Source organism: Mugil cephalus, chromosome 5 (assembly GCF_022458985.1).
Source record: "Mugil cephalus isolate CIBA_MC_2020 chromosome 5, CIBA_Mcephalus_1.1, whole genome shotgun sequence".
Lineage (NCBI taxonomy): Eukaryota > Metazoa > Chordata > Actinopteri > Mugiliformes > Mugilidae > Mugil > Mugil cephalus.
The window spans coordinates 10,713,301-10,974,479 of NC_061774.1; the positions used below are offsets into that span (position 1 = coordinate 10,713,301).

General features: G+C 41.8%; 1 protein-coding gene across 3 annotated transcripts; it reads left to right on the forward strand.

Moving 5' to 3' along the window:
• Nucleotides 1-44,221: 44,221 nt before the first annotated feature.
• Nucleotides 44,222-173,742, forward strand: pcdh11 (protocadherin 11). Of its 3 annotated transcripts, XM_047584788.1 has the most exons (7): nt 44,222-45,072; nt 50,715-51,295; nt 58,100-60,607; nt 97,387-97,446; nt 122,183-122,218; nt 128,894-129,092; nt 169,356-173,742. In XM_047584788.1, exons 2-7 carry the CDS (start codon nt 50,756-50,758, stop codon nt 169,817-169,819), a joined length of 3,807 nt encoding a protein of 1,268 aa, XP_047440744.1. In that variant the 5' UTR covers nt 44,222-45,072; nt 50,715-50,755; the 3' UTR covers nt 169,820-173,742. The 3 variants fall into 3 exon arrangements, with proteins under 3 accessions (XP_047440744.1, XP_047440745.1, XP_047440746.1); XM_047584789.1 differs by lacking the exon at nt 122,183-122,218; XM_047584790.1 differs by lacking the exons at nt 97,387-97,446; nt 122,183-122,218; nt 128,894-129,092; nt 169,356-173,742 and adding an exon at nt 65,183-67,321 and having other exon boundaries at nt 44,223-45,072.
• Nucleotides 173,743-261,179: the final 87,437 nt, after the last annotated feature.

Sequence of the window (261,179 nt, forward strand, 5' to 3'; positions counted from 1 at the left end):
TTAGTTTAGTGGACAAGTATATACATCTATAGATTGGGCAAAAACTAGAATGTACACACACACACACACACACACACATATATATGCACATATAAATATATATGTGTGTGTGTGTGTGTGTGTGTGTGTGTGTGTGTGTGTGTGTGTATAAATGGGATTATTTAAATAAACTGCCACAAGGCTTGGGCTTGGGCTGGCATGCATATGATATAAAACGTTGTTTAGATTTGGTACAGTGGCGTGAACAGATGCATTTTTAGGGAAACATATTTGCCCCTTAAATAATTTATTCTGCTTTCCCTGGATTGATCATGTAATATGTGAGAATGTGATTAAAATCCCCTTGATACTAAAATCGAGTGAAGAGTGCTGTGCAGCATGGTGCAAATTAGGATGGTTTCCTCAGTGCACAGCAAAGGGCCCTGTCATAGAAAAGGAGATGTATGAGTGATGGAAGCTGACATATACTATAACACAGAGTGCAGGCTCATCAACGAGAAGCTGATCTGGATAAACACACTTTTAGTTTTTCAGTAAAGTATGTGGAGAAAAATCTTCTCTACTTCCTATCTTCATCACGATGATCCCAAAGTTTTCAAACAGCAACCACCAATAGTTAGGAAATTAATGCGCCAATGAAATAATCAAAGACTGAACTTAGAATTTATTGCTACTTATAACTAAAACAATAGACACAACTGGAATCCAGCTCATTCACAATGACACGTAATAAGTAAATACAGAACTATTTGTGGCCATTCAACATAGTGATGAAATTTAGGGTGAATAGTGAATGAAACGATCAGAAGTGTTCATAAGTACAGCTATAGATCTTAATTGTACAAGATTAAAGCCGGCTTCCCTTGTGTATTTGTTCAAACGTGCAAACTTCAGAAACGGGCTCCAGTGTGAAAATTCATTCAAAGGTCGTCAATGGGGATGGGCGTGAGGAGGTATCAGAGGTGCGCCCGTTTTATCAAGCGCACAATTAACTAAGGGAAACATGAAAAGGACCGTGTCGGGCTTTATTTCCTTGCTATAGAGTGTCTGGCATTTAATTGTCAGTATCCGTGTAGCATGGGAAATCTAAGGTTTCCTCAGCTTTCAACTGTCTCCGTCTCTCCATTTGATCAATATAAATTTACAAGTCAGCTGCACAACAGAGAAAACATGAAGGGGTGAGAGCTGTTCACATTTAATTGAAAACAGTTGTGACTACTGAACAAATAAATCACTTTGTGTGTCAGACAGCGTTGAGTCTAGAGCGGTGTTTAAATTTCTACAGACACACAATGATTCATTTTGGAATAAACGCGCGATACAGTAGATATACTTTATCTGAATAAAGCAGCGCATTCATTGTGGTTATTACTATTATTTTCCAATTACACACTCAGTGATGAGTTTATTTGGGAACACTAGAGCTTGAACTGTTGCAAATACAACAATTCAACTGTGTGTGGATTGTTCTCTATTATTTTGACATCCCCATTTTTACAAGGGAGGCCGGGCTAAATAACACAAGCACCTGATTGCGTTTCATTCAATACACCTGAACAGCATCTTTATCCAAAACGATCAAGCAACTCAATTACCACCATTCTCAAATAGTTTCAAACAAACGAAACAAAGCAATCATGGGGGGGGGGGCATTTATTGCAGGACTGCCTTAATGGATTGAATTGGTTTTCCTTAGGTGGCCCTAATAACTGGCAACTGAGCGTAGATTACACCAACGACCGTGTTGAAGTGGCTGTGGACTCAAAATTAAAGTACGGACTGACCATATATTCTTTTTTATTTTCTATCATGTAAACAAAACAGACTTGCAGTTCATATTCAGTAGGATGTCCTGGCCCTAGTGTGTGTGGATATCGTACTAAAGTAGCCGGAGTGGAGATGAATTGACACATTAGTGGCAGGGCTCTTTAACAATTTGTCAAAGGAAATTAGAGCGACTGCTCTTTATGATGGTGCTGCATAGGAAAGTAACTGGGGGAGAATAATTCAGTCTCAATTCATTTTACACTGAAGGCAGGTCAGGGTTGAATTGCACCATTTGGCTTTCAAAACTAATGTCCATGCATATCCTGATTGCCTGAACAAAAGCTCGGGGTGGCCTTTATGGATCCTGGTAGATGGGTGAGGGGAGGGCTCAGCCTGTAATGCTCATTGCCAGAGATGATCACTGACAGTTATAACCTTAAGGCACTATTACCACCAGCCGCAACCATCATTTGGTTATTACATTCAACAATGTAGGCTAATGGGTTTGCCATTGTAGCTGTGCTACAGTATGCTGCTTCACCAGGTTTTGAAATTGCTGACAGCCGCCCCACCCCCAACACTAACAAAGTAAATAATATGTAATGCTTTGATAGTACAGCTTAACCATGGATACTGCTATACTTTTTTTTTTTTTGAAAATTATTAAAATAACATAATGGAACACAGTTTACTTTATTAATTATTTGATTGTAAAGTTGCATAATGCATGCGTAATGATGACAAATACAACTTGACCGTTGTCTTTGCTCCAGAGCCTTAACATTCTATATTAAGGAAGAGGAGACTCTAAAGTATTTCAAAAGCAATCAGGGTTCTCATTCTTTCTGCTTCAACACGTTTTATCTGGAAGATGAGCTACTCCTTAGAGGACAAATGCACCCAATGCAGGCCCCGATTAGAGTTCACCCTTCACATGGTACAGAACAGGGTGATATTGACTGCTTCTACTTCAGTGGACTTAGTCCAGATTGCCCCGTAATGAAAGCAAGGCAGGGGAGGGGAAACAAGGAGAAATGTATACAAGCTTTTCCTGGGTTTTGAAACATCTGATTTCTTTGTCATTAGCTGCGATTTGGGGGAAAAAAATGTCCACCGTCATTTTAAATATACCTTAAGATTGTAAGGTATACCCTTCTCCCTTCCACTTTGAACCTGCTCCCTGACTCCTGTGGAGCCCTGCACTAACATATCTATGTACTGCTTGGGGCCATGTAAATGGCAAATTTATTCCAAAACCAGCAACCACAGAATCAGCTCTGGGAATTACAGAGTCATAAAATAGAAGGGCAAACACTTTCTAACAGGTCTCTCCCATGACACTAAAGGCTCTTTTAGAGTACTACAGGATATAAATGCTACTGATGTATGGATCGATACGGAAATATTGGTACTTCCAATACCAGGTTTTTATGCTCTAAAATCGATTCTCAAATCAAAATATCAATACTTGCGATACTTCAGCCTTTCAAATGTATTTAGTACCACAGTGGAAAGTAACTAAACTGTTGAGTTGCGGCAACGCAACTAACAATGTGAACCTCAGGTTAAACCACAACACAGAATATGAGTCATTTATGGACAGAAGAGGAGAGCACGGTGCCGGAATTAAGATGCAAGTTTTCATTTTGTAGTAGTTCTTAATAGTTAAACAATAATTTGTTTTATTGGTTTTATCATTTCACTCATTTATTTTTTTAGTGTTTGAAACAACATTTTCACATATTTTGTGTGCTTGTGTCCTCTGTTTGGCTTTTCAGTTGCTGCATTAGCTTGGCTATATAGTAAATGAGGCCGCTACCTCAATATACTTCCGAGTTTAAAATAAATAAATATAGCCTATTACTCTGATGTTTTGTATTCTTTATGAAGCTATGATTTGAAATACACTACTTATTTTTTAGATTTACCAGATACATTAGGTTGTATTTCCACAAAGTATCAGTATCGTATAGATACGGCAGATGCCAGCCTGAATTTTACCAATCGTTGGATCGGAGGGGAAATCGGTGCTATCGAACCTGCAAGTTGAAGAGAATATTGGACCAAGTGAAACACAGGTGAAAAAGTCTAAACCACCTATAAGGGACATAACCTTACAGTACAAACGCAACTGGCATTGCGTATTTGGTGGTACCTGGCAATATACAAATAGGTGTCACCAGATAGGTGAACTCTGTGACGTGAAGAGCTGGGTTGTAAATTGGATTCAAACCACATATGAAAGAAGATTAAAATGTGAATCCAGTCAAATGTCCCCTAGCGCGTGTCAGTCTGAATTCGCCGGATGCTCAAATTGTTGAAACGTGTCTAAGAGTGTCTCACTTGCAGTGCGACGCACAACAACACAGTCAAATCCAGATTGACAGAAGTGCTGCACAGTTTTCATGCGATATGGAGGACAACATGTACATAGAACAGTTCTTGAAGACACAGCATCTTTAGAGTAGTTGTCTGGAAGGGAAGGGAACAACTTGAACAACACAGTGTGAAATTGCGTCAGTAGCGGAGGTGCGTAATAAGGTGTTTATGTCATCACCACACCAACTGATGCAGGTATGCTGTAGATATTTGAACAAACAAATCCAATATGAACCCCTGGAATTCTGTCCTAGATTGAACCCAGTTGGGTTTGTTTACAGTCTGAACAAAGCCTTAGACGCAATATGCTCCGTATTGGAGCTGACTCTAGAGGTAATGAGCAAGACAATATTCAGATATGTTAACCTGACATTTTCACCCTTCTTTGGAAGGGCTGAGCATCTATCACTAGCATTTGCCAACACCAGAGTAACCAAAACCTGTGTACCTTGTGAGGAAAAGAGAAAAAAAAAAGGCACCTGGGGCTTTTATTGCGAGGTCTCCTGCCAGACAAACTTGGCCATCTGCCAAAACCCGTCTATGAAAGGAGCATGAAAAACCAACATTTCTGAAATCTGTTAGAAGTCGCATACATCCAGAGACGTGGGGCGAATCTCAGTCGGAGATCTCCATGCCAGCGTGTGGAAGTGAACGCCTTCTGCCATTGCTAGGTATTAACTGTGAAGTCTCAAGCAAGCGCTGTGAAATCTTCAATGGGTAGAGGAGGGGAAGGGTGCCTTACTACCCACTTCAAGGTCATCATTTTCTAAAGACGTCTGGCGAGACAGCTGGATGTTGCCAGCAAGCACGGTTTCCAACAAGGTAGGGAGCATGGTGTCGTCATCATTATGCCATAAAATCTTCAGCATCAGAAGCCTTCCACCGCTGCAGCTGATGCATTCACGGAAACGTCCTGCAGTCCAGGCAAACTTTGAAATGGAGTTGTAGTAACAGTCTGCATAAAGTGAATCGCTGTCAGATATTTCATGTATTTCAGGTGTGGTTTTTCCGCACTTTCCAAACCATGATAAATAAAAATATGACATCAAATAATTTATTATTATAAGAAAAAAATGGGGTTTAAACGAAGTAATACTTCATTAATGTTTTATCATCCTGTCAGGAAACTGACCTGCTGTCTCAAATTACTGCAGATGATACAGTCTGAGGTGTAATTAAAAAACAATTAGGCAAATGTGGCAGGCTAAGAGCACCTTCACCTCCCCTCAGCTAAATGAGGTCATTAAGCATGCTGGATATGACTTTTAGGCGCTGTACAGGTGTGTCGGTAGAATTCAGCACAGTTCTAGCATCTCGACTGTAGTGCCGCAAAGCATATAATGTTAAATGTATATAATGTCAAAGAGATTGTTGTAGTATAACTGGTATGTCTTAGCCCAGTTGTTCCAAACCTTTTTTCTTTTTGTATCTAAGAAAAGCTGCACCCTGTACAGCCTGAACTTTTTTCCAGATGGGGCTAATTCCAGGCTAATTAATTTGAGGAATTATTCGATTAGCGATTTAACCATTTAATTCGGTTTCAGTTTATACAACAAAACTGTAGATCATATTCTAACTCTAAATTGCAAAATTTACATCCTAACATTTAAACATTAGTTGTTATTATTTTTTTTTTTACTATTTTTAAGTCCTTTGTTTGTAGCTAGGACACATTCTCCTAGCTTCATAAATTTACTTTCTGACAACAGTGGCTTCAATGAAAAAGATGATGAACTAAAGCACGGAATTTTCAGAAATCTGATATCATGGTGTTCATGTTACAGGTTAACTCGGAGGAGAATAAATAAATTTGGTATGTTGTCATTGTTTGCTGATGATTAAAATATGTGCAGCAGCTATTTTATTTTTATTTTGGAAGCAGTAATTTCTGAATTCGACAATGCAGAGCTCATTTTTTCACAAGTTAACTTGAATACAGCATCAGATGCTGGATCTCAACCAAGCTTTCCACCCTACTTCTGATTTGCTAGTGATGTTAGTTTGGAGAGGGGAAGCTGCGTTACTCTCATCCCATTGGTAAGTCAACACAACTGACTGCTCGAACCTGACAATATCCTGCACGCACCCCAGGTTGGGAACCACTATCTTAACCCATCACAAAGATTTGGCCTTCCTCTCCTGAGTTATTATGTTTCTATAGTTTTTATATAGTTGCTTTTGAGTTGTTCAAAGTGTAACTGATGCAACAGAATGAGTTTATTGTCAAGATAATGACATATAAAATGGACGTGTAGGCATTTAAACCTTCATTCTTACATCAAAGGGACAATATTCTGTAGAGTATAGAGAAATCTCAGCAAGGTCAACAAGCTTTGATTTGGAATTAAAAAGCTGCCCAAAATTCACAAAGATACAATCGAGCACAGTCCTCTAAAACTTTAAAGTGGGTTTTGCCTGCTTTGTTCATTTATAGGTTTTCAATTTTCTTTCCATTTCTCATGTAATGCCATTCCTTTTTGAGTTGCAGCTTGTTGTTTTGTTGCTTGTTTCCTTTCTGTTGCCACTGCTGCAGTATATATGTTGTGTATGGGCCATTTCAGTGATCCACATTTTATTTAGACTTTGGACTCATTTATGTGAAACGTTTTCGACGTGGATTAGAGGCTTTTTGTTTTTTTCATCCATTGCGTGATTCACATAGGGGCAAATTAAACACCGTGAAGGTGCATATCATTACCTATTGTACATACAAATTATCAAGACGTTTACAGCAGATACCTGCCAGGCTCTGTATTTTAATATAATCGTCTTCTTTTTATAACTTCAGACAATGAAAAGCAGCTAAAAATATAAGACACATTACTAGTCGCTCTCATGCATTGCTTCGAGGCATTTTAAGAAGCCTTTGGAGACTTTCTGTTGAAACCAGCTTCCTTATTGGCCTCCTGGTTTAATTTTTCAACCAAAGGAAATGAAGAGTAACTCCTATTTTTACTCCTATTTTCTCTGTTCTTTTTGTTGCTGTCTCCATAGCCTCCAGCTCCAGTAAGGTCCATCATTTCACTGCTGTATCACAGAGCCTTCCCTGTTTACTGGCAGTTCTTTTAAATTAAAAGTCACAATCTGGCTGTCAAGCAATTGTTTGTGCCTTGTAGCAATAAAGTCATTAACTGTTTAAGTGAAGATGCACCCTCTCCTCTGTTGGTGCGCCATTTGAATAAATGGCAATTGTCTGCCAATATCACTTTGCATTAATTAGACTGTAGTCTGAATTTTGCGAATTGCACTATTCTCACACACGGCCACGCGCACAAAACAGTCTCTGCTCTTTTATTGTAGGCTGTCAAACGCAGGCGTGTTTGACTTCAGACTGGGTTACAGTTCACAAGTTTTGTCAGTGATCTGTTCATGCCCTTTAAGCTCATATTCATCCACGCATGTGATGCAGACGTATACTGACATGGCTGGTGTTTCACAGCGGGACAATGGGCCTATATGCAGGTCATACCTTCGTGCTTCTTTCACAATCTAATAATTATACAAATATTTTAGTCTGTGTCTTAAACTGTTTTTATTTCAGTGTTTTCTTCTTTGTTTTTTCATTTTGGGTATACATTATAATGCAAATTGCGTTTATGCAATAGTGATTATATTAGCGATTCCAGTAAAAAAAAAAAAACACTGGAACATTTCCAGTGATATTTTTGTGTTTGGTTTGGCCCCTTTTAATAGCACTACATGATTTCGCTGACTTGCCACTTCAGGCACATTTAGCATTTTTCATATCCAAAACAGGGGTCAAAGTGGTTCACATTATATAAAAGTAGATTTAAAAAATAAATAAATAAATGAATGTTGACTGCAGAGAAAATAAAATGGAAAGCTATTGGTTGGAGGTTAAATTAGAAAAATATATGTTGTGAATTATCCAGCAAGTAAACAAGTCTAACATATAAAGCCAGAGTGTTCCATAGCCTTTATAGCTAAAAGAAACATCCCCGCCGTTTTTTCCGCAGCGACCTTCTGATTAGTTAAAAGGGCGGCTGTGGGAGAACTTCATGGGAGATGATAAAACAAAAGGGAGACTGTGACAAACCAGAGGACAAGGCTATTTAGTGTCTTAAAATCTGAGAGATTCTTCAAAGCGGGAGCCAGTGTGGGTTACGTAAAACAGCAGTTATTTGAGCTCACATTTTATTTTTTTATTTTTTATTTTTTTCTAAAAGCCATGGCATTACCGCTGTGAATAGCTTTGCTTCGACTACTTTCGTAAGGTCAGCATATGGGCAGTCAGGATGACTAAAGACAAGAGCATCTCAGCCTCTTCCTCCCGGGTCATGAGAGGTTGTGCCTTTCCACATGAAAAAAGGCAGCTATGATTAAAAAATAAAATAAAATAAAAATAAGCGATAAATAAAATTAAGGTCATAGTTTAAAATGACACCTAGATTTCTTACTGCCGCTTGTGTCTGCAAAGCTAGGATGATCTCATACTTATCTTCATCTACTTAAAGCAAACAGACACAACACTGTGGTATCCTACTCCCTCCTGTTCACATCCTTACACGCAGCCTTCTGTTAAAGATGTATTTATTAGTAAACAGGAAACGTTCCAGTCATCCGCTGAGAAATGCTCATATGTCTTAGCCCACCACAAGGGTCTGGCCTTGCTCCTCTCCTGAGAAAGTGTTTAGAGGCACTTCTCATCCTCCGAGACACTACTAGACAGCTTTCCTGACAGTACTTTGGGCTGATTGGAGTGTTGTGTTCTTTATTTAGAATTGGAAGGAATATGTGCAATGAAGTTGTTTTTCCATCTCTCACTGAACAAAGCTTGACGTATTGATCTTCTGATGTGCGGTCACTTTTGGGCTGCCTGATCGTGCTTTGGATGTGACTGATCCAGTTTCCACAAAGTGTTTTAGTGCCATGATGCAGAGAGTCCCTTGTGGGTCAGAATAATAATTTGACTTCTTTCATTTAGCTCTGATGCTGTATATCTCTCTCAGGGTACGACCTAGCAAACAATGTTCTGGGAGACGGTTGAGGCGTACGGGTCTGACCTTTTGCATGGTTACTGTCAAACAATGATTAATTTAATTGCTGGACTAGAAATAATGCAGATTATCAAAAATTTCTTCTTCATTTTATATCTTAAGTCCTATCATTAACCCTTTTAATCATCTTTAGGTTGCTTGATAATAGGGGTGGGAAAAAATCTCAATATGACAATATATTGCGATATTTTTTCTTCTGATACAATATCAGTTTTGAACGTCTTGATATTGATTTTAAAAGAAAAAGTCATGTTTTGGGCTGATCATGAATGACTTCCGCACCTCGACCACCACTTTTTCCTTACAAGTGCAATAAATTGGAAATGGAGCATTCAGATTAATATTGTTTTTTCACTCAGTTTGTCCAACAAATTGTCACTGTCATCTGATGCACGTATATACAATGTGTATGTTAAGCTGCATTTAAAGTTTCTCAGTGAACTATGTAGAATATTGCAATATATCGCAATGTCATAATATCGCAATAATGTATCGTACCATGACCCAACTATCGTGATACGTATCGTATCGTGAAGTCCTTGCCAACACCCGCCCCTACTTGATTATGTTTTGGGTCCCCATTGTTATCAATAAAAGCATCAAATTATACATATTCTGTTTAATTTTATAGGGTGGGCTCAGGTGGTAGAGCATGTTATTTGTTTGATCCCCATCCTGAATGTCCTTGAGAAAGACACTAAACCCCAAATTCACTCCTGAAGGAGGTCAAAAAACTCTGCCTGGGTCTTTTGTTGTTCTTAATCATTATCCCCTCAACAGCATACTTGCATAACTACCGAGGCGTTAGTTACCAGTTGCCAATGTCTCAGTTTTGGGTCTTTTTGGATTATATAACACAGAAAGTGTTTAATCAAACAGCACACAGCTTTAAATTAGAGAAATAATTCTCTTAGAAAACTTCTTCTGTAGCTCAGTGCATAAATTCAGGCAGTGGCATCAGTGGGTGCAAGGCACTATACTTGTTACCATAGAAACCATGCAAACAGAAGGACGAAGTAAGTGAGTGGGAGCACGCAAAATGCCTTTTATCTCATCCTCGTTTTTTTATTGGAATCTATAGCAGTGTCAAAAGGTGCACATACAAAAGACACAATAGGCTGCTTCTCAAGGTTGTAATACGTTTACGCCGATGCGGAGGCTTCTTTGCAATATTGGTGTCCCATGCTGATTCATTCGGGATGAAGGTTTTGACCTAAGATCTGTGACGAGCAAGGACTGGATGTCTACACGTTGCAAAACAACAGGTAATAATTTGAAGAGGTTAAATGAACAAAGGTGATGTCATGTTCTGCTACAAGTGGTCTGTGCATTAATGGTCAATGTCCTAAAATAACACAATGTTTTAGTACCCGTAAAATAAATCTTTGCATTTTACAGTATTTAGTTCAAATGCCACTCTAGAGGAACACATGCTCTGAAATGAAATAGCTCTGCCTTTTGTTAATGGAGACTTTAAAAGCCATTACTCTGCAATTGAGTATCTCTCTATCACAGGCAATATTTTGCTGTGTGTGCTTTTAATTCCCTCAAAATGTATCATAGACTTACCATATTAATGTACAAATTGGGTTATCCTTCTTTCAAGGTCTCCAGCCTTAAATTAATATGACATCTTTGGCAAGGAAACTGGAATGGCTTTTAGAAGAATTTAATAAAAAGCATCGCTGATGAAATTAGCTAATGCCCATTGACATTTTATCCTGAGCATTATAAGAATAACCGAATCCAGTGATCATATTTCCGATGGTTTCTGATGCTGCCGTCTGAGAGATTTCAATTTAACTGTAAGTGAAAAGTTAGTCTTAAGGTCAGTGTTGGCACTGATGTTTGCTTTGGGGGCAAGTGAGAATGCATGTATATATAATTTAAGAAGAAAAAAAAAGGAAAGACAGAAACATGTTGCATTATTCTTTCAGTGTGTGTCTTTTTTTCTTGGAAAATTGACAACAAAACATTTACTGGGGTGATTGTGCCACTTTGGTCGTACATACTAGATTTAATGAGAGTCTCCATCTGATGGTACAGAACATTAAACTGTTGTGTGTATTCACACACACTGCTCACTGCAAAGAACAATTACAAACACGCTGTCCCCACCATCAGTCGTGTCTGAACACACTTTTAATCTTGGATTCTCTACACACCAGACAAAAACTAGTACAAATCATTTTTGCCTGTTTTAGATCATGTCAGTTATAATGATGGAGACCCCCATAGAAGATACTGCAGAGAAAAAAAAAGCATCCGTATGTCTTGGTAAACCCATGAGAGCAGCAGCTTGTGAAACAAAGCAGCCTTCACATTTATGTCCTTGTTCTCTCTCTGTGGTTGTTGGTATAGTTGCAAAGAATTGCCATTAAAATGGCAGCGAGAACTGTAGCTTTTGAACTTCTCAATCCATCTGAAGAATTGTAGCTGTCGTATAATTCTAGGCATGCTGGGCCTTTTATATACACGGCTGTTGTTCGAGGATGAATGCAAGTATTTTTGCCCCCATTATTTCACATTAAAAAACACGATGCATTCCACATCTTCCTCCGTCTTCACAGCCATTATTTTGATTAAACTACATACGGCCAAGGCGGTGCTCAAAGCGAACATGCCCGAGTATGTATGTATGGCACACTCATTTGATGAAACACCATCCACGGGTTCTAATGACACGCCTTTAATGTCAGCGTTGGCGCATTGTCTCCATGTTTTTTGAAGCATGCCCAAACTTTCCGACATTAACAGGGTGTTGTTCTTAGTCGTGCATACGGCATATTGCCAAATGACACACTGTCTCAGCAGATACAGATTTACAAAATGTTTTGCCTCATTATTCGTCGTATAGTGAAAGTGTTAAGAAAGTGTGTTGTTTTAACGCAGAGGAAAATCTACACTTCCTTTTCTTTTGTAATAGTCTTCAAGGGTACCTTATTAAAGCACACTTCAGCTGTATGGTTAGCTGACTTTGAGCCATCATATCAAAGACTCTGACAACTTCCCTCTAAGCTTGATTCTACAGTATAGTCACTGCCTTGCTGAGAGTCCAATTAGGAAGAAAAGAACACTACATCATACAGTTAAAACAAGTATTATGAAACACTGAAGAGTGATAATATGCTTTCAACTCCTAGCATCTGCTTTGCCTCTGTTCATTTTTACAGGTGGATGACTGCAGTCGGTATCACAGGAGAAAATGCAGTTGCAGCCATTAGCAGTTGCGTCTAATTCATGCGCTAATGCAAAGGTAAGATTTAGATCAGCCTAGGAGTGGTAATTGGGCAGAGTGTAAAACACTAAGTGCAGTTAAAGAATGAGTGAAAGGTTGGAGGAAACAAGAGTCAATAGGATTCAGCTGCCACTCCGGCCGTGAACGGAGGAAGGAACGCTTGAATTTCTGTTTTATTGACTTCTAATGGGCCTCATTGTGAATAGCAAAGTTAATATGTGGTGAAAGCAAACGTGCAAATAGAACAAATTACACATAATCTTTTTGGCCGGTATTTCTGGCGCATAGATCTTGTTTCACCAGCTCTTTGCACGTGAGCCAAAAAGTTAATTTTGGAAAGTTTAACTTGGCAAGTTCATCTGAGGCTATAATCAGTAACCTCTGCCGTCTTGTGTGGCTAATGTGTACACCACATCAAGGATTTTAGATCTTTTAGATACCTCTCGTTTGTGTTGCTGAAGTGCAAGACACTGCAAGAAACTGCTGCATCTGCTCTGATATGCGCCAAGAAGTGTCACAAAAAAAAAAGTGGAACTTGTTTACCAGCTGTGGAGTAGTGCTTGAGCAGCCTTAGGAAGCAAAGGTCACAGGTTTGCTTCCTCCTGTGTCCATGGCCGGGGTGCCCCACAATTTCCCCATGTGGGATCAGTGCAGTATAAATTATTATCGCTACTTCCTGTGTTGGGAGTGTGGCATTAACCACTGAGCTGTCTCACCCGCCGTGGCTCTGACTCCACACAAAACACACCTTCACACGAAGGTGGCAGCAGTTGCGCCACAAAAAGCCATCATTTAAATATTTGGCTCTGTTTCTCCGCGACCTCACTCGTCTGCCAGCTGCCACTCAACATTAACACAATCAGTAAATGAAAACACTTGATCGGCCTCCATGACAGCGTGCTGCTGCTGCTGCTGCCGTCTCTCCTTGCCTGCCTGGTTAGTTGTGGACTGTGTATTGCGCCATGCAATCTGATATGGCCCAAGTATACTAACAATGTAAACAGCCAAACAAGATATATATTCTGAGCAATGAATCTGAATTGATCTCCAAGGATCAGGCAGTGTGAAGGAAGCATAAGCCTTGTGGTGGGCTGCACACCAGTTACATATGTCAAGGATGTATCCTTAACCTTATACCCACCTTTCCGTCCGCCAGGTGTTGAATAAAAATGAGCCCGTAAAGCACCTGAGGGAACATATAGAACACCGAGGTGTGTTACACAAAGAATTGTTTGAGCTTTTGACTGAGGAATCCTTCGTTAAGGTGTTCATTCTCTTTAAAATTCAACATAATCCATATGGTTTTGCGTGCATGTTTATTTTCCGTTTTCTCTGCTTTTAGGCGTATTATTCCAACAGCTGAACACCTGGTCTTGTTTTTGGAAGCAACATGCCACCCAACACACAAAAGAAAAACCTGGCGATGGCATGAATAAATGAAACGAATGGCGTGAAGGTACTTTGCCGTTGTTATGAGGAAGAGAAGCTGCAGTCACACTGTGCTGGTGAGCCCCGGTCGTAAAATAAATTAACAATAAATAGATTATCCTCCAGTAACACTTGAGCCCTGTCTGGCTCTTCTGTAATACAAGACAACACATAATTAACACCAGTCATAGAGACCAAGGCAACCTTAGAGTTATTAGTGGTGCTCATGAGGACACACTCGCACACCTATCCAGCTAGATAATTTATCACCGGGACAGAAGTAAGTGGTGAAATGACTGGAGGGTCACAACGAAGTAAGGGGCATGCTCCTAATTATGTTGACCCAAAGGACGGCAGGAGTCCAAGCGCTGACGGTAACTTTTATTTAAATGAAACATCAAGAGCGTTCATTATTGTTTGGAAGAAATAATACAACAAAACACCCCACTGTTAGTATAAGGAAAATTAACTTCTAACATCCAGATCCTGTTCTATTCACTGACAATTTAATCACGAAGAGTCAGATGGTTCCAGCAGGCCAGAGTTGTTACCCTCTTGTAAAAGTAACATGACTCCCAGTAATTCTAACAGTCTGATTAAATGTTGTGTTTTTAGGTGCCTTGTTAGCATTAGCTGAGGGTACATCAACATTAGATTCCTCAGTCATTTGAAAGGTGTGTGAACCAGAGCCCTTTTTATTTTCTTTTAAATACTCAACTGTCTGCTGGGTCATCTGAGCAGTTGCTCCACTGCAATAGTTTGTGACAGTTAATTTTAATATAGTTTAATTTTTCAAATCTAACGTTATTCAGTGTTTGTTTTCTGTTAACCATAATCTGTCCATTAATATCTCTACATGTATGATGGTGTTACACATATTCATGTGACAGGAACGAGTGCACATGTCCTGGTTTTAATCATACTTATGGTATGATATAAAACACAATATGATTAAATATATATCCCTGAATGATTTCAAGGTTATGCAAGTTACTTCAAGTGTCTTTGGTATCAACCTCTGAAAGTTCTTGGATTTCCCCTTCCTGCACTGTCTGTGCCACTAAGTTACTTTACGGGCGTAGATCATTGTTCTATTTATAAATCTATTGACTCAATGTGAGTCGAGTTAAGGACACACCTGAAGCGTTGTACATCAGAGCATCTGGATCTCAATTCTGATTCTCTCCACTGTGGATCATGTTAAAGAAATTCTCCATGATATTTGTCTGAGGTCCTTTTTATTGGTTGGAGCAAAGCAATCATAGGGACTGAGGATCTAGAACCAAACTAAAAGCGACAGGTGAATAATGAGCAAGAAGGCTGTGGGTTCAAACCATAGACTGTATATAAATATGCACTCCCTTTTTATTTCTTTTTTATCAGGCACTTGTAGGTTGTATGAAACATACCTGACATGTTTCGACAGCAAGCTCTTCCATCTTCTTCATGTAGGTGTCATGTAACAGCGAGTGAACACTAGCTATCACATCATAGACACTATTAATTTTCCCTTGCATTGGCTAAACTGATGCTATTTACCAGTGTATACTAACGGCGCCATCTCGCTAGTTTAGAGCCAGAGTCCGCGCAGTACGAGTGGAGCTACAAGGAGCTGCGTCATTATCATGATGACATATTTATGTTTTACAAGTCTCACGGTCCTACGAGTTGGCATGGCAACTGGTAGTCATCATGAGTTCACATCCTGTTTATATAGTGTCACATTTATTTTTTACAACTCTCACGGTCCTACGAGTTGGCATGGCAACTGGTAGTTGTGTTGAGGTCACATCCTGTTTCTATAGTGTCAAATTAAATTTTTACGGTCCTACAAGTTGGCATGGCAACTGGTAGCCATCACGTGTTCACATCCTGTTTCTATAGCATCAAATAACTAACTAAAACAAATGTATCAGACAAATTCACACTTGAACATGCGTGACCATTGTGTAAATTACCCAAACTGACAGAAACGATCCTTGAAAAAAATATATTTGATGCATATTTTAGCTTGGCTCAAGTCTCCCGCTAACGTTAGATGGGTGGAGCTTGTGTTGTATACCGCAACCAGTCACCAGGGGGAGCTCAATGGGATTTTCCTGCAAAGTGCAAAAGCTAGCACTTGGACAAGTGCCAGAGATGGCGTTGGGTCTTCTGTGGGCTGTCTCTGGAGAATGTTAAGTGCTGTTGGGTTGTCATTAAATTACTCCAACTCATATGCCTGATTGTTTTAAGTGTAGCAGCATGTGTTGCATATCAAATCTGGGAGCGGTCTACTGTGTGTAATTCAGAAAAAAAAGTTGTGAAATAGTAGATATATAGCGTACGTACCTACCTTATACCCATACTGTACAACCTGACTCGTAGGCAGATTTATTAACTACACGAGGCACAGGTTACTTCCTCTCTCTAAGTAGGACACCGGCAGATCTGAAAAACCACACAGTGAAAAGAACATTTTTGTTGTATATGCAGGTCAGTTGATACTTCTTATTTATTATGTGTTTGTCATGTGTGGGTTTATTTTTTTCAGTGTTCTTTAATCCAAAGAAACGTCAGCTTCTTTGCTGAATGCAGTGACACGGCCACATGGCCAGGTGTAGGGATGTGGGGTCCTCAGCGTCACTGAAGCCGAGGCCACCTCTCACCATACTTATCACTGTGCCCTGGTTTCTAACAAAGCCAGACGTTTTTCGGAATCTGTAGGATACCAGATGTAGAAGTAGTGGTACATACCAGACCATAAAATACAACAGAGATATAAAAACAGAAATAGAAAAAAGACAAAGGCCTCTGGGCAAATGTCTGTTTTACACAGGCTGAGCCTCTGGGTCGCTGCTGGCAAGCTATTCAACAAATGACAGCACTTGGTTGGTTGTTTCAAGGATGTGAGGCCATTTGCCTTCATGTGACAGGTTGTGTATCTTTCTCCACACTTCCTCAAGACTTACCTTGCCATAAGTTGTTTCGGCTACAGTCAATGGGCGGACAAGGAGGCAGATATTTTATATTTTGTACGTTTACAGTACATGCATTTTTCTCATTGTCAGTTGTTTTCTCTTGTGATGTTTAAAAGACAGCAACAAAACACATAACCTTCATTAGATGTGTTTTTTGAAGAGATACGATAGTCAAGATTTTCATGTGGTAATTGTCTAGCCCTGGGAATTTTGTATTATGATTTTGCCAAATTACATCAAATCACACAGTTCTTTAAACATCACAAATCCAGAGCAACAAAAGCACAGCACATATGGTGCCGTGAACAATCACAAATGATGCACCAGGCTGCATGCACAGATGACCAAATTCTTTATAATACAATAGAAAGCTAATAGAAGCTCTTAAATGGGAAACTCTTGCCAGCAACAGTGACTAGACACTAGAAAAAAAAATGGAATCAGCAAGCCATTGTTCGTCAGACAAACTCGTTCTGCTCCCGTGCTCCTGTCTTTCTTGGGACAAACACAGGATTTTATGACCTGGCAAAGATTCTGCAAATGCCTTCCCTCCAGTGACTCGCTTACACTCCTGCTATCTGCAATAAAGAGCATAAAAACATCCTGTTGTTCTATGGTAGTATTTGGAATAAGTTTAGTGGAAACCTGCTACAAAAATAAAAACCCTGTGCATCTGCATATCGTAAAAATGATTTAATCCTACAGTCGTTTTAGTTGAATTTGTGGCCTTGTTACTTAAGATTTTTATGAAAATATGTTAAAAACAGAAAATACAAAATTTATCAGATTTCGCTGAAAACACCCAGCTCCAACTGTTCATATTTAACCTTCCCGGGCCATTCAGATCAGACTTTTGAAGGAGTATGAAGTGGTTTGACGTGTGGCATGCACTATATTTATTAACAATTCAGTGACAATTTTTCTTGCACGTTTCTTGCCTCGTGCACACAGATGCTTTCCTGGGAACCAAGGCGTACCTCGCAAATTTCAAATACCCTTTAGAACGTCTATTTGTTTGCTACTTTCACAAGTTAACATTGGCTGGTTAAATAAACCAACCGTAATATTAGTCACATAAACTTGACTTGATGGCGCACTGACAAAATTAGAGGAATGCCTGAGTAAACTGGCTTATAAAACTTCTAATAACTTCCAGTTGAAATAATTCTCCCGAACCCACAATTGTGGAAATGTGACCCTCATAGTGGAGCTTGAAAGGTCACTTTCATATGATTTACATGGCAAAAAAAAAAAAAAAAGACCTGCATTATACGACTGATAACCCTAACCCTAACCCTTGGGCTGTTTCAAACCACCATTGTAGAATCTGTCTTCGGCATAGCCTCTCACAGCTTTGCTAAGTGCAATCAAGGCAATCAGAGCCACTCAACAGAGACATATGTGCATGCAATGCAACTATGTACACAAGACCCTTATTGTCTTACAAATTCGATACGTGTTATGTGTCACCGGGTGCATATTTTACAGCTAAGTTAATGACCCTAGTACTGCCTTAAAATTGAACCTGACTGCATGTGGTTGAGATATGAAATCCTGCACACCAAAGCTTGCAGGGAAAGCGGTAACATCAGCTGTAAGTCATCAGTTGCTAGGAAACTGTTGGCGTCAAGTAGCCCAGGCTAATGACCGTCCGTCTAATTTAATGTAGGGAATGCAATGGCATGATGGGAGAATGAGACCATTTGGAGTATCAACATTTTCCTTAGATATATTATGAAATTATATGACTGAATAAAAATATATGTTCACATCCACCTGAAAATGCCAAAAAGAACACAAAAACAACTCGTGAAGTTACCTAAAATTTCCAATTGTGAGGTTGTGAATAGCGCAAGACTGGTCAATCCAATGGACTTTTCACAACAACAGTAAACATGATGCCATTAGAAGTCAGAATGAAGGAGGCAGGAGAAAAGGAAATGGGTCAGATACCCCTAGTATAACAATGCAACTAGTGTACAAGTCTGATGAGGTATATACAGACTGAATCATCAGTAGCTGTATAATAGTTGACGTGTGGCAGTAGAGCAAACTGATAGTTTGCTAGATTACTCAGCTCAGTTATTTCTACAGTACTGAGGCCATATATAGCCTGTAGCTAGACAAAGCATTACCAGTAGCAGCCAGCTGCTTCTCACTGTCTGACGCCACACTCCGGTCTTGCAGCGCGGATAACATGCCCTCTCTGTTTGCTTCGCCCTTCTGATTTCTGTCCTCCTACGTATATATTATACTCATAAAGCTGGGGCACATGCATTAGTGCTCCAGACTGGCTTTTGCACATCTGTATATAAAGCAGCGGGGAAGGGTTGGGATGCGCAGATCAAGCAGATGCACTGCAGCCACTGTCACAGCTGTAGAGGGAGTCCCCTGGGGAGCGCTCCACCAGCCACCCTGTAAAAAAGTGCCACAGCACATCTGGGTCCCAGCAGGTGCTGTGTAGTCCCATGATGGATTGTCGTTTGCTGCTGAACCTTTGGACTGGTGTCCTTGTGCATTGGTATGGAGTGTACATTCAGTTCGGAAACCATTTCAGGAATTGGAAAAAGGAACAGAGGATAGAAGGCAAGTACTGCACATGAGTTTAAGCAGTGAAATAGAGGAAGGAAAACTTCTTCGTCAATATATGTGATTAAACAGTGCTATGGTGTCCCCTGCAGTAGCAGCCACCGGTTCAAATTACAGTACTGTCGTGTCAGGGCTTTTCAGTCTTTAAGGACGAAGTGAAACATTGTTTTTATTTATTTATTTTTTAATTGAAGGGAGGAAAGGACAAAACAAGGATAGCCAAATGTCATCCTGCCTCATCATGATTCTCTGCTGCCATGTACTGGTGCCATCAGAGATAAGCAAGTGCAGAGTAATTACAAAGATAACTTTCATTACAGAAACTCTAATACTCGTCCATGCTTCTTAATTCGAGATGTTCTCTTCAGAATGTAACTGACCTTCGTATCCCCCTGCTCCCTATCAGCAAAACCATCAAAAATGATCTTGGCAATATCTGCGTGCTGCAGTGATGAATGATTGATTCTGGTGTCACACGATCCAATTACTTAGATAAATATGGGAAAACAAGAACATGGTTTGGAGTTGTATGCGACATGTTTTGCCAGTATCAACAATACACTTCTTTCCGAATGTGTTAATTAGCTTAGCCCTATAATTATTTATTTATTTATTTTTTTACAAATACAGATATTTACACAATTCCTGAGACTTGAATTCAGTTTTTCAAAAGAGCGACCAGCTATTAGAGTTTTGCAAATAGGAAAATATATGTATTTTATACCATTTCAAGCATCACTGTGAGTCTTAGCACCACTGTGGTTCTTCAGTGAATGCATTGGTAATCAAATAGACAGTCGTCAAATGTTGACTCATTTAAATGGAATGGGAATGGCAAACACAACATTGGGAAACAATGCAGATGACTTTGCAATCATGTAAGTGAAGCCAGAAAACAGTGTGCGTGTTGTATTTAAATAATTCACACCTTTTTGGCAAAATTCCCCATGTGGAACTATAGCCACGGGCGTAACACCGGCGACAAAGCAGCATTTACTGCAATGACAACAGATAGAACATGTTATTCTCTTGTGACTCTTGGTCACTGGACAAAGAGGCTTCATTTAGTAATAGTCCTCAAAAAAATCCAAATTACAATAAGATTTTAAATCTTGCCCAACTACAAATTTTGCTTCATTCTCGGTGTGATGTGTGAGATAAATATTCAAAGATTAAAGAACTAAAAGTACTCTAATAAATTCTTTCCCCTGTCACAAGAAAGAAAGAAATGTTAACTTTTAGTTGATTAACTGAGCCGTTCATATAATCTAACTTCACAATTATCAGTTTAAAAATGTGTTTAAAAAAAAGCCACCTTTTCCCCAAAACATAAACTGTAGTTTGATGCAGTGTGTGTTGTCAGTAAATGCACAAAAGATCTGTTTGGAATCAAGGCCAGTACATCTGGTTTATTGGTTTCATAAAATTGCCTCGGTTTGGTAGGTGATGTTTGTAACTGAACAGTTACAACAACAGATGAGCATATACAGTATATTAACACTGTTAGTAATATTGTACTTTTTTTTCAATATCTATCATCTTGTAGTCACCTTTAGCATTTACATCTTTTTGCTTAACAGTGAAGAAGAAATGTTTTGCATTCGTCTTTCGGCAACCATAATTTGACCCCAAACGAGCTTTCCTGTCAGGAGTGTGTGGTGGTGGGTGGGGAACATGATAATGATTGCTTGCCAAGACCTGCTGCTATTGTTGGGAGTACTGTTCATGTCATGAAAAAAAAAAATGTTTAAAGATTTGGTTTAGTTTGTAAATCTAAAATAAAAAAAGAATTGTCCCCTAATAGAGGGTATGCACGTGACATCGCTGCAACGATGTTGTCTCCATGGTTACAGCTACTGAATGGCAAAAAGTGACAGTTGAGCATGGAGATTAGCAGCATTAGTTTGAAACATAGGCTTTAATAGCGCCTAAAATGTAACATTAATTTAGAAAAAAGGGGGAAGAGCTGTTGTGCATTTGACTGTACCAACAAATGTGAAAAGCAGTCGGAGATATATTTTTACTGCCGAAAGCCAAAGAAAAGAGAGGTAAATGAATCAATGCATTACTAAGTCGCTAAAGTATTGTATAGCTAACGTCACTTCTCGGTAAAGCTCTTAGTGTTAGCATCTTTTATTTAGCTACATTTATCATAACTGAAATGACCTAAAACTAACTGAAACTGGCTGAAGCCTGATCGACTTTCCAAGTCCATACTAGTTCGTATGGACCATTGTCGTGTCCAGTTGTCCTTAATTTTATCTGATAATCCACATTTTCCCTGGTCCACTGTATTTACTGCTACATTTCATCACGTTTTTGCCACTCAGGGGGGCGTGGCCTCAGGCGGCATTGACGTCGATGCATACCCTCGGTAAAGAGTGTCTCCGTCATTGTGAGGATTAAAATGGTAAGAGTATTTGACAAAACATTGAACTGTGGCATGTGGGAACTATTGAGGCTATGCCCCCCCCCCTTTGTCTTTGATGTCGTTTCTGCCTTTAGACTTAAAACTTTGCAAGTTTACACAAGTGGGTCAGTTATGGGCTAGGCCGCCCCATTTTGAGGCAGAGCAATGTGTCGTGAAGAAGGAGAGCGAGAGCAGGCACAAGTTTGGAAATAGCTAAGTGGAATTTGATTTGAGCTGCGCTCTTCCACCTCCAGGTCTGAGAAAAACACAGTGTATGTTTGCGCATCTGAATCCTCTCTCCTTCAACTTGTCTGGGCTTTGATTTCTTGACATATTCCCTTGCTGCTTCTTTGCTTCAGTGCTCCATGCACCGTGTTGTCTCCCATCTTCTTGTATCTGTCTCCTGTCTCATCCCACATGTGCTTCCAGGCAACGCAGGGCTCACATCCTGCTTTCCATAAAGATAACATTGCCGAGTTAAACAGATGGGGTATAAATGTTCTCTCGGTGATAAGTATTGACTTAGAAACAACTTGAGATAGAAAAGATTATTCATGCTATCACGTACAGTTGGGGGTTTGAACATGTGCACAATGCATGTAATTTGTTTCATGTGGTGAATGTAAGCCTACATTTCTAATATGGAAATACTCTTCCTGAAAGGTGTCAGCATAGGTTGTTGCTAAAGGCTAATGGGCTTTTGTAAAGCTAATAGCCATAACAGCATAGTTGTAATTTCTTGCACTGAATGGTACCTTATGTATTTACCAAAGAAAATAATACATCTGTCTGGGTTGGCTACTTATAGAATTTCTGTTACTTTCTACACTTGTTAGTCCAACACTAAATACACGCTGTAGATTTTTTTTTTTCTGAACCACAACAAACATATATTTCTTTCTCAGAGAGAAGAAAGCAACATGTACCAATTAGATCAGGTCATATTGGTCATGTTAACTTTTGCTTTAAAGACAAGATACAGTTAAGATACGATACGATACAATATGATTAAGATACGATACGATACGATACGATATGATATGATACGATACCATACCATACCATACCATACCATACCATACGATACAATTAAGATACGATTAAGATACGATACGATAAGGCAGGTGTTATTTGGCACATGCACAGTTATACATAATACTCTGCATGGTGAAATGTATAGTTGTACCTGCAGCCAGTAATACGTAGTAATATGTACTAACTAATAATTCATAATAGATGTATAACTGAGAAAAATAAAATAAAATTTAACAAAACTGTAGCTCAGGTGCTAGAGCAGTTGTGCGATAACTGAATGGTTGGCCGTCCACCACTAGTCTGTCTGTTGCATCCTTGGGCAAGACACCCAACACCACTTGTGCATGACTGTGAGTGAGTGATGTTTGGTGATAATCAGAGACGCCGACCAAGACACCACCAAGGTAGCTTACCATCACCTTGGTGTGACTGTGTGAGTAGATGAATGTATTCAGTGTTAGGTATTTAGAAAAGCGCTTTATAAAACGGATGGCCTTATTATTATTATTATCAAAATAAAATATAAGCTGTAAACTTGAGATGTACTTGAGGTGGTAACTCATATATACACGAATATTTTAAAGCAGCTGTGTGAATAAAGTGCAGTAATGCAAGTGGTATTTAAGTCCAGTTAAGGCTTAGAGTTGAGCAGACGGATGGCATGGGGATAGAAACTCTTCTTCACGTATTGTGGGTTGTCGCTTTATCAATTTAAATCCAACTTAATTAGACACTAAACAAACTGTTGTCAATCATGGATAACCCTGACCACCCTCTCCACCAGATAATAGAGACTCAGACAACTCTGTTGTCTCAAAGAACGCAACAGGAAATCTTTCCTGCCTCAAGCCATCCGCCTGTTCAATTTCTCGTCTGTATGTGACAGATAACACTGTACATTCTCCGTTCTCTTGTATTCACTTATTTCAATTCACTTATTTCTATAATTCCTGTAAATATTGTGTAAATAGTATAGTGTGATAGTGTGATGTTCTATTATGTAGTATGTATGGTATTGGGTGCCTGTACATTCTATCTATCTATCTATCTATCTATCTATCTATCTATCTATCTATCTATCTATCTATCTATCTATCTATCTATCTAGTACTGTATGTACGTGTATGTGTAGACTGGAATTAAGGCCAACTGACCCAGCTGTCCCTTCCTAAATCTGTTCTGTCGCGGCGTTTTTATTCCACCCTGCTAGCTGCAACTTAATTCTAAGCGTTACTGAACTCGCTGTCAAACATTCCGTGTTGATAAATCTCCTAGTTATTCTTCAATCAATATGGGGGCAAGGTGGTGGGTGAAAAACCTTTATAATCCTTGCCCTCAGCAATCCTTTGCACACAGGCCAATTTCAGTCTGGTTTTATCATTTGAGCCTGACAGTTTGCAGTACGTTGAGTGGACCCGATCCATATTGTTTGATAGCGCTCTTGGCCCACACCCATAAAGTATTCCAATCAAAGTTGCGGCAATGTGATTTTAGTGTCAGTGGAAAACCCTGTTTGTTTATGCACTTGTAAGATTTTCACATAGAATATCAATGTGGGAGGCAATTGAGCAAGCGCTAATCAATTTCTACTACCATGAAAAATTCCGCAGCGGCCCACTTAATGACAGGAGATATGATTACATTCATAATGCTTTAATTTAATTACATACAAGACACAGTGATACAGAAATGGGAATAATTGGTCTACCATCAGCTAAGCAACTGACGTGAATAACTAATGTGATTATTGTTATTTTTAATTGTTTGGTCTATATAAATTTAAGTGTAGCATCACATGTCGAATTTGTTAACAAATTCTTCTTTGAATGATACATTTGTCCAGTTGGACACATCATTTGAACATTTTAGCTTGACCTCTATGGAAAAGATATTTTAAAAGCCCTGGTCCTGATGATTTTACTAATGTTCTGAGTATTATTTTTGATATTTATATCAATCCGTATCGATTTATATAAATCCCTTGCGATTTTTATTTTTTTATTTATAAGCTCCATTACATTTGCACTGGTCTCTGAAAGGTCCATCTACGTGAAATGTCCTTTGCTTCCAAACTGAAATAAAAAGTGATGCTAATAACACTTTTACATATTATCGAGCTATCAAGGTGATTGATAAAAAATGGCTGCGTCCGCTCCAAAAGGACATGAAGCTGTGACCAAACTGGACGTGGAGGATGTCTGTCAGTTTGATACTTGGAGGATTAATAGGAGTCTTACATATTTCACAGGACAGATGGGACACAGCAGGTTGGTCTGCGGCAAGAGGAAAGCTGCAGCGATCTGAGCTAAGTGAAAATGTCAAAACGAAAGAAAAAAGCTTTTCACATTAAATATACTGATTTAGGGTCAGTAAGTCAAGTGTTTCATGGTGTAGTGGTGGTTCTAAAATATCTGCAGCTACAGGACAAGCTTTGATTTAAACTCAGTGACATGAGGAGGTAAAAGGGAAGCTGCAAAGAGAAAAGAAGGAATGCACCGAGCCCTCTGGAGATTCAGATCAACATTTACAGCGTTTTTCGTCTGCACATAGCACTTAAATGACAAATGAGACAATGCCAGATGTCAAAATGAGGCGATACGCCGTCTCTTCTGTCTCATGTAGATTATTTCCAATTTGGTTTGCATGTCTTCAAGATGGTGTATTGAACATCATCGGGGCGTCATATTAACATTTTTCCTGTTGAGGCCCATCTCACAAGTTGCGAGAGACAGAAACAATCTTAAAAAGCTGCTCCTAGGCTGCGGGAAGCGGCGTCAAATGAGTGAAGGGTCAGCACACCAACAGTTAGAGGGAAGCCTCAGGGACATGTATAAAATTGGATCTGCCATTTTCTGAAAAATGTGCTGTTGATTTGATACTTTTCAGGTCCAGGTTTTGTTCCTGAGGATGTCCATAATAGTTGATGAAGACAAATTACAGGTGCTTCCCTCTAAAGGAAAAGAAAAGGAAGAGAAAACAGATCTCAGGGGAAGTGTCTCTCATCCTCTTATATATTCAGAGAAGACTTTCTATACTGTACACAGAGTGATGATCTGCAGCAAAATAGACCAGGGAAAAAAAAAAAAAAAAGGATTATTAAAGGATAATGCCAGATATTTTAAGGATTCATTTCAGCGTCCCAGGACAGTTTGGGTGATGTCTGTGAACTTGCATCAGTCTCTCCGACAGCCAGACATCAGAGGCAGAACCCTTGAATTTGTGATGTCACTGGGGTGTAAAAACGGGGTCTGCTGATTTGTTGGCCCTGACTATCTGCAGCCATGCTTAGTTCACAGAAAAATGAAATTAAAACTCTAGCTCTGTGAAGCAGAACGTAAACCTCATTTGAAAGTAAAACTCAAAAAAAAAAAAAAAAAAAAAAAAACGTCTTACGACTGCACAAAGTCGTCATCGCATTCAAAGTCAAAGCTTTTTGACACAACTGTCCAAGGGCAAAAGAATAATATACAGTTTGGGAATTTCTAAAATGTGTTTCATTCCCCTTTGAAAACCACTACCAGAAAATGAGTTTGTTGGAGTTGAAAAGCAGGGCGCTCTCTTTAAACGAGTCCAGTGAAAGTCAATGGGGGTTAAATTAAAGAGAGATGACGCCCTTCTGATACTCTGAGCGGAGTTGTTCCTGAGGAAACGTCGCGGGAACGCCGTCGAGCTCACAAGCAAGCGTCCATGTTTGTCTGCCTGTGTGCGTCGAATAATTTGAAGTGCAGATGTGCTTGAGAAAGAGTGCGTGTTGTTTTTGTGCTCCAGTGCTGGCTGACCGCCTCATTGGCATTTTCTACGGTGATTTCTATGAGCTTACTCTATTAGAATCGCAGAGGGCTTCCATCTAGTCAGCAGCAGTCTGCATGCAAAAGAAGTGTCCCTGGAGCCCCTGTTTACCAACCAAGTCGGATTTGCTGCTCTCTAACGCAGCCAGGCTAAAGCTCAGCTACCCGGCAACCTCCTCCAGTGTCCCTCCCCCCCCTGCTGTCGCCACCAACACCCCCACATACACAAACGCACAAAAAAAAAACGCCCCTACCCTCACTCCCACCCGCCGGTCCTTGAGGCTTTCATTTTGTCACTCATCCTTAGTCTACTTTTCGCCAGAATCTGTTCAAAACTTTTCAGGCTGCGGGCTTTTTATGTAAATCTGGTGGCACATAAATGCGAATCCATGGTTACAAGCCAAATCCGCATCCTTAAAAAACAAAAAAAAAAGAAAGAGAGAGAGAGAGAGACACTTCAAACAGAATTGTTTAAGTCTCCAAATAACAAAATTGAAGGGGGATTGTACTGTTACTTTGACAAAGTAGAGGGAGGGACTTCAAGAGCTGGTTAATAAACATTGAATACAAATCCTTTTATTTTGCCTCTTCAGTCCGTTTCAAAGCGGAATAAAAAGGGTTATTTTGATATTATTTTCCATTCATTCTCATGTTTAGGGAGTTTCAGCATGAGGCAAGTTTCGCCATGTGGTTTTATACTGTTCTTAATTTATTTTTTTATTTTTTGGCACTTTGATATCCTGTTTCTCGGTGGGGGAGTGTGAAATAAATTGCTGTCTCTAAGAAATGTTTCTTGGTGATAAAGACAAACAATCCAAAACTACAAGGGAGTGTTTTTTTGTTTCATCCATGCAGCTCTTCAGGGAAACAACTTCTCAAAGTTGATGAAGTTAGTTAACAACTTCTGCTGGATGTCGTATGTTGGCTTTTCTTCTCAGAAACACGCTGCATGTGCCTGTAGATATCAAGAGTTTGTTTTCTCTTGAGCATTTAATGTAGATAAATGCTTTTACATATTCAGTAGAGCCGTATGTGTTGACTAAAGACAAATTTAGGATACTGCGGGACATAGATGTCATAGCCCTACGCGTGTAGCCTATTGACCCCCTTCATGGCCCGACGTCGAAATGTTAGCTGGAGGCGAAACAGAGGGAGGCTTGAGGTGAACACTCACTTTCAGCCATGAAAATTTCATTTTGTTGTATTTTTTGGTGCCAAAACTGAAAAAAATCCAAAACACACTAAAGTTTTATCACATACCAGCCACTGCCAGTCGTTGACAACTTTGGTTTGGCTTTGGCGATTAAAAGAAAGGATTGGAGTGAAACAATCAACAACGCAACAGTTCATATCAGGTCAGATAATATGTAATGCATTACCAGTTTCAGCCTGGATAATTGGATTAAAATAAATCGTGACTGAAATTACGTTAAGTTAATCATTATTTAGGCAATTCTTGTCACATTAATGCTAATGCTAACCTCTAGCTAATGCAACGTTAGTTACATGTTTCAGTGGTGTCCAAGCAGAAATTGCATTTGTATTTTACCCTCCACAGTGGTTCTACTTCCTTCTTGTAATATCTTTGTTGGAGAGGCTTCACTTGATGAAGACAGACCAGACTTCATCCCCTCTGTGTCCTCCTTGTCCTCCATCCAGTGAGTGAGAGTATAGGGGTCGGTGAATGTCATCCCATCAGTCAGAGTGAACTTTTTAAAATAACACTCACGGTCTCGGAGTGAGTGTACTAGTATATTCTCTAAAATATGCATTTCCTCGTCCATTCTTACCAAAACAGTCTCTTGAAATATGCTAACCACCGTTTACACGGTATAGTGTTTGAGATATTTTGCTTCCAGTTTAGCCCCGCCCCTCAAAATATGTCACATTGTTTACAAAATGTGAATAGGTCTATACCAGTGGGAGCCATTTATATTTCTGTAACAACACCACCCAACCACTAGTCAGTGCTGTGTGTTTGTTTTTTGCCCGTCGGTTACGTTTTTGCTTTTACTTCCTGCTTTTTTCCTGCGTTTTTCCAAATCTCCTCAGTTAACCTTTCCTCTGTGTTCCATCTTTATCGATACAAAACAATCGATTCAGAAGCCGAATACTACAAATACAAGTATATTACAGCAGAAACACTCTATACTATTGAGTGGACCAATCCCAGGTCTGTGCTGCTGCGGCGCTCGGGGTTTCGCGTAGGGTCTCAGTGTTGCCGTAGCTACGCCATCAAACTGACGCAGAAGCCTAGGCCGCCTATAACTGATAGAGTATGCTGTGAGCACAAAAGAACAAACGCAGCATGTAACAAACAAAAACAAGCAGCGTGATGTAACAAATGAATTCTCCACTTCACAGTAAGCTCTGTTATCACTTCTTTTTGGCAGACAATATTTAGTATTAAACTGCGGAACGCAAACTTGCGCTGTGTTTACACCCTGCCCTCTCTATTTGCCCTCATTATAAAGGTTTGACCTGCCAACACACGGAAAACAATAAAAAGTAAATATCAACAGTCGGTAAGCAACGGGGATGGCAAAATACCAGACATGAAACAGGACAAAACCGATACCATCGTTTTCAATATTCTTAGCCTTTTTTTTTTCTCGATCCTTGGCAAGAGATTAATTTGAATTTGCACAGAGCTGTTGTCTTGGCATGTGAGACTGGCAGACTGCCATAAACTTGGCATAATACTGTCATTCTTATCAAAAATAAGAAAGTTATGAGTTCAGTGACGCTACGTTAACGGCTTGGCACACGCTGTTTGTGTGACATTGTCAAGGCGCAATTATTTTCTGTCTTTACAATAAACATCTGCTTCGTAGTTCCTCTTTGCACCTTCAAAGCTGTTTCTTTTTCAGCTATTTTCTGTCACCAGAACAGAGCTGAGTCACTGACTGTCACTTCCAGCTGCAGTTTGTAGACTCACCGGACATGAAATCAATACAACATTTTCCTTCTGATGGACACATACTGAGGACAGACAGATTCCCCTTACCGAGACTGCACTTGATTGAGCCCCACTTAGATTGCTAATGTGACTGATGGACTGGCACGGACAGCTCTACAGGAAGTTACTATTTGATCTACGATGGCAGCCTCTCGCCGACAGCAAGGAAATGCATTTGAACAATGCTTTTGTCCTTGGCACTGTTTGTTTTTCACACCTGCCCATGCAATGCCACACCAGACAACTCCATTCAAGATCAGAAGACACGTACGACTCTGGTTTTGCATTTCCACGCTTCCTTGTGTAGCACTGAAACAGCTGACATGAAAGACAAAACTCTCCTACAGGGGACATTTTAGCTTTGTTTAATTGGTAATGAGCCCAACAATGAAGTGACTGCACACAACAATAGTCTAACAATACAGGGATTCATCTCCAGTGAAGAATACAAAATCCATTGTTAGAGGCATTCATTAACCACAGCATCTGGCAGTGTGGGATGAGTCCATGATCGTGTCTTTACAGTGCCACGCAGAGTCTTTCTAATGTTTTCTAAATATGATGCATTTAGCAATTTGCTGTTGGTTTTATCAGCCTATTAATCTAGGAACTGTGGCTTAACAGAAGAAGAGGGGATCTGAAAGGGACTGTGTTTAATGCCCTCTGTTCTTTATGAAGCACCGCACTGCAACAGCTAGATGAGAGGAGCTCTGTAGCTCAACAAAAAAAAAAAAAAAAAAACAGCCGAAGAAAATGTGATGCAGAGGTTTCCACATTTTGCATCAGTGGACATTTTGTTAAGCGCGCCAAGAAACTCCACTGTGAGACGAGCAAGTGTTTTTGTAACGTGTCTAATTATTTAAACAGTTACTCAAATATTGTACTGTAATTCTTTGCAACTCTTAGTGTCTTGAAAGAGTGTTTGGAGAAATAACCTAGATTTAAAACAACACTGCAGTTTAATGATTTAAAAAATGTTTAATTAACTAATTAATTCCCATGTCATAGAATAGTTGTAGCAGATATCCTGTGTCATTTTCAAGACATTTCACTGCTAAACTATTCCACTCTCCATTTGGGCGATCCGTTCTCACCAGAAAAAGACAGTGGTGGTCGTATTTTTGAAGGTAATTGAAAGGACATAGCTACTGCATGTGACTTCCTGCTGCTGTGTCCATGGGACACATCCCGACTGGGGTGAAGCCTATCACCACATAGTTAGTCCAGAGAATGACGGATTGTTTGCAGATCGGGGAAGAGGGTCTTTTTTTAGCTGAACCATGACCTTTATCTCAACTCCCGAAACCTAACGCAAACCACTGCACTATGAGTCACATACTCATGTGATACTGTTCAGGGCTGAGCATTGTGTGTATTAGTGGATGCGTGAATTTCATTCCATTCTGTGTGGTTGTTGTTGTACTCAATGAGTGCCGTATGCTATATACTGTACACTGAACTGAACCCAGAGATGACCCCTTCAGGTGGACTCTCTTATACTTGAATCACCACATACCACCACTTCATATGACGGAAAGCTATACAGATGGTAGCCGCGGCCCTGAAGCGGGATGCTGTCATAAACACGATGTGCACAAATACAGTTGATGTGGACAGATTTTATTCATTTGTGCCACGGTCATGGATGTCCTGGTTGCGGCATCCGTCCATTCTGATACCATTCATTCCTCTCCCACTTCATCTCTGTCATCTTCCTGGCATTACTCAGTGTCACACTGATGTTGTCAGTTTGAAAACATGCACTTTTTCCTCTATGTTTGGACCTTGGCCCCTCACTAAGATGACATGAAACAACTTGGTCCAAAGTTCGAACATACAAGGCCTACAATTACCATAAACAGATTAAATCCATTATTGTTTTAGGTGCAGTTACTATATAATAAAACAAAAGTGTGAAGAAATCTGAAGGACAAACATAGCGAAATAATACACTTTGAAAAAACAGTTTAGGCAACATTACTTTTTGTTCGTCTACTAGTTAACAATTAAAAATCAAAGCAAAACCTCAAAGATGTGGACACCCCGCATGGTCAGAACTGCAATAACAACCCCTTCGGCAAATATCACAGCTTGTATTCAGCTTTCCATTCAGGTTTGGAGGATTTTGCACATTCTTTTTTTTTTTTTTTTTTCTTTTTGCAAAAGACTCAAACATCTGAGAGGCCCTTGGGCTGTCTGAAGAGCTATGTACATAGTTTTGATGATGTTTAGGATTGAGAACTGTTGAGCCATGGCAGATCTTACGCTTGAGCCTCTCTAGGTGGTCCAATGTGGATTTTGAGGTGTGTGTATATGTGTAGGATCATTATCTTGCTGTAGGAGTCATCCTCTTTTCATCTTCGGCCTTTATACTGACAGTACGATGTTTGTTGCTGGTATTCAATTGTTCTCTTTGCTGTTGGGTGCAACACAAGTACAAAACATTATCAATCCACCCCCAAGCATAGGAGCTGGAGAAGTGCATGGAATTACATGAAATCTTTATATGACATCCTGCACCTATTATTCTCCAAACATCCAGTATGTTTGCTCATTATAGCCACATGTATAGTTGTAACTTTAATTAGACCACAGGAGCCGTCGTTCGAAAATGCAAGAACAGTTGACAAAGTCTACTAGACCTTCCTATCTTACATGCAGTCCAATAAATGTTTTCCTTGGTCTTCCAGACCTCAATTTGACAAACGCCCTTTCAGTTTACTGCCTTTAGTTTATAGTTGCTTCTTCACCAGATTCATTTTATTATTTGAATTGCAACTTTCTTACCTTAGGGTCAACGTAGGTTGATGAAATTTGCAATCCACAAGACCTTCCATCAACATTCCTCCGGTATACTGTCCTCCTCTTGCTTGCTATTTTTTGCACTCCCGTGAAGCAACAATGAGCATTTAGCCTGGTGTGAGCTGAAGCAGGTAAACCCTGACATTTTGTTGTAACCATCTTTTTTTTGAAACATTTCCCCAGCGAATACACATGCTGTGAAACAACTGGCTGTCTCTGAGGAGAATCTGTCTTTTCCACCCTAGTGACAAGTGTACATTCATTACAACCTTTTTAAGCTCTCTCTTCTTCAGTCCTCTTTTGGAACTCCCTATTTAGAAACAGCATGTCAGTCGCCACCTAAGTGGTTGAATTCGAATCCCCAATTTGCTGGTAAAGTAATTTTTTCTTTTGCAACCTTCCACTGCTCTGGTCTTTAATTGCAACTATCTGTGGCAGTTGTTAGTCTCCATTCCTTACGTTGAAATCATACCATAAAGACTACATGAAGCTCATCAGACTGACTCTTCTGTGAAATGCGCAGGTATCTATTGGGTGGTCACAATTACCTTGTTCTGGCTCAATAGAAAATGTTCCAACAGCTGCAGCCGCAAATACGGCTGCCAGTGCATTGCTTTCTGTCTAAGATTCAAGTGGGCTGTAGCTGCAGAAAGAATGCTAACAAAACAGGGGTCAGTGTTTATATCACGTAGACCCTAGCACAAATTGTCAAAGGTGCCGCACAAGACCAGACCATCTGCTTGTTCATTAGCTGGACTGGTCAAAGGTGGAACCGGCTGACCATCATGGAATGGTGTTCTGCTTGAAATGGCCATGTTAGTTATTTTCCTAGGTGTTTGTGCCATAGCAGCTGGTGGAATAAGATGGCTTATTGTAACCTGGTGTATGAGCCCAGTATACTATAGGTGAGGTGTCTTGACAAAAGCCCTCAAGTGTTCTCAGCTCTCGTTAAACACCACAAGATGTAACTCTGTCACATGTCTAGCTACTCAGCCACATTCCTTACCATTGTTGGTGTTAATATACCACATTCTTGTCTGGATTTAATCTACAGGAGAACCAATGTGTGCTGTGTTTTAATTGTTTGGATATTCGGTACAAATAGGGTTAATGATGTGTAGCTCACCAACCACATCCTTAAGTCGAAGCCACGATAAGGAAACTCCTAAAGTCAAGCTTCACTCCTGACCATTCCACTCATGTTCAAGACCCTACAATGGGAAAAAAAATGGGAAAAACACATAAAAACATTAAATCTTCCAACATTGGAGACTAAGACACAGTGTCAGCTTGAATCATCAGGTTTTCTACAATTTAATAACATAAATCAGAATTACAGTGCTTTATTATTAACTTTATTACGTTACGGTTCGATCACTTATACTGTACGTGGAATCCTGAATTGCTCCCAGTACTGGTGTGTTAATGTGTGTGCACTTGTGTGAACAACTGAGTAGATGTGTCATTGTCGCTGTAATGTGCTTTGAATACTAGTAGGTAGAGAAGTGCTATATCAATACAAGTCCATTTTTCGCTCGATGTGAAATGGTCGAAGTGAAACATTAAGTGCTCTATCCACTGTCAAAAGCTCCCATGACCAACTCAAATTTGTACACAATCTACAGGAAGTACACTCTTACGTATTCTATCACTAGAAATAGTGAAGGTCATTGCCCCAAAAATGGAGGAGTTACAGGCGTTTTGGACAGAATCATTTGAATAACCGTCTAGTCTATCAGTAGACGATCACAAGATAATTATCTATCATATAGCTACTACAAGACCAGACACAACTGAAAATAATGTTTCACCGGTTGGTGGGTTAAATTATATTTGGCAAGGCCTTTTTTTTCCACAGAAAGACTTTTTTCATGGTCACGTTTGGGAATACACTTCTCATGCTGGTCGGCTAACCTCAATATTCCTAGTGAATTTAGCGAGCCCTGGACTTCTGAGCACCCTTCCCCAGTGTTCCCATAAGCCTGGATTGTACTCTTCTCAGGGAGGAACTTAAAAATTCCCATCTACAGTGACACTTTTGTGCTCGATGACCTTTTTCTATCTTTTAGTATAGATTTCCATTCCCTCTTTGAGCTTTTCCAAGAAATAAAATACTGCTCAGCTTGCCTGGGACCTTGGGCTGGCTAGTAGGAATGGGTGCAGTGATCTAATGTCTTATTTAAAAGAAACTTCAACTTTTAACAATATGGTCAAGGATGACAGACTTAACCATGCCTCAGTTCATATATGCAGTGGCTGATGAAATCCAAATGTCTGATCAGTGGTGTTGTTTTCCCCGTAATACCTGCTGTGTCTGTTTTCTAAAGGCAGGGTTGAGATATTTTTTCTTTCTGTTCTTGTGAATATGATCAAGGCTGTCCAAGCCAGTTCCATCCCATCACTCCCTTACCCTGTCTTCTGCACTTCACAGCCAACAGTCCTGGAGACTTTTTCTTCCATCTCACCCATCTAGAAAACCTATATCAGATCTATAAAACCTTATTCTTGACGTTTGATCATCCCTTTTGTTTAAACGGCCAGTTGGTCCACTCCTGGTGTCTTTATAGCCATTAGTTGCTCTTTGATATTTGGCCATTTTATAGAGAAAAAAAAGGGGGGATTCTTCATCACAAAACCATAGTCCTCCTTTCTCTAAGAAGTTGTGCCAAAGCATCTGACAGATGATTTGAATGCACAAAACAAGGCTTTGGCATCTGCGGTGCGAATGATGTTCATTTATACATTTACTTCAGCCACCAGATATGACAGATTTTTATTTATTATTTCTTAATTTCATTTTATACAACTGCCAAGACGCAAAATGAAACAACATGAAAAACCAGAGCTTTTGACAACACACAGACCCTGGATCAGCACATTGTGAGTGTTTGATCCACAGCGATTCCCCATTCACTGAACTAAGGAAGTCACCCCTGATCTATTTACTGGTCCCCCAGTATGTGACTGCTAAGCTCTTGATTATGGGCTGCATTTATCAAACAATATTAGTTCTGTGAATAAAGAATAATAAATCATTTGTATACATGTCCTCATATGTAATATAGTTGCGTGCCAATCTCCACAAATAGGTAATTTAATTAATACAGACAGTTGCCTGACGGGTGGTCAAACAAGTTTCGTCAAAAAAGAAATTCACCCCAGTAGGACGAATGCCCGTCCTCACACATGTTCACAATTCTCCCAGACCTCCATACTGGTGGAGAAAGATTTGAGACCTCTGTCAGAAGGAAAAATTAAATGTACAAAATAAGTAGATTTACAGAGACACTCGGCATGTTGCGAGGGCTGAGGGCCGTCGGAAATGTTTTCCGTGTTTTTCTTTTTCATCAGAGGGCTAGATTGTATTATGAAGATGATAACGGTTGTTGTTTTGTTATTATTTGTGCGCAGCAATTCATTTTTGGCATTTAATTTGAAGTCGAACTATCTTTTGTCACCTGTGCCCGAGCTGCTTCCTTTTCACTTTTTTTTTTCTGTCTTCTACAGTAAATGTGGCCGTGTGGCTGATTTGTTAACCCCTTGTGCAACTTGTGGGATGCCACGAGAGCCCCTCGAAACTTTCAGAAAACAGCCGTCCCACATAACTCTAGTTTATATTTCACCTTGAACTGCTTATTTATGACGGCGGCTGTACTCTTTCGCTTTACAGAGTAAATATGTTTTATGGTGCCTTTTATAATGTTTTTACATGGGCAGTTTTATAAAGAATTTGGACCATTTTACAAGCTCTGGTCCTGTTAAACCATGATTGCTCCGATGCTGCATCAAAATGCCAGCCACGCACCCAATGCTCTCATTACAGCCACACTGCTTGAATCTGAAATTATATATTTGGATAATCATTGTATACATTTTAGCCGCTCCTCTTCTGAACCCAAGGTCAGTTAAAGCAAACTGTGTGCGCTCAATAAAATGCCAATGCCCCCTCCCACCTCACCCATAGACATGCTGAGAATGTGGTATAACTGATGATTAAGCACTAATTTGCTTTTAACCGATAACTAAATGAACTCTGCTTCGCCGCCACTTAGCTTTTCTTCTCGAGCGGTCCCCCCTTTAAGAAAGGTCGACATGTCTTAGACACACCAAAGAGAGGTGGTATCACCTTAGCCACACTATAACTTTACATTCGTATGTTATAGTGGGAAAAGAAGAACAAACGACTGAATCGTCTTGGGGAGGTTTATAAATGCGTTACATTAGTGACATTATACATTAGAGCGAATGCCTCCACAAACATAAACACGAAATTAGTCATGCAGACTTTTAGATTTGTCAGGGGAATGTCTAGAGGAATGGAAGAGCTATTGTAGCTACTAAAGGGAACATTAGCAGGAGAGATTGAGCACAGAGAAAGAACAGAGAAAACAGAAGCACTTTTCAGTATTTCGGCGCAGCACAACTTCACATCCTATCATCTTCAATAACCGCATGTTTATGCGAAATGCGAGTGAAGTCAGAAAGGCTGCATCATCTGTCGATATCCACTTGTCCTCTAGAGGGTCGCTGGAGCCTATCCCAGCTGTCATCGAGAGGCGGGTTGCACCCAGGACAGGTTGCCAGTCTGTCACAGGGCTAACGCAGCATGTCTCTGGACGGTGGGAGGAAGCCGGCGTACCCGAGAGAACCCACGCAGACACAGGGAGAACATGCAGACTCCACGCAGGAAAAGCCCCCGTCAGTTTCAGCTCTCGAAAGACTGGAATAGACGACGGTAACAAGCATACGGTTTGAAGCGTGATCATCATATAGCGGCACACCAAATAGCCTCGGTTCAGTGTGCCCAGAAATTCTTTCGAAGGTGTTAGCCTCTGCCGCCTCAGTGTGGGATATTCACGGGTAGAATTTTGAGTACAGCTGAGTTGTGGAGAATCCGTGTCTGGGTAATGTTTGGATCAGCTCGCTTCTTTCAACTTTCTGACTTCACTCGCATATGCATTAACACAGTTTGGGGCTCAGTACGATGCGCTTGAGTCAGTGTCAGAATCACACAGTGTGCTGCATAAACCGAACACCCTTCAAAAGCCACCAGACCCATCAGCGTTGATGCGCTGCCGCAGCCTCCTCCACTGTCCGCCGTCAAGGTTTGCTTCCGTTCGGCCACAGGTGCATTGGTGAAGTCATGAAAGCGATGTTGGTAAAAACAAAAGTCCAGTTTGCTGCCGGTGTTCCAGTTTATTCCGAGCGTACTTTGTGGGGTTGAGGTCAAGGTTCGGAACGGACTAGTTAGACTCTCACATACACTGTGGCACAGTCGTGTCCAGGGTATGGGGCTTTCTACAAACTGTCGGATACTGAATTATTAATGCTGAAACAGGCTAAAAGTATTCAAAAATATATGAACATTCGTCCCAGTTTATAAAAAGAAAATAACGCTTGTCCATCACACAAGTAGACGTACCGTATACTGTCCTCTCATGACAGATCCAGGACCAGGTATAGGTCTGCCCATCAGGGGGCAAAGTTCTGGAAACTGACGTGTGATTTGCACAACTTGCTGTGCAACAGACAGCAGAATGGGAACAGAGGGACTGAAGGACAGACAGGATAGATGTGTTTGTAGGTTCAGTGGTTGAAATTTTGTTTTTATCGATATCAGTTACTGTGGCACTGCTGGTGCTATGATGAGGTCATCCTGTGAGGTAATACGTGCACTGCAAAACAGCAAACTACATTGCTGCTTTCGCATAATGTATGAGGGGAGATAATTAGGATTATTATTATTATTTTGCTATTTACAACTGAGTCACTGAAAAAGTCCGGATGGCAGCACCTTTCCTTTCGAGACAGTGAACACTAACAAAACAGAAAGACGCAAATATCTGCGACATTTCTTCCCAGATTCCAAAGTTTAAATGTTGTTGTAATTTAACCAAGGTGATTGTTGTTTTCATGCAGATTTGGATGCCCGGACGTTTAAATGCAATCCATGTTCAATCCAGCTGCACATCTATTAAATTTTCACCCTTTCACAGTGGACTTTGGCTCACGTGAGACATTGCATGTTTGCTTTCGTTCGCTGGCACTTACATACTTTCTACTGCCAAGTCACATCCATATAAGCCATTAGAATAATTTGACCTTCCCAGTTGTGGTTACGGTCTAGACGTTAATGCAAATGCTGGTTACAAGTGAGAAAGTGAAATTACTCTGATATGAGGTGCACGGTGCATTATCGCGCCAGTTTAACATAAATCCATTGTGGGATGAGCGTTTTTTTCTTTTTTTCTTTTTCCTCAGATACAAAAGTTTTCACGGTGTATGACATATAAAAGTTGTCCACATTATACAGTCTTTTTCTTCTCTCGAGCCCCAAGCTAAGGAGCATGAAGTCTCAAGAGTGCAAAAGAAAAAGAAAGATGTCTGCACACATTGTCTTTGCAGTGCCATGTCTTTGGCAAGGGGGCATCCACAGTTTACAAGGCTTGCCTTCAATTTTACTCATCAAACAATGGTTGTGTACACAGCCCATTGAAGGCAGAGAAAATGCAACAGAACGTGACAAGAACATCAAGCATTCGGCCATCTGGGGAGGAAGAGTGCCAAATAATCGCTCCTTAGCGATCACCGATGTGTTATTCTTATTCTCGCCTGCCACACCCCCCGGAAAAATAGTGGATGGAGGAGAAATATGCGAGCGTTGATCATACCGTGTGTTCCTGTGACACCGGTCGGATTCTCCCCGTGACGTGAAATGTTTAGCAAGCTGCCAATTCAAAGCTGGTTGGATTTAAAATCCCCCCCTCCTCCCGTCCTTAACTTTTAAGTTTTATTTACCGCTCCTGCTCGTCGCTGCCAGAGCCGGTCTGGTCCTGCTCCTAACCTTGCGTCAAAATTTAAATCTTCACCACATAACATTTTATTTGAAATCAATTCAGTGACCTTCACCGAGCTACGGCAAACACGTTTTCAAACCAGTCCCGATTTGAGACACAGTGTAAAACAAATGTTACATACTTTTATGAAGTAAGTATTCTGGAGTGGATATTGGAAAATTTTAGCCGAACACATTTTGTTTTTGACTAAATATTTAGTAGTAGCAAAACCAACAAAGTGCACTCATTATTCTGTCAAGTATTTTTGTGTTTTTTCCCCAACTGTTACATAGTGTGAATGAATAAATGCAGAAATGCACATGAGTAAGCGTTGGGGCTTAATTCCACCGAATGTACAGTATACAGCCAAGCAACCCGCTCTCATCTGACAGTGTTGCCCCGGGCTGCGTTTCACAGCAGACAGATGGAAGGAAACATCACCACAGCATGTACAATCGCCTTCATCAAACAACACACAAAGGGTGTTTTAACACTCAGCTACTTCTTGAGGAAGGGAAAGCTTTCCAGAAAACACAAGTGATACAGTTTAGGCATTTGTCTTTAAAAAAAAAAAAAGGAAACGCTGTCATGTTGATGTCTGTTGATGTTCGGTGTGTATTTTTGAGCGTTTGTAATGAGATGTTTATTTTGAGCAGAGTCTGACAGATGAAAGTGAGCAGGTGAAACACATGGTCTACTTTTGCACTGCAAATTGATCCCGCTCCGCTCCGTTACAAAAAACAAATGTGGGATGTGCATGACAGCAAAACACTGCTGCTGTTTCATTATTAATCTGCACACAAAACAGTCCCAAAACTGGTCTATAGAAGTGTATGTTGTCGTTTGCTGACACTTCTCCCACCTGTGACTCACCAGCGCCATAGCCACGGGTAGTTTGCACTGTATGGCAGCGGTTTGATCTCGCGCACACGTCTTTGTTGTGCTGGTAGGCAATTCATAAATTATTGAGTGATGTAGCTCATTTCCTGTTTAAAAGCTGCTGGACAACACATCATTACCACATTCAGCCTTTAACCCCTAAAATCAAACATTTTGTTCTTCTTACAATCAGAACTCAACTGCATCCAGATAAAATTATCCTTGTTAGCTTGTTAAAGGCATTTAGTAGTTTAGCGCCCGACAAGGACAAACATGACAAGACACAATCACTGAGAAGCCAGCGAAGCCTGTCCAGTGCTTGTAAGCAGTTCCTTTTCGACGAGACATTGATGCACATTGAAACGGCACTCATGTAACAACAACCTGCGCCTCTCTCACTCGCTCACTCTCTCTAACCCACACACACACATACACAACCGTATGCGTTAATTTGCCAGTGGAGTATTAGGTGAGGACATAAAACTGACAATAATGGTGGTTCACATTACTGGCTGCGGTCTAATTGGTTCATTGCAAATACATGTCATTCAACGTTAGAACCTTCATTAGTTTTGTGTTGAGTCCTGTCTCGACCCGTTCCTCACCTTTTCCGACCAGATATCACTCACGGGGGTTTTTAAGCTGTAGGATTTCATGTCGACTTTGGGCAGATTGAGAGCAAATATAGGGATATGTTTAATTAGTCACACGCTAACATGTGCCGAGTGCCGTTGAAAGTCATGGGTTGTCATTTGCCAAAATTGTAGTGGGTGCTCTGAGTATGTGTGTTAATGCTCAAGTGCGGCTTACGCCTCTCCGGGACTAGACCACGTAACCTACGCGGGTAGCCTACGCCGTTGCGAGACATGTATACCTGCTCATTGGTCTGGCTGCCTCCCAAACACTAGTCGGCGCTGTGTTTTTTATTTTGTCATTTGGTTTAATTTTAGTTTCTACTTTCTGCTTCATTTTCAACAATGGCGAATTTTTGCCGTGATTTCGCCAAAGATGAGTCATGCAAATGCTTGTACCTTTGAATCTCCTCAGTTAACCTTTCCTCGATGTGTTCCATCTTTATTGATGCAAAACGATCAATTCGAAAATTGCGGAGATGGAGAAGGTGGAAGGTGGAAATGTTAAAATGGAAACACACTACTACCAAGCGGACCAATCACAGCTCTTGTTGCTACGGCTTTAGGGTCTCACTGAAAAGTGTCTAATTGTGTGACTTGTGTGGCTCATGGCTAACGTATGGATAATTAACCAAGTAAACCTTCTGCCACTTCTGATCAGATCATTCGGACGTGAACATTTGTAATATTATTTTTTACTTATTTAGATTTTAGTGAGCTTTGTCAGGAAGATAAGGGTTGACGTTATATAGATACCACCCTAGCGGGCCCGCGGAGGTACTGCAGGGCAGGGTTGTAAAATCTTAGGTTGGTTAGACATTTTTTAATAAGTTTTAAAATTTTCCCCCACAAATTTAAATTTCTTTAAATACACATTAACATGAATCCAACATTTACATTTTTATTAAAGGGATGGATAGCTTAATATTGAATGCAAAATTATAATAATAATGCATATTTATAAATATCACTAGGCCAAGTTTAATAAAGAACACATATAGTAGGGTAGGGTCAGTTTGGGGGTCCTTGGCCTGAAAACCATTTAAGACCTGTGCTATAAGATACTATTTTTGCCCCTGTGAGTATTTAACTGCCAACACCACTACAATGCGGTTGAGAAATTGACTGCGGCGGTCCCGTCAGAAGACAGACAAAAAATAAATTTAATTCAATAGTCAGTATGAGTAACTTTCCATTTCCTCCTAAACCTCATCAACACACGGATGTGATTCGGAAAGTATAAATAGATACAGGCCTGCCTTATTTCAGCTTTTTGTGTTACGTGCTTTTACTTTGTGTCTGAACCAAAAGAGTAGTAGTAGACTAACACCTTGTTTTCTCATGTAGCTGGATAACGCACACATTGTGCATAATTGATAATATTCCATGCCATGCATGTCATTACATGACATGATAGACTTTGTCGCTATCTATAGTTCATGAAGGCTGCATATTCATTGTTCAAATATCATTTCATTCAGGGCCTCTTTTTGTCTTCCCCTGAGTTTCAATACCGTCTCAAAATCACTCTCTGTTGCCAATAAGGTGAAAGCAAATATTGAATTGTCCTCGCTCTGTCCACTCCATCGTTCTCAAATCTTTTTCTTTCTCCAGAGATCCTTGAAAAAGTAGGAGAGAAAGAAACAGACAGAAAGAAATGAGGCAATAGCGATAGTTTCAACTCATTGTGGTAAACCTCAGAGGTTCTCGAAAGTTGCCATGGATACAAACCCAGCCTGTATGGATGAGAAAAAATGTTTTGTCAGGATGTCTCCAACTCTTCAACAATGTCTGCTGTATTTCAGCGGAATACGCTTTGGACATATTTGCACAGTTCTCTTTCTGAGTGGCATGTTGTGGCGAACTTTGTTCTTTTTACTGCTGAAAAAAAGAAGAATTTTAGGCTCAAATGTAAAAGAAAAAACGATATCCATGGCAACTTGGATGGAGTGATGACAAACTGCAGCTATACCGCAGTGATTTCTTTCTAGGACAAGTTTCGCTGTTTGAACTGAGACGTTGACACAAAACCACAGAATGGCGTTCAGTCACCTCTGAATGTTAATATAAGGCGACCTTGCAGTTTAGCCCTGCAACCCCTTCCTTCACTCATCCCCTGGTCCAGCTGTGCCTCACTGATAAGGTATATTAGTGCGTGTGCTCTTACTGTGTCTTTGAAATGTGTGCATAACAAGTCATGGATTCACAAGGAAGCATAATAGCAAGCATGGTTAAGAGCAGTGATAGGGAAAATGTCTATTTCATCATATACTTAAAAATGAAAGCGCAAATGCAAGTCTTTCCTGCATACTGTATGTACAGGTATGTATTTTTAATTGCATTTTATAGAGGATGAAGCAGAACGCTCGGTCACAGGCTTTGTTCTTGTGATTCAGATCATGTAAGGGGCATAGCTAGCAAAAAGGTGATACTTCAAAAGTGAAGAAAAGCAATGGGCTGATGAAGATTTGGCGATGCAACAACACAAATGTCTCTGAAAAGACTCCGTTTTTTATTTGTTTCTGTGTTCACCACAGATGAAGAATATCCCAAATTTACACCTAGACATAAAAAAAGGAAGAAAAAAAATCTTCTGGGGAATCCCTGTCCCCTTTTGTTTGTCTGACAAAAAATGAGGGAAAGAGAAAACAAGTGAATAAAGATGTTTATGAAAACCTTGCCAGGGGCTAAGCGTATTAAAATGCACCGCCTTCCGTTGTTTGGAGTGATGTCAGAGTGACGAGGATAAGCAGCCGTAACGCACTGACTGTGATGCCGGTCTGACCTTGACTGACCGTAACCTTTGGCGACCCCCATAAAAGCACCTGTTAGAAATCTACCTTGGGGTATTTGGCTACTCAACACCCATTTGTCACCACGGGAAAGTGACAGCTTGACAATATGTGGTTAGTGATTTTTGAAGCGATCGATAAAATGCATTGAAGCCTCTCTGACAATGAGCCCTGAAGCTGCAACAAGATTTCTGAGGTTTCACTTCAGGAGGGAGAACACATTTTATTGCACTGCTGATATGTGATCAGAGTTATGAGGCATCAGAGCTCCACTCAGTTTTCCATGAAAGTCCTCCCATTGTTAATATTCAGCCTGTTTTTGACACTAAGACCACAGATTTTTTTCTATCTGTATTGAGAACATAAAAAAAAGATGCACAAATCCATAGTTTGGCTCATTCTGCGGGGATGAAGGCTCAGTCTTTGCATGTTGGCATTCTCAGGAATGTCTGAAAAGAATCATCATCATTACTCAGAGATGCCAGCGTTACAGTGCATCCTCCCTGGAAATAAAAGGCAGAAACAAAGAGAACAGTGCCCCCCTCTTGCTTTCAGGCATATTTCTGGAGCACTGTGGCCACTGCAAACAGCAGAGGCATCTGTGGTTTACATATACCCCGACATCCACCTACTGTACATCTCAGCGCAAGCATCTCTCCAACGCAGTGCGGCTTTAAGAAGACCGGGGCTCTTAAATCTGCGGCTGGCTCCTCCTTCCGCCATGATGTCAGTCGAAGCGAGAGCGAGAGGGAGAGAGGTGGGCAGTATTGAGGAACTGAGTTCATACAATACTACTGAGACATCTACAGCTTAGCAGACAGATACGCTGAACCGCCTATCCCGGCTCCTGTAAGTGATGCTGCACTGAGGCACACTTTGATCCAACTCCACCGGGGGGGCGATGCGCTCTTCGCATCTCTCATTTAAGAGTTTTTGGGGAGCTTGCACAGCCTCGAATCAGCCCAAACAAGTGGTTATAAATTAAATTAGCTTTAACCTTGCAATCCTTCGTCAGAAGTCTTTTTTTTTTACCCTCTCGGATTGAAGTTTTACGCGCGGCTGAAGAGGCGTTTAACGCGCAGGTTTAAATTCGGTGCCCGTTATTTTTTCAGCTGGCACAATAAAGTAGGGATTTCGGGGTAAATTGTGTTAGGGAGCTAAAGTTTATGTAAAAAAAAAAAAAAAAAAAAAAAAAAAAAGCGTGGACCATTGCGTATCTCCGCCTGTGGGATTGCGAGCCCGAGACACCCGAAGAGGAATTACAGCGTCCTTTTCAAACTTAAGTTGATCGCTGTGCATGATCATTTTTTCTCCGACACGTGAGGACCGCAGTGTTTTTTAGCCCATGGATAAGTTTTTTTGTAGTGGATAACAATTTTTTTGTTCTACTTTCATTGCCTTTTGCTGCCGCTTCTGATGAGGACCCTTTCTCCTCGTTTCCCCTACTTCAGATTAATTCATGGCACTTGTTCTTTTTTTTTTTTTTTTTGTAAATCAGTGATGGCTCTGCGCAACGGTACTCACGGTTGATTTTTTTTTCATCCGGTTCGAGCAGAAAAGGTAAGCTTTGCTCTTAAGTATGACTTTGCTGTTCAGATCGAATGGGTTTGAATGTGTGCGACTGCTCTGTCTCTTCGGCGCATTTAGAAACGCTGGAGAGCGCCCAGCAGCCTAATTTATGTGGTCCGTATAAAATCAAATTGATGTCCCAATACCGGCGAGGACCTGCGCTATTTACTGTCCCTGACAGCAACATAAGCTGGGTGAAAATTTAGCGTTAGTCTACAAGGTACTTGAGTAAATCAGCGTGTTGCGACGCTGGGTCATTTTGATGTTTCCGTGGCTTTTCCTAGAGCTGCTCCAAACATATAACAGGCGTCCCCGTGCACCTAATGTAAATAGAAATGGTCCGTTTGCGCGGTGCATCGCGGAGAATCTGAAGCCGAATTGTCGCATTATGAATATGCACCGCGTGGCTGGTCACGATCGGGCGTTATTGCTCATTGCTGATGGCTAAATAGATAGGCCTACTTTCCAAGAGCATCCAACTGCGGGGACTTTTTCAGCGCAGTTTTCTTAGCAGCTTGGCCGCTGAGCTCGGTGCGTGGGTGCGCGGCAACATTGCGCTCCTGGTCAAGCGGTTCAGCTGTCACAGACCACAATCTCAAGGGCTGTCCTCACGTTCACACTTAACTCTGGAGAGAGAGAGCGAGAAAGAGAAAAGGGATATAAAATTGATTTCAACAAGAAATAGCAGTTATAATGGTCGGTGCAAATCCCAGTTGGCCTCAATATTAAACGCCACAGTTGGTTGTTTGGGTCCCTAATATGCTGTACCTGCTCAGCACGCAGTAGATTAATATTACGATCTGATTTAAGGGCCGATTAAACTCGGCATTTGCTGGAGAATTAAATCCAAATGTTAATGTGAACCTTTCCAATGTGAGCTGAATTTTGTGGCTGTGGCTGCAGCCTGCGCCGGAGCGGTTGATATTTTGTATTAAGAGTCAGTGGGTAATGGAAGCAGGCTATTTATTTGTTTGATTTGCAAAACAAAATGAAACCGTTTGCTGCTTTCGCATCTGCATTTCAAATTCAGTAATGGGCACAGAGAAACTGGCCATAGTCTGCGGTATCCTGACATCTCCAATTAGGTTTTCTGCCTCTGATAAATTCAGCTAAATATTGACTGCCGAGTTTGGGAGGGATTAGGAAAGGGAAGCAGAATATATTAAGACTTCATAGAGAGACTAAACTGTTGTCTCAGGATACTTCCCAAGTATCTGAGATGCTGTCCCTTTGCTTTGCTTCTAGTTTCATGTGGCAGTCCACCTTTATTGTTTCGCCGGAACACGTCCAGGCTCATTTCCATAGTTACATACAGTTCGTGTAAAAAATGCATCTTTGTCTATAATAATTTGAATCCATTTTTTGATCTCATCCTGAATAGCTTTCCGATAATCACAGGCTGAAATGTCCTTTTCATTTCCCATAAAGGATAACAGCCTATTGAATGTGACAACCCACATTGGGTTTGTCTGTTTGAATTGATTTCAGGATCCATGAACGTGTCTGCAGCACTGTTTTCACTTGAAATACGAACATTTTGAAACACATCAAAAGGGTCTCTGATATAGTCTGACAGTGGCTTTGGCCAGTGTTCTTAAAAGAAACCTGTTCTTTTGGTCGTGGTTTCATGTTAAACGCCTCCGACTTTGTTTTGATGTGATTGCATCATGTATTTACTGGTCCATAATTTAGGATTTTGTCACATTTTCATTAAAACTAATGGATCTGAAAGTCAAGCTTAACATGCAAGATGATGTAAAGCTACACCGAAGTGATCGCACTTATATTTAGCTTTAGGATTGCATTTGCATGTGTGGACTGCCCTCTTGAGGTCTCATGATTACAACATTGAAAATTAGCTTGTCATTTTGCTAATGGAGGAGGGTAAGAAATATTGCCCAGCGACCATTTAATTACCCAAGTAGTCAAACTCTTCGTGGTCCAAGTCTAGCGAAGAATTAAAATACGAGTTGCGACTAGACACTGGCTTACGCAGGCAAACAGCTTTTCCAGACTCTTTATGTAAACATTCTACTTCATATTATATGTTTTAACATTTTTCCGTATTAATAAAAAAAAAAAAAAAAAAAAAAGGATCAGCAAATCTCAGCGGGATTTAAACTTTCTCTGGGTTAAATCTATTCTTAACATTGTCAAGGCAACCATTTATGTTTAACATCAGATGTTTCACCCAGCAGCGTGACTTAGGTAATATAGTCATTGCTGAAGTTTTCCCAGGAGAAAAATACTTTTATTCGTCAACCGCGCAAGGAGAGTCGTTCAGGCTGTGTGGACTGAAAAAGAACTGACTGATCGTGACAGAGACCTGGACTGTCAGACTGTCAGTGGTCCTTAGAGCTGTTAAAAGAGAAAAAGCCCAAAACAATCAGAAGTATAACACCTACCAGTGCCCTCCTTTTAAAATCTCTTTGGATCCACAGGCAATATTGAGAGATACAACAGTGGTAAAACCTGGCTTTGACAGTTAAAGGACTCTAAATGTCTTGGGTCCCAGCCTCAGAGTAACTACACAGAAAGTTTCCAATGAGGGTATCTTTAAGGGTGAAGGTAGAGGGTGACAGTGGCTGTATGTCTCCCCTCTCACTGCTACCTTCCGCGGATGCAAACAGCAGGAAGACCTGTCCATCACGCTGTCGTGTAAAGTGATCTAGGGCCAGCCTGCTTCTCTGGCGCTGTGTCTCCCAGGGGGGAGGCTTGAGTTTGCCTACTGGATTCAACCTGCCGTCTGGGGCTCAAAATAGCATTTCAGGAGACTAGTGAAATGTAAGCAAAGGAGACACTGTGACTGACACCTAGAACCAACCCCCCCACCCTTTCCTTTTTTTTTTTTTTCCCTCCAGCACAATTCCTTCCCTCACCTATCTTATCCCTCATGGTTTTTAAAGAGTTGTGACAAGTGAAACGCAGCGCAAACATCGGCAAATCACAGTTAGCAGAACAGAATCGGCATTAAGTTGTTATTATTGCACGAGCGGCAGACATGTTGGGGGCCGCCATATTTCTCATGGGCTGCACTTACCTCTCACCCATGAAATATCCAACTCTGCAGTTTGCATTTCATGTGGGAGGAGAAATACCTTCGTATATATATATATCTCTGTCCTAATATGCCTCAAATACTAGTAAATTTGTTTCCTGACATCACATTAGTGTTCGCTAGGGCGTCTTTTTTATTTTTTTTTGTGACTACATTTGTACTCCTGCGTGTACTCTGAGAAAAGAAAAAAGAGAAAGCGTGCTACACCCCTTCATCCTGCAGAACATTATTGTCACTTACAAGGGAGAGGAAATCTAGATCATGCTTTGATCTTTTCAGTTTTTTCACTTCAGCGAATCACATCCCATTTAAGGATGTAATTTAAACTTCATTATGCGTTGTGCGAGCTCAGCCTTGGACTGCCTGACGATCATCGCAGTAAAGCAATCGCGGCTCACTCTCGGAAAGATGCACACTTCAAAGTAAAGTGTGTCACAGTCACTAATAGGATATATCTCATCAATATTTTTTGACATGACAGCGCAGCACTGCATACGCTGCATGCGTACAGTGTAACCCTCGCACTGATCAATGTCAGCCATCTTTTTTTTTTTTTTTTTTTTGCTGCCCCACGGTTATTTAATGAGTCTCATGTGGTTTGTGCTTTATGAAATGTGTGAAGTCTGTCCCTACACAATTCATGGACGCCTTGCAATTGTTGCAGATTCAAACCCGCCTTAATTAAATTCGTATTTTTAATCAATTCCCCTTTGTCAGCGGGCCGAGAGCTTCGGTGGCTGTGAACGCCGTCGCCTCGCCGTTTCAGAGGACCCCCGTGGTGCAGTTTAGGTAGTCACACCTTTCCCACATAATGCTGTTTGACTCATCTCAAATGGACGGAAATTTCATAAAGAAGGAAATATCATGATTCCCGAAGACTCATTTGCGCTCCCTTGTTATTGCAGGTATGTGTGTGCATATCGAGGCGCCAGCTGCAAGTCGTTGGTGTGATGGCTGTCACACACTTTTGTCGGTCTTTGAAGGGAATGGATGTTGTATTTCAAGGCAGCTGCCTTATGAATACAAACCAATATCTTGAGGAAAATCATATGAGCTTAACAAATACACAGGGGGTTGGTGCGGCTAAACACACAGCGGGATATGAGTAATAAAATTATTAGTGGCTAAATATATTGGAATACAGATGGGGAGGCGGTGTTATTATGGGGAGCAAACATGCTTCTGGATTGCTCGCTTCAACCTCATGTGTTATTGAGGATTAAAAATGGACTAGTAATATAATTGTGTTGTTCCTCTGGAAACATACTCAACACAGATGTACTTTTATAATTACACTGCATTCCAGCTACTGTAAGGCCAATAAAGCTTGTGTGGCCAAGCCTTAATGGGGACTAGTGTGGCTGCGGTGGAAATTATGGAATTAAACTTGTTAAAGATATCTGAGAAAGACATCTAGTGTAGTGGCTCCCCTAAAAGTGGCCTAAACCTACTAATTAACTATTAAGAAACCGATGGAAAGCAGTCAATATTTTATGCTAGCATATAATGGCACTGGGAAAGCATAGCAGAGTTGGACTCCTTCATCATCTTCCAGTGACCTACTTGCGTTTTGGCAATTTGGGCTCGCGCCCTTCAGGCGAGTTTTTGCACGTGCATTTAAAGATTTCGCAGAACAACAAATGAATCGGAGCTCACCGTGTGAAAAGTTATTAATGAATAATGGCTCACTTAAGGAAAACTCCTCCGCGTCACTCTGCACAAGCAGCGGACTGGGTGCTGTTTAAATTTGATGTCGGGGAGAAAGACATTAGTCAGGATGTAATGAAGTTACGATTAAATGTCACTTATTTGAGTGATGGCGGCTCACATAGTAAATAATTTCACATTGTTGTCTCCTTCCACTGCTGTTGCTCCAAACAGTGGTCTTATCGCACTGCGTTAGTTTACACACACATGGGCGTTCGTGAAATGTTTGAGAGCCCAATTGTTTACATTCAGAGCAAATGAGGCTCTTCATTAATAGCTGCTGTCAAGCGGTACAACTGTGCGTGTGAGAGTGTGTGTGTGTTTTCATGGATGGAAGCACCATTGCTTAAGGCTCAGTTCTGCTTCCTCCAAATGAGCTGAAGTCTGAATGTGCCATGCGCTTTATTAAGCTACTACTGCTCAATGGATTAAGATTTTTTCTTTTTTCTTTTTTTTTTTAACTTTTCTTTTTTTCTAGGTAGTATGTGAACCAGCTTTCAAAGCAAGCTATTTAATCCCAACCCAGTGAAGTCAACGGCTTTCATACTTCTCAGTAAATATATTAAATAGTTTATTAGAGGAGGAAATGAATTGATGGAATGCATGAACTACTAACCTTCCCGTGCCTACTTACTCATTGGATGTCATTAAAGGTTAATTGTGTAAAACCGCCAATAATGTGCTCTCGACTGACATGGGAAGGATGTTGGCTCGTAACTAGTTAGGATGAAGAGGTCAAGTTGACTCTCTCCATGAGGGAAATCGTACTAATTACAACTCGAATGCCATGTCATGTTCTGCATTTACACTGTGTTCTTCCTTCCTTTCTTCTATTTTTTTCCCCTGTCTCGTCTCTCCGTTGTGACAGAATTGCTGCAGTAGAAGTGAAGCTCCCATCTACTCTTGAGTATGGACTTAGCAAGTCAGGCTCATGTGTTGGTGGTCTTGCTCACCTGCGTGGTCTTACTATGCCAGGCCCAGGAGAGGGACTACACGGTGAAGGAGGAGCAGCCGGAGAACGTCCGCATCGGGAATCTGCGCAAGGACCTGGACCTCAACCTGGACCCCAACATCAGGCTCTCGTCACCGCTGCAGTTCAAGCCTGTGTATAAGACAGGCGACGTGCCTTTGGTGAGGGTGGAGGCCAACACCGGGGAGATCTTTACCACCAACCACAGGATCGACCGGGAGAAGCTGTGCTCGGGGGTCTTCACGGAGAAACGCTGCTATTATGAGATCGAGGTGGCGGTGCTTCCCGATGAGATCTTCAGACTGGTCAAGATCCGCTTCCTGATTGAGGACGTGAATGACAACGCGCCGCTTTTCCAGTCTACCGTGATAAACATCTCCATCCCGGAGAACACAGCCATCAACACCCGATACCCGGTGCCCTCAGCATTTGACCCCGATGTAGGGATCAACGGGATTCAACATTATGAGCTAGTCAAGGTGAGGACCGGAACGATTTCATGTCTTACGCGTAAGAAATTATTAAAAATGGATTGGTATTTGTGTTCATTTGAACGATAGAAACTTCGGATAACTAAATCACCATTGACTGTGGTAAGAATCAATGTTGTGCAATAGTTCAAGTCAACTTTCAAAATTAGACTCATCTGAGCGCCTCTTTAAAGACAGAGGCAACCCAAGGTAACAACACCATTCATTGTTATTGAAAACCACAGCTGAAAGTCAATTTGATTCATTTATGTATTATGATTTGGTTTGTCCAACACCTGGGCCGCTACTCATCTCTGAGCACATGCCAGTCACGACTCGCGCTTGTCCTCGCTTTATTCAAAATGCCAGCTGCCTAAATAATAGCATCTGAATATTGAAAGATGGATTCCTGAGGAAAAAGCCCTAAATGTCTGTTCCACTAAAATCAAAGCGGACATTGGCTTCTTACTGCGTGTTTGCACTCTGCAAACTTAAAGCCACAAATGAACACATTTGAATAGTCAGCGAAAGTTACTGCTTTACGTTTAGGATTTAACAGTGAGAACTTTTAATTGGAGCATAGGTGCAGCCTCACCATTAATAGAATAGAAACTGCACGATTAATTAAAAGAAAAGAAATCTAGAACGTATGGAGCTAATTATGTTTTTCAAATAACCCTATGGACGACTGTCTTAAGTGCAGACACAATGCTCAGCATTATTGACACGCTGCTATGCCTGCAGCATGCCGACTGCTTGCATCAGGCCCGACTACAGCAGGTGACTGTTTTTAATGAGAGGGTTTCTCCATTACTTTTCATTACCATTTTTTTTGTGGATTTTGTACAGTACAACTCACATACTGCATTAGGTGCATATATTAAAACCTGCTATGGTGCTGTAGCTGTGCCGTGCTGTAGTGCATATAGGAATCTCATTTAAACTCTACTTTGGAAATATGACCCACTTTCCACTTTCCTTCATAAAGGGAAATATGTTGCAATGCTCTATCAGATATTAATGTGTCCATATGCTTTGTTTCAATATGAGACAAGCCTGTAAAAAAAAAAAACGGGTGAGGTTTTCACTACGTAAAGGGAACATGAAGCAGAGAGTGCAGACTCAGCATGTACTGCATGTCCAATTTCCAGCAACAGGTTACATGTACTGAACACAGTAGATTAAAACAAGTGAGCAAGAATGAACTGTATTATGCTAATCGGTGGCTCACGCAGACCTAGGAAAAAGCTTTTTCCCTCCTCTAATTGATGCTCTATTAAACTTGCGGTGCAGTATGCTCTCTTACCTAATGGAGTCGGCCCTGGATTCAGAAACATAACATAATATCATGCATTCTTCATTTACAGTCTAGACAACACTTGATGCTTTGCGGATAGATGAATATTGGCGATGACATGAGCTCATACAAATGAAGTGTAATTAAAGAAGGAGATGGAAGCACCCTGGAGGAAACCCTAAACATAACAAATTCAGAAAGGTTGCTGTACTTGTGAGCGCGGTGTGAGACAGAAATGACAAGTCCATCTTGGCGTCTCAGATGAAGTTAACACTGTGCTGGAATGAGCAAATTCGTGGCTGTCCCTGTCTGCCTCGAATACCAATTTGCATTTTTAAAGAGTCTCCCTCCTGCCAAGACCTCTCCAGCGCAATGTCCTGAATTGTTCATGCCTGGAAAATCACCAACCAAATGTTCTGCTCATTATGATGATCATCTGCAATCATTTTCGTTGCCCTTTTCACTATAGCTTTCTAAAAAACCTGTGCCTAGACCGAGGTCGTATTATCTTTTGCAGGAAATTCGCCGTACGGCATGCTTGGCACCGCGTCCTTGATTCAGTTCTTCTCATTATATTCTCATTGTACTTGAGATTAATTTCCTTGTGTCCCAGGTTCAATGTGAGTAAAACACAGGCAGAGCAGGAGCATTAAAGGAGCCTGAGACATTTTCAGCCTTTGGTATCTTTTATTTCAGAAGTGCTGTAAAAAGCCAGCGGTTTAGTGGGTAAGGAATGTGCAAGCATTTCCTAGAATAGCTCTTGGCCGCTAAGCCACCCTTGGACTATCTTTGTATGGTCCTGTGAGATTTGTCTCAGAAGCTCCCTCAGTGATAGTTTGCCCAGTTTTCTAGTGTTGTGCAGGACACGGTGCAAAAATTGCTACCATTGTGAGGCACAGTGAGCCATACTCAGCGGCCCGTTACTCCACAAGTAATTTGCCTGAGTTGACAACACACAGAACAAATGAAAGAAACATGCCAGCCTCTTTTTGCGCAACTCTGTCCTTTTTTTTTTCCCAAAGCTGAGAGGGACAATGGGTAATTTTATCCTACACACTGCTCCCGCGCCACACATAATAGCTGGTAATCACACTTGGGGTGAAAGTCTGGCATCGCCCGGCGCGACGTCTCGTGGCACCTGAATTGCAGAGAAGTTCGTCCTACGAACTGGTCAAGGTCAGAGAAAGTAATCACATGCATGGCTGGCGGAGGATCCTCCATGAAGGGAGATGCGATCACTTTACATATTCACAGGATAACTCGGGTCAGCACAGAAACAGGATCAGGCTTCGGCTTTTCACAAACACCGGGCGCATTGTTTATTTCAGCGACATGTGTTTTAAAGAGTCAAATGGACTTCTTGCCTACATCGTTTTGTTTAAATCATAGGCCTTTAACAGGGGGTCCATGACCACTAGGGGGTCCGCGGAGGTACTGCAGCGTGGTCGCAAAATCTTTGGTTGATTAGACATTTTTTTGTATATTTTTTTCAATTTCCGCCCAGAAATTTAAATTTCTTTAAATACACATTGACATGAATCCAACATATTTCAGTAAAGGGATAAGGGCTAGCTTAATATTGAATGCAAAGTACAAAAGCACTTGGCTGAGTTTAATATAGAATATGTAAACAGTAGGTAGGAGGTTCCTACTTAATCTCTCCATCAGTTTGGAGGTCCTTGGCCTGAAAAACGTTGAAGACCCCCGGTTTAAATCAACATTTTGTTACTGGCTTGCCTATGCCTCACTGATGAACAGGATGATTAAGTGTATGTCAGTATTTTGCTTGGGCAGTCTGGAGGGCTCTCATCCTTAACCTTCCGCCACCTGACTAGATTTTTTCTGAGGTAATTTCCATGAGCGACCCACTTGGTTGTTACATGTCTATCTGAAATATACCTAAGATTTTTGAGTGGATGAACCGGTCTTTTTTACCTCTGAGTCTAGACCAATTTTTATACCCAAAATGATTCGAAGATGCAAAATTTATTCAAACTTCATTCCCAGCGAGACATTTTTGATTAATTCACTGCGTGCTGCCTATTGCATGCAGGTGTTGCACTTTTTTTGTGAGGGGGTGGGGGGGTGAGGGGGGCTCACTGTCAAGAATTTCCACTTTTCATTAGCATCCTATTTTGACACATTATCTTCTTCTAGGGGTTGACAAAAAAGAGGAGAAAAACAGGTTCTGTTGCCTTAATTATATGCATGAGATCGTGACCAGGGGCAAAAGTGGATGAGGGACGCAGAGAGAGAAGAATGGCAGAGAGAAAAAGTGACTTTCTATCAGCATTATAAAGAAGTGCTATTGCTTGTGATGAATACCTCTCCCTATTTAGCCCCGTCCACGGGCATCACCGTGACTAGAGTCCTTCTGATATATTCAATCCGAGTCTCCTCTGAGTTTTAATAAGGTCATCAACTTGACTGAAAGATGCATCCGCTGATAATCTGCGGCGCTGTGAGTTCAGAGCCACCCTCCCTTCACCGTTGGCCACCTCTTCTTTTATCAGTGTCCTTCAATCATTTCCCGTCGAATTGCCCAACTCTGATTTGCTTGCACACTACACAACCTCCGCATGCGCGCATGCGTCCCTGTCCATCTTTGCCCGCAGACACCTATGGAAGTGTATTGGAGTGAATTTGACTCGTCAGAGTGTAAGGATGCACGTGCCCGGACGGTGTTTGTGCGAGAGAGGAGCGAGGTGTGGTTACAATGTGCACACTTGGCCGTTTAAAGAGCTTTGTCCTTTTCACTCAGCCTTAAGGTTTCCAGTGAGTGATTCACGCGAGTATTTGGCCTTTTCTTAGCCCGCCCCAGATCTTATCACAATCCACCAGGCTAATTCTGCATTCAGGAGGATGCGCAGCCTGAGAGATAGCTCTCTTCAACTTATTGAAATGCGGTGAGTGCTGTCTTGTCAGTTGTAAAATTGTGTGAAACCAAGACAAAAGCACAGAGAAAATGCTGGCTCATAAATCATTGTGCGGCATTCCCTTTGACACATGCTAACTCAACATCCTACTATTAACATCAGGCTTTGCCAAATATCAATGCGCAGACACTGAGCTACTGTGCCGAATCTGTGAAGTATTCAAACAAATGGGGATTGAAGAGCTCTGTACGGATGGAGTAGTGCTTAACAATACAGCCCGCAGAATGTTGTCTAGGACCTTTCAGTTATGGCAGAAGTAGTTCTGCAGTGTGCATTAAGATTCAGCAGAGTTTATCCATAGGGTAGTTTCTCTACATATCCATGTAGCATTTTATATGCCGTGTCTGCTTATCCCTATATGACTTTTGCTTGCCAGAAGGATCACAAAATAAGGTCTGAAAGATCATTGCTGCAGTGTTGGCTGTTTTAAGTAGTTCTGTCAATCACGGACATGTTGACAACATTCCCTCGGCAAGCAATTTTTCAGAGTACACAATAATTTACATGCTGCAGCTGCACGTTTCCTTGTGACGGCTACAACGCTACGCTGGCACGGGGACAGTTTCTCGATTTTGAAACCTACCGAGGACTCTTGTGCTCACAATTTAGTTTAAATGTCCCTCCCTTGAATAAGGAGAATGTATATATCTTAATCTCATTTGATAGCTGTGCCTAGACAGAGTAATCTCTTCCAACATTATGTGCAGCATGAAGCTTATCTCTTTAAAGAGGATGCTTTTTCTTGTTTTACCATGAAACTGCTTCTGACTGAAAGAGCTTCAAAGGGCTTCTTTGTTTCATAATGTGCATGCAGCTCATTCATGGGCTTGATCTTCTTCTTATTTCCTCCCCCTACTCTCTTTTTCTCCCCTTTTCTGTCACTTCTCTCTCTCTCTCTCTCTCTCTCTCTCTCTCTTTCTCTCTCTCTCCCTCCCTCTCCCTCTCTCTCTCTCTTCTGTTCTGATTAGAAGAAGTGTATACATACCATACTCCATTTGACATTGTAAACATTAGTGCTAGTTTTTTTGGTGGAAGGCAATTACTCTTAACAGGCAGTGCCAGTTCCTCGGGCTCCTCATGTGGATTACTCATGCATTTGTTTTCATTTTCCTCCGGCTTTACTTTTGCCTAGATTTGGCTCTTCTTGTGCAAAAAAAAAAAAAGCCTTTCTAATATGCAGGATTCTTCACTCTCCTTCTCTTAATCTATGGCGATCTCGTCTTGCGCTGTATTCAAATGGGAGCTTATTGGTGTGGCTCCATTTCCAGCTGCCTCTCTCACTTCCATTATGAAGTTGAAATGTTGCAAGGTTGCCCGCTGTATTCTGACTTGACACAAGATAGGACGGTAGAGTGAAATCTCATTTTAGTGAAAGCGGAAATCTGATGAGGAGGCTAAAAAGGTAAATGAATCCCTTCAAGCGGTGGTTTCTTTGAGGGATGGAGGGGCTTTATTTAATAAAAACGATCGGTCAGATTTTAAAGAGATTAATTAACTGACATTTGGATTTTTTTTTTCCTTTTTTTTGTCAGATATAAATAAAACTTTGAAACAAGTTAGTGGCTAGCATGTTTGCACATTTGCACGAATCCACCTTTGCAGGGAGATGTGCAGAGTAGAGCCAAGGTTGAGCTGCCTTATTTAACAATATCTAATGCTGTTTAGCAGAATGCATAATGAACCTGAATAATCTAAGGTATAGGTCTTCAACAGGGGGTACATGACCCCTAGAGGGTCCATGGAGGTACTGGTTGATTAAACATTTTTTTAATATATAATTTTTTTTAAATTTTCCCCCACAAATTAAAATTTCTTTAAATCCATGTATAAATCCAACATATTTCAGTAGAGGGACACCAGACCTGTCAATCTAAGTCTCTTGTGGACAATAGGATCTGCCCCTATCGCTGTTGAGCCAATCACGAGGCCGCATATTACGCGCTGACCGTATTAGTAGAGGAGAAGCTAATCAGCCAACTGAAGCCAAAATGTTTTGTTGACTCACGGTCACTACTACATTTAACTACATTTAAAGGTAAAACTTGAATCTATAAATTATTTGCACCCTGCTGTTGCACATTCGAAATAAAAAATAAATGTATATTTGAACGTGTATTATTTAAATAGCTTAATATTGAAATGAATGATAATGTATATTTGTAAATAGCACTAGGCCGAGTTTAATATAGAATACGTATAGTAAGTAGGGGGTCCCTACTAAATCTCTCCATCAGTTTGGGGGTTCTTGGCCTGAAAAACTTTGAAGAACCCTGACCTAAGGAAATACCACAACAAGCTATTTTGTATTCTAAAAAAGCTGGTAAATCTAAAGCATAAAGACTGAACATCCTCAGTACAGTATACATTTCTTTGTTAAGAAATATGGTATTCTAAGGTTGCATTCATATATCTAAATAATGTTTTTCTTTATGGAGAGTGATTCATATGACACACTCCAGTGTCTGTTGTCATAAAAAAAAAAAAAAACGTAAAATCGGGTAAACCTCAAATTATATTTGACATTAAAAAGTGTTTCCAGGTGCTGCAGAACTAACTAGAAATACGGTCTTGTCTTTGCAGAGTGTCAATGAGTTCGGCTTAGACATCATTGAGACTCCCGAAGGCGACAAGTGGCCACAGCTCATCGTTCAGCAGAATCTGGATCGCGAGCAGAAGGACACCTTTGTCATGAAGATAAAGGTGGAGGACGGTGGTAGCCCCCCCAAATCCAGCACTGCCATTCTCCAAGTCACCATTTCTGATGTCAATGACAATCGGCCCATCTTCAAGGACAGTGAGCTGGAGGTCATGGTACCGGAGAACGCTCCCATGGGGACGTCGGTTGCTCAGCTGCACGCCACGGACGCCGACTTGGGTTCCAACGCGCAGATCCACTTCGCCTTCAGCAACCAGATCTCTTCCTCAACCAAACGTCACTTTGCCATAAACAGCTCTACAGGACTGATCACTGTGAAGCAGCCGCTGGACAGGGAGGTGACTCCTGTTCATAAACTCATCGTCCTGGCAAGCGATGGCAGCTCCACCCCGTCCAGAGCCACGGTGATTGTTAATGTAACGGACGTTAATGACAATGTTCCCTCCATAGACACGCGCTACATTATCAACCTTGTTAATGGGACTGTTCTACTGTCCGAAAATGCACCTCTTAACACCAAAATAGCCCTAATTACTGTTACTGACAAGGATGCAGATCTTTACGGCAAAGTAGCTTGCTACACTGACCATGACGTTCCTTTCCGGTTGAAGCCTGTCTTTAATGATCAGTTCTTACTAGAGACAGCTGCCCCTCTAGATTATGAGATGACTCGAGAATATGCAATTAAGATAGTGGCCTCGGATAGGGGAACGCCTCCTCTGAACACTTCAGCTATGGTGTTAATTAAAATCAAGGATGAGAACGACAACGCACCCATCTTTCCCCAGCCGGAAATCCAACTTTCCATACCAGAGAACAATGACCCCTCTACACAGTTAATAAAAATCAGTGCCACCGATGCAGACAGCGGACATAATGCTGAGATTATTTATACTCTCGGCCCTGACGCACCTGATGGGTTTAACATAGACAGACGGTCAGGAATCCTCTCCGTTGGCAAGCGACTGGACAGAGAGAAGCAGGAGAGGTACTCATTCACTGTCATAGCCAGGGACAATGGCTCTACGTCCCTGCAGAGCAATGTCACTGTCAGGCTAATTGTCCAGGACCTTAATGACAACAGCCCAGCTTTCACACACCCTGAGTATAACTTCTATGTGCCTGAGAACCTGCCTCTCTACGGAACCGTGGGCTTAATCACAGTGACAGACGCAGATGCGGGAGATAATGCCGTTGTAACCCTGTCCATTTCGAATGGGAAAGACAATTTCATCATTGACCCGCAAACTGGTGTGATCAAACCCAATATCACCTTTGACAGGGAGCAGCAGAGCTCCTACACATTTATGGTCAAGGCAGTTGATGGAGGGCAACCTCCGAGCTCCTCCTACGCCAAGGTCACTATCAATGTAGTCGATGTGAATGACAATCGGCCCGTGTTCGTCATCCCATCCTCCAATTACTCGTATGACCTAGTCCGAACCACCACCACCCCAGGTGCTGTGGTCACCAGAGTGTCTGCCGTTGACAATGACACGGGTATGAATGCTGAGCTGCAGTACAGCATTATCAGCAGCATCATCATCACATCTAGGGTCTCCCCGCGAGGTCTCTTTGCCATCGACAAAACAACGGGTAACATAACACTGCAGGAGAAAATAGTAGCAGCTGATCAAGGGCTGCATAGGCTGGTGGTGAAGGTCAAAGATTTAGGCCAGCCTGAGTCATTACATGCTATCGCACTCATTCACTTGTTTGTCAATGACACTGTGTCAAATTCTACCTTTATCCAAGAACAGCTGCGAAAAAGTATGGAGACACCCTTGGACCGTAACATAGGGGACAGTGAGGTAACACCTCAAGCTAATGGATATGTGATTGTTGTCATAGCTATCATAGCGGGGACCATGACTGTCATCTTAGTGATATTTGTGACTGCCTTGGTGCGCTGCCGGCAGACACCCAGACACAAAGTAGTACAGAAGGGCAAGCAGAGTGGAGAGTGGGTGTCGCCCAACCAAGAGAACCGTCAGATCAAGAAAAAGAAGAAGAGAAAGAAGCGATCCCCCAAGAGCCTCCTCCTGAACTTTGTGACCATAGATGAATCCAAGCCTGACGACCCCACCCATGAGCATGTTAATGGTACACTGGATCTCCCTGTGGAGCTAGAGGAGCAAACCATGGGGAAGTACAATTGGGCAACCACGCCCACCACCTTCAAACCCGACAGCCCAGATTTAGCCAAGCATTACAAGTCCGCGTCCCCTCAGCCTACATTTCAAATCAAACCGGAAACTCCAGTGGCCCCAAAGAAACACCATGTGATCCAGGAGCTCCCCTTGGACAACACGTTCGTGGTGGGGTGTGACTCACTCTCCAAGTGCTCGTCGACTAGCTCCGACCCATACAGTGTCTCAGAGTGCAGCTGTCAGGGGGGATTCAAGACCACGGGGCAAATCTCCACTCGACAGGTAATTCATGACTTCCTTTTTAAACCCACCCACACTAGTCCCCACTCACACTCCCCTTGCTGTCCCCTGGTAGGTGATGTAAAAGAGGGAGGGTGGGGGCACGATGCCAGGGGATTTTCTCACACAGACCGTGACCACGTGTACATGAATGTCATTTGCACCTAAAAATGGGAATAATCAAGAAGGAAAACAAAAGGGTAAAACACAATTTGTCTCCGTTAGTACAACAATTCAATCTGTAATGGTATTAAGTCCTCTTTTATAAGCAATGATAACTGCATAATCATTCAGCAAAATGCATGTGCAGATTAATTTCTTATTCAAAAGCTTGAGTAATGGCAGCCGCGCATTATGATGACCAGCTATTTAAAACTCGACTGTGATTAGTTGTTGGCAATGTAGCCCAATTTTGAAGGGCCCGAGAAAGGCGACAATGACTGAACTCTCCACCGATGTATTTGAGGTCAAGGGCGAACGGAGCTGTGTATGTCTGACTGACTGGTTTAAACAAGTCATGCAAAAAGCATCAGATGCCGCTCATTTCATCAGGTTTCAGGCTAAAACTGTGAAGGTGATGGCACAAACCAAAATGAAATGGACTTGCCCCACTAAATCGTGTTGATAAATAATCCAACTTTTTTGTTTCCCTAAAATATTCAGTGCTGTCTTAACTGTGCTACCGAGGCTTTGTAGGAGTAAAACTCATTTGAATGCCAAGGTACAGCAAAGGGCTTATGATTCCCTAAGAGGTATGTGCCAAATGCGAAGTGCCCCAATAAATAAAATCTGGCATGGGAAATAAATGTAAATCAGAGGTAAGGAGAGGTGGCCTTGCTCTGCGCTGACAGCCAGAGCAGAACGCTGTGGGGAAGTCTGAGTACAGCTTGGGGCGGGGGAAGGGGGGGTCACAAGGATCAAGGTGACGCAGAGCCTTGAGACCAATATACTTAAACACCAAGGGAGCAGTAGTCCATAAAAAAGCCTGCCAGGCCGACATTGCATTTAGCCCATAAATGCTCTACTTTAATGACCCCAATTATTGTTATAAATGGCATATGTTGATCCACATTCTTTTCATTATTAAATGGCGCACATTGGAGAAGATGTGCCGTAATGATAAAACAACAAAGGTTTGCCCCTTTGACGCGTCCGCGGTTAACAGGACGTTGACGAATGCTATCGCTGCATCCCTAATACATGACAAAGTATGTAGATGTTGATGTTTGACCTGCTCTCAGCAGCACAGTGGAATTAATCATCCGAATCTAAGCGGTTCACTCACACCGACACCATGCGTTGTCTTAGTTTCCCCTCAGTGTCGAACGTCCAGTAGATTTTGTTGGCCTTTTCCAACCATTTTCTTGTGTTTCATTTTGTGTTCCTTTTTAGACTTTGTGAAGATGTAGGTTGTTGCTCGGTTGCACTGGCTTTCATTTCCGTTCCTGTTTTGATCATGATTATCACACCTGCCATTCATCCAATTCTGGGTCAGTTTCATGATATTGCATCAATAATTGATTTTGTTTGATGAGGTGCTTTGCTTTTGTTTCTGTCTAGTCTCATGTTGCACACAGTTTCGGGATCTTTGGTTCAGTTCTGCCATTCTGCTGCCAGTGTGCCTCGATGTGACATTTAGCGAGCTTTAAAATCCCTCATTTCAAAATCCCTCATAGCGTAGTTGCGCTAAATGACTGTTGATCCTGTGAGGTATTGTGCTTAGGCTAATTTATGAAGACACCCACACAGAGTTGATAGTCATTCCCCTCATCCACCTTTTATTTGAAACCCTAGTTAAAAGATATGCTCTGCCATGCTGCATTACACGTAAGCCTACCACACGCCCCTGGTGCCAAAGATTTAATCCATTATGTGTTTGTACGACACATTGACGACACTACTCTTACAAGTAGTGTCTGCCCCGAAATATGCAGAAATATTCAGCCTGTGTTGAACAATTCTGAATTATTATCTGTTAGGAATTTCACGCGCCATGGATTTAAATTGATTTTTCAGTTATGTTGCTGTATTTTTGTGTGAATAATTTAAAGTCAATGAATATATGATTAGCAAACATTCTCCCAAATCTAGGGGCTGTGTTTATATCAGTGATTTCCTAATGTATATTTATTCACTCCTCTAATAGAGAGGAGTTTTAATATGTATAATATTCTAATATTTAGTTGTCACATTCTTCCAAGAATTTCAGTATCATCAAAATCAAAGAAATCTGTTCTCATCGGTTCTGTTCACAAACCAACGTCTTCACTAATGAGCTGACTATATATTCAATTTTTTTTCCTGTCCCCTTGAGCAATTGACAAGTGATTCCTCCCACTTTAGACATTAGATTTCCCACCAGCTTAAAGTGTGCTTATTTAAAGCCTGTGTCATGAAAAAAAAAAAAAAATAGCATAGAGCTATGCCTGATGAGAATCGGTGGCTGCAAAAGGTTAATTAAATGCACTAAAGGGTTAATCACTCGTAATGCCGTATGATTAAAATCACTGTAATTGGTTTGCGAACGAGGCTGATAAGAAAGAGGAAAAGAGGCAGCCTTCGTTTAAGATTATCAGAGATGCCACAAACTATCCCCGTGTATCCGGGATCCTAAGCGATGTGACAATAGGTGACCGGCTCCCCTGTTTTGTCGAGGCGCCGCGATTAATCTCCGTTTGATTTAATCGCCGCGCATCTTTAGAGAGGCTCCGTTTTCTAAGGATGAACACTTAGAAACAACACTCAATTCAAAAGGTGCGTTTTTCGCTTTTATCTTAAAAAAAGATAAAGTTATCTTTAAAAAAAAAAAAAAAAAAAAAAGGATATTTGAGCACTCCAGAGTTTGAGGAGTCTATTTCAGATGTGGTTCTCAAAACAAAAGCTGCATTCGGCCTGTTAGTGGCCAGCTACTCAGCCTCTCTTCAGCGTAACCTAATACCAGAACTCCAAAAGCAAAGATCATAGCCAAGATGCTGAGCTGTCTTTTTTCTTCTTCTTCTTCTTCTTCTTCTTCTTCCTCGAAGGTACACGCCGTGCTTTAGTGCCTTTTTCCACCGATCTGTCATTGGCACACACCTACAGCAGGTAGAAATGAGACAAAAAGCCCACCCATGGAATTACAATAGGGAGCAAACACAGGAGGAGATAATTACTGTTGAAGGTCACCAAAATGTTTTCGGGGACATTACAGATGTAGCCGGTAAAGAGTAAAGCTTGTAAAAATACTTTAGAGACTACAGATTTGTGTCACCATATGGCTTCATTATACGGCGGGAGCTGCATTCGCAAATCTCCTCTTTCCCCTCCCTCCTCTTTCCAGTTTTTATGCATCTCATCATTTTCTTTTAACCCCCGCTCCCTTGATATTAGAGGTCAGTCTGCCTCCAGTGATGAGGCGCTCTTGTGAGAGAATGTGCTTTCGGAGATCAAATGACTACTACGCTACAGGAGTGATCTCAGACATCACCGCGGATGTGATGAAAATGGCTAATCCATTATTTTGTTCGGCCCATGACCCCGGGGCCACGGAGCAGGACGGGGTGGCCGTTTAATGAATGTAACCCGGCACAACATAACCCGTGTTATTGTTTCCTTAGCTTTTTTTTTTCCCTGCATCACATATGCATACATACACTTTGATTTAATACCCCTCAGACCACAGGTGTTGTCTCTTTCCTCATTTGGATATTTCTTTGCGTAAACTTGCGACGAAAATAATTCTAATATTAATGCGTTAGATAAGGGGCCAGCAGCAAACTAGATTTCTAGTCGTTTATTTCTGTGGGTGAAGGCACGGACCTTTCCCGCAAGCCACCTACGGAACGGCCTAATGACAAAGGGTTTGCGCTTACCGGTTGTGGGTGTACAGCCAGAGGTAGAAGCCGGGATTTTAAAAGGCTTACTGGGCTTATTAATCAAATCTGATGGCAGCACTAAATCCTAGCAACCGATTGTGGTTTTGTTCGTCTCCCTTCCAATTCCTTATTTTCTTCTGTTGAGTCATTGCATCTCTAATCACTGCGCCTTTCAAATGTGAACACCGTCACGTCAGATTCTGCCTGATTCAGACATTCACAGATGTGCTGCTGACGAGGAAACTGCAAAAAAAAATGTCATTTCAAAATTCTGTACATATCAGAGGACCCACTGGCAAGGGTCCGTAAGAAAAGAAAGAGTGGGCCTAAATTGATCCAAATGCCTTTTTTTGAGGGGGATTGAGGAGTGCTGCACTAGTGTGGTGGGAGAGAAAAAAAAAAACAAAAAAAAAAGAAGGACAAATTGGGAGTGATAATTGGATAAGATTGCATGCTCTGATAAGTACAGGAAAATGCACAAGCTTGTGACACCTGTAGCATTCTTCAAGGAAACCTGACAAGATAATGACTTGATTGCCAGCCGTACCTTGAAGAATGCTTTTTTTTTTTTTTTTTTTTAATCTTCTGCACACTTTTTTCAGAGATTTTTCTATTCAGTGTTCAATGTGGCCTCGCACTGATAAGGCTACAGCTTAGGCTGCTCAGAGCTCAATGACATTGTAACTACAATCTCCCTATATCTGTCTGTCTCTCTATATTTCAGGAGATGGCACTGAAACCACCACACTATGGCACACTCTGTGGCACAGGTACAGCTCGCTCCCACAGGATTAAAATCAATCTCTAGCTCCCACTACCTAAAGAGAGAAAAAGAGAGAAAAGAGAAAGAGAGGGGGCTGAGGGAGGAAGGAAGGAAGGAAGGAAGGCGAGAACTGAAGAGGTGAAACAAGTACTTTACTGTCTCTACAGCCTCAAACTCCACCTCTTCGTACAATCGAGCAAAAAGATGAATTTGGAGGGAGGGATGGGGGGGAGGGAGGGAGGGAGAGGGCGGTGTCTCGGAAAACAGAGACACACGCTTTGGGCCGCTGCCTCAAACTTGACAAAGCTCCTCCTGTGAATCTGTTGGAAGTTTGAAATGCTTTATTGGGTATTATGCTTTTATTTACCTGTGTCAGTGGGGATGATGTTGTTACTCTGAACCCCTCCTCAAAAATGTCCAATCTGAGCACCCACTCTGTAAAATAGGTGTCAAATACAGTCAGTAGATCTGTAAAGTATGTTTATATGTATGTATGTATATCACAGAGTTGATGGTGTTTATATTTATTGATTGCATTTCTTTGCCTTGTTTTCAAAACTGCCTGGTGGCCATTTTATTTTCTTATTTTCTATTTTTTGTATGGTTTGACGTGGCTCTATCCGGGCTCGGTCGTGGAACCGATGACTTCTAATGTATTTATGCTGCAAGGCCTACAGCCCATAGGCTTATATTAATACTGAGCCCACTCACAGTGTACTCATGCCTGTCACCCCTTCGCCTCTTTCTGTCCCACTTCTGATGCCACAGACAGCGTCGCCAGTGACGAGCGTGGCCAATGTCGCAGAAACACGCATGGCCCCACAATGCAGCCACGTTTGTAGTGCTTTACAACTGTGCTAAGGATCACCGTGGTGTTATTATGCCGGGAGGAATCGTAGGACAAGTTTAATACTTTGAGCTAAGCCACAATCACAAGGGACTAACTGCTGGGGTTATAATCAAAAGCTGTTTATGTAGGGCAGATTCGAACAGCACTAAGCCTAACCTTTTGTGTGTCGCTTTCAATTCCTACGTCAGAAGTGATTTAACCTGCGAGATCCATATTAAAACGACTCCAGATGAAAAAAAAAAAAAAAAAAAGGAAAAACTCGAAATATTATTAATCCTCAGGCAGTCGTTAATATGAGTCCGTGGGTTTAAGCGCTAAAGGACTCGTGCACTTACTGTTTTTCTTTTTTTTTTTTTTCTGATGACACCAAAATGAAAAGTTAATCCAGGAGTCGGTTCACAAACGCAGCAATAAGTTAGCAATTGACATGAAATCCACTACGGTGCAACTAATACTTCTCGAGCCTTTTGTTCAGGGCATCACTTCCCTTTACTCCACCCCCAGAACCATCGTGCTACAGTTATGTCCCGGCTAGAAACGTCCACACCAGTACCTGGCTTGATGGGTTAGCAGCATTGTTGTTCAATAGTCCTGTTAATTGGTAAGCTAAAGACTTCTTTGATAGATAGGTAGGGCCTAAAAGGCACCTTCAGTACATACATATAACCATAGAATTAGAGTCATTAAAATGGACATAGCCTGTGTAGTCAATCGGAAATGTACAGATGGACTGGACCAGAGGCTGTCCTCCCACCCCCTCCTGAAAGAGACTATATATAGTTAAATGAAATTACTACGCGGACCGGAAGCCTTTTTGATTTTGTTCCAGCCTGAATATGCCACGGTTGTACAGACTATGTCTATTTTAAAGCTTTTAATTTTATGTATGTCACCTCTCCGCGAGGCAAGTTGTTATTATTTACGGAGGTGTGTTCATGTAATTATGGTATCAAATGTATTCACTACTGCGTAGGAGCCACAGTATGAAATATACATAGCATCCTAGCACTGTGTAATAATTAGATTTGCCTGATCTTTGGGGAAAAGAGAAAAAAAAAAAAAACATACATGGGGAGAGCTTGTGTCCTTGTAAGGGAGACAGAAAACCTCACTTTTATTCAATGTGAAGTACAATATGCACCTTACATGATCTTTGTAATTGATTTGCCAGTGTGGAGACAACTGTAAATGTTTTGTTTATGTATGTGTGCGCTTCTGAAATTTATTAAAGTCTTTTGCATTGTATTGCATATTTTGATGTCTCTTCTTGTTTATTGCTGTGAGCGTCCAGCGTCACTCAGATGAGTTTGCGCCCTACACTCTAAATTGTCCGCTTGGATCTGTCTGAAACGAGGCAGGCACATGTCGCGGGATGACCGGTTGTTTCTGCTTGTGCGTCGCCACGTAGCGCTGGCCAGACGAGTGTGTGTGTGTGTGTCTGTGTTGGTTTGGACATTGGCCCATTTCAGCCATAGGAAAGCATTCACACTTTGCGGCACAACAGCACTTACACGGGAGAAAGAAACGGTTTAGATATACATCGCTAATTAGGAACAGATTACAGATAAAAAAGTTATGGAAATGTGGGGAGCGCGCATCCTTTGAAGTGCACAGATGGAAAAACAGCAAAACAGAAGCTTTTTTTGGACCAAGACGTTTCTTTTCCTTATTGTTGTTGTTTTCTGTTCCCGTCCACGAGAGCTGATAATGATCACTTGGTAATGATAAGTCTGTAATTATGATGTACAGCGGTGCACAAACACCGGGATTTTTACGCATCTCGGAGAGATTGACGCCAGAAGGTGCAATAACCTTTGCTCAAACACTGTGTTGTGCAGCACTTATGTGGATTTGATCCAAAAATACAGACTTGAAAGGCATAAAAACAAAGCCAGAGTGGAGACAACAGAAAATGTTTAATTGCTTATCAAAGTTGTTTCACATTTCCGAAAGCTGAGCTAATCAGTTCCCTCGGGGAAAGTGTCCTTGGTGATTTGAGAGAGTGGTGCACGCTCAAGACGATGCTTTCTGTTACCGGGAGTGCATGAATGTCAACGCTCTATTAATAGATAAATGTAAACCTGCTAAATGCATCATCTTCACTTAAACGCAGGGCGCCTTGCTCGATGGTAAGGTAGCACTCGTCTCTTTGAGCTCCATAAATTATGGTTTGATTCTTCATTTTATGCATAATTAGGTAATGAAATGTTTTCAGACGAGCCATAAATAAATTAAAAAATAGTCCAACAAAGCCGCGGCATTAATGAGTCCTAACATTTGTGCAGGAAGATAGAGTAGGCGATAATCTTTCTTTTTTTTCTTTTTTTTCTTTTCTGCTTCAGAGTGCAAAGTCAAAGATGAGAAAGAAGCAATGAAGGGTAGGGGAGCGGGGGGGTGGGTGGGGGTGGCTTACAGGAAGAAGGAGCTGGTCTGGTTTATAACAGGAAAAAATGTCTTTGGTATGTCTTTGGACCGTTCCATTGTTGCCGTTTGAATGTAGGTTGTGATTTTAGTAAGCTCACATTAAGTGCATTCCCAGGGATTTTTATCATCTAATAAATTACTTTCAAAGGTTGAACCGTGGTTTTATTACATCATGCGGGGGGGAAATGTTTCCAGAGTTTCTTTGTTGACATATTGATTCGTGATTTATGAGGACGCCATATTCAATTTCATATAACAGGCCAGGAAGCTAGTTATATGTTGTAAGTTTGATTACATATAATGCAATGATATGTCTGCAAATGGAGCAGCACGTCCACAGACCCACACGGGAGCGCACAATACGTACGCACACACGGCTCAATAGGTGGAGTTGTGCCGGTCCATATGGTCTTCATTAATCGTATTTGTTTTCCTTTATTCTCCATTTACACCACGACTCAGTGAAGCTTTTTCTCATGCAGCTGTTTCCTGTAACGTCGGACGCCTTGCTAGTAATAATCATGCATGTTTATTTTTAGTTGATATTAACAAACCGGAGGATTGATCAGAGAGCGCGCGCAGACTTTGTTATTCGAGTCAAAGCGAACCTTTCCGGTGACTTTGCTCAACCTTGACAGTGCAATCAGTGCAATCAGTACCTCGGCCCTGTTATCAGTTCTTTGCCTCTAATAAACGTAACATAAAACTAGAACATGTCCGGTATTTGTGCGGGCTAGCGTTGCAAAGGAGCCGCTGAGATGCTTTTCTGTTCCTTCACATAACATTGATTTTACAAGTCGCTGGCAGTCTGCACTGAGATCCCTGTGATCTCCTGCAGGCAGTATAGAATGACAATTTGGGATTAGAGATTGTCAGGGCTAAATGGTCAATGAAGTGGTTGTCTCAGCACATTTTTTTTTTTCTTTTAAGAAAAAGGCATTCAATAACCTGCGCTGCTATGAATGTGATGTTTTTAAACCTCATATTTTGGGCTCATTTTGACCCCATTCACTGTTTAACATCTCTAAATATATGATTAGCATCATTGTTTTTTCTTCATATTTAATGACTTTTCCGAATAATTTCCTAATTTCCCGACATATATGTTATCAGTATAGTTGTGGTATTACTTTTTCATACCAAATGTCATAGATACACGAATATGTATTCATAAGTTATATAAAGCTACCTAAACATATCTCTTTCTAATTTAACCCTTCGTCTTCCACACTAAGAAATACGATTAATCGCGATTAAATATAATTTATTTTTAACTTATATTAATAGCGTGCACTGCAAGCTGAGTATTTTGACATATCATTATTAAAACGTTTACACGATTGTACAGACTGATACAATATGCCGAAGCTGTATGATGTGTATTTTTGGACCTACGGTCATCTGTCCAAAAGCGCTACACATCTCAGAGAGTATAAAAGCCACATCTTAGATATTTGTATATTTGCATATATAATGTGTTCACACATGGGCAGAGTTGTGTATCTTACAAATTGTATGACTAGCAATGGTTAGAAAATGGGTACAGAATGAGAGATTAAGCATTTCATTTTCTACTACTGCTACTACTACTACTACAAGAAAGCTCAACTGTGCGGTTGCGATGCCAGTTCAAGGGTTAGGGTCAATGAGTGAGGTTTTATGCCATAAATTTTATGGCGATCAGCATATTTCTCCATAGTCATGTATTCTGGATAAATATGTGAGGTAGTCAACAAGAAACATAAAGTACTCTTAGTTGTATAAAGAACTCTTTATACAGTGTTAATGCGCCTGTGTATTTCAGTGCTGATGTTAGAAACATAAAGGCGGTACTCGTGTTACCCCGATTGCGTACCTCCACCTTGAAATCCTTGAAACATCTGAATGTTTATACTCTAAACGCCTCAAATCGGAGGCGTTTAACGTCAAGCGAGTCTGCGGGGAGGTGTGGGTCAATTTACCGAGCGGCGAGCACGTTGGGGGTATGATGTGAGGCTGTCCTGAAGCAATGCTGACTGTCTAAGCAGAGGCTATTTATGCGTGTGCTGTGCAGTGGTGCAGGAAACAAGAAGATGCTGTTTTTCTGTTGCACTCCACTCAAGGCAACACTCCACACAATTGCTGCCAAATCTCTGCCAAACTGAATAATTCAATCATCCCCCATAGCTGCAGTGGTCTATCTACCTTTGTGTGTGCAACAATCAAATCAGTGTGGAAGCCCGCCGAGTGGTTCTTTCTGAGACACTGAGTAGCTCTACAGCCCGGAGATTGTTTTCATTGAAAACAATTCTGTTGATTAAACGAGGTGTGACTGTGGAGCGGGGATCTGAAGAACATCGATTGCTTGTACAATTGTTTGTTCCTTGTTAAAAGTGTGAGCTAAAACAGTTGTTGCTGATAGTGTGCGAGGAGCATATGGTTGGCTGGCGTGCCCGCGAGACAGTTGGCGAGCCTCTGTGTTCCCTAAAAAACATCCCAGGTACGAGAAATCCCTCGGATTAATGATGTCCTCTTGATTAACAGGCGCACAAAATGTTCGGATATTTGCTATAGCTGCCGGTGCGTCCGCGCGGCTTTGTCGGAGCTTGATTGTTTTTTGTCGAACGCGTGTTACTGCGCTCGGAGCTTTGCGAGCGCTATTTTGAGAAATCCGTTCCCCCGTTTCCCTCGCCCGACCCATCTTTGGGGTAATCGTGGCTTTAACCTCAGTTTCACCCATGTACTTTTAACTCTAATCCCCCTTGAACGCAAAGACTAATACTGTTAGTTTGTCAATATTTTCATCCGTTATTCCAGCTAGTGGGTCACCCGCGGCGCGCTTGAATTCGGCAATGAAGCCTCAGTGGCGCAGAAATAGTTTGCATTGAAATTCTCCCCCCTCGTTTTACCTTCCCTTTAAACCCAACAGTGGGAAGCCTGTCTGGCAATCTATCATGCCGTTGGACCTAATAAATGTGCTTTTCATAGCCACGTCCCACTGTGGGTCATTGTTCAACGCCATGCGACACTGTCAAGTTTTTTTTTTTTTCGTAAAGCGGACCCTCTTTTCTAAAGTGTGACTGGGCTGTACGAGTAAATGTGTAAATCAGTGAACACGGCGGGGCTGCTGCCGGTGCACACGTTTACGTACCATGTGCGGCGTGTCACCAAACACAGGATTCCATTCCCGAGAATGTGTGGCGCACGTGAATAATCCACTATCAAAAACTATGTCATGACGAGATGGCAGCATTTTGCGAGCTGGAGGTGGCCAGACAGAGAGGCGGCAACTTAAAGACATTGTCCAAGGAGGGCCATGTCTGTGTCCTCCTTAATCCTGGTAATCCTAGCGCAGAATTCTTGATTTGCTTTTGTAAAAGAGATTTGGAGATGATAAGATGCTCGTCCGCCTCCTTAGAATAGCTGATAATCTGGTTTGAACAGAGGACTCAGGGGGTATTTAGCCTGCCTTAACATTTGCCTAAGCAGATGGCGCTGACGGGGGAAGGCGCAAACCTTAGCCTCATAACCCCTCCCTCGCTGCGTGGTCCTCTTTGGGGGAAAAGAAAAAAAAAAAAAAGAACAGTGGGATGATAATCAATGTTGTTTATTTTGCTGCTTGACTCTTTAAGTACTTTCAGACAGATTATAGGCTTTTGCAGGGGATAATCGGGAGGCCGCAGACAATTGCCTTTTTTTTTTTCCTTCTTCCCATCCTGACAGTATCCCCCCACGAATGCGTAAAAGAAGGCGATTTAAAGTAGATGCCAACTCTTAATTCCTGATTATTCCCATTGCAAACCCTGTTAAAATTAACCGGACAGTGCACTAATCGCTGAGTTTCGAACACTCGCTGTTCCGGTGCGACGGACACACCGTATCCAGCCACGAAGAACACGTCCCCTAAGCGATATCTCCATTAATACGTGCGGCCGTTTCATGACACACACATACACGTGCGCGCGCGCGCTCTTGGAACCCGGAAATCTACTCCAGGGTAATTGTAACACTTCAGGACTGAACAAGGGGTGTGCTGACCTCCTCTGACAACAGACAGACAGAGACAAGCCTCTATCTAGCATGTTGTAAAGAGGGAGAAGAAATGGTTCTTCAGCTGCACGTGAAATTGGAAACAGCATTTGATATCAAGATCTTCTCAAATTCTCAAAAGTGCTCACTGTTACAAGATGCAGTAGATTATTTTTTTTTATTATTTTTTTTATTTATTTTTATTTTTAGAAATGTCTGCAATGCAATACCTCTGATAACATGCATGTAAGCTGTAAGCATGACCGCGCTTAAGCCATTAAGTCGTTTATATAGGTTCCCTAAGCCCACCTCCCTAACCTAATGCCTCTGGCAATCTTCTCAGCTTGGAGTGGACACCTGCAACAAAAGCATTTGAACAAATGAGATCAGCCCATTGACTAATTAGAGCCGCGCACGGCACAAGTGGGCCGACAGCAAAGGTTTGCATGTGCGAAAAGGACTGTTTAACTAAAGCATTTGATGCATGCCTCCTTCCTTTGTCTGTGCGGTTGTGTTCTGTAACAGGATATTGTACATAGCTGTCAGGCTCTGTCTGGGGTGGAACCGCAAAAAGACAAGCGGAGGACCCAAATGCACCCTAGTCAAACATGTACAAAGTGCAAAGTTAATCCACAAACACAGGCGGGCACACACTCACAATGACATGCTGATTTTCTTTGTCTGCTCTCTCCTCATCCTGTCGCAAGGAAGGAAAAAAAAAAAAGGGGGTCGAGCAGAAATCTCTGAAACAAGCATTTGCAGGGAACGATTATGTTTCGAAACCGTCTGCATGAGACGCTCAGACATTACACGTCGAATCCGCAACTAGCTCCACAGCTTGATGACTTTGTGTCACACTTGCTGTGATTAATGTAGTCCCCCCCCCACGTCATCAGCGCTGTTGCTATTTCGGTGCTTCCTCATAATAAAATGCGCCGCGAATGTTATTCGCTTGAAAACTGGTGTCAGCAAGGAGGTACGTACGGAGCCATTAACGCACAATAATAGATGGCGAATGCGAGCCCGTGGTAGCACAAATTGCGCAGATCGCTTGACCCCTTTCTGAAACTTTTACTTGCACCAATTTTAGAACACACTCTGCGTGAAAACAACGGCTTTAACTTGCACAGCAAACACAGGCAAACAACTCTAAGCCTCTAACAAGGTTTTGACCTAATCGCTTTTCTCCATCAGAAAGAGCTCCACTTTCTTTAATGGCATTATCTAAATACCAGGTTTCTTTTAATATACAGTAGATGGTAATAAAAAAAAAAAAATAAATAAACGCCACAGTGCCCAAGAACACGTTCCACAATAAATTTAGAAAGAGAGCCAAAGCTTTAAACTAGGGAGGGCAATAGAATCAGGGATGTTTTGAGGCTTCTTAAATAATGTCTGTGATATTCGCCGGCGGTCGTGGAGAATTTATGTGCACGGCGTCTTCAAAAAGAGAAAGAGCAGCGTTCCCGGGATCAACCCGATATACCTTGAAGTGAGGAGGCTTCACGTTGAGATACGCTTTTAACACCCATCCCTTGGAGTTGGTTTTTACAGTAATAATTCAATTAATGTACAATTTCTCCTCATTGGATGCTGCAGATTCTTTACTTCTTCTCTTCTCTTCATCCCGAATCAAGCATTTGGCCTCCCCCGCCATCATTTTTCACTCGTTTTTGACTGAATTTGCATGTAGCTAATGCAGTAAAATAAAAATAACGACGAGAACACCCTGTAATCTCCTTGCTTTCCGCTCAGCTTCACTGTGGTTGAAGTTTGCAATGTCCATTTTATGTTTTTTTTTTTGTCAAAAAAAACACCACCTACGATTGGCGCACACATAGGCACGCAGCTTGCAGTTGGGGCACACATGTGTTCAAAGCCAGAGGTAATGGACGACACTCCAATGACTTCAGTGAATTGTGCCGACCTTATTGTATTGTGTGGATGATTGCGTTATGCTCCCGCAGATAATGACTGTGCCCTACTTTGACTTTGAGGCAGTGACCTGAAATAAGGCACACAAGTGAAATCCGAGTCTGGATGAACCTGGAAGTGATTAAGGTCACCCAGACACACCACATTTGTTTGACCCGGCCCCCCCCCGGTGACTCACATCAGCCAGCATCTGCAAATCCTCTGGGAGTCTTTTGTGGGAATCCTCCGGCCATGTAAACATTGACCACTGATAACGTGTTTAGGAAGCGTGTCGGGATGATTAAATACACCTTTACACCTACGAAACAAAGCCCTAATGATTTACTACCTCGCTGTCCTCGCCTACAGAAAAAACATGGTGGCCTCCTCACATCGCGTAAGGTCTTTATATTTCTTGTAAGCAATCCAAATTCAACTCCGTAAGTAGCAGCAGAGTGTATTTTCTGAATGAAACCAGCCCTTGCATTTATTTTTTACACTTTAGCTGGTTTCTGTTCCTTTGGATCGGGTGAGAACACGATCTAGAGAGTAATCAAAGAATGGAGCACAGCACACCGCTACTCGTGTGCCCAGTATTTGCGGTGTGTTTTCTCTGAGTGCTGACTGCACAAAACTAGAGTCACCGAGGTCACAAACAGTTCAAAGGTAGCTACCGGTGTAAGTGCACAGCGAAGCGGCGCAACATGGCGGATACAGGAGCGTACAAAGTTTCTCAGGGAATATGACAGCACAAGCAAGTACTTAAGCATGCAATACATATAGGGGGAGTAAAACATCAAGTGAGGGAAAACGAGTGCGCCAGAACAGATGATGCAACGCTGAAGCCGGGATTGAGATTAAACTCAGCATTCATCTCCTTGTTCCATTATTAAACACGCCGACTGAAAAAGGCTGGCGTTTCCTACTCCGAGTCTCCTTGACATGATGCATGCATGACTTAATGCTTCGGGGGGAAACATGGATAACATGAGATCATGTCCACCTCATGAGGGCTAGAATGTACTGAGTGTATCTCGAGCCTGTTTTTGTGCCTTGCTATTCAGCTGGGGATCGGCGCACAGCTCCTCGCCGCAGCCATGACGCTCGCATGAAAATTACCCTTCCTCTGGTGTGTATGTAAATCAGACTGAGGGAACATAATGAAATAATGAAGTGTGCCTCTGCCTTTTTTTCCCCCCCTCTCCAACAGAGACCATTGGGACTCACTATTTTTAGACACAACAAAGAGATTGCCAGGGGTGTCCAGTCTCTCCGGTTAAGTTATGGAGTTTTATCCACTTGTCAGTGTACAACTGCTTGTCTCAGGGCTTAATAGCATGCTGGGAAGAAGTGGAGGCCAGTGTCTCCCACTAGACAATGCCAATTAAGCCTCTGTGGGATTCGGCGGATGGATATGTCCGTCATTTTTCAACACTAATAGATGATGGTCATCATCAATAAGATGAAGGGAGTTGACTGTGAATTATGTGCAATGCGAATCCCTGGGCTACGTGCATAGTAACCCTGTAAGATGACCCTTCCTGCCAGCAGGAAATGCTTTGTCACTCAGACAAATGTGGCAGATGAATGCTCAGCATGATCCTGGGGTATTTGTCATCTGGTGTTCTCTTTCTAATGGGTTTACTGTTGATGATCCAGGTCAGCGAAGGACAAAGTGCTCCTCGCGAGAAGTTAAGAACAGTTTCTCAAAAGAGATCACAAGGCGTTAACCTCTCACCCGCCTGTATTCCGTGGTGTAAATGTTTATCTTAGGCTCATTGTTACTCAAAATGATATCCTTTTTGTGCTCCGTCTACACCTCACCCATGCTTTCTACTGCCAATACCTCAGCACTGTTCCTGCTTTTATCACTGAGGGCTGTTTAACCATGAATTTATTTCACTGGAACTCTGTAAAAAAGGTGCATCCCCGTACTTTACCGTAACGCTATTATCTCCCATATTCTCAAAACAACATTTGACCTTCCGCAGATACGGTGTTGCAGATGCAGCAGGCAGATTCTTTGCAAAGTCAGATATTTTCTGGCATCCAAGAAGGAGGATGGGTAGGTGGGTGGGTGGTGGGTGGTGGGTGGTTGGTGGGTGGAGGGGGGGCAGTGCTTCCATGTTTGCCTTTTGGAGATAACACCTCAGAGGTCATTTGAACGACTCGGTGTAATGTGGGTCACCTCAAACGCAGCGAGCAACCAACTTCCTGACATGTGAGATTTTTTCCTCTCCAGCAGTTTTTTTTATTATACGTCTGGTTGCTTATGTATGGGCGATCATTCTGTAGAGCATCGCCGGAGTGCAGGGCCGCACATATGGGGCTGGGTGATAACACAAGGGCCAGCCTGTACACGTGTGGTGGGAACATTATAGCGACATCTCTTAGCCTTCTGTTAGATTTCTCACAACAACAACCAAAAAAAAAAAAGAAAACTGTTTCAGAAATGGAAACCCACAAATCTGCCGTTAATATGCGGGATTAGAATACCTGCAGAACTAACTGTCCTTAGCTACTTTCAAGGGAAAACATAAAAGACAGTACATGTCGAGACGTACATTCCCCAGCAAAGTGAATATTCCTGCCTCTTATCTGTTTGATTTTGCACTTAGGGATGTTTTTTTTTTTTTCTTCATCTTTTCTCTTCAAACATCAAGTGCCAAAGTCATTTACATGTGCTGGGGGCAACCAGACTTAAAACACAGGCGTACAACTTACTGCTGTCTAGCGGCAGTCTAAGAGGAAAATAAAGAAGTCATAATTGATGGGTAAAATAAGGCAAAGGGGGAAGAGTAAAACGTAAGGTGGGTGAAAAGCGAGGGAGGAGGAAAATGATAGAAATGAGGACGGTAGGAGGTGAAAGCAGTGAAACACAGAGAGGGTAATTCAATTTGACTAAAACTCTCCGTCGCTTCATACAACTGGGGGATTGGCCTAAGCACTAAAATGAATTAAAATTCATGAACTATTGAAGAGTGAGCCGCCAGTGGAAGGAGCAGAGGATGTTACACTTAGAAGAAGAATATTATTTTTTTTTTCTAATTACCAATAAATGAAGCTATTAGTTTACCTTAAATTAAAAGCAGAAGGGTTCCCAGGGAGATATCTGAGCCCATGTGCAACTCATTAAAGACTGATTTGGGCCCCCATTGAGCAGACAGGCGAACCAAAATTAGGGTAGCGGAGCACAACTGGGTAGCTCGACTAAAGCGTACTATTGTGTTAACTCCTTTTGGCTCGGTGCTTGAAAACCATATCTGCAACTTTTGGTTGAAAAAAAGAAAAAAAGCCAAAGTCTTGGCTTACTCTTCACTCTAGTTCATAATCTTATGCAGATTCAAAACAGTCTCCATAGTGGAATCTGGCATGGGAAGAACACACACGGCCAATTATTTGTAATGCTTTCCAGTCAAAGGAAAATCCAGTGTTTGACTTTGATCCATCCACAATATAAATAACTAATTTATCAATTGTGCTTAAAGAGGCATACAATGGGCAGAACAGAGAACATTGTGTAGCCGGGATAATCCCTTAGAAGATTTATCCTGACGTTGCCTTGAGGGGGATAGTGGGAGCAAGAAGCAGATCCTATTCCCTCCCTCTCTGTCTCTCTATCTCTGTTTCTCTGGATACGTAGCCGCTATCTCAGCTCCTGATCAGCCCTATTTGGTTATATTGCATTCTGTTCTTTGATATTCCAGTTAATCCATCAAGTGAAGAGATTTAGCCTAAGATTACAGTGATTCAATGAACTTTTGGTTACTTGTGCCTGTACCCCTATGGCATTTTCTTAACGCGTGCATTTGTATATACATTTGTGTGTTTTGTGTGTGTGTGTTTGTAAGTGAAATGGCTGTTTTCGTCTCGTGTGTGGGCGACTTTGACTGTTCCAAGATGTAGTAGTAGCGAGAGCACTGCCACTGATGGTCTGACAGCTTCCCTCAACCCACTCAGGGGCTACTGTAGGTGGTTCTAGGCATGTGTGACAGAACACAGGCGTAATATCTGAGAGTTTTAATTCACCTTAGTTTTAGAAAACAACTTTACGCCACCTGATTTCGTGTTTAGTTGGCGAAATTCCGATTGCAGGTTCAGTCCTCTGAGCCAAAAAGCAACCATTGAGTCATAAGTGGATTATTTTTCCTGCTGTGCTCGGGTTAGTCAACCTGGTGACTTGATCTGTAGACAGAGACACAGGAGTGTAATTCCACTTCAACACTGCCCAAGCCCATCATTCAAATTCACCATGCATGTTTTAATCCAAGGTGAGGCGCGTTGCCCGGCAACAGCGCAAACATAGATTTAGATAACATCTGTCCTCAGTTCATGATTTCCACCAGTTGGAGCGTTCTGTACAGTATGTCCAATTACTTGAACCAATCACATGAGAAAGCTTTTTTTTTTTTTTTTCAACCTGGCTCCTTGAGTGCTGTCACTAGTTATTACAGTGCGTGCTATTTAGCAAAAGTGCATTTGCAGTTTCAAGAGCATCCCAAGATATTAGTGGCATCTAATTGCATTACCTGGAGGAGACTGATGGCGCCAGTTAAAATGGTTGGCCCCTGCTCAGGCTGTGTTGAGGGCAAGTGCTTCTTTACAGGTTATACGTCATGTTTCTGACTGGAATCTTTTGTCGACTAAGTGATTTTTTTTGACAGCTTCAAGCCTCCACTCGCCTCAACAAATACCCTAATTCCCCGAGCAATCATACGTCGTACCATTAATCCACTTTCATCCATGTGAAACTAAAACTATGACAGAATGATAATGGTGGCAAACGCGGCCAAATTTCGCTCTCATTAACTGGTTCTGAATTGATTCATGCATTCGTGCTTGTTTACCTAGCAATGGTGTAAAATGTCCCAGAAGTCCAATCCATATTTGAGCAGACCAGCTGTGAGGCACTGCTGAAGCACTTGTCAATTTAAGCTCGGGAAAAGCCAGACAGCATTTTTTGGTCCTTTCACCATTCGATTGCTTCTAAATGACCACTGATCAAACAATCCATTACACCGCCAGCATTTTTAATGCACAGCGTGCATAAAAGGAATATCCAAGTAGCTTCTCTTTGGCACGGAGTTGACAAGGAGAGGACTCTTTAAAATTTTCCATAAGGTTAAAAGAAGTCATATTGTGAGCAGCTCAACATCATTTTCTAAAAGGCCACCGGCAAATCTTGATGACGGAGAAGACAATAAGGTGAAAACTGCCGAGTGACCCTCATAGGATACGTCTATAGCACATTCTGTCTTCTACTTCTAGATTTAGTAGGGACTGGAGGGGTTTTTTACCTCACAGTCCTCACGCAGTCCAGTGGGACTCTCATCTTGGGAATCGTATGCCAGTTTTATTGAGCAGGGAGTGGCAGTGGAGAGAGACAAGGGCCCTCAGAGACGCCTGGATGTTTTCCATATTAAACTGAAGAGAACACGACTTCAGATCTCACCGGTGAAATGACTCGTTTTCAATATCAAAACGCCGGTTAATGTAGCGTAATTACGGAAAGTGTGACCCATCTGAGCCTCTTGTTGGTCTGAGATTTTGTCTGGCTGCCTCCCCTCTTCTCAGTTTTCATTACTCCTACACATTCCTCTAATCACTGTACCCACGCTCCATCTTTCCCCTGGCCCCTCCCTTGCACCACTACCCTTCTTATGAATTCCCCAAACCTCGAACTCCTCCTTTTTTTCCGCCTCACTTCCTGCGGAGAGTAAAATGTCTACGGGCATTTATTATCACATTAATATGGGCAAAGGATGCAAGGGGTAATAAATCGTTTCTTTCTCTCAATGAGCCATAAGAAGTGGTGATAAAAACAACTTTTCTGTTGTTGTGCGCTTTTGCCTTGTGAAGTAAAACAGAAAAGGAACAAAAAAAAAGGAAGAAGCTGTGTTTGAAGTTCAGATTAGTCTTCGGGGAGTCCCACCTATTGGGACTGTTAACCTTTAGCCATTCAGCCATAAAGCAAGTGAGTTCCATTAAAATACATAATGCATGAAGTGCCGAGATTGCATGCCATTGATCAGCACTTGAATAAATTGAGTTGAAATCCTATTAACATAACCAGTTACACATAAAGTGAGATGAATAAAGTGCAGTATAACACCTGCAAAAATAGCTCCCATCACCCACAGTTTTGCGATGGTTGATGTGGTCAGGCTAACTGACGGCAATTTAAAAATAAACAATAATGAACTTTAATTCTAGCTATTCGCGCGAGCACTTGCTCCCTGCTTACCCTTTTGTTGTCTTTCCGCTGGCATTTAGTAAGATTTCTTTCTTTCTTTTTCTTTTGCCATAACAAATATTAGTCTAGGTTTGAAATGTTTTATATACAGTACACTTGTGCTGTAACACCCTGAAGCCCTCTGTGAGCTTTAGCCTCAAACAGATTACGTTCTGACCATTTCTTCGATTTTATACTGGATACGGTAACTTTTTTATTTAATTAATTTATTTTACTTTTCCTGCGTCAGTCAAAACCCAACTGCCAAAGTTCCACCAAGTAACACTCGGGCTTACTTTTCACCTTTTACTCTTTAGGAGTTCTTAACTCGTTTTAGTTATTGTTTGTCCTTTTGGCTGAGTATGAAAAGTTGCCATGAGATGCACATAAGAGCTGTTTAGCTTGGTGCGGCGTGGCCTCCGGGGCAGCACTGACTCATGGCGCCTGCCTGCTTCAGATGTGGCAACAAAGATTACTCCCCCTCCCCCCACCGAGCACACACTCGGCTCTGCGAGGCATGCACACGTTCCCCCCTTTTAACGCAATTAAGGGCCGGCCTGTCATCTTGACAGGTAGCCTCCATCTCCTTTAATGCATGCGTGCCACTGCAATAAGTCTTTGTTGGACTAACATGCCGCACCATTTTTTCTCCACCACGCTTGTTTTCCTGTTTCTAACCCCCATCCCTCTTGTATCTTGAATAATTAGGGCAATTAATTCAGGTGGCTACGCATTACAGCATATGTGTTTTCAGATTAGGTGCAGAGGAGGCTCTGTCACCTGACCTCGTGCAGACTGGGAGATGACCCAAATTAAAGCATGTTTCCTCCCACCCACGGCTCCCCTTTCCCCTTCCCCTCCCTCCCCCCCGCCCCTCCGTCACCCGAAAACCCTCACCCCCGCCCGCCTTTCCGGTGCCGTGCCAGCCTCCTCGCAACAATGCCAGAGACCGGTTGCCAATGCTAGCAGCTCCTTAATGAAATAGTAATTGTGACTGTGACTTGCATGCATCAGTTGCTTTCCTGTCCTGTTCTGTTTCGTTGCACAATACAGACACGAGTCTACCGAGTTCCAGCTCTGTAATTTCATTAATGCTCGGTGTTGCACCTCGGCGTACAGTTTGTTTTCATTATAGCCTTACATTAGCCGTGATTGCTTTACTAAGTCCTGCGCCTTATTCTTCAAGGTCTTAATATTTCAGGAACTGCCGCGCACATAAAGTCTGCCACGTGTGAACGTAAAAATCCCTTTTTGCCGGAGTTTCACAAAGTGAGCGTCGCGCACATAGTAAATTGAACGTTGCCTTAAAGATGCTTAACAAGGTTTTTTGTATGGCGGCAGCTCCAGCCGTCCAGAGAGACACAAGAACCGTGGAATATTTAAGATCAATATATCATTTATTTCACTGGGAGTCCATAATGGGCCTGCAATCGTATGCTCCATTACTGGACACGAGGGTCTAGACTGCTGACCAATCCCGGCTAATGAAAACAAATGTACTGGCAGCTGAAGAAAAGAAATACACTGCACCGCAGTGAACGTTCCACTGTCATTTTGTATGAGGGCTGCAGCCCCGGTCTAACGGCGGGCTTAACAACTCAAGTGTGTCATTACGTGTGGGCAGGCAAAGGGAAAGCCAAAAAGTGTCCTAATAGCAGACATGGGCTGGAACTGAAAACCAGATTGCCGTCGCTTAATGGGCATGTAACTGCAGCGGTGACATGAATTTATCACAATTAACAATGTGCAAGGAGAAGAGACTCTATCCGTCTGTCGTGACTGCAGAATCTTTATTTTGTAACAGCATCCAGGTCATGTACGGATGTTCAAAAAGGTGTGGTGGTGTCTTTCATGGCTCTTTCATCAGAGCACAACTGGGATCAGGACTATTATTTCCAAAGTGCCCATGCTGATCTAACATCAGTTTTGGCTTCAGATCATGTTGAGAACCCAAGAAAAACAAGGACATATTTAGTGATCCCAGATCGGCGTGCCTCCTCCGAGGTCTTTGATGAGTGCAGCTCCAGATTAGATTAGAGGCCTTGCACTGATGAGTGTAATCCATCATCTTGTAAGCAGCAGAAATTTATGACAATTTATTTCCGGTAACACTGTCACAAGCTCTTAGCTTTTAGTTTTTAAGGAATGCATAATTACAAACTGAATAAAGAAGTACGAGCGAAAGCTCGCGGGGCGACAGGTTTCGAAAGTTGGGGTGATTTTGATTCGAGACTGTGACAGAGACCGAGGATGCATCGCACTGCGTCGAGAGTCCCTTTTTCCGGCTTTCCTTTTTTTCTTTCTTTCTTTCACCTTTTGCCTTTCCACTGCAGGCAAAACAAAATGCGCGACGGTTCCATTTCATCGGCTAAACCAAAGAGATAAAACACGCATAACTCTGGGTATCTTGTGAATGTTTCACCACTTTATTCCAGTTTGCGCGACGACAACAACTTCTTTGAACTTGATTCTCCCCCCACGGTGCAGCTGCTGCGCATCCCATGAAGCAAGCCTTCTCACCGGGCACCGAGGGAACGAGCAGATCAGCCTCTCAACACAGATCTTTTTGTTTTTGTTGTCATATTTCTGTCAGGTGTGGCAGCTCATCAAGCTGAAATAATGAGGCCACATTCCACGATTAGTGACAAAAGTCTTTAGTTATTGATGTGAGGAGAAAAAAAAGAGCACATGTGAATAAACTGTGTCTTTTGTCGGATGGCTGCTTATTGTGATTTCCCCTCTTAGTTTTTTTTTGTACCAGTCAGAACGCACAGAAAACCAATGGCTGCATTAAACCGCATTTTACACAAAATTCTAGCCTTTGGTGCTAACGTGGACTGTAAACGGTGAATTAAAAACAAGAAAAAAAAAAGCCAAAATAATCTCTAAAATGTCTGTGCATGCCACCGTGGATCAGGCAAACCACTTTATAAGTGGGCGTTTTAATTTAATTGAGGCAGAATCTGTTGTGTGGCATGATAGATGAATGTGGGTGGAGACTTTTAGCAGCTAAGGAGTTTAAATGTTCATGCTTTTTTTTTTCTTTGCTTTTATAATTCCTAATACCCATTTAATGACATGAAATAATGTAATTTGAATGCCAATTTAAGTATTCCGATATCAGGTCTTAACTTTCCCCGTGCGGCGTGCCTGCGGTAAATAAATATATATCGCTTGAATAACAACTTATTTGTGACACCGTCGGCATAATTACGGTCCGTGTTATGCTGCTTAGGTTTAGACACAGCGTTACACCGATAAAGGCTGCTTAGCGTTGTCTTACACAAATCTGGAGCGGCGATAAGAGAAAGCCGAGTCACGTAGTCATTCAAGCGCATCGGAAAATAAAGAGCATCTTTTGGATGAACTCTTTGTAAGCTGTCAGGCAGGCAACATCTTGACAGTCGGTTTCAAAGAACGTCTCGGCACCTGAAGGGAGGCGCGCGAGGAAGGATGGAATCGCAAAAAGTGGTTCAGTCATGCACGTCTCATTGTTCTTGTTTTTATTAATCCCCACTGTACATCGCCTCGGCACGTAAGACCGAGCTGAGCTAGCCCCCTCTGACTCACATCAACGTCGACACTTGTTTGTTGTGTCAGTTCCAGAGATGGAGATTTGCCCAAAACAACTGACAGCAACACTGTTTATGCAAATGGCCGAGAAGGCGTTTTCATCGTTCTCGGTGTCTGGGTTTCTCATGGGGTCGCAGCACAGCTGACTTAAAATAGTCAAGTAAAGGAAAAGAAATCCTTTCTAATCCATTCACGTTTGCCCGAGCCTTTTCCTTTTTTCGCGAGGCCTCGCCGAACGGCGTCCGCCTCTGCTTTGGCGAAGCTCGGCCTGGGCCGCGCCGCTCCGTTTTTGGCGCACGTGTGCACGCTGAAACTTAATTAACTCTCCATCCACCGACGTGAGGAGTGTGATCTGAGTCGGAGCGCCGATAACGCGCAGCGGGGAGGGCTTTGGGAGGCGCGGGGCTCTAAAATCGCACTAATTTAAATAATTGACATTATACATGCTGCGTTGAATAAATAATTAAATAAATAAATAACACCTCGGGATCGTGGCTGGGGTTTCTCATTAGAAGGCAGAGCGCGCAACACCCCGGCGCAGGAATGAAAGTCGAGCGAAGCAATTGCAATAATTACGGCGGCGAGAGGAAGCGTGTGTGCGTGTGTGTGTGCGTGTGTGTGCGTGCGTTGGGAATGGGTGCAGCAGGGGCTTCACGGAAGGCGATGAGGAGGGAGGTGCTCACTGTCTTACAGGTGCCTCTGATTAAGGGTAATCTGGCTACCCCTCCCCTTTTTTATCTCTGCAAAGAGCCCTGCTGCTTCTCGGTGCCTTGAGCCTGGCGTAATGAGCTCCACAGCCACACTGTAGATGCCCCGCAGGACAGTCCCTACAGAGTCATAATGAGTACTCCAGTGTGCCGATCCATGCTCCCCACCAAGGGCCCCCCCCACCACCCCCCCGAAGCCCTTCCATCCCTCCAGACCTGGGTGGGCACGGGTTGTTCTTTCATTGCCACCCTCCACTTCAACTCCCCTTTCTGAGGTAATGGCATCCCCTCTGGGCTCGGTGTGATGTCCCCGTGTGGCGTGTGGTAGGAGGGATGGCCCAGAGCCTAAGTTCGGCATCAATCACTCCACATCAAGAGCGAGGTGTAAAGCAGAGGCGGCGATGGGGATTGAGTTGCAGCAAAAATAGAGAGGAGGCGCAGGGCACTGGGATGGAGTGCCGGGTGAAGAGTGAGGACAGCTGAAGTAGCTGGGGATGGAAAAAGGTAAATGATGGCGGAGGGATGGAGAGAGTGATGTAACTGACAGGTGGAGTGTGTGTGTGTGTGTGTGTGTGTGTGTGTGTGTGTGTGTGTGTGTGTGTGTGTGTGTGTGTGTGCGCGTGAGAGAGAGAGAAGGAATGAAAAGATAAATTGTACAATGAGGGAGCCGCACAGTTAGATGGGAGAGAGAGGGGAGGAGAAAGAGAGAGGAGTATCCGGGTATAATGAGGTCTATGGAGGAGGGTGGGTAAAGAGAAGGAGGGGGAGAGTGTCAGAGTCCAAGGTGAGGAGAGGGAGAGTGGAAGAGCAAGAGGGAAGGAGGAAGAGAGGCTCTTTTGCCAAACAGCGGTCCCTCTGTTGGTGCTGGGGTGGATCTGTGTGTTTAAGAAACTGCACCGCTGTGCTTTTGGTCTCTTAAACAACCAGGAGGTGGGTGAGAGGATCGACGGGCCTGACCACAGAGCAGGGCTTTGAAGCTGCCTCACGCTGCGAGAAACTGTATTGGATTTAGAGAGACTGCTTTTCAAAGAGAGAGAGAGAAAAAAAAGGAGAATAAAACAGAAAAACAGAAACACAGACATAATATTAAAGGGGAACCGAAAAAGAAAGGAGCGGCGTTCTTTGGCGCGCTTCTGACGCGCACTTCTCTGTCTGAGCAATTACTATAACAATTAGCAATTTCCACAAGACCATTTGAAGATAGAGAGATGGCAATCGTGAGCGTAGTGTGACATTCATTAGGATTATTCGCCGTCATTAATTGCGGCCACGGACAAATTTCATGGCAGGGAACGATTCCATCTCTTCCTCCAAACCTTTTGCATCCGAAAATGTCGCGTTCAGCCTGCATTTATGGATGCTGTGTGCTCTCAGTTCGCTTGTGAAGTCCGGGAGTAAAAAGGCGCTCATCATCTTTCATCTGTGCCGGGTTTATTCTACAGCAGCACTGCAGCAGCTGTTGCAGCCACATTTTTTTTTTTTTTTTTTTTTTTTTTTTTTTTTATATTTATTTCTCTTCCCTGCGTTTTGTAAATGTGCCATTTTGAAACAAAAATTGCACGCGTCTTCAGCGGCAGCTAGTAAGATCTCTGGTCGTACCTACTGGCGTCTGAAAAGAATACATTATTATTTTCTGAGAAAACACACTTGGGGATTGAGTACACTACCAGTCAAAAGTTTGGACACGCTTTCTCAACCGAACTGAATGGGAAGGTGTGTCCAAACTTTTGACCGGTGGCGTAAGCGTGCAGCGTTACGTGCACGTACACAATGGGTGCGGCAAAATGGGGGACGTTTTTTGCACCCACAATAGCTCCCGCACGTCTGTATCGGAGAGGATTAGCGTGGTGGGTAGGATTGGACAGTGTGTCTTGTTTTAATTGCCGTGTATTCTAAATAACTTCCCATTGCTTTTCTTCTTGAATAGAACCTCTGTGGGGCCAAAAACTGTCTTTTCAGAAAACGGTTCCATCCGGGAATAAGGATTACATTATTATTATTATTATTATTATTATTATCATCTTGTGAGGGATTAAGGATTTGTCTCATTTTGTCCCAGTGAGTGGTGTTGCCCTGTAAAAAAAAAAAAAAAAAAAAAAAAAAAAAATGCAAGTCAGTCACACAGCAGTGTGAGAATCAACATACGGCGTATATGCCGCTTTAAAGGCAGCATGTCAGAGGCGGTTAAAGTGACGCTTGGAAGCCGAGCTCAGCTGCAGCATCGGCGACAGACTTCTTAAGGAAAAATGCTTCGTCTTTACGTGCGCATGACTTTGTGTATTACACATGACAAATGATTAAAGTCGCTTGTTATGAAAAAGCATCCTGACATTTTATTATTGCACGTTACATCAGTACCTCTTATCTAGTTGTCAGGAACATGAAGTGATGAAGAGCAATGCCGAGCGCTGGCTCAGAACACATGCTTCCCATGGAAAGGGGACGCATCCATATGCGTAAAACGTCAAACACCTTATAGATTAAAAATGCACCGAGGGTTTGTACTCCCAAAATGTCCACAAAATTGGTATCATTACTTGTTTCCACGTGTGTCACTTGGCTCCAGTTCAATATAAACAGAGAGGATACCATAACAAAGCACTGCCCACAGCCACAATTGACCTTTGGGGTTCTGATCTCTTAATGTGTTTCTCTCTGTGTTGGTGCTGATAAAGCCTTTCTTCGCCTCTGTCCAAATCTATAAAGCTTTTTCCAAAGATGCTGGTAATGCGGAGTGGGAGACACAAATATCCTCTCCATTCCATGGTCATAACCTCTGCCTCTGCCATCGATAGCTCTAATAGGTGTTTAGAAGGCCTTGTGTGTGCCTCCATTTGATGGAGCCTGTTGATAGTTTGGCATGTCATTCAGATAAAACGGTATCGGTGTGTGCGCGTGTGTGTGTGGGGGAGACGGGGGTACGGATTTTTTTTTTTTTAACAAAATCCCCTGAGGAGATCTGGACTGCGCAACTAGAACATCTAATCAAAACCAATCTCTTGTGAATTTGTAACAGCGGATATTTGCATAATTCATCTATGTCCACCTGAAACAGAAGTAAAAATAGATGTGCAATTCCTCTCGGGATAAAAACAGCCCAGTTATGTTACAGATTGACAGGGAGGAGCTGCAGATTGATCCCCGGTCAGCACTGACTACGTCTATAAGGCGACAATTCAGTCTAAACGGTGGCTGTGATTGCTTTTTTTTTTCTTTTTTTTAATCCAGCACTCTGGCTGCACTTACATAAATTTCCCTGACCCCAGTTAAGCTTTGCTATACAAAGAAATATAGTAGTTACACTGACGATGCTGACGTACGAAAAACGCCAATTTTGACCAAATGTGTTTAATCTGTCAGAGTAAAACTCTACAGCAGTGGACAAGCCACATCATTTTGTGTCCATGAAAAGCGTTAAAGTAGAACAGTTGTGCTGCCACGTTTAGAAAAACGGTCATTGCTAAGGGACTGCAGAGCTTAATATCTGTTTAGTGTTGTACATCATGAACTAATTTGTGTGTGTGCAGTCTGGGCGCGTAATTGTATGGCCACTTCTTTAAAAAGAATGACATGTAAACTGTGTGAGTCAGCTGCCACCACTGATTGTAAAAAGGAGACGGTGGAATTAAATGGGAATTTAATCAGGTGTTGTCTTTTGGGGGCTATAGGAAGGTAACACTGAGTTTAGATGACTGACACTGTTGGAATATGAGTGTCTTAAAGGATGGGAAAAAAACAGTGTGTCAGCACAAAGTCCAACCAGTTTGATGAGTCCATTGGTTCAGGCTAATAATGTTTGTGTAATTGATAGTGTTGGATAATTTTATTATTTATGATGGTAACTTCTTTCATAGCATGTGGTTTTCACCGAACCAGTCAGCAGAGCTCGAGGCAACATTCTCAAGTCAAATGCGTTCTGCAAGGTCCACCTTTGCAATAATGCTGAGCGTAACAGCTTCATCAGGTATAACGAAGACGTGGCCTAACGTTATCCAATGTGATAATGTGTATGTTGGATCAGCAGTTATCTTCTAATGATCCAAAATACCTATTGACCCTCGTTTTCTACAGAAGTCACTTAAGTAAAAAAGTTTTCTGCACTACAATAACACTCTAGGGTTACATTTCCAAGTATTTTAATGAGATCCCTATAGAGGGTAATGACGTCACTGCCACTCGGGGCCACGCGCCCCTGTGTGGCAAAAACAGTGTAAAATGTATCAGTAAATACAGCGAGACCGGGGAAAATATGGATTATCAGATCAAATTAAGGACAACTGGACTCAACAATGATCCATACAAGCTAGCATGGATTTGAAAAAGTGGATTGGCCTCAGTTTCTATTAGTTTTAGATCATTTCAGTTGTGATAAATGTAGCTAAATAAAAGATGCAAACGCTAAGAGCTTTACTGAGAAGTAACGTTAGCTATACAATACTGTAGCATCTGACCAGACATTAAAAGGATGAAGAGGAGTGATCACAAATATTCAGTTTTTTGCTTTATTGTTGGAACTGAAATGGTTACTGTCAGCTGTAGCTACGCCAAAATAACAGCATCCACAAACTTATCTGACAGCCCTACAGGACGCAACTTAAGACCTTAAGGTATGACTTCATCAAAAAAACACAGCATGAATTAATATTACCTGACACTAAATGTGAACCACAACACCATGTTTCTGTGCCTGGATTCCAGTTGTTTATTCGTAATGCAGCGATCCATTTACTTCTCTTTTATTTGGCAGATATCTGTATAATATATCTCGGACTGCTTTTTTTTAAAATAATTTTTTACAATTTTGATGCTATTAAAGCCTATTATTCAAACTAATGTTCAACTGTCACGTTTTGCCACTCAGCGGCAAAAAGTCCGACGTCCGCTTGCTGTGACATACTGTGACATAGCCTCTATAAAAGGTTAATTTATTAGGCAGATAGGCATCTTAGGGAAGTATTTCATATTTAATGATGAAAGAATACAGGCTTGATCTCGGGGTGTGTATAACCATAATGTATTTCATAGCAAAAGATAGTTTGATGGACCACTCTGAGCAATACATAGTAACGAACTATAAATGCTGTCTTTTGGAAATGTATGACCAGCATGGCATAATTCATTCTTTTACAGGGGTAAAAAAGCATGATTTGTGATATTAGTAACCCTGTGTTTTACATTAGACTTCAACAGCCTACTGCTCCTCTTCCAGAAAAGCTCTCCGCTGAGGTTTAACGAAACCAATGAGATTATTTCTGCTTGCATAGCAGCTCTGTCTCTGAAAAATTGTTTGTATAGCTAAAACCCCAATCTGCCTACATGTCCTGGTTCATGTGTGGCCGTAACTCCCCAGACTGGGGGCTTGGTTGGAGCCTCTCTGCCTGCTAGTAGTGTGGAACACATGCCTGGCACGGCTAGTGCCATGGGGAGAATGGCACACAGCTGGTTTGATTGGACTCTGGCCTTAATCGCCCATGTCTCTGCCATCAGTGCTCAAGGAGCAGTCACACACATGTTAACTGTGCTCATACAAGGGAAACTGATTGGAGCCTTCTAGATTCACTCCCAATCAAATACTGACTCGCGCTCAGACAGATAAAAGGCTGGTGTTGCTGTGTGAGATGGGTATCAATGTCTAACGAGAAAGCTTGGGCTAGGCATTCAATGAGCTACTTAGGGTCTCAATTCGCAGACAAATGAAGGGGTCTATTTTCAGAGAGCTGATTGTTGGGTGCAAAATGGCGGGTGACAGTTTATATGCCAAGATAAATGCATCCCGCGGAGATGCTTTGGCCATGCATAGTTTAATCTTAAATACACTTAGGAAAGACAGCAACAAGAAGACGCAGGGGTCTGAAAGGTCGATATCGAGCATCTCTTCTGAGAGAAGAGCAGGCTGCTCATCAAAACAGAGCATCTTGTCTGTAATTGGCCGCGATTAGCATACGTTCGCCAGACTCGTGCCCACATGCACTGTTTCGTATCATATTTATTGTCCTCACGCATTCTGTCATGGAGGCAGTCGGCTGAACAGCCACTGAGTGAAATGTTTAATGTGTGGCACATGGTAATTTAACATGATGAGAAAAAAAAGTTTTTCCCGAGTATGAGAAGCCGCCACTAACAACGTACAACTAATGTAATTTTGGATGGATTTAATACTCTGCTCGCCCGACTAGAGAGAGAACTGCGGTAATAAATTGGTCGACTGTTGCTGATAAGCTTAACAGCAAAGCAGCATCCAAGCATTTGAATGAGGGCATTAACGGTTGTTTTAAACAGCCGTAATGAAGTGACGACAGAAGTGTTGTGTTGCCTCTTGCTCTTGAGAGGAACGCCTGCCAGCGGAGGAAAATAGACTGACTTCTAAGGGACATCGGCGGAGCACTACTATAGGTCATCAGAACTTAGCAAAGACTGTAATTGCACATCAGAAAAAGAAAGTCTTAGCCTCATTTCAGCACAATTGTATCTTTATATTAACAAAAGAAAAAAAAAAAGCTCCCCACACACACTCATATATGAGACCTCTTCTAATCTTTCTGTCACACACACACACACGCTCATTCACACTTGCTCACAAAATACACAAACAAATCCATATGCTGTGCAGCAAACACAAAGTAAATGTCCCCACAAAGTAGATGAGCTCCGTTCTGTGTCGAATCGAAAGCATCGGCGAAGCCAGCTCCTCTCGGCCGTGGAGGCGTGCATCAGCCGGCAGAAGCGCCTGCTCGGTGTCCCAGGGTGTCGCGCGTAACACTTGGCCTGCTCCCTAGCCACTGCCTGGATCAGAAAGGCCCACTGCTATCATCCGGGCGCTGGCAGCGCTGAGGCTGGGCTTAGAATGACAAATTGGTTAGAGGGAGTGAGTGACGAGCGCAGGCCAAGAAATATACTTTGAAGAGAGAAATGCATTTCGGGGTTTCGACAAGCACGCCGCATTATATGGTCAAGTGTACAAGTCTGACTCCCGCCATGTGGATTGATCCGGATCCCAAAGACACTTAAAATGAGGCGAGGCTCTCTCATCAAGACAAAGCCAAAGTATTTATCTTAGAAAGTCGCCCAAAATATGACTGGATTAGAGAGCTTTTCGGCGCGCAGTCTCTCGTCTCATGGCCTCAATTTGTATCAAGCTGCCCCTCCTCACCAAAGTGCCGGAACAACAGTGGGTCCGTGGTATTCGCTGATGTTTTAGACACACACGCTGTTTGTAATGGTCACAAATTTTCTAAACACCCATATAATTATATCCGACTTAATCCAAGGCGACCTAATCAGGAGGTTTACATAATTCATTTTAGACCACTACTGAAATAATCAGCAAAAAAAAAAAACTGGCGTAGTTTTTCTTATGCTATGCTAATACAGTCCTCACACATGAATTATTGATTCAGAATGTATTACTTAATTCACTGGTTCAACAAATGGATCATTTCTAATGACAGCCTGTAAATAGCGGCCTAAAACCTCCAAGTCAGTACACACGGTGTTTAGATATCTGATGTCAAAAATGAAGAAAAACTCTGCTTTCTCAGGTTAAAATGGCTTGAAAACAGAAGCACTTGGTGTCAGAGATGTCATGGCCATGGAAGTGATATGTAAACCTTTGCTGAGCCAATAAGTACATGGCATGTTTAGCACTGAATAGCGGCTTTGTTGCTCCGTCAAAATGGTATAAATGTTGTCATTTTTTAAAAAAAAATATCTCAATATAAAATATTCTATAGGCAATAAAAACTATGTTAATCTCTCTCAATGTATTTTAGATTATAAGAAAGACATAGTCAGAATGAAATCCTTCTCTAGTTAATCCACAGCCACACTGCATTAAAACAAAAAAAACAGCCCATAGTCCCAGTTCAAAACAACATGGAACAAGAAAGAAAAAAAGAGGAATGAGGGACGGCGGTCGGCTACATAGCGATAGGCTGTTTAATGTTGGAGGTGCGCAGGCTTGTAGTCTACCTGAGAAGAATAAAATGTACCAGGCCGTTTGCATAACACATATTCAAACAATGAATTTAATTAAGTCCAATAGGCCCTGCAGTTTAAATGTGATTTGAGTGTATAAAGAGTAATCCAGCGCCACCACATTTATTCTGTCTTGTCCATTTGGACAACCGACTTATTTACTAGTTTGTGGTCCTGCGCAGCAGCTTTGTAGGTTGTAATTACATTGTTTTTCTGCAGGCCTGCTGGCACCTCGGTCAAAGGCAACCTCCTGTGTGCCTCTAGGAATTCCCCTCATGTAAATTAGGACCCCTTTCCTTGCCAAAGCAATCATGACATTGCACTGGTGCAATGCTAGGTTCTCAAATAAGCCATGTCAGAGGCGCACGCACGCACACACACACACTCACTGGATGTAACCCTCTTCAATTCCCTCTCTCAGCAAACTGCAGAGCCAGTACCAGTTGGCATCTCTAGAATTTGGTTTGAGGTTGTGGAGTATTTTACTTTTGTTGTCAAATTGCTTTGCAAATGAGGCCCACCCTGGCACAATTTCAAAGAGCTTGTGCTATATGTGCAGCTTCCTTCCGGCGCTAGTTTCTGAACCTTCTTCATTCTGTATGCATATGCACAGTACTGCACTAAGCTCACATGGAAGACTAGATAAACATGCCAAGCTGAGAGGGAGATGGAAGGCAGTATGCTTATGTCTTGTCAGCCTGTCTGTATGTTGATTTTGTGTTCCTCGGCTTGACTGACGTGGTCTATCTATTAACATGGCAGGTAGACAGTATGAAAGCCTCGCAACTGTAGGCTTCGACCCATTAAAATGATATTCAATCATTTTCTGATGGGCTTTTTTCGCCTGAAACCACGCCTCATAATGATTCAAGGTTCGAGTGCCATTCACGTTGAAATGCTGTGTTGCTTGAAGCCACATCAAAATAATTGTTTTGATATGTTACTTCCTTTTTTTTTTTTTTGCCTTGGCAATGACATTAATAGGAGGGGATTGCACGATGAGGATAGAGAATATTTTTTTGAGGTACGCGACTAAATATGAGCCACAGATCCCCTGGCTCACAATTACATGATTTTTTAGGCTGGGCATCGGCTTTGCGATACAAGTGTTGCACATATTGCGTGACGCTTTGATTGCATGTCCAAGTCAGCCACTAAATAATAATAACGCAAGAATTGAAATGTTTCAAAATAGCCCAGGGCTCAGAAATTGCTAATGAACATCAGCGGGGTGCAGTTGGGGTTGCGGTGGGGGGATGAAGGCATCCGAAAACCTGACTTAACGGTTTCAAAGGCAAAACATCCTATGCCTGCCTTCTTTGTTCTCCAGACATCTATGTCATCGCTTTAGAAGTGTTAAATGAAGGTGAGAGAAGACTGCACATGACTCAGAATAGGAAAAAAAATAAACTCATCAACATGTCATCAAACTCCAGCACCAGCACCCTTATCTTGCACAGCCCTTGTTTGCGTAGACTGATAATCGGCGTGAGCATCATATTGCAAATATATGTGTTTTACGCTCGTGGCATTCTCTTCTATCTCTGTGCCTGTCAAGAACTATTCTCACGCTGCAGAGAACCAGCAAGCAAGGGGAAATCCGTGGAGAGGGATGGAGACAGAAGGCAAGAAAAAGAGAATATATTTGGTGCTATGTGCTGCAGATCAAAAACATGGCAGTCACATGATCAAAGGCATTTGATAATCCTTGAACTACATTGCTCCTTTAATCCTAGTGAGAGAACTATATTTTATTGGGAGGGCGGGGGGGGGGTTAGGGGTTGGGAGGGAGGGGGGGTGCTGATGGGGGACAATGTCGTGGTGGCAAACAGAGCTGAAAACACAGTAACTAGCTGGTAGAGACGCAGTTCACTAAATGAAGCACGGTGCTTCGGAGGGAGCCGGGGAGGACGACAGTATAAAGCCTCCTTGTGTGCACGGAAAATGGAGGCTGAGCTGATGGGGCTAGAAACGCAAATGTGCCACAAGTCCCTGTCCACTCAGCACTGAATGGTGCTCTTGTTTTTTTTCACGGCGCTTGTTGGGGAAGTTGGCTTGTTGAATGTGACTAGACTGCTGTATACTAAATCTGGCACGTAGAAGCAGAGTGCTGGCGTCCTGCTGAGCTCCACACTGTACCGCACATTAATCTAAAGACATATCGAGATTTGGACGATTCGAGTTCAGGTTGTAGTCGCTCCTTCGGCGAGGGTGAGAATTGCGCCGAGGCGCGCCTCAGACACAGCAGAGAGGGCTGTCTCCAAGACGTCGGCCCGGAGAAACATCATGTTTCAGTTGTCTTTCCGTTTCCTCTGGAAACAAAAAAAAGTGTTGTTACATATGATAGCATTGTGCTCTCTGGGCCTCATTAAATTACAATAACCACCCCGAGCGCTCTGAAAAGACAAAAACATCAATATGCGGTGAAATCCAAAGCCCTCTGTTGCAAGCCCTGTCAATAGTGTTTCTTTATCAGATGCAAAACGTCCCAGAGCAAAAGGTGAGCTGAAAAATGACGTCTGTTTTCACCGCCTTAGTTTTTCACTTCTCATTTCTCCGCTGAGCGTTTTCTCCCGAAAGCTGAATGCTGAATGCCACACCGGTGAAAAACTAATCACAGATAATTACCTTTTACGTTTGGGGGTTACGAAGGGACACGGCCTAAAATATAAAGGGATATTCCGCGCAAATAGAATAATTGCGATTACAGGCATGCGAGAGATGTGGCTACGTGTTTGTGCGCGAGAATTGGAGCGGGATTTAAATGCATCTGGCGTTTGCATCAAACTTGAACAGGCACCTTTATTCAAATGAACCAAAGCACCACATCCAAGCAGAGTTCTGACGAACACATTATAGCTGCATTTGTTAATACTGTTTCTTGGACTTGGTCCGCACTTCCCAAGTAAAGTAGCTGTTCAATCTGTTCACTCTGTTGTTTACTTGCAATTTTTTAAAGCGACTCTAAATGAACCTCTCGAGAAAGAAGAAGACAAAAAAAAAACAGTTTTCTGCTGAATAATTTTAACATATTTTGCATCTGATTTTGTACTAAGATTTTTACCTTTTGCGTTCTCTCTTTGGCGTTTTAACAGTTGATAAAGTCGACTTCAGGCCGTGAGTGTTTATAAGCCAAACATTTTTACCCCCTAATTAACTTTTAACTGGGTGGATCGTGGCACACGATCGTCTGTATTTGAAATGCTGTGGTTAGAAATAGCTGAGCTATCCTCAATTTTTCATCCCCTTAAACCGCCGATGTGTGAGTCCCGATTTTGGAGGCAATGTTTGAAATCAAGGTCATTTATTTTATTTTTTTACCCGGTGGAAACACACGGACGCAAAGGAATTCTTTTCCCCGCCACTATCTCCAAATACATTTATTCATGTTTATTTGTCACATCAATTAAGATATCATGGCTATATTTCCTACTCCTCAGTCTGCAGGGAAGATTTTGTCTACTAATCCCACCATCCCAGCAAGGCCCATTTATTCATTCATATTTCATGACTTGATGTTTACGCTACAGTGAAAGCCTGTTTCTTTCCCCCTCTCTCGGCCGCCTTGGCCAGTGAGGTGTTCTGCCTCTACGTCGCGATATGAAATATAGATGTTAAGAGTCTGGAGAGTTGAGTGTCTCCTCTGTCCTGGTGATACCATAAGGCAGCCATTAATAGTGTCACGCAGCATCAGACATACCACAGGCGCATAATTGGATACGAGGACATAACTGAAAGCACCTGCTTGGAAACCAACAGGGCCCTCCCAGGAGGCGAGCCCTCTCTAGATTCGCGGAGAAGTTTTCAGAGCCCATCCACTTCCCCGCTGGGCTCGCCTCACCCGCTGCTCTTTTTATGTCTCGCTGAGGTCAGCTGAAGATGGCTTCTTGTTTTCCTTTTTTTTTTACGATAGCATTGTGAGTATGCAAATACTTTGGATCTTTGCATAATCACAAGCAGCGGGACCATCTGTTGTTGGCTTGTTGACTTACCTTGCGTCTGCCTTTTAATGGTGTTTTCTTGTATCTGAGTGATGTATTGCTGTATTAACAATGTGATAATCATTTAACCTCAAAAACTGCAATCAGGCGTGCGCGCAAAAGTCTGAACATATGCTCGGCGCGAAACTCCCACAAAGCAGGATTTGTAATCTTTGTGTACGGATAGAAAGAAAAGGCGGGGGGGTGGGGGGAGAGATGGGGTAAGGGGGGAAACTGGAAAACAACACAAAATGCGTCGCCGCGCCCACGCGCACGATGTACGATAAGATGATGCCGCCAAGATAAAGATTTAAAATGTGACTGTCAACAAAAGCTTGGATTAGCGGACAGCAATGAGTGGGAGCTGACCCCTCTAAAATATATTGCAAAAAATGCTAAAGGCAAGGACCAGGAAATAAGCTGCAGCTACTCTTATTACTGAAGATTTTCCTGGACATGCCCTCCAATGAAAACATGTCCCTGATAATGTGTTTTTCTTGTAGAACCTGAGCCAAACACCGGAGAAGTCTTTTAACTCACCGCCCCCTATTTGTCCTCATAAGGTAAGCTCCGCTTTGCTTTCAAGCTCGGGAAAAACAAGATTATGTGAAATAACTGCGGATATTTTAAGAATGTAATGCTCCTCTCGTAGTTCCGAGCCTATTTGCATTTTGTGTGCAAATCATGTCAAGACCCTTCTCATCTTGTCACAAATCTGATGCTGCGTTCGCCACATGACTGAAAGACTCATTGCCGAAGAATGCGCAAATGGAATATGTTCATCAGGGATTCTAAAAGATCATTTGATTTAAGGAAAGGAAAAAAAAAGAACGTCAAATTCCTGTTCTTCCTCTTCTGCCTTCTGTTAATTATTCAAGATTTATTTGACATGAGGCGAAAAGGGCAGATGTATTCAATGCTAATTAGCTCTGCACATGCACAGTCAAAGTCATCACCTCCCTCTGATGGTCTCAAGTCATCTCCGCACGCTGACTGAAGTAACTCTCCCCTTCAACCCTTACTCCTCCCGCATGCCGCTTGCAAATGTGATAATGTGCTATGCAGCGAAATTCACACAATTTCAGTTCACTTAGCACCGAACGTGTCAAAAATGCCTGTGTCCTTTTCTGGATGAATGGCCGTTATGGTTGGAGAGAGCCTGATTGCAAGAGTGGACCTTGGTAAAAGGAGCCCGATGGATGGAAGCTGTCTGACAGGCTGTCATCAGCCGTTCAAAGCCTAACACCGCTCTGCGTCCCTAATGCACAACTAGCTGTCCAAAATGACTTTGGTGGCATTAAAATCTGCAGGACAGTAAATAATAACAAAATATGATAGCCCTTCTCCCGGTTGTGTCAATCGCGGGGAAGGCAATCAGCCTCTGTTTGTGTGTCTGTCAGGGCAAAATAACACCGCACGTCCTTCACGTAGGACCTGTTCTTTCCATGTCTGGACTCCTCTTGGTGGAACAACAGTGAGTGGCGTGGAAAATCGCACAACTTTCGGCGGCTCTACGGAACGCGCCTCTGCAGGTCTGCACGGCGTTTCTCCTTGGCCGAGCGTTTACCGTTTCGTTGCGTCTTCCTCCCTTTCTATTTTTACACAGCTGATCAGGGCTGATGTAATGGGGGAACACCGTGGGTTTGCGGATAGTGTTGTTCGCGTTTTAGCTGTTAGCAGCGGAACATAATCTCCCTCTAGTCAGCTCGCATTAGGCTCCGTGGTCCGCACCAGCCCAATATGTGCAACGAATGCGATGGGGCAGCTGGGGTAATTTAGCATGTCAGTCAGCTCAGGAGGCTGGTAAAATGAGTAAATGGCTGGATATGATTTATATGTACGGAAGATTCTGATTGTAATGGCTCTCAGAATAGAATATCTCCTCTCTTTTTAAACTTCCCTTCATCTGCATTGTGTGCATCCCCCAGATAGATAGTGAAATGAACAGAGGGCTTTTAAACTGACTACTCTGTGATTATATTAAGAGTGTGAGAGTGAGAGAGCGAGAAAAGAGAGGGGAGGGAGGAGATCGGGTGCCCGAGCACTAAGTATATATAATTGCTTCTTGACACATTGGCCAAATTCTGCAGTGCCAGGATCTGAGCGAAGATGATTAACGGCTGTCCAAGTGGGTGGGCATTGCAGGTCGTTGAGGGCCTTCGGTTTCCATAGTGATCCGAGTCTGAAGGCCATATATTGCATAGTGAATATCCCAGGGGTCCACACATTGTTAAACTACAATTATAACTCATATCAAGAGCATTGTCTGTCCACTGCAAACTCTCTGATTCATCCGACAAGCGTCCTTCTGCTTTATTCCACTCTTTTCCATTATTTTCGACTCCATTTTTCTTAAATGGTCTCCTCTAGCTGGCGAGAAGATAAAGAGTGAAAATCTTGCATTGTGTGAATAATTGATGAGTGGGCTCACCTCAAAGCATCATTACAGTACGGCAGCCGGGGTAAGAGGTGAAGGTAGGATCATATTTCTGACACCAGGCTTCAGGCTGTAGGAAATTGTGTCAGTTTTTCACAGGGTTTTCTTCTGGATCTACAGCATGAGTAACGGCTTCTCATTATAGCGCAATAGGATAGGGCTGAAGCGGGAACTGGGATGCACACGTGCGCGCGCATTTCAGCGCCTAAACTGCGGAATCACATTTGTAACGCAAGTGGTAAACGAGTTTTCTCTCCGTTTGACAAAATGTTATAAATAAGAAGTTGGTTATGAGGTTTTTTTCTTCCTTTTCTGCCATTTGATATGGAGGCGTTCTGGCTGACACAATTGTCTGTATGCGTGTGTGCATCCATGCACAAGCATGTGCATGTCTATGTGAACAGCACAATCTAAATGGGTGACAGATGGAGAGGGCAAAGGATGGGGGTGGGGATCAAGCACCTCTGACAATATGGGACCTGCACTGCACCTTGTTCCCGCCAGCTCCGAAACTGCTATGGTAAACTAATGCCGTGGAACGGCGGGATGCCATTTCACGATTTCATTCTCCACACATTTCACAGTTTTATTTTCCACAAAAGAAAAGCTCTCTAGTGAAATGTCACATAACAGTGTAGAAATTGAGTGATGAACTTGCTAGATAGACCCCTCGCTTCTTGAAGTGTGGTTTATCCTGTGAAGTTCGACTGGGACGCGAATGTAAACACGCTGATGGTCACAGATAAAATGCTTAAGAGATCGTGTGCGCGGCAGCATTTTTAAGCGGGGAAAGGGCACTGAATAAGCACATCTTAATGATGATTCATGCCGTATAATAAAAGACAATCCCTCCGGCATCCAAACAAGAGGCCGGCCACGCAGCAATTAAGCTTAGTTATAGGCGGACCATGGGTGGTTAGTGAGGCATCTTCGTCAACATCTAGGCCCGCGTCCACCATGTTCTCGCAAGTGCCCCCGCCCCGCCCCCCGTGCATAAAATTGCATTGGAGGTAAATGTGATCTCAGAAGACAAGCAGCAACAACCCACGGCTCCATCTGAGTGCCTGGGGTTGCATTGGTGGCCATCGTCAAGCAAATAATGCTTTGTGACTGAAAAAAAGACAATCCAAAAGGTCATTTGTGACCTCTGGGACAAGTGCTGCACAGCATCTGTCACTAGCAAGCACCACATGTCTGTGTCAAATGGCAAAAGGTATGCGGTGAAGCGAGCTTACCATGTGATAAAGGCAGTAGGCACATATATGTGTATATATATATATATTTATATTTATATAGCATCACTGTCACATTTGTATTAACAGGCCTCTGTTGTGTCCCAGTTTGTCCCCAAAACATGTCATACTGTAGGATGGATGACTTACACCACATGACACTGGTCACAGCACGAGTGACTGATTGACACTGTGAATATGCACACTTAACGGTCACACTTGGAATGCTGCACGAATTCACGTCACTAAATTCACACTTACGCTCACGCTCTGTTGTAATTCCACTGAAAAAACCACATATGGTATTTAAATTAATCCTGGAGTGCGGTTTGATTGCTTCCACCGTACCTTTCCAAGCCATTCTGCGCTGCCGAACGACATAACGATCAGCTGCAACGTTAAGTCGACGTGAATGACGTTGATTATCACATTGCGACAGCACATGCCATGGTAAGGGATATATTAGGCCACAGGTGCGCGGTTGAAAACTGTACGAGTCTGAATGACTGGATCACCTCCCGAGACAGGAGGCATTGTGGCATTGTTTTCCGCAGAAGTGGCCCAAGGACGGCCATGACGGAGAGGTGTGACAAGACACTGTAGCTCACCAGGAGTGTGACCGGCCTGACTCCCGGCCACTGCCGAATGCGCGTACAATAGCAGCACCGAGCTGCTCTTTTTGAATGGTGAAATTAAGTCTTCACGGGTGTACTAACAAATTGGATATCCCGACAGCTGCATTAGACAAAGAAACGGAAGCGGAAAGATGATGTGGGACGTTCTTTCTGAAAAAAAAAAAAAAAAAACTATGCCATGCATACCGTGTGAAGAATATCTAAAAAATGTCTTTGTGAATTCTCTCAGAGCACAAATGAGGCAGAGTTCTGTGGTATATTTCCCAGATCTCCTGCACTGTACTCTCTCTCTCTCGCTCTCTCTCTTGCTGGCTGTCCTTTCCTCTCTCTTACCACAGCGTACCTCCCCACCACCACCGCCGCCGCCGCCACATCCAGCTAAACCAATCAGGGATTTGAGGGCCTCGCTTCCAATCAATTACCACCCAAATCAGTGCAGAGGCCTTTGATATAGAATCATTTGTCAAATCAGTGCAGATGGCTAGGGGCAGGTACCCCTGTGCCATAGGCCATATCCGTGTGGAAATCTCTGCTCAGGGTGGGCTCTCCTGATGCTTCCCAGCCTATTAATGGGAAGTCATTGTGTGCTCCGTGACTGCGGTCCAGCTGCCTGGGCCCCTAGATTGCTAATGTATAAGCATCTTAGCCTGACTTGCGGATAATACCAAACCCCAGAGTCGAGCCTGATTTGGGCTATTTTTAAGGCCGGCGAAATGTGATTTTCACAGATCCTACTTGAGGTGCTCATTTGAATTGCACAAAGGGTGCAGGAAGTGCACCCAAGGTGTATTTTTTAAAATGCAGAATTACTGCATTTGACCTGCTGTGACAACACACTGTGTACCTGAGGACAGAAGATTTAGTCTGCGGAAGCAGCGGACGGAGCAATGGCCAACAGGAACTCAGCAACCCTGCTTTTTCATCGCGTAAGGCCACACGCCACAGTCGTACACACGAGTGCTATTGCCACGTTTCATCTTGCTGAGGAGTAAACATCCTCTGGGCATGCGGCACAATGATACGATAAAAGTAGGAGTCACTCATGGAAACTGTGGGTGTATACAGTAGTAGTAACGTACGATCAAGGGGTGAGGGAGAGATATAGTAATGCTGTGTTAAATAATTTAGATTATGGCCAACGCTACGGCAGACAGAAAAGGATTCTCCAGCTAAATAAATACACCCAGTACAGAACGTATAGTTGTGTATCGTTACAGGTTGTAGTGCAGTGTTCATTTTTCATCGTGTTTGTCTGCCTTGGGTTTTAAAACCTAGATTTTCTGTTTAACAAAACATAGCGCAGTACAGACTGTGTGTTTTCTTCCAAATGAAGCAAGAATTTGATGCAGTAAAAACAAGAGATTCTCTTCTTTTCCCTTTTTAACCCTTTAAAGCCGGAATGTATCATGTATGTGATATGTTAAATCCTGCGGTGTTTGACTTTCCGACACCCACTGTGGTCTGCTCTGTTGACTGGGAAGTTGCGCTTTTGTCTGGAAGACCTTCGTGACATCTCAAGGCTATAACGGACTTCGTTTTTACCAACTGGGGCTCCCTGGTCTTTCGTCTTTCTCCAACCTGAAGCCGACAGCAGCCGTGCGTCATAATTACCGTAACGGGGCAACTTCCCAGTGTTCAGCTGCACTTTGAATTTTGTTCATCGGTGAGTTACGGTAATTCAAACACACCAAGCTTTTTTTATGCGCAAGCAGATGTTCAGGTCTCTATGGGTTAATACTCTGATCGTCTCCTATTATTTTTCAATGGCACTTATTGAGCTTGTGGCTCGCCATTCTTCACAGATAATACTTTTCAGTTGCTCTTTGTTGCTTTACCTAGATTTGGATTAAGTCATGAGACATACTTGGCCCTTGGCCAAATGGTGTTTCCTTCTTTTTCTTCTCTAAAAACTTGATTTTTGTGTTTGTGTTTAGAATCACTGTCACGTTGGGAAATTCCTCTCGTGTGGAGCATCTCAAGACAGTTTGTCTTTTTATTCTGCGTTTGGCGATACAATATGCACTGATGGTGCCATCCAGAGAAGTCATCTGCTCTGCACTTTTTGCACTCGTGCAGTTCCAGCACACTTTAACAATCGCCAGTCACTGTAGTAGACATGGACAGGTTTGTGCCTGCCGGACTCCATCTGATCCAAACAAATTTATTTTGGTTTCAGCTGCCAAAAAATGTGCTGCCAGTACTCATAAGGACTCTTTTCATGTTTTTGAGTATAATCTTGCAGTTTTGTTCCATTTTGCGAGCAGAGGATTTCTTCTCGGATGCCATCTGTAAAAGGCTGACTTCATGTAATGTCCTTTGCACTGTCTGATCATCACAGTTTCAACAGATATTCCTTGTGCCAAGTCAGGAGACCTTACCCATCTGTTTTTCTCTGCATGAGTGCATAAATAGTGAATTGCGTGTGGCATTATTATTTTAGGTCACCCATAGCTCCTTCTGTTGGTAGTATTCCTAGACTTTTCAGTCAGAGGTTTAAGCAGTGTCTGAATCTGGTTTCTGACCTTTTCAGGCAATTCCACGTGGAGGCATGTTGCACTCGACGTGCATAAAAAAAAAAAGAGGAATATGTTGCATTCAGGGATTCCTTCATAGCCTTGTTCATGCATTTGCCTTAATAGGAAATTGCCTGTCACCGTCGCTTCTGTTGCATTGATCACAAGCAAAGTGACTTTTGCTGCACTGATCGCTGGAGCACGCACCACTGCCGCGTGGAGGCTATCCACCGGGAGCTCTGTTTGCAGCATAGTTAATCTAAATTCGCGGTTAATTATATATAAGATCAAATACCAGTTAAACTTAAAAATAATGCAATTAATCTAAGACTTAATAATTTAGCACTGGAAGTTGCACAAGGGTGTTTTCGGTGCTGTTGTGTATTGCAGGAAAAGTCCTCAAACAACAACTTTTGCCAGGGAGTAAGTGTTTGCCAGTAGATAAAAGCTGCGGAGTTAGATTTTCATGTTTAATGACTTTAACGAAGCCTTTTAGGCTTCATTAGTTTGCACACTGGTGCAAACTAGATTGTCTAAGTAATAGACCTCAAAAGTTAAAGCAAACAGAACTTTTCTCCTCAGGTGATATGGCTTGTCAAAACTGCTGCGATGAAAAAAAAAAAGAAAAAGAAATGCCATGAAAAATTACTAGAAAACATAAATAAATGTATAAATAAAAACCCTCGAAATCTAAAATGTATCATTTATTGATGAAGCATTAATCATAAAATGCCAAAGATAGTCACGGTCTAAGTTATATAAAAAGGCTTCTTTTAATGATTTTATTTATGAGTAAAGTATTATTCAATGCCTTCATGTTTCAGTGATGTATCTTGGCCTCTTATTTTTTCCCTCCCTGCCGTTATAAATCAGTGCCGTGTGGTGCAGTGGGATGATGTGGATGCCGTCCCTCAGTTCTTTGTGCAAGAGTGAGACAAGTTCTCTGTAGCGTTTGATACGCATTCTTTTGAGAACGTGTCCTCAGATCACCACAGCAGACAGAACAAAGATCGCCCAAATTAGAAATGAATAAAAAAAAAAAAAACAAGAAGAGAAAAGTTGAATAAAACCCTTAGGAGCACCGTGTCCGTAAGCGTAAACGACTTTGGTGGCCGTTTTGAGATGTGCAAACATAATCTACCCAAAGCTGTGTTTGAGCAGCAATCAACATAATCATCAGCAAGCTGCATCCAGAGATAGCCTAGTGGGTGCATTGTCTGTTTTCCAATTTTCGCAATTTATAGTTATCATACAAGCAGCACTTCTAATTCAGGTTAATATGCGGATTAAGCGTTTTGTTGGGCGCCATCGACGAGGTTATTGCAGGTTTAAACGCAACCATTAAAGTAACGCGTCGCGCCCCGCCTCGCTGAGGTGTGCCCCGTTAGTTTTGCTTTATTAAAATACATGGTGGCCTGTGCATTATTGCAAAGAGACTGTTCTCACAATAGCGAGTGCCATCTCTCATTTTTCACCAGTCGTGAAGGGCACGGGTTTATGTGTTTTTTAATATTACGACACAGATTTCATGATCTCTGATACGTCTTATATTACTTCGGACGGAAAAGAGGAAAAGAACAAATGGAATAATAAGAGGAAATTGCATTTTAGAGATGATTACGGGCATGTAAGCTCTCCAGGCGAGAACGGGCTGCATTGCTCGGGATATTTTTCTCACCCTCCGCCTTTGCATATTTCACACTGGCATAGTCGTTCGAGATGTAAGTCACACTGAGAGAATTTGACTCTGCATGCTAAAAAGGCATAAATACACGAGGCAAAAAAACATAACCAGCAGATGACCTTATTACACTCAGTACGTACCATGCAGTAGCAATATTGCCTTTATTTGTCATTATTACCACCCGCCATTACTGTGAGTGGGAGGAATATCAATTTGATAAAGAGGGCCTCTGACTAAATGTTAAGGAGCCCCCCTGTCATGTGAGACACATCCCTACTGTTCTGAGTGGGCAGATATGGCTGTGTTTTACTACTTATGGATATTCAATGAAAGAGCACAGAGCGGGCTGTGCTGTAATAAGGCATTTACCAATGCAGAGTAGCACTGTGCGCTGTGAGAACATATGTTAATGCACTTGGCTGTGGCCAGAGAAACAGCAAGAGGTTTGGAAAAAAAAGCACATGGGACTGGCCTCCTGGAGCACACATTTGCCTTCTACAAAGATATTAATATGACTAGTGCTCTGTAGTGGAGGGGGAGGAAAAATTAGCCTGACAGCGAGGAGGAGTTTGTTTTTGTGATGGTGATGGACCCCAATTGGGTGAGGCGAGCGGGGGGAAGAGACAAGGCACCGTGCTGGTGGCTTATCAGTTACGTCAGCGGTACAGCTCGTCTGTACCGTGTGCTTCTCTGCCAGGAGACACCAACGTATTTTAGGGAGGCGAGCATGGATCGCCTGGAGACGGTGACTGTAAAGGCTGGTTCAGGGTACTGCAGGACGCACTATAGACGCCGTGGCACAGCGTATGCTTGTTAGTCTGACTCGTTCTGTGAAAGCTCCATCCAAACGGTAGTCAGTGCTGTGTCCTTATGGTTCTACTTCCTGCTTCACTTTCACCAAAGACGAGTCACACGTTTGCATCGTCGAACCTCCTCATTTGAGCTTTCCTCGATGTTTTCCATCTTTATTGATCCAAGACAATCAGTTTGAAAATTGCGGAGGTGGAGAAGCAGCCAGAAATACTACAGCGGAAACACGCTACTACCAAGTGGACAAATCACAGCTCTTGTGGTCTGCGTTGTCACGTCAGAGGAGATACACGTCAGCTACAACGCTAGGGTCTGCGTGTGCTTGGTCGCCTCAGGTTTGGCGTCAAATTGACGCTGAAGTCTAAACCATAGGTCTTCAACAAGGGGTGAGCCCTAGGGGGTACGTGGAGGCACTGCAGGAGAGGGTTTCGCAAAATCTTTGGTTGATTAGACATTTTTCATTTTTATCTTTTTTTATTATTTTCCCCCAAAAGTTTTAATTTCTTTAAATATACATTAATCCAACATATCATAGTTAAGAGATAAGGGATATCTTAACATTGAATGCAAAATGATAATAACAATGTATATTTATAAATAGACTGAGTTAAATATAGAACACATATAGTAGGTAGGGGGTCCCTACTTAATCTCTCCATCAGTTAGCTGACCCCTGTTCTAAACCACCTATAAGGCTTCATCAAACTACTACTATCTGCCAGTATCTTTGGAGCAAGGATTGTTTTACTTTATTTTGCACAATTGACAGTGCATGTTTTACACAGATGTCATTAGGAAGCATAGAAGAAAAAATGTCAAACCTGACTCAGTGCTTAGTTCAACTGTCGTTATGTTTTAGTAAAGTTTAAACTCAGGGAATGGACCCAGAATTGTCTCATCGTGTGCATCGATTGGCAGGAACCGTCCCTCCTTTAGTGACACAGATCATGACTTTGACAATCTAATATTGTCAGTGTCGGGACAGGCGGTCCACTCTCAGGGTACTTCCTGAAATATTCCTGAAATTCCTTGAAAAACCTTGAAGTGACATGAATGTGTGGTGGCGATCATGAGTATTTGCAGAACTGTTAAGTAACCATCTTGCTTCGCTTTCACATTCATGGATTATTATGGATTACCTGAAGAAAAAGAAAAAAAAATATTCATGAAGTCGGCATACTGAGACGGAACAAGTGTCTCGTCTTGAATATTGAGTATGTTGACTGTTAATATTTAAACAGAAGTGGTCAACGGAGTGCTTCTGTGCTGGGTGAATAGGATGTTTCTGTAATTAAGTCTTAACCTGTGTTTTTCTTCCTGTGTGTTAAAAAAAAAAAAAAAGTCTATTCACCTGCTCGTTCTTTAGCTTTTTATTACCTTTTCACTAGAGGAAGTAAACACATGCTGCCGTGTCAGAGGCTTTTACCACCTGCACCATCTCCAGTTGTTTTGTGTCCATAGAAAAAATGATGTGATGGAAAAGAAATCTACAGCACTAAAAGAAAATGCGATATTAAAAATCTGACAGCATTCACACTCTTCTTCACTTGACACCATTCTCCGTCACTTTGGAGAAACGTACTTATGAGGTGTGAGAAGTACAATCAGGGCGGTGGTGCTGGTGCTAAAACTGCAACAATGTAGCATAAGCATTATCTCATTTTTAATCACTTATGGGATAAGCAATGATTCATTATTCTAAAGGGCATTTAAATTATGTGTTATCTTCATTCTTGGATACAGTAGCATACACAAGATCAATTGAAGAAGTGCACTCACTGGCCACTTTATTAGGTACACCTTGCTAGTAAGAGGTTGGACCCCCTTTTGCCTTCAGAACTGCCTTACGTGGCATACTTTCAACAAGGTGTTGGAAACATCTCAATAAATTTTGGTCCATATTGACATGACAGCATCACGCAGTTGCTGGGGATTTGTCGGCTGCACATCTATGATGTGATTTGAACTTCGGCAAGTTGTCTTGATCACCTCTACGTGCCTAAATGCGTTGGAATTGCAGCCATGTGATCAGCTGATCAGCTATTTGCGCTAACAAGCAATTGAACCGGTGTACCTCATAATGTGGCGTATTGCTAACTAGTGCTCTCATCTCTATGTGAAATTTGATCTCTTAAAAAACAAACAGATTCCTACGTGGGGATCTGATTACAAATAACCGGAATGGTAACAAATAAAGTCTGAAGCACGGCCTGTCAACGTTTCAACAGAGCGCGGGAGCCATTATTCGCATAGACATTAATAAAGTATTATCACTTCTTCTCGTTGTGGGCTTCTCATTGAAATTTGTAACAAGGCCACAGTCGTTTGGATTGTTAATGCCTCACGAGCTTCTTTGTGAAATCATTATGCCCGCGGTAATATGTGAAGAGTGACAGCGAATACATTTTGAATCCCAGATGACGTTCGCTGAATGGCGTAGTAGCTAACCGTTTGGCCATCAGCCGTGCGTTTAAATTTAAGACAGAAGCAACTAAGCTCTTTTTTTCTTTTTCTTTTTTTTTTTTTCAAGAGATTAGCACCGTAAATGTTTTGAGAGTCATTAATCAGTATCATCATGTTTGTCAGCGGGCGACAATGATCCAGGCGTCCTGCTTCAAACATGAGCTTGTGATTCGGCACGTCGCCGCACATCACAATCTATGGACAATGCATCCGCCAGTCTCAATGAGGAGAGCTGTCAGACGTTTCAGTGGCGGAGAGATCAAACGGATGAACAATCCGCGCTACAAGTCCTGATAAACTGAAGTTTTGACACATCAATGGGGCCCTCCTTTCTCTTTTCAATGTTCCCTGTTTGACAGTACACTTAGTGACCACTTTATTACATGCGCCTCCTTATTAAGGCGGCTTCCTCCTCCTCCAGACAGTGACTCAAGGCTATGTGACTCACCACGCAGACAGGCAGGGTTGATCGGTGCAGTTGCTGTCCGGTTAAGCGTGTTGGTTCCACGCACGTGTCACCAGCTACTACATTATATTTAATTTTGCTGCTTGATCCTGATGTCCAGAGCGCTCTTCCGTGAAAGCAGAATCGAGACACTATCAAATGTCAGCGTCTCTTATTGTGTTCCTCTGCTTTTACACTTGCTAATTCGAGTGTGTCAGTGCGTTCACACTGGCACGTATGCGGTGCACTATGAGTACCCAGATGGTGTAACCTACTCATAATTGTCAAAAACTGAGCGTGAAACGCGGGGCACTTCTCACCATCAGTGGTTGCTGTCTTGGGTACATCGCGCAAGCAAAGGGACCAGCAGCCTAGTTTTCATACTAAAGCTGCCCCTTAAAAACCTGTTAAAATTTATAGAATAGACACGTACAAAATATATCATATCAGACAGAAGACTTATTCAACCCAGTTGCTCACAAAACAAACCCAAAATATTAGATCAGGTTTGTGTATTACTTTAACCAGCCCACTGCTTATGGCGATGTAGCTCATTATAAAAAAAAAACAATGCATTCGAAGCATAGAGATCATACAGGAGCTAAATGCAGCAGCCAGCCACCATCTGCACCAGGCGTCGGCAACCCGCGGCTCCGGAGCCGCATGCGGCTCTTTCGGTCCTCTGCTGCGGCTCTCCGAGGCGAGCGGTGCGGAGCAAGGACGCTGATCAAAGTCGTTCACTTTTTCACGCTAACTGCCTCAGAAAGGGATTAACCGTTCACTCACTAGTAAACAAGCAAGAACTACGCAACAACTGAATGCCACACTACTCACACTCATGGTTGTAACCATAGACATATATATGGTATCTATATCTTCGGTCGTAACATGAACTGAATTCCCACAGTGCATTGCAGCACATATAGTCTTCTCCTTGTTATCGAGTATTTCATTCAAATGTATTTTATTTAACTTCGTTATTTTTAGCCATTTAGCCATATTTTTTTAATATAATTCCAATTTTAAATTTATGGTCATTTTGTAACAATAAAATAAAATGTGTTTAAATCTCTGTCGCTCAAAATATACGTCACTACTGCCGATGTGCGTCACCCGCCGGCAGGTCCAGCCCGCTATTTATTGAACTTTTCGACCGCAGGTAAGCCAACCATAGATAAATCCCTGTTATGTATGCATAAATAACATTTCGTTTTCTCTGTACCAGTTTTTCATTACATAAATGCAACATACTATAGCCTGACACAGACACACAACGGTTTAGGAACCACTCAAAAAACGTGAAAAACAGCACAAGGTTCAACTCATAGCACCCAAAGGCTCCCACCAAAACATCCTGTGGCCAGACACCACGGGGCCACCCTCAGAAGGCTCATGTCCATTCTCTGATGAGTCAGAATGGTTATAGAGGCACAATGGAGGGACCTGCACAATATTAGGAAGGTGGTCGTAATGTTATGGCTGAATGAGGAGGCTACTCTGACGCCATCTGATGACGCTGACAGACCTATGGGGTGATTCTCTAAGCTTAAACAACTGTACCGCATCCTACTTGTCATGTGAAGACACACACGATACAATAGGCATCTTCCTATTTGCACAAGCGGAGCACGTTCAGTGCAGTCATGCACACAGCCTGACTTGGACGGGGTGGATGAACATATTGTGAATTGCCGAAATGATCCCAAACCAGCCCAGATTTCATTTGTCCGCTGTATTTTCACCTACTGAGTGAAATTAACTAAGTGAAACCAAGTGACAGCTAGCATTAGCCTGGAAGATTAGCCCGGTCAGATGTTGCCCTCGTCATTTTTGGAGTCCACATTTGATTTGAGACTACACTGCCTTCAGGCATTATAAGAAGCTATAGTGTTCACAGTGTAATACACTAAAGTATAATGGAAGTATAATGCACAGAGGAAGACCCATGACAAAAAAAAAAAAAATACTTTGAAATGAAAAAAACCTTTTAAACTCAATTATCTGTGCTGCTTGGCACCAACATTAAGGGCTGACATTGAGGTTAATGGGGTAATATGGAGTCACAATTTTTGGCCATGAGGAGAAAAATATATCCGATAGCCTACAGCTAACCGGATTCTTTTATTTATTTACTTATTTTCCAGGGAAAATACTGCGGACAGCGCGTTAGTATGCTGCAGTGCAGTGATCTGTGTTTTTCTGGAGCACTCATACCAAAGTACATACACTTACGTACGCTGGAGCTTATGCAAGTCTTTATTTCTTGTGGCAAATAATATTGTAATTATAATGCAGAGGCTGCCACTTGCAAAGGTCTGGATGTCGTTATGCATTTGCAAGATAATTATCCATTGTGACAGCTACAGCATGCTATCACCAAACAACAGGAGAATTAAGTCAAGTCAAGGTAGGTGGAATGTGTTAATCAGAGTGAATCAGAGTCGGGAGGAGGACAGTGGCGCATTGTGAGTAACATACTTGGCCAGTGATAGTGTGTCTGCCTGTGCTTATACTTTATTAAAAAACAAAAAAAAAAAAAAAAAAAAACAGCAAGAATGACTGCGGCCCATATATTTACGTAGTCTTAAAAGGCAGCAGGGGCAAGCTGATTATGATTTCGGTCGTCTCTGAAACTATATCACCGTGACACGATTGTGCCCATTTCTGCCAGCGTGGCTGTTAGCGGCAATAGCATGGGTTTTTTTTCTTTTTTCCTTTTTTTATTGTTTCAGTTATGCTCTGTAAGTGTTTATTCGTTGTATATTGTAACAGTAAATACAATATGCGAAAAAATAAAAGAGCAAAGTGTGAAGCCAAAGCCAGCATGCTGAAACGTGGTGTGACTTGGCGGTGAGAAAGGGAAAGGTGTTTATCTCTGCAGGGGAATGAATACTTGATATTGTAGGAAACAAATGGAAGCTTGACTGAAAGCAGAAAAGTGCCTCATGTGTGCCAGTGCTTGGTATATTTATGATAGTCTTGCTTCCATAAACTCAAGCAACATTATTGCTGACCAGGTGCAACCCTTCATTCTGTTTTATTATTATTATTTTTTTCTTTTTTTTCTTCTCTTTTTTCTTTTTTTTTTGGAGAGGAGTTTTCTGGCAAGATAATGTGTCATTGTCTCAAGATGGTTCCAGGAAATTACTTTATGTTACTCCAGTGGTCTGTACAGTCCCCCGATCACAGCCTAATAAAACACTTCTGCTGTGAGGTGAAGTGGGATGTTCACAGCATTTGCGCCACTGAAAAACTGCAAAAACACTGATGTCAAGTCAGTATAGATCAAAATCCCATCGCTGGCACCTTGTTGAATCAATGTCTTAAGAAAAAGCGGCTCTCGGTATGGAGGTTGGGGGGTTGGGGGGGCTAGATAGTAGGTGTACCTAATAAAATTGTCAAAGAATGTATTTACAATACTTGTAACGGACCACACTTCAATCGGAGACCTCCGGCTAAAATATTCATTCCCTTCCTTGGCTTCTTAGCATAGACACCATGACATCCTAAATTTGCATAGTAGTAGAGATCAATGTAGCTCTTGGAGGCTTGTGTGACACTTATTCAGAACAGCTCCCCTTTTTTCCCTAGTGTAGTCGGGAGCAAAAGGGGGTGAGCAGGCGCTGAGTGATGTGGGTACAGACAGCCAGACACTTCCCCAGCCGTAGTCAACCTCAAAGAGCATTTTGTCATGTATCTTCACTTGGTAAAGTACCTGCAACCTTCTCCACATCGCTACTGAATCGAGGTCTGTTTCGCACTATTTGATGCCGTTTGATGTAAGCTGAGATTTAAGGAAAGAAAAGTGGGGGAGAAAAAAAAAGAAAAAAAAACGCCAGGTAAAAAACAAAAAAAAAGAAAAAAGAAAAGAACAACAACGCTCGTCTTATCCTAAATCTGGCAAACATTTTGCCTCCCTCCTTTCCATTATCACATGAGTGATTTTTAGTAAGTGATAATGATTAAGTTAGATGTCACCGCGTTATGAAGGATGTCCTTCAAGCTGAACCCGATTCCAAGGGACAGCTTGACAAAGCTCACTTTGAATTCGGCTGAAAGCACGTCTAATTGAATTTTGATACGTAATTAAATCAAGCAATAAATCAGCCCAGATCCCACTGCAACCGACAATTCAACACTCCTGAGCACCACAAGCTAATTATGATGAAGTTATTATCTCAGCCGAAGGGAGTTCTCAGAATGGCTCCTTCTGCATCATGTAGAATCTTTTCAACTAGACTGTGCTCAACCTTGAGGAGAGGGCATCTCTCATATTATGGATCCAAAAGATCCCATAAATGTCACTTGCTTGGTCGGTAATGTATCCGCGTTGATACATTGCCCCACTTTGAGGCAGGTGATTACTTAGAGCGGCCGCGGCAGTCGAATGTTTTTGACTCATTTGTACAAATAAACACATTAATGCACCGAGTCAGGAATGATCTGATGTGTTGTAAGTCAGCAATTACAGCTGGTGGTAATTTCTGTCAATAATCCCTCGATGTGTAGGAAGTGGCTATATTGATTTAACATGGATTTAGAGCATCATCCTCATCATCTGCTTCCCGACCTCATATGGTTAATCAATTACATCCCCTGCGATTTAAGTACGCTTTAGATGCCATGCACTGCGCATGTAAGCTCATGACATAAGGTATTAAATGAAGTCTAATTATAACTTTGCGGCTATGTGTCACATCATACTCTTTTAATACCTTCCCTAAGAAGACAAATTGGTGTGTCAGTAACACGGCGTTCTGCATTTTGATCCAGTGTAAAACAAAATTTAGAAGTTCGTTAAGACTGTCACATCCTACTTGTAAATAAATATGCATAAATGAATAATGTTTTAATGATCTGTGTGCTTGGATCTGGGAAGCCTGTTATGAATATACAGAAGTGGAGGGAAAAAAAAAAAAGGGGCATAATCCTCCAACTCCCCAGACAGCCATACTCGATCTGGCTGGTATGGTTTTCATAAATGAATCCTCTGCAACAATTACCGGAGTAGCCTCCTTCTGCATAATTTGATGAGCAAAGAGAACATTGATGAACTTTTTTAATTATTATGCCGCTTGGGATTCTGACACAAACGCCACAGAAAGGGAGGGGGTGGTGGTGGGGGGTGGGGGAGGTCGGGCGGCGGTCCACCAGTTACAGCTGCCTTTTTTTTTTCTTTTTTTTCTTTCCTTCCTCTCCGTTTCAATTCCTACGCCCGTTTCCTTTTTTTTTTTTCTTTTTTTTTTTTTTTTAATTCACCCAATTTGTTGGTCCAAATGAAACAGCAAAAGGTTAGAGTGTGGAGTAATTAACAGCAGCTAGCCTAATGAAATCAGGAGGGGCTGGTGCACTGGGACGATCAATACCTCACTAAGAGTGAAGCGAGAAGGGCGATTGTCCAGGGGAAACACACATATACGGACCACTTAATAATAATAAGCTGATGAAAAGGCAACACCGTGTCCACTTGTAAATCAAAACCGGTTCGAACGCACGGTGACATTATTGCTGTCTAGTAATTGCGTTAAGGGAAAGTTGCTCCTTGTGCACACTCAGAAGTTTACAGGATTTACACCACTCTCTGTGGTCTGCTGAGAGGGTTTCCCTTTATTGAATGTCAATAAGTCCATCAATACACTTTGGACAACTGAACACCAATGCAGAGGTAAATGGGTATTCTATTTATCTAAGACTACACTTAAGTATATTGAAGACTTTATTAGCCCCTTTTGATGAGGAGGTGTTTTGTTTTGCAACAGTTTTATCACGCTGCCTGAGACGTGCTGCGTTCGCCAGAAATGCACGGGACGTCAACTTGAACCCTGCTCGCCGCTTCTTGGCTGAGGCGTCCTCGTCTCTCGTGTCGGCACACATGAGCAGATGGCACGCGCGACCAAGTTTTCCACTGTGAATATTTGCATTATGTGCGCATATGTTCGAATGTTCAAATGTGCGTGTGTGTGTTGCGGCCACCTGACAAGTTTTTCTATTTTTTTTCTTCTTTTTTCCTTTTGATAAATTCCGACATCCTATTTACGGGTGGAAAAAAATATATATATGTGTATGATTGTATTCCACCCTCTCCAAACAGCTTAGGTAGTGTGCTGTGGCACAGCCCTGACATTTTTGGAATGCCGCAGTCCTGCTCGGCCATTATTTTCGCAGGCTGCATACAGGCAGATGAGCCGAACTGCAGCAGGCTGTAGTGAGTTCCACCAATGAACCCTGAAATAGGCATGAGCGAGCTTTGGCAAGTCGAGAGACTGTGGCCTGCTAGCTCGCTTCCCGTCTCTGTGCCTTGCTCCGCGCTTCTCCCCACCTTCAAAGGTATTTATACTATGAAATAAACTGTTATGTGGGAGGCTGTAGAGAGCAGAAGATCTCATTAGCGTTAAACTATTAGGAGCATGAGGACCCCAGGGATGAGGCGTTTTAAGGCTTTCAGTGTAGCTTGAAGTTATCACATCATACGCTCTTTAAAAATATTTTCACAAACTGCAGCCAGGCAGCTTGATGCATCTTTTTTATTTATTTATTTATTTCGTGTTTTTTTTTTCACTTTGATGTTATTGCTAATGGAACACACTCAGCAAAGCTTTGTTTTCTCAGATTGCGGAGGTTGTAATTGAGCGAGGACCCCCGTGTCACGGAGCTCACTGAAGTCAGGAGAAAATCTCCTCAAATAAATTGGCATTACAAGACCTTGGAAGTCTAGAGGTAGAGATTTGTGTGGCCACATGTTGGAAGGTGTCAGCCGGTGGACGCGGACATCCCCGACCAAACAATTCCAATTATGTTGATGATTCGGAACAAACGGGTCCCCTCGACGGGCTTTCGTTCGAGCGGCCACCGATTACGTTCGCGCGTTTTTTTTGATGTGCCCGAAAACTGTGCGAAGCCTGATGAAATTAGAAGTCAGCGCCACGCAGTTGTGGGTTTTAAATGAAACCAGGCTTCAGATACGTGTTTCCTTTCTGTTGATAATCTCTTGTGCACTACAAACCTCTGTTAATTAAAACACAGTTTTATGTGTTTGGAAAATTCCCATTATTAACAGGATGAGTTAGCTTTTAGACTACTGCTGGCTGAATCGTTTGATGTCCTGTTTCTGGAGCGGTAGTCTGTTTTATTGTACAGTTTCACTGATTACATTATCAGAGTATTTAGGGTTTGTTTTGATTTGAGTTTCTAAAGTTTTTGAGTTACTGGGGTCACCTATTTTGCATAAGTAGTAAGGCATAGGTCTTCAACAGGGGGTGCGCGACACCTAGGGGGTCCACGGAGGACTGCAGGTGGGTCGCAAATTCTTTGGTTGATTAGACACTTTTATATATATGTGTTTATGTCAGGTATGTTTACAACATTTGCATGGCCACCCTACTATTGCACATGTTTGAAATAAGGAAATGAATACAACATGATGATAATAATAATGTATATTTATAAACAGCACTAGGCTGAGTTTAATGTAGAACACATATAGTAGGTAGGGGGTCCCATCTTAATCTCTCCATCAGCCCTTGACCTGAAAAAAGAAGACGACTTCAGATATTTTATATGACGGTGAAAGTTGGGTCGATGACACGTAACGCTTTGCAACAATGAAATCTATGTAGTTAACCTGAACATATATTATAGCGTTTCACACAAAAGCTTCAAAAGGTCATTGAAGCTTGAAGAGGGGACGTCAACACAATAAACACCGTCAGCCTGACACTTCTAACCAACAAAACGGGCTCTGCAACCGCAGCGCCGACGCCAGCTAAAAGAACACAACAGAGCTGAACATGAACACGTGCGCTTATCAATACTGTGCTCCGCAGATATGTACAGTCTATATAAATTGGCACAATGTACTCCACGGCGTGTTAAGGTAATATAATGTAGCAGGATATATAAAAAACCAGTGCGGTATATCTCCTTTTCCGTGCATAGCAGCTAAAGGTCTAATAACTTTAGACAATGAAATTCAGTCTCAAATTGTTGATGTGCCGCCTCCCTCTCCCTGTTACCGCAGGACATCTGGTGAGTTGTTAACCTACTGCAGTTGAGAGAATCTGGACGGCTCCTCTGTTGCCTTTTTATACGAGTGTATTGCAGTAGTACTTTTGTTGCATTTCAGGACCGACTTACATATTCTGCATGTCACGGTGGAAAGGGATCGATGTTTAGTGAAGTATTTCCACACACTCGATGAACCGAGTTTGCTGCGATGACCCGACTTCAACTTCGACTTCCTGCTCAAAAAGCCACTGCACAGCAGTAAAGTCGATACAACTACTAATATGTATAATATTTCCAACTATTGTGCCTGTGAGTTTTACTATACCTTAATATTGTGAGTAAAACGGGATTCTAGTGGGGTCCATTATCTTTAATCACTGAAAAGAAATACAGTGATTCTTTTACATAATGGAGGCCAGACCAACACAGATTTATGCTTTTGTCTTTTACCATGAAAAGGACGTGACAGCTCACACCTCAAAGTGAAGGCCTCATGCGCTAATTAGAATACGTTGTGGGGGAAAAAAACTGATTATCATGATAAGCACAACAGATGCACAGGTTTACACATGCTGATTTAGTTACTTATACAAATGGGTTTATTAAATGGATAAGTGCGCCCACTGAGACTCCATATGCATAGGTGTCTGTGCGCCGCCACTGCCCTTGTTCCAAGGCGGCAAGAGGAATAAATTTTGATTAATTCAGATTCATACTTTAAATGTAAATGTATATGTATTGAGGGAGATGGATTTTCTAGACCGTATGCAAGCCTAAGCTGAAGGAAAATAGACTTTTTAATATCTCTGACATGCACACGCCGGGCTCATTGTCTTTCTCTTGCTCACTGCAGCCCCATTTTTTTTTGCTGTAGATGTAATATTAGCTGCCTTCCATTCACCTACGCACGGCTGGGATGCACTTTTTCCTTCCTCCTCTCTATGTCTTTTGATTATATCCAGTCCCTCCACCACTGTGGCAACCTGTCTGCCAAAGCTCAGGCCTTTACTGGCGAACAGAGGTTGTTGCAGCACTTCTGCTCGTCTCCAGTTCATACTGGAACTCCGTTCTGGGGAACTAAAAGACTGCACTCTACTCAGTTCACTTACTTGCTTTAACAATATCGCTTCAAATTATCTGCGCGTTTGGTTCAAAACGTGCCGTACTCAGATACGCTGTGAAATATATGCTTGTTTCGCTTACTTTTTATTCATCGCGCAGCCACTGTGTCTCAAAATTTGGATACAGAAACTGAGCACAATAAGGTCCTGTGTTTTTAATCAATTATTTATCCAATATTTTAATGATCAGAGAGCCCGGGGTGATCAAAGGCTAGGTTCGAGCTGCACTGCCTTTGCTCGCTAAGACATCCCTCTGTACTTTGATGTGGTTCACCAACAAATGCACTTATCTTAAGCATAACTCACTCCCAGGCTCGCATGTGAGGGCTTTGAAACTGCTAGTTTGAGAGGCATGCACACAGAGAGAAGGTCACTGACCAGCGTCACACTGAGGAGGGAGGGGAAGAGAAAAGAGACTTGCCCATTTATTGTCTCTAACAGTCAGATGTACTACTACAACTTTGAATGTCATCTAAATATGAAACAACCATAGGTCACCTTCTCAGATCCCCCCATGCACATTATCATATATTTAATTGGTTGGCACGGTCTATAACTTGAAATATGTGTCACGAGATCCTGAATAAAACATTACCTGGAGAAGAAACAACTGCCTGATGGCAGGCTCAAGCGCAAGTCTGCCTTAAATGACCAGCCATAAAATGCAAATGAGCAAGTCTTCAGACAGACTTGACTAATGTTGTGGTGCTCAAACGTGTGAGAAAAAAATGTATATAAATACATTAATTTAAGAAATAAAGGTGTAGCTTGTGGAAGGTGTGGGCGTAGTATTGATTCTGAAGCTGTAACGCCAGTCAGATGTAGGGATCGGAGCAGTATGAATTCTTCTAAGCAGCAGTGACAACCCTATAATATCTGTTTTGACGTAACCCTCATTGTCTTGTTAGACCAAGCTCTGGACCAATTCAATATGTGGACATGGTGTCTTTGCAGCCTAGGCTGGGCTATATGCAGCGCACATACAGTGCACCTCGACTGAACATACGACAACACTGCAACATCACTGAATCAGCCCTGGGCTCGTTTCCCCGCAACAAGGCAGTGACCGGTCCAATTTGCCTGACATGTGGTCCCTCACACACTTGCAATATTTCTGCACCAGTTGTGTTAGTTGGCAGCGCAGGCACGCACAAAATATTCTCACGCTCATCCCCTCGCAATATATATCGGGCATAAACCAGCGGTATTGTCGCGTTTTCAACATAGGTAGACTCATCGACCTGGATAGCGTACTACGCTGAGTCATTAAGCCGCTCCAGCGACTGTGCTTTGATGTCCTCCACAATTTCATCAATTCTCCTTTAAACGGAGGAACCTGTGCCATCTTGTTAGCTGCAGCCTCTTCCAACAGTTCATGGCACATGTCTCTGGCAGCGGGCTGAATCAATTCTTCAGCGACGGCGAAAGGCTTCTTTACTCTTAGCGATACGGCCACCAAGTACGGCTCTCTCAGAGCGGCAGAATTCGTAAGAGGCGAATTCGTAGAGGCGGTACACATCAGGTCAGCTGGCGACGAAAGTGATTACCTCACGAGAGCGTGCGTCTGTTGTGTGCATGGCAGGGTTGAGGGAAAGTGCATAACAGGCTGTGCCAAGTTCAGTGTAATTACAACACAAATAGCCTCCAATGTTCTACGTTTATTATTTAAATCTGTTTATTCGTTTTGTTGTTTTCTAGTGGCTCCATAGCACATGCTTTACGACTTGTAGCCAGTTTACTGCCTGGTGGTGACCAGCTTTAAAAAAAAAAAATACATGAGTATACACCGATCAGGCATAACATTATGACCGCTGACAGGAGAAGTGAATACCATTGCACTTCTTGTGACAATACAGTGTTCTGGTGGAAAACCTTTGGACCTGGCATTTATTCATGTGCAAGTTACTTAGACATACACCACCCACTTAGATCGGACCAGCCACCTCCACCCCATAGCAGTGACACTCCTTGATGGCCTTACAGCCTTACACAGACACACAAAAATGCTTTAGGAACAACAACAAAAAAAAAACAAACATGAAAAACAGCATAAAGTGTTGACTTCACTGCCTCCACTGGAACAAGTCTGATCCACAGTGGCCCAGGACACCCTCAGAGGGCCCATGTCCATTCTCTGATGAGTGGCAACTGTTTTTGGAGGCGCAGGGCAGACCTACACAATATTAGGATGGTGGTCGTAATGTTATGCCTGATCATGTACCTGACAGTAAAGCTCGTTAGTGCCAATGGGTTGAAGTGAGCTTGAAACCTGCCTCACTCCTTGTGCCATATGTCATAATATTGTCCTACACATCACACTTGAATTTTATATCCATTTTCTTTCCATTTGGTCATTAAGCGTTTATCAGATATTAGCTAAAAAGCTGATTTGCATGAAACAGAGAGAGCACAAAAAACTTAATCATTCATTGGGAGTTTTGTGTTTTCCCACCCGGTGAGTGCAAAACTGGCATTTACTATATATTAGCTTTTTTTCTTTTTTTTTAGTGTCCACGAATCCTGGAGGAAAATTTTGCCAGATTACCTGCTAAATGCTAACTTCTCCAGATAGCTGCTAGCTTTGTCTGCCTTTTTGGTGTAGGTTTCTTTTGTCTGTTTGTTGTTTTGTTGTTTCTTGTTTTTTTGCTGTACAGTGTTCTTGGCAAAGGGGACAATAAGGCAAGTGAGAGCGAGACAACACAGTAAATTAGAGAGCTGTAAAAGTAGTGCAAACCCCGAGCTGAGGGATACTAAAAACCCTTCACGGAGCCAAGGGGAATTGCAGAACCTGGTGGTAATTAATTGTGGGTTAGTCGCCGCGAGTGTCCTCTCACAACATACAGAAAAATATAGATAACTACAGCTTATGCAAACAAGCATTGAGCCACTTATTAACCACAAAAATTAGCAAGGAAATGATGTGATACAAACATGTTAAGACCTTTTAATGTACTATCTTGTAACACGATTTTGTACATAATGAGTAACTTGAGGCATCTTTTTTCCAAACACAATGGCTGCTATTTTACAATTTATATATAAAAAAATAAATAAGAAATGAACTGCAGGTGACCTATTGTTAGAGCTTGAATTTGTTTTGTTGTGCCAGGCAGTTATTTGTCAGAAGTTTGACAACCTTTTTTAGAGGTCCATTATGAAGAACCATTTAGTTTTTTGATGAAAATCTTGTGTGTGCTACTCTGCCGCTCAGTCAGAAGCTGCATCCCTTGGTGAACAATTATGTCGGGATAATCTGTTGACATGAACTTGTTTCTTGTGCATTGTTTTACCGTTCCACCCCAGCAGTCCTCTCTGCTTCTCCCCTGTCTAAGTGGCTCCTCACTGCCAGATTTCTTCTATTTCCTTTGCAAATAAAGTCACGTACCGAGATTATTATACACAGTACAAAGAAAACAAAATTGGTGATTAAAAATTAAATACTCTTATCTCTCTGTGAGTTATCTCAGTCCCCAGAGAGAGGATGCTATTTTGCAGGCTTGCGGGTGTCTTTTGTTCCCAATTTAGAAGCTTGTCGCTGTTTATTGTTAATTTTTGATGCTTCATTTGATATTCTGTTCACTTTCCTCCCTGACACACAGAGAAAACATCTTTATCAAAGTGTCAGTTGTATGGCTTGTGTTGTCAGGATGTCAGGTCTGCCCTATTCTTTACATTTCTGGGTAAAGTGTGTGTATTCTGCAGTCTGGTTTGTTGGTGAAAACTCTGCGTCTTTGCGAGAAACCAATATGGATCCTGTTTCTCAATTCCAACTAAAAAAAGAAGACTTTAAACTCCTTCAAATCTATGAGGTTGTCAATTCTGAACTCTTACTGACTCTAAGGAAAAAGTTCGTAGCGCAGTCCTTTGTTAGATCTAAATATCCACTTTCATAGTAATTCTCTGCAGAGCTCCAGTCAGAAAGTGACTTACAATGACTGTTCTTCTGTCCTTGCAGGAGGCCTGTCAACTTGGCAAGATAACCTCTGTAAACGTAAGTCTTGCACTTTTATTCCCCCCTCTGCTCCTTCTTGCATGCTGTGCTTTGCCATGCTAATCATTAGATGCAACCTCTGGTTTGTGCTTTACCATACTTTACAGAAGTTACAGCTAATATCATTCTGAATCCCACTAAGGACTGAAATTCAAAATTTATAAAAGAGCTTGGCCACCTTTCTAATCTCAAATAAACTACACAGCAGAGGAAGTATGTGGACTGTTGCAGAGAGTTTTGTCTGATTGTTGGTTACTTTGTTGTTTTTTTGACAACTCAACAGTTTGCTCCCTTGAGCAAATGCTAATGGCTAGCAGAAGATGTAAGCATTTCATCTTTGGATACACAGACCTATAAAACTAAGCACGGTGAACTGCCATTAACCATTTAAGACCTGAACACCTGCCTGGGCATAGAAAAAAGCTTTTGATATTTGAATTACTGTAACTCACTGATGGACAAAAAGTGTGGCTCAACACGGGGAAGTTGCGCTTTCTAGGGGAAATAAAAAAAAGCTGCCATTACGGTAATTATGGTGCACCGCTGCTGTCAGCTGCAGGTTGGGGAGAGACGCAAGACTGGGGAGCCCCAGAAGGAGAGAGTTGTTTGGAAGAATTTGTTGGTAAAAATGAAGTTAGTTGTACCCTTGAGATACCACGAAGGTCTTCTAGACAAAAGCGCAACTTCCCAGTGTTCAGTCACACTTTGAATTTTGTCAATAGGAATCAAGGAAAGATTAACTGAGGAGGTTCAGAGATACAAACATTTATATGATTAGTCTTTGGCGTAAGTTTCAGTTGCAGTTGCTCGCAGCAGTGTTGGCTAAAAACGCAGGTTAACCATGTCTGTGTACTATGGTACTCTAACAGAGTCTTAAGTAATAAACAACCTTTTACAGATAAATATTGCAGGTGCATTCCCAATCACAAGTCATACTTGATAATTGACAGAATGATGGGTAGATCAATTGGCTGATCCAACAATCAAAAATTGTTGACAATGGTGTTCACATGTTCTCTCACAGTATGGTCCTTAAGCTGTGTCCTTAATAATACCACTTGTACTCCAGTGTAGCGGTATTCATCTTGGTTCGCAGACATTCTTGTTCGTCTCAAGTCTCATAGGAGTGATTGTGAAATGATCAGTTCTTGCTCTTGTCCAAACTCAGCCCGTATGAGTTAGGGTAAGAGGGACACTTTGTCTTCATTATTGGCTTAAATGTAAAATAGTCAACTTGAACCAATATCCAGTATTTCGAGTATTCCACTAGAAATCTAGAAATACCAGAGGAGTTTCACATTGGGAAACAAACCTGCTTTTACTGCAGACATGAATAATTAGAAAATGTCCTGTTATATATACATATATTGACTGTATATGGTCAAGAGAGTTTTTAGAGCTCTGAGCAATTAATGAAGCCATCACAAAATTAAATGAAACTGCACAACTTACTTTCATCCGGGAGGCTAGGGCTCATTACTTTTTTTTCAGCAACATCATCTTAAATTACACTGCTCCAAATACGTGGTGCAGGAACAAAATATTACACCAGCAGAAATATATGTCTTTCAAAGTCATGTTCTATGTGAATAAAAAAAAAAAAAATGAAAAAATAAATAAATAAAAAATAAATAAAGATTAATATACTGTATAATACATATAATTTAAAAAGCTGGTGGATCTCTTGCTAATATTTGATATTGGATAACAGTGTTACATCACAGAAACCATCTGTAGGATCCGCAGGAACCATGAAGTCCAAAAGAGAACAGTGTCCATTTGCATTTGACTTCCATCCAACCTCATTAAATGGAGAATGTGGGGTCGACCAATTATCACCCCTCGCGTCACCGCCAGAAAAATGGCTCTCCTAACACTGTCAGGCTTAATTGATAAAACAAAAAAACAAAACAACAAAAAAAAGAAAACAACCCTGATTCCAACTGACTGTGTGTTGATAGAGAATCAACCAGATTCCACAAACAGAGCTGAATTAACTCTTTGCAGGGTGACATTTGTGAAGTTCTCAGCAAATACCAGACATGTAACTCCTCAATTTGAGAGGTAAATATTTAATGCTAGAAATACGCATATCATGGGTGTGCCATTTGAAACCTCAACATTTTGTTTTGCATCACGGGACTGCAAATCCAAAAGATTCTAATATTGTTGCATATTCTATTCATTGTGTTATTCAACATGCATTTATGATAAATTATTGCCAATATCTGTTGTTTGTTTATATTAAAGCCATTATGTTGGTAGCGTTTGAATACATATTAGTCTATATTTTAGCACTCAAAAGTTCTGACGGTTCCTGGTTCGCTAGGACGAGGGGGGGGCCATGTCATAGTTTGCGTTGTGCCTACAATATGATCATAGCAGATGACTCAACAACAGAGAAATCCACTTGATTTGTCAAAAGACAGCCCCGTAATCTCTCAACCAACTTGCTACAATCACCTCCTCCTTGCCTGTTCCTGCTAACTCATCATCTCGCAGGCACCTCGCACATAATAGGCCGCTCTGGAACAGCGTGCACGCGCACACGCGCACGTAACATAACACCCACAAAATAAAATTGCAAACAGATTTTGGTGGATGTTGCACGATCTTGACATCAAACGGAATAGGGGCATGTGGGGTAGTGCCTCACCCACCCCCACACACACACACACACACACACACACACTCTCCACAGTAAGGCATGTGCAACATGACAAATCACCGTCTCCTCCGAGCAGATTTATGCAGGTCTAGGTGTGCCCGAAAGCTGATCCTTATCTGAAATGGCAGAGCCAATCTTCTCTGATTCACTCCTAAGTGGTCCCTGTTTATCACTCAAAGTGAGGTGGTTGTCAGCCAAGTCCTTCTCTGTGCTGCACCGACATCTTTGCTATTTTGAGAGAATGCTAGTTTGGGTGGGGAGGTGGGGGGGTGAGAGTGTATATAATAATGAATCTCATCAAGCTGTAGTGTACCAAAGGACAAGGTGGCAACCACTTGGCCTCCCCTCCTCGATATCTAAATATAACCGACTCCTAATCCGGTAACCCGTGAATCCAGCCCCATCTGGGCGGTTACCAGAGGGAAGGTTTGGGATTTTCTGGCTTGTTACATGGCAGAACTTGGCACGAATCTCCCCTGTTCATTTTATCTCTGTGTACATACTTCTCAAGGCAGTGTTTTATCTGGCTAACCGGGCTTTGTTTGGTCTTGATATCTCTTACCGCAGCTTGTCTTTGCTTTATGGATTTCTGGCAGCTTCTTTAAATAAGTGATAATGCCTAGCAAAACAGTCACCTTGACTCCTCGGCGGATGTTTGTTTTTGTTTTTGTCGTGTTCGTCTGCGAGCGTTAGCGCTCGCGTCCGCGTTAGCCCGCCAGCGCCGAGGGCAAAACTTTTTATTTATTTAGGACCCATTAATGGTGTTTAATTGTAGATAATGTTGTGGCTCCGAATGACAATCGGAAATCAAATGAAGCTTTTTTTTTTTTTCCTTCACATCTGGCGTCGACTTGAATGGGCTTGAATGGTCTTAAAATGAAGACACTCCCTTACGCGAAATGATTACATCCTAATTGTCGCGGACAGCTGTTTGTTCTAATAGATTCTGGATGCCATTGTTGGAGCAAGTTTCCAATAATTAGAATCATGCGGAGAGGGTGCTTTTTGTGGAGCTGCCAGCCTTTCGTAAGTGGGCCCTTTCTTTTTTCTTCTTCTTCTTCTTTTTTTTTTTTTTTTTGCTGGAACCTGGACATTGCTTTTGCATGCATCCTCCAGTAATTTGAGAAACAGCTGCCAACGCTGTTTGAGAACAAGTAGATATTTAGTCTACTTGAAAGCGTGGGCAAACATGGCACGGAGAACTGTATCATTTTGCCAACAAGGTATTCGTCTCCTCTGTGTCTTAGAAAATGAATAAAAAGGAAAAAAAAAAAAAAAATGGGAGAGGAGTGGGAAACCATTCTATGCTCTGTTGATATATTTCATCATTTGCCAGGAGAACTTGTCACACCGCATACAGTAAAAGCGAGATTAATTTGAGGGAGTCCTACATCTTATAGTTCTGGCGGTTGAGGACATAATGTAGTGCGACAAATATATTTTTCCCTTATTTTTCTAATAGAAACAACGAAAAGCCTCTGCCTTCTGAGTTGTTATCTTGCACAGGAGTTGAAGGCTGCATTTTTTGTTTCTTTGTCTGCGTGCCCTTTTTTCCCTCTCTTTTTCAGCTTATTTCTCATCCGTCTTTTTCTTACTCACACACACACACACGCACACACACACTGACACGTAGAGAGTTGTGGCCTCAGGATCTAGATGAATCGAGTAAATAGAATATTTAGCTGGCTGTTTCAACATCACGGCGTTGAAAACCACTCAGTTGTGCTTTCAGGGTGCTAATTGTGTGGATTTAGGTTAGTCAACCCTCGCTGATAGTTTTTAAATGAAGCTTTTTGTGCACTTGGTTTTTGGCAGTTTGTCCTTCGTTAGAGCCACACTTTATTTTACTCCTTTCTCTCTCTTCTAATTTCCTCGCCTTATTTGGCCTTATCAAAGAACAATATGTGCTTTATCTTTGCGCGCTAGTGGCCGAGGGGAAACAATATTTGCGCACGGAGACATCACCTCCTCCCGAGCTTAAAGGAACATGTGTTAATGATGTTTTTAATTCAGGACTTGCGTATCGCCGTTGTTGCTATAGTGATGTGGAGAATCAAGATAGTCATTTGTGCACCAGTTGTAGCTGCTCCTTGAAAAGAAATCTTATCAGCTTGAATAATGGGATGAATAAAATTCGCCGCAATAACCAAAGCTGAGGGCATAATTATATTTTATGCGTTTTATGCCTCTATACAGTGTGATGCAGAATGATGTTACTCGGGGAATCATGTGAAGGCATAAATTCAACGTACAGTCTATATTAATGCGACAGTGCTCTGCTTTACCAGTATTACCTCAAAGCCAAGTCAGATCTCCTCACTCCTCGTTTTTCTCTTTGTCAAACTCCAAAGAAAAGATATTAAAAACATGAAAGTTTAAAAAAAAAAAAAGAAAGAAAGAAAGAAGTCCTCGGCGCCTGCAGATTACCCCTCACAATACGAACGCCGGTTAACCGCGTGGTCTGCTGTCTGTAGGAATTGCTAACGTGTTAGCGGACGTCGTTACATACGGGATACGTTTTCTTTTTTTTTTTGGCTCTGGAAGAAAGGGTCGCGACGGGGACGTCTGTGAACCTCCAGAGAAATCAAAGGGGTCTGCACCGTTCAGAGGAAAATGCCCACACTCCTGTGATCCCCGAGACTTCACAAATCAAAGTCCTCCGCGCACATTTCCACTTCCTCTGTATCTAAATTGGGTGAGAGGGAAAACTAGGACATAGTTCAACTCGCTAATACACATCCTCGCTATTATCGGGGTGCGATTCAGGCAAGTCTCAATTACAAATGCTGTTACTTTATTATCTCTGATTCACTAGACTCGACCGAGCAAGAGTTTTTTTTCTTTTTCTTTTTTTTTTTCTTTTTTGGGTTACGAGGTCACTGGCTCAATTAGTCCCTCTAATGACAAGATGCAATTTGGGCTTATTTTCCCATTAAAAGCAGGTGAAGATGACGGATTCAGCCGTGCAGCTCTTGATACGTTTAGGCAAGCATTTTCCCTTGTAAATGCCATCTCACTGTATTCATTCACCCATGAACGAGCATCGCTGTCACCATTCATCATGCTGTTAATGATATTTGTTTGTCAGCGCGGGTGCACCAAGAATTTCTCTAGGAATAGCAAGAATAAAAGAAATGTTATTTAGTGCCGAGCTGCACGCATCCCTGAGCAACAGACTTTTCAGAGGCTGGGATTTTAGATGCTTGTCTCTGGTGGCTGGCAAATGAGTCAATGTGTTTTGAAGAAAAACAAAGGGAAAGCTGCACTAACTGGGGTCAGGGGTCACACTTTGAATTGATGATTGCATTGGGTTGGTGATCCACGAAGGATTTTTTATTTTATTTTAATTTTTTTTTTACAGTATAGCGTCGATCCATTCACCCAAAGGAGGAAAAATAATAACTAGGAAAAAAAGAAAAGTTTTGCCAATGTTTTGAAATATCTGTCTCTGAGATTTCCGCCCTAACCCCAGTACAATGGAGGTGAGAGGAATTTTGATTGCGGTGCTCAAACCTTTGATATATTACGTTTTAAAAGATTCAACAACAATGTTTCTTTCCAGAAGAAATGTCCTTGTTTCTCCAGACAGATCTCACTGTGAAATTTTCATTGGAGCTACCCTATTGAAAAAATAGTCCCTTTGAAATCGGCTCATTGTATTCCGGGGAGTCTTTCTGGAACGAAACATTGCTTTTGATATTTTAATGTCATTTTTTTTAATTCTGTGAGCGCCGCAACTCAGATTCCATTCTCTTACGTATCTGGGGTAAGAAAAAAAAAAAAAAAAACACAGCCTCACTACCAGGCAAATATAATACTCTCAGATGAAACATGAATTATCTTATAACAATGGCACATGTCAAGGTTTGGGATTTATTAGACTTGGGTGAACAGTGGGCTTTTGTGGACGACGTGTGGGAGAAAGCTTTTTTTTTTTTTTTTTTTTTTTACTGAACAGGACAGGGGAGTTTTTCATAAAGAATGTCTTGTGTGTTGGTGTGCTCCAGACCCAGCGCCGTGTGACGTTCCATCTCCCGGACGGTTCCCAGGAGAGTTGCAGTGACAGCGGGCTGGGGGACCCGGAGCCAAGCAGCACGGCCAGCACCAACCAGCCTCTGCCCCTCAGCTTCCCCCAGGAGGAGTACTACGAGCAAACGTCGCCCAACAGCCGCACGGAGGGGGACGGAAACTCGGACCCCGAATCCAGTGAGTCGTGAATTTTTTGCTACAATCACACAATCTCGTGTGGGTTCTCTTTTTTCTTTGTTTGTTTGTTTGTTTGTTGTGATTTTCCAAGGCCGGCAACCTAATTTAGAAGTGGCCATCTGTGGTTTTTATGCAGCGAAATAATTTACCGAGATTACAGCTGTGGTTGTGATTGCGCCGACACAGCCTCGCAGACAGTAGCGAGAGTCCATTTTCTGTCGAGAAAGAAGCTAGCTGCTTGGGAAACGCTGTTTGCAATTACATAGAATTTTTGAGATTATTTTTTTACAACAGCAAGGATTACCATTCTTACGTACAATAAGTCAACCAAGGAGAAGGACGGCACTGCTGGGGGAGAAATGAACTAGTGCACCCCGAGTGTTGTATCATATATGTTTTCAGTTATTTTAAGTGTAACTGATGAAAAACAAGCTCTCAACTGGACAGGATATTGTTTAAATATGGAAAATTAACCTGAATTAAGGTGAATTTTATGAATGCTGCAAGCTGGATGCGCCGTGAATTCCTTACCAATATGCAACCTAAAATAAAAACAGAATCTCCAATGCTGGAATAACTTGCAGAGGGGAAAGAGAACAGCGTGTAGGACCCCAAGCTCCTCCATCAGCCATCCAAAGCCTTTCCACCGGCAGCATATCAGTGCTGCTGCTGAAAAGATTTTGCTTCACCATATCATGAACAAGGCTATTCTGAGTCCCCCTATCAATGTGTCCTTGTCGCATCCCACCCACCCCCGCCACCAGACGTGCACACACCTTCAAGCTGGATATTCTAGTCCCGGTGAATCAGATTTTATTTTCTGGAGGGAGGTAACCCTGCGTCTCACACTGCAGACAGGATTGAGGCTCAGCTCGGCGCAGACCTTCACTCCTCTGTGGCCCGCGTGTTTCAGTGCCAGGATTGCCTTAGCCACTGCTCTGGGTTACCTGTCAAAAAATAAGACTTTTTTTTTTTTTTTTTTTACCCATGCAGCAGAGAAAATTCAGAGGACAGGGAAAAATAGATTGCTTTGCATACACCTACTTGCGGTATAGCCATTGTGTCATCGCTGTAAGTGAGACAACAGTCCTCCCTCCCCAGCAGCTGTGCTGACGGGTCCAAGGCCGGAGTGTCAGAGCGAGCGTGGTTTTAAATGCTTTTGAAGACATTAGACAAATTGGGTGACACCTCAGCCGTGGCTTTCTGCGCGCTCGCATGGCAGAGGTCCGCCACGTTTTGAGTGTTTGTTTTTTTATTTATTTCAAATTTTCAGTTTTTTTGCTCAGCGCTCCCCTCGCAGGCACACAAACCTACAGTACACACTGCGGCATGTGTACAAACACATACGCTACCCCTGGTGATCAAACCGCTCCTTTCCCCAGCTGGTGACAGCAGTGATTCATACATGTGATTCATTCACATGCAGGGGCGACCGCTCACAATTTCATTAATATTCAGAGACATAAACATCTCATACTTCATAAACTTACTCAAATACTGCGCTTATTACCCACTTTCCCTCCTGGGTAATATTTGTTGAAGTGCATTAGTTTTAGATAGACCATGCTAATGTAATAAATGCATGTATACTTTTACAAATTGCTGTATTAAAAATCCCAGCAGAGCGGGTGTAGTATTAGAGACTAATATTAGCTGTTGGATATTAGAAAGGCCACCGTCACTTATTTGACCACTAAGCCACTTCTAATCCCCCGTTGGCACCTTATCACAGCAAATTGTATTCGAGTCAAAGCTGTTCGAACAGATAAACTATGAAAAGGGCACGCACGTCCAAATGATCAATATGTATAAATTGCGTCCTTGGATTCCCAGGCTTCAAGGAGATGCATTGGCTCCATACTTAATAATTGCATTAATATGATAAATAAATACATCTTTATTCCGGACTAAAACCAAGTAGAAGCCTTTTTTATTTGGGCTCTCAGATGCCATGGATTTATCACTTGCTTGCAGACACACTTGCGCATGAAATGAAAGTCACCTGACTCATCGAGCTCCATTTTCTTCCTCCAGAAGTTAAGTCAGATAAACTCTGACTCTGTGCCGCTCAGTTCAGAGAAGAGAGATGGATCCTGTGCACGTCGACGGTCTCAGAGATGAGTGCGTCGGTGACAGAGGGGGGCCCAAGATGGATTAGATATGGTTTTATCAATGAGCACCAGGCTGGCATGGCGGTGGCAATCTCTTATCACGTCGTCTCAATTTGTAAAGCAGAAAGAACAAGGAAGAGCGGAAAGAGGGGGAGAGGAGATGGAATGACTCCAAGTGAGGAGGGGGAGCGAAATAGGAGCCCCCGAAATTGAAAGACCCGAGCATCGGTAGGAAGGGGAGAATTTCAGGAGTCAAAAGCGGTATTGTTTTGTAAAGGTGCTTCTGCTAGGATCTGAATGTCAACTTGCGCTGAATAATTGTCTGTGCCAAAGGCAAGCCATGTGGCCTTCTTATGACAATGAATTTCTCAACTCCTCTTTAAACCTGCATCTTTATTAGACCACCCTCTCTTGAAATAAAGTTCATATGACATTTTATGTTTCTATTATTTATGAGTTAGGCGGCTGTTCATTTTATGGGCTCTTGCCTCCCCCTCCAGGCTTACTTCACCGCCCCGCCATCAGTCTCTGGCTGTCGCCGCTCTTGTCACACATTGTTCCAAAGGTTTTGATAGTTCTTCCCCCCCGTCTCGACCAAATAGATAAAAGCTGAGAGTGAATTTCATTAGTATGTGGGTTTTTCTACGTCCAGCTCCCATGCATCTGACAGCTGGCTATTACGGGGCTACATGTTCCTTGGCAAAATTGCAAAAAAAAAAAAAACGCAACATCAAAAACTGATTCATAATGCTGTGGGATGCTCCTCTTCTCCCGTACAATTAGGCGGCTGCACTGTTTTCCATTACGGTGACTCAGTTTCACATTTTAGGCATCGGCTGCTCCGGAGCAGAATCACAAGCAGAGTCGTCTCCGCGTGAAAAAAAAACAAAAAACGAATGCAAATGTCAGTCTTTTCCCATCTTAGCTCCGACACTGTGGATTTGTCGCTGTTTTTTGTTGTTTCTTTTTCTTTTTTTCCTCAGCAGCGATCGCTGGCGCGGCCCCGGGCGAAGTGACGGCATTTGTCGGTTAAGCCGCGCCGACACTGAAGAGCGGGAATCCAGCGTTTTTATTTTCGGCGCGTCTTAATTTTCGGACGGCCTGCGCTGTTTAGCTGAAGTTGTCCTAATGACGTCCTGAAAGGCTTTCGCAGAATGATGGGAATCATCATGTTGTGTCTCAGTGCTAAGCCCTCAAACAAAGTGCAGCAAAGTGGGAGCAAATCCCTGCGTCTAAATCCTTCACATTTTTCAAACAATGCACATTTTTGTCCTCTGGACGATTTGTAATATACTTATTTCTCTCTCCCGTTGTCGCAGTTGAGGGATTTAGGAGCTTGTGCTCTTTTTCCCGCTTACCAGCGTCTCTCTACAGGCACTTCCGACGCAGTGCATTAGTCTCTGGAAGAAACATGAAAAAAAAGAAAAAAAAGCTGTACGGTGTAGTGGCGCATCTTAATCTGTGACATATGGCTTTCAAATGACCAGCTTACACCTTGTCTTTGTAAGATCTAAATCTGCTATTAAAATAAGCCAATCCTTTATAAATACTGCAAGCGTAATAAGATTATAGATTTAAATGTCCTGCGCGGTGTAAATTTACAATTGTTTCGTCAAGTAAGAGGTTTCAGCCAACGTTTCGCATTTGATATTTACATTATTTTTCACTTTTGTGTCTTTTATGGCACATTATGTAATTCCTAATGCCAGCAGACAAATAATCTGATTAAAGGCTTGCCGAGTTCATGCTCTCTAGGGTTTACATTCCCGGCTCTTTGATTTCTGTAGGTTCAAAAATTTCATAATGGCTCACAGACCGAGTTTCCAGTTGGCTGATTTACAACTGCCCTTTTCTTGTCTTTGGAAAATGCCATTTGACTTGATCTAGTGTGCCAAACACGTTGGTACCACTTGAATTTTTAATACTTCTCTAAGCTCCGACTCTACTCAGTATGTCTGGCCGCCAATTCAAAGCTTGTACTGAGATTGGAATTCGACTGTCTAGACACAATCTGCCCGTGAATACAGGGATTTCAAAGAAGAAGAAGAAGAAGAAAAAAAAAAAAAAAAAAAAAAAGGTTGTCGCTTGTGATTGGAATTTCACATAATGCGGAGCTGTAACACCACACTTTATCATCCCTACCGATGGTTTGGCACATTTCTAATGTGACGGCAACAACGTTACAGTGTTCAGTACAGTTGGCGCCATTAATTATTCATATGAGTCCAATCTCACTTTCACTTTGAGGGTTCTCATATGCAATTAGAAGTAATGAATGTGCTTCTTAATTACATTCATTTGTGCAAATTTCCATTCCCCATTGAATTTTTCTGTGGAAACATTGTGACACTGACCAATGGCATATCATTTGCAATGTGACTAAATCCATTCAGCATAGAACAATTAGCTGTAATTAGTGTTACAATGTCATCAGCGACCAGGGGGAAAGACTAAGCTGACAAGCGATGGAGAAGAGGACCCTTGTTCAGAGAGTAAAAAGTCCAATATTGTAGCAAGAGCCATATAATTGGTTGACCACAGGTTAGAAGGATGATGAACTGTTGTAAAGGCAGCCCCCACCCCCTGCTTTCATTCATGCGAGGTTGGCTGAGCAGACATTCCCTTTGATAGCAATGCCCTCCTTAATATTTGCACACTTAGTAGCTGCCAGTGCAACCTTCTTCCTTTTCGCCGGCCCATCTCATCATCCGCTGCTGACAAATGAGCGGCTGCACCGGAGTAATTAAGAATGAAGTGCCTTGCTTAGGGGTGCGTGGCTGGTGGTTGAAAGATGGGGGAGCGTTTCTCATCCAGATCCCTTATTCATTTCACATCATGACCTTACATATTGTCATGTTATCAGAGTTATTCCGTCAGCGGCGCGTATATTTAATTCATGCTGCGCATAAAATGGTAATGCAGCCTATTCCTTTTTTTTTCTTTCTTTCTTTTTTTTTTTTTTTTTGCAATTATCCCACAATCTACACGATAACTTCTCAAACTGCTCCTTTTTTTTTTTTTTTTTCTTCTCACATCATTTGCACCAGTTTGCTTCCCGCTATATATTCTCCCTCATATAAATAAATAAAAGCCTTTGTGCCTGCTGGCTCCCAGAACTTTTTACAGCTGCCCCACTGGGGCTGCAACGGAGCTAAATGAAGCAACAGTGAATATTAACCTACATAGATTGGACCTTTCCTTTTAAGAAGATTTTAGTTGTGTTTTCTTTTTTCTACTTTCCCCCCCTTTTTTCTTTCTTTCTTTCTTCTTTTTTTTGACCGCCGGGGGTCTGGAGTGGAGTTAGAAGGGGATTTAAATGGACTCATCTGTATCCGTCTCAACCGATTGGGATTTGGCGGAAGTGCTCAGTTCTCAGAGGTGAAGTGGAGGGGAAACCTTGTTTTATCTGGTTCAAATGCCACACCAGTTGTCTTGGAGAAAGAGACGAGGTATTGATCTGGAGGAGTCAACTCTGCTCGCAGAAATCTCTCTCTCAGCCCTCCTTCAAACAACCGAAAAGTGTCATGTTAGAAACCTCCTTTTCCAGAGTATTAGGGCCCCGTCTTTGTTGCCCTGCCAAAGTCCTCTGTGAAGTTGAGACGGGGGCTTCATGGCGCAATCGCCCACATCTCACTGGAACAAGACAGAGAGGATATTAAAAGATTTGGTGACAATCAGTGCATGACTCTTTTTGTGTGTGTGTTTAGCTGTATGCCACTGGAATTGCTTCGGTAAATAGTGATAAATATACTGAAAGGTGAGCACATACTTATGGTGCTGAGAGCTGACTTACAAACTGACTGAAATAGAAACTGTGTTTTTTTTTAAAGAGACCATAAAACTAACAGCTCTTTAACTCCGCAGCGTATTAGCAGGGCACCTCATGTTTTTCAATTTAGCCGTGGTGCATGGGTAGATGAGAGCCGTTTTGCTGTGAGCTCCGTCGGCTTTGATCAGAAATCTACAAATTAACCGTTTTCTAAATTAAATTGCGTTTATTCAAGGGTATTGAGTGTATTTTGAAATGAGGGACACATTTGTCGCTGTTAACAGATCCTCTTTTGATACTTGTGTTTCTACATAGATTGATGCTCTAGCTTGCCCAGAAAGACGTTTTGGAGACAAACAACAAAAGTTGGCCCGGCTGCGCTGCGTTTGACCGTCCAAAAGTTGCTGCTTCAAATTCACCCAGCAGCACTGTGACTTGAGTGGGCTTTTCAAAGACCTGTACAATTAAAATACTCATTCCGAAGATGTTAACATGTCCAGTAACTCCTGTGTCGGGTTTGGGAAGGGATCAATAGCTGCCAAGTTTGATCGTATCTTTGGACAATGTATTCTGAACTCGGCAGGGCTAGAGAGAGACTTCAAACAAGGCTAGAGGCTCAAAGGCCCCAGCCAGCAATTCACTTTGTTCCATTTCACTGACTCTGTGATTCCTAAACTTGAATATGGCTCGGACTGCATATTAAACCCGTGAAACGCTGGGTCTGAGCGAGGTGAGCGGTTTCAGTCCTTGATTCCCTGACGCTGATTTGATCTCACTAACATCAGACGTGTATCATTAAAAACAACCACGCGCCCGAAATCAAAAAATAAGCACGCCATTTATCGGATGCTAATCATGTTTTTGGCATGTGGCGCCAAAGGCTGTATGGCGAATACTTTCGTTCTCATTCATTTCAATCTGGTTGAAATCAAACGGCGAATAAACACTCCTTTGAACCTCGGGGTTGCGGCTCCTCAGATAATCCCTCGCCTGAACGTTTCAGCCTCGCCGCAGACCTGGACGCCACAAAGCTGCCAGTGTTTCTAAGACCCGTCCCACGGCGGGACGAGCCGAGGCTACACCTGGCTGCAAGAGCAGAAATTTTCACTCTTTCTTCAGAAGCAAGAGGAAAACACGGGAAGCTATAAAATATATATGTGGTAATGTTTTATTCAGGGTCATTTGTTATAGATAGCTCCAACAGAAATCCCAGTCCCTTTCAGTTCCAGGTTTCAGAGCTTGCGCTGCATAAAAATATTTGCCTGCAATTTAGTCGCTCCTTCCCCTCCCACCAGCCCCGTCTCGCTCACGCAACATGTATGCACACAATGTACGGACTGCATTATGGATATGTCCCATTTCATTTCCAGTGTGCCGGCAGCGCGCATTAGTGACGCATCTCTGTCTTTGAAACGGGGATGGGAATATTTTTCTTTGTTGTTGGAAAGAAGGTAGCGGCGGCGGCGGTGAATAAGAAAATGTGTGAATGCGATCTTTGTCATTTGAGGTTTTATGTCCGTCTGCGAGTTCTGTCGCGATCTCAGAGGTCAGCCCGTGTCGTATTTCAATGAAGCCATTATGCTCTGGCTCGGAGGTGTTGTGTTTCAGTGGTATGGTTTATTGTTAACAACTGCATTAGTGAGGTTGAAATGGGGTTACAGGAAGTGCATCCCTCCCTCCCCGTTTTTTTTTCCCCCATTCTCCCCGCACACCGCTCCTTCTCCTTCTTCTCTTCCTTCGTCGCCGTCTCTCCCCTCTCGCTGCCTTTAACATAGCGCGCCGTGGACGCATTAGAATGCATGGGCTCATCCCTTTCTCATTTTTCACATACAGTCGGTCTCAAGGATAAGGATGGCCTCTGCTCAGAAGGACTTATTGACCAAAATAACTGTGCATCAATATGTCTCCTGAAGGCTGAGCAGACCACAGCATCGCAGGGGTTGTATTTTCACCAGCTCTCTCAGCCTTTAATGTTATTGACCTGGGTTGTCCTGATATGCCGCAGCACAGCGTGGCAGACTAGAAACATATGGCAGAGCCACCTTAAAGCTTCATTCTCCTAAAAAGCGCGCGGACGTTGACGTATCGGGGCAAACTGAATATTCCGAGTGCGTTTAAATGTGAGAAAGGGGAGACTTTTTGTCGGAGAGCGATCCGTTTGCGACCGGTGTAAAACGACATCCGTGCCCTTCTCGGCCTTATTTCCCAGTAAGAAAACACCACGAGATAAACTGCAGTTTTGATGAGATTCAATTTACGGCGATCGCTGCAGCATTGCTGCAATGACATCAATGATATGATGACAGACGGCTACAACTATGATGCCATCTGTCTATATTTGCATATTCCAGCGCAAATGTGTCATTCACAAGAAATAGCAATATTTTTCCTGTGAAATCACTCATTTCACAAGCGCGGGCATAAAATCGCAATAAATCTCATGCATAGCAGTTCGCCTACACATACAAACGCACGCTCGAATTATGATGAAGCTGCCGGCAGTTAATTCAATTGGCCGAAATATAATAAAGCATGCAGGTTACAGTATGTTTTTTAATCTGCAAAAGCCTGAGTCGCCGCCGTCGTTTAATCCGGGCGTTGAATGCGGAGGCATGAACGGGATTACTCCCCACTGCACCGCGTGCAACCTTATCCTCGTCGGATCAATGTATACAGGCTGGCTGATGAATTGGAATTTGTGGACAAATGGATCACTTCAGAGCCCACTCACGGGTTGGTAATGTTGACAAATGTGGGTGGGAGTGTGGTGAAAAAGAAAAATCAAGGTGTTGCGCTGAATGAGTGGAAGAAGATAGAAGAGGAAGAGGATGAGTTTTTTTTTGTTTTTTTTTTTCCGGAAGGGACATGCTGAGGGAGTAGAGCTCCTGCTCAGCCCTCCAGGACATGTTTGACCTAACAGAAAATGACAGTGGGGTTTTGAGGGGCTTGACACTGAACACTTAAACCTGTTTGTTGTGCAGCCTCCTCAGCGAGGGAGCCGAGGCGACCGTTGCGCTTGCCGCGGTCAAGTTTGCGCCGCACTCCCGCCCGAGCGCCAAGTGCGGCATGTGTGGGGACCTCAAGGCAATGTAGCGCTGGTGAGGTCGGGCAGCTGTCTGTCACTCCATGCATACAGAAGTAGGGACCCGGTGCTCCGAAAATCCTTGCCAGGAGCTCCTGCGAGCAGGCAGACAGGCTGCGTCCCTTTGTCCCCATTTCCCCAAGACACCTGCGTGATTGCATTGATTTGTCCTGATTCCATTCAGCCAGGGGTCCCGCTGGATTTCAAGTGTCAAACATCTGTCATACCGAGGCTCCCTCATGCTGACTAATTCAGAGCGCTCGCAACAGCAGCGCTTTCGCAGAGCTGCCTGTGAATACGCGAGTTGGTGTTTGCAGGAAAATGATTATTCTATTGTTCTGTCTTTGTTTTATTTCATATAGCGTTTATTAATGTGGAGGTAACACAATGTAGTACCAAGGTGTTGTTAAAAAACAAAAAGCAAAACAAACATTAACTTCAACACGTCAACTTCTGACGTCCAAAATCTATTTTTCCTTTCTTTTTGTTTTTTTTTTGGGGCCCAACAGAAGCAGCTGACATGTTTACAGATAAATCTGGGCTCTTTGGCTGCATCCCTCTGTGCTCACTTGAGATAGGACGGCAAGAGAGGGGGGAAAATGAAACACCGAGAGAAAGAAAGACGGCGCGAGACGGAGCGAGTTCATAGAGTTAGCAGAAAATAGACTGAAACATCTCCTGAAGCCAGTTACAGGCACCAGCGGCAGCGTTGTCTTTGTTATGATAAAATCGGGGACCTCTGCGAGTGTGCCCTTGATTCCGCAGTCGGTTTAACTCGGCGGGTCACCGAGGGGGAGGCAGATGTTGTCTCGAGGCATGTCCCGGCACCGCTGCAGCAGTCTTCGCCTGGTGTCGCCGAGCTCGCAGGTGCAGAGGGGATGGTGGACGGGGAAGGGGGTGGTGGGGGTGTGGGTTGGAGTTGCACTAAGCCGCAGCTCAGCCGCCACAGGCCAGCGCTGGGGATGTTGGAACGAGCAGATATGCTCATTTTGATCCACTGAGGTATAATAATTGATGATCAGCCCTGCTGTCGCATCTGGGAGCCACTGGCCCATGCCATAATACACCCTTAATGCAACACATGGCGGTGTGGACAGAGGTGCCACGGGGTCTCATGCTGACTTTCTATTTCATGTGGTATAAAGGATGATTGGGGTAATACGCAACCATATAACACGCCTTGGATAACCTCGTCTTGCACCTCATCTTCTTGCACATATTAAATGCGCGGCGCAAATTGACCCGCGGGAGGAAGTCGGCAAATCCAAAAGCTCTCGTCTTTTAAATGTTGTTTCCTCGAAGCTTTGTTAGCTGCTTTGTTGTTATTGTCTAAACTTATAACGAAGGAGAAGAGCACAAACAATAAACGCTTGAGATGAGGGAAAGTAGAGATAAAGCACAAAAGGGGAGAGAGCAGAAAGAAAATGTCTATTTAGGATCATTTTAGTCTCGTTTACTGCCGTTGTTAGGCGGTGGATACGAGTGGCGAACTCCTCGCAATGAAGTCAGTAAATGCAGTTCACTGAGTACATTTTTCTTTTTTACCGCACATTTACAGCAAAAGAAGAAAGAAAAAAGAAACGCCGGACACTTCTTAATTGTTCATTTTAATGAATCTGCAGAGAATAATAGAGAGGAAGGCTGGAATAAAAACCACTCCCTCTCAGAAGCCGACTTCATTGCACTTTAAGCTTAAAACTTGACCTACTTTCCCCAACTCCTCCGGTATATGTGTTCTTTTGAAAAAAATAAATAAACAAATCAGATTTGGCATTTGGTTGCTTGATTAATCGCTATTGTGCTCGCGAAGGCGCAGCGCACGCAGACGAGGAAGCACACGAGACGCGGGAAAAAAAAAAAACATGCGAGCGCAAGCACGTACGTACAAGCACACCTTGATCTGCATCTCGCTGAACAAACCTCCCACGTTCTCCAACCACGGTTAAGAACAGAGAGGTCGAACACAAAGCACTACCACCGGCAACCTCGGGGTCTTTGAAAGCCTCCCCGGCAGATCCTTTTTCCAGCGTGGCTCTCCTGTTGCAGCAGATCAAACAGAGACACAGCAGCCTAATACGAGAACATTCCCAGTTTTTATTTTCAAAAAAAAAACCAAAAAAAAACAAACAAACAGGCCGTAATGCCAGCGCCTACTTTCAAAATTAGCGTGCAGCAATTAGAAAGTTGGGGTGTGAATTCCCAAAAAGATCGAATGGCTGCCATTATCCTGGCCACACTGAAAGAAAAAAATAAAAATGTAAATAAAATAAACCACTGAGTGGCTTTGTCTGTTCAAAAAAAGGAGCTCTGCTCCACGTTTGTTGTCATTGTTGGTCGCCAGTGATCCGATCACATTTTAATCACAGTATTCAGCCTCATTGATTTCAGTTTACCGCAGATCGTGTTGAATGAAATATTGTTCTTTTATTTTTTTTTTCTCTCTCTCTCCATCAGTGGCAATTACCCAACAATGGGAGCCTGATATCACAGCGTATTAGAAGGCATGGCGCTTGTGAGATTCTGGGTTCGGGCTACTTTGTGTGCAGCTGCCAGGATTTGAATACACAACAGGCGTAGGCTTCAGATCCACATGTGCAGCGGAGGCATGCATGCTTGCTCCAAAGCAGGCGGTCGTTTACTTGAATATATTTATTGGACGCCCACGCGTCCACCGCTCACGCTGACGACAAATGCGGACAGAAAGGAAACCACGCGAATGAATCGATGGATGGATGCTTTCCCTTTCTGTACATTCCACTGATTGTTCAGAGCTTTGTCTCCATAAAAGACGACCAAAAGTCAACCCTGGATGTAAATTGCTGCATTTTTCAGCGGTGTTGAAAAGCAAGAGGCTGAGAAGGACAGCAAGTCTTCGGTTACTCTAAGTATTTGTCGTCTTATGAAATCACTTGAAAAAATGACGCATCCTACGTGTGTGTGACATTATCGCCCCCCCCGGTGCAAAGACATAGCTCATTGCTTTACAGGCTAACATTTCAAGCGAAGCGCTTCAAGTTCGCGCTCGTTATTGTAATTTCCAACAAGTCATCGCGGCCATCGTGCTCCAAATGATTAATATTAATTATTGCAAAGTGAAAAACGCGCACGCTTTCACAGAACCCCGGCAAAATCCATCTGTCTTACCTTCGGAGCATCTGCCATTGCTTACAGGGATGTCCACCTCACGAGTCGCAGGGACTTAGCGACATCTGTCCCAACAGATAGAAAAGCAGGATAGGGCCATCCATTCTGTTAACGCTCCACTGAACTCTGTGTTATGTTCACCATAATTTGCTTTTGGTTGCTGCAGCATCCCGGAATATTGCTTTGCAGCTGCTCAGACAAAGTCGACTGGTTGTAATGTGTCCCTTTTCGGCCATTCTGCAAGCAGATAATTTGATAAACCTCCAGACGTAATGGCTATGCTGCATCCTGATAAATGTGGGTAATATGACAGGGGACAGAGGATTTCCCTAACAATTTCTGAAGAGAAGTTTGGCTATTAGGATGATTTGATATTTTCTGGAGAGAGTACATTTGATCCGAAGGGAATTTGTTTTCTTGGCACTGCATGATTTTTTTTTTTTTTTGTTTACGGGAATTGATGCATATATCGTCTGTTTTGTATCCAAGCTTGTTTACGACGGAGGACGCGTCGCATTTGGATTTGCTGGGGCAATATTTCCCTTCAAATAGTTTGTGTAGCTTCATATACCGAAACCCATTTTCCCGAAGAGAAAAACATAAAGTAAGGTTACAAACAAAGTGTTGCTCAATTTCCCATTTTCCTTTACAGCGCCATGCGCTGCCTCACTCCTCTGGAGCAGGAACGCTCTCCGCCGCGCACATATCATTCATAATACCCTCTTATGTATTCTTCAAAACACAAATCAGGATAAAGTTAGTGAAACTGACCACGCAGTGACCCGAAAGCTCGCTCTGCTCGTCCTCCCTCCTCCGTGCCTCCTCTCAATCTTCGGAGGGCACACGCGTCAGCTATTCCTCATATGGTAAAATATGCAATCTGTGCCTGCCAGTCTATGAGCGAGTTTTGGGTTAATCCTCATGAATACGTGACTTTGTCTGCATGAATAAATAAAAACCTGCTCGCTGGGTAATTGAGGTGCTGCGCCACTAACAAACGAGGACACAATTTGTAAATGGAGATTTTTCTTTTTTTTTTTTTTTTGCTCCCCTGATCCGGACCTTTGGTGATTTATATCACACGCGAGGGCTTACGGAAATCATATTGATTCGCTATATAAAGGGGATGTGACACTGAAATGCTGAATTCTCCCCCGAGGAGGAAAACTTCTATTATACATATGTGTGTATATATATTTTTATCATTTGTGTCAATTTCGTGGGAGCTCAGGGGTAAAAAGAAAAAAATGCCGCGGATTGTTGATGGCTAATTTTGTGCCCGGCGGAAGGAAAATTTTGAATAAGCCGTGAATTAGAATAACTCCTGGCTCTATAAGCAGTTGACAGTAGCTGGGGCTCGGTGAAGGAGCACAGAGCGTTTTTACTGTGATTTCGGAGTTAGAGAAAAGACAGAAAGCAGTCTGGAGCTCAAGTAACCCATGGACCCATTCATGGCTGACTCCTCTTCGGAAAATGTTCCATTTCGCATTTAAGTGGCCCAAATTATGGTCAATTTTGTGCCGCTTGCATAAGGGATTCCATATGTTGATCCCCCTTTGTAGTAAATACCCTGCCTGTCTGTCTAAAGAACGCTCTGTGACAGAGCACTTTGTAATTTCCCACAGTGGCACTCCTGGTAATTGAGCCAATAGCCCAAAAAGGTTTCAGCATGTCACTAAAATCACAGCATCTAGGTCATGTAAATGTTTATAGATGAGAGTAGTGTTGGCAAATTTAAAGCAATTATTATCCCCTCGCAGTAATTTAGATAATAACAAGCTTCTCTCGCGACGCACCATAAAATTGGGCTTAAATTTGAACAGTTTACCTAATTTAAATGTGCATTTATCTATTTTTCGCTCATTTGTGCAAATCTCTCCTGGATCTAATAACGGCAGATTGCTCACTGAGTTCACTTTTCTGGCATCCTCAACAGGGCCGTTGTTTTGCCAGCTCTTCTAGTTGCAGCCCTGTCTGTTTTTAAAAACTTGCGCAGCGCTCTCTGTCCTGATGTCGCTGCAGACATGACTCAGCTGGCTGGAGCACTTTCAGTTGGCCGCGCACTTCGCCTCACCAGCGGAGCTCAGACATTTAGCCCGCGAGCGTCTGGGTTTATGTGGAAATTGTCTTCATTAAAGCCTCATTAGAAAACTTTACATGGTGAATAAACAACGATATTACACTGTTTTGTTTTTAACTCCGGTCCCAGCCCAGGATCTCGGCGATGTGTCGAGCTCCGAGGCTGGATTTCGTGATGGTTCTATTTATTTATTACTGTTTTACTCCTTGAAAAGACCCATTAAGATTGGATTTTAGTTTCTTTTTTTAAAAGCACCGGGAGGACGAAACACGGAGAAATATCTGTTTTGCAGCCCAGATGTGATTTTGCCATCTTCACTCGGCTGTAAACATGTGATGCGCGACGCGGAAATGCCACAAGAATGATATATTTAGACAGTGAGAATGTTCATAACAAATCTATATGTTATTCACAGTGTTCAGCTGCTTAGAACGAAATAGAAGTTAAATTAGATAATTGGATCTTTTAAATGCCATTCGTGATTTCTTTGCTCGTTACAGTAAAATGTTTGATACAATAAAATGCAGCTTTTAATGATAACTGATCATTCTTCCGCAGCTAACTGGTGTTTACCAGCCATGTAAAGGTCATAAAGTAAACTACCACGCAAAGTTTCCCCAGAAGATCTTTTTTTTTTTTTTTGAATGCTTTTTTTACTCTTACAAAGCAGAATGCATCTGGATCCAAATGTGGAAATGACATTTCAAAGATTTCAGATTCATTTAAATCATAAAAGTCTTCAACAGGGGGTTCGCGACCCCTAGAGGGCCCGCGGAGGTACTGCAGAGGCGGGGTCGCAAAATCGTTGGTTGACTGGACATTTTTCATTGTTCCCCCACAATTTCCCTCCACAAATGTATATTTCTTTAAATACACAGTCACACGAATCCATCATATTTTACTGAAGGGATAAATAGAGGCAAAATGGCTTGGTGAGTCACTGTCAGTTATTTATACATACACCAGTTAGGTGTGTTTAGATGTTTATGTTTACGCCAGTTGCACAGCCACCCTACTGTTGCACATGTTTGAAATAGTAAATATGTGGAATATGTGGAACTGTGTATTATTTGAATAGCTCAATATTGAATGCTAAATTATAATAATGATGTATATTTATCTATAGCACTACGTACATATCGTAGGTAGGGGGTCCCTACTCAATCTCTCCATCAGTATGGGGTCCTTGGCCTGAAAAACGTTGAAGACCCCTGATTTAAATCACATACATAAATCATACATTTCATTTGCAGTCATTTGTCCAATCTATTATGTTAATCGGAACCCGGAGAAACGGTTCGTTTCCAAACACCAGAACACTAGCGATGCATCATCGCTTCTGTCTCGGGAGACATGCGACGTAATGGCCGTCAATTTTGGGAGTGTTTACTGTAACGACAGAAATACACAATCGCCGCGGCACTTATCTCGCAAGATATGACGGCGACGATACCTTGGGAATGAGATAATCAAACTCAGACGGGGCACCTCCAGCTTTTAGCCCGTCATTTACCACCACAATACACTTTCCCTCTGTTCGATATCCCACCAAAGCAAGCACGGAGCGCATTGATTTCAGCGGGGTCCTCTTCGCCAGTCCTGCCCCTCACGCCTCGCGCTTGACCCACTTATTTTCTCATCTTTCCCTGTTTTCTCATGAGAGTTATGCTTGCACGCTGCTTTTCCCATTACAGCGTGAGTGGATGCAGGCCAAGTATGATTGCATTGCATAGTCTTTAACTCTCTCGTTCTCTCTGCCTCCATGACTCACACCGGCACATATACTTGCACACTGTCTACCTGAATGAGTTAGGTGATACCAGCTCAGTCGGCCGGCAAATAAATCACCAGACAAATTGACATATGTGCCACAAGAGAGACCATCTTTAAAGGAGTTGTTGAACGCCGCATGTACTATAATGATTTCAGCCATGATGGATATTGACAAAGCACTGTGTATAAACTAAACCGAGGGTCCGTGCCGACCGGGTAATTCCACAAAATATTACTCTCAATGAGGCGTCGGACAGCGCTTTTCCCCTCCCGCTGTTTCGGGAGCACTCGCCGTATATCACGGTTTTAATCATCGATTCACATTTTGAAATCCACATAACAGACCTTCCGGTCGCAGAGATAACTGATGTGACTGATGTTTATTTATTTATTTATTTTTTTCTACCTACCTTGACCCTGTCAGAAAGATACATGCTGGGCAAACAAGGCCACCTGATGGGCCGCGGCGTCATATTATAATATCTATTCAGACCTGATTTAAGCTCTCCATAATCTGTCATTTATGCCTTATCACACAGACAGTAATTAAAAAAACGCCGCAGCTCAAATGAAAACGTGTGAATGTAAACAGTGAGCACTAGGTGCCTGGTAGTGGCGGTGCGGCGAAGCTACACCTCGGCGTTGCCAACTCAAAAGTAATTCTCCAGCGCCGCAGTGGGAGCCAAAGCGCACACCTCCCGAGGTACGACCCAACGCAAGAAACGTAACCGGCGAGCTAGCGCACTTTCATCAGTCTGCTTGAGAAGAGCTGAGAGCACGCCCGCTTTCATAGCCCGCTAAAAATGAAGCACATGTCTGCAGCAGACACTGACCCGGTGTGAAGCGCGTACGTGCTCGCACGTATTGTAGCAGAGTTTGCCCGAGGCGTCCTCGCGTACATAGCTGCGAGCCAGGCAGAGCGCTCTTCTATCCAGCACTGTTTTGGAATTAGATTTTTGGTAATGTGAGACGCCGAAGATCCATAGTTTCATCTTTCTGCAGGTGCGCCCAGGACCCGAACGACTTTTTAAGCATTTTGTTGATCTTAAAACAATTCACGCCTATGGGTAGAAGTCTGATTTGAAAACCTAATATTATTATTGTTTAATAATCAGATCATGCTTGCTTCAGATGCAGATTAAATAATAGAATAACAGATAGAGACAACCAATGAAAATAACATATATAGCATTTTAGCATATTATACATTGCATAGAAACCTGTCTTATCAATTTTGCATTTGACGGGGACTTTGAGATTTTTATTGATGGGGATGAAGGCAGAGGAGCACAAGCAGGAGGCAGAGTTTAAGGCTGGAGTTTAGGTTTCTTCGGAAGGCTGCATAATATTACTTAATAGGGTTGAAAGCAGGCTCGAGGCAGGTCTGTGGAGATTCTCCCTTCCTCCCCCGGATTATCATTTTTAAGCAGCTTCCTTGGGAGCATCCAGAATGAGCATTATCAAAGCCAGGGATGAAAAAAACAGACCATACCAATTTAGTTATTTCACCAATTTACTTCCTTTCACATGATTTGCAAAAATTTACCGCTCACCCTCATCCAGGCAAGTTTGAGCTCATTTGCCCCAGAAGCGAAAACATTGTGAGCGTCACTTTTGTTTGGAACGACTGCATCTGTAATTTGAACCTCGGCGGGTTGCTGTCATATAGCAAAAAAAAAAAAAAAAAAGATGTTATCCGAATAATGAAAAGAGAATCATTTTCTCTTGATTTATTTTGTTTTTTTTATCCCAAAAAAATGTACATAAACCTCGATTTTCGAACCTCGCTCGGGACTCAGGGGAAAACAGGGAGAGTCTTTTTTTTTATTGTTATTATTATTATTTTTTCTTGGAAAAGAGTTTCAATATCTCCATGGATTCCGCAGCAAATATCAGGAGAAGCCTCCCTCCTCATTGTTTTGACATCCACTGAGGAACACATATATGCGGCGTGGCAAATCCTGGAGAGCAAGTTGCAATTTTATATTGAAACAAATTGTGAAATTACAATTCAGTATTACTATTGATCCTCCGTGGAAGCTGAATTACAAAGACTCTGTCTCATGGAGCGGTTGCATTTTCAACCCTCTGTGTCCAGGTTATGCTTGTAAGGCAAAGCACATAGTGAAAGGTGGAGAAAAAAACTGAACTTTCTTCAAGTACCTACTGTCTGGGTTTTCTTTCACAGCATTTGCATTTGCATTTTTCAACGGAGGCAGGATCTGAGCAAAGACCGTGATTGCTCTCTTTGCTAGTTAAATGTTTAAAGAAGACATGCAATTTGAATTGCTGCAGAGCTCATCAATATGAAATTGGACTAGTGGAGGGAAACAAAATGTAAGGAGGCAGCCCAGAAGCCAGCACGCCCAAATCCACACTCCCAACACTCCATTTTCCACCACGGCAAAACAGGGAGATACTTTCAGTGGGGAGGGGGGGGGGGGGGGGGGGGGGGGGGGGGGGGGGAGGGGAAACAAAAAATTCCTTAGGCTACTCTACCTTTTGAGGCTTTTCCTTGATATCAACAGCGCACGTTCGTGCAATATATATCAGGAAATCTGCAGCTTAAATCTGGGACGAAAGTGGAATGGCTTTTAAGGGATGGGATGAATGTTTTATGTTCCATACATATTTAAAAACATGCAGAGATCAGTTATTGATTCACCAATGAGAAAAAACACACGCACACACACACCCAAAAAAAAAAGCGGTTCTATAGATAATTAATCTCAGTGTGTCAGTCAAACTTATTTCCACATTTGCAGCCAGGATGGTGTTTCTTTTTGTTGTTTTTGTTGTCTTGTTTTTTTTTTTTTTCCAAGACAAAAATAAACAGGTCTGTTAACTAGCACAAAGCAGTCTGTCTCCATCTGGAGGAAACTTCGCCAGGCACCCGCGCTTGTTATCTGTCACTCAAAAAGTGATCCAATAGCATCCATTAAGCTTCTAAAGCCCACCCGTTGTCTTCAACCCTCCCAAATCCTGCTGTGCCTGAAGACGTGTCGGCAGTGGCAAATGATTAAATTGTATTTTTTCATTCTCAAGGGTTGTCGGCAGCCTTGCAACAAATGGAATTTCCCAATATAATTATGATTACTAGAGGTGAGAAGGAAGAAGGGCTGAGCTGGTAAACAGGGATGCTCCTGCCCTCCCGAGTTCGTATTCGCAATGCCGAGCCGGGCCCCACATTTGACTGATAATCACACCCCCGTCCTAACACAAATGTTGCTCAACAGAGAGAAATAATTTGTATGGAGAGACAGCCAGAGTTCAATAGACTTTCTGTCATCGACTACTTCAGCTGATAAAATGCACAAGGCAGCAGGGCGAAGGGGAGCCATTTGCAGAGTTGACAGATTCCATCATGGATGACTTTAGCATACCTGAGAGCTGCTCTTTCCCTGCCTTCTGCGTGCCCTCTGCAAGCGATAGGGGTGATGAATCAGGCTTTATGGGCCTTCAGATTGCCGGCGAGGCCAATCTGCGGGAATGGCTGTTAAAATCTGACATAACTTGACCGGGCCCTTTTAACAAGCTCGAAAGCCGTGCGACACCCACAGTCCAGGCGCATTTGTGTATACTTTGCCCTCATAAGAGTTCCTGAATAACAAACTCGGGCCGCCGCTGCGAGTTATGATGGAAAACAAATATTTCTCCTCGCAGCGGAGTTCACGATCCGACTCGACGTGCTCCCCGCGTCCTCGCCGCCGCCCGCGGTGACGGAGCAACATCAGCCGCTGATCTCGGGCTCACTTCAGTTCAGTTCGGTGTTAGCGGCACACTGAATTATCCCTCTCTCCCCCCTCAAACAATAAATAAATAAATAAATAAAATAAGAGAAGATAGGGAGAAGAAATATCTCTAAGAAATAGAGACAAAAAAGAGAATATATATTGAAATCACTCGACGGATTCTCTCCTGTCTTCTAATGGAGCGGCTGCGGCAAGAGCGGGAGGACGACGTGCTATCTCATTGTTTCATTATTATCTGAAGCTGATGAGCTAATCTGCTTCACGTTGTTTCCCTTTCATTATCAAAGTCCCCAAAGCCCTACGAGCAAGCGAAACACAAACGAATTAAGAAAGTTTTGAAAATGAAAAAAATAAATAAATTAAAAAAAATGAAAATTTATAACTTCGCAATAAAAGAAAATAATAATTTACGTGATCGTAGCGAGCCGAGATAAGGCAAATGAAAAAGCGCGGTTTGGTGTCTTTCCTGCATGAAACATAACGCTGACAATTTTTTATTTTTTATTCTTTTTCGGTTATGTTTTTACTATCGAGCACTATCCCCAAACTTTTGCAGCTGAATTCCGTGGGCTCTATTATTTTCATTCTGCCCTTTTGTTTTACAGTGACCTATTTTTCCTATGCCGCGGTCATTTCGCCCCCGGACCACAGACCTGGCTAATCCGTGGTGTAAAGGGGCGCAACTGCGAGGTCGAAAGAAAAAAGGCAGATTGATGCACAAAAGCTGTAACATCACCTGGACATGGGTGTCTCATATCTCTCCACTCTGATCTTCCCTCTGAATATTTTGTTGATGTTGTGAAGTCACATTTTCACACAACCGTACCACGTGCATGTGTGTGTGTGGACGTGAGTGTGTGTGTGTGTGTGTGTGTGTGCATTTTGCCAGTGGTCTGGCAATCATGGGGAATAACACAGCTCCATGATTGCACACTGCCCTTGAAAAAAAAAAAAAAAAAAAATCTATTCCCAGTTGAACTCAAAACAGCCCGGAGCCCTTTCTCACCAAACTCAATATTTTTCCTGTATACATTCTGCTATAGGTGGATAACAAACACCGACAAAACTAAAGAAACAGTAGTATTTGTGGCACTGGAATACAGCAGGACTCACACAGTGTGATACGAGGTTCCGCCCACACAAACAAAATTTTAAATGTCGATGTCCACAATGCGTTGGCGCGCTGAACTTGTCCAATTTTTCTAATTTAACAAGTGTAAATATCATCATTGTGTGTGTAGAATTAGACTCTATGTATATGTAGCTCCTTGGTCAAAAGCTATTTCCATCCACATATCCACATGCTGGTTTGGTCTTTTTTTCTGGAAGCAATTTTGGTCTTTTTTTTTTTTTTTTTTCCCTCTTGTTAAATGTCACTGACAGGTTGTGACATGGAAACTTAAGTTTGGAGTATCCAACCTGTCATACTGTATTTGTAAACAGCTTACGTTCCCTTCTCTGAGCTTAGAGGGAAGGAGGCGAAGCCTGACAGCAGACAAGGGTTTTTAACAAACATCCCCGCATGCATACATAATGCCCTATTTCAAAAAGGAGAAAGTTTGCCGCTCCATTTCATACGTAGCGTTTCTCTGAGTGCCCAGGGGATACCTTCTGTCCGCCGCTTCTATGGGCTGCGTGCACTATACTTAGCAACCCTGAATCATGCTGTATGGCAACACAGTTCACCACTCCCCCTATCTATGCATCAAGGGAATGAGTGATTAAGTGTAATGAGATTATTCCTCCTGAGGAATCCGTGTGTCCACGCAGAGTCAAAGTTTCTTGGAACAATCCATCTCATGATGAATTGCTCGGAGTTTTCGCGAGATGAACTCCGGTTCGCTGGGCAAACTTTCAGACGTCGCGCATTGGCTACGTGGCTGTGTTGTGCGGATATTGATTGATGTACCTGAGCGGCGCGAACTGTCCTACACGGCGGCAGACAAGGCCGATTGGAAATCCCGTGGATTCCTACGGCTCAAGCAGGTTTAACTCATCAGCAGAATAGGAATCTCTGGCGTCCTCCGGGGAGTCGGGTGTGGGGATACATCAAGGGCAGGTGTGAGGAGACAGGTGACCCCTGGCCTTTGACTCCCGCTGCCTGACCTTGGAACGAGATTTCTGTCTCCAAGCTGAGGCTTAAATCTTCCTCGCCAGATCAATTAGATGATGTATGGAGTCTTATGCAGGAAGCTCGGGATAAGAGCTCAATATCTAAGTGTAAAGAGGCCCGCGGGACGCGGCGTATCTGTGAAGTCACCGCTCTGGTTCCTGCGCGATGGTTAAGTTCAAACCTGCTCTCTAAAGACATGAGTGTGCAATAAAGGGGCTCAAATGAGCAGTCAGTTTTAAAACGTTTTACTGAGTCATGTTATTTTGTTAATAATTTTATTCCTAAACTGCGTGCCCCGTGTGCCTTTCTTACTAAAGGAAACAAGTTTTCAGGACCCCTAGCTGATGGAGAGATTGAGTAGGGACCCCCCATCTACTATATGTGTTCTATATTAAACTCTGCCTAGTGCTATTTAAAAATATACATTATTATTATCAGCATTTTTGCATTCAATATTAAGCGATCCCATATCCCTTTACTAAAATATGTTAGATTCGTGTTAATGTGTGAAATTTAAATTTTTTGGGGGAAATAATAATAAAAAAATATATATAAAAATGTCTAATCAACCAAAGATTTTGTGACCCCCCCTGCAGTACCTCAGCGGAACCCCTAGGGGTCACGGACCCCCTGTTGAAGACCTATGAACTAGCGTACCAGACAATGCAGGAATAACAAATGATACAAAGAACAAATCTGTGTTGAACAGGGAACTGGACATGTCCAAAGATGGCTCGTTAAAATGCAATTTCCGAGCACAGTGATGATTCCTGAGCAGCCAGACGTCTGTTTTAGGCCTTAAAACTTTCGCTGCTTGTAGAAGTACAAAACATATTTCAAATTGTTTGTTTGTTTCCTGTATATTTCTATCACTCACTGGCCACAGATATGAGGAAAAGGTAATTGAGGACATCTCATTTTGAATTTTCAAAAAGAAAAACCCACCTTATGGGGGAAAAAAACTGTCTGATGAGTGGTACAAAAAAAAAAGAAAAAAAAGGTCAAAGTGACATTTACATCTCAATATTAACGAGAGCAGTTATTAACCTTCAGGAGAATTTCTCAAAACTCTCGAATCTTATCCCGCCGTTTAGTTGGGATGGTATTTTTTCTTTTTTTCTTTCTGATTCTGTCGCTAACAGAAGCAACTCTCGACGGCTGATGGCGCAGTTTATTATATTTCGCTCACGTTTCTGAGAAATTTCACAGTATGCAACTGGCACTATCGTGAGTAGGTGAAATCCATGGCTCGAACATCAACCAGGTGGGGGTTTGAAATTTCTCACCTTTGGAAGGAGAGAAAGTAAGCAGATGGCAGGCCTTTAGGGTCCATAGCACATTGTCGACAACGAATTACAGTCCAGAGGGGAACGGGGCGGCTGATAACCTCCATCCCATGTTTCCATCTGCTGAATCCTAAGCAAGGACAATGCACGCACACACGCAAACGATGACATCTTGCAAATGCGAAGTACAGTAGACCTGTACAAAAGGTGACATGGAAATAATTGTAATTAGAATTGTTTCCCTGTTACGTAGCCTTTCCGGTAGCCACAGGACGTTTACAATCGGCCTGAATGGAAACGTTGTGTGGTGAACAACAGCGTAACAGCTCATGATAAAAGAGTGGCAGTGATGTAACAAACTAAATTAGACGCTTATTCAAAAGGATTCAACCTGGCATTTGTGCCTTCCATACAAAGCAATCCCCAGACTGTTTTCATCTATTCACAACCGCTCTGTATGGCTCTTTTGGAGTGATCAAGGAAGAAAGAGGCTGCGAAATAGCGAGCAGACAGTGTCAGAAAGCACATGCCAAGCCGAGCCTTGCCTTTTGTCCCGCTGAAACAAAGTGGCTCGTCGTGTTCTATACATTCACCGCGTTTCAAAACAGGCTTTCTTCACAATGGGACTATCTAAATCCCATTGTGTTACAACAAGGCAATGTTCTCAGAATCAAACAGAAAAGGAATAATGTCTCATTGCTGTTCCTTCGCTATACTTTCCAACTGGGTTTAATCTAGCTCCATTCATGCCAGTGCTAATCACAACACAGTCTGAGCCACAGAATTACCGGCAAACATAATTCAGGCTGTTATAATTACACAGCAGGCACTGGCAGGATCATCCAGAGCCATCAATATAAACTGTAGATACAGTGAGTTGTCTTTATTGGTGTCTCAGTATTTAAGGACTGCAACGAAGAGTGGACGTCGGAAAGTTTCCCTCTCCTGCCCTGCTGAAATTGCAACCAGAGCCGCAGCAACGCGCTTTCCCCTCCGCGAAAACCTGCTGCCTTGACAGTATTGTTCAGGCTATTTGTATGTGACAGGAGGTCCCCTCTCCTGCCACGCTTCTATGAGGAGCAGCTACAATAAGAAATCAAAGCCTCTGCCGAAACAACAGCTGTTTCTACTTATGTAATGGCTGCAGGATGGCTGTTCATATCCTGGCTCGTTGAAGCTGTCACAAATCATTAATCTCGGGCCCGTCTGTGGGGCCACGCTGTCAAGTCGCCTTTGGACACACGCAGCCAGACGGAGACAGGACGAGTTTTTTTTTTTTTTTTTTCCGAACCTGTTCCTCACACCTTTGTAATCTGAAAAGATAGCCGCACATAATCCGACCTCACCTTCAGCACCTGAGCAAATGAACCGCTTTGTTAGTGTGGGGCTGATAACGGCGGAGTTAAACACTAATATAATTGACATATTATGAGCGGTGTTAATATTGTTTTTTTTTTCTTTTCTTTTCTTTCTGAGAGCACTCGGCCGTTGAAGGACTGTCTCATTTCACATAGAGCAAGTGAACACGGCCGCATTGCACATTTCTCGACGTATGTCTGTCGATTCCCCTCGAGCGGCGCTGCACGCGTTTCAGAGCGGATGTACTGCTGGTATCACACTGCAACACACAGCCCTGCAGAGCTACCTCAGACCATATAGCACATCAGTGGGCTTAGCAACTGCATTAGAGAGGTTTTAAGTAAGTTTCTTAATGCAGCAAGGCAATGAAATGTAACACTGAGGGAGGCTACACGCCCTCTGCTGGCGGATAAAAGCAAAGAATCTGGGACAGGTTGGAGAGACGCCTTTATGTAGTTATTATACATAATGTGCTTGGTGTGTCTGATGTATTTTAAAGTGTGACACATGTAGATAAATAAATGTTAATATTCATTTGTGCACATCAACAACTTTCAGCTGTCAGGATGCTACACGTTGCATATTTATTTTGAAGGGTGATACAGGACAATTAATCACTACTAAGTTGGATCAAAGCGAGTAGTTGATTTATTTATTTTTTTTTTTAAAGGAATGCAGAGACTGATTCGCGGCTGATATATGGATATAATCAACGCCAGAATTTTTTTGCTTTTTGCCACTTTCCATTTCGCAAATTAGAGCACATGAATGCAGCATTAAAGTGCTGAAAGTGAATCGTACAGTTTGGCCCAGCTCATAATTGGCTTTTCAAAGACTAGCCTTGGAAGTGATTAGAGGAGGGAGCGAAAACACTAACCATTCAGATAATCAGCCTGCCATTAACACCTTAGGGGTTGTGTTCTGTTATCAGCTTGACCCTACTGGGAAAAAAAAAAAACACCCAACCCCCTACCCCCCACCCCCCGTCGGATCTGCAGACTTTTTACTCTTTAGACTCAAAGTGTTAGTGGATTGATTAGTGCAAAGGTCGCCATGTAATACTCTCGGCATATTTGTGGCCCAGGAAGTTATTGACTAAAACAAAATGGATCGTATCATACTTTTTTCGCTGAGCTGTTTAGCAGCGCCACGTCGGTCAGAGTGAACTAATTAGAAAAGTCTCTTCTTTTCTCGCCCGAAACAAAATCTCCTTTTATTGCCTGACCTTTCTGCCGACAAAGTTGTGATTGAGTGCCGATTTCATTATGGAGGGAAACTCATCTTTATTGATCAAATTAGGAGGCAGGTTGTGGAGGGGGAGAAAGGGCTGAAAGGTGTATTCTGATGAGTGTGATCACAATCGTCGGGCTCCGGAGCCACCAAGTCAACCCCCGGCGACCCCCAATTTTTCATTTTTCATTCTGAATTAGCCTCACTGGAGATGTCTGACTCAGATCAGCGAATACTGAACTCAGAAGGGTTGGCGGACTAAAGCCACCTAAGGGGAAATATGTGTATATAGTTCCAGTTCTTGCACTTGCACAGATTTAACGTAATGAGGTGAAATCCTATTTGGTTTGCATGGCATGCACATATGGCTGCGATCACAGCATCCGCGACTGTTTGGCAACAGGTACAAGTGGCTGCGTATAACAGCGGATGCCCGCCTTGCTGGGGTAGCCTCTCGACAGCTTTAAAGGAAAACAATGCTGCTTTCCAGAGGAGGAAGTCATGCACTTTTATTTATGGTTAATTTAATTTATTTACAGTATTTCAGCCTCAGTAATTGATGTAGCGCCCATGCATCATTCTTTTCACGAGGAGAGACGACAGCATCCTATTCGTTATTTTCCCATTAAAACCTGAGAAAACTTCAAAGGCAGAATGATTTAATTAACAATGTGGAGAGTCTGTGTACAGCCGTCTGCATTTTGCAAATTACTCTTTGCTGAGAATAAGAGACTTATCAGGTCCATACAGACATCGCTGCGCACCTCAAAAGAAGTTGTGTTGACACAAGGAAGGGGGAAAATACATGTCTCCCCCAGACAGAATTATCCACTTCACAGGTATTTTCAGTTTACAGTTTCCAGGTTGAAAAATTAATACCTTTCTTCTGCTGCCAGTGGAGTTTACAATTCTTTGTTGTGTTTACTGTGAAGTGCAAACCGAATGAGGAGTAGAATGGGAGCAGGTGTCATATATGGAGCATCACTGTGATTTGTTCCTTAAAGCATTTCAGCTCTTGATAATTGTTTTTGGACTGGTGAGAGTTTTGAAGGAGTTTTTCCCGTGATTGTTCTCCTCTTGCCACTTTCAGTCTGTTTATCACCACTCAAGGGTTAGGATGTGCGGTATAGTCAGCAAACTCCGGGAAAGGGCTCTCGACGTGTTTAATAAGGACGATGGAAATGGAAAGAAATACCAGCTGGGGCATGTTAACCACTTTAAATGGTAATAGTCCCACCTTGCTCTTTAAGCACCTATATGAATCAAAGAGCAACTGAAATGCAGGGGATGGGAGTAAGACATGCTCTTTGCCAACCCCGAACATTGTAATAATAGTGTAACAGGCCGCGTTTTCTCCTCCTTTTCTTTCAATTTAACATCCGATATTTAATTATGAACTTGGGTCACGACCAACCAGCCAACGTGGGTCCTTAATTGTGAGTTCTACGCCGTCGTTATTGCTTAATTAACGTTGACTGAGCGCTACTGATGGGAGAGGAGTCCAAGTAAGAGTCCAAGCGATAAAGTAAGAAATTCTGCAAATGCTGCAGACGATAAACAAACTCTTATGGACTTTCCTGAAGACACACAGTGAACAGACAAAATAAAAAGGAGGGACAGAGAATCCTTTCATTTTCTTTCTGAACCTAGCCACTTCTTGTATACCAGTATTTTTTTCCCATCATGATATGAATTTTTAATATACCGGCGTACCGGTGTATTTGATTACACAGCATTTTCAACGCTGCACCATGAGACACTGTTTCAGAATGGGGACCATTTTCAATGTAGCGCTTCTAAACACGCATGGTGCCACTGCGTCACTGCGAGGCGTGTTGAACATGGGAAAATAAAGCACACCAAACGCGTCACTAATTTTAGCTTTTTATGAAGGAGAAAAAAAATGTTGCGCGCACACTACAATCATTACGGTAGCCGGTCGGGCTGCTCATGACATTCCAGACATAGCAGTTTGAATATGAAGAAATATGTCAAAATAATTGTACCATAATTGTCATCTTGATAACATTTAATTCTTTTTTTTTTAATCCCCGAGCTGTAAATGTCCCCGGATTTCCACATCAGCAGACAGCGCCACCAAGGGGCCGTGCAAACCTAGACCTAAACTAGTGCAGGACTATTCTACAATATTTACTCATCATCACAGTAAAACAGTCCATCCTTAGTCAGTCTACTATGCTCATACCGCCCGGCCCTAATCATGCCTATGTGCTGTTGCAGTGTTCTTTCTCCTCCTGTTGGACATTTCATGGTTAGAAAATGCCTATCACAGGTTACCATTGTCATGTTTCACATACATTCACATAACGGACCACAGACATGGTGGTGGCAGAGGAGGAGGGGGGGGGGGTCTCGTTCTATTATTCTGCCTGTGAGCCACAGGTGAAGGGAAGGCGAGAGCAAGGCAGAGCACCATGATGATAGAAATGTCACATTTGATAGAATCACTCTAATCACTCACTAAATCACTAAGTAGTTTTTTTTTTTTTTTTTTTTTTTTGTTTTGTTTTTTTTCAGCGCTGGCGCATTGTGTTCGTTGGCTTGCGCCATCTGAATGACACTCTAATTTCGCATAATTTCATGGAATGATGACGGTGGTTTGTCATTTGTTTTAATGATCATTTTAATTATGGCTTAAATCAATCACGGGCGACCTTTCGTAGCATCTGATGAGCGACCGGTTTCTTCCAGAGAGAAACAATATAGTTGTCAGAGCATGGTGACAGGGCCTTTAGAGCTAGTTTGGAACAATGAAATCTTGACCTTTACACTACTACTACCACTGCTGCTACTTATATTCGGACTACGATCATAAAAATAATGCTAGCTTGCCCACCCCCCACCTGATTTTAGCATGTACCCTGACTGTTTATTGCAGATGAGAGGCATTGTTTAGAGGGGAGTATGCTGGGCTGGTGGATTGAATGTCATCAATCAGCATTAACCATCAGCTCTGAGCTATTGACTGATGATTCACTACGGCAGAATCTCCTCTGACTCTAAAATGAAAGGCAGCAGCAGAGACACTCAGTTGATTGGCACCTCATTGAGTCTGGCAGGGGAGCCTTTGATTGCGCTAGCTGTCAATATCCCGTAATTGTTTTTCTTACATACATAGTGCCCTCTGTTTTTCTTTTTTTCGTCCTTTCTTTTATTTATTATTTTATATTTATTTTTGCAGTCAGGTCTACAGGAGCGTTGTTCCTTATTTGTGAAAGATTTTCTTCTTTTTTCTTTTTATCTTTAAATGTTGCCATTTTGATCTTTGTGCGGTGTTGATACTTTGAGCCTCTGTCTGCGCCGTTCCCATAACACCGTATGTCATCTCAACATCAGTGCATTAAGATTCATAACCAGCTAGATTAGCGGCAGATGGTTGTAAATCTGTCCTTCCCGGCCACCCTGGGGTCTGCTGGAGTAGCCGGTTATGCCTCCCAGCTTTAATTGGGCCCCTCTCAATTATCACATTAAGTGCGTTACTGGAATACATGCACTGGCCATGCTTCTGTCTGGCCGTGGATTCACTGAAAGTCAGGCTCAAATTGAGTTTAAATCTTAAATGGCACCCGTAACTGCCAGAGGAACTATTCAGGGCTGAGAGAGCAGCCCTCCTTCCCACCCCAAGGTCAGCGGAGTAGATGGGATTTAATTGAAACTGAAACCGTCTACCTGATAGTTTGAAATAATTAGCGATGTCGGAGTGGCGAGAAGAAGAGTCGGGGATGAAGAAAAATAAAAAGGACATCAAGCCTAGATAAAAAAAAAAAAAAAATGGCAAGTCATCAATTCTAGTGAATTGAATGTCACAGTGATTGACTGGACTTTACTCCGGGTGTCATGCGCAGGAATCTCAAACAAGGAATGCAAACACCATAGATGATATTGAAATTTTGCTGGACGGTCCAGGGAGAGAGGACTGGGTGATTTTTAGGTTCCTGAGAAAAACATGCATAAAGCTGAGGCTTTCTGACTTTCTCCTGCAAAATTCAAGAGGTCACTAAATGTTGGTGGAAACCGAAACTCTCGTGTCTGGCAAATACGCTATTATCGATGCATGGCTCCCAAAAAAATCATGTACCCTGCGCTGGCTCCCTCCTCTCACCCGTAAAATAAACTCCACCACCCTTCAGCCCTGAAAGACTTCAGAAGTCACTTCTGCTAGGCCCAACATTTCCGCACCAGTTAATAAAGGGGAAATGAATTGTATCAGTGTCGCTGTCTTTGCTCATGGTGAATAGGAAATTATCATAGAGATGGGTATTGGTGCTTTCACACGGTGAATTACACAAAGAAATAGAGCCCCGTGTGTGTTGGCGGTGCGCGCACGGCGCAGCTTCAAATAAAGTGCAGGATGAAATTGGCTGCAGTGATGTCATCACGGTGGAGGTGGTGGTGGTGGTGGTGGTGGTGAAGGCGGTGGTGGTATCGGTGTTGGCAATTTTCTCCTGCAATTCTACAAAAACCAGTACGTGTCAGTGACATATCCAGGACTGGTGTTTTTTTCTTTCTTTTGCAAACGTCCTGCCTCCGTGCAATCCTACCAGTTCTGCCGAGACATGTCAACAACAGAGCAGACACTAAACGCCATGAAGGGGGAAAAAAAAAAGCGTGATGTACCTACTCCACCCCTCGTATCTTCGCGGGGTTGTTCGTCGGAACCACTGACACAAAGAGTGCAGCGCCGCGGGACAAACTATGCACGCAAGTGTCCTCGGGGCGTGCGAAATCAAAGACGTGGGGTGTTAATATCTGATAGTTAGCGCTCTGGGCTGAGGAATATAAAAGACATTGAGGTCAATGGGTTGCCGGCAGTCTCCCCAGTGCCGGAAAAGAAAGTCGTGTGGCTATTTTCACTCTCTCCTCCTCTGTGGACCGCTGTATCCGCTGGAGCATTCTCTTCATCATCATGGCAGGCGGAACACAATGAGCGGGCCTATTTTCTGCTTTTAGCCTTTTATTTCATTCTAATTCTTCCTTTCCCCTCTAAGACTGTCGAGAAGCTAAAGACGCAATAAAAGGGAGCGGTGCTGAGGACGAAGGGAAGCTTTTTTTCAGGCCCAACAAGTTTCATTTCCTTGCGTTGAAAACGACACGTTTAGATCAAATGCGCAACAACGCCACTCAACCGTAACAATTAGACAACTTATTTTTAGCGGCTTCAACCGCGCGCGTGGGCTCGAGCTGAGCGTAAAATAAATCCTAATTATATCCAGCTGTAAGTGCAATAATGATGATATAGTAAGCGTGATGTTGAATGGGATCACTACAGTTGATCTGTGCCACTGTGATATTGTTAGTGCTCTCTGCAGTGTCAATTAATTGTGTTTATGTGAAAGAGGTTTTTTTTTTGGTGATGAGACAGCCTCACGGTTATTTGGTCTGACAGTGAATCCGTAATGAATGAATAGCTTTTTTTTTTCTTTTCTTTTTTTTTGCTCAGACACAAGCGGCAGCAGAGTGGAGCTCCCTTCTTTAACGGGAAGTCACTGCTGCAACAGTAACTTCACGTATTCCAAGTATTTTAAGCGTCAGGCATGTTTGTCACCTCCAGCTGACTCTTCTCATCCACAGATTGTGCGGCGCGTTCTAGTTTTTATTGCATTATTTATGGGCTTATCTTTACGCCTTTTTTTTATTTTTATTTTTTTTTGCCATTTTTTTTTTGGCACTCTCTCCACGTGACTGTACCCGTCGCTCTCTCTGCCGTGAATGCCGGATGACAATGTCTGCACTCAGCGCACCCCAAATAAAGTGCGCACTGACAGAAACATTAGCACAAGCCGCTGAGTACCTCTGTGATTTTAGCGAGAGCGTATCTGTCAGCCGTACCCCGTAGGAGTAAAAAGCATATATCTGAACTTTCTGCGGCTGGTGTTTGGGTGGGGGATTGTGACAGTCAACATCAAAACAGCAAAAAGTAAAGCTGTGATTTGTTGAATGTGCCGCTTGTGTCTGCTTTCATGTTTGCCAGTGATACATTATATGACTTTTCTTCTGCTTTCAAGAACATGGCGATGCGGATGAATTAAACATGTTAAGCAGGAGCCGGTCCTCCTCTGAAAGCCTTACCCTTTTCACGATAACCCCTTTTTAGACATTCAGTGGACTTATCACAGCGTATAAATAGGACAGAATTCATTATTCAGGGGAGGTTTCAGTGAAAAATTAATAGTTGTCCCCGGAGGAGGGTCTGTGGTGCTTTGGAAAAGGAAAACCTTTAAAGTGTACACGCTCTGGGGAATCTGGAGAGAGTCTACCCCTCATATTAAAACCTTTACCGTGCTGCGCTACACATTGATATTACAAATGTAAGTTTGCTCATCACTAATGACTGTGACTAATACGGTATACAGTCTGCATTCACGCCTGGGCCGTCTATTTTGAAGACGGGCATAGAAGGGTAAGGAGAAAAGGCAGGCCGAAACACCAGGACTTGAGCCGTTGACATCCGCAGAGAAACCCCCCTTTCTTTTTTCTTTTTTGTGACCACGCCGGCTCAGAGATACCTCGCTCGTACGAACATAACAAAACTGTACGTCAGGTCCTGCTTTCGCAATCCTTCACCGCGGCCAGATTGCTCGTTCGCTGGAATCACACTGCCACTGGTGCTGAGTGGTTTTCAGGCTGCCAGTTATCCCTTGAAAGATGGGCTTCCCGATGCCTTTGTATCCACTTCCTATCTGCCCGGCCATGGAGGCAATAACAGTAATGTATGGCTAAGGGAAAACAGAGCTAATCATCAATGACTGCAAGATATATAGCGCATACAGCGGCACCTTGTTTATTACCCTCTCTTTCCCTCCCGCCGTATCCGTCGGCTATACAGTCGGGCCACCGGATCCGAGAGCTTCTTCAATGTTAATTTGATTCATTCTTGTTTTCCATAATAATTGGGGGCAATGGGTCAGTGTGATGAATTTGCTTGTTACATGACACGGGATGTAGCACGTCGGCGGCCGCTGCACAATTTGTCTCTCTGCGTCTCATTTCCATCATGTGAAACAGGGAGGGGGAGGAGGGGGAAGGGGTCCCATTTCTATTAGCTCTTTTCCGAACACATCCAGTCGTTACCGGCTCCGAACGCAACAGGTTTATTTCTCCGAGGACCTGCTTACCCCTCAAGTCAGCTTCTAATTTGTTTTTAAAAGAAGCTCTGAGAGTGTTATAAGTGACATTTACATTTTTAGATCAGAGTCATCTCCTAAAATCATGACTGTTTAGATAGTATTCCTGCAGGAACAATCCAATCTTCTCGCAAATATCAGCCTGCTTTGTCAAGTCCCACTTAATCAGCCCATTTTGCTTTCTTTCTTAATCCCTCTAAAATATTTTCACTTCCCGTCCTCGCTTCGCTCTTTAGTTTCATTTCCCAGACCTCGCATTGTCTGCACAATATGGAGATGTTCAGATGTTCATCCGTGTGCAATGAAATTTTAACTTTAAATATATATATATATAGTCTTATAAATATACATTTATGTATTGCTTCTCAGTCGGCAACAGCACACCTGTGCAGCACATCTTTGCAGCATCATCCAACGCTCGGAAGAAGAAACAGATCTACTAAAAACAGGGAATGAGCGGCCGGCCCTGTGTGAGATTTTAAGCTCAGAGCGGCGACGTGCGTGGGTTAGAATGTGTGTGTGTGTGTGTGTGTGTGTGTGTGCACCTCCACGAGCGTATCTTGTGTTTCTACCCCCTCCCATAGCGACCGCGCGCCTCATCCTCTGTGTGTCATTGTGGTGATGAGCACTGATTGCAGATTGTTATGGTGTTTGCACCTCTCATCTATCTGGCCCATGCTGGGTATTTGGCCAGGACTGATTGTGTTGATGGTGACACCGGCATCTTGTCCTCGGGTGGGAAGGCCCAATAGTGGTCCAGACATAATGAAGGAGATGTAATCAAGCAATGTCACGCACAAAAAAAAGTCAAGTGTAAGAATCCCGTTTCTGTGTTCTGCCCTCCCGACTGCGCTCTCCGTCGAAGGAAATCACACAATTGTGGTTGTTGCTGTCGGTACTTTTTTTTTTTTTCGTGCTTTGGCGAAATTAAATTTTTTTTAGCCCTTTTTCTTTTCTCTCCTTGACAACAAAGGTCCCTCGGATATAAAAGAATTTACATGAAATTAACCCTGTACATTCTGCCCCCTGTTGTATATTCTGAACGGAGCAATGGGCGCTTCATCCCGCGACATACTTTTAATCAATGGCAACAAAAAGAAAGGAGCGAGTGTTTGGCACTTGGTTGTTCAAGAGATCCTTTCTCTCTTTGTGCACTTTGTCCTCTCCCTGTGCTTTGTTATTTGTTTTGGTGTTCTAATCTCTGCCAAGTCAATAATATTCTTTGTTGTCTGAAATTGTGTGTCGGGAACAAAAAGGCCTCCTCCCTTTGTTGAAAGTACCTGTCTGTGACTTTTCACTCTCTCTCAGACTCCCAGATAAAGTAATCATTAGATGTTGTTTTCTGCCTGCAATTACTTTCAGTTACAATGGGTCAAACACTAGGAAAGCAAAAGGGGTCGAGAGAAGACAAGGCTAGATGGATTACAGGCGAGGAACTGTATAGGTCCCACAAGTGCTGATAAATACGTATGTGGCTCAGAGACTCACTGTTGTCAGCGGCGTCTCAGTAAATGCATCAAAAGTAATTAGTCTAGAGTATATATGGACAACCTCGCCCCCTTCTTATCTGCGTCACATTGTCTCCTTTAAAAAAAGGCCATTCATTACATCTGGCACTATTTGTTTTAAGGCCTAAGAAAAAGGGGAGTCGTCGCTCTGCCGCTGCCTCTATCTGACTTTGAATCGCTGCTGCGCGGAATTGCCCCGAAATTTATGTTTCGGCGGGAAAAAAGAAACAAAAAAAAAAACCTGCCATTATAAAAAGCAATTCACTGGCCGTGCGATCGCTAATGAGGACGGCCGGCGGACGGGCGCTCCCATCGTCTCGCTGCGATATTCCGTCACAAAATCTCGCAAGAGATCTCGTGACAAAGTGTGCGCCCCAGCACGTGTTCTCGCAGGCACGTCATCCTCCTACACGACGCCGCTGACCTCTGCGCCGAGGCTGATCTGCCTCCCAAAGTCCACGCCAAGTTTTTATTGCTACAGTGGAATATTTACTTCCTCCTCCGTGCCCTTGGCCGCGGTGACAATGACAGCTCTTATTGGCTTCACCGGGGATTACACTGTACCTCCTCCTGATAAAAGTAAAGAACACCGAGTAGCATCTGAGTCTGACGCGCTGCGAAAGTCTTCATTTTCAGGCAGATTGCCATTTTTATTTTTATATATATATCACAGGCCTTGTCTCAGAGCGTGCATATTCTTTTTTTCATTACCGAAGGCATGTATGTATATTCAGGGTTTAAGTCATATAATTTTCATTACTTCAGAAACCGGTCCCTCCTTAGTTTCCACCACCCTGAATGCAACATGAGCTCACATATGAGTACACATCATCAACGTTATGAATCAGTCACAAGTGCGCATCATAAACACGAGCCCCGAGAAAGCGGGGAGGAGTGAATCGCATCAAGCTCGTGAGTGGGCTGCCTTGTATCTGTAATTCCGCGAAAAGTGAGGCATCGGTCTCTCCCTCAAATGATGATTGCCAGAGCCGTGATGAAAGTAATGGCATCTCTCTTCTTTTTTTTTCTTTTTTTTCCGAAGCAACACCAAGGGGTTTTAATAGCGCTATTATTATTAATGACCATCCATTTGCTTATCCGGACCGTACGTTTGGAGTGGGCATAAGGCCGAGCCAAGTGATAACGTCTCGGTAATTACAAACCCAATTATTTCTACTGAGATTCTATTTATTTGAAAGAATCTTTCGCGTTACGCGATTTCTGCCTCTCCGTCTCCCCGGTGGACGACGAGGCACGTGCCCCGCGTAGCACGCGCCTTTTTATTTCTCTTCCGCTCTCTTTCTCATATCCTCCCTATCGCACGTAATATGATGATGACGATAATATTTTGGCACACTCGACGGCTGTATCGCCCGCCGTGCTCCGCGATGGGCCTAACACCCCCGATGAAAGACAAGGGCTCCGTTTTACGAGCCTCGCGCGCTTTCTGGCGCTATTAAACTTGTTGATCCCAAATTAGCCGACACTGAGAGGGTCAGAGTGGCGGGTGACGCCGCTTTGGGGGTGGTGAAAGGTTTATTTACGTAGCGGCTGAATTCTGGATTATGCACGAACCTTTGCGAATGTTGCGCAACTGCAAAAGTATATCCCTCGTAGTCTTTGCAGAGGATAAAAATAACTATATCACACAGTGGCAGCACATATTTCTAAAAGGTAAACAACAGACGTAAGGAGAGTCCAATGCATCATTGTGTATTAGGCTTGATTTAGAAAACAGAGCATCCGTATGTCATTTTAATATGGCCAGATGTCTCATGTTACATGTTACAGTGTCCACCTTTGAAATGACACGAGAGCGTGGCACGGATGCACGCATGTGAGAAACAGGATAAAAAAAAAAAAAAAAGGAAAAGACTGCACTAATTAACACAAGCGCGACGAGGCGGAGGCCTAGTCCACCTTCCTGTTGGGTGTTCGAAGAATTTAATGTCCTAGATGCATGCAATTATCCTTTTAATTAGCAATAATGAGCGTGCGCATGCTGAAATAATGAGTTGAATCGTGATATGTGTGCAGGCCTTAATGTGAAGCTCATCAAGATGTAACAAGCTCTGTCAGTAAATATCATCAACTGTCATGTTAAATATCTCATACTGTTGTGCTGGGGAGCCTCCGATCAGCTGGCCAATATGCATCCCAGCCGCGTCCGCTACCGCTGCTGCCTGTCAGGACGCGTATTTGTTTTTGTGGATTCCGCGGCCATCGCAGGAGAAAAAAAAAAGGCAAAATATAATGCTTACCAGATGTCTGTTGGCAAGGTGGTACTCAACGACCTCCTGAGACTGAGGGATGCATTGTTTATGATGAATGCATTCAGTCATTACGACATTGCTTGCATGCCAAAATGTAACTAATTAACTTCAGATTACAGACGGTGTGCATTAACCTATCAGGACATTAAATCAGAACTTTACATGGTTTTGTTTGCTTTTTAGTAAGTGTGCGTGTGTGTGTGTGTGTGAGGTGGGTGGGGCTTTATTATCGGCGTGTCACCTACACGCCAGCTGACTTAAACAGATGCGCTCGAGCAGATGTGTTGGTTTGAACCGAGGGTGGACGAAACGAGACGAACAGCCAGATGCTATACATGCGTACAGTAAACTTGCAGTTTTTTTTGTTTTTTAACAGTTTTGTTTTAAAAGACTTTTATTCAGCCTTTAATTAGCTCAAGTGTGCGATCAGAATCGGCTTTAATTGGCCGCGTATGGACGCGCGCACAAGGAGTGTGACTCCGGTTTGACATTGCCCTCGTGCTCTTGTACGTAAACAAGAAGAGATTAAGATAATGATAGAGGAGCAGCTTTGGGGATATATAAAGATGGGCTGGACAACACTGTAACTTACAAGTTAAAGACTCGCGTGTGTATATATATATATATATATATATATAAATATGTATACACACAAGGTAAATTTATACATGTACTGACAATATAAAAAATAAGTTCAAGTAAGTAATAGCTGTTAATATATTGCAACTGATTAGCATTCATATCGAATAGGCGTAGTATTTATAGTGAGCAGTATTTTGTGCATAGGTAAGAATAACAGAGAAATGCAGTCAAGTTGTAATATAAGTATGACCTCATAGTTCTAGTGAGTATTTTACTGTTGGTTGGGGATCGTCCATGTCTGACTTTTATCAAAGTGCACAGGCTGGAATCGAACCGGTGCCACTGCAGTGAGAACTACAGCATCGTTTTGACCTCACCTGGTATTTTTTTTTCTTTCCCTACAACACACACAAAAAACATGACCTGTACACACAGTATTTCTGTAAAAGAAAACAACACCCCCATTACAGTGAGCCATTTGCAAGGGCCGTAGCCGTCCTCCGCCACCGCGCCTCCCTCTCACGCGCGCTCAGCGTTTGCACGAGCCGCAATGTTTGACCACGCCGGCGGAAGGTCGGCTGAAGGTGGATGCAGCGGCGTTCGATCCAGCGGCGGGCCGGGGCGGATGTGTTGATGCTGCAGAACGAGGCTGCCGTAGGCTGCCGCCGGCACTGACCTTGCGTTGCGACCGTTGAGATCAACTGGGATTGTGACACGATGTCTCGCAAGCCGCTTTGAATCAGAACACGGATTGGATGTGTAGTCGGAAGCGGCCGGCTCGTTTGAAGCGGTGGCGGTTGAATATTAGATGTTCGGTTGACACCGCGCAGTAGCTTACCAGGTATTAGGCTTATTTTTTCAACCCCCAATCGCCGCTCAGTAAAAATGAAACATTTCAAATGAGAACAGTAGGTCTGATACGAGTCACGCTGTCTATTACACCCCATTGTTTGCCATTATCCCCACTTGTCTGCCATTCAAAATTTCCTTGAAGGGAACGTAGAAAAGAATGTTCACAGCATCAGGGGATCTGTGGCGTCAGTGATGTGTGATTTCTTCCAAAAGCTCTGTGGGGTACAGTTGTTTCCCCTGAATACAAAAGACAGCGGTATCACAAGCAGGCTGCGGCATACCTCTAGCTGACGAAAGCAGCAAGAGCTGTCAGCGACATCACTCACGCTCGCGCTCCCACCCTCCCAAATCCAAACTACCCCGATGGAATAGAAAACAGTGCGGGCCCGTCGTTTGGAGAGGCTCCTTCTGAAACGTTTCATGCTGTGTGACCCAAGTCCCAGAGCCGCAGATTACCTTTCACTCGCGAAGTGCGCTGCGTTCAAGGCAGCTTCACCTTTCACCAAATGTTAGAAGACAGAAAGAAATCCAAGTAAAAAAAAAAAAAAAACACAAAAAGTATTTTTTTTGTGAGTCTCTTTAGGTAATAAGATATTTATGCTAATTGCATTCCCTCATCTAAAGCATCAGCACCCTGAGAAGACATCTCCAACAGCAGAAAACACTTAAAGAAAGATTGAGTCAAGGCACGGCCGAGACTTGGCTCGGCCCTATTGTGCTAGCTCAGAGAATGAGAAAGCGGCATCCATTTTTGCCTTAATGAAGTTAGTGACCCTCTGAAAGGTGACACATTTACCGCCCAGGGGATTTATACACTCCTGTTTCACGGCTCCAGTTCAATATGGAGGGGACAGATTTGACTCCACGTGGGCACTCCAAATATATCCTCACAATTTATACCGGCCGATTCATTTTCAGACACTGCCCTCATAATTAAAGTTGACGCCGTGGCATTCAATCTATGGCCGCGGCAGAAAGACGACGAAAAAAAAAAGGGTGTCCACCCGGCTGTCGTGGACCTTCGTGGGTGGTCCGTGGGAGGCGGAACTGGTACCACTAACACAGCATAATCAGATCAGGATATTTCATTTCATTTTGCAAAATCGTGTACAACAATAAATAAAGCGCTGTGAATATTTGCAGATGTCAGAGGAAAAGAATAACAGAGTATGCAGAACTATGTGGAGGAAATAGTTGTTCCAGTGTACCGAGGTCTGAGACTGCTTAATTATTTATAGCATTCTTACTTATGCAAATACACTAAATAATTTCTACATGACAGCTTGAAGCTGAGGCCTAGAGGAGCAAAGTGATGTTTGGATGAGGACCCCTCTTTCCGTTGCATGGCCTGGGAAACATAACACTGCAGGCTACGGGTTGCCTTGGTGCATACTGTTTTACATTCTAATTATCTGGCATGACAGGCTTTATTGCTCGGGCTCAATGCTGAGGCCTCATCCCAGACTCATTCCACATGTGATGTCAGGGCCGGGATAATGAGATAAGATAGTCTGAGTGCTTAGCCTTGCCCACTCTCCCCTTCATTCTGTTTTCAGATTTTTCTTCCCTTCCCCGCAACCCAAATGCTTCCACATTGTGTGTATTAATAGCACCCGCATCAGCCTGAAGATGCTCACCAGACGCGGGGACGTTTCCTTTCTCCCGCCGCTCTCCGCTCGAGTTTTCTTACCTGGTTTGACCAGATTTATTTTGGGCACCGGATTGGGTTTGAGGTGTGGCACATTGTCAGTGAATAAAATAAACAACGCTTTGTTAAGATGTTCATTAAATATTTAATACAGTAAAGCCAATCCGAGACACAAGCGGCGAGACATATTTTTTTCCCAACTCTAATTAAGCCACAGGGAATTCATTGCATATTGTAGGTAAACAGACAGAGTCGTGGGAATACCAATGGAAATTAAATGCTCTGCTGGTGTTTTTCTCATTACAAGATGAAATGAAACATTTATCACTGGCTTTCATTTTGCTAAAAGGCTGACATTTTGCGGGTCAGCTGCTGATAAGACGACAACTTTCTTCTGTTTGCGTTCTGACTCATGGGTCCGTGCGGTGCTTTCACATTGCCCCGATAAAATCATTGCATTCCAGCAGCGCACTCTATACGTTCTGACCTGTTGTCTTAACTGTGTTTTTTTTTCTTCCTTTTCCCTCTCTTTTTATTTATTTATTTTTTTCCGCAGCCATAGAGGTGAACCTCCAGAAAGCCTTGGCTGAGGCCTCTGAGACCTGCACCCAGGAGTGTCTGATACTGGGCCACTCCGACAGCTGCTGGATGCCCCCAGCCCTGGCCCAGTTCCAAGGTCCTGGCAGCAACAGCCCGACCTCCGCCCCGACCACCACTGCCATCACCGCCACCCTCCCCTCTTTCGGCTTCCAGCAGAGCTATTCCCGGGGAATAAAAGCTAACATGGGCAGCATGGGGGTCATGGATGGCCGCCACACCCTGGGCAGGTCCGTGCCCAAAAAGGACGAACTGGACAAAGGGATCGGCCGGCCGCAGTTCTACAACACCCTGGACAGACACTGCAGTAGCAAGAAGGAAGACCCCGTCAAGGTCATCCCCCTGGCAAGCTTCTCCTCTCCCGGGCAGCAGACGCCAACCGGCGGGGGAAGCGGCTCTTTCTTGAACGAGCACCAGCTGTAAGGGTTAAAGACAGATTTTAATCGGCCTGACGTGGGTGCGGCTCCTTCCATAGAAGGCCTATGACTTTATGAGTATGTATGCGTACGAGTGCAGGTATGCACAATCTGAATAACTTCAACCAACTCAAGCTCAGTTTTACTAATGAAGACATCTGAGAACAGGATTTAAGCGCAATGATGTTATTCAGACAAACTCCTATGGAATCAGTCTGACAGCTACAGCTTTTGAAGGGAAATGGAAGTCTTAACACAGCAGACCCATGTATATTAAATAAAAGGTAGTTCTATATCAAAGTAGATCTATCGCAGGAGAGAAAAAAAAAACTCATTTTGCTTTCAGTTTTGGTGATGTTTGCTTAGTGATAAGAACGGGCACTCCACACTTTAAGCTCCTCTGGCCCGGCTCAGTGGACCCGCGCCCTAAAAGACCATTTCCTCGCTCAGAAACAATTGCAGACGCAGTGCTTTGTGTTGTGTGAGCTAAATTGGGCTAAATGTTTATTATAAGCTCTGGGTGGATGGTGTTTCCAGTCAAGTTCTAGTGAAGTTTTGCTCTGTATGACACGTGGCGCAAACTCCTTTGGCGGTGGAAGATGTTACTTTTGTCTCGCTCAAACGTGTTTTTCAGAAGTCTATTTTGGTCAGGGGACTGCAGAAGGACGTAAAAAAAACTATATATATATACATATTAAAAAAAAAAGTCTACAAAGCATAACTAGGCCATTGGTAGACAACACTGCATCTTCATCTTTTCGCATTCCACGTTTTCACTGCGAAACGAGCGCGCACAAAATGAAATGGAAGCCCTGCACGTCCGCACATGCATACCCATGTTGTTTTTCATATGGCGGCAGCTCCATCTCTGCCAGCTCTATCTCGTAGCGTTATCTCGGTAGCTTAGCCTTGAGAGGCACAGACAGATGCGCTTTCGGAAAACGTAGCCTTTGTTTTCTTCCTTTTGTTTCTCTTCCTCACAATTTGCCGCTCAGAAACAGCCCCGTAATGACAGCCATGGAGCTAATTACGAAATACTCGGTCTAATTACTTTGATGTGTGATCTCGGTGACGACCCTTATTGTGGACAGGAGGAATGATTGGAATGATTACATTGTCTGCCTGGAAACCGCGCACGTACGGAGGCAGTGGGAAAAAGGGACGAGAGCTCAGAAACAAAAGCTTTATGCGCGTAGTGCTAACACCTATGTTCCTGCAATTAATTACTATTCAGTGTTTTCTTGCTGCTAAGTTAGGCTACAAACTTTCCATTGTCGGTATTATGTGTCGACACTAGAGTAATAGACCAGACTGCAAAAAATAAAAAATAAATCTGCTGGGCCCTGAGCTTAACCGAGTTATTGATGTTAATGTCGTTTTTGCAGATATCATAAGAACAGACAGTAGCACCGTTTGAAAGGCCGTCTCTGCAGGCTGCCCCTCACATGGTCCCATAATCACACTGCATCACTGCTGTGGTGTGTGAATTGTTCTGATGATAATAACTACTTCAGACCAAACGCGCTGCAGTAACAGATTGGGTGCAGCATAATCTATTGCTACAGCAATAAGTGACTTTGCTGATTTCCATTTTTTCTTTCCCGCAACATCCAAGCCAGGTGTCCACATCATCAGGTGTATGATTCATGCGATTCATTTCCTCGGACCATCTTGCAAATTGGGGACAGGCCTAAATCTATAATGCAACGCGGTATTCCCAAGGGGCGGCAGAGGCAAATTGTGTTTGTATGTACGTAGCCACCGCGCTCATTCTCTCGGACCAGGACTCTTATCATTGTAAAGGGGATTTATCTGAGAAATGATCACTTAAAGGAACACTGTGTCAAGGACAAAGATGGGGGCATTTCAATTTCACCTCAGTCAATTATGAAAATGAATTGATTTCAAAACAGGGAACTAGAATAAACCCCCCTATAGAAATCCACTGATGGTAATGACCCTGTTTGGGAGTCCGCTTTCAGCTCATTTACTCATACGTTTAGTTTTTTTTTCGGTCTCGTCACTTTTCATCTCATTTCATTGTCTTAGCAAAGACTCGCATCACCAAATGGTATAAGCAATGCATTATTAATCAAAAGGAGCGCATTTCAAAGGGAACATGCATCACGTGTCACGGAAAATTGGGAAATTTTAATTTTATTACTGCGGATCCAACACTTGATCCAGAAGTTACTTCAGAAGTCTTTTCAGTCTCTATCTACAGTAGTGTGGGAAAAATAAAAGAGGGGGAAACAAACTCGGAAATATGGTACGATAATTGGATTTTTATGAAACCATCCTGTTCATTGAAAACTATACATTCAGACTCTTATCTGCTCGTGGATTACTGTTTATAAATATCACACACACACACACAAAAAAAACGACTGAACCCTTCTGCATATCATGAAGGAAGAGCATTTCTATTTAATATGTATGGGATAATTCACTGTCACTCTTAAAATAAAAATGTGATTATTTAAAATACTCTATCCAGCCACGCGTGTACAGTTAACACAATATTACATATGTGTGTCCCTCACGGTGTTGTCACTTACTCTGCCTACCTACATAACTCCCGTGTACTGTAACGTTGCAACAGCTACATTAAATGAAAGAAAACCAGAGGGGATAGTGTAACAACTGCATGAATGTACCCCAAGGATAAAGGATGTACCTTTAGGTGGATTTTTTTTATTATTATTATTATTATTATTTTTTTTTTTTCAGATCTGTTTTGTTTGACCATGAATCCGGTAAAAGCGATGGATGGTGTTTTATTTATTTATTCTTTTAAAACAAAGAGAATACAACATGAATGTCGATTTTTTATCTCTTTTTTTTGTTTTGTTTTCACTTCAAAAAAGTTGAGTGATCGCAGTTTTTCCACTTCGCATGATTCTTCTCTCACTGTTGTTTTTTGAATTTTTTTGAATGCCCTCTTCCCCGCCGATGGAAATAGGAACGATGCTACACATAAAACGGAACATTACTTTTTATTTGAAGATTTTTTTCTGTCAAAAAAAAACAAAAAAAACAATAAAATATGTGTATCACGATTGCCCATAGCCCAACCCACCGCCCCACCCCGTGGCCATAATTTGCATGAAGTGTTTGGACTTCCACAAGGCATTTTGACACTACGTGGCTCATGCATCCGTCATTAGGATCCGTGTCGGTATCGATGTTTACTGCTCTTCCTGTCTGTCTGTCTTATGGAACAAAGCAAATGTTACACCGTGTACACATTCAAACCTTGTGCCGCGTGCGCGCCACCGTATGCGCACGCGCAATTATCAGATATCTCTACTGACGGATAAAGTGGATTTTAAACTGTACATAGCAGTACCCCTAAGAACATGTGGTTATGGCTACAAGCTGGAAAGACGTATACAGTTAAAGGCTACAGACTAAATACTGGAATTCATTTCGAGGAAAAAATGCAAAACAGAAGAAGCGATGAGATGACAATCTCTGCCGTAATGTAAATGGACACATATGCATAAGAGAGTGTGTTTGAATGTGTTTCTAGGTGATCTTGCGTGAGCGCGAGTGCGTGTCCTCCTGCATGTATGCGCGCGTGTGTGTGTGTGTGTGTGTGCTGGCATGCACCTTGCCAGGGTATTTTATGTACACAAATGTATCTTGTACAAAAACTATAACAAAATATGATATAAGACTTAAGTATATGCTTGTAAATTAGTCATCGGTGAGTCAGGTCAAGTTTGCTTTGAGAGAAGGCTTCAATGCTTGCCAGCAAATCTGTATTGGTCAGTTAAAGCTATACAGTCTGTGTTGTCATGCCTTTGTAAGATATTCCACTTAAATCTATGGAAGAAAAAAGAAAAAAAGAACCCTCCATATGGTGAAATGATTTTTCTTGTCATTGAATTTTACTTGAGCCATTAAATATTGAGTCCTCAAAGAACACGTGGGTCGTGGTTGTCCTTCACTGTACATCACTGTCTGATTAGATTTGGGTTCTGAGAGCGTTGTTGTTGTCAGTGATAGATGTGACGTGGGTTCAAACTGTCACAGTTTTCCAATTATGACAATTACAAAGCTAATGATGTAAGAGTCGTCAAATGGGACGTGGAGTTTCACCTTCATCACTCTTTGGGAATGAACACTGCTGGGGAAACAGTTCGACCTATGACACATGTCACAATATATTCATGAGGAAAGAAAGAAGCTTGACATGGAGGCGCCGTGTACTCTGAGCTTAGAATTTTTTTATTAGTGCAGCGGTTTGAACTGGTCTGCCTAGATATTTTTCAGATAAACAAATAAAGACGCTGCAGGTCAAACTGCTGCACTAATAAAACCTCGGGCTCTTTTGAAGGTTCTGGACTTTCATCTTTGTTGATGTATTTTTGTCTTTCCAAGCTTCCAGCTTTGAGTTAAGGTGACACACTACAGGTGAATGGGGCAAAAGTTTTACTAAAACTAACTGATATCACCATGAAACTTCTCCAGTTGATGACTTCCATAAATACAACAATTTGTTGTATTACAAGTTTTCTGTGAATTTATATTTAAATATGCAATTAAATTTGCACTGATTTTCACGCTTTAGATTTCCAGGTATTTACTGGGGGAATTTTGGATAGCTGTCACCAGTCCAAAAGAATCAAATTTTGCCATGTTTTTAGGAGTAAAATATTATATAAATGAATGATATATCAAAAATACCCACAGAATGTAAGTATTTTTCACTTACATTTTTATTGGAAACCACTATGTACCAAACCCAAATCTACTCAGATCCTTCAAAACATATCATATAATCATATCCACATATATAATATCAAAATATCAGATTCAATTTTCAATAAGTTCATTCAAGAATGAAACATGAATGATGAGCCGTTGCTGGTCGTCTCCACCTTCGTCTCCTTTTACCAAGAACAATTTACAGCCCAGACGAGTCTGACTTCCCCTCTCCTCTCCTTCATGTGTCTTTTCTTTGATTTTCATGACACTTTCGAACGAACCGCGTTGTCAGAAATCGACACTAACCAATGAGAGCATGAGTTTGGCTTTCAGATTGGCCCTTCTACTTTTTTGGTTCCCAATGTAAAGGGTATGACCATATTTGGCTGGAGAAAAAGAGCTTCACAACGCTAGCTCATATACCGGGGTACAGATGAGGCTCACAGTGCTATGAGAGGGTTTAGAAAGCCGACTTTAAGCAGATATAGGGGTAAATTGGACGCACAACATGGACAAAGTGTAGTGAAATGAACACCTAAATGTGATTAGGGACCGCTTTTTTTAAGTATTTTGATACAAGACATGTTAATGAAGCAAAATAGCAAAAAATCTCAAAGTTGATCAGTGGGTGAAAAAGCAGCGTTTCTGCTGCCGTGTCTCGACTTAAATAAGGTTTTTGCTGTGATAATAGTTTCTTAATATAAGTGAACTCACACTAAGATAGGCCGTCGGTCTGTTTTAAGTGAAATACACCAGTGATTTTCTTTTGCATAACATCTTACATTTAGGGCCATCACTTAATCCCATGGATTTTGGCTGCAGATAAAGTCACGTAATAGAGTTGCACCTATTAGAGTCTGCACAAAACATGTATGCCTCAAGCCTTTTATGTAAGCTGGCCTCATAATTGAGGCCTAGCAGAAACAACCTGCAAAGAGAACTCATTATTTTTATATGAAAAACTTTTTTTTGTTTGTTTGAATACGTGGAGCTTCATCTGCTCATTGTTATTCTATTTTCACCAGCTTGTCTCTAAATGTGTCAGTGAGGCTGAACTCAAACAACGAGTTGTTGGGTGCGAAACCGACACAACGAGCTGAAAGCCGCTAAAATGCTCAGCGGATCCCGTGGGTGACGTGGAGTGAGGGGATGACTTCCTGAGGGGGCTCATTATCGACTCCTGTCGCATGCAAGTTGTCGCGTGACCCACAGTTACGATAAAAGACAGTGATTATCGCTGCATTAAATGCAATTTAATCAGACGTTTACATCAGCTGACTGTAACTTCGGGCAAATCATTCACAATCCATACGGATTTGAGGGCGCTCCATGTTTTAGTGAGAAAAAAGAAAAGTAAACTCGGCAGCAGTTATGATAAATTGTTGCTTCTTCATCTATGTAGGAAGGCTTCACTGTTGTGTATAAGCGTTGAGCGCACGTTCGTCAGATTTGCGTGGGCAAAAATTGATTGGGTCTTTAAAATGAATTGCGAGGAGCCTTCAGAGTCTACAAACATCTTGATTGTTTTTCCTTGAGAAAGGGCAGAGCACTCAGTGATCAATTCCTACATTTTTAATTTGGTGTAACAACAGAAATCGATGTGCTTCCTGTCACAAAGTTGCTCCTTCACACGTTAGACCGTCCAGGATTATCATATCAGCATGGGACATGGACAGGAGTAGCTCGTACATTTTCAGAGGAAAATCAATTGAACGCAATGAACTTCTGGTGGTTCTACGGAGTTAAGAACTCGATGTATCCAAATAAGTATTCGCTTCCAGCTCGCTGTTCATCAGTACTAACAGCGGAGGATGCCTACTCTACTTGTGGCCATTTGGCCTCCAATACAGTCCAGATAGCAAAAAACAAAAACAAAAAAACTGTATAAGACATTTTAGCTTCTTCTTTCATAATATATAATACTCTCTTACTATGTATCTGTTTATCTTTATCTAGTCACCCTCCCATGTAACCCATCCACCTTTCAATCCATGTATGCACCTCTACATCCATCCATGAGAGCTTTGATGCCTCAGAGGCAAACTCTGCAGGAGCCTCAACAATCCCCTGGGTTATGTATACAACCGGAGGCCCTCTTGGCTTGGTGCTTTAGCCACTGTTCTTTTATGAATGCATACAAGCCCTCTGAGAGAATACCTCAGACATAGCAGCACAGTGCAGAGGTTGGTGTCTGCAACAACAAGACGTGACCGGATCTCTCGGCTTTGACTCCTAACTTAGCGTGACACGGAGTCATGCAGCTCGTAACACTCCAAAGCCTTTGCTGGACTGTGTCATCTAGCTGCATCTTCAGCATATGTTCAGTCCCCGGTCTCCTTAAGAGAGCTGGCTGTGACCTGCCCCATTAGTTTTCCATGGTAATTGGCTAATAATGAGACAGTGACAGTCCCAAGGATGTCTGCACTGTCAAAACACGTGCCCGAGTACTACAGTCTGCATTTCTTGTAATTACTGCATATTTGAACAAAAAGAACTTTGTGATCATAGCACCGTGTTCGGCGCTTGCCACACACACCCACGCCACACACACACAGCCTCCATCCCCATCTGCTAACAAGCCCAACTTATTGTAAGCCTACTTAGTTCTCAAGGTCTCATCTGTTGAAGTGTCAAGAGAACATATAGAGATTGTCAAACAGTACACTCATTTCAAATTGTAATTAAACTGGCCATCAGGTACCTAGAGGCTGTTTAGTCAACAGCAGGGTACTAATTACTATAAGATGACCTTTGGAATAATATCTGGTGAATTATTCATAGTTGAGAAAATTGCTTCGGAGACATGCCAACGACTTCAGAGGGACGGCTCAGTGTACACACACTCAAAGATTTCAGGCCGGTCATGAAAATGAGGTCAGTAGATGGATAAAACTGTAGCTTTTCAGTTGAGAAAATGAGATATTTGCGATGGGCCCTGAAAGACAAAATGAAACTTTTTTTTTTTTGTACACAAAGAGGAATGTAAAGGAATTTGGAGGAGGAATAAGCCGTCTCAGGAAGGTTTACGAACCAATATCATCATCGTGCTGAGCAAGTTGACACTCAGAGTGGACTCAATAAATCCCTGCAGCTGATTAAACAAGCCAGCGTTTTCATCCAAGTCAGAGTTTATACGTAAAAACACACAACACAATGTCCTAAAGAAACACACCGGATATTCTTTTCTATTTAAACTCATCATAATTTGATCGCTATCCGAAACCACTGAGAAAAAAAAAATCTCTGGCAGAGCATAAGGCAGTTAATTTACCAGGAAGAAATCCACGGTGTAACATAAAATAGGCGGAATGCGATTAAAGACAAAAGGAAACGCACAAAGAAAAAAGGGAGACAAAGCGGCGATAACGTATTCCAGCGAATGCATCCGCCTGCGGTGACTTTCAAAACCACTAACAGCGCAGGCTCCCTCATGCTTCAAATGCTTCGGTGGCGTATTCAGCACAGAGAGGGCAGAGGTCCTGAAGAGTTTCTTCCCCATCTCTGCTCCACCTTTGGGGACACTTTGCAGAAATTACTCCTGGGACCCGCACACAACTCCTCTCCTTATTTCCGTGCGACACAAATACATAGACAGCGGTAAAACTCACATCTCGACCAGCCTGCGCCAGCACCCCAGTGACAGGGAGGTGATTGAGAAATCTGGGTGGCTAAATCGATGCCGCGATGATATTTGTACAGCGAGCGAAAAGAAAAGAAAATGGATTGCTGGATGGATTTTTGAAGCATCTTCCAGGCTTTAACGGCAGCCTCTATTAGTGGAGCACAAGAAGTCGCCTAATGGATTGAGCACCGTGCCACTGACGTTAAATGTATGGCCTCTGAATAGCCATATTCATCTCAGTTGATTATTTGTGGGATTTTGTGAAAGAGGTTCGGACAGTTCCCTGCCATCACAGAGAACCCAAATGATTAGTCAAAATTTGGGGTAATTGGCAGTAATTAACAATGACCTCGTCCTCCTAGACATTACAGAACCGCATCCATGCCAGGCATCCACACACACGCACGCCCACAAACCCCTGCCATTAGATAGCAATTACCGATAGGAAACAGACTATACAGCAAGATAAAATGTATGCAGCTGTGTTTGTCTTTATTTCAGTACATGTCAGGTTTTCAAAAAGTCGGAAAACCTGACGTGAGGAGATTTGCAATCAATCACACTATGCGCTCTTCCTCTTTGCCCCCTTCTGGCTTTTTTGATTGACTATTTTTTTTTTTTTTCTTTCCCCCAGCTGTTGCCATGCTAACCCGGTCCTTTGTTTACTCCACACAAACTCCTATTATACAGACAAACACAAACACTTCCTTGCGAGCCACATTTCCCCTGCTGGAAATTAGAAGTGGACATGACAATACAAACACGCTGATATTTAGCATGTGATATTTACCAGGTCTGCCTTTCGAGTTCGGCCGGTTAGCACGCTAGCATGCGCTAGAGTTATAGTTAAGCACAAACTACAGCTGATGCTGACTGCAGTGTTTATTTGGTGATATTAATAATATTATCAAAATTTATGACAAATGTGTCAAGATAACATTTTCTTAAAGTGTTTGTGCTAATCTTCATGGTGACATATCTTGAGGTATTTTAGAGAGGACCACCGCGTTGGACCATCATTGCAGCTACACTGTTAGCATGGGTAACAACAAATACGTGCTTGTTACTTTACATTCATTAATAACACAGTGGTAGCACTGGCTTTCTTTCTCTCAGTTTTTGCTTCCTCAGTACAAAGAAGGAAAGGAAAAAAAAAATGATCCATGTACGGGGTTGGCTTTCCTGATAGGTAATAAAATGAGTGCACATCATGCCCCCTTCGCGGTAAGGAAGTACATCAGTGAAACTGCTTTTCCTGCGAGTTCTTTGTGCGAATCTAAAGACAGTATCACAGGGCCGCTACTGTGCCTGACAAGCCTGTTCATGTTTGGCACACACGCAGCTTTCCTGCAGTTAAGGCAGCAAGTCCCTGAAGCTCTTCCTCCGTGGAGTTTATTGTCAGACTCTATCCGATGGTAGGATGCCTCTTCTCCTCTTTGAAATCTGGGAGATCAAACAGAACAACAGTGTTGACGCAGGGCGTGTTGTGTTTGTGGTGTGAATATATAATCAATTTCCATGGTTAGGGGTTTTATTTGTTGTTGTATTGTCGCTAGATTACTAAATTGATAATGAATGAGTTAATATAGCCTACTACGCTGTTTATTTTCCTTATGTGTACTATCTGTCTAGCTGTGTTTATTTAATTAATATATATAGGGCTTTTACATTTAATAATTAGTTAGCATAAACCAGTGGTCGCCTAAAAAATATAGCGAGCTACATAGTAGGGCGGCTGTGATTTAGTTGGTAAACTGGGTTGTCCACGAACCAAGTGATTAGCGGTTTAAGCCCCAGGGACGGGGACCACATGGGGAAAGTGTCCTTGAGCAAGAAACTGAACCCCGACTTGTCAATGGTGCATAAATGCCCTTGTGGGAACAAGAGGGGAGACGTGTCACTGTGAGCGTAAAGCGCATTCAGTACCAACAGGCAGAGATATCATGTTATAATACATGTGCGATATGTAATAATTGGGCCAAAATATGCAAAAAAAACACTGATGCGGTTAATTTTATTTTTTTTTTCCAGTGCAGTGTTACACGGCAATCAACCTTCCCTTTCAAGAAAAAAAAGCTTTTGCACAAAGGCAACTGAAAGCATGGTGGAATGAAAAGAAAGAAGCAAAAAGGAAAATCAATATAGCAATTATGTGTGCAGATAATGGACATCAAGGTGTTGTTTGGAGTAACCGAAAAGAAGAGGTGACACAAAGCCAATTCAAATGGTGCAAACATTTCATTCTCTCAAATCTGGTGCTTCTGGCATGGATTTAGTGTCACCAGGCTCCAGAAAACCAACTGTGTTTTTTTTTTGTTTTTTTCCCCCTCATTGTTGTTGTTTTCCAGCGTCGCCACAGCTGAATTAGCATTGTTTAGAACTATCTAATCATCGACTTCTTCTTTATGTGCGCACATAATCACCAGCCTCTGTTGAAGCTCTGTTGTGGTTTTATCGGTTGCGAAACGCCAGAAACGGCGATTAGCTAATTAAGATTTAGACAACAAAATGCGCACACCCACAAAGAGGGAACGGCACAGGTCAAGCGCAGGAAGAAGGAGGATGGGGAAGTAGATGAATATACGCTACCAGTCAAAGGTTTGGAGACACCTCTTCATTCAGTTCACTGAGAATGCGTGTCCAAAGTTTTGACTGGTAGTGTAGCTACACTGTCTCTCACACACACCATCGCCTTTACCTACTTTAAGAGGTCACCTCCAGCTCTGTCAAGCTTTGAAGGTGGGTCAGAGATCTGAATTTGATAACTGGAGGGACTTTAGAGAGCAGACATCTGACAGGCATGACAATACTCTGACAGCCCTCATTGCGCCATGATTAATGACTGACATCCCTGTCGCCTGTCTCATACAGAATGCAAATGTAGCACTGTCAGAAAATTACCCCGCTATGGCTCATAATTGGATGCAGGAAGTATCACGTAAAGCAAGAACAGGATGGGGCTTCTTGCTCCCGAAACAAGGCTTTATTATAGAGAACACTACGGAGATGATGAGAGAGATGCTGCAGTGTGATTGAAAATGACCGCCAGCAAATCCTCCTCATTTGTAGCAACACATTGACATTTAGTGGTTAGCCCCGGGATGAGCGGAGGCAATGTTTTGCATCTTAAGTCGGAAAAGTCACTCCTGATCGGCCTCCCTCACTTCATACGATAATCATTTTCCTTTGGCTGTTTGGTCAGAGTCTCCGAAAATCTACTGCAGCAGGTTTGTACCAAACACCGTGCCCTGCACTTTTAGATATTCCCCTGCCAAATAATACGCTAAAGAAGTGGCAGCAGGTGTTTTTCTGTTGCTCAAATGTACAATAAGGACGTGAGTCACGGAAAAATGGACTACCATCATTCTTGTTGCTTTAAAACAACAACAATATTTAATTAAATTAAATAAAATCTATCTTTGGCCATTGCCCTGTAAAAGGATTTTTAATACAGCAAATTAGCATGGCCTTTGCTATTGTTGCGTGACAAACATAAACTTTTTTCTCATTGAGATAGAAAAATTCTGGTTCTTACGCCAGCAGTTAATCCAATATGATATGATGCTACAGACACTAAATTCTGAGGGTAAGGGAACATGGGCATGGCATTGACCTGTAAACAGTAGGGAGTTAGGACAATTCCAAGGTCCCTGACTGTCAGGGGCCCCAAAAGACAGGAAAAAAAAAAAAATTATTAAATCATCATCAAAAAAATGTCATTTTGTAATATAATAATAAAATATAAGTAGTAAAACGAGTTACGCTCGCTTGATTTTGACAGGAAAGGTTAAATATCCACTAATCATGAGGTAAATAATATTGACCAACCACCCCCATGATTCTGCATGAAATGGTTTGTTCCTAGTGCATCAGCAGCAGTAAATTATTACTACAGCTACATCAGTCATAAATACATCAGTAAATACATGATACTTTCACCTTCTATGTGTTTTTCTTGATTTTCTACATGAAAATGAAATTTTTTGAAAAATTTCACAACAGTAAAAAAAACCCTTCAGACTTTACAATGAGGAGGTGAGGACCTTTTTTTTTTTTTCTCACGGGGCCCAAAATTCCCAGTGGCGCCCCTGCACATGGGTGACTTTATTGTATTATATCTATCTTTTTTTTTCCCAAAAACTACTTCCTGATCAGGGATGCTTAGTTTTTATACTTCATGGGTCCCACTGATCCCAAATACTTTAGAGAAATTAAAAATACATAGAAAACAGAAGCTCATGTCTTAGGAGGTTAACACATGTTTTTTCCTGCCACAGTCACCACAGAAAGATAGTTTGTAACAATGAATACACTTTTATCAGTTGGTCATGAGCTCCATCACCATTCGGCAGTAGACAATGAGCGAACAGTCATTTATGTAAAAATCTGTCAGTCCACACCAATGACAAATAAAACAAAAAAGTCCATAGAATCACATGCATTAAAACTATGACGACTGGGTGTCTGAGTAAGAAGGTGAATAACCCAGAGAGGGCATGTGTAAATGACTGTAAAAATGACAGCGAGTGCCTATGTGAGTGATTTTCAGTCTATGATTAACACTGACACAGACATTGACTGAGAGAAAGAGGCTGACTGAGTGACTGACCAAGAATGACTTAAAAATGCAGCTGAGACTCTTTTACTGTGTGCGTCTGTGTGTGTCAGTGAGAGAGAGAGAGAGAGAGAGAGAGAGAGAGAATGGCTTCACTATAACTGACATCGGTGACAAGTCCCACCTAAAGTCCAAGTTTCTTTAGCAGGATTTGACACATGGGTCGACTGGCATTGTCTTTTTTTTTTTTTTTGTCTCGGTGACTTTCCCCTGTCCCTTTTGACATGACTTTGCCTCCGTGCCTCCCTCAGGATTTATGATTGTCACACCGTGGTGAGGGTGTCTTGTCTTGGGGTTGTTTTGTCATGTCATTTCCTGTTTTATTTTGAAAAGTAACGCTCCTCTCGTTTCAGGTCACTTGCCCTTCCTCATGTGTCACAAGTCTGATTGCCTTCCCTGATTCCTGATTGTGTCCACCTGTCCCCTATTTCCCTCCATGTGTTTAAGTAGTCTGTGTTCCCCTTGTCTTGTGCCAGAGTGTACTGTCAGGCCGGGACTCGAAGCAGCACTCAGGACTCAGTATGCAGAGATGACTAGGGACTTTAATTGGAATGTACAGAGATCCCTTACAGAGGGACAACAAATGGCCCCAAAAATTCCTGGACGTAATTCAAATCAGGGAAAACAAAAAAACTCTCCAAAGGGAGGAAAATTCAAAATGAAGAAACAATTCACAAAATAAACACAAAACGCTCCGAATGGAGGGAACCTCAGAACTGAGGAAAAAAGCTAAGAAAAGACTAAACAAATCAAAGTAATCTCTCCGAGAGGATTCACAGGCTTACGTGAAAAATGCTTGGGAAGAAAACATGAAGCGAAGCACGAGAAGGTTGACGAAGACGACACTCTGGCACAAGACAAGGGGAACACAGACTACTTAAACACATGGAGGGAAATAGGGGACAGGTGGACACAATCAGGAATCAGGGAAGGCAATCAGACTTGTGACACATGAGGAAGGGCAAGTGACCTGAAACGAGAGGAGCGTTACTTTTCAAAATAAAACAGGAAATGACATGACAAAACAACCCCAAGACAAGACACCCTCACCACGGTGTGACAATGATGAACTGCCCGTCTTTGTTCGGAGTTGGTGTGGGAAAAATAAATAAATAAAAAGGTTTACTTAAATAAAATTAGCAATGTCGTGTAAAGATGTGCACTTGGCAAAGGTTAACTTAAAATAAAAATGTAATTTAAAGAATCAGAACAGGAAGACCAGCTCAACTCCGCGGTGCCACACACTGACTTAAAAAAAAAAGTATTTGAAGAAAAAAAAACTGCAGGTATAAAACACTGATTAAAAAGTCAGAGGAAATCACAAAGAATAAATCTCAAGCTTTAAAACAGAAATGTAAAAGTGCAAGTAACAATTAGCTGTTGGGATGTGTTGGAGCACGCCAAATCAATACCACGGCACATTAAGAGTAGATTGGAAATGTAGCTCACTTTGCCTCTTTTAACAAAAGACGACCACAAAACAAAAACCTCACCTGAATGCGGGCTCAATGCAATGCCTGTTTGTTCCCAAAACAAAACAAAACAAAACAAAAAACCCAAAAACAAATTCTGCATAGGACTGCAATCAATCAATACATAACCATAAGCTGTCAAATTACATCTGAAGTTAACTGAATTATCCTCTTTATAGTCTGACATCAACTCAGAGCGGTGAATAAACTGAAGGCACCATGTCCATTTGTATAAAGACAAGGTAACCAGAGGTATTAGCATTTTTGTTAAGGCTTGACATTGAGTAGGGGCTCTAGGTGCTCCTTTCCAACAGCTGGCATCAGAGTTTTATGAATATTTATGTCCGTTATCATGACATTTGTCATTGAGTGTTTTGACGGGAACTGCAAGTTCACTTCTCAGGGGCACCGAGTTCTGAGGTGCCAGCTCTGGTAGGCAGAACAAAACTTTAGAGTCGATAAAATAGGACTATTAACAAAAAAAAAAAAAAAAAACATTAGTTGTTTTTTGTTTTTTTTGGAACAGGAGAATTTGTCTTTGTTCACTTATATTTTCCTATATGATTGTCAGTTTAATGCTTTTTTGCTGCGTGTTTGGTCCTGATACGATTCCATTCAGCCCCCAGTAATCCCCCCGCTGAACGCTGCATCAAGTTCCTTAATGAAATGACTGAATCAAAAGAGCTGCTACACCTCTCATTCAGCTGATCCGAGTGCTCGCTGTGAACGGCAGGCGTCAATTCTGACAGCTGCAAATAGCTTTCGCGTCACATGTGTCTTACGTAACGTAACGCCTACCACCGGTGTTTCCAGAACTTTCAAGTTCTGTCAGTCCTTTGGACTTTGGAGGTGCAATTTACTTTCTACTGCACGGACTGCATGAACTACATTCTGTTTTCAAAACGAGGACAACGATGACACCAAACAATACCACGGAGGCACGGAAAGACAGAACAATCTCGCTGAAACCTTCAATCACCGTCTCTCTTGGATCGTCTCATTTGCAATTACAGAACAAACTGTAAACTATGAAAGCCACTGGGAGGAGGGGGCGGGGGGGATAATTGTCACACAGCGACCTGGTAATGCTGTTGATGGGAGATAGAGGGTGGAGCACCATGACACCCTCCTTCTGATGGGAATAGATTAAAAAAAAAAAGCTGCTTTAGAAGACAATTATGGAAAACTGAGAGAAAAACAGACGTAAAGTAATGAGCAAATGTGATGTTCTGTATGTGTTATTGCTAAGATCAGGTGACGATGGATGTCTCTTGTGAAGTTCCTCATTATTCTGATTGTTTAATACATATAATCAAGAGACAATGTCCAATTAGGTGTCCATAGGCATGCCGCGATCTAAAAAAAAAAAAAGAAAGGAATGAATGAACAATTGACACTGTAACTGTGTTTGCGTGAAACACTGGCGCAATCAAAGAGTTATTGATGAAGCCACCGGCTTAAAAGAAAAAGAGGAGGGCTTTGACGTATATCTGTGATATGATGGAGGCTGTGGGATGTGAACAAACAGTCCTTTCCAGGTAGTTTGAGTGATTGCCTAATCCCCTGTAGCTAGATGATTGCAGAGCAAGGTCAGTTTGAAGGCTCAGACTGATTGAGTGCTGTCTGTGGTCGGGGGCTCACTCGAGTCTCTGATGCCATTAGATGGACAGCAGCTAAAGATTCACTCTGAGGTATTTCAAGACTTGAACCAAAACTGTCCAAACTGAACGTCGCTGCCGCACCTGTACAGTAATCATCACGGCATAGTGACGGGAGCAACATGAACAATAATCACCAAGGCTGCAGTATCATTAATAATCAGGAGAAAAGGTTCCATTGTGGGATCCACGATGACACTATTTTAAACCCTTTTTCACTGAGTTGTCGTGCTTTTCGCTTTTTATATCACTCTGTCTGGGGTAGTACATTGAAAAACACATGGAAGCTGGAAAACACACGTTAACATCGCCAGGTGTCTTATAGTTCTGCCTGATTTTCATTTGCATAGCGTGTGACATTGAATGTCTTTTGATAAATGAATCCTGTTGTCAGCACTGTCAAGCTGCATTTTGTTCCTCATTGGCAACTATTTATTTCTCAGGCTGTCACTTTGTTACTAAACTGGGTTTGTGGTATAAAATTCAACGCTTCCCGGGGCTGCAATTGGATCACCCCCTACTGCTATGTACATTCAAATACCGAGGGAAAGTGCTGCTCTGTGTATCAAACTCCACTAGTCTGCTGCAAAGATCCTTTGTGCGGACATTTCTGTGACAGCTCCTTGGCAACTTCTGCGCCTGTGTGCCACAAACTCCCTAAGCTGACTGTTTGGATCAAGTGGGAAGAGGCAGCAATCCCAAAGAGAACAAAATAGCAGATCCCAGCAGCTTTCACAGCCGATGCTATGAGATTTACTAGACTAGAGAGGAGGGTGTGGAAGCACGAGTGTGTGTGTGTGTGAGAGGGAGAAGGATCGAAAGTAAGAAGGAAAGAGGGGGAGGGAAGAAGACGTACTTTGAAATCATTTGAAATGTCAGACAAATAAGATTCACGAGAGGCATTCTGTTTCCATAACGATGATGCGGTGAAGCTTGGGTATAGTGTCAACGTGCGAACGCACACGATAATAAAATGGTGACATCTTTTTTTTTTCTTTTAAAAAGGCTTAGCTAACGGATGTAAGAATTTCTCCTCTATAGCACGTGCGCTTTGAAGTGTCGAGCTTAAGTGCAGCAAATTGCGAACACAATATTAATTCATTAATACACAGGATGAGATGTTACAATCCCTTGTGCCAAGATCTGACGGAAAACCCTTTCCCAGTTCAACTGCATAACCAACCAGTGGGTTAGCAGTCAGCTACCAACTAGCAACCAACAAAAAGACACCAGCTAACTAGCGTAGATAACAGCAGTAAGTAAGAAGTGATAGGATATGTGACTACATGTCAACCAACACTTTTCCCCTTCTGCCAAGATCCCAGGCAAAACACATTAAGAAGCCCAGTCCAACCGAATAAATGACCAGCACACTAGCCATCAGCTACCAACTAGCAACCAACAAGAAGACACACAGCAGTAGGTGAGAAGTGATGGGATACGCAACTACATGTCAACCAGCACTTCTCCCTTTGGCTAAGATTCAGAGCAAGACACATTTGGAAGCCTATTCTGGCCAGCAAGAAGAAACCAGCTAACTAGCTAATTAGCCCTGCAAAGAGAGGTAACCAACAGCAGCAGGCAGTACATCATTGGGGTTTTCAAGAGGGCACCTCCCTTCACCGATGTTTTAGGTATATTTGCCCTAAAAATGATTCATTATGCCAGTAAATTATTTCATTTTATATATTTAATAAGAAATTGATGCACCGCTGATAATGACAGCCTTTTGTTTGCAAAAATAAATGCCGATTGGAATCAGAGGTGAGATCAGTGTGAGCTCTCCACTGATTCTGAGGCAACTGAGCTTTATAAAACGGGCAGAATTGGTTCCAGCCGGGTGGACATTCTGCATCATTTAATGTATTCCAGTCTATTACCACTTTTGTTCTGACACCTCATTCTTTTCCACCAATATACTGTAATGGGTGGGTGGGGGTGGGGGGGTCATTCAATAACTGACACCTCTCTTCCATGGCATAGTCACATCTCTGTTGCTGTTTGAGCATGTGTCACAGCTGAGGGGCCTGAATTTCAAGAGATAGATTTGCTGACAGAGACATCCCATCACTCCTTGCGTGGAGGCTACCACAGGAAATGCTTCACTGTAAAGGTGCGGCAGCCTTGTCACTTTTATCTAGGTAGGTAATTGATCACAGCAGACAACAGCTGATGTGTGCAAGTCAATTGTAGGGGGCAAAGGGATGTTGCTTATTCAGATAAAACATCCCAAGCATTTCGCCAGTGCTTTTCATTGATAGCTGTACACTATGACTGACAGGAAATCAACCCGAAGGAGGGCTTCCTCCTCGAAAGTACGCCTAAATTTACGTCAGGCATGACCGGCCGACACATTTGTATAGCTTCTTTCTGACTGGCTATTTTCCCATTAGGGCATAAAATCCCTAACCAGACACTAGACAGGCCTTAGAGAGGCATTTAACTGTCATAGTGCAGGTGCACTGGGAAAACCATTCTGACAAAAAAAAACTAAACAAGCATACCCTGGGACTTCTCAAATGCCACTTAGCATTCAAGGACTCTGTGATTCATTAGTGGCCCAGCAGACTGGTTAGATGGAAGCATCTGTTATTTGGTTCCAGTCCTTATGCCATCAATGTCACCAATAATCACAGACAACAGGTGGTTTTCAGCTACAGGTACAACTAGCAGGCTGCATTACCCTCTGTTATTCTGTGCTGCTTGTGAGCTATGTTTCTTTTTTTTTTATGTGCTCTGTGTTATATAGTAATAGATTCATAACATTTGGCTCATAGCCCACTGGCTTGCAACTAGAAGTGCTATTGACAGAAATTCAATCAATGGATCTTAATCAGGTCTACAAACAAGTAACCGATGGATGGTTATTGGAGAACATGACCATCCATTATGTGTTAGTCACATAATGGTCTCAAATATCGTCAACGTGTCACTGGAAGTTGCAAAATATCATATTTCATGGATTCTTTTGAAGGTCACAAGGTTGGCGATAAGATGTGTTTTTTTTTCTTATTGGCAAAACAAGAAAGTGAGGCTGCTAACAGGCAAAGACTCACGTATGCTTTTTTTGTTTGTTTGTTTGTTTTTTTTTTTTTGTCTGTTTGTTCCACAAACAGTCAGGATTCAAGGAAGCTTCATTGTCATTCCAACAACATATACTCCAACATACATGATGTGAAGCACTGAGGCCCGGTTCAGTCAACAACATTTAAACAATAGTATAAAGTATAGAGGGTATGCATGTGACGTCACAGCTTGCTAGAAGTCTCCATGGTTACAGCCACTGAGTGGCAAAAAGTGACAGTCAAACATGGAAATTACTCAATTGTAAATGGATTTAAAAAAGAAAAAAAAAAGGTGGAGGACTGTTGTGCAATTGACTGTACCAACAGATCTGAAAAAGATCTATTTTTACAGATATGTTAATCCACCCCTAAAATAGTTCCCAAAATATGTATCTTTATCTCATAATATTATGCCTGATCAGTATATATATCCTCCATTCTTAAACTAACATCTTTGTTTCGCTTTTCTCTTTCGTAACTTTTGCCAGTTCCTGGTCATGTGTGCAAGGCTGTTGAGTTTTATATAAAGCCACATTACTCAACTGTTTCACCTTAAACTACTTCAGAATTCTTCTGCTGGCACGCTGACTTACAATAGGGAAAATGGTTCTCATTTCATTCGCACTCCACAATTCTGGCACTGTGTTACTTGTGTTGAAAGGGTAAGATCACTCAAGAGAAGAGCATAACACATGGCGTTACGTCAGACGCCACTGAGCACAGGTTTTAGTTGTTGACTGGAGATTTGCAAAACAGAAAACTGCAAGACAGATGCCAAAATGGCCTTCTTGCAGTTGTACGTGTAACATTAGCCGACTCACTGAGTCTCCTGTTTTTGTGTGATGTGTGGCTGCGTTAGCCTGGTTGTTTACTAGGTACCGTGACTTCTATTTCAACGTTTTCCCCAAATGGCTCGGTTAATCACATGTTCTTCTTTTCCTTCTTTTTTTTTTTCATAATCCACACGCTGCTGTTCATTCAGTTGATGATTCGGTTGAGTATCTAAAGAGAGTTTGGAAACGAGCTGGAAATATCCAGCGGTTGAATGCTTATTGGTTCTCGTGTGATCTCGTGAATGGTAGGACTAAACCAGGTTGAGTTGGAGGTTTCTGACCTGTTTCGGCTGTTTTTCATCCCGACAAGAGGCGTCATAATTACCAGAGGCTGTGAACTTGACACTCGTTCCCTTTGAATCGGCAAAATGATGGGAGTGAGGACGGATGCGAAAGTCTCCTGCAGACATAATCACACCATCTTAGGATCCTACAAATTATTGTGAGAACACACGACGGGGAACATCTGGTGAAGAATGGACAGCTCCACTGACATGGGGAGGAGGACTATTTTGCCATTAGGTGGATCATCATCATTACTGAAGATGATGATGATGACCAGGCAATTTCTCTGATGAAATAATTTCTGTAGGTAATTTGTAAAATTGGCCTAATTTTAAACTGGGCTTGTTATTATTGTTTTTTTTTTCATATATATATATATTTATTTTATTTTGAACCATTTTGTTCAGATTCTTTTTTAAGATTACGCGGACATCCCCTCATCAGTCATAATTAATGACATCCGAGTTAAACATCTGGTGCTCCGCCCATTCAAGCTGTTTTCAGAGTTTTTGACGTTCCGCTTCAAGTATTTTTCACACGGCCTAGAAACACCTTCCAAACTGATGCTTTTCCCCAGAATTTATAATTTTGCTGTGATCCACATGTATTATATTACAGCTAGACACATTTCTGTCACACGTCTGCTCCAGATCTTGACTTTTGGAACGTTAGTTTTTATTCTTTTTTCACACACAAGCAAAAATCTAATAGGGGCGTTTTATATCTTTTTTAAACAATGGAATTAAGACAACCCACAGAAAAGGGCCTTATTTCCATATGGCACATTTAAGGCTACAGGGCAAAATCAGATTTCTCGGTTCTAAATTGCCGTGGACACAATAGCAATTTCATGGTTGTTCAAGTTGAGACGGTGTAAGAGATCTCTCAGGCTTGTCGACCTTTATCTCAGCAAACATCAGAATCCCTATACAAAAAAGCAGAAAATGAGCTATTGATTTTCCTTTTTTCTTCCTCCGCCCCTTCACTTTCTTATCCCCCTCCGGTATTGTCATTCTATTGTCTAAATGAAGGTCAGCATCGGTTTCCTTGTCACTGCCACAGAGATGCCGGAGAAATATAGCAATCCGTGTTTTTTGAAAGAAAAAGGGTCTTGCCAGATAGAAAGAGGTTGCTTTTGTCGTTACGGATTAATTGGCTCAATAAAAGTTTTTCTCTTTCGAGTGTTTCAGTTCTAGCAATATGTGTGCACGAAGTACAAACTAAGTATGCCCGTGCACAAAGGGAAGAGGATTTTCTTTCTGCAAGATTAGATAAAAATATTGGATAAATGCCACAATGGATTAATAAAGGTAAAGTTTTTAAATCTATATACTGACAGAACAAAGTTTTAATAAATCTAATCTAATTCTTCCTTATAACATTGGAGTCAAACGGTAAAAATACACCATACTTTCCTTCTCTTTGGCTGTGTGCAATGTGCTTTAAAACATACTGGATAGCTGCAGGAAATAAACAGTTGATACTCACCATCCTTTCCCTTGGGAGAAACCTTTTCCGTATCAACGTGGTATCACTCCCCAGTACATGTACTCTAAGATCAAATATTTGCTGCCTGTCAGAGTCTTTGGTCTCGTTGTGCGTGCCATCATCTAAGCCTTCCTGCTATCTAAATTAAGTTGAGAGAAAACAACAATGCGATGTTTTCTCTTACTCGCTCATACCCACGGAGCAACCCAATCAACAACATCGTGTTTCATTTGGCCCAACATTGTTTTCTTGTCATCTGATAGGTGGTGGCAAAGACTCCTGTCATGATGTTAGGAACGTCGGCGGGATCAAACGCTCTCTTAAATCCGCAGTGACACGAGTGCGTTTGATTTGCTTCATCTCAATTCGTCGCCTCCCCAAGGTGAGCGCGCAGTCTCGCCAGTACCAACTCCGTGTATGCCGTGGAAGCCTTTTTTGCATATTCTTCACACTTGTTTATGGTTTACTGAGCAGGTCACTTCCCCTGCTTGCTTGAACAGCTGCTTCAGTGATGACCCCCCTCTTCCTAACAGGGGTTGGAAGACTACTCATGTGCTGCTCCCTGTCAAGTTCCCCTTTGCTTGTGAGGCCTGCTGGTGACCTCATGCACAGCATTTACTGGGCCCATATGAATAATTTATCCTTTGAATTTAGCCCAACCCTGACATTTCGATGTTTGATGCCCACAGGCTTTGGCTTTAACAATATAGATAGTGCTCCTTTCCTCTGTGCGCCATCAGATAAAGTCTGAAGGCAGAGGTAGTGCACTCCATATCAAACCCATGGATATCAGGGGTGCTGTATGTCCCATACTCCAGATTCCTCTATTCTATTAACTCTTACTGCAGTATCTCTACCTGTACAATTGGATACCACATATGTTACAGACATTTGAGATGATGTTACTGTGCTTGTTAAGTAGGAAGATAAGATAACATTGAAATTTAATAACTCCCATGGGTGCGACCTACAAAAGAAAACAACATAAAAAAAAAAAATAACATAAATAAATAAAAGATAGGGCAAAAGCATGGCATTCAAACCTATACAAAACTGCAAAATAGACCATTTCAGCTCTTGAAACTTATACTCGAGTTTGGTAGGTTTGATAAGTAGTCACAGTTAAACTAAGTGATGGATGGAGGCATTGTCTAAAGCCGGCCTCAGACTATAGGTGTTTTGAAGTCCAGTCCAGTTTTTTAAATCAGGTTTCATCCCACACTTGAGGAGTAACTTCACAGTTATTCTTATCCAAACCTTGCACCCTCTGTAGTCCAGGTGTCTTCAATGTTTTTCAGGCCAAGGACCCCTGAACTAATGGAGAGTATATAGTAACCTACTATATGTGTTCTATATTAAACTCAGCCATCATCAGTTCTCATTTTGCATTCAATGTTGAGATATTTAAATAAAACATGTTTCAATATCAAATTAGTACAACATTAGGGTGGCCGTGCAACTGCCATAAACATGCATACCTTTACATTTAAACATAGATAAATGTAATGGGGAAAGGTGAATCACATTCAAAATGCCTAATCACCCAAAGATTTAGTGACCCCACTGCAGTACCTCTGTGGACTCCCTAAGGGTCACGGACCCCCTGTTAAAGACCTATGCTGTCATATTTGACAACACCATCATTAGTTCTGCGTCCATGTCTCGTCTTCTCTCATTGGCTGTTGTACTGACATAACCATGCAGAATTAAAATCATGTCTTTCACACTTGATCTGTAAACATGTCACATTATCAAACAATCTGCCCCACACCTTGGTACTGAGCAAGGTGGGCGGGGTGAAAGGTTGGTAGTTCAAACCCCAGCTCTTAAATGTATAGACACAAGCCGCTGGATTAAACATGAGGAGTAGTCTTGCTTATACAGTATTCTCTCTCTTTAAAACAAGTAACCCATGCTGCCCTCTCTCATTCAGTCCTCTCTTTTGTCAGTTCAGCCTGGTTTGTCGATATACACACACACACATATATATATATATATATGCACACACACACAGGTACTTGTAGGTCTGAACCATCTCCACCTCCTCACCTTGAATGATGACATGTGTCAGTAACTTCTTGGTCTGTCGGAAATACAACACCAGCCCCTTGATCTTACTGACATTTAGCTCTAGATGTTTCTACTTACTCCACCAGACACCAGCTATAACGAAATCATCAAAGAATGGCTGGAGGGTGCATGATCCAGAACTGAACGTGAAGTCAAGAGTGCAACGAATCATGATGGAAAATGACCTGTGTGCATTTATGTGGGTAGGATTTGTTTCTTTGAAGATACATACGGCAAAATTCAACTAAAATGGTCAATTAAAGGGAGAGCAGTGCTCTGAGCTTACTGCTAGTCGTCACGCTGAACACGTGTCTGAACATGGTTACATTTTTTTTCTTTTAAAAATGTTATTAATAGCAATTTTACCTAGCAATTTTCTTTAATCTTCTTAGATAATCTCAGCATTGAAATCATGGCAAACAGAATTTGATCACCCCTAATCAAAGAACTTTAACCCGTGCAACTTTGTGGGTAAACTGATTGTACGCACAATGACAGAGTGATGAATACTTTTCTCCAATCTATAAAGCGGCACGTACAGCTGGATTCTGTTTTGTGAATCGCAATCATTGTTTAACTGGGTGAACGTTGATTTCCACTCCACCACCATCCATAAATTATATACAAACACCCTCAAACATCTGTTTGCAATCCTGACTTGTGCCACTACTTCATAAAATACTATTTCTGTAAGGCAACATCAGCGCATAGATTCTTTTTAGAGATTGGCAGCAAAATCAACCAAAAATGTTGTACTATGAGATTATATCTCTTTTCCCCTCTTCATCTAATTCTGTAAAATGACATGTGAAAAGCCTAAAATGCATAGTCATCAAACAGGAAATGGGCTGCTTCAATCTCAAACCACTGTGTCACAAAGCCGTCATTTGGTTTAAAGTAAATTGCAAAACAGATATTGCATTTAAATGAGAAAATGAGGTAGGAGCAATGTGTGCAAAACAAACTTAAAGATATGAAGGTCAATAAAGAAAGGCAACCCTGCCTAAGACACAACATCCCCTCCAACTCTTTCTCTACTTTGGGAGAGTATGTTTAAACCACATAGTTTCTACTATTGTGCTGGTTTATTTATGTCATCTTATCATAGACAAACCTTAAAAAAATATATATTTTTAACAGTGCTGGGACAAAGTTTAGGGTGCTTGCACCCCTAAAAATGGGATAGACACACCTATGGCCTGAAGTGTCATGAAATTTCTATGCAGTTCCAAGATATTACATTGGTACACGCAAATTATTCATGAGATCATGGCATTCATACACCATATTCTTCTCATTCTTCTTTATAAATAACACTATGGTATATCCATGTTTTTGTGCATATGCATTATTTACCCTTCTTACCCTTCGGGACTTTATATCCCGTTCTTTTCTACAGTTTACTTTTTAATGGTATATAAAGCGACTTCAAGGTAGAGTCTGCTATTCCTAAGAAAGACTGGTGATATTTGATCTGAACAACAAAACAAACACCACTTTTCTTCCCATGTAGCTAGGCGACTGTCAGTAGATACTGAATTCGCTGTAACCGCTTTCTCGAACACAATTTGCACATTCTGTCAACGTCTTATTCAGAATTTCCTTAGTAAAAAACTAGATAGTGAATAGTCTCCTTTCACACAATGCCAGGATAAAAGACAAGAAACAATTTCTCCAGCTTTATCACAGTCTACTCTTGTAGTTCACCTTGCTAAATCCTTGGACGAGTTAATCAATGGACAACTCACATTACATACAAAGTCTCTCATACAGAGATACAATTGGATTCAGTGAATACTGTCTTGCAGGCATTTGGCTCATACAACGAAGAAGTTCTATGGGCTAGAACACTAACTCACGACAAGCTCGCATGGCTCCTTTTCTTTATTGTTCGTTACATAAATCTAATAAAACTCCCCCAGTTTACTTTCTGAAAGGACTTGAGGGACGTTTTCTAAAATGTTGTACTCTTGGCATTTTCTCAGATCAGACTTTTTCTTTCGCCCCCAAGGACGTCTCCTCCTGCTGCCAGGACCTGTCAGGCAGGAGCGTCTCAAAGTAAAGGGGTGAGAGGACACCAATTAGAAAGCCATCCTTGGCCAAGAGAGCCAGTGGCACAGCTTGCCACAGGAAGTGGGATGTCTGACTTCCTGCATGGGGTCACAGCTGTTTGCGGGGAGGTTAGTGCTACAAGCCAATACGCAGTACAGTTTAGCGTCTGATGAGGCAGGCCTCATTTGAATAGCAAAGAACCATCTCAATGTCACCAATAAATTTACATGATTTCTTTCCTGCTACAGCTGGGATCAGAGTGGAGACTTTGCTGGAATTAGGAGAGCATGACAATGTCAAAAGAGCAGGATCAGCTCCTTTCAAGTTGGCTAGTTCTGAGATAAAGATTATTACTTCATTTTTATACGTACAGTTAAGAGACATTTGTAAAGATTTAAAAAAAAGTAATCACCAATCACTAGAGTGAGAATACTATATATATATCTATGTAGCATGCTGAAAAGAGTATGTAGTACTTTTGAGAGTACGACACTATCTAGATGGATCACAAAGATGGCTTCAAAGTGGAGATAATATTCAAATTAGAGTTCTGATCAGAAGTTATTTGGTACGTGTCCTTTACTACTTAACTACCACACAGCTTTTTGAGAGGACAATATTTAGGCTGTGACCAAAGGGAGCAATTGCAACATTTGATCAATCCCCTTAACATTCACCAAAAGGAAATTCCGTCCATGGCCTTGATGTGCACCACCAAAGTCACCATAGCTTGGAGCACTTGGAGCTCCAGGTGAACCCAGATGGTGCAATGGTGTTGTTGACAGTAGTCCTCTCTAAATTGCTAACGCTGAAGGGTACTCTGCCTCCAACCATACGCTAGCAATATTTTTCTGTTCTGCTTGTTTTACACGGAAATCTTTGGGGTAGGGAATATAGGGTTACCTTAGCAACCGTAACCCGGAAAGTAGACTAAACTGTCGGCTACAGCTCTTTGTGTCCTTGGCTGTAATCAATGTTTAAAACAGTATTAAAGAAAAACTTTGACTATAGAGTAAAATGTTCTTTTGCAAGCAATCATTCAAAGTGATAATAATCCCATCACTGATTCTTTTGCAGAGTAGTTTGTGTATAAATGGTGTGCAAAGAAGCTCTTCAGACATAAGATGGGTAATCAAGAACACAGTCTCAAAGCAGCTTCTTTAGCACCTAAGAGATTCTAGTATCTTTACCTGAGGTTGCGAACAGCTGAAAGTGTGGCAGAGATGACTTTGTGTGATTGGCTCCTGCTATGAGCAGCTGTCTAGAATGCCCATATTTGGCCTCAACCCAATTACATCCTCTGATCCCCAGTCACCAGGCTGATGCAGTCAGAACCATTAATCTCCCTGGATGAGTACTCTGCCGTGTGTTAACAGCCAAGAACACCCCGACCCCCGCTTTACCGCTACGACCAAGGTTGAAAGTCATGCCAATCATGTTGACTTCTTTGATTGTGATGTTCCCTTGGGCTCATCATGACCACACACAAAACCTCTGATGACTGTGAAGAACACATAATGTACGCAACACAGGAAACCATTAAACACCGCCATTCTGACGATGGTGGTTCAAACAAGAGGTAAAGCATGGGATTTCAGAGTTGATGCAGGTGTGCTCTGTCAGAGGAGGAGGGGAAAATGGTTTTGGATCTGGTATGTTAACGACAAAACATCCTGGAGCTGTGTCAGGAACCAATTCCAACAAATCATTCTCAAAAGGGACAGTAGTAAACAGTAGAGTTTCTAACTGCTGTCTGTTTTAGAGAAAGGAAAGGCACCTTCAGCTCATGCTCTACAAATATCTCTCTGGACAAAGAGGGAAAAAGGACAAAAGAAACAAAATCATTTTTTTCTCTACTTTGACTTCTCCAAATTTTCAGACTATTTCAAAGACAAAGAAAACCTTTGATTTAAGCCTTTGTTTCTCTGTCTCCAAAGCAACCAATAAAAAAGCAACCTTTCATTGTTTTGACCGCAGATTGGCTTGTGTAATTGTGATTAATGCCCGTAACTGGGGGAATATAAAGCCAGGCTAATGTAAAATTAGGAGAAGTGGCTTAATCAGGGTCTGAATAACATGGACCCTGAGTTCCAGTTTGGTGAGCCCTTTTTTGTTAAGAAAGATTAAGGGAGGAGTCAGGCAGCCCCTCCATTGTTCCTCTGAGAAAAGAAACTCATTTGCTTTGAACGATAAATGTCTTTCGAGCATAAATCATGTCTCCTAATCCCTTTAGCAATGGCACATAATGCAAATTGTCTCATTTACAGATCAGACAAAAGAGACAACGGGGGAAGTTTGCACACAGAGTTTCTAGCAGTGTCCTTCCTGCTGCGGGGAGATTAATTTTAACCTAACACTGCAAGATTAAAGTTGCTTAAATAATCATGTTACATCTCTCCTTGTGTGAATATACACGGCAGTGATGCTATGTTTGTAGGATGTATGAAATATGAATGTAACCCTCAGAGTGAAGTGACTTTTTAATAGGCCAGCTTACCACCAACTTTTAACTTTGGTCCAACTTGGGTCTATTACACACCTTTCTACTCCAGACTTCAAACACCATATGAGTCATTTACCCAAGGGAGGCTGGTTGACATTTAGCTCTGTGTGCGAATGTGCTCCATTTCTATTCCCATGACAATGGTGGTTTTAGAAAACATGCAAGCATTTGAATTTCTGAAGAAAAATGGATATCAAAAAGGAATAAAAAATGGTCCCCAGGTGTGCTCCTTCTTCATTAGGAAGAAGCTCTTATATTTACCATGTTTTTAAAGCAAGCCTGGTCTTTAATCCTTAGTTTTGTCTGGCATTAGTATTTTTAAAAGCACCATCAGCAAACAAGCAGAATGTAACACAAGTACTGAACCTTTCCTTTTATGAAATAGGCATCTTTGGTCTCCTGTGCCCAATCTGCTACTCACCACGTAGCCACCAGGTGCCCTCAGACATTCTCATCCCCTCCCACCCTCAGCATCCTCTGATGTTTTTTTTTTTTTTTTTTTTTGCAATTATGGATTTCTTTTACTTACTTTGTCTTTAAATTATTTTTTGAGCGACATATGCAAACACAGGTCAAAAGTGACCCATAAAGATAATAATATGACTATTTTTTTTTAAGGAAAAAAGGTACAAAATGGAATATTTGTCTCAAAGTTCTGCAGCAATTCTGACTGTGCAAAGGACAATTCAAGCTTAAAATGTACACAACCATCTGTGAATATATGTCAACACTGTAAATATGGAACAGAAGGCACGAGAGTCTTTTTGAGTCTCCCATAGTCATAACTGCATTGTTTTCTCTTTATATTTTGATCCTACATTAACTCTGGCAGGATTCAACAGTTCGATAATTTGCTGGAAAGGGTCAATTCTTCCAGGCGCTGGCGCACAGTTTTTGATGGAATTCAGCTGGTAGGTTGTTCCAGACTTCTTGGAGAGCTAACCACAGATCTTCTGTGGATGTAGATTTCCTCAAGACCTTCTGTCTCTTCATGTGATCCCAGTCACACTCTGTGGGGGCCATGCCATCACTCCCGGGACTTATTGTATTTCCTTATGCTGAAGATAGTTCTTAATAGCATAGGTTGTATGTTTGGGGTCTTTGTCATGCTGCAGAATAAATGTGGGGCCAATCATACACCTCCCTGATGGTATTACATGATGGATAAGTGTCTGCCTGCAGCACTGAGGACACCATTAATCGTGACCAAATCCCCAACTTCATTTTCAGAAATGCAGCCCCAAATTTTTGAGGAGCCTCCACCATGCTTCACTGTTGCCTGCAAGCACTCATTATTGTACCGCTCTCCAACTCTTCAGTGAACAAACTGCCTCCTGCTACATGAAAATATTTCAAACTTTGACTCATCAGTCCAGAGCACCAGCGGCAATTTTTCTGCACCCTAGTTCCTATGTTTTATGCATAGTTGAGTCTCTTGGCTTTGTTTCCATGTCAGAGGGATTGGTTTTTGGCTGCAACTCTTCCATGAAGACTACTTCTGGTCAGACTTCTCCAGACAGTAAATGGTGTACCTGGGTCCCACTGGTTTCTGCCACTTCTGAGCTGATGGCATTGCTGGACATCTTGCGATTTTGTAGGGAAATAAGCCTGATGTGTTTTTACACTGCTACACCAGGTTTCCTTTGCCGACCACTGCATCTATGATCCTCAACTTTGCCCATTTTTTTGTGCTTTTTCAAAAGCGTTTGAAACGTCAGTCGCTTTGAAATATTTGTCTGGGAGAGACCTTACTGATGCAGTATAACTATCTGTTGTTGCTGTGCTCAGTCTTGCCATAGTGTGTTACCTGTGACATGAAACTGTCTCCACAACTCCCCTTGGTAGCAGAGTTTGACTGTTCCTCACGCAGCCTCCCACACGGCTGTTTCTGTTTCAGTTAATGACTATGTTTCAACCTGAGTATTGATGAGATTTTTCTTTTGTTCGGTCACTTTGCATGTTGTAAACTGATAAAAATTATTATTCATTATTTATATGTTTGAAAGCATTATTACTTTCCAGCATTTTTTCACACCTGCCTAAAACAGTACTGAGTAGAAAAGACCAACAGAGTTCATTCTGTATGCTTCACACAGTAGCAATAAGGCAAAATTGTACAGACAGACTAATATGTTCGTACCTACGAAAATACAGAATTCTGAGCAAAAACTATATCTGTGGAAACAAAAAACAAGACATAACATTGAAATAACACGTCAAATCCACTTTTGGCTCTGGTCACTTCTGACCCATGTGCATCAGTGTCAAACCAGCTGTTTCTGCCTGCTCCTTGCCAGGTTGTCATGTTGCCATTGTTTTGGACCTGTGATCTTGTCATCCTGCTGGTTGCCTACACCTGTAACCAAACCTGCACAGGCCTTCCCACCTCAGTTGGCGGCTCGATACATAACAACAGGACTTCAGTAGGACTTCAGAATATATCTTATAACGGTATCTGAGGTCAGGATGTATTTACTCCTTGCTGTCTGCAACACGGTGTGACCTTACCTTTCATACTAAAATAAACACTGCAGGGCACACTGATTTTATTGACAGCTTTTCGCTGTGTGACGTCCTCTCTGCCATAGCGGCGAGAGAGAATAAAACGCAAACAAATAAAGCCTGGGTGACGTGTGTTTTGTGTGCCCGCAAAATTCCATTGAGAATCAGTACCTGCATTTGAGTGTCCGCGTATTATAAAAGTATATAAAAGGAATATATCTGTCGCAAGTCCGTGTAACATATTAAGATCTGCGCGTGTTGGTCTGACTTTTATTTGTGCCTCCCTCCGCGCGTGCTTTAGTTAGTCCTGGAGGATCACATTGTTTTCAGAGGGCCCTGTGTGTGGCGACGACATCTGCTTTGAGCGGGTGATCCATCTCCGCTTAGCTGCCATATAACAAGTCATGAGGGATTTTATTCAGTGAATGCCCAACACGGAGGGCTCCGCCATAAAATTTACTGTCTCACAAGGGCATTGTAGAGGTTGTGCTTTCTACCTCCTGCAGACAAGTGTTAATTCGACTATTTTTTTTCAGTAATTGTTGTGAATAACTACACATATTTTCGGTCTCGAGCACAGGTAAGTTATGTTTTCCTTTTTATTTATGAGCCTAAATTAAAACCTGCATTCTCAGTGGCCAGTGAGAGAGCCCCAGCACCATTTAGTAATATCAAAACATCCCCCGTTTTCTTATTTTCATTACGTCATCAACGACTGGTGTACATTTCAGCGTGTTTGCACAGAAGACGGTACCAGTGTCAGCAGTGCACTTTCAACACTGGCAGCATAGCAGGAGTTAAAAGTAAGCTTTCATCCCTTCTTTTGGATAGAAGACAGTTTTTAAATGCCCCTGGCTTTCTTCCAAGCTTCTAGCCTCAAGCCCATGGGCCTAACAAGTATGATGCTTTGAGGATTGACTTGTGATTCAACCCAAATTTACGAGCTGATTACTATGCAGACACTGAGTCAAGTGAAGTACAAAAATGTGCTCCTTACTTTTTTTTTTTTTTTTTACCAACAATCTTTTGGAAGCCCAGAGAATGAAATGGTATGACCGCGTGTCTGAGTGAGCATGTATTTAATGGGCAGCAGCTGAAACTTTGATGTAATTGATAAAAGAAGCTGTTCCCCCTAATCCTAATGGCACAATTCCTTATGATCCTTTATGCACAGACTTGCAGAGGATCAAAGAAATGGAGTTTTGCCCCAGGCGAGAAAAGATGTATTAAAAATGAGTTTGAAGGATATATTAACAGGATATAAATCATGCATTTTTATTCAATTGATAATTTCGACTTTGCCTGTAGTACACAAGCTATTTTCATCATTCACATGTATAATGCTCCAGTAACTACTAAACCAACAGTTCTGTGTTGTGGCTCAGAACGTACACCCTAATGAGGTGTTTTTCGAAGAAAGAGTCACCGTGGGCGCAGGCTCATTACATCATTTGTCAAATCCTCTGAAATGTGTGATACATCTGGGATTCATACTATACACAGTACTGTACATCAGCAGATTTTGCCTACAATCTCAGCATGAGGGATTTATTTTATTTTTTTTTATTTTTTTAGATCTGTGCATTCACATAACCCATGCACATGCAGAGCAATGTCGGAACCAAAATAATAATAAAAAAACAAAAACAAAAACAAAACAAAAAAACAGTAGAGAGCAGTGATGAAGTCATTTGTGCAATTATCAATGCACCAACAGCAATGAAGCAATCCAAATGGGTCTTCACAAATAAGAGCAGATGTAAAGATAAAGCAGAAAACATATGAAAACCTGACAACTGTGTCCTCAAAATAGGAAACAAAAAGGCACAGCACAACAGAACCAATGCACAATTTATCATTTGTACAATGTTAGGTAGCAATGTTTTTTAAAGAGCCTATAGTTTTGGTAGATGCTGTAATGGGGTATGTTGGTAGATCATATTAAATTGGGTTCAGTCTACAGAACTTTTAATCCCAGGTTCACCACTCCTGCTAATTGGAGGAGAGATCAACTCAGAAGCCTGCACGGTATCAACCTTCGGCTCAGATTATCTGGTAATGTGAAGGGTTTACAGATGAACGCTCACGGACTCATAGGGACCCTCTGATTAATTTCAGGCACGTTTGATATTTAGGAAATAATAACCTGGATAATTACATCTCTACTTTTATTTTAATAGTGTGAGAGACATGTCTTCCAGCTGATGGTGTTGTCAGACCCTTCAATTTCAATTAAATTCAATTCAACTTTATTTACATAGCGTCAATAATAATACAAATTGTCTCAAGATGCTTTACAAAATACAGTCTGAAACCTCCAGAGCAAGCCTGAAGGCAATGGTGGCACAGAAAAACTCTTTTAATAGGAATAAACCGTGAGCAGAACTCCAGCTAACTAAGGCTGGCCGGGTAGAGACAGAAAAAAAAAAGAGATGAGAACAGCAAGAGGAAACATACATCTGTCATAGATACATACATCTGACTGAAGCGTACATGTAGAATCTGATGATATACAAGATGTAGCTGATAATGTTACATGACAGTTTGAGAATACAACAGACAGGATTGACCATTGTTCATTCAGGTGGGAGTGGATAAGTGCAGTCCATGAAGACTGGGCAGGCTGTTGAGACCACAGCAGCAGATGCAGTATGGCGGCCCTGAAGTGCAAGTCACGGCATGGCAGAAGAGAAACGACAACAGCAAATCAGAAAACCACCCGGAAGTGGTAGGTAACCTCAGACGACATGAATCATCGCGGACTGGATGAAGGAACAGAGCCGTCCGCTCCAGGTGAAACTGCCTTTCAGACTTCCAGGAGCCTACTCAGCCTGGGAGGAGGCTGCTCAGCCCGGGAGACTGCACAAGCGCTGTCTGGAGCCCAACGCGGTAAGTTGTCACGAGTCATCATTGCTATATTGTAAACATCTATTTGTGAGTTATATCATTAAAGAAACTAGGAGTCGATGGGTGAAGATATTCCAGATATTTGATAACCTCAACTAATGCATTTTGCTGAAAGTAATACTGCTGTTATTTTAGCCAGCTTGTATGTTGATATAAAAGGCCGACCGATTGTTGAGAATTATGCCTGGCAGCCTGGTTAGAAGGCTGATGATGATTTCATATTGTATAATCTGTAGCATTACAGAGTTTAATCTTTCAAATTAAATTAATTCAAAGTGAACATTAGAAGTTAACATGATGATCCATCAATGTAAGACCAAAAAACAACCCGAGCACCAACATCAGCCTCCTCAGCACCCACCTCAACACCTACCCCACCTACAACCACGGCCAACTCTCCATCTTCCATAGCCATCTCAGTCCAACCAAAGAGCCCAAACCAGCTGATGTCCCTTTCAAAGAGGTTGAGGCCACTCTCCCTCTTGCTTTTAGGCATCGCAAAAGGAGGAATGCCATTTTATGAATTCTATGAATTCACTTTTTAGACCTTTGTGGCTGCCAGATTTAATTATTACGTTTTCTTTAAATGTTAGATAATGCAGAGATGTGGATCTATGTAAAGGAACAAAACATGCCCTTCCCAAGTTATGACTAATACTTTTCCTTATGTTTTTCAAATGTGAGTTACTCAGCCTTCTAACCAGGCTGCCAGGCACTAATCTCAACAATCAGTCTTGAAGGCTGATGCCTTTTATATCAACATACAAACTAGCTAAAATAGTTAGCAGTAATAATTTGAAAAAAATGTAGCTCATCTGCATTAGTTCAGGTTATCAAATAGCTGAAGCATCTTCACCTGTCGACTCCTAGTTTCTTTAACGATACAACTCACAAATAGATGTTTACAATATAGCAATGACGATCGGTCTTACGTTAACTTATTGCTCCAGGCAGTGCTTGTGCAGACTCTCGGACTTTTTTCACATGTGAACATTTGGAAAATGAGAAACCAGAGCAACCGAAACATTTACTAATGACCAAGCATCAGCTACAAAGGGTTGGACGAGAAGAGAATCAATATACAGTAGCACCATCCACTTCCCTGTGAGATCATGTGAGGTGATTTAAAATTACATATTTTGGATTAGAGATGGAAGAATATCTGTCAAAATCCACCTCAAGTGTGTTCAACCACATTTGACTGCAGCTAAAGCAGACCAGAAAGATTCCAGAAGTCCTAAGTTCGACATGTGTCTATCTGCTGCATATACATGCTCAATTTTAGCATCCTAAGTGTGAGGACATAAAAGCTACCCACCGGATCTTTTCTATGTCGGTACTCTACTTCTGTGAAGCTGAGCAAAAAAAGACTATGACAGCGCTTCAGCAATTCCATTTAAAACTCACACAGCTGTGAGCTGTATTCAGAATAAATGCATCAAATGAGGACCAGTAAAACACTTCCAAAAATATGCTAGGTTTAAACCAAGCTATGCCTGACCTTGGCATAGCCGATGCTGTATCCACACAAAAAAAGTGCCTTCTATTAGGACTAAACTGTGGGGGTGAAAGTCACTCAAAAGCCCCGGATTGCCATTTTGCTGTGGGTAGACTGATTCCCGTGGTGGAGGAATAGAGTGAGACAACTCCTGGTGAAATAGGGTGCTGCTCCCTCACAGGTGATCTATAGTTTGTCAGCACCAATCAGCCTGGAATGGGAGAATAGTCCATTCATCTGCTCATGGCTTATTGAAGAGGGTGGGCTGCTTTTGAATGCCTCAAGCTCACAGCTCCTTCCAGAGGCATTATTGGATTGAGCCTATTTATCTTCCTCTTTATCAGTTGAGAATGCACTTTTTGATTTATACGTCCATATGATTCTTTTCGCTGTGAAAAATTCCCCTGTATGCAGCACCGGGGCTGAAGCTCCTGAGCATGAAGAATAGTTCCAATGAATATGTCTTTCTAAATATCAACAGGAGGTCTCTGCAATAGATATGTAAAAGGCATCACCTCAGTAGGTCTTCCAGATGTTAAGTGATTAAGACATGGAAGATTTTATACTGACAAAAAATGTGTTTTAGATCCTATGAAATGGAAACATATGTATATTACTAAGATTTGCATTTAGACAAGCTATCTGAAGGTCAACAGAGGATTTCAGCATAGGACCGTAATATCACACAGTACTAGAAGTAAATTAGTTTGAGACCCACATGCGGGCTGTAGATGTATTGTGGGAGTACGCCAGGATGTTTTAGATTGCATCCATGTTTTATGCCCCAAAATCAGTTGAATATCCTTTTCACTTAATTGAGCCAAGGCATCTTTACTCATCTCACTACAGTCAATCGAGTAAGGCAATGGCTTTCACCAGTGACAGCATAAAAGAGACATTAATTCCAAGTTCTGCTGACTCACAATTTGTGGTTAATACACTGTTAAATAATGTGTAGTTCCAGCCAAGCAATTTGGTCAAAGATGCGCTCCAGCTGAGCTGATAATTCCCATAAAGAACAACTAGCCATGCTTTATTGGTTTCCATGCCAATTCTTGTAGAAGCCAGAGAGCTTGGAGCTTGTTAGAGATGTTTTTTTTTTTATTTTTGTGTGAGTGCGTTTGTGTGTGTGCACTACCCTTTTATATTATGTATGTGTTCTCCTTCAAAGAAAGCCTTTCACTTGGAACATGTGTTTGTGCATCACTGCATCAGCCCCGTAACTGAACCAATACCAGTTACAATATAGTATTTTGATAAAGATGGGTTTTCATAGCATGTTCTTCTTCTGATCCTTTTCCAAATTTGGCGAGGAAGCTGCAGTCTTCCATACTTTATACTTTTTATCACTTCATGTTTCGTAAATAACATATGAGGTCTGACCCAGTTGCATTAGCGAATCTACACATACCTCCTCACATGTAATGAGGTTTATACATTTAAATTAGCCACGAGACATGTTGGAAAATGTATTCTGATGTTTCATTTAAGTAAAAGTTTCTGTAACAAATTTCAGATGTCCTACCAAACCCTACAATCAAAAGTATGCAAGTATTATCACCCTGAAGCACAGGTCTTCAAAAGGGGGTCCACGACCCCTAGGGAGTCTGTGGAAGTACTGCAGGGGGGTCCCAAAACCCCCTGCATTTTTTATACATTTTTTTCTTTTAAAATCCCCCACAATTTACCAGCATGGCCACGCTACTCTTGCACATGTTTGAAATAAAAAAAAAATAAAAAATTTGGACCTGTGTATTATTTGAATAACTTAATATTGAATGCAAAATCATAATAATAATAATGGATATTTATAAATAGCACTAGAAAAACATTGAAGACCCCTGTACTGAAGTATGTAAAGTATAAAAGTAAAAATATGCATTACACAACAACAAAGAAGCCTTTAACTATCATGTGACAGGGGACATTATTTACTCTTTACCAGTCACTTATATCATAGTATTTGTCTTCATCTGATGTTAGGTAAATGTCAGTTGATCGTAATGGAGTAAAAGTAGAAAGTAATATGTATTAACGTACCCGAGTAAAGTATCTTATGCCATGTACACACTGCCACCAAAAAAAAATAAAAAATAAATAAAAAACAGGAATACAAAAGAACAAAAATAAATTTTTTTTAAAAAAATGGTCCCAGGCCACATTCTCAATGGACGTCAGCGATACGAACCTCAAACTGTCACCCAGCATTCCTTCGCTGCATGACGGACGTGGCGTGCAAATCAAAGGTTAGCCAGCTTCAGCACTTTTCAGTGATCCAATGATGCACTGATGTACTGGCCGATTATGTGCTTGTTACAGCAGTCTGTCCTTCAAATTTCCTCAACTTTCTAATACGAAAGTTTCTCAACTTACTTTTAAACAGATGACAACATAATGTCAACAAGCTCTTGAGCAACACTTGAAGGGCGACTCAACAACAGTGTAGCTGACCTCGCCTGGCACATATCTCATAGAGTGAACCTAGCATTGAATTTATTCTTCTTTTTGTCAGCTGACTTAGGAACTTTACAACATTGGAGGTGTATGTTTGCTTGTCAGCACATGCAGTTTCATCGTAGCTATATATGGAATCACTGAGAAAGAAGTAAAAATATCTCAGTGTCATGACATTGTGTTTTATAACCTCAGTTGTTGTCCTGATTGTCGTTTTTTTCTTTGTGTTTCCTGTTTCTGTTGTAAAAGGTGTCTTCTGTGCTGTTTTATTTCTTGCTTTACTTCCTATATTTTTCCCCCCTTTGATCGTTTGATTGGTTTCTCCTTGTGTGCTCCGCTCTCATTAGGTTTACCTATGTTTCATCAGTTGCTTGTGTATATAGTCCTGCCTTTCCCTTCGTCACGTCGTCTGTGGATTACCGCAGTGGAATTACCCTCTGTTGAGTTAAGTGTGTTGAAGTTACCTTTGTTTGCTTACCCGCTGATTCATGCACCGTCTTGTTTCCTCATAATTCTGGTTCAGTCTTTGTCTTGCTTTTTTTTTTGATACCCTGCCTCACAACTGCAGCTCTTTCTGTTTCCTGATTTAGTAAGATTCATTATAGTTCTTTTGTTCCCTGCTCCTGCCTCCCTTTGTGTCTGCATTTGAGTCCTAGCTCCATTCAGTACAGCATTAAGTGGAGTATTTATTCAGCATAATACAGCACAAGACATTTTAGCAAAAGGTAAAATGGCATAGGGACCCAACAAATATTTATATATTTAAAAATGTACATGCAACACATACATGTAAATATTCAGGATTGCACAACTTTAAAGTGCAAGTATTTGGCAGTGGTATCATTTGTAATTTAAGGTGATTTCACACATACTTTGTTCTCGTCAGGGACCAGATTTACACAATATTGTTACAATGTTGCATTTTCCGTTGGTTTGGTTTGTGTTCGCAGTTGGCCATAATTCTGTGGAGAAAATGTTATTTTGAAAATGGTGTCGACAGGCAATTATTGCTGTTCTGTTGTTCGTGTAACAGTGTTCGTATATGATCATACTCAGTTTGATGAAGCATCTAGGCTATCTCAGGGTCTGCACGTTTCAACAAGTCAAATTTAAGACTTTTTTAAGACCATAATGAATATAATTTAAGACCCATTTCACATCCATACTGGCAAAAAGGAGGTCTAATATTCAGCTCACAGTCTGAGCAGTTAGCCTGTAAACTCATTAGTAAGTGTTGTATAAGCACAACAACAGCAAAAGAAAACTGAAGTGATGCTGTGGGGTTCCATCAACTTTTCTCCACTGCTATGTTCTGCTCTAACACACAGCAGTGCACCCACAGCATACCAGCTAGCTGGCTGTGCTTGATAAATGCTGCACAGGTACTTTAGTTCCATTTTGTAGTTACGTTATAGCGTCCTCAAAAATCTAAACATTTAAAAGCGAGGCTGAAGTTTATAAATTTGTTTTAAATAAAGATAACGACCATACATTTTTAAGACCTTTAAAAATCGCATTAAAGACATTTTCTGAGAATTTTAGACTTTTTAAGACCCCATGGATACCCTGCATGTAGAAGACAACGTTTAGGTATAATTTCCTGCAGATATGGGCAACACCATCTTGCAAGTTTGGAGCCAGAGTCTGTACAATGTTACACAATGTTAGCTGGAGGCAAAACAGAGGGAAGCTTGAGGTGAACACTCTCACTTTCAATCATGAAAATGTCGTCTTCCTGTATTTTTTGGCACTAAAATTGAAAATTCAAATAATATCAACTTGAAGTTTTATCATTTAAGAACCACTGCGAGTCATAGATGACTTTGGTTTGATATTGGCGATTAAAAGAAAGGACTGGAGTGAGCACACTTTATATCAGGTCAGATTAATATGTGATGCATCATCAGTTTCAGCCTGGATAACGTTATGAGATAGACTAAATCGTGATTGAAATTACGTTAATCCTTATTTAAGAGATTCTTGTTACATGTTAATGCTAATCTGAACGCTAACCACAAGCTAACATAACATTAGTTGTGTGTTTCAGGGATGTCCAAGCAGTAATTGTATTTACTACATTACGCTCCACAGTGGTTCCACTAACTTCTTGTAATATCTTTGTTGGAGAGGCTTCACTTGATAAAGACAGACCAGACTCTGTGTCCTCCTTTGGTCAAATCATCCATCCAGAGAGTGAGAGTGTAGAGGTCGGCAAATATAGTCCCATCAGTCAGAGTCAACTTTTTAAAGTAAAACTCAGTCAGACCATATGGTTGTGTTGAAATGTCATATTATCACCCCAAAAAACAGTTGGCAACATGATATTTATTTTTCAGTTATACTGGTCAAATATAAAGTTCCCTTGGTGCACCCTGGTTATCTTTCTGTTTTCGCATCGGGTTGTCTGTCAGTCAGGTAATATATAGCATAAAACTCGCAATGATTGGTACTTTGATGGTGCTGTAGGCATGAGGCGTAGCCAACACAAAAGCCCATCAGTGTAAAGAATGCCCTCTCACGTAGTAACTACTGTCATTTATAAAACTGTCAGCGTCAGAATTCAGAATGTGCTCATTTATGACATTAGGTGAAATGCCATCAGCCCTCAACAGTCATTTAAATCCCAAGACACAGCATAGTAACCTTTCCATTTCCTGTGTGCGTGCTATAGGATGTTCCAAGCCAGAGACAACCTATATTTTGTCAATGTCATTATTAAGCTGCCACGGTGAAAGCACTCGGATCTTGTTGTGAAGCTCAGCTTGCCCTCTGTGCGACTCGGCACCAACTTTTTAAAATAATTCAAGATTTCATCTTAAAAGAGTGGAATTTACTGCACAGCCATAAAAGAAGGCACTACCAGAGAAGCACAATGCATGTTCAATAAAACAATATGAGATCATAAAGAAAGAGCAATAATGCATCTCTGGGGCAGATTAAATGAAAATCAGGGAACCAATAAGGCTTGTAATAATGTACTCTGACAGGCTGACTCTAAAATGTGGCAGACACTCTTAGATTTTCAGCATGGTGCACAATGATTTTTCTTCCAAAAAAGAAGCCAGCAATTGACATGGCCTCAGATAACATGAGTAAGAGAAGATGTACGTTTTGAATTAATAACAGTCGGGTAAGAAAGTTATTATTCATTTTTGACACAGAAGTCACATGAATAGGTGCGCAGTTTACGGTATAGAGAGGCAAAAATAAAATAAAATAAAATAAAATACAATGTTACCAAGCATTTGAATTATTCATGATTATTTGTAATACTACAAAGGCAGCGTGGGTCCAGTAATGGATTTCTGGCACTACAGATAAAGCCAGTGGCGACAGCCTCAGCAGGGCATTGTGTTTGCATTTGCTGCATACAAGACTATTTGTAAAATATGATTACAGTCATTCCATTCCCCAGTACAAAATGAACAGATGAAAAAAGGTTTAAGTGTACATTCAACAGGTGTGAAGGTTTCACCGTGGATGACAAGCATTCTAATGCAGCCCTATTCTCATGCTACATGACTGAGATTTAAATCCCTGCAGTCTTTCATTAGCTTCATCATTTCATGGCAAGCGGTATCAAAGCCTTTCTCTGTTGTCATGGAAACCTTATACCCTTTACATTTCTTGTTGTCACTTTTGTGTGTGTTTTTTTTCCCACACATGTTCATCTCAGCGAGAGGAAAATTCTGTTACTGTTCACCATGAAAAGCTGTCATCAGGGTCGAAGAGCTGTTGTACTCACTGACATACACATAAGCTATCATGAAACCTTGACCTTCCAAACGTTTGGTCAAAGTAAAATATCCATCTGTTGTGTTTTTATGGCTCTTAAACAACAACCATGGTGAGTCAACGCTCAGTCACAACAGAAAAGGGTATTATATATATATCTCCAAGATATACAGTACTCTGCAAAAGTTTTAGGCGGGTGTGGAAAAATGCTGTAATCTACAAATGCTTTCAAAAGTGTAACTATTAATATTTTATTTTCATCAAACTGCAGTGAATGAACAGAAGAGAAATCTGAATCAAATCAATATTTGGTGTGACCACCCTTTGCCTTCAAGACAGCATAAATTCTTCCAGGTACTTGCACACAGTTTTTGAAGGAACTCGACCTGTTAAGTTGTTCCAAACATCTTGGAGAACTAACCACAGATCTTCTGTGGATGTAGGCTTCGTCAGATCCTTCTGTCTCTTCATGTAATCCCAGACACACTTCATGACGTTGAGGTCAGTGCCATCACTTCCAGGACTTCTTAATGACCTCAGTTGTACGTTTGCTGTCTTTTTCCTGCATAAATAATAAATAAATCAATCAATTTGGGGCCTATTATACACCTCCCTGATGGTATTGCATGATTGTTAAGTATCTGCATGTTGAGGACACCATTAATCATGACCAAATCTCCAACTCCATTTGCAGAAATGCAGCCCCAGACTTGCAAGGAACCTCCACCATTATTCACTGTTGCTGCAGGCACAGCCCTTTGCTGAACAAACTTCCTTCTGCTACAGCCAGTTACTTCAAACTTTGACTCATCAGTCCAGAGCACCATTTTCCTGCACCACAGTTTCTATGTTTTTTACATGCATATTTGAGTCTCTTGGCCTTGTTTCCATGTCTGTGGTATAGATTTTTGGCTGCAACTCTTCAATGATGACCACTTCTGGCCTGACTTCTCCTCTTTGTGCAAGTGTACCTATAAGGATAGTTCGAAGGCAAAGCATAGTAACAATAAATATTGATGGGACTTCTTTTTTCAATCACTTTTCATTTTGTAAATTGATAAAAACGACCATTATTCATACTTGTGAAAGCATTCTTTGTTTACAGCAATTTTTCCACACCTGCCTAAAACTCTAGTATCCGTTATAAAATAAAAGGTAATCATTTTATTTTCCAAACTCAGAGAATGTGTTAAAGCAAGGCCTATTACATATTATACACGGATCAGCCACAAGATTAAAACCACTGACAGCACGAGTAAATAACACTGACCTTGTGACAAATTCAAGCATCTGTGGGATGCACTGAAACAAGTTTGATCCACAGAGGCCCCCTCCCAACCCATAGTTCCCAAAGACCCCACTAACAACATTCATAACAACAGGTTGCCACCACAGGACACCCTCAGATGGCCCATGTCCATTCTCTGATGAGTCACAACTGTTTTGGAAGCACAAGGGAGACCTACACAATATTAGGAAGGTGGTCATAATGAGAACCTTCATAGACCTATGTGATCATAATGTTACATCTGACCACTGTATAGACTCCTTCATGGCCTACGTCACTGTGATGTCACAATGTTAGCTGGAGGCGAAAGAGAGGGAAGCTGGAAGCGAACACTGTCACTTTCAACCAAGACAATGTTGTCTTGCTTTATTTTTTTGTGCCAAAACTGAAAAATCAAAACCCCAACTTGAAGTTTTATCACATACCAGCCACTGCCAGTCGTAGATAACTTTGGTTTGGCTTTGGCGATTAAAAGAAAGGATCGAAGTGAGACGACAACTTCCACACTTCATATCAGGTCAGATTAACGCAAATACGAAACGCAGCCTTAGTTGTGTGTTTCAGGGGTTGAGATGCAGAAGTTGCATTTAATACATTACCCTCCACAGTGTTTCCACTTACTTCTTGTAATATCTTTGTTGGAGAGGCTTCACTTGATAAAGACAAACCAGACTTCATCCCCTCTGTGCCCTCCTTTGGTCACATCATCCATCCCGTGAGTGAGTGTGTAGGGGTACTGTAGTCCCATCAGTCACAGTCCACTTTTTAAAATAACACTCACGGTCTCGGGGAGTGAGTGTATTTGGATATTCTCTAAAATATTAATTTTACTTGTCCATTCGTGCAAAACAGTCCATTGAAACATGCTGACCGCCGTTTACAAGCTGTAGTGTTTGAGATGTTTTGCATCCAGTCACAAAATACGTCACATTGTTTACAAAATGTGAAGGGGTCTATATTTACATGTAAAATCTAGAGACTTAAGAGTTTTTTTTTTCTCCAGATTAGCTTGCAGGCAGATGAGTACAATACGGACTTCATAAATAGCTAAAAAGGAGATCCCGAAGAGACTCCTACATTATCTAACATAACATTAAAAGGTAAAGACTCGCTGACTCATCCAGTATTTCCTGCTACTTCAGAACAGCTTTAACTCAATAATTTTCCACACAGACCTGTTGTCAAACTCGTCACCCCTTGTTTGACCTTAACAGGCATTTTGCTGTAATGTCAAATAAATATGCTGAAATAATATATATGCAAAGGAGTTACAAGATTTCCACAGGTCCGAAGTTTCCCACAATCGCCACTCTCCCAATTACAGCTACAATCCATTGTTTAAACCAGTGTCTGGATTTATGACAGAGAAAAGGAAAATAAAACTGCTTTAATGAAGGTAAGGCAAAAAGCAGAGTTTGGCTGACATTAAATAATGAAGGTTGTTCAAGGATAAAAAACTGAGTTTCAAGACTAACTGCATTACTGAAAACATTTACCTTCACTTGGATGTCAACAAAATCAGGCAATGTGTTCTGTTATTTAACAGACAAACTCAGTCAAAGTTACTTTATAATAACTTGGACCTTTCCCTGCAGCTGAACATTGCCTTCACTTTCAAAACTCTCTCAGAGGCTTTGCTGAACTTAACCAGTAAGTAATTAAGTTCAATAACTACATGATTGAGGGAAGGTTTTCAATAACACGTAACTGAAATGTGCGCCTTCCAGAGACAAGAGTTCTGGTTCTTTAATTTATGTTCTCCTTATGATTTATTTATGTTGATTTTTTGATTGTTGATTGTGGTTGGTGTGATTGGTCTTAAAACAGTTGTATAATTCCTTATTTAAGAAGCCTTTAATATTCAGCTGGCTCATGTGTGGGACAGCAGCAGTAGTTTGAACCAATCAAAGCTCTGTACATGAGTTATGCTGCATGCAATATGTTGTTGGAAAGCTCCTCATTCTTATTTCAATGATAAAAGCCATTATAGGATTCAACCAACACAACCAACACAGCCAACACATTTTTTCAAAACAAAAACCCAACAACCGCTATTTTTTAACTTTAAAAAGAGACCAAGAACAGACATGAGGTCCAAAATGTTCATAAACATTAACTAATATTATTTTATTTATCTACTTATTTGTGCACTGCAACACCTAGCTCTGCCCTTGGCCCTTTTTCCGATTCTGATTTTACATCCAAAATGGTGCTGGACTGATAAACGGTCACCATCTAGTGGTTACTGGTGGTATTGCTGCCTGAACAGCAAAAAGCAATTGTTGAATGCAATGTGCCGATATCTAGTTAGGTTGCTGTTATTTACTCATTAACTGAGTGATTTTAACCACCATTGCAACATGTCAAGCACTATTCAATATTCAGAATAACGTGCTACATTATTAGAGTGCCTTTAAGAAAGCTCGAGCTAAGGGAGGCTGCCTATGTATGGACAGATCTTTGTGCTGCGCCACTGGAGAGATACATTGCAATCACTGCAGCTTTCTTGCTGCACAGGAAAACAAAACGCACATGAGGGACTCTCGGTCTCAACTATGCTGATTTATATTTGGTGTCTGCCATAGAGACACACACTGTTAACAGGTGGATACAATGCACTGGTGACCCAGTTTTACTGCAAAGAAAAAACATCAACATCACAACAGCCCACCGCAAAAGGAACTGGTTACTTTGCTCGTCATCTCAAAGCTCACTGTGGCTGCTGCTTCTTCTCTTCTTGTTCCAAGACTCTCTGCAAGAATACAAAAATACAAAAGTGGTCAGCCAGTGAAAAAGAAAAAAAAAAGTGGCAAAAGAAAATAAAATGACTGTTGTGTTTAAGTAAACTGTCTTGGTCAGAACAGACATTGACAAATGCATTAAGTTTAAATGAGATTTCAACAAAATAAAAGCTTGTTTTGCCAGCTAAATGATTTAAATGTAAAGGCTTTAGGAAATTATGTGTAATATTATTGTCACTTAATACAAATACAATGCTAGACATTAAACTGGCCCAACCAAACAGAAAAGTAAAAGAATGAGTACTCCTGAACCAAGGAGATGCAGAAACCATCACAAAAACAGTAATGTTTAGGTAATATAACACTGAACAGGATGCTAGTGCTGTGTTTTAGTGCCATCCTGTGCAAATGAGCGAGATTCATAATACATCAGGTTACAATTGTTTTTATAGTATCCTTTAGGGCATAACATACAGCAAATGTAAACTAAAAACCAAAGTAATTGTGATGTAATTTAACAAACATTTTGAGGACCATCTGACTTCTCCCAGGAGCCATATTCCTAGACAGATCGCTGCTTTTTGAACAGAGCTGTTAATGTTGCCGAGTGAAGCACGGGAGATGTGCAAGCCGTCGACAGCGCTGCTTAAAAATCCTCCATAAATTTAACCATTTCTTCGTCTGGGAGACGGGAAGAGGCAGAGGTAAATTAGAAACTGTGCTGAACAGCAAGAGCTTTGAAGAACTCAGCTCAAGGGTAGATGCAGGCCTGGAGACGGGTGCAGGCAGGGGGTCCATTAACACTTAGGGGAGCCAAGCTTGACAGCTCCTTACTCATCTGGGCCCCACAGGGAAGCTTGTTCTCGCCCCGCCACTGTTGCGATGGTCAATACCAGTGCTCCCAGGGACACCTGGATGCGGGCTGGGATGTTTGGCACTCTAACGATAGTCCTCCATCTGGGATTTGGTCCAGGATAGTACTGGAACGGGACATTATTTCTTCCTGTCTCCATCTCTCTCTCCCAACCTTTTGTTTTTTTTTTGTTTTGTTTTTTTTGCTGAGCTTTGACAATGTAAGCAATGGGCCTTTTAATATTGATATGAGTGCAGCACATGTGAACCTACATGTATGGCTTAATTGAGGCTTTGTGTATGCAAAGCAATATGCAGTAATCATTAGACCATCAAGCAGATTGTCCTCGTTATGCAGATACTGCTTGGGGCTACGGCACTATCAAGGCAATAATGTCAGCGCATGCTAACCCAGTTGGACCATTTTGTTCTGTGACTTACACATGTGAATCGGGAACAGTGAGGCAAGTTCAAGTTAACTGCACAAAGCGTTATTATTATTAACGTTATTATACGCCTAATGTACAGGAGACAATTTGTGTTAGCGGAGCAGCTGCGTGAAAGTGGATTGTTTTTTGTTTATTTGTTCATTTTCACCATTTTCATCTTCGAGTTCATAGTACTTTGTACAATAAAAGAGGTAGTAGAGTTTCTTTAGTGTGGTTGTATGACGTATTTATCCGTATTTAGCCAGGGTGTTACGTAGTGCTTTCACCTTCCTGTCAGAGAGTCCTGTCTGACAGGGAACTGCAGTCATTATATTGATGTACAGTAAGCTCCCTCCACCAGACTCATTGACAAAAACAGTCTTTTTAAATCTTAGAAAATGAGAGTTGCTGGTCTGCGACTGCCTGTATCGGTTTCCTTATTTGCATTTTTGCGTCACATCCGATTAACGAGTGAAAAACACCAATTTCATGCAGTGCTAGACCAGCAAGTACCAAGAGAAGTGATTTTTGTCATGCAGTCACTTTGAAGAGAGCGCCATGAAGATGGTGACAGTAATCTGAATATATTGTACATGTGTGCCTAATTTTAAGTGGCGAAAATATGTTAAATATAGTTCATTGCTTGTGTTCGTGTACAAACCCCTTTCTGCTTCTTCATGGTGCTGACCACCATCTACTGTACACTGACGACTGTTCAACAAACCCATCTCAAAGAAGAAAAACTATCCATTTGAAATGTGGTCCATTGGCTTTGGTACGTCCTTGGTTTAATTTCCACTAGTTAGTTCATGAGGAAATAGACAATCAATTATTTCATGGGGAGAGACATGTTGAAGAACGTGATGCAGCTGTGTCATATTTCCAACAAGGAACAAAATCACATTTTTATGAACTTACTTGAACAAGAACATTGGTGTGTCCATTTTGTGGTTGTTGCTTAAACAAAGCGCTAATCTGGCCGGCTCGCTGGAAGATGACGCAAGTACCGGTGACATGATGAAATAATATTAAAGTGACATCAACAACTGGACATACAAGTTTTAGGAGCACAGAACCCCATTATTAAACGTGTTTTCAAAAACAGCATTAAAATTCATTTCTTATCTCATGTTCTTTTTAGGAATACACAATATAAATGAATTGATGTACTTTTGTTACATTATTTCCAAAATCGGTATCCAGGGAATTAGTGAACATCATCTCCAGTCTACAGTTTCTCCACTCGAGCACAAAGATAATTTTTTTTGTGTGTGTGTGTGAGTGAGTGTGCGTGCCATTCAATATGTGTGCACATGCGTGGGTGATATTTTACCTTGAGCCAATGTGGCAGTTCCCGTCTCACAATGGATTCAAAAGGGAGTTCATCTTTGTGTCATTCCAATCCATCTCACCGAGCGATTCCGAGAAAACTGATATGCCTATGAATATTTGCTCCCATCCTTATGTAGATGTGTCTTAATGGACTCTGACAGCTGTGTGGCTATTATTGATGTCTCTGTGAGGCATAATGAAAGTGAAATCACTCCTCAACAATAGGTGGCAGCTAAATGGTGAAAATATTCACCCGCTCTGACAGGTTAACATGTATCAAAAAATTACCCCACCATACCTAGGCCGGAGTCATTAGTGAACTCGAAACATCAGATTCATTTTAGCTGGGACGCCTCGTGGAGATATCCATCTTGTACGCGTAATGAGTTACCGCCGTATAATCCCTTGATGATGTAGCCCGTGCGGGAGGATGTTTAATGGCACATTCCTGGACAGAGATTCAGAATTAAATCTTGTGCTGAAGAAAACAATTGGCGAGTTTGTAGTTACATATGCTCATTTGTAAATTCCCATCATATTTCAGTGGAATGCAGGTGGCAGGCATTGAAATTCTGGGCACCTCCCAGCTATGGTCATTGTTAATTAAGGCGGCTGTGTTCTGACTTATTGACCCCCCCCCCCTCCCTCAACCCCCGTAGCTCAGGGGATTTTGATGGGTTATGGAAGAGCTCATGGAATCTGGCCCGTGGCCCAAGTTCTTTCCGTTTTGGTCATCCGCAGTGTTTGATGCATGGCAATTTAAATCCTCTCGTCTAATTAAATGTGATCTGCACTCGTGCTAAATGACTTTTTTTTTCTGCTCACTGAGAGATATCGGCTGCCTCTCACACAAGGTGACATTCCACTTTTCCATTATGCAGGATTATAACAGGTAGGTAGGACTCGGAGGATATAGTGTATGTAGAGGGCCGCAACCGCACTGGAAGTCGCTTTTTTATTTTTTTATTTCTAGTGAATAAGTAATGGTGATGAGCAGACTGCCAGCCAGGGGGAATCGAAGGGATTTGGGGCTTAATTCACAGCTTAGGTACCCTATCTCTGGTGTCAGCACAATGCAAAGTTCAATGCCAAATCATTAATAAAATAATACCATCAGTCAGTCAACAGTCAACTTAAAAACGTTGAATTTTAATACCTTTTGTGGTCAATAGCTGAACCCTTGGACACAAACATGGCAAGAGATAGATAGAGAGAGAAAGAGAGAGAGACAAAGCTCTGCTGTCATGTATGTTTTTCATAATTCACTAGTAAAAAACCCATTTTCTATTTTTTTTTACCCTCTTTTTCTTATCTCTGTTCAACTGCAAAAGCCACAAAATACCTCCCGTCTTGAGTAAAGCAACAATTAAAACAGCTCATTGGTTTGTAATTCAGATCATTAATCTACCATTATGCACAAACCTTGTGCAGTATGTCAACAAACACAGTCATTTGATGTTTAGATGCGTGCCAGTCTGACGGAGGAAGACAACATATGAGGCTCATTATCGTTATCTCTCAACCTGATAGTACAAACAGCTTTAATTAATTTGGATTTGGAAATAAAAATGGTCTTTCTCAGGACTTGAATTCTCCTCAAAAGGGCTGAATGGTACATGTTTTAATCCGCTTCTTCTTTATACAGAAGAAACTTACGTTTGTATACAGATAAATAGAATAGGCGTGATATTGAATTATAACTGATAGATAAATAACGTTATATAAATTACTTTTTGTTGTTTGGGAGCAGTTTTTCTGGTGGCATCTGGGGAAAGGAACACAGATTTGACTTTATTAGTTTTTCTTCTCCTGAGCTAATTTTTTTTTTTTTTTTTTGTGCCGCTACTCCGGTAAGCCACCTTCACCTGCAGGCACTGCTTTAAAAAAGATTAAATGTTTCCTCCTCCAAACATGTCCAAGAAGCCAACAGATTCCATGGGATGTACTTAATGTTTCACACAGCCACAAATGTATTTAAATCTGTTGAAAGGCAGAGCATACGTTTCGTTAAACATTTGGGAACCTTTTATGGGCCTAATATTAAACTGCAAGGATTGTCTAATTAAAGAGTAAAGTGCTCTTGGCCTCACCTTCTAACTTGACTTTGGTGGACCCACTCATCCGTGTGCTTACATTTCCGTGTGTCCTGGGGACTGCTCCCTATTTATGGCCGATAGTGACACTGCTCTCTTTTCTTTTCATCACAGCACAAGCCAAAAATTGGTATTCCTGACCAAACCTTGTCAGCCAAGAATTTGATGCCTCAGAAGAAAACAAGGGATAAGCTAAGTTACAATGACTGCTCGGCCGTGTAGCTGATGAGACCACTAGGCTTCTGTAGCTGCAGCAACAATAACCCCTACCATGATGTAGAACATCTTCCTCTGATTCTTGCGTCCACAGTGAAGCAGTAGGTTAACAGCCATGACCTTCTGAGGTCTCTCCTCCTTTAGCCTATGCAGTGCGGTGACCTTTCTCAGTAAACATAGTCTTTTGGCTCTCATGGTTAAGCTGCTGAGAAGAAAAGAGCAGGCTACTGGGCTTGGACCAAAAAAGCCTTTGTCTCAAGAAAATCTACACCCAGCTATAATGAACCACAGTGGACAGTGTCTTTGTTACACCCCGGGGCCGTTAGCAACTGCATCCAAATACATTATATCATTTCAGAACAGGAGAAGATCTGTGAATTTTCCAAGATGTTTTATTGCTTCTGGTCACAGTTGAGATTACTTATTGTTTTAATGGTGTGACTCAAAATTATGATTTGTTTATGCAGTATGCAGTTAGACCTAACAATTTAATTCTCTCCAGTGACGAGCCACTAAATGTACAGCTCTTACAGTCAAGAACAGCTGTCAACATGAGAAGCTGCAGGACTCTAGTTTCTGTTCAGAGGTGCCTGCACTGCGTGGTACCACTATGAAATTACAAGGGCAAAAGCATTTTCTGCTTCTTCTTTTCTGCACACTCATATGCACTTATATTTTATACTTTAGATTCTTCAAATAAGCCACCTTGGACGGATATATATGCTGACAAAAAATATTTAAATGAATGTCTCTGCTATTATTTTCTGGTTCTAGGTATATAAATATTTTCAAAATAAAATTTTACTCAGTAATTTTTCTACCTTGTGCTACTTTCTGTGCCACGTATTTTACATTTATTTATTTATTTGTTTGTTTATTGTGTTTTTTACTTTTAATTTAGCAAACTTTCCCCTACCTACCTATATTGGTCCCAGGTAGTTGTAATGCAGGAAAGAGCCTGCCACTGCACCTGCACTGACTGCCCCTTGCTTCGTTATAGGTATGCTCTTGTGGAGATGAGTGTCTTAATTTCATGTTTGCTTGAAATGTGTATGTTCTCTGGAATTGCATTGCTTCTATTTTAATTATTTTGTGAGATTATGCACTTTAATTTCTTTATTTCACTCAGAGCGTTGGTGTTGTTCGGGTTGATTTAATTCAATTTAATTTGATTTGAATTTAACCGGAGTAGTTTTCTTTTAATTTGGCCACGAGCAGTGGGTTCTTTCTGTTAATAGTTGGGGCGGGAAAAAAACATGTGTGCATATTATTTCTTCCATTTCAGTATATAGCTCATGTGTCAAAATAAAAACAAAAAAAAAAAAACCTTGTACTAAATATACAACTAAATATAAAATACTAAAATACATCAAATAATGTTTTTTTTTTTTTTCAAAGCATAGTTTCTGTCATTTTAGGCTGTTAATAAAATGTTGATATATGTTCAAGAGTGTTTTTCTTTGTTTTGGATAAGTTTAATTTTAAACAGGATGTGACATAATGGCAACTAACAGTTAGCATGGTTTGTAATGTGGTCCTGTGGGAGCATGAGAATTAAAAAAAAATATGTATTTAAAAATATGTACGGTGTATAATCCAACATTTCTGTTCCAACTGGTGGAAGTAGAGCAGAGCGCAGTGTTAATTAAATGAAAACAGTTCGAGTAGCATATTGCTAATATTATTATTTTTTCTGTCAGTGGGACTGAGTCGAACTTCCATGGATGTGGCTGCGAGAGTCCAACTGACACCAGACTGGAAAGAAGGATAGTTTCAATTGTGGATAATGAACCAAAGAAAATTTCAAATCAGACAAAGGCTGTCCTCCAAGCTCAAGCTCCAAACAGCTTCCAGTGAGACCACAAACGACAAAAACATTTCTATATATAGGCCTATATATATTTTTTTTTACGCTTCGTCACACTGTCATCATCAGTTTGCAGAACGAGTTAATACACATAAGTTTGGATGATTTGGTTCTCTCAAGAATTTAATTTCACAAAACTTAATATGGGGATGAAGGCTTCATTTGAGATGTCTTAACCTCCCGAGAACCAAGCATTTGTTTGGAATGCATCTTAATTTCTTTAAAATAAGATTAAGATCTTTAGGCATTTGGGATTAGTAGAACCTAAGAAGTACAAACAATTCGAAACCGGAAGTAGTTTTTGACATAAATTATATGGACACAGGTATAATTTCACTGTATATTCCAATTTAGGGGTGTACCAAAGTATAAAGGGAAATGATAACATCCCAATGTCCTCAAACGCATGTCAGATCAAACTAAAGAGGTTAATAAGCATAAATAAACAAATATATTGGCCCTGTGCTACAAGTACATGGCAGACAACAGCCCTAAATAAAGCAGAAAAAGCTACCACAAACCTAAAACATAATGGCCCCATATGAGGACGCCAGGTCTCAGGAGGTTGACACACTTTCAAAAACTGAACTTATTTTCCCACACTGTTTCCCTTCATTAGTCATACATTCTGAATCCTAAAGCTAGTGCACGCAGCTCCAATTCATACTCAAACTGTGCAGTATATAATCTGCAGCTAACCCTTCTCTTACCCCATTCAACTCTTCTCTATTTTCATTCTGGTCTCTAAATCCAGTTGATGGGCAGACGTAGCAGTGAACAACTTTAATCCTTGTATGCTGGTTTCTGAATGAGGGTAGGCTTTATAGAAGAGCTAAGGAGATCCCCCACACAGACTGCAGTTTGCTTAAAATGCCTGCTGACAAGTCCCAAAGCGTTTGGGAGAATGTCCCATGGACTAGCTGGAGAGTCACATTAGCTCTATGTTTACAAAGAAGAAATTAATCTTTCTAAGACAAAAACAAAACAAAAAACAGTATGAAACACAGAGAATGGAATCTGCACAGGACACAGTGAAATCTCAGGGTTTCCAAGGCATTCTGGTGTGTTACTACCCAGTGTCTGAAAGCTTTGTCTGAGTTGCAGGTCAGGGGTCTCCTGCGCTGGATAATGAACCGAAACATACATCTGAAAATACCCCAAAAAGCATATAATAGAGAATTCTGAAATTGCCTGCTTTGAGTCCTATCTAATCTTAATCCAATTGAGCATTCATGGAAAGGGCTGGGAGAAGGCACTTAGCAAATCTGAGAGAACTCAAGAGAGGCCGACACTACCAATTGAGAAGTGTAGAAGTCTCATTAAGAGCTACTAAAAACACTTGATTACAGTGATTACCTCAAAAGAGGGCCTTGGTATTTTTACCCAAGGGATTTCCGTTTGTTGTATTATTTAAAATAACATGTTACAAAAATTAAAAGCTAAACTCTGTACTTCTAAATGTGAACATGCCAAAAATGGACTTCGGGGGAAATTAGAGGTGCTCTTCTTTAAGTGACATTGTTCCAAAAATACAACCCGCGTCTGTGCAGACAGTTCAGCATTTGACCAGCAACATCTTCAACAGCCTGTCTGGACAACAATACATCAGTGGGATTCCCAAATGCACACAGACTGGACCCCCTACCACGCCGAGCAACAGAAATTACACACAGCAAATGCTACATCCATTTTAGTCATAATAGTACTTGCAGCCTCTTCCATGAATGTTCCAAGCTTGGAAACAATTATGACAGACACAATATGGTCCTGGTACAGTGAATCTTTCTGTGGAAAAAAGGTCAATGCTGTATGTTAGTGTGTGTGTGAGAGTATTAATATGCTATGGGTTTGCTGAAATTACACTGTCATTCCTCTACACCAGGGGTCTTCAACGTTTTTCAGGCCAAAGACCCCAAACTGATGGAGGGGTTAAGTAGGGACCCCCTACCTGCTATATGTGTTCTATATTAAACTCAGCCTAGTGCTATTTATATATGAAGTATACATCATAATAATCATTTTGCATTCAGTACTAAGGTATCTCTTGTCCCTACTAAAATGTTAAAGTGTGTTTAAAGAAATGTAATATATATATATATATATATATATATATATATATATATATATATATATATATATATATATTATATATATGGATTCATGAATGTGTGTTTAAATAAATGTAGTATATATATATATATATAAAATGTCTAATCAACCAAAGTTTTTGCGCCCCTCCTCCGTGGGGTCGTGGGCCCCCTATTGAAGACCTATGTTCTACAGCACCACTTAATCGCTTTTAACGGTACAAATATCCATTTTAGTACAACTCTGCAAGTTCAAAACTACTATCTTTCAGATTAAAAAAATAAATAAATCCAGGGTATCCTCAGCCAGACCCTTTAATTGCCTTTAAAATTCCAAAGCGAGTTAGAACCAGTCATTTCTCATAAAGCCTCCACTGAATTATAATATCAATTGAGCATTGCGATTCCTACAGGCCCATTCAAGCCCACTGGACACATTTGTCAAGTCACTGGCAATTAAGAGGTTGTAACAACTTGATTTGACCTCCACAAATAGAGGGTGCTTTCGTGTACCTGTTGGTAAACCTGAGCTGCATATTTAAACGAGCGGGTCTGAGCAGAGTCTAGATCAGAGTCCATCCCTCTTGCCTAAAACCATTTAGCTCTAACACATCAGCACAATGTAATCAATCCTCCCACCCGTAAGGATGACAGGGACAGCGACAGAGAGGTTGCATAATTTGTCCCGGGTAGACGGCATACCAAAACGGGATCCTCCTACAGTGGTTTGAGTGCATTCCTCCAGAGGTGTTCAGGCATCAAACCTTGTTCGGAGCAGCCTGTGCGGAGGAGATTTGTGGTAGATTCCCGTGTCCATTCATCAGCTTTACCTGCTGGATATATCAGGGCTTCTTCAGGGCTGTGCTTGGCATTAAAGGATGTGACAGAGAAACTTGTTGCATAAACATCTTTAAGTGCGCCTAATGCAAAATACTGCGCACTGCAGGGGACTAGTATCTTCCGTACAAGGGCCTATTGTTCTTGGCCAGCTTCTGCTAAGAAGAGTAGGCATGGCAAATAATTTCTGGATGACCTGTTGCACTATGACAATTGGGATTTCATGCAGTGTGTGGGGTTGAGAAGCCGCCCACAGTATTTCTGCAGTATCAGTGTAGTAAGGTATGTGACCAGTGGAGTCTGCACTTTGTATGATTCTATTAGAAGCCAATGGTTGTGTCTGTTAAGGTGTGTCCTGAGTTTTAGAGTGATAAAGCCATGCCACAAGTAAATGCAAACAAACCAATTTTTTGGTCTGGGTGAACTGGGGTAAAGGCGTACCCAAAAATTTTGCTACACTCACTTGAGGAGGTTTTCCCGTTCTCAGAATCGCTTTAAGAAAGGCAACTGGACTTGTAGAGCTTTTTGAGAAGATGTTCCACCATTCAACCAAGTAGCTTCTTCAGCTCTAAAAGACTGGCGGGAAGTTGAGGTTCAAAGAGGAAAATCTGTGGGTGTAGCCCATCAGTAAAAACTGGCTCGACTTGTTTCTGTTGTAAGCACTCTGAGGACAGAGATGGCGGACTGAGATATAATCTGCCATCGATACAGTCCTAACTTGTCCACAAGAAGTTTCAACCCCATTCACACTTGATACTGGAGCCTCTGGGTGATGATGGGTCATTAGAGCACCATCTACCGGCAAAGAGGACAGGGACCCACACTGTTTAAACATCAACTTCCCACCCATCCTTTAGAACTGAAAAGGCTACGCAGTTGAGTGGTGAAACATCTTCTCAAAAAACAAAAAACAACAAAAAAAAAAACATATATATGTACATAATCTACAGTTGCCTTTCTTAAATGTCTTTTGTGGTTTTGGTGGACGACTGGATGACTGAGGACCTTCACAGACTGAATAAAAAACATAAGAACATTTCACTCACATAACTATAGAGCAGCTTCACCTTCTCTTCCACTTGTTCCTGCTGCATGATTTTGAATCACTGCATATTTTTATCTTTGAAAGAATGAAACATGGCCAATACTTGTTTACACGAAAGAATAATTGCTAATTTGTCCCTTGGATATTATTCCTGAAGCCCCTTTTCTATATTTTTCTATTAGAGTGGTTTCGGTTCATGACCTATACTTTATCTTGACGATGAGAATATTTCCATATGCTAAGAAGTTTAGAGAAGGAGAATAACAGCGAGAACTAGAGTCCCTTGTAAGGCTTAAGATCGGTCTGAGCTGTCACAGAGACACACACGGGGGCACCGTGTAGGTTAGCAGCTAATGTCCTTACAATTAAGTTTGTCATATCATTGCTTAGGCTCACAGGCAGAGCCCTAGTCCTGGAGATTCAGTGAATAGAGGTGGTGTAGCCGCTGCCCTTTTGTGGGGAGGGGGGCCCTGAAGTACAAATGTGTTTTCCTTTCATCATCACACAAAAGTGGGAAAGCTGATAGAGAAAAAGTTATCTTTTGTATTTGGGGGTCAGTCTTCAGCACTGCACACTGAAGGGGAGCATGTGTTGTATGTTACTGTGCAATATATTTGAATATGAGTACATCAAAGTAACCACTGAAAAGCTCGTCTTTGCCTTACAGCACGTCTGTTGCCTTTCTTCTACATCACAAGGCAGTATTTTCAAAAAAAAAAAAAAAAGGCTCTAAAAAGAAAAAATGTTTTATGATAATGAAGCTTTGTATTGTATTATGTGGCCCACTTTCCTTTTCCTTTGTTTCTTCTCCATCACTGTCCAGCCAATACTAACTTATCTTGATCATCTTCTGTTTTTTCTAATCTTTCAGGCAATTCGTTATTCTCTTAAGGGGATTGAGATGTGCTGTCAGAGACTCCGATGCTGTAAACCTACAAGAGAGTGGTTACCTGATGCACAAGCTCTCTGTTGCTACAAAGCCATTTACACAAAGAAGCGAAACTGATACTGACTAAATGGAACGGCGATGTACGACCAACACAAAGCAGACACATCAATTGAGTCAAAATGTGTTACTTTTTAGCAGCTGTACATCCGACCAAAAGCACTCGTAGCTTGAAGTGTGCTTCGTGTCACTGCCAATTTTGAAATGAATACCCTCTCTAAGCGTCCGATACCAAAATTAGCAGGCAATTGGCTAGAGTAAATGGAAAAGTGGATAAACATTCATCTATCACTTTATACAAACATAAACAGTCTGTTCACATTACTCCCGCCGTATCTAACGAGATTACCACTCCTTGTAATACCTTTTGTATATTCAAAAGAGGCAAAACAAGGCTTGACAATTAAAGTCAGTGTTAATTTTAGTTAGTGATGTGACTTTGAATGGCACTTGTTTCTGAGTGGTCAATGTCAGGTAAACAAAGGGGAATTAGTCTAATGGATGGTCAGGTTCATTTTTAGTAGCACACGGTTTCCTCTAAAAAACACCACCTTTGGTTGCTCTCCAAGGTTTGATTAAACTTGGCTGACCTGTTTGCATACTAATGTGATGAAGTGCCCCAAAGTGTCCATGCTTGATTGCGATATGTATTCAGTTTGCCATTATTTTCATTAGATAGTTCTTTCTCTTTTTTCCTTTTTCTTTTTTTTTTTTTTTTTTTTTTTTTTTTACAGTTAAGGCATGACACATATTAATGTGATGTTGTTGGTATTGTTGCACTTAAAGAGGTACCGAGACCCTTTTTGGAAGCAAAGGATTTGAATCAGCACTGAGTGCCTAGGGAAACAAAACAAATGGTCCTAATTCTAACAAACTGTTGTAATGCCAGTGGGCCTTCTTCCCAGTGGTTCTTTTATAAATTGGGACATAATGCGGCAGTAAGTCAAAGCATCCCTCATTTTTTATGGGACAAACTCGATGATCTGTGTTCTGAGTGTGGGCTAGAAGACACACACAAGTACACTCAGGCACATGCAGACACCACACCTGCAGAATTGTAGGCCTTAGCTAGCTGGCGCTAGTGGGAGGGGATATAAATGGCCCATAGCGGAACGGTTCCCAGCGGGCAGATAGTGATAGTCAAGCAAGTTCAAGGTATAATCTCTGCCGGCCCATGAGGAGGACTAATGAGTGACTGGAAGAAGGGGGAGGAAGATGATTATACTTTACATACTAACCTTGGCAACTGGGCCTGTCCTTTAATGACGGCATAATTCAGCGTTCACCTTGGGAGACTGCCATGGGTTTTGGTTTATGAGGTCACCCAGGTAACCTCAATCATTCAAGTGCATGCTCTGTCTTTGCTTCAGTGACTTCCCTCAACACACATACACAGGCAAGAGCACTGGCCCTGCGTTAAAGATAGGCTGCCTGCAACCAGCAGCTCTAGCAGAACAGGTTAGATCCCAATCTTACTTTATCCCTCCCCGTCTGAGATCCTTGTGCGGGGCTGACTCGTGGATTGATAGATGTGCATATAACTCTGGATTAAGTCTGTGGGGGGAAAAGAAAATATTCACCTGTGTATGTGGATTATATATAAAGTATATTGCATCCAATAACACTGATTCTTTATGACCGGTTGATTACTTTGTCATCAAGTTGTATGTCAGTGAGTTGTATTTTCCTGAAATTAAACAGTCCTTATACATTAAAGATGAGAGGCTGGTGGTGAATGCATTCTGTATTTTTAATTACTGGATTAATTACCAGATTGAAAAAGGTGACATTTGTGTCTCACCTTTTCAGTAGCTATCTTCTTACATACAGAAAATTCTCCATTCACAGGAGATGTGAACAGAACACCAGGCAGACATAATTCTTTTGATCAATACAGCGGTTATAGCTGAGCCAGAGCATAATGACGCAGTAAATCTTACGATTTCAATATTGTGCTTTCTAAATGGTACTTTTAAATCTTTATTGTGTGATTTGTTTATTCCTGGCACTGCGGTGATTTTACTGCAATTTTACTTACCTTTAGAGTTGCAATTTCTCTGCTGCTAAATCTCTACCATCGTCCATTACTAATTGATACTAGATCTTATTACATATTGATCAAAAACAGGCTGCGCCACGTCCGAGAACATTGTCTAATTAGATGATGTATATTTCATATGGCTCTTTTGCAATACAATACAACACGCTGATGTATTAGAATATCCATTATTCATACAGAACGCCAATACATTTGACATATTTATTTTTCAGTCTGCTTTGGCAGCCGAGCTATTTCAGAAGATTCATGCATTTGACACTAATTTTTGGATGCATTGTGCGGGTGGGGGAGAAGTGGCTCTCTTGTGTACATTATTAAAGGCTTCAGATGTGTTTTTCTTGTTTTCAGCTGATGGAAATATATTATCGTGAAGCTGTGGAGAGCTAGAGCAATGCAGAAATGTATTAACGGCTCCTGACTTGCTCTGGTGCAAAGTACAGGATGAGCATGCTTGACTCTACAAATACTGCCCGTGCTCCCATTGTACACCAGAGAAGGTGCAAAAGCTTGTGTGTCTGTGTGGCGATCAGAGCAGAGTTTACATTTCAAGGGTATGAAATCATCATCCACACTTGTTATGTTAACTCTGTTAAGAGTAGAGAGCCTCGCATTAATGGAGGGTTAACAGAAATGAGGGAAAATAGAAGAATAACATACATTTAGTGGGAGTAGTGTGAGGATTTCAGAAATGCGTGCGCTCTGCGTTTTCAGATGAGATGAAAAATTGCTGGAAATGTCGTTTTATTGTGAATGATCTTTTGAAGCTTCACAAGGCAGTTTGAACAGTACAGTACAGATATTTCTAAGCAACCACATCTGTGTAAAGCAGGAGAGCTTTTTTTTTTTTTTATAGACATCTAGTTTAATGGTTGACATCTAACAGATTTATTTTTAAACAAAGTTATAAAACAGTCATCTATCTGCAATTAAATACCACCTACAAACACTGTTAAAGTGGCTCTCGCTCGCCACTCCTGAATCGAGCCCATCGAGCTGCATCATGGTAATTTATAAAAATGATACTGACGGTGTTTTTTGACAATGAACATACTGTACAATGACAGTGAGTTTCGGAAGAAATCACAGCTACTCTATCACTCAATCTTCTGTCATCTCAATTACGCTCCGCGCTTAGTCTTGTCAGATTTAGCCATGCAGAGTCTCTTTAATGACGACTTTCAGCTCCTCTTTAGAATTTACTGAGAGCTTTGATGTGAGTTGCCAACTCAGATTGCATTCAAGCACCTGTCAGTATTGCACATTCGAAAGGATGGGGAGACGCGCAGACAGGGAGACCAGCAGGTGTGTGCTAAGCCTAGCTGTGCAGACAATATACTGTAGCCAGAAACAGATACAGGCAGCCCGTCAGCAGAGAGAGGCTGCTATCGTTATTGGCAACTGCTACTTCTCAACCAGAAGTCCTACTTTTATTTAGCCCCGGTTTGGGCAAAACAGTGGAATTGATCTGGAATTGATCAAAATGCCTGTATGGCTCTCTCATCTAAAGGGGATTTCATTGATCTACCAAAGTCCTTCTCTATAATTGCTTCAGTGAAGTGTAGGAACAGCAGTTTCAGGTGGGTAGGTATCAGAGGAAAGAACACAGCTTGGACAATTTACAGATCCTTAAAGTAAAAGAGACCCCTCCCACCCACTGCAGCCCAGACTCCATCCGTTACAACTGCATCGACAAACACATTGATCCGCAGAGAGAGAAAAAAGTGATCACCACAGTCAGAAACATCCGATGTAAAACTTTGATTTCTAAGTTGAAGGTTTTTTGTTTTTTTTTTAAGCAACATTGAATTATGTATTCTGACATAGCTGTAAAACAGACAAATCTCGTTAATCCATATTATCGGTTCATCTCTCTTATCTTGATGTATGCATGCAGGCTCCACTCAGCCAATGGGTTTTATGTTACTAGACTGCCACCTAGTGAAGGCTCCTAAAAAGGTCCTCATGGTTTCCACCAAGGAAGGGGCCGAAAGGTAGATGCAGCTGTTTGGAGCAAAGTGTCAAAGCTTCTACACACCGTTTTGATTGCAACACATTTCGTCCAAGCAAACAGAGAATGAATTCTAGGTTTGTAAAACCTGTGCAGGATTTCGCACACTTTACCGCTTTGTGAAAAGCATTTGGAGAATTTTGAGTAATTTAAAACTGAAAAAAAAAAAAAAGGACCAGCTCATTTGTGACTAATCGAAATGTAAGTTACAGATAGAGAAATACAGAATGCTATGTGCAGCCTCTATTTCTTCATCTCTCCATCCTTTCAAGCAAAAGGCAAATGTACTACCATTAGTTCAATTTGCAACCAGGGAAAGAGTTGCCTAATGTAAAAAGCAGAGGCAGTGGCTGTTGTTCAAACCTTGAGAGAAATTGAAATTAGTCACTTACTCAGCGTGGCTTTTATTAGGCATAAAACTCCATGAGCTGGCTTCCTGAAGTGTCTGACATAATTGTCAAAACACAAAAAAAGGAGACATCCAGTGTGCACTTAAGAGAAGTAAATGTACAGGAGCAGAACAGAAGGATAATATCAAAAGGGTCAAAAACCTGTTATCTTACACTGAAAATACTTTAACCCCTTTTCTGAAGCGTAGCTTTTTGATCATGTCTCAGAACAGGAAACCTACTGTATGAGCCAAGGTAGTTAGTTCAGTATTTTTGTATAAGAAAAGGAGCAGAAAATAAGAAAGAAGAAAAAGAAGTGAGCCATTGTGAGAATTTTTCTTTCTACTCTGTGTTTGCTGCTTGGCAGTCCAAACAAAGATTTGTGTGTTTTTGTAGCCAGGATTTAAGCTTAACTCGACAAGAAAGGAAAGAAAGAAATAAGACGTAGGTGGTTTTAATAAGAAATGGAACAATCCTCATTTAGTTTTGAGAGATTTTTATGTCTCTTATTCTTCATCAGGAGCCATCAGATTTGGATGATTTTTATCAGAACGTACATTATGTCTCCCAAATATGCAGATGGCAGCCCCTATCTTGTAGAGCTGAGTAATGACTAGGCTGGGTAAGTATTGTTAAGGGACTGTTACAGCAAACCCAATGAATTGCACAGTGGGGGCTAATTGAGAGAGAGAGACTGGGGCATGATTGCTGCATTCTCCAGAGATGGTTTTGTCTGAGGCCAGGCGAAGGAGAATGTCGCCTTGTCTCTGCTTGTGATTACCATGCATCAAAAGCAGATTACACTGTTAAGTATTACTAGGTTACAGATATTATTTATTAAAAAGCAACATTGCCTGGCAACTGGATAATTCTCTTAAGATTAATCAGAGTTCTTATTCATTTACGATTCATTTCAGACTCTAAAATGAATCTTAATAATAGATGAGCTACAGAACAACAAAAAGAAAGGGAGAAAATAACAGTTAACTGTCATGCCCCCTCTGGTTTTTAATGTTGTGCTGCAGTGATGGGTTATTTGTGCAGGCGATGGGTTATTTTTGCAGGCTTAAATCAATTAAAGCGCTTTAAGGGATGAATTACCCAGCATTTTACTGTAAGCATATATTCTGGCAATCTACTGAACAATGGCATTTGTATAGACATAATTTAATGAACATCTGGTTTTCAGAGGATGCCTAATGATTTCACATTCATCTTCCTCTAAATGGCTAAAGTGCACGCAATTACGTTTTTAATTAGCTGTGAATATGTTTCTGTCAATTGGAGTGATTCATCTCTTACACATGAAATGTATCACGTGATTTCAAAAAAGAAGAACTGTATTGGTCCTGAGTTTAGCGTGCCAGCGTACGTCTGCGGGATTAAAAGTTCTATCATTTAAATGTGCGGCAGGTCCGTTTAATAATTCTTGACATTGCTTTGCCCTCCTCTCTGCAAGAGGAGACGACGGGATTATGTTAAAGCAATATTCATTTTATCACAATTTGCAACATGAAAAATCTTATGACAAGAGCACGGCTATATATTTTTATCTTGGGCTTCTGAGGGCTGCAGCTAAACCCTGCTGTCTGCCGGTCAAGAAAATCTCCGGGTCCCTAATGAATGCTATTTGGCACTCAGCCTCCAAGACCTTTCGGACTTCTCAATGTGCTTCTGACAGTCATTTCTTCCAGCCCGATCACTAATTCCTCATTAGAAATGATGAGCTTCTTCATCACCTCTCTTTGGAAAAGGTTAGGCCTGAGCCCAGAGGAGAGCTAGGGAGTCCTTCACTCTGGACCTGATGGAAAGCTTCACAGGGCTCTAGCTATTGATTGGGGGCTTCAGGTTGCTTCTCCAATGTAGGGGTCTGCACTGCAGCATACTAAGCTGATGTGTAATCAATGACTCATACCACAGCTGGCCTCTGTGCACAGACCCGTCAAATTATACAGTAGCCATCCAATATCTGACATAGTGTGTTTTTAAAACTGCCTTCCGGAAGAATGAGACACGGTGCACGCGCACGCCAAGTCACCCGGGTAAACACACGCAGGCGGGACCTGATGTGCATGCATGTGCAAAAATCTCGGGACACTCTCAGACACAAACAAGCACAGAGTCCTGCAGGGCTACTTTGGTTTTTCTCCCTCTGTCCAGATGAAATGTTTATCATCTGAAATACTCTGCGAAAAAAAAAATATATACAAGTTATAAAACCCAATCCCTCTTAGAAACGGTTGCCTTTGGAGTCTAAGCACCAGCTGTGAGATGTGGCCTATCCGTGCACTTGGCCGGGCAGCAGCTCCGACGTGCCCTCCTCCTCCTCTTCATGGAGCTTAATGATATGCACAAGCACACTCCGGGGCCAGCTTCCCAGAGCATTTAATCCACAGTGATATGATACTATGCTGGATGTTGTGTGATCCATCACAATCTCTCTCCACTCTTTCTCTTCCCTTTTTCCCTCCCTTCTTACACTCTTTACCATCATGCCAGACTTAAATAGCTTGATTAAATGCATGTCGTCTATGCATCTTTCGCGCTGTCCATCTGCGTGCTTTTAACTGCATAATCCAACTTATTTTAAAGTTTAATTTAAAGATTTTTTTTTTCGTTGTTTTACTTTATCTTTTATTTTGAGGTGTTGCTGATCTAAGCTCTCTGGAGATATCTTCTCAAACAGTGGGTTTAGCTCCGCTGCATCGTTTTTAACTGTACTTTAGCATTTGTAAAGTTTAACTGTCTGAATGTTCATGTTTTTTTTGTTTTTTGCTTTTTTTTTTTTTTTGCTAAACCTTCAAGGGCATCGCTGCTCATTATAAGAATTTAGTCCTTTTTGTGTTCATCTTTTTCCTCGTCTTTTTTCCAAGCAAGCACCACTGAATGAAATGCAAAGCCTTCTGTGCTTTTTTATCTTTGTGGTGTTTGGAGCATGCCATGTAAAAGCTTTGGCGTTATCTAATATTTCTGCTAACAAGAATTAAAACATTTGTTTCTGTGAAAATGTCACAGATAATTGCTTTAGCTTTGAGCTATTCATTGCAGGAATCACAAAAAAAACACTGCATTAGCTTTTCATGTAAAATGCTTTCTTTATATATTTATCAACATAAATTCCCCAAATCAATGTTGTTAAGTCAACACATGCCCATCAATACAATCATTTATCCATTACATGGTCCATTACATTGTCCCTACGGCTTCCCAAAAAGCCATTAGGTAACAAAATCTCACAAAGGAAACACAATCTTTCACATCACAGGCAGGTCAGTTTGGAGCCTTCATCCGAATACGTTGGCCTACTTTCCTGTGGGTTTCGCGCAAGCAAGGAAGACAAATGGAGAGCCATTAGTGGTGTATTAATTACATGTAAAGAATTTCTTTGTTAATCAATCACGCAATTTTTCCCTTCGCTTGTCACATTAGCTCGTGACACGACGAATGAAACCTGGAAGGCATGTTCTATTCTGATCTGTGTAGTGTTAACAGGCTGGAACGCTGAATGCATTTGCCTCTTGTTTCTTCCAGAGTCGCACACTGCCGTGCCACCCTGCTGAGCAGAGGTTCACAAAAACACCTCAAATAGAACAGACACAAATTATCGTGTCAAGATAGATTAATTGCAAAGATCGCTGAAAGACTAATGATCACCACTGTCAGAATGCATAGATGCACAGACACAGCACTGTAATTGCTTTTTAGTGGGTATCATATACAATTATCTGTTCTTCCCTGCGAGAATGAATATCAAAGTAGCGACACATCTAAATCCAAATATCACAAATGATTAGGACGTGTAGAGCTGTCCTCACAGAATAATGGGACAGTGTGGACAATAGTGTTTCTAAGTTCTTTGTATATTTAGTTCAGTTACTTGTAACTTGTTTTCAGGATGCAGTACATGTGTACTGGATTATTTAATGAACCTCCATTTTGTACGTATTCATCAACAGGGCTTAACATGAACTTTTTTTGTTCACCAGTCACTGCGCCTAGTTGTTTTCCAAAGTTACTAGCCACTCAGCATTTTCACTAGCCGCAATTTTGTTGTTGGGAAATTATAGTCCTCATTCAAGTGTGGTTCTGATTCTTGCCTTTATTCTGTTGTCCCTATCTAATACCTAATATCTAATATCTATCTAATACAGGTGCAAAACCCCCCAAAATATCTTTTAAAAAGAAAGATTTTCAAACTTTTTAAATGTGAATGACCCTTGTGCGCACATATCAAGAAATGTTTAACACTGCAGGTCATTATCAAGTATTCAGCTCCGATAAGTTTCTGCGAAGGCCTAATGCTTCTTTTATATGAAAATATGCAGTCTATAGTAAAAAGTTTGGTTTCTTATCACATATTAAAAGCCCATTTAGAACACGGCTTACAACTAAATTAATCAATAATGGGACTCAAAATAATGATTCAAGGAGATTTTATTTGTCTAAAATTAGCTTCCTAGTTATTTTCGCCTCTCTTACCCGCTCTGCGCTCTTTTTCCCTCCTTTTTGCCGGGGACATGTTATTCTTCAGCCATGTATCCAGTGTTTTGTCTTCTCCAAATAAATTAAATGTTATACTCGGAAAATACTTAATTTTCCTAGTTATTAAGTGAGTTAAAGTTAGGTGTTGTTGGTTGCCAGGGGCAATGGTGTCTATCTCGTTGCCAGGGGCAGCGGAGGTCCACCCAGAAATAACTGCCGTTGAATATTGGCAATTCGCCAATCAGAATCGAGTATTCAAGAGGGTCGTGTTCTAATTTCATCGTTTTCTGACATCTTCAACATGCTCATGGCCTCCACATTATCACTTCGATGCTTCACAACCGTGTTCGCGGTTGTGAAGTGAACGCCTGACCACAGTGACGTCAATCACGCATGGACCAATGAGCAAACAATGTGCGCACGCAAGGCTCATGGGAATTGCAGTCTCATTTCGCATTTCATTTATTATTTCAGATGCCGTTTGAGAAAACTACAATTAAAAATGTCTATAAAATTCAGGCCGCCAAAGTGGCTAGTGGGACTGACTGTGTTACCCGCCACTGCTGAAATTCACCCAGTTAGCAGGCGTTAATGTCAATCCCTGTTTGTGAAAAATAAACTAGTTTGAAAAGGAGGATATTCAATGGAGAGTGCATTTGGACAAATAGTCCTTGGACCTAACACACCCAATATCTATTTTATGTGCAATGTTAACCTCACATATAAAATACTAATGAAAAACTAGCTTTGTGTTGATATTTTGATGGATTAATGATGGCGCAATTCCACCACTTCTATAAATACGTTTACATTTAGCTTGGTTGTGTGAATAGCTCTGCAGAACAGTAAGCAGAATATTGGATTGTCTCTGCTGGGGTATGAGTAAGTATGATGTAGGCCCAGAGGCATGGGTATGACAACAGAGGTAAGAACAAACATTTTTACCTCCTCTGAGCCTCTGCACTGCATCCTTGGCCAGTTCAGTGCGTACAGGGCCCCCCCATGAATACACTGTGTGATACCATTGACACAGATTATGGATTTTACCTGCTTAAAAATATGCTATGTGGGAGCGTGGAAATGTCAGGGAAGGCACCCAGGCTCCAAGATTTACTGGGAATTTATAGATCACCAAATGCTGCTCTCTGAGGAGAAGGAGAGGGAAGGTCCGCGCGGAAGGCTCGTCAGAATGCAACCGCTGTTTCCCCACTGCACCCTGAGCCGGAGCCGATATCTAGTCCATTTGCATAAACGTGTATTTGCACTGATCCAATCAAATGTCAAGGTGCTGACACAATTTCAGGATTCAAAGTAGAATACCAGCCAGTGTTTCAGCTGTAACGAATATACCCACGTCCCAAAGAAGTGGAGGGTAGGGTGCATTATCTTTGAAACAGATAACATTTAAGCCACAGAGGAGTTTTGAGCAGGCGGCATATAGCAGCACAGGTCAGGTTGCCTTTTCTCGTTACAGCCGGAGCTGGAGTGCGTCAAGCAAGTACAATGGATTAAAAGTAGACAAGATGGGCTGTCATGTAATATTCAGTTCAATAGGGCATCTGTTTATATATATATATATATATATATATAGATATATAGTGTTGAATAATTATTTCTAGAAAGCATCACAGACCAGTACAGTACGCATGATAAACAGAATCTTGACAAATTTTCATGGCAGCGTGCGACAAATTTGGGATCAAATCAAGGTTACTGGGTGAAGCCTGTAGCTTTACTGAGATAAGAGGTTATTTTTACATCAACACTGTATCTGTGAATCTCTGCAGAGAAAATCTCAAACCCTGTGCTGCTCCTTGTTATGCTCCCGCGCCGATATCTCAGCAGCCAGTGACCACATGCTGTAAAACCAAAATGCATCGCTTGTTAAAATCATATAAAATCAAAGCGTAATGATTGTTAAAAAATATTTCCTTCCAGAACTACAGTTAATGAAAGTGGAGAAACACAGTGGAGGAAGGGGAATGGAACAGAGGTGAGTGAAAGAATATATTAAACTCTGAATGGAGAGATAGAGGAAAAATATTCCTCATTCGCAGCCTTCAGAATGTGTTATTAGGGAATGATTTCAACAGGCTCTTAGTAGCTCTCATTAGATGGTGTATCAAACCAGAACAAAACTCACTTCTCCTAACTATGTGGAGGAAGTGGATTGGAAAATTAAATGGGGAGAGGAGAGTGAGGGAGCAGTCTCTGCCACGCTCTTGTCACCGTGCCCCTGCTCCCACTAACAAGTCCACTCAGTCGACTCGCACTGAAAGTCATTCACATGGTCTTTAATTTCACTTCATTGATTGGAATTTAAAGCCCCGGAATATAGCAAGGAAGACATTAAGATTATCTATTCCCTAAAACCGTGCGCCGAACATTTGTTTTTAAATTGTGGTACAGTATGACTTGCCTTTTTTTGAGTTTGCAGCCCTAAAACTTCAGAAACTTTACCAACTGCGCTCGCGCTCACTGCCGGGTATTTTATGGCTGCCTGCCGTTTCTAAAGAAGCACTATATATATTTATATATTGCATGCAGTAGATCAATAAAAGTAACATTTCATTAATCTTGACATGCTGTTCCTGCTTGATGCCAGATGCTGGGGACACAAGCTGTCGAAACAATAGACATGCTCTTCAGTGCTCACTTTCCCCTTCCCTGTTTTTCTTTGTTTGCACCTCTAAAGGCAGCATTACATCTGTCAGCAAGATATCATTTACATAAACATCAAAATATTCTACTGAGTATCTATCAGGGAAAGTCTTGAGACTTGCAAAATATTAGCATTTCAAGGTTGGATTTACACCACGTTCATATCTACTTTGCATACGCTATTTTTGTGTGTTCTAAATTTACACTCGTGTCGCTGCTCACGTCTCGGACCGAAGCCGGCGTTGAGACTGCAGACGTGGAATTGCTCGGCCATTAATTAGCGGTAGCGTCAGTTTTCACCGTCAAGCAAGCACTCCATAAGAGAAGACCACGCGGGGCGTCTTGCGGGTACACGATGCGAGAAAAGTAACCTTTCCGAATCATGCAGCATTCAGCTGGTCATAAGAAAATCAATCAAGAAAAGAAATATAAGCAGCATCCCGATTCGCACTTGTAATCACGAAATCACATCTCCAAATGGAAATTACACCTTGGACAAGTGCACGGTCATTTTATGGATTGTTTTTTTTTTCTTTTTCTTTTTCCTTTTTCCACCACTGATTGTTTATCAATCATGTACGATAGGTTCTGCATGATGGAAGTGCGGTTGACGATAGCCGTGTGGAAATTTCCAGAGGAGTATAAGCTCTGGCGTTGTGTGGGCACACTGTCACCTGTGGAAGAGACGAAAGTGCTACTCTTGATGCACATTTGCATGATTAGTTGTTGCTGCTAAAAGGGCAACACTTGAAATGACAGTTGTACGGAGTGAAATGAAACAGCCAGGTTCATTGATTTTTTTTTTCCACAATTACACGAGCGGGGTTTCTGTAAACAGCTAATCTACGCCTTTTTAGAAAAGCTTAGCTGCCTTCGTTGTTATTGTTATCCATATTCACTTCAATAATCCCCAACCTTTGTCGTACGTTTGCTGCAAAACTACACGCATGCCCATGCAGAACGGTGCACGGAGAGCTCACACTTCCCGTGTCAAAAAAAAAAGCCGCTCCACACAAAGGTTAAAGGACTTGCTCAGCACACGGGTAATAGCTGAGGCCTGCGCCGACCTCCCCGTGCACCTACAATATGCGGTCTCCTGAACTTGTATCTTAAACATCGTACTTCAGGTCCTGTATTCATCAATGTTGCCTTCATATGTGGTATTTTACTTTGCTCGAGTGGAAGAATCAATACTCTATGAATTTTTAAACTCGTCTTAGCTTCGGGGATAGTCTGTAACCTGTGGCGCTGACAATCTCATTTGTGCCTTGAGTCTTCTTCAAAGCTAAACTAAGTTTGAACGACCAAACTTATCTCGACACAGGAAAGTGATCTTCAGTGTGCCCAGTTATATGAGTGATAAGGTGATCTATGACACGATCTTTGCCTTTTTAACGGACTTCTCTCTGCAGACACAGACACACACACACACACACACACACACACACACACATGTATATATATATATATATATATATATATATATATATATATATATATATATATATATACATACATATATATGGCACAGTTGTATCCGTTCCATAAATTCCAGCAGCTGTGTTGTGCTCAGACTAATAAGCTTTAAGTGCCGGAGAAAAATGTCTGGTACTTTTGTGAGTGGTTGAAAAATGGCAGAGGCGAGGGTTTGATTCCGTTTTCCATCGTTCCATTTTAGTTAAATGTGAAGCAAACGGTGAACACTAATAAATTGCAGGTTAAAGCTCTGCAGAGGATCAGAGCGGGGCAGGATTTCAACAGCAGACTTGACGTTAACTCTCCTGCTGAATCCCTTTGATTGCTGACCGCCGCACATGTGCCTTAAAATAAAGTTCGGATGGCGTAACAGTTCACAGACAGAAGCCTGGCATGCCTGTGATGTATTTTCGACGAACACCAACTTACACAGACTACATAATTGGCTGCTTTGCATTTTCTGGATGTGCTCGACTTTTTTTTTTTTTTTCTATTTTGAGCTGACATCCTCAGCTGGCTTTTTTTTTTGGTCGAGTTTTTTGAAATGCTGAACATGTGCAGGGAAAATTCCATTGGATGCAGCGTTCAGCTACGTAGTGTGACCTTTGATAACTGGGGCTCACTCCTCTGAATTGACACGTGCTGCTGTGAACAAAGTAGCATCAGTAATGAGAATGAGACAAAACAAGAAATGAGAGTCTCGATTGCTTTAATACTTCAGATCTACACGTACTGGCCACTTTATTAGGTACACCTTGCTAGGTTTCTATCATCTATCTTTCTATCATCTCCAACCAGTCTGCCCATTCTCCCCTGACCTCTCACATCAACAACTGCCGCTCACTGGATATTTTCTCTTTTTCAGACCATTCTCTGTAAACCCTAGAGATGGTTGTGTGTGAAAATCCCAGTAGATCAGCAGATTCTGAAATACTCAGACCACCCCGTCTGGCACCAACAACCATACCACGTTCAAAGTCACTTAAATCCCCTTTCTTCCCCATTCTGATGCTCTGTTTGAACTTCATCAAGTTGTCTCGATCACCTCTACATGCCAGAATGCATTGAAGTGCAGCCATGTGAGTGGCTGTTTAGCTATTTGTCTTAACAAGCAATTGAACAGGTGTACCTAATAAAGTGACAAGTGAGTGTAAATCTGTGTGTGTGTGTGTATGTGTGTGTGTGTAGAATCTGAGTATTACTGCAAATGTATTACGTGGGAGGTCTAAAAATGGTTAAATTCCAAGAAATTCTATGCAGACGGTGAAATAAGATGGGGTTGTCTTGACATCAAATTGTAATTCGGTTTTTGGAAATTTTCATGAAAATGCCTTCCAGGTATCCTTCAGGCATTTGCAATATCACCTGTCCATTTTCTTAGAATTAGGGACGAGAACGCTTTTTGCACTGATCTCAAACATCGTGAGAGATGAAAGATTTAAATATATTCCTGATGTTGTGTTGAAGTTGCGAGTTAAGCTCCAGTCCTGAGTAAGAATAAGTTAAAAAGTACACTCAAGCAGACTTAATTTGAGTACACTTAGCAGGCCACGCTTCCATGTGCATGCAAGGTAGAGGAAAAGAAACATAAACAAAGGGAGTGTGTTTTGCAAGACCTCTCAGAAGAACTGACAGAGCGGTTTATGTTTGAGAGGTGTCATTATCTCGCTCTGCTGTAGTTTGGAAAACGCTGTTCGTGACAGCCAGCATGTGTAGAGCTGTGCAGAAGGCAGTCTCGGCTGGTTAAACCTTCATCACCGACCCTGCATTTTACTGCACACGCTCACTGTTTAACGGCTCTCATTTAATTATTTTTCTGTTTCTGTTGTCAGACAACCAAATGAGCATAAATAATGATCTGACTGTGGCTCATAAACGTTAAGCAGAAAAATTGCAACTCCTGTGCTTAATTGCACACTTGTTATGTTGTTACCCTGTAGATTCATTAAAAGCACATATTCTCTTTCAATAAGATGAAAACTGACCATTTCGCTAAACTAAAGTCTGGGGTGCTGCTGCATGTGAATGCTAATAGGATCTAGGGGTTTGGTGTTCACTTTGAATTTCTATCAGAATATGACGTTCATCGGTGCAATAGCTCACCAACACGGTTACACTACACACTATGCTTTGAGCTTGATTTAAAAAAATAAAATAAAATCTATCAGTCTTGATTTGAAATATCTGTATCAATTTATAAAACCCATGATTTATTTTTTTAAATTCACGCCGTTTCCTGTATCCTCTCATGAGAAATAACCTCGCGAGACTTGTGTGTAACAAGATTAGTCCATTTACGAGGCAGAATCTAGTGCAGTGAAAGCTGGATTTTTAAAGTATGAGGACAGACAAGAGCTGCACTAAACCAAAGTCACCTGGAAGTTGAGCCAACTAGAGGTAGAATACTGCAGAAATACCACAAATATCTGCTACCACTGACAGCATTCAGTTTTAGAAACTGAAAAACCTCTAAATGAATTGATATTGAATTCAGTCAAATCAAAGGGCCCCGTGAAACCGAATCAAACCAGGAGCTGCATCCAGTCCTACTATCCTCCAATAAAACATTAATACATTCAACAGAATGACCACATTTTGACAAACTAAGAGCGAAAGCTGTGAGGATTCATCCACATAATCAATAATGTTGATTATGTAAATATATTCATTTGTGTAAAGTATGGCGGCGCATTGAAATGTTTACCCTCAGTTATATCGGTTCCTTCCTGCCAGACATGCTGGAAATGAGTCAGACGTATGGAGATTCTTGAGACAGAGACATATGGAGGACTTAAAAAGGCCTAGCTCAGCAGCGCAACCACTACACACAAGCACCTCTGGAGAGTAGCACGAGTACTTTGTCCATTACTGTGAGGTTTGTCCGATTTTCGGTGTGCGGCCGTTGTTGTGTGTGTCCTCATTGGTTGTTTTTCAGACGAGGACTGAACAAGGACTCCCCAGAGCAGATGCTAATGGCTAGTATGGTATCGTTGCTTTCCAGTGCATTTGCAAGTTGCATGCATTTTGTTTATGCATACACACTTGTAAAACTAAACAATGTTGATTTCCATTAAGGCTGCGCTTCAGTGTAAAGAGCCTTTTGAGGAAAAATAACTGAGGTGCATTTCCAGTTTCAGTTGGCACCAAACACTGAAGGTAAGTCACACTCAACTCTATATGTGGGATTTAATCGAATATAGGGCCTTATCAATTTGTTCTACGCTGCATAAGTCTGAACTTTATGATAATTAGTATCATTAGATATAAGTTAATGCTTGAAGTGGTTTAATCTTTGATAGATTGCATGTTAAAATACACTAATCAGCCACAACATTAAACCCACTGACAGGAGAAATAAACAACATTGGCCACCTTGTGACAATACAATGTTCTGCTGGTAAACTTTTTATAGTTTTATAGTGTGGATGTTACTTAGACATGTACCACTCACTTAGATCTGTGAGTGGTACTTACTCCTTGATGGCAGCAGCCATCCCCAGCAGGAGGAAGCCTAACACACACACACACACACACACACACAAACACACACACACACACACACACACACACACACACACACAAACAGTTTAGAAACAACTTAAAAAAAAAAAAAAAAAAAAACATGACCTGGCCTCCAAAATAACTGGATCCAAAACCAATCAAGTCACAGAGGCCCCTCCCCTCAACCCACAGGACCCAAAGACCCCCCACCAACAATATTCTGTTTCCAGACACCGCAGGACACCCTCAGAAGGCCCGTGTCCGCTCTCTGATGAGTCACAACTGTTTTGTAGGCACAGAGGAGACCTACACAACGTTAATATTAGAACATAATATTATGTAGCATGTCTGTATGAGAGAAGTGTTGGAATGGAAAATTGAACGTTTGATGGTATCTGATACAGTGATTATATACCCAAAGCAATAAGCAGCCATGCAGAAAAAAAAAAATAAATAAATAAAAAATTATTGCAGTCCTTATAAATAATGTAAAACCAAACCAGGAAGTATACAGGTAAACCAACATTTTTTTTTCTTTAAAAAAAGGAAAAAGAACTGCAAACCAGATGATTGAAAACATAACCTCTGATGTGGCAGCTTTTATGATTAAATTCTATTTAAATGCATTATCTTCTCTAATCTAGAACCATCTGAATTCCATCCACCTTACTGATGATGAGGAAGGACAACATGTAATTCTGGCAGCTTGCTAAGCCCCCCTGGTGTCAGGCATTGGTTTTACAATCATCAGCGTGTGTGCGCTCGGTTTTCTCTTGGTAGCCGCGTGTAGAGATGCTTTCAGCGGCACCTCTCAGAAATAAGATGCACAGGCTTTTGTGCGATTTCAATCTTTCAGCTACTCCGAAAGTTCTCCACCGATCAGAGGCCCCACGCCACAAAACAGACTCGCTGTGTTGATGTTTTCTTATCTGCCACCAAAATCTATATCAAGGCAAAATTATTCTTTCTTAGAAAAGTGTGTTGTGCTACAGCTTAAACTTGGGCACATCAGAAATATGTTTGAGTGCTGCTGCCTCAGTGCTAAAAGTTTTTGCAAGACATGACTGAAAATGAGGACCAACAGGACTTTTATGTTGTTTTTTTTGTTTTGTTTTTTTGTTTTATTAAATGCGTACAGACTCAGAATAAATTAAATAAATGAACAAAAATAAGAAACCATTTTTGATACAAATCACATTTCTTAGGATTTAACATTCTTGGTCTTTGCTCTCATATTTCTGAATTATTTATTTTTTTAGTAAGAGCCACATTTCTTTCAGTTATCATGTAGTCCCATACATTAGTTCGCGTTTCAGCTGCATCTGAAAAAATCTCAGTTGTCATAATGGCGCATAATGACATCTAATGACATCTAATGGCATCTATTGTTCCACAAAAATCCGTTCTGCTGACTGCTGTGTTCGAAATCAGGGCAGACATCGTGGTCATTCATCCGACGTTCGGCGGTCTGATTTTGAGAGTCTGGATTGCGTTGGCGTAGTCAAAAATAGGATCCACCTCTCGGAATTTGATGGAGTCTGAATTTCCTCCGACACATGATTTCTGGTCCTTATCATCAGCTCAACCTTTCTTAAGTTTCCTTGGTGGAGAGAGGTAATACAAGTTGGGACGGGTAGGACTCTAATCCCTGCGGATACAGTGAATCTACATTGGCGAAAGGACAATAGTAATGATATTCACCTAATCTCCGCTGACAGATTCAGGACATGCTTTTCATTAACACAAAAGTGGATAAGAGAGCAATAAGAACTGTTTCAGAGTTTACCTAAATCCTTTAAAGCTAACTGAGATTCACATTCTGCTGTCACCTGTCTCTGTCTGCTTGGGCTTAAGCCAATGCAGGTATCATATTTACAGAGCGCTTTGACATACCGTTTCAACTGTGTTTTTCAAAGGGTGCAAATACAGTAATGGCAGGAACAAAGTTAACGTCACAGATGACTAGGTAAACTTCAACCACATCTGGAGCTGTTGAAAAATCTGAGACGCACGTGAGAAGATTCTGCGAACCCATTCTGTATTTAATGAACGCGTTTGATATTAAGTGTGAACAACAAATAAACGCTGAGGTTTTACTGTGAAGAGGTTGTAGAAAGATGTTCCGCGCGCTGAATATCTTCATAAAATGTTCGGCACATTATCAAACTGTTCATGCTGGCACAGTCAATCATATTTGGATGATATCTCCAGATTATGATCTTTTTCAGTTTAGTTCCAGTCTGTAAAGCGTATCTACTACTGTACTTTGATGGCAGAACTCTTTATCATCCGGGAAGGAAAAGCACCACATTGTGCCGTCAATCATCTGGTGAGAACAGGTGTTTTTTCAAATGTTGCCTATCTCATGTTTTAAACAAAAGTTGCCATTTCTTGATGTCTTGGAGGAAAGTTCATTGGAGCCATCTCAAAAAATGCTGATTTCTCTCTATTTAAACATGAAGTGAAAGGGTGCTGGTGGAGTTTCAGATTGCGAAGGAGGTAAGAAGAGGGAGGATAGCACTTATTTTTCTTTTTAATTGGCTTCATCTGAGGAATTATCCAGCACTAATATAATGGCTCGATTCATCTCCCACACCATCTGGTGTGAGAGCGGTGTACCTCTGGCGCTGATCGCGTTCCCCTGGTGCTGTGTCGGGGTAATAGGCTGTTCAAAGGCTGCTCTGGGCTCGGACAGCTGAGCAGAGGTGGGGCAAGAGCAGCTGGCCTTGGCGCCATCACCTTCTGGCTGTCAGAAGGCTTTCGAATACGGTCCATCCGCGCTGTAAGTTAATGTATCTGCGCGTGCCTGTGTGTGCTTGTGTACATGTGCAATGTACCCGAGAATCAACTTCGTGCATGCAGACTGAATTCTGACTTCTTCTTGTGAACATCTGATGACGAATAAGCTGTAGTAGTCGGGAGACAACACCAATATTTTAGTTTGTATGTCAGGACATCATGACACAAAATTTGCTGCAATAAATAAATTGCTTTTTGGTAAACAAGCCATGGCCCTTTATAGTATTTCAAGCATTTGAGCTATATCCCAACTTGTGCCTTTTCTTAATCATGTCATTGTCACTCAAGTTTGGCTTGAAATACATTTGACTCAGCAGCAGGGTTTTCATTTGATAGTTTGACGCCATCTGCTTTGCCCTCAGTCCTCCGAGCCCATCACACTGTGCAGAGCACTCGCAGCATCTTTGTATCGACCTGTTGACTGTGACCTAGATTCAGTAACAAACCTGTTAGAAGATGATGCCTCTCATGTTTACTGTATAAAAATGTGGAAATATTGTCAACATGGTACTTTTCAATATGTTTACATCATGACTGCAAAAGCAACAAATCTGTTCTTGCGGCATTTAGGAATTCTTGCAGCTTGTTCTCGACACATCACCCAGGAAGAGCTTTTGTTTCCCCTCGTGTGGTGTCTGACCACTGTTCTGTGATTAGCCATAAATTGGAAGCTGGCGTGGTTAATGAAATAATGATAAAAGTGAAAATGTATCCAAGCCCCCAGATGCCAATGTCACTCTCCTTGGTATGCGAACGCATGCCCAATGAACGCCCTGATCCGGCCGTCAAAACAACTGGCTGACATTCGAAGATAAAGTGCCTGTCGTTGTCCTTCTCCATATACTCCCGCCTTTCCCACAATGCTTGGCATGTGTGACGTAGGCTGCAGTGGGAGGGCCCTATGAGGACTTGCCCGAGTTCGGCACTTGAGTCTCTCATGAAGCGTAAATGACCTGGCAAGAACAAAGTTTATTCTTACTCACCTCGAGAACAACAATTTGTTGCTTCTTGGGGAGTATGAAACAAGCTTATCCTACAAGCATAATCACAGGACTTCACAGCTCCTAATGTGGCAAGGAGTGGAGTTTTCTACATTAAAGAGGAGGCGAGAATAGAAATGACTCAGGAGGGGGTAACACCACCTGGGACTGGGGCACCCCAGGATAAGGAAAAAACAAAACAAAACAGGCAAGTGTGAGGAAAAAAATAACTAGTCTAAAACGCCAGCTACAACAAAATACCAATGGGCTGAGGCCTGAGGGGAAAGCTGACGACTGGGTATGTGCCCCTTACCACTAGCCCCGAGTTCAACACTACAAAAGAATCACTATAAAACACGCACTAAAAGTGTCCCAGTGCCTACTTGCATGCAACAAGAGTGAGGTCCCCACCACGGTGCCTAGCCTCCCGCCTGGCGACACCCAGGCCACACTGAAAAACAAAGACGGGGACAAGGAGAAACTCCCTGAAGCAAAAAGCAAAAACAAAAAAAGAAAAGAAAGTTAGAAAAGATGAATTTTCTCAAAACATACAACTCAAGGAAAGAAATTAAACAGAAAGGTACTTAAACTAAACAAACGTCACAGATCAGGACCAAATGAGCAAATCAAAATCACAGAAAATAAACAAAAACGGCCAAAGTATAGGGAAAAGGCTCTAAATGAACCAAATAAGTCAAAAAGAAAGGAAATACACACAAAAAAGGCAACCCAACAAAAACAGAACAACGCACCAGATGAGCCAGCAACACCAGGGATCAGCAAGAGGATGACCTGAACCATGTGAAGCCTTTTATACTGCACCTGGGCAGGGGGCGGAGCTAAGGGAGGAGACCACCTGGGTTGCGTTCACAACCCTTCTCTGAGGTTCACTACACTAGTTTGAGCATGTAATGTCAGAATCTCTTTGGCACATTTGGCCCATCAATGAATGTTCTCTGTCGTTAGCAGCAGGCAAATGCATTGGTGCAATATCTCACACACCCACGGTAAGCTACTCACCCACCAGTTGACAAAGTTGGCGCGAGCCTTGTAATCTACAATGGGGCATTTAGTTTTGGCAGATGGCTGCACCCAGGTGTCAGAAGACAACAGTGATATTTGCACCCAGGGTGGAATACTCAACGTGGATAATTACACCCGGGTGTATAACATAGGAGAGACAAGCTCCCAGGTGCCCATATGCTATCTGCTCCCGGCAGAAGGGCATTCTGGCAGAAAGGCTTTCTACACGGTCCTTATGCTGAAAGGGCCAGGGCAAAAAGGGGACTACTTTGCATGGGTCCAGATAGACACTGAGGTTGGTAGAGACCAAAGACGAGCTGAAATGAATATACGACGTAATTTGTCAGGCAGTCAGAAACTGGAAAAAAAAAGTGCTAGAGTTGCTGTGTTTGCTGACACATTAAGACACACATAACGGTGATGAAAATAACCATGATATTTGCTTTTGAAACTTAATGCGCTGCACCGAAGTGGTTAAAAACGACTTCTTCAAAACTTCCCTAACATGCTAGCGATTAACCCACCACAGGGCACTCAGGCTGAATGCACTTTGTCTTTGTTTTATTTGTCAAAAGCTTGCCCCTTCCTTGTTTTCTATTACGACACAAAATGTATGAATGCACCTCACTATGACCTGCAGGGGAGGAAATTGAAGAGGCAACAAGCCCAAGTATGGTGAGCTCCGGCTGAATGACTGAGCTGTAATCAGTAGCTTCCTAGCGTGAATTTTAGATGCCTACTTTCGGAAACACTTTGACACTAACGTTTTGAGGCAACCCTTTTTGGGATAATCAAGCCTTTGCCTTCTGTGCCTATTTTACTGTAGAACAAGCAGTCATACATACAACAGCAGCCCTGATGAAAAAAGACTGGACAGTTACGTACCAGCGCCGCTTTGAGCTGGTCTTAATCAAGCACGACAAACACTTGGAACTGACAACTTGGGGAAAACATGTGATATGAACGAGGGCACACGTGGACTGAACAGTATTAAATGGAGGAACTGAGTGCGTGTATCTGCATTGAAGGGGAGACGGGTGAGGAGGGGGCTTATTGAGGGTATCTTATCTAACAGTTGAGCAGGTTTATGACTCCTAATGGGCACCCCGTCAGATTGAATTGTAAATATGGAGCACCATTGTGCATTCAGAGGTGTGTACATCCTCTGCTTCATTTACCAGGTGCTAAGTCATGACCAAGTCGTTTATTACACCGCGCAAGCCACAATTAAAATGACGAGAGGCTCACAAGGAAAAGGCCATTTACTTTAGCCCACGCTGCCCTTACACACCAGAAGCAAATTTCGCCGTTACTTGAAAACTTCCCATGCATGCAGCACATTATCATTTGATTTCCATCCAGAGTTCTCAATTAAAATTATACAGAGGTTGCATTTCATTACTTGAGCTTGGGGCAATTTGCAGGCCATTAAGCTTCTACCTGTACCAGTGGAGATGTTTTTGAGGTGAACATCTGGGGTTGAGGAGGCAGAGCATGAAATGAAATGCCCCTGGCTCTCTGCTCTGCCTTTTGTCCAGGAAGGGCCAAGGGTATTAGAACGCCATGCATAGTAAAGAGTGTTTCTATGAACTGCAACAAATTGGTCTGGGATCGGAATAGAAATAGAAAATCAACCTTGAATGCTGTATACCAAGTTTGTTGTGAACTATATATATATATATATATATATATATATATATATATATATATATATATATATATATATAACAGAAACAGTATAGTAAACATGAAGTGAAAGGTTATAGAGTATAGAGTGCTGTCAGATGAGTTTCATTGCATTACCCTGATCATTATTATTCTTATTATTCTTATTATTATAACTCAGCTACCTTGTTTAAGTGACTAATTCTTAGCCATCTACATCACGAAGGCCTATAAAGATGCAGATCTCTCCTCACCGAATTCCTCATAAGGGATCAAGATTCTCCATAAAACTGTAATTGATTTCTCTGCCATGCAATAATAAAGACTTACCATGAAGAAAACTACTCTTATGAGACCCTTTAACAACCAGACCTCATTACACCTTGGATCTAATGTTTGTCTCTAAATCATAATTTAAAATACAAACCGCAATTATGTTGCCTAATGACATAATGTAATTTGGTCGTTAATGTAGCAAAATCTGCAGCTTACAACAATTATTCTCTGGAATTCTCCGATCGAGATCTGATATGTATTCCTCGTGCGCATTTTGCTCAGTGCGAGATAAGACTGAAATATGCCCACAGACTGCAGTGGACGATAAAAATAATCACATTTTCATTTCAAGTGATTTAAACGGCACACTGATGTAGACTGCGTGGAACAAAATATTGCAACGGCTCACCAGTGTTTTATGGAAATTCATTAACCTGATCAACAAAGTAGAAGTGAGATATTTGAAAGCAACGGCAAACTTTTAATCAGTGACGCACTCTGTTATTGTATCTTAAGTTTACTGTTTGAACAAAAAAGGAGGCTTTTAGTCAAAGCTGTATTCATATAGTGCGGTCACATGATACTAATTATTACGGCGTGCAGAGAAGCCGCCTTCGGAAGGGATCATAGACGGAGACTAGAACAAATAATAAGTCTGTGTTTCATCCGGTCTGAGTTCACATTTCTCTAGATTTTAAAGCATGACATTACATGTAAAAACTGCATCGACTGTTTTCCTTATGTAACAAGCAATATCTATGCAAAGAGCCCTTTTATCAAGTGTTACTTTGCTTGCCACCCTTTAATCATCTATAGTTGAAAGAAATGAAAAGAATAAAAAGCCAGTCTAATATCTTTCATGGAAAAATGGAGAAGAAATGATCAAAAACCCACAGCAAAACCCACACTTAGTGCGGGGCGGCTTTGCTGTGTCTTTTTTTATTTTTTTCACACTGTTGTGAATAATAACATTTCTTTGTTGGGGATTATAGGTCCTTGCTACAGGGTATTCCAAATAATTTTTGCTCGTGACAGCCTGAAATGGCTTTCAGTTTGTCAAATAACTGCAGAGTTGCTGTCTAAGTCATGCAGTGAACATCACTTTCCTTAACACTGTGAGGCGGCCGCGTTAAGAGAGCCCCAACACAAACTGGCTTTTCATTTCTGTTATCGTACTCCAACAGTATGGGGATCTCACTGGAGATTTGTGTGGTACAAGTTGTATTCTAGATGATATGCAATAATCAGGCCCTTTGAGTCTCCTACTGTCTCTCTCCTTCTCTCCCTTCCCTTTCTAGTCTGTCTCTCCCTCTTTCCCCTGCCCTCGCTAAAGCTGGTGAGCACTCAAGTTTTGCAGTGTTTTAGCATTACATCATTGCACATGGCACACTATTAAGCTTTGGGGAACTGGGAAGACAGCCCAGGCCTTCAGATTTGTCATAGCATTGAGCTCCATTGTTGCAGTGAACAGATGAATCGTGTGCTGACCAAACGGGCGCTAAGCTGGAGGAAATAATTAATGCACAGTCCTCTTCTTTTTTTTTTTTTTCTTTTTTTCCTCAAACACGGTGCATGGAAAAGCGGTGACACCGTGAGTAGTGGTCTGATTCGGTCGCCTTTTGTGTCAACACTGGAGACACATATTTATTCTACAAGGGGCATGGCCTACTTCCATCTATCCCTCCATCTGCCCATACGATATTCCATCCAGGTACGCTGTCATGGCGACACTTAGTTATGCAGTGGAATTTATTGTCTGCACTGCGGCAGATTACCATTGCTTAACATGCCACACAGGAGACTTAAAGAGGCAGCACCTTTTGCGGTGTTGCATCCTGCTGGCAACTATGTTGGAATGCCCGAGGCATGCTGGGATGCCTGGTTTCCTGTGCTGTGAAGGACATGCAGTATGGTGCAAGAGAAAGTGAACACCGAACACATTAAAATGGTGCCGCGCACTATTTGCCCCCTTTTTTTTTAATTTTTGTGCTATATTCGCGTGTCATTTTAATTTTTTGCTATTATAAGAATGTTACGGTGCCACACTGACACATTATTTATACCCCGCTTTGCCATTTTTTGTGTAAATCTGGCATATGCTTTGAGATTATAGTCATTAAAAGCCAGCTCACATGCACTAGCCTCAAGAGAGAGTTCTCTTTTTACACTCTCTCTTGCTAAAAAATGATGTGCTTAGGGGTAGTCAGGGGAAACATTACCTTATGTAATGATCAGGTGTATAAACTTGCTATTTACAAGGTCAATACCTCGCATTAAATTCATCTAATGTAGACTTCAAGCTCAATGTATTCTAGTATTCATCCCAGCTGCATAACAAAATACAGATTCTACCTAAATAATTGAATACCTCTGCATGTCAAACAGGGGTATCAGGAATGAGCCTCAGGAAGAATATGAAGGGAAACTTTCTTACCAAGCTAAAGGCTATGTAACAAAAGACTCTGACTACAAGAGATTTTCTTGTTAAGAAAAAAAGTCTAGTAAGATGAGAATTAATCTTTTGAAGTTGTTATCTGCATACAAACGCTATCAGATTCAGACACCACGCTATAGGTGGATAAGAAAGTTTCAGCTTTTGTCCACCTAGGGCAATCCTCTTGGCAATATGGCTGCTGTGTGGGTTTTACAAGTGTTGATGCTGACTGCCTAGGGTTAAGCAAGAAACAAAATGTTCAAAAAATGGATTAAATCAACCCCGGTGTGTCTTTGTTCACATCACGTCTGTGGGTAGTTATTAGACTATTGCTTACTGCTATTGTTGTAACGCTGCACCACTGAAGTACTGCAGCCCGCGGTATGTACTTAAACATTATTTTCTTGTCACATGCACACCGTCATCCTCTGAAATAAGTTTGACTTGTCTTTCTCTGTGGGATTTAGAATTAAGAGCATAATACTGTAGATACATGGGAAGGATTTGAAGTGATTTAAAGATTAAAATAATCCATTACTTATTTTATGTAAATTAATAATCATAATCACTCAAGCCTGGCAGGACGCTCCTGAGAAGAAAGAAATGTAGTTTCTACGTTTTATGGATTTTATGACCATGTTAACCAAGGAATAAGAGAATAAGGTAACACAAGGGCGGTTTTGGTCACTAGGGCAGAAAACGAAGAAGAAAATAAATACCAGATTTTGTACCTATTTTACATGTAGCGCCTCAAAACCCAGCAACTGCTTTTTTTCTGAGTTATGTTTCATATGAACGTGCAAATATAGAAAATATTAGGACTGCAGTACACCAAAAGAAGTCAACCTGCTGTTCGGCTAATCAGTTGTGTTCGCAAGGGGAAAAATAATCTCAATGCAATCACTCGAACAATTATCAGCCACCGTGCATTGAACACACCCCGTAAGTGGTAGTGTTATGAGCCTAAATGAAATAGTCTCCAGCGTTGTGTATTTAACTTGAAGGAGCATGAAGTTAGCAAAATTCACATTTTGGTGGTTTGTTTCAGGAACTTTCAGTTTCGCTGACAACATCTTTGAGGTTATTTGGAGGTGACTTGGGATAAACGTACAAAAGGTGCTTTTTCTTTTGTATTTTGTCTTAGGTCACCACCTTACTGGACATTAGGTTAGTTCAATGTTATGTTCAGCTGAACAAAAACCTTCCCCACCACGGATTGATCCAGGATGTCAGTAACATTGGCCGTCCCTGATTGAGGCGATCGACCAACCAATTGACTGGTTGACCCTAGAAATAATTATTTCAACCATGGTCTGGAAGTAAAGCAGCAAAACAATCACATGAGCTTCATAAGATGCATTTGTCTTATACTGAATATTAGTATAATAATTAGTAATTTTGTATATTTGTATTGTATTCATATTTTAGACTTATGAGTCTATAAAAAGATATCTGCAATTTGTTGTATCATTTCAGAAATACTTATATATTTCAGTTGAAGCCGTTCCTCTAGTTTGACAGAAACCACAAGTCTCTAAGTGTTTTCAGTTAATACCTGAGACGCAACATTTAATGTGAATTAAGACAGTTTAAGGGTTCGTCTGTTTTCTTTTGTTGGAGAGTAACTGCCCCCATGGACCTCCTCCTTAGTGCCAACAAGTCATCAGTAAAGCTGCCATCTACCAGCTCTGCCTGCAAACACAAACTCCCATTATTATTTGGGAAACAAGACAGAATTTATACTGTATGTAGTGAGTTTATGAGTGTATATCGTCTCACGAGCTATTGTGTTTTTTTCCACGCAAGTAGTAGCCACGGCACAGTGGTCTGTTAAAATCCCGCATGAGCCCAAGTTACAAATCAAAGCTAACGTTTCTTTCTTAATTTTTTAGTAGTAAACACATTTTTTTCTTTCGCTGTGTCTTGAAATATCCCACGGTATTGTACTGGACTTGCAACATTTCTCTGCACTTTCTCCACTAAGTTTAATACTGCTGCCCGTATCCTTTGCCTCCAATATGAGAGCTCAGACTTAACCCAAAGTGTTCAAAGCGGTGGACATTTGCTGGCTCTTCATCCATTCCAAGGCCTTCCATTATGGCTCTCTATGACAGATGAAGATACGCCAGTGTCCTCTCTCTGAGGCTGTAAAGCATGAAGCCTAACCTTCCTTACAGCAGAAGTAATGGTCCACACCTTTAATTGTCGTGGACTGTTCATCTTCACTAACAATAGCAGTAAGCAATGGGTCCGGGAGAGAAAGGCAGTCGTGTCTGACAAAGGAAGTGATTTAGTCCTGCAGGCAATTCGTAAGCGGTGGCTGTACGGGCAGCAGTAATGTGCCGAGAGAAATATCATATAGGGTAAGAGCCGTGGCAGACACAATAGTTGTACACAAGCTGTGCTAGATATTTTTTTCTTCCTCCCATTGCAATGGGTTCATCAGAAAGAGGAAAAAAAAGCAGTAAAAATGTATATTGTCTGTGTCCTTCAAGGAGTTTGAGCTTCTGTTATTGAAGTGGACATGATGTTCTCTGAATTATGGATGCTGCGAAGACTTGGAAATCGAGTTTGACGGAGTAACTTTGTTGTCACGTCCGTGTCTGTCAGAAAACAAACAACACATCTCATTTAAAGAGTTGGGCTCCTTGCGTGTGTGATCTTTTTCAGGTGCTGATGTTTCCTCATTATTCCATTTGATGTCAAAACATCATTTGATGTTCAACTTTCAAAAGTCTGCTTTTGGTTTTGTATTTTTTCTTTTATTCCACGCAGACTTCCAAAGAGGCAAAGCTGCTGTAGAAAAAGAAAGGGGGAAAAAAAAAAGCAGCATTGATGGGTCACCAGTTTACTGTCTGAATTAGACACATAAAATAAGGAATAGGCAAGTGTAGTTACCAAATTAAAGCGTGTTCCCTGGGAACGTTGAGGCCCATTAAAATGATAGATTGCGTGGTGTATGCAAAGGGACGCTTTACACCCACAAAACAGTCTAATTGCATTCATTCCTGTGAGAAGTCCACAAATGTTGAATCTAGATTCTCCGGCGTATTGGCAGCAAGCTGCTAGACAGCAGATGACTAGCTTCAAACGAGTAGCGAGGGGGAGGGATGTAAAATCTTGACAAACAGTGAGAGCCAGCGTCCACATCATCTCTCGGCCCTGACAGGCTCCCCCATGCATGAATTCAAAGCTGGTAAAACCATGGCTGGATTCATTTTGATCTGACATCCATCATGTAGATCAGTGTTGTGGTTTCACTGTACTGTGTCCACGATAAGATGTTTTGGCAATCGGCCCATGACATCTGTTAGAGCCAGTCAAGAGAATCTGGGACCAATTTGGCATTTGTGTCACAAGCTATTGTGGGCTGGTGGCTTTGAGCACTATTCATTCATTATGGAACAGTCACACTGTTAATATAACTGCACTCGACCTAAATAGTTTTTAAATTGAAAACAGTAATTAAAAGCACGTCTTAATTCCTGAGTTTACGGAGTAAAATCACTTCATCAGATTGCGCCAGTGCGTTTGTGAATACGTTGTGTGCCGTACTTCGCACTGGAAAACTGTGAGGGACTGAGGACTTTGTTCTCTTTTCGTTTGCCCAAAGATCCGTGAAAAGCCTTTCAGCCAGTTGCCTGGGGGCAAATATGTTTTGTGTGCTGTTGAAAAAATAATTAAGAAATAAAGTACATGGTATTTTGCAATATTAATAACGATGCGAGATGCAGACTCATGCTGAAAGGAGAAGGGCTCAAAACGGCCCTGCTTGTGCGCAGCCAATCGAAAGCAAGTCTGTATTCTCTCAGTGTTGAAAGAGATATTTAACCGTGCGAGGATTTAGCTACGAATAACATAGCAGTGTCCAAAGCCGTCTCGTATCTGAGTACTAACTGAACAGTACCAGCTTGTATGGCTGAAGCATGGCAGCATGTGTGTGGAAGGCGTTAGGCAGATGGGATGTGTCTGATGTCTCTCACTCAACATAATGAGACGAGAGTGCGCTTCACCAATCTTAGGCCCCGGCTGATGGCAAGAGACACGGTGCCCACTCATACGGGAGGGAACTTTCCCCTCTTCAAAGATAATGAGATGACAATGTATTCAACTATCATTAGATAGAGACAGGGTTTGGTGGTGGTGGTGGTGGTGGTGGGGCGGGGGGATTGAGGGAGGAACATTCTACAGCACTTGTCTGCAGCCTTTGATCAGACGCGAAAAGCAACTGTCATTCTTTGTATCAGCGCCGGACCCACGAAAGCTCGGCTAACTACTTTATCACCGTCAGCGGCGATAGGAAAGGCTGCGGTCCGTGTGTCGCACCCCCTGGAACAGGTGATTTTCTTTCTTCTTCAGCAGAACGGGAACACACGTGTCAGTGGTCGGATGTCGTCCTGCCTGCCCGCGCCGCACCGCGTGCGTAAAAGGCACCGCTCTCTCCGAATTGAGCCGCCTGACGACGACTTGCTGCAGTGTAAAATCAATTTGCCGTCACCTGGGAAGAGAAGACGCAACATCGTGCCTGACGTGGCTCTCCACTGCAACGTGTCAAAAGTGCCATGTTAACAGGCTTATTTGAGCAGGCTCGACGAGGCAATCCTATTCTAAGTTGACAGTTTGTTGTGCCACTTGTAGAGAGATCAGCCTTGTCTTTAGTCCCTGTGGTGAAGATCTCTTGCATGCAGCTATATTTTTCTCTTTTTTTTTTTGTTACTCTCCGTCTTTCTCCGAATGCTGTGTTTTGACATATAAACTATCCAAATCCTTTTTTTCCCTTCACTGAGCATTGACTGGCCTCAACTTTTCAGGCCGTACGTTGGCAGCAAGCGGTTAGGCAGTATTGTCATTAATCTGGCACGAGAAATGTGTTTGTCTTTCTGTGACTATGACGTTATCTTTGTGATTACACTTTAATTCCTCCCCCTATCCAAAAAGCATACACTAAAGCAATCTTGCAGACACACACACAGCCTGCAATCGATGCACTACAATGCTTACCACTCGTGCTCTGTTGTTGCATCTTTCTCCCATCACTTTCCATCTCTGTTCAGTGTGTCACAAGAAGAATAAAATATGAAGAAAAACTGCTTCTGCACTTCTAAAAAAAAAAATATAAAAAAAAAAATACCCTGCCCACCCCCCAACCCTCCCAAAAAAAAGGGAGGTGGGGCTGGGAGCAGAGCCAGAAAATAGAACAGTCTGTCAAGCTTTGTCACACAATTATAAGACATTGTTCAAACTTTTGTGATGCCAAGATCCCTTTAAAACCTGACAAATCATCTCTCAAGTCGGGACCCATCTCCTTCGCAGGCTTCAAGCTCCCCCCCCTTAAAACTAAGCGAGATGCTCATTTGAAAGTAAGAGCATGAGACGCCTTAACAACCAATTTCTCAACGTTTCATCATCGTCTCTCAATAATTATGCGGGGTTATTAGCGCAAGTATTTGTCCTTGGCATTCTTAATGCTGGTTGACATTTATTATGAACAGTAATGGTATTGGAGATTTTGATTTGCCGCTTGCGGTGCTGAGTGCGTCCTCTGCAGTGCAACAGCACCCTCTCTTGATAATTTATGATATGATTACATCACCATGCAGGAGCTCTTACAGAGCATGAGAGATACTGGTGAAATAAAAATCAAACCAGGGCTGCATATTAAGATATTGTGTTTGCACTCTTTTATTGCACAGAAAAGAGCAGGTCTGCTTTTCTTCCCAAGTTATTTTCTACCACGCTTTCTTCCAAAGCTTGAAACTCACTGTTTAACTCATGCATGTTTCTTTGTCTCCTCTGTAAAGTTTCTGCTCCCTTTAAAAATGGATATCTGCAACAATTGTCTTGTAATGCATGAAACTTTCAGTGTCGGAAATCATGAAGAGAGTTCAGATATCTCTCAAAATTTAGTGACATTACCTCAAAAGTCTGTGTCTATTCATCCATTTTCTGTAACCACTTATCCCACAGAGCAGGGGTTTTCAAAGTGTGGGATAGTGAGCCTCCCCTAATAGAACTGAAAAGCAGCCCCCCCCCCCCCGCATTATTATTACTATTATTACTGTTTCAGTTGCTTTGTAGCGCCAAGCACGCTTAGTCTTTAAACTTCTGTGCTTTAGTTTCAATATGACGGTGGAATTTACATGGTTGCATACTGCCGTTAACTAGCACCTCTTTGCAACAACACTGTAACACTAATCCGAGTCTAACTGGACAACTTAATTGCATGTAAACGTGTTACTCTGAATAAATGCGCCTTAATCTGAGTTTTAATAGACAACGCGTGTGCTCCACAACCACTGCCCTTGCGTATGAAACCCGGAACAAAAACATCCAAGAAAGCTGGTCGCAGAAGAAGAAGGTATACAGAGTCTTGCGCGTGTCTGTACCAAAAGTAGAACGCACATTACGTGCAAGATTAAAAAAGCTGTACTGTTATCCATCTGGTGGTTGTTTGAAATACCAGTCTGCCGCATGAATGACTCCAGCTGTTTATTATTTGACGTGATAGGTCAATCGGATAGGGGGCTGTATTAAAACAGTGAACAGACACATATCGCCACCTAGTGTGGAGGAGGAGAACATGTTCTCGTCACTTATACATACAACGTCAGGACCAATACATGAAAAGCCAAACTGTGTTAGGCAACATGCACTGTTGTTAGGTCCTCTGGCGCCCCCCAGGGGAGGCGCGCCTCAGACTTTGAAAACCGCTGCAGGCATTGGGTTAGGGTTGGGTGGGTGGGTAGGGCTGACACAGAGAGACAAATATTCACTCACATTTACAGCCAATTTAAATTTGAGAATTAACATAACATGCATGTCTTTGGAGGAGTAGAGGAGGAAGCACCTGCAGAGAGCCTACATGGGCAGAACATGTAAACGGCACAAAAAGTAACCCAGCTGACCTACAGATTTGAGTCTTCTTGCTCTGGGACCAGCACAGCTGTGTCACTCCTGTCTGTAGCTAATAATTCAATTAATTCTATAGTTCAGGGGTCTTTGAACGTTTTTCAGGTCAAGGACCCCAAACTGATGAAGGGATTAAGTAGGGACCCCCTACCTCCTATATGTGTTCTATATTAAACTTGGCCTATTAAACTTGGCCTAGTGCTATTCATAAATATACATTATTATTATTATTTTGCATTCAGTATTAAGCTATTCCGATAATACACAGGTTTAAATATGATTTTTTTAATTATTATTTCAAACATGTGCAACAGCGGCCATGCAGCCATTTATCCCTTTACTAAAATGTATTGGATTGTATTAAAAAAAAAAAAAAAAAATAGGAGTAAAAATAAAATAAAAATAAATAAAAAAATACAAATAAAAAATGTATAATCAACCAGCATCTCTGCAGACCCTGTAGGGGTTGCGGGGCCCCTTGTTGAAGACCTATGCTGTAGGCTAAAGAAAAGAATGGCTTTTTGAATGAAGCTTTGTGACATCTTTGTAACATTTAAAGACGTAAGTTTATTTCCGGAAATGTAGGCCATGTTGATGATAAATGGGGTTTTACTGATGTGATTCCAGATATAATGAGAACAACACTTCAGCTAAAACAAAGCAGCTTTGAGTTAAGTTGCACCGCCTTACTTCTGAATCATCACTAAGTTTTATTACTTCCAGGAATCCCAGCAGGACATGGCAACAGTCAGCGCGTTGTGTCTATTGGCGCCTTTGTTTTAATCTGGTTTTCCAGCTGTGTGGCGATATCGTGTTACAAGATAAAACACATCTTCCTTGGAAACCTGATGCATTTTAATTTAAATACGTGCGTCACGGCCTCGCCGCGTGGCGCTGGCTCTCTCAGTGTGCACCACTGCAGCTGCGAACCTATGATTAGACTGATGTGGAATTTAAGATTAGGCAATGCTGAGCTAACCTACATCAGAGGAGCTTCACAGAAAGGAGAGGAATCTTGCACATTTTGTAACTTTTGCAATCTTTGCAGTCTTCGAACGGAGCTATTCTCATCATTATGGCGCCAGAAATCTCCAGCCATAACACTCTTCTCCTTCTCAGATTAGCTGCAGACAGGAATACATTCTCCATGTTGGGTCTTTCAGTAACATTATACTACTTGAAGAGGTGAGCTCAGGCGAAAGCTATCATCCTTTTATTGATTTCCCTTATGAGATCTGACAGAGGGAGATGCAGATAAGCAGAAATAGAAAGTTGGAGAGAATTCACCTTTACGTCAAATGAGGTATGTGCAAGAGGGTTTTTACCCCGACGTGCGTCTAATATTATTTTAAAGGCATCCCCTGGTTTCTGAATTAAAACCTGCACATGTGGACACGTAAGTCAATATTTTGCTTGTGGAACTGATTGAAACCTTACCAAACAAGTTAGAGGAGGGAGGAGGGGAGGGGGCTATTTGGACGGCAAAGAATGAAAAAAAAAA

What these genes read in the sequence shown, in the direction of transcription:
- pcdh11 (XM_047584788.1), top strand. Translation starts at nt 50,756, where the DNA reads ATGGACTTAGCAAGTCAGGCTCATGTGTTGGTGGTCTTGCTCACCTGC. An exon ending in GGCAAATCTCCACTCGACAG is followed by an intron (nt 60,608 to 97,386) that starts GTAATTCATGAC and finishes TTTTTCTTGTAG; the next exon opens with AACCTGAGCCAAACACCGGA. An exon ending in GCAAGATAACCTCTGTAAAC is followed by an intron (nt 122,219 to 128,893) that starts GTAAGTCTTGCA and finishes GGTGTGCTCCAG; the next exon opens with ACCCAGCGCCGTGTGACGTT.